This window comes from Cervus elaphus, chromosome 9, assembly GCF_910594005.1.
Source record: "Cervus elaphus chromosome 9, mCerEla1.1, whole genome shotgun sequence".
Classification (NCBI taxonomy): domain Eukaryota; kingdom Metazoa; phylum Chordata; class Mammalia; order Artiodactyla; family Cervidae; genus Cervus; species Cervus elaphus.
In genome coordinates this window covers 53,195,442-53,483,799 of record NC_057823.1, presented here as the reverse complement: position 1 = coordinate 53,483,799, position 288,358 = coordinate 53,195,442, and the positions used below count along the sequence as shown (strand labels likewise).

Sequence of the window (288,358 nt, the reverse complement as noted above, 5' to 3'; positions counted from 1 at the left end):
CCCAAACTCTTAATCCACTTCTTCCCCATACATCTCCCCTTGGCAACCACAGGTCTGTTCTTTGTTTCTGAGTCAGTTTCTGTTTTGTAGATAAGTTCATTTCTGTCACATTTGTGACTCCACAGATAAATGATATCATATGATATTTGCCTTTTTCTTTCTCCACTTAGCAATCTCTCAGTCTATCCATGTTGCTGCAAATAGCATTATTTCATTCCTTTTCGTGGTCTAGTTGTACTTCATTGTATGTATGTACCTCATCTTCTTGATCCATTCACCTGTCAATGGACATTTAGGGTTGTTTTTGTGTCTTGGGTATTGTAAAGAGTGCTGCTGTGAATATAGGGGTGCAGGTTTCTCTTAATGATAGTTTTGTCTGGATGTATGCCCAGGAGCGGGATTACTGGATCCAACAGTAACTATTTTTAAGCCAATTTACATTCCATCAGAGTAGGAGTGTTCCCTTTTCTCCACACCCTCTCCAGCATTTGTTACTTGTGGCCCTTTTAATGATGGCCATTCTGATTGATTGAGGTGATGCCTCATTGTAGTTTTCACATATAATTCTTTTGTATTCATCAATGTTGAACATCTTTTCTTGTGTGTAGTGGATGTTATTAGGTATCTAGATGTCTTCTTTGGAAAAATGTATCTTAAGTCTTCTGCCCTTTTTTCATTGGATTGTTTGGTTTCTTTTTTATATTGAATTTTATTCATGAACAATGTATATGTTTTAGAAATCAAGGCCTTTTCAGTCATATTGTTTGGAAATATCTTCTCCCATTCTGTTGGTTGGTTTGGTTTTTGCTTGTTTTTGCTGTAGAAGAGCTTATAAAGTTGATTAAGTTTTGTTTGTGTTTCCTTTTATTTCTATTTTCTTTGGGAAACTTGTATAAAAAATACAGCAACAATTTATGCTAGAGAAGGTTTTTCCTATGTTCTCTTCTAGGATTTTTATGGTATTGTTTCTTACAATTAAGTCTTTAAGCCATTTTGAGTTTATTTTGTCTATGGTTGGAGGGAATTTCTAGCTTCATTAATTTTCCTGTGGTTGTCCTGTGTTCCCAGTACCATTTGCCAAAGGGACTGTCTTTTCTCCATTGTATCTACTTGCCTCCTCCATCAAAGATTAATTGACCATGGGTCTTTGGATTTAGCTTTGTGCTTCTTTTTCTATTCCTCTGATGTATATATATCTGTTTTTGTCCCTAGACCACCTGGGTTGTTTTCTTTTTTAATAATTTTGGACTCTGTGGGAGAAGGCAAGGGTGGGATAATTTGAGACAATAGCATTGAAACATGTATATTATCATATGTGAAATAGATTGCCAGTCTAGGTTCAATGCATGAGACAGGGTGCTCAGGACTGGTGCATTGGGGTGACCCTGAGGGATGGGATAGGGAGAGAGGAGGGAGGGGGGTTCAGGATGGGGAACACATGTACACCCACGGCTGATTCATGTGCTGCTGCTGCTAAGTCACTTCAGTCGTGTCCGACTCTGTGCCACCCCATAGATGGCAGCCCACCAGGCTCCCCTATCCCTGGGATTCTCCAGGCCAGAATACTGGAGTGGGTTGCCACTTCCTTCTCCAATGCATGAAAATGAAAAGTGAAAGTGAAGTCACTTAGTTGTGTCCAACTCTTAGCGACCCCATGGACTCTACAGCCCACCAGGCTCCCCTGTCCATGGAATTTTCCAGGCAAGAGTACCGGAGTGGGGTGCCATTGATTCATGTGAATGTATGGCAAAAACCACCACAATATTGTAAAGTAAGTAGCCTCCAATTAAAAAAAAAGTATAGTTGGTTTACATTGTTATGTTAATTTCTGCAGTAAAGCATGGTTTTACATGTATATAGATTTTTTTTCATATTCTTTTCAATTACAGTTTGTCACAGGATAGTGAATGTAGTTCCTTGTTCTGTATAGTAAGAACTTGTTGTTTATCCATCCCTAGCAGTTTTCATCTGCTAATCCCAAACTCCCACTCCATCCCTCTTCCAGTCCCTCTACCCCATGGCAACCACAGGTCTGTTCTCTATGTCTGTGAGTCTGTTTGGTAGATAAGTTCATCCTGTCATTTTACTTACCATCTGTAAGTAGTATCATATGGTAATATCATTTGTCTTTCTCTTTCTGATTTCATTTATTAGTATGATAATCGGTAGGTCTATCCATGTTGCTGCAGATGGCATTATTTCACTTTTTATTGGTGAGTAGTTGTCCACGCATTTATGTATCACATCTTTTTGATTCATTCATCTCTGTCAATGGACATTTAGGTTATTTCCTTGGCTATGATGAGTAGTGCTGCTATGAACATAGTAGTACATGTATCTCTTTGAATGAGTCTCATTTGGATATATGTTCAGGAGTGGAATTGCTGGATTGTGTGGTAACTCTGGACATTTTTGAGGAATCTGTATAGTGTTTTCCATAGTGGCTACAACAATTTACATTCCCACCAAGAGTGTAGGAGGATTTTTTTCCCCATACTCTCTTCAGCACTTGTTTATAGTCTTTTTATTGATGGCCATTATGACCAGTGTGAGTTGGTACTTGATTGTAATTTTGATTCGCATTTGTCTAACAAAGTTGAGCATCTTTTCATGTGCATTTTGATTATTTGTGTGTTTTGAGAACTGTCTTTTGGCCTTCTACTCATTTTTTGAATGGTTTTTAGTTTTGAGGGCTTTTTTATGTTGAATTTTGTGAGCTTATTGTCCTTTTGTTAATTGTTTTGAATTACTTTTCCTAGGGCTTTTTTTTCCTTTCTTCTTTTGTTCTCTTGTGATTTGATGACTATCTTTAGTGTCATGTTTGGATTTTTTTCTTTTGTGTCTGTATCTTACAGATTTTTGTTTTTTTGTTACAGTGAGGTTTTTATAAAGCAATTCATATATTTATCCGTGCTTCTTTTAAGTTGCCAGTCTCCTACTTTCAATTGCATTTGAACAACTCTGCATTTGTGTTATTTTTCTTCTATCTAATTATTTTGTGTATTCCTTACCTGCTTATTGTTGATATATTTGGTTTTACTACTTTATTTTTAATCCCTCCTACTAATTTTCTACTAACTTTGTGCAAGGATGATACCTTTTCTGTATGTTTGCCTTTACTGATGAGCTCTTTTATTTTGTAATTTCATGTTTCTAGTTGTGGCTTTTTATTTTTTACTCAGAAGTTCCTCTAACATTTCTCACTAAGCTGGTTTGATAGTGGCTTTTATTTGTCTTTAAAGCTCCTAGCTTTTGTTTCTCTTTAAAGCTTTTGACCTCTCCATCAGCTCTGAAAGAGAGCCTTGCTGATAGAGTGTTCTTGGTTGTAGATTTTTCTCTTTCATCACTTTAAATATATCATGCCACTCCCTTCAGTTCCTGCTGAAAAATCAGCCAGTAGCCTTGTGAGAGTCCCCTATGAGAGTTATTTGTTGCTTTTCCTTTGCTCTTTTTAATACTCTTTCTTTAGCTTTAATTTTTGTTTTATTTATTAGTTATTATTATTTGTTTTATTAATTTTTAGTGTCTTGGTGTGTGTTCCTTTTTGGGTTAGTTCTGTACAAAACTCTCTGCCCCTTTTGGACTTGGATGTCTGTTTTCTTTTCCAGTTAGGGAAATTTTCAGCTATTGTGTCTTCAAATATGTTCTCAGCCCCTTTCTCTCTCTCTCTTCTCCTTTTGGGACCCCTATAATGTGAATGCTTGGCCTTGTGTCAAATGTCTTTTAAATTGTTTTCATTTCTTTTTATTCTTTTTTTTCCTTTTGTTCAGAATCAGTGATTTCCACTACTCTGCTTAACCTTGCTGACCTGTTCCTCTGTATCATTTAGTCTGTTAATTCCTTCTACTGTATTTTTCATTTCAGTTATTGTATTTTTGATCTGTTTGGTTGTTCTTTATATTTTCTAATTCCTTGTTAAAAACCTCTTAACTTCTCACTCTGTGCATCCATTCTTCTTGTGAGTTCTCTAATCATCTTTACCATCATTACCCTGGACTTTTTGGGTAGATTTCCTATGTTTACTTCACTTAGTTCTTCTCCTGGGGTTTTAATCTTATTCCTTTCTCTGTAACATGTTTCTCTGTCACTGCATTTTGCCTAAATTGATGTTTTTATTTTCTTATGTATTTGGTAGGTTATATTTCTCAACGTTGGTGAAGTGACCTTATATAGGAGATGTCCTGTGTATCCCAGGAGCACACACCCCTCTTGTCACCCAAGTCGTATGCTCTAGGGGTTCCCCTATGATGGCTATGTAAATCTTTCAGTTGTGGCAGTCTGTGGGGGTGGTATGGTAAGTTTGATTGGTCCACAGTCCAACTGGTTGCCAGACCCTGCCTTATGCAGAGGCTGCTGGCTGCTGATGGGTAGGACTGGGTCACAAAGTAGCTGACTGCAGAGCCCCAGGGAGTCCTAGGGCTTATGATGGCTCACTGGTAGGCGGACTCAGGTTTTAGAAGACTGGATTTGCTGCTGACTGCAAATTGGTGGGTAAAACCAGATCCTGGGGTTAGTGCTGGCCTACTGGTGGGCAGAGGCAGGTCCTGGGGTCTGGCTGTAGGACCTGGGGGCCAGAGCTGGTGTTTGATTGATGCTGGAGGTGGGGGAGTTTCCTGACAGAGTTGGATACAAAATCTTGGGTATCCTGAAGTTCATATTGGCCTGCTAGTGGAAGAAACTGTGATTCAGCTGGTCTCAGGGCAGGATATGGCATGCTAATAGGTAGGCTGGGGGACTGTAGTTTCTTGAGTCTGCTACCCGTTCTCTGGTGGGTGAGACTGGTCTAGAGGCTAGAGCCAGCTCCCTGGAGGGCAGGACCAGGGACCAGGGGATTCTGGGACTGTTGCCTGCCGGCTGGTGGTTAGAACTGAATGCTGGGCCCTCGGTGGACAGGGCCATGTCCAGAGGTGATGGTGAGTGCAGGGGGTCTTAAGGCAGCCTGTCTGTTGATGGGTGTGGCTGTCTCCACTCAGGTGGTTTCTTGGCCTGAGTCATCCCAACACTGGCAGCTATCTGCTGTTGGAGAGGGGGAGCAGGTCTTAGTGCAAGTGAGCTAAAGGGAGAATTCCACGATGACACTTGCCAGCACCAGTGTCCACACGGTAGAAGGAGCTCCTCCAAATGGCTTCTGCCAGTGTCTGTGTCCCCAGGGTGAACTGTAGTTGCCTCTGGTCTCTCCAAGAGACTCTCCAAGATCAGCAGGTGGGTCTAACCCAGGCTCCTCTCAAATTACCGCTTCTGCCCTGGGTACTAGAGCATATGAGATTTTGGGTGTACCCTTTAAGAGGGAAGGGGCTTCATCTCTGGTAGCTCAGGCAGTAAAAAATGTTCCAGCAATGTGGGAGACTCACGTTACATCCCTGGGCCAGGAAGATCTCCTGGAGAAAGAAATGGCAACCCACTCCAGTATTCTTGCCTAGAGAATTCCATGGACAGAGGAGCATGGTGGGCTACAGCCCATGGGGGTCACAAACAGTCGGACATGACTGAGTGATTTAACACTTTAAGAGGGGAATCTCTATTTCCCCAGCTCTCTGGGACTCCTTAAATGCAAGGACTCCTGGCCTTCAAAGCCATATGCTCATCTTCCTGCTACAGGCTCCATAGGCTGGGGAGCCAAGACATGGGGCTGAAATCTCTCACTCCTTTGAGAGAACCTCTGCAATGTAACTGTTCTTCAGTTTGTGGGCCACCCACCCAGGAGTATGGCCTTGACTAGATCGCAAGTCTGCCCCTCTTACTCATCTTGTCGTGGTTCCGTCTTTATGTCTTCAGTTGTAGAAAATCTTTTTTGATAGATTAGTCTTTTTCATCAATCGGTTGTTCTGGAGATAGTCGTGATTTTGATGTGCCTGTGAGAGGAGGTGAGCTCAGGGTCTTTCTACCTTGCCATCTTGGCCAGTCTTCCTTGGATTTTTCATTTGAGACTTTTCCTCTATCCAGATATACGAATTTAGTATTATAAACTTCCCTCTTAGCACAGTTCTAGCTGTTTTCCACAGTTTTGATATGCTGTTATTTTCATTCAATTCAGTGCATTTTAAGGCTTCCCTTGAGACTTACTCCTTGACCTATAAATTATTAAGATGTTTGCTAGTTTGCAACTGTGCTGGAATTTTTCATCTTATCCTATTATTTATTTCTAATTTGCATCCATTGTAGTTGCAGAGCAACTTCTGTATCATTTAAATCTTTTAAATCTTTTAAAATCTTTTAAATTTGTTGAGGTTTGTTTTATGACCCAGGATATAATCTATTTTGGTATAAGTTCTGTAAGCATTTGAAAAGAGTGTAATTCTGCTTTTACTATATTCTGAGACTGTAGATTAATTTAAACTTTGTGTATTAATTGGCTTTCTCTGACACTGCTCTGGTAGAGGAAGAGAGAAAGCTGACTCGTTACTGCCATGGAGTGGTGGAAGTCCAGGTTCCCCACTTGGCCTCTGTTGACATCTGAAGAGGTGGGCTCCTCATTATTATGGGTGGGTGGGAGTTCCAGCTTCCCACAGTTTCTCCATGGCAGGCAGGGGAGGCTTGTTACAGAAATGTGTGAAAGACAAATCTTTCCACTCAGCTTTGCTGGCATGGGCGGTAGGGAAGCTACATACTTTTTCCTACCATGTTTGTCCAGAGTAAAGTAATTATTTTCTAAAAGTTTTGTTTTGCTAGGCCTCCCTTTTGCTGATTCCTTAGACAGGGAGTAGTGTGTGTGTTCATTTTTTGAGGGTATTTTTTTTTTGTCTGTGGTTGACTTTATTTTTCTGGGCTCCAAAATCACTGCAGATGGTGACTGCAGCCATGAAATTAAAAGATGCTTTCTTCTCCTTGGAAGGAAAGTTATGACCAACTTAGACAGCATATTAAAAAGCAGAGACAATCCTTTGTCAGCAAAGGTCTGTCTAGTCAAGGTTATGGTTTTTCCAGTGGTCATGTATGGATGTGAGAGTTGGACTATAAAGAAAGCTGAGCACTTTTGAACTGTGGTGTTGGAGAAGACTCTTGAGAGTCTTGGGCTGCAAGGAGATACAACCAGTCATTCTTAAAGGAGACCAGTCCTGGGTGTTCATTGGAAGGACTAATGTTGAGGCTGAAACTCCAACACTTTGGCCACCTGATGGGAAGAGCTGACTCATTTGAAAAGACCCCGATGCTGGGAAAGATTGAGGGAAGGAGGAGAAGGGAACAACAGAGGATGAGATGGTTGGATGGCATCACCGACTCAATGGACATGGGTTTGGGTGGACGCTGGGAGTTGGTGATGGACAGGGGGAGGCCTGGCGTGCTGTGGTTCATGGGGTCACAAAGAGTCGTACATGACTGAGTGACTGAACTAACTGAACTGATTGACATTTCTGGACTGCTAGCATCTTAAACTCCAAATGTGAGGTACATGGTGTGGGGGGAGTAAGAAACTCATGTCTGTGTTGTTGCTCCAGTTCATAGCTGGTCTGCCCTCTTCTCTCTTATCTTTTGGATTTTCCTTATGTTTGTTTGATATAGAATTTGAAAGGTTTTTAGTTGTACTCATCAAGAAATACAGGGGAAAGTATGTTTATCCCATCTTTGACTATAAGTCAAAATCTTATAGTCTAATTTTTTAAATTATATTTCATTTTTGGCTACACTGGGTCTTTGCTGCTGCATGGGCTTTTCTCTAGTTGCTTCAAGCAAGGGCTACTCTCTAGTTGTGGTGCATGGGCTTCTCACTGTGATGTCTTGTTGCAGAGCATGGCCTCTAGGGCATGCAGGCCACAGTAATTGTGACACATGGGTTCAGTAGTTATGACTCCTGGGCTCTAGAGCACAGGCTCAATAGTTGTGGCACACAGGGTCAGCTGCTCTGTGGCACGTGGGATCCTCCTGGACCAGGGATCAAACCCGTGTCTCCTGCATTAGTAGGTGAACTCCTTACCACTGAACCACCAGAGAAACCTGGTATCTAATGTTTAATCATTGCTCTTTTCTCAGTTCAGTCATTCCATCAATTAATTTTAAAAAAGGGTGATTGGGAATGGTGGAGGGAGAGAGTCAGTAGAAAGGGGTAGAGTGACCAAGAAATTGGGATTGGTTTTGCCAATATTTTATTTAGAATTTTTGTATCTGTTGATAATGATATTGGGAAATAGCTTTTCTTTTTTTCTAGACAAGTTTTAGTATCATAAAATGAGTTTAGGGGGTACATCAGGCATCCACAAGACCACCCCCAGCTTTGATTTGCTAGGAGGAGTCACACAGGACCTTCCCTGGTGGCTCAGCAGTAAAGAATTTGCCTGCCAATGCTGGAGACAAGTGTTCGATCCCTGGGGAAGATCCCTTGGAGAAGGAAATGGCAACCCACTCCAATATTCTTGCCTGGGAAATCCCATGGACAGAGGAGCCTAGTGGGCTACAGCCCATGGGGTCACAAAAAAGCTGGACATGACTTAGCAACTAAACAATAACAAGAGATATTAGAATAAAAAAGTACAAAGCTAAATCAAAGGATAAAAGGACATGAGCAAAGTCTGGAGGAAAGCAGGCACAAGCATCTAAAAATTCTCTCCCTGTGGAGTTACACAGGTCACACTTGATTCCTCCAGTGATGAACTATGACGTGTGGGAAATGCTCTCTGCTAGAGAAGCTCGTTAGAAACTCAGAGACTAGGGTGTTTTACTGGGTTCTGGTAGAGCCCTCTACCTGGCTCTAAAAAGGAAAGGTTTTCAGCATAAATCACAGTGAGCCACTCCTATCACGTAGGGAAAGTTTTATCAATATAGTGAACTGTTTATGATTCAAGTCCCCACACTGCCGCCTCTTTTGGTATTATATCCAAGAAATTGCCAAGGCCAATGTCAAGAAGCTTTTCTCTAGGTTTTCTTCTAGGAGTTCTTGTTCAGTTCTTACATTTAAATCTTTACCCATTTTGAGATAACTTTTTTAATGGTATAAGGTCCCAATATCATTGTTTTACATGTGGATATCCAGTTTTCCTAACACCTTTTATTGAAGACACTGTCCTTTCCCCACTGAGTATTCTTGGCACCCTTGTCAAAGATCAACTGGCCATATACCAGTAGTTCTATTTCTGGGCTCTCTATTTTGTTTGGTTGGTTAATTCATCTGTTTTTATACCAGTGCCATATTGTTTCTATTACTGTGACTTTGAACTGTATTTTGAAATAAGGAAATGTGATGCCTCCAGCTTTATTTTTCTTGCTTAAAATTGCTTTGGCTATTTGGGGTCTTTTGTGGTTCTGTTAATTTTAGCATTTATTTCTGAAAGAAATGCCATTAGGATGTTGATAGATCCATACTAAATCTGTAGATTGCTCTAGGTATAATAGACATTTTAAGAATATTAATTTTCCTATACATAAACACAAGATGTTTTCCATTTGTGTTTTTTTTCCAGTTGTGCTTTATAGTTTTCCAGTGTCAAGTCTTTCACCTCCTTGTTAGTTTACTTCTAAGTATTTTATTATTTTTTTATACTAATGTAATGTATTGTTTTCTTCATTTACTGTTTGGATACTTTGTTGTTAGTGCATAGAAATGCAACTGACTTTTGTACATTAATTTTGTATCCTGCAACTTTACTGATTTCATTTTTTCTAAACAGTTTTTTTTTTAATGTGGAGTCTCTAGGGTTTTCTGTGCATAAGATCATGCTATCTGCAAATAATTTTACTTTTTTTCTATCTGATTTGAATGTTTATTTCTTTTTCTTACCTAATGGTTTTGGCTAGGACTCCCAGTACTATATTGAATAGAAGTGGTGAGAGTGTACATCTTTATCTTTGCCTTATTCTAGATCTTAGAAGAAAATCTTTCAGCTTTTTATCATTTTGTATGATCTTAGTTTTGGGCTTTTAATATATGGCCTTCATTGTACTGAGGAGAGTTCCTTATATATACCTAATTTGTTGAGAGCTTTTATCCTGAAAGGGTATTAAATTTTGTCAAATACTTTGTCTGCATCGGTTAGGATGATCATGTGATTTTTTTTTTTGAAAGATTGTAATAGATTCTCTGGAAAACATTCAGTAGTACAAAAGCCATCCCTGAACCCTCCTTCAGGTCCACAGCTGGTGGAATGGTCTGGAAATCCTTGAGCTCTGGAAAGGTCCCTGGTCAGTCCTTGGGGAACACGGGTTGACTATAGTGGAAGAACCTGCTCAAGAATGGTTCTTGACATCTGGGGAGTCCTTTCTGGAAAGATCACTTCAAACTCAATAATGAGGTCCCCATGTTTCTTGGGCACTTTGGGGAGAGGGTGGGCTTCTCTGGGAACTTTTTGCTGCATGCCAGGCCTGATGACATCTTTGAACACAACGGGTATGGTCCTGACATCCATAGTGAGGACATTCATTGTACAGCCACACAGAGCCTCCCAAAGGCTGATCCTGATGACATCAGAGCCATCTCTCTTAAAGATACTATGTGGCTTGTCCTTTAAAACAAAGATGATATTGGCTGGAATGTTGTTGGAAGTCTGGTCTCCTTCCTTGGGGAAGGTGATTTTGTTCCCTTCTTTCCACCCCTGCTTCACTTTGATGGTCAAGATTTTGTCTTCACTGTGGATGCTCTTTCTGTCGGGGTTCAGCCACTTATGAGAGATTTTCATCTTCTTGGTACAGCCGCTGTAGATCTCTTCAAGTGAGACCTAAAGGTCATGGTGACGGGGGATCTTGTTTCTTTTGGGTGCTCTCTTGGGCTGGGCGGGAGCGGCTAAAGTTCATGTTGGTGAAGCCACCCATGCCCATAGGGAAGCCGGAGAACAGGTCATCGATGTCCATGCCTTCCTCCCCATTGTGCTGCCCAAAAAATGTATGAAAGGGATTTTGGCTACTGAAGAACTCAGCAAACATGGCGTGAGGGTCTCCACGGAATGTGTAGCTGAAGGAGGTACCATTAGTACCGCTACTGCTCCCGCCACTGGGGCCACTGCCCTTCAGGCCTTCCACCCCTCAGCAGTTGAAGATTTCATGCTTGCATGGGTCACTGAGCACATTGTAGGCCTCTGTGATCTTATCATGATGATCTTGTGATTTTGTTCTTCCTCCTGTTTATGTACTATATCACATTCATTTGCATATGTTGAAGCATCTTTGCAACCCAGTGATAAATTCCATTTGGTCATGTTGTATATTTTAATATGCTATTAAATTTGGTCTGCTAGTATTTCATTGAGGCTATTTGTATCTATATTCATCCAGGGATATTGACGTGGTTTTCTTGTGTCTTTGTCTGGCTTTGGTATCAGGGTGATGTTGGCCCCATAAAATAAGTTTGGAAATGTTCTCTGTTTTTCTTTTGAAAGAGTTTAAGAAGGATTGATAATTATTCTTGAAATGTTTGGAATTCATCCATGAAACCAACCTGGGCTTTCTTTGTTGAGAGTTTGGTGATGTTTTGACCTGTGATATTGGAACAGGATTTCTGCAGGTCATGCTAATTTGCCATCTTGGCAAGAACCAGAGTCAATACTATCTTTTCTCTCTTTCCCTCCATTCTCTTCTTTTGTATCATCAACCGAGCCTATACTAGGGCTTTTTTCAATCTTTGTTCTGTGTATTCTGTGGCTAGTTTAAAACTTAGGCCCAAGATTTTTTGATGCTTACATATTCAAGAGGTAGGCCTATATCCCTCCCCCCATTAAGTTTTGGGTGGTTTGTTACTTTTTGTTCTGTTATTGATGAATCCCTTAGTTAGGTACAAATTTACTAATTTGTTCTTCAGTAACTCCCATACTAAATTTTATACCATCTACTGAGGTTTTATTGCATGACTTAATGTTTTGTTTCTAAAATTTCTAATCATATATATATATATAAAATCTAGTTTTATTTCAGCCTCATGGTTTGTTTCTTCCATAATTAATTGTCTATTTTGTGGGTGTAGTCCTGAAATCATCTTTACAAGTATCTTTTTTAAAAATTGCATTATAAGTAGTACATTTTAAAAAGTATATTCTCTATCCTTTCTCTCCCCACAAATATTTATCCCTAGACCACCCAGACATGGTCTAGAATCAGGTCTTACAATAGTGACTTAGGCTTCTGATCCAACATGGTACAAAATAGTACTTATCCAAAATAGTACAATTGATTTCATTGAGCCTATTAGCTATAAGGTTTAGCATGTAGTCTTTGTATTCCAGCTTCCATAGGTCTGAAACATACTACAATGAATAACTTCAGGAATCTTTCTGCAGTGGTTATATTTGCTTCATTTCTAGTGTTTGCATTTAAAATTTTATCTATTATCTCTGTTTAGAGAAAAACGTGGTACATAAAAACATTAGCTTGCTTCACCAGTTGAAACAAAACACTTGTTACTTTTACTTTTTAGTATTATGTTTCAGTATTCTGTAAACACAATAAATATTTCAATAATATTATAAAAAGGTAAACAGATTTGGAAATGAGGTCAAATTGTAGGCTGAAGAGGATGTGTGATTAATCACATACTTTGATATTCAACTCTGTAGAAAATAAACCTTTATATATGAGAATTATATGGATAAATTTTGCTTTTGAGAATGAGACAGATTTATCTTTAAATATAAAACAACAAAAAGCACAGACACGGAGAAAGCAATATATATATTTATCTTTAGTAGAATTAAATAAAGCCAAAGAGATCAATTCCATTTTATATATATGTCTAATTTCAGCCTGTAAATCTATTTAAATGACATCTTTATTATACTTAGCTTATAAATATATAAATGTCTGATTTTAAATTTTCAGTTAATAGCTATTAATTTTATAACTAATGGAAATTTCAGATCAAATTAATGTAATTTTCATTTAAAGTTAAAACATTATAAATAAACATAAACAAAAGATTTTTATGCGTGCTTTAAGATAATGTAACATAGTATTACAAAGAAATACTCATTTTGAATAAATTGTGCTCTATATGGATAATTCCAGGCTTAAAAATCTGCTCTTCATCCCACATAAGAGTTTGCTCATAAAATGGTAGCATTGGGTTATAGTTCAAATAATATAGTAAATGTCCATGAATCCATATATAAAGAAATGAGTAAAATGTAAATGTAGGAGAAGTGACAAGTATTCCTTAAAGAATTTCAGTTAATTAGTGTAAAAGGAATCAGAAATTCACCATTCACTGCCACAGTTATTAATTGCCACAGGAAACAGCCAGTAATGGATACTAAAATTAGTGGGCAAAAGTTAAAGTAAAAACATTATATTTGCATTGTAGTTTCAAAGTATCTCTCCCCATATTAATTATAAGAGGAAAAATAGTAACATTACAGTAAATAAATGTGACAGATGTTATCTTAACCAAGTCCTCAAGATTGACATCACTTTAACACTACTGAATTATATACTTAAAAATGGTTAATATTCTACCACAGTAAAAAAAAAATATTAACATTACCAGATAAGACATTTTGACATCATGTACCCCCTGATATGATGGATTGAGAAGGTCACAGTATCATTTCTGTAATATTCTTTCCAGTAATGCAGAACAATCTAATTATGAGAAAACAAAGACAATGTCAAGTTGAGGGACATATTTGTTAACAATAAGCTTATTGTGGTAATCGTATGCTGTATACCTTAAACAGTGCTATGTCAATTATACCTCAATGTAACTGGAAGAAATTGAGAGACATTTTATAAATAACTGACCAGTCCTCTTCAAAAGTCTCAAGGTCATGAAAGACAAAAGGTTAAGGGATGATGGTGGATGGTAGAAACTAAATTCATTGTAAGATCCTAGATTGGATCCTTGAAAAGAAAAAGGACAGTAGGGTAAAATCTGAATAACATTTGTAGTTTAGTTAATAGAATTGTACCAACATTAATTTCTTAATTTTGTTGACTGTGCTATGGTTATGTAAGATGATAACATTAAGGGAAGCCAGGTGAAGAGTATATGATAACTCTATACTATTCTTGCAGTTTTATGAGTCTAAAATTATCTCATAAGGAATTTAAATCCTTTTAAAAAGCTTTAGTTGTAACTCGAAACTTCCAGTAGAAATGTAGATATATATATATATATATATATATATATATATATGCATTTCAAAGTTAAATAGGTAATTGAAGCTATTTGCCCAAACTAGAGGTACTGCTCTACCCTTGGAATACCAGGTACAAATATTGTGCTTATACCCCTTGTGGGTCTGCATTTACATGTTATATAAAATAAGGTACATAACTAAAGACTCATTAAAGCAAACTCTTAGTTAAGGCACAATTGGTAATGCTAATTGTATCCTTGAAATATGTTAATATTTTCTTTTTCTAAGTTTAGAATGAGAGAACTTAAAATAGCTTATAAATGCAGAACAGTGATGATCAAAAAGAAATTGAATTTGATTCCCTACTCCATTTTATGAATGATAGGCTAGGAACTACCTCTTTCTTAGTTTCCATGTATGTCATCACATCAGCATGCTCAGAAGGGAAAATGGCTTAAGATCAACTCTGATAATAGGTGAAAATCTTTCTTTAAGGCCACTTAGTTGATATTAATGAATTCTTTTTCCTTTAAAATCTTTTGTAAATCTACCTGTTGTAGTCTGTATTTTTCCTCATCCACTTTTCATTCTCCACATTTAGATAACTGTTCTCTGATGAGCAATGAGATAGGTATAAAGAGACCTAAGACTGGCCTAAGGCTCCTCAACAACCATTAAGAAGTCTAACTTAATTTTACCAAACATTCCTGAACTGAATCTCTTTAGCCTTCCTTATATCTGCCTTTATATTTGTAAATACGGCAAATCCTTTTTCTTCTTTATTCTTCCTACCATCTGGTTATCTATTGAGGACCACCATTCACCAGACATTTGCATGATTGTGGTACAAGACATTGATTCAGAAATGATCTCTACTCATCAAGGGACAAAAATCTAGAAATTTCTGAATAATGACAAACTATATTTCTACTTCTCAACCTAATTGCTTTCTGATACATCAAAACTAGAAGCTAGTTCTCTTCCCCTAACCATGTGTAACTTTCTAATAGAAAATAACTTAAAGGCAAAACAACACGGTATCTCTGTGGAACTAAGTGTTTCCAGAGCCAGAACTAGTGAACTTCCACAGAAGACATGGGTAATGGTTACATATAGTCATCAGATACTTGGGCATGGCCCTCTGACCCCCGAGACCTGTTCCTATCAGAATCTGGTGGTAATCTGGAGCCAGCCTCTGTTTTTGCGTCTCCAGTTCCATGGGGGAAAGGGAAGTTGGGCATAAAGCGCTTAAGAAACCGGAACTCACTATTGCTAGTGCCAGTGGCTGAGCACGTCTCATAGGGACAAGGCTGTGATATGGGTCCACTGGCTCCTCCTTGTACCAGGTTGTTAGAGAAATTGCAGTCATCATAGAAATGCTCTTGAATTGTGAACTTTTCTCTGTGTTTAATCTTCTGGCAGATATGTATAATGAAGATCACTGTGACAGAGAGGAGAAAGAGAAAGGAAAGCACAGCCAGAGAAATGACTAAATATTTAGTGGATGGATTTACTCTTGTAGGATGCTTAAATGTATCCCGAAACTGCAGATAGGGCTCAGAAAAGCCATCTACCAGGAGAATGTTAAGTGAGGCAGTAGTAGAAAGAGCTGGTTGGCCATGATCCTGAACAAGAATGACCAGTTTCTGCATCATGGGGTCTCTCTCAGATACCTGCCGCAATGTACGGATTTCCCCATTTTGTTGCTGAACAGAGAATAACCCAAGGTCAGTGGCTTTAAATAGATGATATGAAAGCCAAGAATTCTGACCCGAGTCACCATCCACTGCCACCACCTTGGTCACCAGGTAGCCTGTCTCTGCAGACCTGGGCACCAGGTCATTGCAGGGCAAAGTGCCATTTTGCAGTGGGTACAAGATCATTGGACGGTTATCATTGTCATCCAGGACAACCACTCTGACAGTAACCTGGCTACTCAGTGACAGGAAGCCCCCATCAGTTGCCTTTACCACAAACTGAAAATCTTGAATGGCCTCATAATCCATCGTTCTCAGTGCATAGAGTTTCCCATTGTCTGAATTTATGGAGATGTAAGCAAAGACTGATAGATCTCCACTTTTTGGAGGCAACAGGGAATATGTTACTTTGGCATTCTCACCCAAATCTAGATCCTCAGCACGGACTTTGCCAATAAAAACTGCAGGGCTGTTGTTTTCTCTAACAGTCAAGATGTAGGAATCTTCCTGAAATACTGGGGGGTTGTCATTAATGTCTGATATTAGCACCTCTATCACAGTCTCTGAGGACAGAGTGGGTGGTCCAGTATCCATGGCAACAAGGGTGATATTATAGCCAGAGACCTCCTCCCGATCCAAGCCTCTGTCAGTGACCAGTGAGTAGGAGTTCCGGAATGTAGGTTTGACTGCAAAGGGAAGGTCTTCTTTGAGGAAGCAGGTGATTTTTCCTCCCACTCGAATGTCCCGGTCTCGGATAGAGAAAAGGGCCACGACAGTCTGCAGTGGAGAGTCCTCAGGGAGAGGGCTGGACACAGAGGAGACTGTAACTTCAGGAGGATTGTCATTAACATCCACCACTTCCACCAGGACTTTGCTGTGGGCAGAGAGGCCTCCTCCATCGGTAGCTTGAATGTCAATGTCGTATGTTTCAATCGCTTCAAAATCTAGGGGCCCTCTTAGTCGAACCTCTCCAGTTTCAGAGTGAATCTGAAATGTCTGGAGAATTACTTCTGGATTTTGAGCTAACGAGTAAGTTATCTCCTTGTTGGAGCCCTCGTCCAGGTCGGTGGCAGTCACCGTAGCCACCAGGGAACCGTTGGCGCTATTTTCTGGTACCTGAGCGCGGTACACCAGTCGAGAGAATTGGGGCACGTGATCGTTGACGTCCAGAACCTCCACCCGGATGTGGGCGGTGCCAGATTTGGGTGGAGACCCTCCGTCCACAGCTGTAATTGTCATGTTGACTTCCGGCTGCTCCTCTCTGTCCAGGGGTTTATCCAGCACTAGTTCGGCATACTTGGGCCCGTGGCTGCGGAAGCGGGTGTGCAGGTGGAAATACTCATTGGTGCTTAGGGTGTAGTTTTGGAGACCGTTGAGGCCGACGTCCAGATCCTGGGCACTCTGCAGAGGAAAGCGTGAACCCAGGGGGGTGCTCTCCGGAATCCTTAACAGAGGCTCCTTGTTTAGGAAAACCGGGGCATTGTCATTGATATCAAATACCCTGACCTCCACGCGAAAGGACTGCAGTGGCTCCACCAGGACTACTTCAAAGTGCAGAACGCATGGGTCAGCTTTGCCACAGAGTGACTCCCGATCCAGTTTCTCCTTCACGAACAGATCCCCTGTCTTGCGGTGGAGCCGGAAATGCAGTTTATTGCCCTCGGAAACAAGCCGCGCCCCACGCGCAGCCAGCTTCCCTACCTCCAGCCCCAGATCCTTAGCCACATTAGCTACAAACGAGCCGCTCTCCATCTCCTCTGCCACCGAATAGCGAATGGTTGCCGCACCCCCCACAGATAAGCACAGGAAAATGAGAAGAGTTCCCACTTGCCTGCTTTGCAGGAGTTTTCTGCATGCAGTCGCCATTCTTTCTCACAAGCGCACGCTCAGCAGCAGCCGCCACCTGTTGCGGGTACACTTTAAACTCCTCTGCCAACAGGTTCTGGCAACAGCTGCCCTTGGCTTTGCTAGCCTCTAACCGCAGCGCCTCCAAAGGCTAACCGAGCCGGGTGAGCTGTTTTGAACTTGGAAGAAAAATTACATTGAGTAACTCAACTCCCCAGTCCCCAGTCTATCGAATGTATTAATAGATATGTTCTCATTCTGGAGAGTTAGGTAGAGGTTCAAATTGTTGCCAAAGCAACAGCAAACTCACCTTTCATTTCCCTTTCAGGGGAAAAAAAAAAAAAGGCCCTTGGGAATTGAGAAGCCAATGAGGATACTCGTTAAGAGAGCTTAAGGCTGAAGTCATCGTATCTGTGAGCTGGCTGGAGACGCTGCAGCAACCAGCAAACAGCGAGGTGTTAAGGTACTGGGCGCACCCCACACACTGCCTGGAGACCAAGGGAAAAGGCAGAAAGATCCCACAGAGTCTTCTGAAGCCTGAACCAGCTGGGTGGGGGTGGGTCGGGGGCGGGGGCTTGGAGGAAGTGATCAGTAGGAAAAGAAAAGAGGACAGACAGACATCATCCTTCAGGAAACTGGGGTCCAGTAGGTACACTGGATGGGGCAGCTGTTCAACTTGCCTCATGATATGCATAAATCCATTCTTTTCCCCGGAATCCTCAAATGCTCAAATCCTGAAAAACCAGCAACTGGTTTTGTTACTCATGATTATGATGGAATTAGTACTTATTGGGTATATTTCTATATACTGGTATGTGTTAAGTAATTCACATGCATTATCTCATTTAATCCTTGTGTCAACAACTCTATAGGATACACATTTCTTTTTTACAGATGAAATTGAGAGGTTATGTTATTTCCCTAGGGCCCTCTACCTAGTAAATATAACAATAATAAAGTTTTATTAATTTATTAAGATAATTTAGTTTTGTCTGACACAATTCATGCTCATAATTAGTATGTAAATCTGCTTCCCAAATAATAGATAAGCAAAGTGAAGATAAATGTTTGGCTTCAGATTTTAGAGGAAATTAAATAATAGACTACTTACATATATTGAAAATGGCCCAATATAAATTGTGCAAGGTATTTGTTCATAGTTTCTTTAATAGTCATAAGATCATAGAATGTTTAAGAATGCACCTCAGAAAGATTAGGTCCATCTCCCCAACCCCTTTTTTTAAAAATATTTATTTGATTGCATCAGGTCTTAGTTACAGGATTTGAACTCTTAGTTACAGCATGTGGAATCTAGTTCCCTGACCAGGGATCTAACCTGGGCCCCCCTGCGTTGGGAGCACTGAGTCTGAGACACTGGACCACCATGTAAGTCCCTCCCCTTTTTTTAAACAGATGAAAAACTAAGCCCCAAATGATTGAATCACTTGCCCAGTCCATACAGCTACTCCTAGCAATATAAGAACTAGAACCTATCCTCTGACACTGTCTGATGCTCCTTATTCCAATTGTGAAAAACAAAAACAATTATATATAGTGTATACAATGTTAAAAAAAAATACAGTAGGTAATCTTCAGAATCTAGTCTCTTTTCATTGATACTTAGTTCAGGACTTCTGTTATTTAATCATGTGAATGGTGATTTGGGGGTGGTTTGAAGTAGGACTTGAAGTATGTCAAATACCAACAAATACAGACTTAGGTAAGGAGAAGCTGCTTTAAAAGACCATTGCAATAACAGAACTCACTCTTCACAAAATCTGCAAATGTCTCAAGCAGAAGAAAAAAATGTTTTTTTTAAATAAAATTAGGAGTAACTCAGAATTTTATTGTTGGATATATTAATAATTCTCATGGAAAAGGTAAAAAAATGGGAGGAGGCTAAAACTGTAGTTGGTAATTCATATTAGTCAGGATAGAGAGATATTTGGTCATGTTTGTGGATTGGAAAATGTTCCTTTATGCCTCTTTGTGGCATCTTCTTGTTTTTCTCTTAATCCATCACCATCATGTATATGAGTAGCCATGTCTAATATTGTTGTTCTGTGAACCTGTTTTTGTTCAACACGAGAACAACACAGCCTAGCTCTGAGTATCAGGCTAGCTCCTAACTGTCACAGACTGCTTTTTGTCTTTTTCAGAATGAATACAGCAAAAACTCATTTACTCATTCTATTGTTCCACGGTTCACAGAAGTTTGTCATTATACATGTCACTTTGTACACAAGTGTATACATTTGAAGGAGGGGGCATATACCTAGAAGTGGCTTTGGTGTCACAGGGTTGCTCTCTCCAGCTTCGTCTGATACTGCCAAACTGCCTTCTAAGAACTTGTACCAGTTACACTCTCATCAGCAGGATAACTTCCAGTTATTCTAATTATTACCGATACTTGTCATTACTAATCTTAAATTTTAACCATTTTTGCTATCTCATTATAGGCTTAATTTGCATTTCTCTGATTATTAATTAGTGATGTAGTAGGGCACTATTTCGGAGAAGGCAATGGCACCCCACTCCAGTACTCTTGCCTGGAAAATCCTATGGATGGAGGAGCCTGGTAGGCTGTGGTCCATGGTGTCCCTAAGAGTCGGACACGACTGAGCGACTTCACTTTCACACATTGGAAATGGCAACCCACTCCAGTGTTCTTGCCTGGAGAATCCCAGGGACAGGGGAGCCTGGTGGGCTGACGTGTATGGGGTCACACAGAGTCGGACACGACTGAAGTGACTTAGCAGCAGGGCACTATTAAAGAATATTTTTGGTTATCTGGATAACCTTTGGTTGGGCAGGGTTGTTCAGTTCTCTTGCCCATTTTTTTCACATGGATTGTCTTTTTCGTATTTATTTGTTGTAGTTCTTCCTATATTCTAACTGTGAGTCCTGAGTATCTCTTTATAATTAAGAAAAAGAGACATGCTTATCTTTAGTTGATATAGAGCTTATTTTTATATTTAATATATAGCTACAGAGTTTTTATTGAAAAAGGAGGTATATCTCCCAGTGATTAACTCATTAAGCAGAAGCTTATTGCATCCTAAGAAATCTTTTTTTAAATTAAGATATAATTAATACAACATTATGAGTTTGAGGTATACAACTTGATTCAATATATATTGCTAAATGCTCAGCACAGTAAGTCTAGTTAACATTCATCACCACACATAGTTAAAAGTTGTCATCACAAGAAAGAACAAACTTACAAGACCTTTTCTCTTAGCAGTTTTCAAATATATAATTCAATGTTAACTATAATCACCACCTAGGAATCTTAATACAGTCAATTTCTAAGTAACTCATTCAAGACTCATAATTTTAAAAATACATTCTTACAACTTGAAATACAAGAATATGCTGCTCTTTAATTGGATTCCTGTGAATCTTAATTTGTTTAGTTAGTTCCCAGGGTATGTATTAATATCTGCTTGATGGGATTAAATTACAAACTACTTTCTTTTTCCTCTGAAAACTTTGGACCCTTTAAACATTGTGGTTTTTTAAGGACGTTTTTCTTCTTTCCAGTGAAGGTAGAATTAGGACCAAATAAATCTACAACCAACTAGGCTGTAATGTCAGGGTCTTTACTCAAAGTCTAGTTACTGGGAAGAGGGGCAAAGTACAGCTAGTAAAATATCATGATGTTTTGGGAGACTAAAAATGCATTCCAAAACTGTAGCTAAGTGCTATTTTTAAAAAATCTTATTTTGAAATAATTTAAACCTACAGAAGAGTTACAAGAGTATTGACAATTACCCATTACTTACCTATAATTTGGTTTGACCAAATTTTAGTTAGACTTATCTTCTCTTCATAGGCCCCTGAACTTTAACTCCTCTCCAAACTCAGACAAGTCCTGAAATACAGATATCCTCAACTTAATGATTCATTCAGAGAATAGACCAACCATTGAGGGAAAAATACTTCTGTTGCATCACCCTGATTATACCATCTGCTCACTGTATCCCCTTGCCATACTCCCCCACAAAGTTACTGTTAGCCCTGCCTACCTCTGCCTTCCCAGGTGGCTTAGATGGTAAAGAATCTGCCTGCAATGCAGGAGACCTGAGTTTGATCCCTGGGTCAGGAAGATCCCCTGGAGAAGGAAATGGCTACCCACTCCAGTGTTCTTGCCTGGAGCATTCCATGGATAGAGGAGCCTGGAGGGCTGTAGTCCATGGGGTCAAAAAGAGTTGGACATGACTGAGCGACTAACATATACACACACCTCTTCCTAATTTTATTTAAATAAAACGTTTTTTCTTCTATTTGAGACATTTGCAGATTTTGTGATCAGTGAGTTCTGGTATTACAACAGTCTTTAAAAATAACTTCTCCTGCATGAGACAAGTGCTCGGGCCTGGTGCACTGGGAAGACCCAGAGGGATTGGGTAGAGAGGGAGGTGGGAGGGGGAATCGGGATGGGGAATACATGTAAATCCATGGCTGATTCATGTCAATGTATGACAAAACCCACTTCAATATTGTAATTAGCCTCCAACTAATAAAAATAAATGAAAAAAAAATAACTTCTCCTTACCTAAGTCCAGACTTGTTGATATTTGACATAATAAGCAATAATAAGTAACCACCTAGAGTCACCAATTTAGCTCCATTTGTTCACTTTCTGTCATATATATATATACACACACACACATGTCTATATATATTACATACATCATACATTTTATGTACATATACACACTTATTATTAAAAAAGTCACTCACCCTGTTAAATTCTATGGGAAGAGTATACCTCTCTGCTCCATTGATGTTGAATGTGGCCATGTGAATTATACCAAACCCTCACAATGGGTTTAGTTTAATTTTCCATTTTGGGCTTGACCCTATCAGTTCCTTTGGCAAAGGGATATTAGCAGACAGCATTGGATTGTGTCCTTCAGAAAGCTGTGTTTAAATCCTAACCTCTAGTATCTGTGAACGTGACCTTTTCAGATATAATCAAGTTAAGATAAACTTATATGGAATTAGGGTAACCTTGAAGTCTGATGACTGGTATCCTTATAGAGATTTAGAGGCATGCACACACACACAGGGAAGGCGGCCATATAATGATGGAGCTAAGAGACTGGGCTGATGCTGCTATGAGGCAAAGCATGCCAAGGATCACTGGTAACAACCAGAAGCTAGGAAATGGTAAGTAAGGATCCTTCCCTAGTCTTTGGAGGGAGCAGGGCCCTGCTGACACCTTGATTTCAGGCTATCAGTCTACAAACTATGAGAGAATTTAGGTTTGCTTTTTTAAGCCACCCAGTTGGTGGTAATTTGTTACAGCAATCCTAGGAAACTAATACACAGAGTAAAGTAACCTGTGGCTTGAAATGTGCTGCTGCAGTAACTGTCCTCTTGTTCTTCTGCCATGTCTGTAAGAACGTTTTCTGGATAGCCCAGTGATTCAAGGATGAGGATGGAACAGCACTGGACACAACCTATATACTAAAGCCAAGCACAGCTCATCTCAGCCTAAGTCTTCTTACCTCCAGAGGTATAAGTGAGAAGTCTGTTGTTTTGAGCTCTTAAGTTTTGTGCTGCATTATGAGAAGGAAAGAGAGGGAAGGAGGAGAAAGCAAAAAGAAAAAAAGCTGACAGAATGGCAACCCACTCTAGTATTCTTGCCTGGAAAATTCCATGGACTGAAGAGTCAGAGACAACTGACCACAGACACAGACAGACAGACAGACAGACACAGACACACACACACACACACACACAGTATGTAAACACGGAATTTTGTAGTGAGCTAGTTGCACACATTTTAACATATCATCCCTGATTATCTCAACGTATATGTCTTACAAACAAGGGCATTCTGCCACATGACTTGAAACACACTCAGCAAATTTAACATGAACACTGTTACCCAGTATTGTATTCAATATTCTGATTTCTTCCATTGTTTCAATAATGCCCTTTGGGGCTGTTTTTTTTAATCCAGGATATAATCAAGCTTTGCATATTGTATTCAAATGTCATGTGTTTCTAGTTTCCTTTAAACTAGAACAGTCTAAAGAAAATATTTGACTTTTTTTCATGACATTGTCTTAAAGAGTCATTTTACAGCATATCCCTCAATTTGGGCATTGTGTCTTCATTAAATTCAGATGAAATATTCCGAAATCTGTACTGCCTTGGAGATGTTGTATTGTCTATACATTACATCAGAAGGCATTTACTGTCATTTCATTCCATCACTGATGATACTGTTTGACATAATTTTGTTACAAAACAGTGTTCAAAAACCTTTCAGTTTGAAAAGTACCACCTTTTAACTTTTCATGATTATTCATCTTTGGAAGGATGCTTCAAAACTATGTGAATATCATGTGAAGGAAAGGGAACCCTTGTGCACTGTTGGTGGGAATGAAAATTGGTACAGCCACAATGAAAACAGTATGGAGAGTCTTCAAAAAATTAAAAGTAGAGCTTCCATATGACCAGAAATTCCACTCCTAGGTATTTGTCTAAACAAACACTAATTAGAAAAGATATATGCACTCCTGTGTTCATTGCAGCTTATTTACAGTAGTCAAGATATGGAAGCAGCCTGGATAAAGAGGATGTGGTGGGTTGGTGGCTGTAGCGGTGTGACTTTAGAATATTGGGGCTTCCCTGGTGGCTCAGATGTTAAGGAATCTGCCTGCAATGCAGGAGACCCAGGTTCAATCCCTGAATCAGGACAATTCCCTCGAGAAGGGAATGGCTACCCACTCCAATATTCTTGCCATAGCCATAAAAAAAGAATGAAATCTTGGCATTTGTGGCAACATGGATGGTCCTAGAAGGTATTATGCTAAGTGGAAAAAGTCAGAGAAAGACAAAAACTATATGAGTTCACTTACATGTGGAATCTTAAAAGTTAACAAACATAACAAAGCAGGAACAGTTATAGATAGAACAAATAGATGATTTCCAGGGCCGGGGGTGGGGAAGATCAAGGAGTACAGGGAGATTAAGAAGTATAAATTCCAGTTACAAAGTAAATGAGTCAAGAGGATGAAATATACTGTGTGGGGAATACAGTCAATGTTGTTGTTCAGTTGCTAAGTCGTGTCCGACTCTTTGTGACCCCATGGACTACAGCATGCCAGGCTTCCCTTTCCTTCACCATCTCCACTATGTAATGTTAAATCACTATGTTGTTTACCAGGAACTAACAGTGTTGTAGGTCAGCTATACTTCAAAAAAATACAAAGTCACAGAAAAAGAGATCAGATTTGTGGTTAGCAGAGAGCTGAGGTGGGAGGGGGAATTGTATGAAGGTAATCAGAAGGTTCAAAGTTAGAAGCCTACAGTTATAAGTATGTACTAGGGATGTAATATACAACATGATAAATATAATTTAGCACTGCCTTATATGTGAAAGTTGAGAGTTCTCATCATACGGAGTTTTTTTTCCCTATTTCATTTTATACCTATATGAGATGATGAATGTTCACTAAACTTTTTGTGATAACCATTTCATGATGTAAGTCAAGTCATTATGCTGTATGCCTTGAACTTATATAGTACTATATGTCATAAGACTGGAAGGAAAAACTAGGAATATTCTGTTTCCAAACAATTTTAGTACTCAGTGCTTTCCAACATCCATGGATGATACTTGCCTATATTAATATATACTTGTACTTATACAAGTATCTGTGGTGTGTGTGTATAATCATGGTATTTATATTTCAGTCCATTAAAACAGGTTTTTTTCCTTTCCATCCCCCAGTTCATATTTATGTTAGCCTTGTACCAAAGTGAGAATCTTTGGTTCCTAACACCATCAATATATTTACTCATTATGTGTATACTGAAACATGTTATTTTTACAGTAAGATTTGGCAGTCATGATCCTTGGTATTTGCCCTAAGTAGCTGAAAACTTATGTCCACACAAATGTTTATAGCAGCTTTACTCATAATTGCCAAAACTTGAAGCAACTAAGATGTCCTTCAGTAGGTGAATTAATAAACTGTGATATATCCAGATAGTTGAATTAGTCTTTATTATTCAGCACTAAAAAGAAATGAGTTATCAAGCCATGAAAAGATATAGAGGAAAATTAAGTGCATCCTATTTAAGTGCATCCAAACAAAGTGAAAGAAGCCAGTCTGAAAAGGCTGTATACTATATGATTCCAGCTGTAATTCTAAAAATGGTAAAACTACAGAAACAGTAAAAAAAAAAAATCAATGGTTACCAGGGCTTAGGGATGAGGGAGGAAGACTAAGTGGAGCACACAGGATTTTTTAAAAGGAACTATATTACTACACATGTGTAACAGCAATACTGGCTAATATGCCCGTTGGCTGTTTCTATTATATTCAAACTTGAAATAGTCTTTTAATATTTGTTATAGTCATATTTATAAGTGTATCAGTATCTGGGATACCCTCTATTTTCTTTTGTATATACTCTGTAAGTTTTAAAAAAACTTTCTTAGGAGCACATTTTAAAACACTGAGTTCACACCTAAAGCTTTAGACTTTATTGTTATTTTAGGGTTATCCTTTTATTGTTTACTTTCACACATCTTAGGTTTCTTATTCCGTTTGGCAGGAACAAGAGGCTTTGAGGGTATAGACATCTATCTTAGGCAGCTCAACTTATTGCAGCTGCTTTTGATCTACCATCTGTTGCCTTAAATGACAATACCCCTTATGGTTTACCATGTGTATGTATGTATAATGTTTCTGTTTTCCACAGTAACATAAGCTTTAATATAAACCAATACCATTTATAGTCCAGACTTATATTACATTCTTAAACAAATGGCTTTCATACCCATGTTGACTCTGGTAGGAAAAGTTATAGGTCTCTTTTCATGAAATCTGACAGGTGTTTGACAAACTTCCCATTTTAACCAAATGGAGTCTAGGTTAGAATGTTAATTCTTCTCTTAAACTCTGACCAATTTATCTCCTTTATCAATGAAGATAATTCAAGTAATTTTTCCCAAACTTAATACCTAAATTTTTATTGAAATCAGTATTAAAAAATGTTTTATGTCTTAAATGATACCTGTATTTTCTGTGTTAAGATCCATAGAAGAGTAAATGAGAAAACATAACAATACTAAATATTAAATGGGTTGGCTGAGAAAGCCAAGTGTGCCTCTTGGATAGTTCTATCTTTTTCTGAGGTTGCCAAGTTTAAGAAAGAAATTCATTTTTACTCAGTTTGCTAGAAGTGATTTTACACTGTAACCCACAGATCTGAAGATATGGTAAGCCTCTGGTTATAAAGCAGTGACTTGTTTCAGAATTATGGGGAGAGTGATATTAAATTAATAAGGAACAAGAGGTTACCATCAAAAACATAGAAATTTTAAAGTCAGTTGGGATTTTGACATTACAGCCTCTTAAAAAGTACCCACCTTTCCATAGTATTTTTATAAATATAACATTTGAAAGAAGCATACCATTAACCTCTTTCTCCTGTTCAATTCTCATTATCAAAAGAATACCTACTCAGCAACCTGATTAATTTCAGGGACTCCCCATCTGAAGTTAAATGTACAAATTTCACAGTGACTGTAAAAGTACACAGAGTGAAAATATACAGGATAAACATAAGCATACCATAACTTTCCTATATTGCCAACTCTGATAGTTTATATACTAGTCCTGGAAGAAAATAAGAAACATGAATTTTTCTTTTAGAATTCTTATGACCTCTTAACCACTTCCTAGTTATAATTACAGTTGTTTTTTTTTCCTTCCAGAAACTGAAATCAGAGCAGTACTCTTGGCTAAACTTTCTTGAATGTATTTGGCTAACAAGATGCAGCTTCCAAAGCATTTCTTTCTGTAAAATGTACTCTGTGAAAATAAATGACCCAATCAAAAAATGGGCCAAAGAACTAGACAGACATTTCTCCAAAGAAGACATACAGATGTAATAACAAACACATGAAAAGATGCTCAACATCACTCATTATCAGAGAAATGCAAATCAAAACCACAATGAGGTACCATTACACGCCAGTCAGGATGACTGCCATCTAAAAGTCTACAAGCAATAAATGCTGGAGAGGGTGTGGAGAAAAGGGAACCCTCTTACACTGTCGGTGGGAATGCAAACTAGTACAGCCACTATGGAGAATAGTGTGACGATTCCTTAAAAAACTGGAAACAGAACTGCTATATGACCCAGCAATCCCACTCCTGGGCATACACACTGAGGAAACCAGATCTGAAAGAGACATGTGTACCCCAATGTTCATTGCAGCACTGTTTATAATAGCCAGGACATGGAAGCAACCTAGATGCCCGTCAACAGACGAATGGATAAGGAAGCTGTGGTACATATACACAATGGAATATTAGCCATTGAAAAGAATTCATTTGAATCATTTCTAATGAGAAGGATGAAACTGGAGCCCATTATACAGTGAAGTAAGCCAGAAAGATAAAGACCAATACAGTATACTAACGCATATATATGGAACTTAAAAAGATGGTAACAATAACCCTATATGCAAAACAGAAAAAGAGACACAGATGTACAGAACAGACTTTTGGACTCTGTGGGAGAAGGCAAGGGTGGGATGTTCTGAGAGAACAGCATTGAAACAAGTATACTATCAAGGGTGAAACAGATCACCAGCCCAGGTTGGATGCATGAGACAAGTGCTCAGGGCTGGGGCACTGGGAAGACCCAGAGGGATGGGATGGGGAGGGAGGCGGGAGGGGGGATGGGGAACACATGTAAATCCATGGCTGATTCATGTTAATGTATGGCAAAAACCACGACAATATTATAAAGTAATTAGCCTCCAACTAATAAAAATAAATGAAAAAAAATTCAGATGCACATTAGAAAAATGTACTGTGAATACTTTAGTAACTATTTCTAAATGTCTATAAAAACAAATACTTTTTTAATAGCAAGATATACTGAAAGAAATGATTGGGAAATCTTAAACATATTTGCAAATTATTTGGGAGATGGTACAAGTGCGAGATAACTCTCAGAATTCTCAATTCTCCTATACTACTGTGACTTTTAAAAATGGCCAGATCTCCCCCAAACCGCTTCATGAGGTTCAATATTCCAAAACCTTTAGGGTCTCAATCCAAAGTCCTTCTTGAACTTTATCAAAAGCATTTTCCTCATGTACCACCAGATGGCAGATGGATCCACTTTTTGGAGAGCGAACCTGACCCCGCCCTACCGGAAGTTGTCATGCAAAGGAACCCTCTCTGGCCACGCCTAGAGTTCAGCACCATCGACGCGGACAGCGACACCGCCCAATTTAGTCCCATGACTCGCTGCAGAGATTTTCACCTGACAAAGGAATTGGCCAATCCCAACTGCTTCCAAAGGCTGCGTGACTGACTAATTTACAGTGCCAGATATGGAGGGGGAACACTTTTGATTTGGGACATAAAGGCTGGCAGAGGAAGCAGTTAATTTTAAATAATATTTCATAATGCAAAACCCTAGGTTTTCCTTCTCACTGCCCATCAGATTCTAAGTGTATTCTTGTAAATGCTATCTTGCTATGCGAGAGACAGAAGATTAACCAACCTTTGTGCGTTGGTTTATTCCGACACAACGCGTAAGACAACGAAGGCGGTACAAAGGTCCGTGTGAGTTATGGCGGCCAATCCCTTTTCTTGCACAAAGCTGCGTGTCAGCTTTTCTAAGAATCCGGCATGGGGACAGACTGCTTTTCTGCACAGTTTTCTGGTTAGTCTCAAGAACCCAAACAGCAGCTCTTTTTTTTCACATGAAATTACTATTTTAGAGAGGTTGAACTGAAACACGAGTGTGCTCTAGAAGGTGACGGTTTAGGTGTCATCTTTCCAGTTGCCTAGCAACAAATGAAACAAAAAGCACATTTGCAGGTTTTAATTCACATTTTAGAACAGGAAAAACCCAAGGCAAATGAAAATGGGCTCAGGACAGTGTAACATATTAACTAGGTCTAGTGTTTAGAACCACTCTAAGTGTCAGTGTTGGGGCAGCATGTGGGGCTAATGGGGATAAGTAGCTGTTGAAGATGAACAAATAAGCTAAATGAAGCTGATTTATAGCTGTACTTTATCGGTGTGGTATGGATTGCTTTCTCTTTTGCCACTGTTTAGGCAGCAATAATTTATGCCTTGAACCAGCAGAGGGCGAGTCGACTGCATTTTTTGCCCCTAAGACACTCCCTTCCTTCACCCCCACCTCCTCTCATCCCTTGCCCAGGGGAAATTAATTTACTAGGTTCTTCAAATATAGACCAAGGAAGGAAGGTGTGAAGGAGGGAGAGCAGCAGTGCAGAACTCACCAGGGCGCCTGCCCTGTCAGCTTTGGATTGGTGGCTGCTCACGTGTCCCCTTACTTGGACCTGCAGAGGGAATTGCAGGTTTTCCCAGGAGGTGGCAGGGATAAAAAGCAGCCCACCCTCAGAAGGCATGGATATTTGTGATTACTAGCTTCAGAGAATTGAGAGAGTCAGAGGTAACCTGGTTACACGACAGATACAACCTATGAAGGTTTGAAAGAGAAAAGAACCACTACCCTTTCTCAGGGCCAGTAATAGCTCAGTATGCTGGAACATGAACAACAAAAGGCTCTGCTCTTGCTTCCATACTCTAGGGACAAAAATGGAGTGGGGGTAGGGAAAGGAAAAGATGAAAGACCAAGAGTCTGACTGAGTCATCTTTAAAACAGAACAAGCAAAGCAAGCCACTCAGGGGGCGAGACAATGAGAAAAAGCCTGCCAGAATGCAGGGCAGAGCAATAAAGCATGCTGTACAAAGTTAATTTATTGTCAGGCGGAGCCCTCTGCATTCTGGACAAGCATACCACTGGCTCCAGAGGGGTGTTTTACCTTGTTTTGTGAGACTTTGCAGAATCTTTTGGGGCAGGCTGCCAGAAATCCCATTAATTGGACATGCCCTTTCTCCTCCACATATTTATGTCTAAGTCTCAAACTAGTAAGATTAATTTTTTCTGGAGGCCATTAAACTAAATTTTATGTAGCATTGCATTTTCTCTCCTTCAGTCATAAAATTTCTGTCAAGCTTGTTTTTAAAGGACCATTTCATTAATAAATTCAATTCATGAGGAAGTATGATACTCTGTTAAAGCTGATGATGGGTAAACCAAGAGTACAGTATTTTAAGATAGATCAACACTTTTTAGAAAGCATGATTTGATTCTATTTCATCATTAATTTTACAGGTAGATTCCACTTTGATGGAGTTATATTGCACATCTTTGTTTCTGTAGCATTCCCTGTGTGTTTAAGCACTTATAAATTTTCTGGGCATAAACCAAACTTCATTCATGTTACACTAGGATGCAAACAAGTGCTTAAAACTGGCTGATATAATCTTCCTGTAGAAACCAGAATTATCTCTTAAAAATTGTAGTAAGTCACTGAACAAGTACTTAGTAAAAGAGAATGTTTGAAAAGCCAATAAGCATGTTAAAAGCTTTCAACATTATTAATTATCAAAGAAATGGAATTTAAAACCACATTGAAAGAACTTTAACCACCCAAGAGCTGGCATTTTCAAGTGTTGGACAAGGATGGAACCACCTCAGCTATCACACACTGCTGGTGGGATGTAAGGTAGTACAGTCGCTCTGGAAAACTGTCAGCATTTACTCAAGTTGGGTGTATGCATACCCTACAACTCAGTAATTGCAGTCTTAGGTATATGCTCAATAGAAATATGTGCACCCAAAGACACATAAAAGAATGTTCAGTTCAGTTGCTGTCATGTCCAACTCTTTGTGAGACCCCATGGACTGTAGCACGCCAGACTTCCCTGTCCCTTCACCAACTCCCAGAGCCTGCTCAAACTCATGTCCATCGCATTGGTGATGCCATCCAACCATCTCATCCTCTGTCATCCCTTCTCCTCCTGCCCTCAGTCTTTCCCAGCATCGGGGCCTTTTCCAATGAGTCAGCTCTTTACATCAGGTGGCAAAAGTATTGGAGTTGCAGCTTCAACATCAGTCCCTCCAATGAACACCCAGGACTCATCTCCTTTAGGATGGACTGGTTGGCTCTCCTTACAGTCCAAGGGACTCTCAAGAGCCTTCTCCAACACCAGAGTTCAAAAACATCAATTCTTCAGCCCTCAGCTTTCTTGATAGTCCAACTCTCACATCCCTACATGACCACTGGAAAAACCATAGCTTTGACTAGACAACCATTGTTGGTAATGTCTCTGCTTTTTAATACGCTATTTAGGTTATCATGTCTTTTCTTCCAAGGAGCAAGCATCTTTTAATTTCATGGCTGCAGTCACCATCTGCAGTGATTTTGGAGCCCCCAAAATAAAGTCTCTCACTGTTGCCATTGTTTCCCCATCTATTTGCCATGAAGTGATGGGACTGGATGCCATGATCTTAGTTTTCTGAATGTTAAGTTTTAAGCCAGCTATTTTGCTATCCTCTTTGACTTTCATCGGGCTTCCCTGGTGGCTCAGAGGTTAAAGTGTCTGCCTGGAATGCAGGAGACCCGGGTTCAGTCCCTGAGTTGGGAAGATCCCCTAGAGAAGGAAATGGCAACCCACTCCAGTACTCTTGCCTGGAGAATCCCATGGAGGGAGGAGCCTGGTAGGCTACAGTCCATGGGGTTGCAGAGTCAGACACAACTGAGCGACTTCACTTTCACTTTCATCAAGAGGCTCTTTAGTTATTCTTCCCTTTCTGCCGTAAGGGTGGTATCATCTGTGTATCTGAGGTTCTTGATATTTCTCCCGTCAATCTTGATTCCAGCTTGTGCTCCATCCAGCCCTGCATTTCACCTGATGTGCTCTGCATATATGTTAAATAATCAGGGTGACAATATACAGCCTTGACATACTCCTTTCCCAATTTGGAACCAGTCTGTTGTTCCATGTCCAGTTCTAAATGTTGTTTCTTGACCTGTTCATTGTAACTCAAACTTGGAAGCAATCCAAACCTCAACAATAGAATAGATAGATGTATTGTTATTGCTGTATACAGAAACATATATAGCAATGACCTTAAAAAAAAACTGCTAAATGCAACAATATGTGCAAATCTCATAATATTCAGCAGGAGAAACTCAAACACAACATTTTTTATGATTCTACTTATATAAAGCTCAATTATTGGAAAAACTAAGTCAGAATAGTAGTTGCCTTTAGTGGAGCTCAACACTGGAAAGGTGTAAGAGGGAGGCCTCAGAGGGAATTGGTAATGTTTTGTTTCTTGATCTGGGTGGTGGTTATTCGAGTTTGTTCACCCCTTAAATGTCTATTGAGCTATGTACTATGATTTGTACATGTCAATTATGTTATACAATCTAAGTTTCTTAATGTAGCCTATAAGGCCCTGGAAAAAAGAGTCCTACCTAAATTTCCCATTTCTTATTAACCAGTTCCTCCCTCCATTATCACACTTGAATTAGTGAGCTTTCATCAGTTCTAGAACGTATCTCTTTTCAATCTTAAGGCCCTTGGGCTTGCAGCTCTCTCTGCCTGGAATGCATTATCACCAGCTCTTTTCGTATCATGTTCCTTCCAATCCTTCAACTCTCAGGTTAATGATACCTTTTTAGAGAAAGCTTGCATTGACTCTTCTATCTGAAGCCCCCGTATCATTGTTTTTATTTGTTGCTATAGCAAATAATCACAAACCCAGTGATTTTAAACAATACAAACTTAGAATCTGAGACTTCTGGAGGTCACCAGTCTGAAATGGGTGTCCCTGGGCCAACATCAAGGCACCAGCAAGAGCATCTCCTTCTGGAGGTTCTCGGGGAGGATCCATTTCCTGGCTGTTTCCAGCTTTTAGAGGCTGGAGGCATTTCTGGGCTTGTGGCTCCTTCTACCTTCACCATCAGTAGTGCAGCATTTCCAAATATCTCAGATTCTGACCCTCTCTTCCCTCTTTTCCACTCTTTCAACATTGTTGGATCCAGCCAGATATTTCAGTAAACTGTCGTGATCTCAATGTCAGCTGACTTAGCAACATTAATTTCCCTATATTATAACATATTCACAACTTCTGAGAACTGGAATTGTGAACATCTTTGAGAGGGGCATTATTCTGCCTACCACAGTCCACCTTTTTGTAGCACATACTATTAGGAGCAGTCATGACAATTTTTACTCATTTTATGTATTTCTCTGCCCATTCCCTAACTGCCTCTACTCTATGGTAAATCCTATGAGAGCACAGACCCTATATCTGTCTTCTCTGCTATTTCCTTGTGCTTAGCATAATGCCTGACATGTTACAGAAATTCATTAAGTATTTGTGAAAAGAATAAACAATTATCAGCTTAGGTCTGTGTTTTGACACCTAACAAGTCTGGTTTTTAACTTTTTTATCTTTTCCTTTCAAAGAAATAAATAGTGTCTTGGCAGGAAGGGGACTTCTAGTGGAATCACAGTATAGATTTTTCAAGCTCTCTACTCACTGTAAAAAATCGTTCCCACAGAGGTCTATATATGCCACATACATATATTCATTTTTGTCATACTTAAAAAGTAGTTTATATGTTATTTCCTTCTAGAAAACCGTATATCACAGAGCTCATATTCTAAAGAAAGGATAATCCAAGGTGAAGAATTAGAATTCTTTTTCCTTTATTTATTTATTTTTCAGTGGGTAGAATTCTTTATTACAGTCATGTAAAGTTTTTTGGGGGGCTCCAAAATCATTGCAGATGGTGACTGCAGCTATGAAATTAAAAGATGCATGCTCCTTAGAAGAAAAGCTATGACCAACCTAGACAGCGTATTAAAAAGCAGAGACATTACTTTGTCGACAAAGGTCCATCTAGTCAAAGCTATGTTTTTTCCAGTAGTCATGTATGGATGTGAGAGTTGGATTATAAAGAAAGCTGAGCACTGAAGAATTGATGCTTTTGAACTGTGGTGTTGGAGAAGACTCTTGAGAGTCCCTTGGACTGCAAGGAGATCAAACCTGTCAATCCTAAGGGAAATCAACCCTGAATAATCATTGGAAGAACTAATGCTGAAGCTCCAATACTTTGGCCACCTGATGCGAAGAGCTGACTCACTGGAAAAGACCCTGATGCTGGGAAAGATTGAAGGCAGGAGGAGAAGGGGACAACAGAGAATAAGATGGTTGGATGGCATCACCAATTCGATGGACATGAGTTTGAGCAAGCTCTGGGAGTTGGTGATGGACAGGGAAGCCTGGTGTGCTGCAGTCCATGGAGTCACAAAGAGTCGGATATGATTGAGTGATTGAACTGAACTGATTACAGTCATGTGAGGAAAAATTGGGTGGAGGAGGCTCTAAGTATGATCCTAGCATGTAGTTACAAAGACAGGTGTCAGATAATCATTGTATCTTTGTTTTACCAGGTTATAATATCTGATACCAAAGTTTAAAAAAATACTTGGAAAAATATACTCTGTGATTCACCTATTTACTCAGCAGATACGTATTAATCTATTAAGTGTCAGATCCTCTTCTAGACTCTGGGTACACAGTACAAAGTCTTTGCCTATAGGGAGCCATTTGCAGCAACATGGATAGACCTAGAGACTGTCATGCTGAGTGAAGTAAGTCAGACAGATATCATATCATATTGCTTATATGTAGAATCTTAAAGAAAAAAAAAGGTAGAAGTGAACTTATCTACAAAACAGAAATAGAGGGACTTCTTTGGTGGTCCAGTGGTTAAAAATTTACCTGCCAGTGCAGGGGACACAGGTTCCACCCGTGGTCTGGAAAGATCCCACATGCCATGGAACAATTAAGCCTGTGTGCCGCAACTACTGTCCTACAAGCTTCAACTACTGAACTTCCCATGCCTAGAGCCTGTGCCCTGCAATGACAAGCCACTGCAAAGAGAAGCCCACGCACCACAATGAAGAGTAGCCCCCACTTGCCACAACTAGAGAAAGCCCACACAGCAACGAAGACTCAGTGCAGCCATGAATAAATAAATGAAATTTAAAAAACAAATAGTTACAGGTGTAGAAAACAAATTTATGCTTACAGAGGATAAGAGTGGCTAAATTAGAAGTTTGGGATTAAAATACAAACAGTATATAAAATAGATGACTAATGATAACCTATTGTATAGCACAGGGAACTCTACTCAATACTCTGTAATGATCTGTATGGGAAAAGAATCTTTAAAAAGGGGATAAATGTGTATGTATAACTGATTCACTTTGCTGTAGACCTTAAACATAACACAGTAAATGAACTATACTCCAATAAAAAATTTAAAAATAAAAAGAAGGGGATGATGAGAAACCCAGAGAGGGTTTTGAATGGAGATCCGAATGAAATTTTTAAAAAAGATAAGTCTGGTTGTTGCCTGGGTATAAGAAGGGATCCCAGTTAGAAGGCCATTGCAGAAATATGGGCAGAACTGAAAGAGACACATGTACCCCAGTGTTCATTGGAGCACTGTTTACAATAGCCAGGACGTGGAAGCAACATAGATGTCCATCAGCAGTCGAATATTACTCAGCTATAAAAAAAAAAAAAGGAAAGCATGAGTCAGTTCTAATGAGGTGGGTGAAACGAGAGCCTATTATACAGAGTAAAATATGTCAGAAAGAGAAACACTAATACAGTATATTAATGCATATATATGGAATTTGGAATGACAGTAATGATGATGCAAGATAGCAAAAGAAACACAGATGTAAAGAACAGACTTTTGGACTATGTGGGAGAATGCGAGGGTGAGATGATTTGAGAGAATAGCATTAAAACATGTACATTACCATATATAAAATAGATGGCCAGTGCAAGTTTGATGCATGAAGCAGGACACTCAAAGCCAGTGCTCTGGAACAACCCAGAGGGATAGGGTGGGGAGGGAGGTGGGAGGGGTGTTCAGGATGGGGGGGGACATGTGCACCTGTGGCTGATTCATGTCAATGTATGGCAAAAACCACCATAATGCTGTAAAGTAATTATCCTCCAATTAAATTAATTTTTTAAAAAGTGATAGTGTGAATTAGGGTGATAGTGCTGGAGTTAACATAAATTGGTTGGATTTGATTCATATTTTAAAGATAAAATTTGACATGATTTGATGATGGTCTTACATATGGAATATTAAAGAAAAATGGCCCTCTGGGGTATTTTGGTACTGGTGGTGCCATTTACTGTTATGGAAATTCAGCGTTAGTTTTAGTATGGAAAAGATTAAGAATTGTGGCCATGCACAATTTGAAATTCTTGCTAAAAATAAGTTATGTTGACTGAGCTACCATGGGTCTGTGGACTTATGGGGAGATATCACATCTAGAAAGACTTGAGAAAAATTAGGAAAACTATAAAGCAATGAAATTTAGTAAGATCACTTAGGGAATTAACATAGTTAGAAAAGATGGCCAATGCTAGGGTACATCAGCATTTTGAGGTCTAGGAAATGGAGAGAAGTCAGTAAAGGAGACTGAGCGGAAATAGCCAGTTGGTCATAGAAAACCAGAAGAGAGTGTTCCGAAAGTCATGTGGAGAAATTGTCTCAAGAAGGAAGAAGGCAATACAGCTGTGTTTAGTGAGATGAAACTTGAGGTTCAAAGATGGAGGTCCTTTGTGACCTTGGCAGAGTAGATTCAATGAAGTGATTAAAATTTGATTTAATGTGACAACCTATTATGAAAATATTATACAGCTTGGATTTCTTTTAAATACTACTACTTGAAGTAGAGATTACATGAACTTCCAGCTTTGATGGCCTATATACATGTAATAAGTTCTAAATTCAAAATTCCTTGATATTAGATCAAAGTATATAGGTACTTGACTGTACTGGTGGCTGCCTGAACGATATACTGGGGCAGTTTCTTCATAGCTCTGTGGATAGTATTTAATCCTCTGCCTATGATTTCCCTAACTGGGAAACTCTTTTCCTCTTTTGAGGTAATTACAGATGCCTACTGTGCCTCAAAATAGAAACATAAACTTCCTTGATGTAGAGATCCTCATTTGAACTTCCTATTTTATCTGAACCAGTGGCTTTCAAAGCATTTTCTAAGACCTAGTTCACAAACTAGTTTTTTATGTTCACTTGTTTATATGCCATGTTAAGCTGTTTCTGATAATTGCAATCATAATCACTAGGCCTCCTATTCTTGCAAATTGTCCATGCGACAGAGTTTTTAAATCCTTCTCATGGGCCAAATAAAGGAGTTTTAGAATTCAATCACGATAAATAAATAAAGCCTAAGCCACAAAAACAGAAATATAGACCAATGGAACAAGATAGAAAGCCCAGAAATAAATTCACACACCTATGGGTACCTTATTTTTGACAAAGGAAGCAAGAATATACAACGGGGCAAAGAGAGTCTCTTCAGTAAGTGCTGCTGGGAAAACTGGACAGCTACATGTAAAGAATAAAATTAGAATTCTCCCTAACACCATACACAAAGATAAACTCAAAATGGATTAAAGACCTAAATGTAAGACCAGAATCTATAAAACTCTTAGAGGAAAACATAGAACACTCTGTGACATAAATCACAGCAAGATCCTCTATGACCCACTTCCTAAGTTCAGTTCAGTCACTCAGTCATGTCTGACTCTGCGAGACCCCATGGACTGCAGCACGCCAGGCTTCCCTGTCCATCACCAACTCCCGGAGTTTACTCAAACTCATGCCTATTGAGTCGGTGATGCCATCCAACCATCTCATCCTCTGTCATCCCCTTCTCCCTCCTTCAATCTTTCCCAGCATCAGGGTCTTTTCACTCAGGGACAATAAAAACTGCCTGAAACACTAGCCCTGAGCCTAGAAGTAGGGCAAGGAGTGGAGGGGACAGGAATCACTACCAAGGATTCGGAACCATTTCTAACCCTCATTTAAGTTTGTATCTTGTATGCACTGGACCTGGATACTTGGTAAAAGGTGGTGGTGAAGGAATGAAACCCTCAGAGAATTTTAACTTTATATTGCTATCAAACTGGTAGTACCCCTGTAATGTGGTAAAAATAAATTATCTCTAGAATAACCCATCTTCATCCTAGACTTCAAGTTATTTCCAAATATAGAATTCCAAGAAAAGTAAGCAACTTACCATTAAAAAGGAAAAAGTTCAACATACAGGGAAACAAGATGCCAGAGTGAGAACCAGCAGAAATAGCTCCAGTAGCTGAAGCAGGCATGCAGTGATGTCAGATAATGGAATTATCAAACACAAAATATGAAATTACTAGGTGTCTAAGGAAATAAGTGTTTGAAAATAAGTGGAGGGAACAAAAATCATGAAGAATGAGCAAGTTTATTTGAGTAAAGAACAAATAGAGCTTCTAGAAATCTAAAGTTGTAATAAATGAAAGTTTAAAATTCAATGGATAGGGTTTTTTTTAATGGGTAGTTTTAAGAACATATCAGCAGATGAAATAGACTGGAAGACAAAAAAAAAGTGTAGTAAAAAGATAAAAGACAGAGAGACAGATCTAGACATACTATTTTACTTTATTCTAACCAGAGTCCCAGGAGGATAAATAAGAAGGGATGAAAGCAGTGTTTAAGGAGATAATTGGAATTTTTCACAACACCACTAATTCAAGAAGTGAAATGAATCTCATGTAAAATAAAATAAACACATATATAGATCATAGTGAGATAGCAGAATACTGAAGGTAAAAAGATTATCTTATAAAAGATTGATTTCTTTTTAAGTAATGGCAGAGAACATATTTCCCAGAAGCAACAGTGGAAGACAAAATACAATGAAATAACATTGTCCCTGTCTGATATAAAATTACAGTTAACTCAGTTATTTAAAATTCTGAGTCTAAAAAACAAGGTCCTACTGTATAGCACAGGGAATTATATCCAATCTCCTGGGATAAACCATAATGGAAAAGAATATTAAAAAGAATGTATAAACTGGCAAAAAGATTAGTATTTTTAAAAATGCATAAAGTTTATAACTGAGTCCATTTGCTGTACAGCAGAGGTTGACACATTGTAAATCAACTATCCGTAAATTTAAAAAAATTTATTTTTACCACATTCCAGGGGTACTACTAGTTTGATATCAATATAAAGTTATAATTCTCTGAGGGTTTCATTCCTTCACCACCACCTTTTACCAAGTGTCCAGGTCCAGTGCATACAAGATACAAACTTAAATGTAGCTCCTCAACCGGTGATGGGTATCCCTTTAAATCTCCCATGAGACTTTACATGTTGGTTGATTGCAAAACTTTTTCACCTAGTCCTTGTGCTAAGAGGCTATGAAAACTGAAGCTCAATTACTAAAGACAAATGGATACGAACAAACTACAGATACACGCAATATCATGGATGAGTTTCAAAGCATTATGCTAAATGAAGGATGCTCAATGCAAAAGGCCGCGTACTGTGTGACGATTCTACTTATACAGGAACAGGAATCAGATCAGTGTGGTTACCAGGGGCTGTGGGTGGGGTGAGAGACTGAATAAAAATAGGCATGAGAAAACTTTAGGGGGTGATGGAAATATTCTATACCTTGATTTTGTTGGTAGTTAAGTGACTGTGTATGTTTGTCACTCATCAAACTGTATACTTTAAAACTGAATTTTACTGCATGGCAGTTATCTCTCAATAAAACCGACTTTAAATGAAACATCTCCCTTTCTTACTTACACACACACACTCACACACAGACATGTACACACATACCCGTAAAGGTCAAACTTGCTTACATCTCTGAATGTCTCAGGGTAAAGCTGATATGAGTGATCTGATCATCTCTGGATTACTAGAGGCAAAAATTTTTGTCTATTCAGTGCTGTATCCCTGGCACATAGAACAGTCCTAAAATATTATAGGGCCTCTATAAACACTGGCTAATTGACTGAATTAATAAATGTTAAGCAATGACCTGCTAACTTTTAAAGATCAAAAAAATTTTTATGCGTGCCAAAGATCTTTGTCATGAGAAAAAGTAGTAGACTTGGAGTAGGAATCTGATTTCAATGACAATTTGTTTCTAACTTGGAGTTAAGACATCATATTTCTCTGGGCCTCAAGTTTCTTTATATATAAGATGAAACCTATACTAGGTATTGTCTCAATTTCTCACAGGAAAAAAAAAACTACAATTTTCACTCTCCATATCTATTCTCTTTTCATTTGCCTCTTCCATATCCAGAAGTCCAGAAATAATAAGAGGATGAGTCATCAGTGACATGTTATCTTGAGTTTATTAAATTTTAGAAATTAATTTCCTCAATTGTCATATTTGGAGCATATCAGAAATGAGGCATCATTTAATACATATTTATTAATAGATTATTAATTTTTCATGACTGTTATTGTGGAATTGGGGTAAGCAAAAATGCTTAATATGTACAAGTATTCCCCAGAGCTTCATGAGAGTGAACTAAGGAACAATCAGAATAGTCAGGCAATCTTGGAAGGGTTAGGGAACAACACTTCTAATTTCTTAATTGAAGTAGAGTTGATTTACAATGTTGTGTTAATTTCTGCTGTACAGCGAAGGTGATTCAGTTATACATACATATATATGTATATATACACATTTTTAAAAGAAATGTTCTTTTCCATTACGGTTTATCACAGGATATTGAATATAGTTCCCTGTGCTATAGTAGGACCTTGTTGTTTATCCATTCTGTATATAATAGTTGGTATCTGCTAACCCCAACCTCCCATTCCATTCCCTCCCCGCTGGCAACAAGTCTAGAGAACACTTGTAACATGTATCTAAAATTACCTTAAAAGGATTTCAAAAATATTAATAAAATTTGCAGTAATAATCTGTTAGCTATTATATATAACTAATGAATATTGATTATTCCATAAAAATACTTTTATTTTGACATTTATCCATAATAATGAATAATCAATTTCTAAGGAAGTTTGAAAATCAGTTAGTAGTATTGAGACAGATCACCCTAAAAGACAGAAAAAATGATAGTTTATTCCCTTTCTCACAGTGTTCTTAAATATTGCACAAACCTTCCATTCTTCCATGTCCTCTAAACCTGTGTACATGCTCTTCCCTATTACTAAGTCACTGTTGCCCTTCCTGGATAACTTCTCAATTTTCAGAGTCCAGTCTTTCATAACCTTGCATCCCCCACCTAGAATTTTGAGTTCTTCTATTATGCTGTATTCTTATGATATCTGTAACATATTTACTGTTAACAATTTAATTGCCTATCTTACCTTTAGGACCCTAGTTTTTTGAGGCTGAAATGGTATCCATCTCATCATATTTTCTTGCCCTGAGTAGGCCAAACACATAGAAGGTGCTTAATAATTGGTAACTGAAAGGCTATAGTGCTGATTGAGTGTTAGGTGAAATGAAACTTTAGAAGTCCCTTGATTTAACACTTTCATGAAAAAGAGCTACTTTAGGTTTTATATATATATGTACATATATATAAAATTTATTTTTAGTTGAAGGATAATTGCTATACAATATTGTGTTGGTTTCTGCCGAACACCAACATAAATCAGCCATAGGTGTGCCTATGTCCCCTCCCTCTTAAATCTCCCCCACCATCCCACTCCTTTAGGTTGTTACAGAGCCCTGGTTTGAGTTGCAAGTCACACAGCAAATTTCCACTGGCCATCTATTTTACATAAGATAATATGTATGTTTCCATGTTACTCTCTCCATACATCCCACCCTATGTCCATAAATCTGTTCTCTATGTCTGTGTCTCCATGGTTGCCCTGCAAATAGGTTAATCTGTACCATCTTTCTAGATTCCATATATATGTTAATATATGTTTATTCTAAGCCCAGCATAAATATCTCTCATGACCCAGTAGGACAAGAGAATCAAGATGGTAGAGTAGGAGGAGCTCACCTTCCTCCACAACACTTCAAAAACATGTGGAACAATTCTCATAAAAAACTAGCTAGAAACTGTCAGAACAACTCCTAAACAATGAAAACTGCAAGAAGGATCTCCATGTAACTGGGTAAGATGGGGGGAAAAAAAAGTTACCAGGTCAGAGCTACACCCCTGGGAGGGATCTATGATGAAGAGAAGGTCCACACAGAGAGATCCTTATCTTGGGGAGCCAGCAGGACATGCCACAGCCTGGGCATCCCAACCGTGGTGTCCTGTGCAGAGGGGCCAAGCCCCCTTGCCTGCTGGGAAGTCCACTGAGATAGAAGTTCTGCCAAAGCCTAGACTCTAGAAGAAATGCACACACGCTGGCTTGCCAACAATCAGGATGGAGAGAGCCATGCACTGGCGTCTGCAGCCTTGCTATGCGTCTCAATACGAAGGGGCTAACACCCCAGTCCAGCCTCACTCCACACCACAGCCTGGCGCAAGATCTGGGCAAAGACCGGGTCAGGCTACGCAGAGACAGACTGGGGTAGGTAGGTTGTGATCTGGGTGGAGCCTGGAAGGACACCATCACCGCATGCACAGGGCAGTGCCACAGGGGCTGAGCACCGAATCTTGGGCAGCCAGGCCCTGGAGAGGACGCGTTTTAGCCACGCTTCTGCATAGTGTGGTCCGGGCGGGACGGCCAGTGGCCTTGTCAGCGCTCTCGCTCTTGCGAGCAGCCCTCCCACCGCCCGGCTCCGGCCACTCCGCGTCGCAGCCTCACGCTGGAGCTGGGGCGGACAGGTCCCGCGAGCAGACTGCCGCAGCGACGGCCCAGACCTGGGGCAGCGCAACCGCCTCAGCTCCTGCAGTCACGACGCCCTAACCCCCAGCCTACTCCACACCACAGCCTTGCAGTAGACCTGGGAGGAACGCAACACAGAAAGGGACATGACCTTGGGCTGCTTCTGGGCAAACCGCAGCCGCCAACCCAGGCAGCGCACGGGCCTCACTTGCTTCGCACTCACCTCACCTCGGGGCACGCACTCAGGACAACGGAGCCTGCCTGGACCCGGGCCTGAGGGCTTCTAATTCCACATCTGGGGGGCAAACTCCACCCCTGCCAGGGCAGCCACTGTCGTGGAGCAGAGGGGAAGCCTCACCTCACACCCTGCACAGGCTCTTGGGTAGTAACCACTCCTTCCCTTGCCACCTAGGGGATAACAGCCAGCGAAAGGAAAGATGAGGAGAGATGAGGCTAGTGTCCATACTGAAACCAGCCCTCACACCAAAAATGCTGGACATACAGCCTACATGGGGATGCTTCCACATAAACACCCCTTCAAGACCACAGTAGATAACTGTTGTTTCTCCTAAATTCATAGAGACAGAGAGATGAAAGGTAACTGAAATATAAGTAAAATGAAAAGGCAGCGTACTCTCAGCTAAAAGAACAAGAAAAATTCCCTGGAAGAACGAATAATGAAACAGAACTCAGTCTACAGACCCCCGAGTTCAAAAAGGTAGTAATACAGCTCCTTGAAATTAAAAGGACAAAGAGAAAGACTGGGCAGGCCTGGGGCACTGGCTTCCAGGATAAAGTTCCCCCTCAGGGAAATACCTCCTTGATGATAAAAATACTAATGCAAATTCAATAAACTTGGGGGGAAAGGTGGTGGACTTCCTGGGTGGTACCGTTGGTAAGAATCTGCCTCCCAGTGCAGGGGACGTGAGTTCCCCTGGTCCAGGAAGATCCCACATGTTGCAGAGCAACTAAGCCAGTGCGCCACAGCTACTGAGCCTGTGAGCTGCAACTACTGAAGCCTGTGTAACTAGAGCCAGTCCTCTCTGGCTGGCCAATGCAACGAGAAGCCCACAGACCACAACTAGAGAAAGCCAGTGTGTAGCAACAAAGACTCAGCAACAGAAAATAAAATGAATAAAATTTTTAAAATGCTCACTGATTTAAGAAAGTTTATGAAAAGAAGTACAGATCACCCTAACAAGGAACTAAAAACTACAAAGACGAACCAATCAAAAACAGACCATTCAACTGCCAAGATAAAAACCAGTCTAGAAACTATGAATAGAATAAATGACACAGAAAAGCAAATAAATGATCTGGAAGGTAGAGTAATGGAAATCACCCAATCAGAACAGCAGACAGGAAGACAAATGGAAATAAAAAAGCAACATTTTAGCTATATAGAATAACATAAAGCATGCCAAACTATGCAAAACAGGGATTTCAGAAACTAACGCATTGTAAATCAACTATACTCCATCAAAAAAAGAAATGAGAGGAGAACAAACAACTGATACTACAGAAACAAAAGAATCACAAAAATACTATTAACAGTTATAAGCCAACAAATTGGACAACATAGAAGAAATGGACTAGTTTCTAGAAACTTATTGAAGGAAAGTTACAGGGCTCAAAATAGCCTGGAGTTAAAACTCCCCTCCAGGCCCTCCCCACCATTCTATGCAAAACAAAGAACTCACTCACCCGAAGAAAAAAATGGACATTAAGGTTGATTACGCCCAGCTCCCAGCTGGTCCAGCCTCTGGTCTATCTCCAAAATTCCTTGACCCCGCCGTTTAAGAGATAACTACTCCAAACAACCTTGGAGAAGAACAGGCCCCCTTCAAGACAATAACTTTCCACACACATGCCTATATATACTTTTTTCTTGGATAAACGCAGCAGCTCGCTAATCTGACTGCCGCCCCTTCTTACCTCATTAAAGGTGATCTGTTCCTGTAAAGTGCCGGTCTTGTTCTTTCTCTGAACCTCGCCTTCTCTAACTCCCTTACCTTACATTTTTGGTGCCGAAACCTGGGAGGTTGAGGTTCCTTCTCGTTCTCCACGGCCAGCTCTTTGGAACGTGGAAGCCTGCTGAGCTCACTTTCCCGCCCCGGCTTTCAAGACCTCCTCGAGAGGATGCCCTGTGCCTTTGTGAGCGGTACAAGTCCTGTGTAAGGGCTTTACTGGTTTTCCATGTAATCTGAAGAATGTTGGCCTCTCTTTCTTCCTCTTTTCTTTTCCACGAGACCAACCAACTCCAGGACAGAAGCCTTTTGCCATTCGACCACTCTACATGCAACATTCCACTCGAGCTGGCCCCTAGATTAAGGTAAGATCTGGACAGTGTTCTAGAGGCGCCCTAGAACCCAGTCCTTTCCGGTCCCAGGGACCCCCAGCCCAGGGCCACTCTGTAGGTGACGGTGGGGGACGCTCCACCTCAACACAGAGCTCTCTTCTCATAACTCCTATTGCAACTACGGGTGATGACTCGAGCTCCCAACAGGAGCCTCTGCTTGCCTTTCAATTGTGGGGTCTGGCCAATCTGTCCCAAAGGATTCCTCTCTGGCATGTGTTCTCAAAAATCTCAGACCACTCTCACTCATTGAACTCAAAGTTAACTGCTTAAAACAACTCTGTATACAGATCTGGCCTCAATACCAATTAGACAACCGAAACGGCTGGTCTGAGTTCAGGACTTTCAATTTCAATATTTTATCAGATCTCACTAACTTCCTCAAACAGAATGGCAAATGGTCGAAGGTCCCCTACATTCAAGCCTTCTAAAACCTTAAAAGCTGTCCTTCTCTCCTCAAAGACTGTTCTACCTATCAAATCCTCCACTGCTCTCTCTCCCCCTCCATTACAAAAGAATCCAAATCTAAAGGCCCCCTATTTTGACCAGAGAGATGAGCCTTCTCCCTACCACCCTGGAAAAAAAGCTTCCAGAGACGAGACCACATCCTCTAGCCCTTCCTCCCCCAGAACAGAAAGTGATGACTCCAAAACCCCAAAAGAGATTTCCACCCCACCTCCATCGGCCAGGACCTGAAACAAACACATTTCCTCTCAGAGAGGTAGTGGGACCAGAGGGCCCTACGTGGGTTCATGTGCCTTTCTCAATTTCTGATATGAGCCAAATTGAAGAAAAATTGAGATCCTTTTCAAAAAATCCTACTAGATACAGAAAAAATTCCTCTGCCTTACACAAACATATCATTTAACCTAGAGTGATCTTTATCACATCCTAAATGCCACTTTAACCTGTGATGAAAAGAAACGGATATGACAGGCAGCCTGGACTCATGCTGATCAGCTCCATAACCAAGATAAGACTAATCCGGTGGCTGATGATGCAGTCCCGATAACTGAGCCACGGTGGACATGTCAAGCAAGCGATGCCAACATACAGTACCTGCATCATATGATCACCTGTTTACTAAAAGAAATGCTGAAAAGCTCTTAAATTCATGTTAACTACAAAAAGATTAGAAAAATGACTCAAAAAAAAGATAAAAATCCTGCCCTTTTTCTTTCACGGCTTACTGAGGCAGTCCAAAAATACACTAATCTAGATATTTCTACCCCTCCCAGACTTCTGTACCTACATGTCCAGTTCATAAGCCAGTCAGCCCCCGATATTTGCCAAAAACTACGCCAGCTAGAAAAGGGCCCTGAGACTCCTCCGAAGAGACCTTCTAGAAATAGCCTTCAAGATGTTCAATAATAGAGAGAAAGAGGCTAAGAGAGAAAAAGACTATGAGAGAAAAGCTAAATATGCCTTTTTGGTGGCAACAATTAAGATCTGCCCGGCCCAAGTCATCCCAGACTGAAACTTAAGACCCACCCCCCGGACCCTGCTTCTGATGCAACCAGTCAGGACACTGGACAAAGACATGCCCGAACCCGCGGCCCCCCACAAAAGCATGCCCAACCTTTGGTCAGTGGGGACACTGGAGGGTGGACTGTCCTCAGGGACGCCCTGACACCCCTGGGGAGGTCCCCACCTCCTAGACCTGGAGAGTGGAATGTCCACAGGGACATCCTGGCGCCCCCTGGGGAGATCCTCACTTCTCCCCAAAACTCCAGCCCAACCCTATGAGAGTTGTTCCAATGACGGGTCCCGGGTTCCAGACCCCCAGCCCGTGTCCCAGACATGAGCTCAGAACTTAGGGTAGATGGGGTAGTGGCCAGAAAAAAGACCTACTTTATAGTAGATACTGGAGCCGCTTTCTCTCTCTTAACTTCCTACTCTGGCCCAACTCAAGACTCAGAACTCACAATCAAGGGGGTCTCTGGAGTTCCCTTAAGGCAAAAAATCAGCCCTCCATTACTCTGTCAATTTAGAAAATTGACCCTCATACACTCATTCCTCATAATGCCTCAGTGCCCGATGGCACTCCCAGGGAGAGATTTGTTATCCAAATTCGGAGTCTTTATTACCATATCCCCCCTCGATACAGTCTCTATATTCTACATGCAGATGGCACCTAGACCATCCCTATCCCTCACCCCTGACCTTCCCTTAGATCTACCTGCCTTAGACCCCCAAGTCGGAGACACTGATCACCCATCCATAGCCAAACATCATTCCCCAGTCCACATTACCCTAAAGGACCCCTTGACTATAATCACCCAACAACAGTACTCTCTCACCCGGGAGGCCCACAAGGGAGTTAAGCCTATCATAGACCATCTTCTTCAGGCCTCTATCTTAATTCCTACTCATTTACCACACAACACCCCTATTCTGGCAGTAAAGAAGAGACCAAACTCTTGGAGACTGGTCCAGAATCTGCAAAAAATCAATAAGGCCATCACACCGATGTTCCCAGTAGTCCCTAACACTTACACCCTTCTGTCTGCCATACCCTCGACTGCAACCCATTTCACAGTATTAGATCTCAAAGACACCTTTTTCACCATCCCCCTCCACCCCCTTTCCCAACCCCTTTCACTTTCACCTGGCAAGACCCCGAGACTCATGTTTCCCAACAACTAACATGGACAGTTCTCCCCCAGGGCTTCAGAGACAGCCCCCACTTTTTTGGACAGGCTTTACAAAAGGACCTACAGACACTAGACCTAGCCCTAAGTCATCTCCTCCAACACATAGATGACCTCCTCCTTTGTAGCCCAACCCAAAAACTCTGCCTCCAACATACTGTCAAACTCCTTGGGGCCCTGAGATCCTGGGGTTATCAGGTGTCCCAATCCAATACCCAAGTAGTACAGACAAACTTCACCTACCTGGGGCTCTCCATATCCCACCAACAAAAAACTATTCCCCCAGATAGAATCCAGGCCTTAATTAACCGTACACTTCCGAAAACAAAAAGAGAACTCCTGTCTATACTTGGCCTCCTAAACTTTTTCTGGATCTGGATCCCTAACTTCTCCCTCATTGCAAAGCCGCTCTATGAAGCAACTAAAAGATGTCTGGATGAGCCCCTCTTTAACCCTTCCTCGCTAGCCAATCCTATTCGCCAGCTCACCCAGAGCCTTCTCCGAGTGCCAACTCTCCACTTGCCAGATCACACCAGATCATTCTTTCTCTTTGCCCATTCCAACCAAGGACAGGCCCTAGGAATTCTATGTCAGTGGGCCGGAGACACCTGGGCTCCCCTAGTCTATCTGTCAAAACAGCTCAACATGGTGACCAAGGGATGGCCTCCCTACATACAGGCCATGGCTGCTATCGCAACCCTTGTACCCGAAGCAAATAAACTCTCTAGACATGCCCCTGTAACAGTCTGTTCTCCACACACCTTCTGAGACTTACTATCACACATCAGGCTTTCCTCTCCCTTTCCCCTTCCAGGGTACAGGTCCTACATGCCTTTCTCCTCAACCCTCGGCTCTCATTCTCCCCCTGCTCTCCCCTTAACCCCGCCAGCTTATTACTCACATCTTCTACAACAGACCCGCTCCTACATAGCTGCAACCACCCTCTTAATACCTGAAGCCCAAAAACTAACCCAAAATGCTCCTCTAAATGTATGCTCACCTCATTCCTTCAAAGATTTACTCTCTCATCAGGCTTTCCTTTCTCTGCCCCCTGCTCAACTACAAATCCTCCACACACACCTCCTCGACCCATCCCTTTCTTTTATGCCTTGTAAACCTCTTAATCCTGCTAGCTTACTCCCTACACCAGATCCAAAAACAACACCTATTTCATGACTGTGTTCAGACCTTAGACATGATACTTAAACCCTTTAAACATATAACTGATCAGCCCCTTACTGACCCCAAAGTCCCATCCTGGTTCATAGATGACAATGCCCCAAAACAAGCCCCATTTGGGGCTGAATACACTATAGTTCAGGGACAGCCCGACAAAGTTATCCCCCCTCGCCTCATCAAGTCAGCCACACTCCCAGCTCACACATCCTCACAACAGGCTAAACTGATAGCTCTTACACAAGCTTTGACCCTAGCCAAAGACCAAAAGATAAACATTTACACTGACTCCAAATATGTCTATAACATATTACATTCTAACATAATCTAAAGAGAGAAGAGATTCCTCACTCAGGACACACCTATTCTCAATGCTTCTTTTATTTCTGATCTCATCCATGCAGCTCAGCTCCCAAAACAAGCTGTGGTAATACATTGCTGGAGACATCAGCGACATAGTCCTATCTACTTTTATATCAATATAACAGATCATGACACGAAATGACAGGCCAGCCTCTGTTAGTCCTGTCTTTACTATAGCCCAAATTGAGGAGCCTAACATCAACACATTACTTTCATATTTACATTCCCTTTTCCATCTCTCTGCAAAAGTACTTAAGGCGTTCCTTCAGAACTTTATTAAAACTGACTAAAGACAATGTGACTTATTTAAATAATCTGACCCAAACTTGTTCCATTTGTCAGTGGACAGATTCTAACATTTACCCCCCTCCTTTCCCCACCCACGAAATTCGCACACATCTTCCCATACAAAACTGGCAGGTAGATTTCACCCGCATGCCACCTGTAAAAAGGGTGAAATTTCTCCTAGTCTTTGTAGATGCATTTTCTAGACAGATTGAAGCTTTCCTGACTACTAACAAAGGAACCCCTACTGTGGCTCAGCTTATTCTTACTGAAATCCTCCCAAGGTTTGGAATGCCTTCCTCCCTCCAGTCTGACAATGGGCCAGAGTTCACATCCCAAATCACCCAAAATATTGCATAAGCCCTTCCAGTTCCTTAGAGGTTTCACATTCCTTATCCCCAGTCTTCCGAAAAGGTTGAGAGAGCCAACCAAGTCCTAAAAGAAACTCTGACCAAATTAGCGATCAAATTTCATCAAGACTGAACTAAACTCCTCCCTTTAGCCCTCTTAAAGGTCCGGGCCTTACCAAAAAAACCCTTAAATATCAGTTCATTTGAGGCCATGTATGGGAGACCCATAATACCTTTAGATATTCCCCTCTCCCAGGACAGTCCCAAACTGCCTTCCCACCTTCCTTTTCCTTTACTTGCCCAGATACGAGATGCCCTTTGACAACATATGGATAACTTACTCCCTCGACCACACCCCAGTCTTCCATACCCATCCCTTCAAATAGGAGACAAAGTCTATATGACAGTTCAGTCCCACTCAGATCTAACCCCCAAATGGCAAAGACCCTACATGGTAATTCTGCTGACCCCTACCGCTGCAAAATTTTTAAAAAAATCGCCCCTTGGGTACACATCATCCAGTTTAAAAAGGTTATACAGCCCAGTGATGAAAATGCTTTCCAGACTAATACTTATCAAGTTTCTCACACTTGCCCTACAACTCTAAAGCTCTCACCAGCCCCAACTGGTGATGGATGAACCTGTCAGTTTCACGGCTACAATTATTCCTGAAACAACTAGCAGATATCTGGGTCTCGAGTCCTCAAGGATCCACGCTCCAACACATTGAAGATTACATCTCCGCCCTGTGGCTACAGGAAACCTTTTATAACTTTTACCCCTTCTCAGACCATTCATTTTTATCATCCTCCTACTCACCTTTGGGCCTTGTTTGTTTAATCTTTTCCAGAGATTCCCCCAAGACCGAATCTGAGCCATTTCCCGAGACCAAGTCAAGACTGTTCTTTTGCTTGAGACCCTGACAGCTAGAATAGAAAATCAACACTACGGGCCTTACACTTCCTTCCTCCCAGACCACAAATCCCTGACCCTCATTTATCAGCACGAAGAAGCCCTAAACATTAACGGCGCCCACCTCTCTTTCTCTTTTTGTATATATTCCTTAAGTTCTAGGACGAAGGAAAGTTACATGGCTCAAAATAGCCTGGAGTTAAAACTCCCCTCCAGGCCCTCCCCACCATTCTATGCAAAACAAAGAACTCTCTCACCCGAAGAAAAAAAATGGACATTAAGGTTGATTACACCCAGCTTCCAGCTGGTCCAGCCTCTGGTCTATCTCCAAAATTCCTTGACCCAGCCATTTAGAGACAACTACTCCGAACAACCTTGGAGAAGAACAGGCCCCCTTAAGACATTAACTTTCCACACACATGCCTGTATATACTTACTCTTTTCTTGGATAAGCGCAGCAGCTCACTAATCTGACTGCTGCCCCTTCTTACCTCATTAAAGGTGATCTGTTCCTGTAAAGTGCCAGTCTTGTTCTTTTTCTGAACCTCACCTTCTCTAACTCTCTTACCTTACACTTACAGCCAGCTAAAACTTAAATAAGCAGCAGATAATTTGAACACACTAATCACTAGAAGTGAAGTAAAATCTGTAATTAAAATAAAAACAAACAAACAAACAGACTCCTGGCAAAGAAAAGTCCAGTACTAACAGCTTCACTGGGGAGTTCTATCAAACACACAAAGAAGAACTTGCATCTGTCTTTCTCAAGCTATTTCAAAAACTGAAGAAGGAACACTCCCAAATTCATTCTATGAGGCCACCATCACCCTGATACCAAAACCAGACAGTGATACTACAAAGAAAGGAAATTACAGGCCAGTATCTTTGATGAATATCAATGCAGCAATCCTCAACAACATATTAGCAAAATGAATAAAAAAATATGTGAAGAATCACATACCATGATCAAGCTTGATTTATTCCAGGGTTGCTAGGATTATTCAACATACACAAATCAGTGTGACACACCAGATTAAAAAAGGAAAGGCAAAAAGCCCCAAGATCATCTCAATAGACATAGAAAAAGCATTTGACAAAACTGAACATCCATTCATGATTTAAAAAAAAAAAAAAAAACTCTCACCAAAGTGAGTATAGCAGGAACATATTCCAACATAATAAAAGCCACTCACAACAAAAAACTATTAGGACTAATAATGAATTCATCAAGGTAACAGGACACAATATACAGAAATTTGTTGCATTTCTTCAAACTAACAAATACAAGCAAGAAGAAATTTTAAAAATCCTATTTAAATTTGAGTCAAAACACCAAAATAACTAGGAACAAACCTAAGATACACTGAGGACTATAAAACACTGATAAAGAAATGGGAAGATCCATGACCTTAGATTGGAAGAATTAATATTGTTCAAATGTCACCCAAAGCAATTTACACTTAATTTACTCTTAATGCAATCCTTATCAAATTACCCATGACATTTTTCACAGAACTAGGACAAATAATCCTAAAATTTATATGGAACCACAAAAGACCCAAAATTGCCAAGCCAATCCTGATGGGAAAGAACAAAGCAGGAGGTATAACACTTCCAGACTCCAAACTGTAGTGGGAGTACTACAAGATACAGTAATCAAAACTATCTGGGACTTCCCTGGTGGTACAGTGGATGACAATCTGCCTGCCAATGAGGCATGAGTTTGATCCCTAGTCTGGAAAAATCCCACATGCTGCGGAGCAACTAAGCCCTTGCTCCACAACTATTGAAACCCATATGCCTAGAGCCTATGATCTGCAACAAGAGAAGCCCCTGCAATGAGAAGGCCACGCACCACAAGGAAGAGTAGCTCCTGCTCGCCACAACTAGAGAAAGACTGCACCCAGCAACGAAGACCCAGCTCAACCAAAAAAATAAATAAAATAAATAAAAGTTTAAAAAAGTAATAAATCATGGAGACTGAAGACTATCTCCACATCTCACTCAGTCATGATTATCTTAAAGAGAAAAACAACAATGTGGTGTTGGCACAAAAACAAGCCTATAGATCAGTGGCACAGAACAGACAGCCCAGAAATAAACCCACACAACTACATCAATCTAGAACAAAGGAGGCACGTATATACAATAGACAAAAGATAGTCTCTTCAGAAACTGATATTAGGAAAGCTGGACAGCCACATGTAAATCAATGAACTTATAACACTCCTTCCCACTATACACAAAAATAAACTTAAAATGGCTTAAAGACTTAAATATAAGAATGATACCATAAAATTCCTAGAATAGAACAGCTGAGCTGAGTTGGTGATAGACAGGGAAGCCTGGCGTGCTGCAGTCCACGGGGTTGCAAAGAGTCAGATAGAGACAGGGGTTCCATCCCTGGGTTGGGAAGATCCCCCGAAGAAAGGAAAGGCTACCCACTCCAGTATTCTGGCCTGGAGAATTCCATGGACTCTATAGTTCATGGGGTCACAAAGAGTCAGACACAACTGAGCGACTTTCACTTTCACCTCTTTATTGGAAGGCAAAGTCTTAACCATTGGACGGCCAGGGAAGTCCCAGGGTTCTCTGTTTAAAGAGAAGAGAATTTGGGGGCTACAGCCTCTGTCACAAAATAGATGATTTTTAAAAAATCTTAAAATGGGGAAAGATTTTCTAAGTATGATAGAATACTAAGAAGACAGAAAAAATATTTTGTATAGGCAAATTTTTAAAAATTCATTATGAAAACCACTATGAACAAAATCAGAAGATATCTTTCCATTAATGTCATAGAAAAGGGCTAATTTCTAATAATATCTCCTACACATTAATAGATAAGAACTCTCAAAGTTAATAGAAAACTGTGCAAAGGACATTTCACAGAAAAGGAGAGTATAAGTGTTTTGGTTCAATAAAATAAAAATAGAACTCCAGTGAAATATCATTTTTCACCTATTGAAGAAATGGTTAAGGCATTTAATGACACATTGTTGGTAAGGCTGCAAGTCCTATGCCATGTATCAGATACATCTTGTGCCTCATCTCACAGCTTCTAAACTTCACCTCTGATTCCAGCTGTTGCTACAGAAGAAAAAATCCTCTGTAGGCTTAGACTCATTTCTAACTGACAGTGTATTGCTTCAAGTATGCATCCAAGCCTTTTGCTTTCTTTCTTAGAGCTTTTTTGAAGTCTCATCATGGGTCAGTGTTGGTTGAAGGTACAGGTTTATTCTAGAAGCATGGGACTTAACACCTCTGGGCTAACCTTCAATCTGTGGAGGATGAGGACTGATGGACCTATGTTTCTCCTGTTGACCCTTGTGTGAACAATTACAAGAGGCATCTTACACCCTCCTCTGAAGTTCCTGGCTGGCTGGGGCCCCAGATGCCCACAGCAGCCTTGCATTGGCTCTTCTCTGTTTTGCTTTTCTTGGTCCTTCACTTCTGATCCTTTAGATCGCCTCTGTATGATCAGGCCACTCAAGATGGCTGTTCTCTTGCTCTCTCTGCATCCCCTGCTCAACCATTTCCTGGTTCGCCTGCACCCTTCTCACATGACTGACCTTCCCTCTTGATTAAAGAGCCTAATCAGTAACTGCCTGCGTGTTTGTCCCCTGCCCCGACTGGTGATTGTTCTAATTCTTAGACCAGAACAGCTCCACTCCAGGTTACCAAAGAGAAGAGTCTGCCCCTCATGATGATTGTTAACCTGAGGGACTCTAAGGAACAGTCTCCTCAGCTGGTTTCCCTGGTAACCAAAGAGCCAAATTCAATAGAGGGACTTCAGTTCCCCCTATGAATGGTAACTTCTTTCTTTTCCCCAGCAGCCATCTTTGTTGCTAAGTGCAGGACTTTGCTTCTGACTTGTAAATTTCCCTTTTCAACAAATTGTTGATATCTCTGTCACTGCTTCTAGGTATGTTCTTCGGTCTTGTGGCTGAGCAAGTACAAGGTTTGCAGACCTTCAGGGTGCAGCCCTCAAACCTCCCAAACTAGTTGCCTATACACAGCCCTATTTCAGGGTTTGCTTTTGAAAGTAATTTGAGCTCAGACATATTGCTAATGGGCTATAAATTGGTAAAAGTAATTCGGCAGTATTTACTAAAATTTTTGCAGAATCTGACAGTATTTACTACAACTCAAAAATATTGACCTAACAATTCCACTTTAGGAATTTAAAGATACATTCTAATGGTTTAGCATGGGTGAAATGATGGTTGCAAAAGAATATGTGTTGCAGCATTGTATATCAGTCAGGAATTTTTTAAAAAAATCATTCAATTCCCCCAAATATGGGCTTGTTAATGTATCTATATAATAGAATAGTATACAGCCAGTATATAAGGTACCTGTATATGAAAAGATCTTACGTGTCCACATGTACATATATGCTGGTGTATGTAGAGAATATTCCTGAAAGGCATGAGGATTTGACATCAATGGGTTATTTCTGAAGAGGACACAGTGGCTTTGGTAAGTGCATGAGACAGAGGCTTATCTTTATTTTATATAATTTTGTAGTTTTACAATACTGTGCCATGGGAATACATTACTTATTCAATTTTTATGTCAAGCAATTTTGTTCTTTTGGTTATTAATATGACATGATTTAGTGTTTGCTGTTTAGAATACTGGACCCTGTCTGAATGCCTGCCTGAAATATTTATTAATGTTTTTTAAAATTTCCCAGATCAGAACCACCTAATTCATAGCTAGGATTGAGAAGTACTACTCTAGAAAATGCTAATTTTGTGAATTAATTAGGTAAATTGGTATCTGGAGATTTGACCAGAGGTGAAATGGTATGAGGTGAACTAATTCCCCATTATCACCTTTGCATGCTTCTTACAAAATATTGTCCACCCCCCCCTTGGGCATTATGTCCTTCTAAATATCTAATTCATTTTCTAGACATTACTCACTGGGTCTCCTTTAAATTTGGCATCTGTTTCTGGCTCTCCTCTTTGCTTACGTGAGGTCTCTTCTGAGAAGAGCAGTTTCCATTCCTTGCCTATTAGTTAATGAGTTCTGGACCTGAAGATATGAACATTCTCTCCAAATTTGAGGTTGAAACACCCTGGTCTCAAGTCAACAATGTTTCAGAAATCCCCTTTGACACTTTGGGACTGTTTTATTTTTCATTTGCAGACAGAGAAACTATAAGTAACTGCTAAGTGTTAGGGACATAACCAGAGGATAACTCCAGTATCCTAACTCCTACTTGAGTTGATTTAAGAAAAAAAATATCACAGTGAAAGTTTCCAATTTTGCTTAGTGTTGCTCAGAAAAACAGATCAGACTTGCACGTTTCCAGACTTTTTCTAAAACAGTCACCTGAAATCTTTGTCTTTGTAACTAAGGTGCTATCTGTCTCCCTCATCAGCTCTCAACGACCACTATGGCAGAGAAGAATGGGCTGTTATTTGATGCCAAATTGAATCTGCAGAGATTCAGTGAATGAAGGCTAGAGAATTATTACAGTGACTCAGTATGGTGTGTCTATTCGTGATTTTTAACAATGATAGCAAGCAAGACTTACTTTTAATTTCCTCTTAAATATTAGGATATTTCAAAATGTCCACAGTTTCTGATTAGACCATTGTGTTTCTGATCTTAGTGATAGAAAGTAGCCAACTTTTAAACTTAAAAAATCTTCTAGTAGGCTCTAGCTAAACTTCCCATGGTTCAAGAGTACCCATCTTGGCCACAGGGAAACATGACTACCCTTCAGCTTAAGTGTTACATTTTAGACATTCTTGTCTCCCTTTGATTTTCACAGTACCTAGTCCCATGTGAGAACTGGCAGCATGAGCAGCACAATTGTCATCACTGTGTTCTGATCTCCTGAGAAGCATGGGCTTCAGGAGTAGGTTTGTCTTCAAAACATGTAGAAAGTCAGAACCTTGATTCCTCCTGATGTGGATAATACCCAAGGCAGCTGAAGGAGGCTCTCATGCCACATGGCACTGCCCCGGCCTCCGGCCTCCAAACCTGCACTGGCAAGGGTCAGAGGGGTCTCTGTGTGGCTCTGTGCTTAAAGAAAGAGATCAGATAGATGTAGCTAAGTGAGAGCTCCAGAATTCTGAATGTTTTTAGATGGTTGTTCAGTCGCTAAGTCAGATCCAACTCTGCGACCCCATGGACTGCAGCACACCAGGCTCCTCTGACCTCCACTGTCTCCCAGAGTTTGCTCAAATTCATGTCCATTGAGTCAGTGATGCCATCCAAGCATCTCATTCCCTGTCATCCCCTTCTCCTGGCTTCAATATTTCCCAGCATCAGGGACCCCATGTTACTCATCTGCATTTCTTGAAGATTTTAGCTGCTGGTATTTTGTCATCCTCTCAAGTGCTATTCCAGTCATAATTCTGGGTGATTTCAATATCCAGTTGAGTTTTGCTTATTGCATTTGTTTTATTATTGACATTCAATCTTTCAAGTTAGAATGACTCCCCTGCGTTATCTGTTTTTCCACACAATTGACTTTTTTTTTAAGTTCTGGTTATCCTGTACAGTGTTGCACATTTTGGATTTGACTGATTCTTTCCTCTCAAGATTAGACCAAGGTTAAGCACTGTTTGGCAGGAATGCTATGTATGTTTATGTATTGTACCCCTACATATATAATGAATCTCATCAAGAGGTATATAGTATCAGGTTGTCCTACAGCCTTAGATGGGACCACCATATCTCTCCTTTGTGGAAATATACTTTCACTTTAAAATTAGTAGGTAATTTGTGAGATGACACTTTGAGAACTTATAATTATCATGCTTTCCCATATGATTTCACCCAATTGTTTAACATCCATCTATGTTGTTCACTTTCATTGATAATAATACCAGTTGTGTTCAGTTCAATTCAGTTCAGTTGCTCAGTCGTGTCCAACTCTTTGCGACCCCAAGAATCACAGCACGCCAGGCTTCCCTGTCCATCACCAACTCCCAGAGTTTACTCAAACTCATGTCCATTGGGTCAGTGATGCCATCCAGCCATCTCATCCTCTGTCATCCCCTTCTCCTCCTGCCCCCAATCCCTCCCAGAATCAGGGTCTTTTCCAATGAGTCAACTCTTCGCATGAGGTGGCCAAAGTATTGGAGTTTCAGCATCAGTCCTTCCAATGAACACCCAGGACTGATCTCCTCTAGGATGGACTGGTTGGATCTCCTTGCAGTCCAAGGGACTCTCAAGAGTCTTTTCCAACACCATGGTTCAAAAGCATCAATTCTTCAGTGCTCAGCTTTCTTCACAGTCCAACTCTCACATCCATACATGACCGCTGGAAAAACCACAGCCTTGACTAGTTGGACCTTTGGTTTGGGGGTTACCAAATGTTTAATTTTCTAATTCTATGATTCATTTATTAACTGGGTTTTGGTTTTGTTTTTGGATAGAGGAGTTTCTCCTGTTCACCTCTCTCTCTCTTTTGAGTATCATTATGGAAAACATTTATTTTTACTCAATGTATTATAATGCATTGCCATCATTATTTTTATGTAATTTTTTTATTGAAGTATAGTTGATTTACAATGTTATATTAGTTTCAGGTGTATAGCAAAGTGAATCAGTTATACATACATATATATATATGTGCATATATCTCCACTTTTTTAGATTCCTTTCCCATATAAGTCAATAAAGAATATTGAGTAGAGTTCACTGTGCTATACAGTAGGTCCTAATTAGTCATCTATTTTATATATATTGGTGTATATATGTCAATCCTCCCAATTTATCCCTCCTGGTAACCGTAAGTTTGTTTTCTACATCTGTGACTCTTATTTCTGTTTTGTAGATAAGTTCATTTGTACCCTTCTTTAGATTCCACATTTGATATCATATGATATTTGTCTTTCTGTGTCTGACTTCACTTAGTATGACAATCACTAGGTCCTATATATGGCTGCAAATGGTATTATTTTGTTCTTTTTGAGGCTAAGTAATATTCCATTATATATATGTACCATATCTTTATCCATGCATCTATTGATGGACATTTAGGTTGCTTCCATGTCCTGGCTATTGTAAGTAGTACTGCAATGAACATTGAGGTACATGTATCTTTTGAATTTCTCTGGATATCTGCCCAGGAGTGGGATTGCTGGATTATATGGTAGCTCTATTTTTTGTTTTTTAAGAAACCTCCATACTGTTCTCCATCGTGTGCGTACCGATTTACATTCCCATCAACAGTGTAGGAGGTTTCCCTTTTCTCCACACCCTCTCCAGCATTTACTGTTTGTAGATTTTTTGATGATGACCATTCTGACTGGTGTGAGGTAATACCTCACCGTGGTTTTGATTTGCATTTCTCTAATAATTAGTGATACTGAGTATCTTTTCATGTGCTTTTTGGCCACATGTCTTCTATGTCTTCTTTGGAGAAATGTCTATTTAGATCTCCCACCCATTTTTTAAAAAATTATTTATTTTGGCTGCACTGGGTCTTTGTTGCTGTGTGGGCTTCCTGTAGTTGTGGTCAGCAGGGGCTTCTCATTGTGGTGGCTTCTCTTGTTGTGGAGCATGGGCTCTACAGCCTGTGAGCTTCAGTAGTTGTGGCTCCTGGACTCTACAATATGGGCTCAATAGTTGACATACAGGGGCTTACTATAGTAAGCTATAGTTGCTCCATGGCTTGTGGGATCTTCTCAGATCAGGGATCGAACTTGTGTCCCCCGCCCTGACAGGTAAATTCTTAACCAGTGGACCATCAGGGAAGTCCTTCCACCCATTTTTTGATTGAGTTTATATATATATATGTGTGTGTGTGTATACATATATATATCAGTTCAGTCACTCAGTCGCGTCTGACTCTTTGCAACCCCATGGACTGCAGCACACCAGGTTTCCCTGTCCATCACCAACAACTCCCAGAGCTTACTCAAACTCATGTCCATCGAGTCAGTGATGTCATCCAATCATCTCATCCTCAGTTGTCCCCTTCTCCTCCTGCCTTCAATTTTTCCCAGCATCAGGGTCTTTTCCAGTGAGTCAGTTCTTCACATCAGGTGTCCAAAGTATTGGAGTTTCAGCTTCAGCATCAGTCCTTCTGGTGAATATTTAGGACTGATCCCTTTAGGATGGACTAGTTTAATCTCCTTGCAGTTTAAGAGACTCTGAAGAGTCTTCTCCAACACCACAGTTCAAAAGCATCAATTCTTCAGCACTCAGCTTTCTTTATAGTCCAACTCTCACTGGACTATACATGACTACTGGAAAATTGGCAAAGTAATATCTCTGCTTTTTAATATGCTGTCTAGGTTGATCATAGCTTTCCTTCCAAGGAGCAAGCATCTTTTAATTTCATGGCTGCAGTCACCATCTGCAGTGATTTTGGAGCCCTCCCAAAATAAAGTCTCTCACTGTTTCCATCATTTCCCATCTATTTGCCATGAAGTGATGGGACTGGATGTTATGATCTTAGTTTTCTGAATGTTGAGTTTTAAGCCAACTTTTTCACTCTCCTCTTTCATTTTCATCAAGAGGCTCCTTAATTCTTCTTCACTTTCTGCCATAAGGGTGGTATCATCTGCATATCTGAGGTTATTGATATTTCTCCCGGCAATCTTGATTCCATCTTGTGCTTCATCCAGCTCAGCATTTCGCGTGATGTACTCTGCATATAAGTTAAATAAGCAGGGTGACAATATGCAGCCTTGATGTACTCCTCTCCCGATTTGGAGCCAGACTATTGTTCCATGTCCAGGTCTAACTGTTGCTTTTTGACCTGCATACAGATTTCTCAGGAGGCAGATATTGAGCTGCAAGAGCTGTTTGTATACTTTGGAGAATAACTGCTTGTTAGTTGCTTTGTTTGCAAATATTTTCTCCCATTCTTGAGGGTGCATTACCATCATTATTATCTTTGTTCAACATCTTTTCAGTTTGCCCAGTAATACACCTTTCAGTTAAGCTCTGTGTCCTTTGACATTATCTCCCCATTCTTTGAGTATTCTTTGCTTTTTAGAAATATGTGATGCCTCAGACTGATATTATACTTCTGTTGCCTAGACCTGCCTGAAGCAGGTCTTTCTCTAAGGATCTCTGGTTCCTTTTAGTGGGGAGAGTATTTAGAAACCAATCTATGTCAAAGATGTCCACTGCTACTAGGTGTCTGTGTTCCTGGGCTCTTTTAGTAGATTTGGATCCTTGAGTTTATTTTAACAATTCCAGTTAAAATCCAGGGGCATTGGGATCCTCCTTACATTTCCCTTCTCCTTCAGTAAAAACTCTGGTTCCAAACAGCACTTACACATTTACTCATTTTTTTTTTCTGTCTTACAATATACACAAAATAGTTTCATAATTACACCACCAACATCACTGGCAACAACAAACCATTCTACTAAAATGCTGTTTTCAATTCTCGATTCTCATCTTACTTGAACTTTCTGCAGCATTGACCATCATGAATTTCTTCTTCCTGCTTTAAATGGTTTCTTTACATGTTTTTTTTAACATCTGGTTCTCCTTAGTCTTCTTGGTTAGTTCCTCCTATCACCACAATCTCTTAATGTTAGAATGCTACAGGCATTGGGTGTTATATTTCTTATCTCTTCTCTCTCTCATGTCCTTGTTTATTTCATCTAGTCCCATAGACTTATAAACCACCTATTCACTAACTGCTGCTTCCCAATTTTATCTTGAGTTCCAACATCTATCTTGAACTCCAGACATGTATATCCAGTTGCCTACTGAACATCTCTGTATGGCTGTCTAATAGGCATCTCAAGTTTAACATTTCCAAATGCAAATTCTTAATCTTTCTCCCCCAGATCTACTCTTCCCTATGCCAGTGAGAGGCAGCTCATCCTTACAGTTGGTCAGGCCAAATTCCAGAATTATCTTTGACCTCTCCCTTTTTATATCACATCTAATTAAGTAAATCATATTTGTCTTCAAAATTTACTCAGAATTCAACCAAATCTACTTATTTTCATTTTAATTAATTTGGCTGAGCTGGGTCTTTGTGCACTGATCTCGGTTCTGGACTCTTTAATCAATAGACATTGATAAGAGGCCAGATGAGAAATTCAGTCAAGGCTTTACTGGGACTTTTGGTGTCGCACAAGGGAGCATAATCCAGTAATAGGTTCTCTTGCTTGCTCCTTGAGAGTGGGTGAGTCAGTCTCTTAAATGAGGTGAGGGTGGGGTGAGGATAGGAATGGATCTGTGGATCAAGCCAGAGGGGTAGCTTAGATGGTTTGCTCACCCATTGGCGCTGTGTGCAGGAATTGCTCCCAGCACCTCAGCAGTGGCAGTTGGGTTTTTGTCTTTTTGTACATTGCCGTTCATAATTTGCCCCAGGTTCGAATTGTTGTTGTTGCAGTTCAGCCAATCGTTCAGACTCTGCAACTCCATGGACTGCTACACACCAGGCTTCCCTGTCCTTCACTGTCTCCTGGAGTTTGCTCAAACTCATGTCCGCTGAACTGGTGTTGCCATCCAACCATCTCATCCTTTGCTGCCCTCTTCTCCTCATGCCCTCTATCTTTTCCAGCATCAGGGTCTTTTGCAATGAGTCAGCTCTTCGCATCAGGTGGCCAAAGTATTGCAACTTCAGCTTCAGCGTCAGTCCTTCCAATGAATATTCAGGGTGGATTTCCTTTAGGATTGACTGGTTTGGTCTCCTTGCAGTCCAAGGGACTCTCAAGAGTCTTCTCCAACAGTACAGTTTGAAAGCATCTTTAGCGCTCAGCTTTCATTATGGTTCAACTCCCACATCCCTACATGGCTACTGAAAATCCATAGGTTTGACTATATGGAACTTTGTCAGCAAAGTAATCTCTCTGCTTTTTAACATGCTGGGTAGGTTTTTCATAACTTTTCTTCCAGGGAGTAAGTGTCTTTTAATTTCATGGCTGACGTCACCATCTGCAATGATTTTGGAGCCCAAGAAATAAAATCTGTCACTGTTTGCATTGTTTCCCCATCTATTTGCCATGAAGTGATGGGACCAGATGCTATGATCTTAGTTTTTTGAATGTTGAGTTTTAAGCCAGATTTTTCATTCTCCTCTTTCACCTTCTTTAAGATGCTCTTTAATTTCTCTTTGCTTTCTCTCATTAGGGTGGTAATAGCAGCAGCAGCATCTGCATATCTGAGGTTATTGATATTTCTCCTGGCATTCTTAATTCCAGCCTGTGCTTCAACCAGCCCAGCATTTCACATGATGTGTACTCTGCATGTAAGTTAAATAAGAAGGGTGAAAATATACAGCCTTGACATACCTCTTTCCCAATTTTGAGTCAATCTGTTGTTCCATGCCCAGTTCTGACTGTTGCTTCTTGTACTGCATACAGGTTTCTCAGGAGGTAGGTAAGGTGATCTGTTATTCCCATCTCTAGAATTTTCCACAGTTTGCTGTGATCTACACAAAGGCTTTAACACAGTCAATGAAGCAGAAGTATATGTTTCTTTTGGAATTCCCTTGCTTTTTCTATGATCCAATGAATGTTGACAATTTGATCTCTGGTTCCTCTGCCTTCTCTAAATTCAGTTTGAACATCTGGAAGTTCTCGGTTCACGTACTGTTGAAGCCTAGCTTGAAGGATTTTGAGAATTACCTTGCTAGCATGTGAAATGAGTACAATCGTGTGGTAGTTTAAACCTTCTTTGGCATTGCCCTTCTTTGGGATAATAATGAAAACTGACCATTTCCAATCCTGTGACCACTGCTGAGTTTTCCAAATTTGCTGCCATATTGAGTGCAGCACTTTAACAGCATCATGTTTTACAATTTGAAATAGCTCAACTGTGCATGCATGCATTGTTTTTTTAGTCCCTTTTAGTTTCTTTGTATTCTGATGCTTGAGGAGACATTTTAAGTGCAAGCATGGTGGTGAAGAGTCCCAAGTCCCAGCCTATCTGTTCCCACTCTGGTCCAAGATACCATAACCTTTCTCAAGTTGTTACAACAGCCGCCTAAGTGGTCTCCGTGCTTTTTCTTTTGCCCTCTTCAGTCTGTTCTCAGCACAGCTGCCGTAGTGATGGTCAACACTGATAATTCCTTCAGAATCTATTTCTCCCAAGTCAAAGTCAAAATTATAATAATCACCTACACGGTTCAACACAAGCTACTCCTTTATAACTTTTTTCTCCTGTTATTCTACCTCTTAACTGATATTGATCCAACTACTCTGGTCTCTTTGTCCTCGAGGAACATGCCTGACATGGTTCTTTTAGCGGGTCTACGCATTTACTGTTCACTTAATCTGGGATGTGTTTCTCAGATAGCCACATGCCTTGCTTCCTTACCGTGTTCTGGTTTTCATTCAGGTGTTACCTTTTCTGTGGTACCTCCCTTCCCTAACCTCCTTCCCTGTATTATTTTTTTCTATAGAGCTCTTTACCATCTAATTATTTGTTTACCCTTTCTCCCAAAAAGGAAACTCTAGGAAGGCTCAATTTTTGTTGCCACTCAGGTTTTGTGCCAGAGAGCTGTCTGAAAGGTAGAGATGTTATTTTTATTACCAATCTCTCTCCACTATTGCCATGGGATTTAAAAGCTAAGTCCACTCCCCCTGGTCCATCTTAATATAGAAATTTCTGTTTTTCAAGCCTTTGGGAATATACTCTCCAGTCTTCAGTTGGAGACTTCTGTGTTGACAGAGTAATTGTTAATAAATTTCTACTGAATAGTTGTGTGGTTAATAAAGTAGATGAATGATTTTTCATGTATTGTGAAATGAATTCCAGCATGCTTAGAAAGGAAAAATTGGTTAATCAGAGATTATTGGTGTCAAGTACTATTCAGAGAACTAGAATAATATACCAATACAACTATACAAACTGTGACTGAACTTCTCTGAAGTGATTTTGAAGGTAATGTAACACATATTCACAGATATTCAGGTTCATCTATATGCAAATAATTATCATTTTGTAGCTGTCCAGGGAATGTGGCTAAAGATAGAGCTATAAGTATGAATGTCAGACATAGCTTCATTGATTATTTATTTGAAAATTATGACAATTTAAACTAAAGGAAAAATTATGTAATGATGTGACAGGGTTTCTAATTTACATACACTATGTTCCTGTGTGTAAGGAAACGCTTCTTTATTTCCTCTTACTGATTTGCTCCATGATACCTCATTTCTGCCGAGTAGATGGGAGAAAACTCTCTCTTCTAGTATATTGTTGTGATCTGATTTAAACACCTTTAAATAATTCAGTTTTTTATTTATCCTACAATATGAGTCTACCGGAAGCATTTAGTTAATTTATATTTCTTAGAAATACATATTTGTATTTAAGTACTTATTTGTATCTAATCTCTGTATCATAACTTATGCTATTTTTTCCATCTGTTTTTAACTTCTTGCTTTTTTTGAGGAAGGAAGGTGGTTTTTACTTCTCATTTAAATTTTCCTACTTTTGAGTAGGTATTAAGTATCTATTTCTATTATTTAAATGGTTACTCTAGTAATTACAACATGTATATCTAATTCACTTGTAGCTGTCCTGTTTTCCAAACACCACTTCCTGAAGGTACTGTCCTTTCTCCACTGTATATATTCCCATTCCCATTTTTCCACCAAGATTAACTGACTGCTGGCATATGGATTTATTTCTGGGCTCCTATTTTGTTGCATTGATCTAAAAGACTGTTTTTTAACTAAAATAACACTTTTTTAAAACAATGCAGTTTATTGTAGTATACTTGTGTTCAGCTCTGCTGTATAGCACAATGATTTGGTTATACAGAAATAAATACTCTTTTTCAAGTTCTTTTCTTTTACTGTATATCATAGGGCATTGTATAGAGTTCCTTGTGCTATACAGTTAGGAACTTGTGGTTTATCCATTCTGTATATGATAGTATGCATCTGCTAATCCCTAACTCCCAATCCATTCCCTATGCCACCCCCAGGTCCCCCTCTGTCTCGGCAACTGCCGGTGTGTTTACTGTGTCTGTGTGCCTCTGTTGTGTACATAAATTCATTTGTGTCATGTTTGAGATTCCACATAAAAGTGACATCATACGGTATTTGTCTCGGTTTCTGACTTCCTTCACTTATTCTGGTAAAGTCAAGGTCCTTCCATATTGCTGCAAATGGCATTATTATATTTGTTGTGATTGAGTAGTACTTCACTGTATATGTGTACTATATCTTCTTGGTCTGTCAAAGGGCACACAACTTGTTTCCCTGTCTTGACTACCATTAGGAGTGCTCCTATGAACATCAGGGTGCATGCATGTCTTTGAAGGATACTTTTGTCTGGATGTATGCCCAGGAGCGAGACTGCTGGATTATATGGTAGCGCTATCTGTATTTTTTTATGGAATAGTCATACTGTTCTTCACTGAGGCTTCACCAACATACTTCCACTAACCATGTAGGAATGTTCCCTCTTCTCCACAACCATTGCAGCATTTGTTATTTCTAGATTTTTAGTGATGGTCATTTTGACCTGTTTGACATCATACCACTTTGTCGTATTGATTAGCATTCCTCTAATGATCAGTAATGTTGAGCAGATTATTTCATGTGTCAGTAGGCCATCTGGATGTCTTCTTTGGAGAAATGTCTATTTAGGTCTCCTGGGCATTTTTTAAGTGGGTTTTTTTATTGAGTTGTTTATCCCTTTCTATATTTTAGAAACTAAGTCCTTGTCGGTAGCATCATTTGCAAACATTTTCTTTCATTCTGTAAGTTGTTCTATTGTTCGTTGTAAGTTTCCTATGGTATTCAAAACTTATTAGGTTAATTAGATCCCTTTTGTTTATTTCTGCTCTCAATTCTTTTGCTTTGGGAGACTGATCTAAGAAAATATTGCTACAGTTTATGTCAGAGCACATTTTGCCCTTGTTTTCTTTCTTGATTTCATTTATTTATTTATTTTAGCTGTGCTGGGTCTTTGTTGCTATGAGGCTTTTACTCTAGTTGCCATGAGCAGGTGACTACTCTTCACTGCAGTGGACCGGTGTCTTGGGTTCCCATTGCAGTGGCTTCTCTTGTTGCAGAACACGGGCTGTGGGTGTGCAGCCTTCATATTTGGGGCTCCCAGGCTCGAGAGCACAGGCTCAATAGTTGTGGTGCACAGGACTGGTTGCTCCTTGGCATGTGGGATCTTGCTGGACCGGTGATCAACCTGTGTCTCCTGCATCAGCAGGTGAATTCTTTGCCACCGGGTAAGCCCTGGCTTTGTGTTCTTCTACAAGTTTTATGGTTTCACAGCTTATATTTAAGTCTTTAAACCATTCTGAGTTTTCTTTGTATATGGTGAGAGGGAGACTTCTACGCTCACTGATTTACATGTATCTGTCTTTTCACCATTGTATGTACTTACATTCTTCATCAAAGATTGTTGTTGTGTTGATTTATTTCTGGGCCCTTATTCTGTTGCAGTTACCTATATGATTGTTATCTAGCCAGTGCCACACTGTTTTTTTTTTCAATGTTGTTTATTATAGTATCAGTCTGTTTAGTCACTCAGTCATGTCTGAGCCACGAGGTAAGCCCAAGAATACTGGGGTAGGTAGCCTGTCTCTTTCTCCAGCAGATCTTCCTGACTCAGGAATCAAACTGGGGTCTCCTGCATTGCAGGTGGATTCTCTACCAACTGAGCTATCAGGGGATGTAGATTCAATCCCTGGTTGAATGGCTAAGGTCCCACATGCCTGGCAGCCAAAACCAAAACATAAAACAGAAGCAGTATTGTAACAAAATCAACAAAGACTTAAAAAATGGTCCACATCAAAGACAGAGAGCCCAGGTTTTAATTGGTTACATCCTTGCATCTAGTTTTGACCATGTGTTTGATTTGCCAGTGAGACATAAAGAGAAATGTTAGGAGGGACTTCTGGGAAACTTTCTTAAAAGACTTTGCTACCTCCTTCTTGTTCGTGAAATGGCTGGATATCTAGCAGCCGTTATTTGGGAGACCTTGATGAGGAGGAAGAATGCTGAGCAGAATATTGTGGCAGAGCAGAAGATATGATCCTAGGTCCCTAGTGACATAGCAAAGCTACCCTATTAGCTTTGACTCTCTGTATTCAGACTTCTTTTTATGAAAGGGATATACTTCCCATCACTTTTGAGTCTTTTATAAATATATCAACATATTTTATCTTTTATGTTTTTGTCCTACCTTCTTTCGAAGACAATGGGCTGCTTTTCTGGGTGTTTGATGTCCTCTGCTAGCAATCAGAAGTTGTTTTGGGAGTTTGCTCAGCATTCAAATGATCTTTCGATGAATTTGTGGGGGAGAAAGTGGTCTCCCCATCCTATTCCTCCACCATCTTTGCTCCTCCTCCTAGAAATATATCAACATATTTTAGAAATATTTCAACCTGAATGACACATTATGTTTGCTGTTAATGGTATTATTTCTCTCTCTCCATCTTGAATTTATTTTGGTGTATACACTTTTATGGGCTTCCCTGGTGGCTCAAATGGTAAAGAATTGCCTTCAATGCAGGAGACATGGGTTCAATTCCTGGGTCAGGAAGATCCCCTGGAGAAGGAAATGGAAACCCACCCCAGTACTGACTGGGAAACCCCACAGACAGAGGACCCTGGCGGGTTACAGTCCACGGGGCTGCAAAGAATCAGACATAACTTAGCAGCTAAACAACAAGGACATATATTTTTATAAAATCAGAAAGTTAGCACGTGTCAATTTAAAAAGAAACATGTAATCGGGAAGAAGCTATCAGTCTTCATCTTACTTCTTAACAATAAACATTGTTGGGACTTCCCTGGTGGTTCAGTGGTTAAGACTTCACCTTCCAAAGCAGTGCATGTAGGTTTGATCCCTGGCTGGAAAGCTAGGCTCCCACTTGCCTCAGGGCCAGAAAATCAAAACATAAAACAGAAACAATGCTATAACAAAGACTTTAAAAAATGGTCCACATTAAAAAAAATAATAAAAACAAAACTCACAAAAACAAAATATTGTTAAGATTTTTTTGTGTACTTCTGCGTAGACTTTTTTTTTTTTAATCTTTCCTTGTACCTTATTTTTTTTTCCAATTTCTCCTTTATTTATTTATTTTTTCAGTGGGTTTTGTCATACATTGATATGAATCAGCCATAGATTTACACGTATTCCCCATCCCGATCCCCCTCCCACCTCCCTCTCCACCCGATTCCTCTGGGTCTTCCCAGTGCACCAGGCCCGAGCACTTGTCTCATGCATCTCACCTGGGCTGGTGATCTGTTTCACCATAGATAATATACATGCTGTTCTTTTGCAACATCCCACCCTCACCTTCTCCCACAGAGTTCAAAAGTCTGTTCTGTACTTCTGTGTGCGTAGACTTTTTCTTTGTGATTTACATAGCAAAGTTCTCAACTCATTGTACAAGCTAAAAAAATTGGTTGAATGAATGAAGTGTGTACATTCTTTTGCATCTTGATTTTTGCCTTTTAGTGAAATGTTAGTGGATACAACACTGGTTCACTAGCCATTAGTGAAGTGAAGTCGCTCAGTCATGTCCGACTCTTTGCGACCCCATGGACTGTAGCCTGCTAGGCTCATCCGTCCATGGGATTTTCCAGGCAAGAATACTGGAGTGGATTTTCATTTCCTTCTCCAGAGGATCTTCCCGACCCAGGGATCAAACCTGGGTCTCCCGCATTGCAGGCAGACGCTTTACCCTGTGAGCCACCAGGGAAGTGGCTCACTAGCCATTATTTTATCATTAATAATGAAAACATAATGAAGATCTTAGTGCATACAGCTTAGTGTCTAAATGTAATTTCCAGAACTGGATAAAAGGCTTTGAACACCTTTAAAGCTTTGGATACACAGTGATAAAATGTTCAATTTTGACAGGCCCCGATAAGTAGTACCCCTCTTTGTGTCCAATATGTAAAGCAATGGGAATATAAAACAAGGAAGAAGCTATATGGAGATGAAAATATCCCCTTTATCACTGTTAAATCTGATATTAGGAAATTTGCTTCTTAGTCTGATCTCTAGAATTAAACATAGGGACTTCCTTGGTGGTCCAGTGGTTAATACTTTGAGCTTCCAGTGCAAGAGGCAAGGGTTTGATCCCTGGTCAGGGAAGTAAGACTCTACATGCTGTGAGGTACAGCCAAAATTAAAAAAAATTTTTAATTAAAAAAAAGAATTAAACACAGGTGGTAGCATTTCTCAAACCAGTAGGGCTGGAGTTAGAACATAGGCTCCAATGGAAAGAGCCGAATCCACCAGGAAAGGAAAAAAAGAACAGGAATGGTGTCTGTAGGCCTTTCAAACTCTATCAGATGTCTTTTCCCTTACGGAGTGAGGGATTGGGAAGAGACTGGAAGGACTGAGTCATTTTAGAGCTCCCCCAGAACGAAGGAGTAGAGAAAAAGTGTCATCTCACATCTTTGTAAGGACTGGAAATTTTGGATTTGTGAAAAAATTGAATAGGCCACAAATGATATCTAATTAATTTTTACCTTTGGTTATTAATGAGGTTGAACAGTTGAACACTTTCCAAAATATTTTAAAATTCTCTGGTTGTTCGTATCTCTTAGAGCCTGAGCATCTTTCTTATCAAATTGTATAATGTCTTTATACAATAAAAGTTATCCTTTATTATGTGCTAAAGGGTGTTCAAGTGCTCAGCTGTGTCCAGCTGTTTGCAACCCCATGGACTGTAGCCCACCAGGCTGCTCTGTCCATGGAATTTTCCAGGCAAGAATACTGGAGTGGGTTGCCATTTCCTACTCCAGGGGATCTTCCTGATCCAGAGATCAAACTCATGTCTTTTGCATTTCCTGCATTGGTAGGAGGACTCTACCACTAGTGCCAGCTGGGAAGCCTCATTCTTTATTATTTATTTTCTGTTAATATATTTGGTAGCTCATTTGTCTTAACTTAGGGATATAAAAGAAATGTATATAGTCAATCTATTTCTTAAGCTTTAACTTATTGCCTTTATTAGACATGTGCTTTTGTCTTACTCTAATTCTTCTATAGTTTATGTTATATTTAACTCTTTAATGCAAATTGCATTTATGTTTCATTCTGATGTGTCGATGAAAACCCTTCTGTCTGCCTTCAGCCCATCTCCCAAATTTCCTCCTCTTAGCCCTCTGCCTCGGCACTCCACAGGCAGGCAAAGAGGGAAAGAAGTGAAGAAAAAGTACAAATTTATGTGATTTTTGATTTATTAATTAGAAGGGGATAATCGTCTCTGCAAGTGGTCAACCCTTTCTGGACACTTTGCCCTTCTGACCAGTAGCCTAAAATGCGCAGTTTTCTTTAAAAGTGACTTTGAAAGAATCCAGTTAGAAACCCTTGAAATATAAGGAGGATGATATCAACTTAACTTATAAAGCATGCAAATATGAGGAAAGACTATGTCCCATATAAAATTGGAAAAACTGAATTGAAAAAAACTACTTTTTAATCCAATTAAACATTAAGCAGATTCACTTTCTGTAAATTGATTTTTTGTAGTTTGTTGACTCTGAGTTGCTATTGAGAATTTCAATCATAACCTCTCATTGACAAGAAAAGGGTTTAATTAAACTAGTAAGGGAGGGAGAAGAAGAGAGGAAGTTATGGAGGAGAGATAAAATGATGAGGAAAGGCAGAAAAGAAGAGGGAAGGGCCAGAGAGTGAAAAAGAAATGGGAGGAGGGAGAAAGAAAAAAAAATTGATTCTCACTCATTCAAAATGGGCTCATAAACCATACTTATAAAACATGTCAACTTATTAAAAATGTGTCACATTTATTAAATGCTTCCTCTGTGCTTAACCTTTTTCTAAGATCCTTACTCAGTTATCTCTCTGGATGTGTGATTAGACCTACGTGTCTAAATTTGCTTTTGTTTGTACTATTAAATCTAATGTGGCCACAGCATAAGATGCTCCATTTTCAGCAGCACAGATTTTAAAACTTACATTTTTCTCTCCTCCTGACTCTGGCATGTCTTAAGAGTTACAGATAATGTCTGGCTAACTAGGAGAGAATTGATCTTGCTTGCTTAAAAATTCTAGAGTCTGGCCTTGAGGAGGTGGGAGCAGACCTACCTTGGAATAGAAGATGAATTGGGCATAAAACCATCAAGCTGACACTGACCAGAGTGCTCCATGACCAGTTTTGAGATGATTATTAGCACCTGGCCTCCTGCCTGGACACCACTGAAACTTCCATTTTTTAATTTTTAAAAAAATTTATTTAATTGGCAGCTAATTACTTTACAATATTGTAGTGGTTTTTGCCATACATTGACATGAATCAGCCATGGGTGTACATGTTTTCCCCATCCTGAACCCCACTCCCACCTCCCTCCCTATCCCATCCCTCTGGGTCATCCCAGTGCACCAGCCCTGAGTACCCTGTCTCATGCATCAAACCTGGACTGGCAATCTGTTTCACATATGATAATATACATGTTTCAATGCTATTCTCTCAGATCATCCCACCCTTGCCTTCTCCCACAAAGTCCAAAAGACTGTTCTATACATCTGTGTCTCTTTTGCTGTCTTGCATATAGGGTTATCATCACCATCTTTCTAAATTCCATATATATGCATTAGTATACTGTACTGGTGTTTTTCTTTCTGGTTTACTTCACTCTGTATAATAGGCTCCAGTTTCATCCACCTCATTAGAGCTGGTTCAAATGTATTCTTTTTAATGGCTGAGTACTATTCCATTGTGTATATGTACTACAGCTTTCTTATCCATCGTCTGCTGATGGACATCTAGGTTGCTTCCATGTCCTGGCTATTATAAACAGTACTGCAATGAACATTGGGGTACACGTGTCTCTTTCAATTCTGGTTTCCTCAGTGTGTATGCTCAGGAGGGGGATTGCTGGGTCAAATGGCAGTTCTATTTCCAGTTTTTTAAGGAATCTTCACACTGTTCTCCATAGTGGCTGTACTAGTTTGCATTCCCACCAACAGTGTAAGAGGGTTCCTTTTTTTCCACACTCTCTCCAGCATTTATTGTTTGTAGACTTTTGGATAGCAGCCATTCTGACCTTCGTGAGATGGTACCTCATTGTGGTTTTGATTTGCGTTTCTCTGATAATGAGTGATGTTGAGCATCTTTTCATGTGTTTGTTAGCCATTTGTATGTCTTCTTTGGAGAACTGTCTGTTTAGATCTTTGGCCCATTTTTTGATTGGGTCATTTATTTTTCTGGAATTGAGCCGCAGGAGTTGCTTGTATATTTTTGAAATTAATATTTGTCAGTTGCTTCGTTTGCTATTATTTTCTCCCATTCTGAAGGCTGTCTTTTCACTTTGATTATAGTTTCCTTCATTGTGCAAAAACTTTTAAGTTTAATTAGCCAGACTCATCAAGAAATAAAGGGAGAAGAATCAAATCAACAAAATTAGAAATGAAAATGGAGAAATCACAACAGACAACACAGAAATGCAAAGGATCATAAGAGACTACTACCAGCAGCTATATGCCAATAAAATGTACAACTTGGAAGAAATGGACAAATTCTTAGAAAAGTATAACTTTCCAAAACTGAACCAGGAAGAAATAGAAAATCTTAACAGACCCATCACAAGCACAGGAATTGAAACTGTAATCAGAAATCTTTCAGCAAACAAAAGCCCAGGACCAGATGGCTTCACAGCTGAATTCTACCAAAAATTTAGAGAAGAGCTAACACCTATCAAACTCTTCCAGAAAATTGCAGAGGAAGGTAAACTTCCAAACTCATTCTATGAGGTCACCATCACCCTAATAAAACCAGACAAAGATGCCACAAAAAAGAAAACTACAGGCCAATATCACTGATGAACATAGATGCAAAAATCCTTAACAAAATTCCAGCAAACAGAATCCCACAAAGCCTTTGACAAAATTCCACATCCATTTATGATAAAAACTCTCCAGAAAGCAGGAATAGAAGGAACATACCTCAACATAATATAAAGCTATATATGACAAACCCATAGCAAACATTATCCTCAATGGTGAAAAATTGAAAGCCTTTCCCCTAAAGTCAGGAACAAGGCAAGGGTGCCCACTCTCACCACTACTACTCAACATAGTTTTGAAAGTTTTGGCCACAGCAATCAGAACAGAAAAAGAAATAAAAGAAATCCAGATTGGCAAAGAAGTAGAACTCTCACTGTTTGCAGATCACGTGATCCTCTACATAGAAAACCCTAAAGACTCCACCAGAAAATTACTAGAGCTAATCAATGAATATAGTAAAGTTGCAGGATATAAAAGTAACACATTGAAACTTCCCTCTAAAGCCTTGTCCTCTAACCAGCAACTTGGAGATGATCTTAGGACATTAGTCTACCATCATCCCAGATTGCTGGCTTTCCAAATAAAACAACTTCACCATTTCCACTACCACTTATCTCTCAAATATTGACATTTCAAGATGAACAGTGAGCAGCTGAACTTGGGTTTGGTTACCAACCTCTTGCAGTTACACTAAAACCCATACAGAAAAGGCTCCAAGTCTGCTACTTGAGAGTTAGTCACACTTCTATCAATGTGCCCAGAGAACCAGGATCAATAACATGTGGGCTCCTTTTCAGAAAAATGGAAGACAAAATCTTGTGTGCTCTGGTTTGGCCTCCAGTCACTATGAGGACTGAAGGGTGGAGTTCTGAAAGCAAGGCATTCAGCCCACTGTTCTGGATGATTTCAAAGCTCCTGATCCAGCAAGCCCTCTGGGACACAGGCCTAATGCACTCTGTTCCTTCTATTGAATTGTCAAGTCTGTGTTTATTACAGTAATAGTCCTTCGCACAAATATATGGACTGAACATCGATTCTGAGATCACACACTGTAATCTACCTAATACATCTGCTGGGCCAAATAACACCATCAATTTTTCACTCTGTTTTGAAGCCAGATTTGCTGCTCAGATTCTTAAAGGCATCTCATATTCTGGTAAATAACTGACTCCTGTTTCGTGCCAGTCTCACCCTATCAATAACCACTGTTGTGGCCGGACCGGCCCTTGTACTTATTATGACTACAAGACACCCTCAGCAATAGTCACCAGGAAACCTTGAGAGGGAAAGGTTTAATACTTACAGATCCTGGAAATCACATAACTAGGGCCATAGTGAGGACAAGGGAGAGAGAGAGAAAGCAAAAAACATGTGTGTACCTTAGCATTCTGATTTTATTGGAGTCAAGGGTGGGGGCCTAGCATTTCTGAGCTTACTCTTTATTGGTAAATTTAAAACATAAGGAGGAAATTGAAAGCACAGAGGTGGAGGGGAAAACCAGGCCCAAAGGGTCAGTTATCAAAATTGACCAAGATCTCAAAATCAAAAGAGGTAGGGGGCAGCCTGTCTCTTTATCTAGTCAAGTGGCTGCTGCTGTGTTTACTCAGGACAGGCATCTTTGAAATGGAGGCCCCTTTAAAGTGGATGCCTCTGCAATCAAAGCTGAAGTCAAGCATCTGTCACGGTTTACACCACAACACAGTAAATCAGACCGGTCAAATCATCTTCTGATAGGAGAGATGGGGGAAAGCTGCAACTTTATACGGTAATCAAAGAAATACAGATTAAACAACGTTTCGCTTATATTTAAAAAAAACAAAAACAAAAAAAGAGGATGACTGATAACATTCAATGTTTAGCCAGGTGTAGAAATTCTTTTTATGTTAATTTTTTTGACTTTTATTATTATTTTTTTATATATGTTGTTTAGTCACTAAACAGTGTCTGACTCTTTACGACCCCATGGACTGTTGCCCGCCAGGCTCCTCTGTCTATGGGATTTCTCAGGCAAGAATACTGGAGTGGGTTGCCGTTTGCTTCTCCAGGGAATCTTCCTGACCCAGAGGCTGAACCTCCATCTCTTGTGTCTCCTGCACTGGCAGGCAGATTCTTTACCACTGAGCCACCAGGGAAGCCCCAGAAATTCTTATAAACTGTTGGTGGGAGTATACTGCAATTCTAAGAGCCAATTTTGTAAAATATATAAGAAGTTTCATGTGTATATTTTTTACTTAGTAATTCCACTTTTTGGAACTTGTCCTGAAGGAAAATTGGACAACATGCCAAATGTGGTAAAAGAATATTCGTATGTCTGGGCATACACACTGAGGAAACCAGATCTGAAAGAGACACGTGCACCCCAATGTTCATCGCAGCACTGTTTATAATAGCCAGGACATGGAAGCAACCTAGATGCCCAACAGCAAATGAATGGATAAAGAAGCTGTGGTACATATACACCATGGAATATTACTCAGCCGTTAAAAAGAATTCATTTGAACCAGTTCTAATGAGATGGATGAAACTGGAGCCCATTATACAGAGTGAAGTAAGCCAGAAAGATAAAGAACATTACAGCATACTAACACATATATATGGAATTTAGAAAGATGGTAACGACAACCCTATATGCAAAACAGAAAAAGAGACACAGAAGTACAGAACAGACTTTTGAACTCTGTGGGAGAAGGTGAGGGTGGGATGTTGCGAAAGAACAGCATGTATATTATCTATGGTGAAACAGGTCACGAGCCCAGGTGGGATGCATGAGACAAGTGCTCGAACCTGGTGCACTGGGAAGACCCAGAGGAATCGGGTGGAGAGGGAGGGGGGAGGGGGGATCGGGATGGGGAATACGTGTAAATCTATTGCTGATTCATGTCAATGTATGACAAAACCCACTGAAAAAAATAAATTAATTAATTAAAAAAAAAGAATATTCATTAGAGCTCTGTTTACAGTAGTAAAACTGAAAAACCTTTAATATCTATTAACAGAGACTGGTTAAATAAATTAGTTATATCATAGAATACATGCAAATAACTTAGAAGATTTATATTTATGTGAGAAAAAGTTACAGAAAGACTAGTATGACCCTCTAAAATATACATACATATTCACGGGAAAAAATGCATCTCTCCCTCTGAGTGTTCCCTTCTGTGCAAAGGGAACCTAGTTGCAGTCTTACCTGTCTATACTCCTATATGCACGCTTTCTTGTCGAATTGCAGTGATTCATTTGATTGGCAATGTGGAGAAGTTAAAACTGACAGGAATCAAACTTTGGTCCGCTGATCAGTGAGCAGGAACGCCAGCCTACAGGCACCAGGTTGTAGTGAAGGAAATAACTACGCTCAGCAAAGACACCGAGCAGTTAATGCTCCAAAGATGTTTCTGGAAAGAGTTTTTAAAGGCAAGGTGAGGGAGGGGCGCTGCAGGGTGCATGATCAGCTCGTGCACAGTTCTCTGATTGGTGGATGGTGAAGTTACAGGACACTGTCACAGGTGTTTAACATTATCAATCTTTGGTTCCAGCCAGCCTAGGGGCCAGTGGTCATCAGGCAGTTAACCTCTCCCATCTGGTGAGGGTTTCAGTAGCTGTACAATAACTCAGGAATGTGCATTCAACTGTTTTCTGTGTCCTTCTGGGGCAACAAAAAGATTCTGTGACTGCTGTTTGGCTGATTTAGTGTTTAAATGGTTACCAGTACTCCTGACCCCACTGCTATTTTTTATTGTTACTATCTGTTCACATTCTTTCAATCATTAACTCTTGAGCCAGCCTCTTGTGACTCAGGGGAGGCCTGGGAAAGGAAAACTTTTTTACAAACAGGAGGCCGGCGGAGGACACGGTGGATCTGTCCTGAGCAGGCCCTGTAATGTCCAACTCAGATACAATACTTGACTCAACTGTGCCCCTTTTCTGCTTGGAATTGTGCTGCCTGCTGGGAATACCACCTCATTTCTGCTCATCCAGGTTGTCTCTCCTGCCTGATACTAGGAGGGAAACCCTGAATAATTCCGGAGTTCATTTAGCAGTCCCTACTCTGGCACCCACACTAATCAACATCCTCTAATTCATCTTTACATGAATCAGAGTAACATTTTTGCCTTCTATTCATCTTATTTATAAGTTTATTCATTACTCTGGACAAGGAAGAAAGCCGCTATTTATCAGGCACTTTCAAGCACCAATATGCATCGAAAAAAACATGGAAGAACAGACTTCAAATTCCTTAATGGTGCTCTCTGTAGATACTTTACTTTCTAAATTCTCGGCTTCTGCATATTTTACTTAAAAAAACATATGTATACATAATTGTGTTCTATTTTCAGAACCAATAAAATCAGTATTAATGTTTCTACTTTGATTAAAAAGAGGAATAAAACATATATAAGGATGATATACTACACTCTGTGAAATAAGCGTTCTATGAGCTTCCCAGGTGACTCAGTGGTAAAGAATCCACCTGCAACGCAGGAGACACAGGTAGAGTCAGGTTCGACCCCTGCCCTGGAGAAGGGAATCGGCAACCTACTCCAGTATTCTTGCCTGGGAAATCCTGTGGACAGAGGAGCATGGCGGGTACAGTTCATGGGGTTGCAAAAGAGATGGACATGATTTAGCGACTAAACACCAACAAAAGTGAAATAAACATGGCCTCCCTAAACCATACTACTTATGACTGTCAAGAATATAATGAAATAGACAATGTTATTCATTCCTGGTGGCCTCTGGTCTTGCAGTCCATGGTAATAGAATAATGACTTTGCTTTGTCATTGACTAGCTGTGTGACTTTTTGAAAGAGTCATTTCCCTTCTTCAATTTTCTTATTTATTAAATAAGTTCCCTTTAGGCTCTAAGATGCTATACACTGATGTTTAGTATACATTTGGGTAATTAATGTCAGCTGTTAGCGAGCTATTAAAATTGTGTCTAAGTGTCTGACTCTTCTTTATGGGGAACTATCTTTCCTATCCATAACCCACTGGCCCATGACTGATGGGTCCAAAAGTGGCTACCTGACTGAAGGTGATCCAATCAACTTTTCTCACCATGAAGAATTTAGAAAGGGGATTTAGAAAGAGAAGGTAGGTTTCTGTGGGCCACTAGAATCAAGGGCAAATAAATTTAGAAGCTGTGGAAAAGAAAAGAAGAAAAAACTGGTCTGTAGAGATAAAGAAGAATAAAACAGACTATGAAAAATAATTAAAGAAAAAGTTAAAAAAAATTTTTTTTAATATTTCTTCTGGCTTTCTAGTCTCTGGTCCCTTCTGGAAGCCCAGCTGCCTTCCTATTCTTAGTTTCAGTGAGGCAAACTTGTAGCCTTATACTAGATAGTCCTTTTAGCTTAAGTTATTAATAGAGCTAGTCTCTTTAACCTGCAATCAAACAATCTTTTCTTCAATGTACATCTAGCCAGCAGAAACAGACCTCATCTTTAGTAGCCTCTTGGCCCTAGCATCCCAAATTTACACAAAGAAACTAAAATTACTATCAGATTTAAATTCAGTCTATAAAAACCTACCTCCCTGTCCTACAAGCAACCCTAGGCTTGATCCAGGACTGCTCATTCCAGCTGTACTGTGTGCTCAGTTGCTCAGTCCTGTCCCACTCTTTGAAACCCTCTGGACTGTAGCCCGCCAGGCTCCTCTGTCCATGGGGATTCTCCAGGCAAGAATACTGGAGTGGATTGCCATGCTCTCCTCCAGGGGATCTTCTCGACCCAGGGAATGAACCCACATCTCTTAATGTCTTCTGCATTGGCAGGTGGGTTCTTTACCACCAGCTTCATCTGGGTAGCCCCCATCCCAGCTACAGCTCCCTAACAAGCCCAACATCAATGTCTCACAACTGGTGCAGGGGACAAAATTTTCCACCCAGAATGCATCTCTTTGGCATGAGGATTAATTTAAGCTGATTATTTTTAAGGAACTGAAGACTCAGGAAGTCTCTCTTTTTACTTCCCACTTAGCTGCCTAAAGAATTTAGATATAACAAAACATTGTAAACCAACTACACTTCAATTAAAAAAAAAAAAAAGAATTTAGGTAAAGGGCCTGTTTGCAGAATAGTGCTGTCATCAGACATATGCAAAGAAAAACTAGGGGGAAATTGGGCAGGGCCTAGATAGAGATTAGAGTCCATTCTGTGTCCCATTGTCTCTGCAGGCCCGGCAAACATTTGTTTACCAAACATTTGCTTTTCTATCTCCATGTGAATTGCCTCCCTCTCCTTTAAAGTCTCAAACCTCTACCCCCAACATCCTCTTCTGTCTTTAGCTGAAGATGGTGTTTAAGGCGAGGGTTCTGGACATTTTAGTGAGTTACTCAGTTTGCCTGGGTCTCTCCCACATAGACCTGTTATTAAACTTCCGTTTGACTTTCTCATGTTAATTTGTCTCATGTCGATTTCGTTCTTTGATCAGCCAGAAGAATGTAGAAGGATAAAGGAAAATTTATTCCTCCTGGACACATGCATCTCAATCTACAATTGGAAGAAGAAAAGTCTTGGGGTGAAATGGAGCTCCTAGGAAATAATTTTGGAAAAGTAAATGAAAACAAATCTTTCTGACTTTTGTCTTTCTTGTGAACGTCTATTCTGTTTTTCATCATTCATCTATATAAATAGAGCCATAATCGACTGCTCAGTGCTAAAAATAAGTGTATGTTCAGATAGAGGACTGCAGTTATTGCAGAAGGAGTCACGTAATGTTCATAAAAGCCTTCCACATTTCCTCTTCGGGATACACCTAGACCAGGTTTTATAAAGTTCGGCAACTGAATTCATCATTGCATATTAAGTGCTATTTGTTGTTTCTAGTAGCAAAAATCTGGATATAACCCAACTGTCCATTAATAGAGAAAAAAATGAGTACATTATGACATTATAATCTGGCTATCATATGGGATTTGTACTGGAATTAAAAAGAATGACTTAAGAGTTGACCTGGAGGAATCTCCATGTTATTGTCAGTTATTTTATTTTTATTTTTTAAAAAGCACATGCTCATAAAATTTTAACTACAGAAGGAAAATATCATCTATTTGTTACAGAACATGTACTATGAGCCTACCTATTACACGGGCTGGCATACACTTGTACTCAATAAAAGTTAATTTCTTGGGGGTATCATTTGATTTCCCAATTGTGGAGAGATGCAAGGGCTAAACAAAATACGAACTAGATGACTGGAGGGCTCTAGTGATTAAAATTGGTTTGTTGGAATTCTTATTAGAGAAGACTGAAATGGTATACTGGGATGTGACCCAGAAATCTCCTGGCTGCCTGTTCTGGTGATATTGTGGAATTTGATTCTTGGGTGTCATGCCTTAGTAATGAACATAATAGCCAGGGAGACAGCCAGAGAGTGACACAGTAAGTTTCACACTGCAACCTTCTTCAATAATAATAGCTAATGATAATCAATGTTCTATTTGCTCCTACTTTTATACTTAGAAATGACCACCATTTCTTTCATACCACCATTTTCCATTTATTAGCAATACAGAGGAAATACCAATAGCACCAATCAAAAATGAATCCACATGATGTGTTTTATCCTTACAGCTGTAATAACTAGTAACTAACATGGATTGGAAAGCACTTTGCAAATGTAAAAAGTGCTGTACACATACATTATAATTATCATCATTAATAAATTAGCCCAATTCTCCTAGTATTCAAAAGGCACGTAAGGTCAGATACATGGGTTTCAGTGGGGCAAAATGATCACAACCTACAATGTAGCAATGATTCACATGTGTTAGCAAGAAGTTTTACCCCATGCAATCCTGCAGAGCTGAAGTTACACACCCTTCAAAAAATGGGAGAATGAAGCTAAAAGTAGACAAAACAGGTTGGTTTTTTTTTTTTTTAGATTTAATGCTTTTGCTTTAATAACAGACTCCTACCTCTTTTATGTTAACTTTTAAAATATAATATAGTTAATCAAACTTCTAAACCGTACATTTAACCAAAATTAAAATTTCTTATTTAAGGTTGGCAGTAAATTTTATTATTTTCTATGAGCTGATATTCCAGGTATTGTTAGAATTTCAACGCATTCTGCAGCTTCAAAGAGGTCAAATTGGTAAATTTTGTGCTTGCACACACCCTCAGGGAATATCTTCAGTATGTATTCCAGAATTGTTACTAGAAAAAAACAGCTTTATCCATTCCCTTGCCAGCCAGAGTCTTGGCAAGAGATGGCTCTTGGCTGACCATAAATAAAATTCCTTGAATCACCAGTATCTTGATTTAAGAAAGAAATTTTACTGTGTCTTTCATACACAAAAGTTGATTAACAATGGTTAAAAAAACACTACTCCACTTTTTCACAGGTGTACAAAAGGAAATATAATGGAATTACATTCAACAATAAAGCTTAAAGTTCACTCTAGGTAATAGTTGCAATAACATTCACATACACAAGCACAGAGTAAATATATTTCAGGAGTCTTATAATAGCATACAGCATACATATGGGAGATTGAGTTCAGGTAATATCATAGGTGTTAGCAAGATTAGCAATTCAGAGTGTTATAGAAAAGGAAAACTAAACCAAAGAGAAGGTGTTGGCTAGCACTCCAAGACAAATCACAGAATTCGAGGATTGAAAAGTCTGCTCACTGTTATGTACGAGAAAACAATATTTTTCTTCAATTTCTGGGTCTTGATAGAGTTGGCTAGAGAAGGTTGTGTATTCAAAGTGCACATAATTGTTTTTTAGAAAAGAGAGAGAGAGAAAGATCCTTTTATTTAGTAATTAATACATGCAAGAGGCAGCCCCAGAGTGACCTGAAAGAGTAAAGCTGTGATTGGCAGGTGGCCGGTATAATACAGATGTTTCAGGCAGTTCTCTTAAAGCACTTCTGTAGCAGCAATGATCATTTAAATGGCTGTAGACGGAATTCTCTTTCGAGGATAGTTTAGGGGAGTTGTATTAATCATATTTCTCTTTAAAGATTTATAGTTATAGATTTGCTCTTTTTTAAATAAATCTATCAAACAACAAACAGCATAAAGTGAGGTGTTGGGGTTTTCTTTTGCTTTTGCATATGTGTTGTTGGAAAAGGATCTGACCTTTTCATAACATCGTGTGCAAAAGAATTTTTAATAAAGTGAGCACAAGGACATATACAGGAAACACATCAGATCTGCTTCTGCTGCCCTGGTTGGCCCCCCATGGAACACTGAACTACAGGCTTGTAGGTAAAAATGCAGGTTTTAGGTATAATGACACCACAGCCAAGAGACTTAGGGATTCCTAAAGCCTTGTCAGTGGAGGGAATTTTGTCTGCTAGAGGGTGGCCACCACTTCTTGAGTTGTAAAGATTTAGAAAGTCTGGTCCTTTTTCATTTCATACTTCCCACTGTTGATTTGCCTTTGTTTCCCAACCCTCCTAGTCTAACCTGGCCCATCCCAGCCAACATCTGACACTCACCTATCCCCGGTGGCCACACATACCCAGTAGCCACAGACACTCAAGCTGCTCAATCTCAAAACCTTTCAGCCTGCCCTTTAAGTGTCATCAAGACAGGATCCCCGGAGCACAGGGCAGAGAGTCCAACCTCTCACTGGCGGGGCTGGGAAGCCTCTCCTTTGCGGCGGAGGAGAAAGGAAACTTGGGTCTGCTTTTTAGGTTCTGCAAACAAGCCAGAGTGGAGAGAAAGAGTTAACACCAGACTTAGCAAAGCTTTTAAGACAAAAACCTGTTAAATGTGATCTAGACAGACACAGGGAACTTTCTGCAGATTTCTGAGGTCTATAAGAGAGGGTCTGTGTGGACAGGAGAAGGGAGTAGGGAGTTGCTACATGGGAGAGATCTGCCATTATTACAAAATTGGCTAAGTGGCTTGTTTCCATTAGATGACCTCACTGGTCACTGTTGTCGGTCGTGCTGTTCCCTTTCTCTTTTTTCTCCTGGGTCTTGTTACCCTTCTTCTTTTTCTTCTTTTTCTTGGTCTCCTCCTTTTTGCCGAAGGTTATGAAGTCACTTTTGTCAATTTGGCTGTTAGTAGGCTCCTGCCGGATGGAGATGATTGCAGGAGATCCTGGGATAATGAATTTGTCTGGCAACTCACCGGGACCAGATTGTTTGGGGTTGCCTGGTCCATATTTAAAGGTCCAGCTGTTGCTGTTGACACCAGCCCCGACTGGAGGGGACACCTCTCCTGCCTCTGGTTCTGCAAGACAAAGCACTGCAAGTCAGTCACAGAGTCAACACATGTCTTCCATGTGCCACAATGAACACAAGAGAGGCTGCACAGACAGGCACAGCACCCATGAAATCAGGGGTATTTCTTTAAGCCTAGGGCAAGGCCAGTGTTTGGAAACAAGCAGGAAGGCAGATTTTTTTTTACCACGGGGTCCATAAATCTAAGTTTCTAATAATATATTTTTGGTTCTTTGTGAAGAATTCCCTAAAGAATATCTGGTTGTGATTACCCTGCCTGGGAGTGGGGCAGGAAATGTACTGGATTAAAGTAGAATATGCAATAAAATACCTAGGAATAAATTTAACCAAGAAGATGAAAGACTGGTACACCAGAAACTTTACAACATTTATAAAATAAGTTGAAGTAGAAACAAGTGCAAAGATATTCCACGCTCATGGATTAGAAAGATTAATATTGCTAAAATGCCCATGCTACTCAAAGCAATCTATAGATTCAAAGCAATTCTTATCAAAATTCCAATGGCATTTTTCACAGAAATAGAACAAACAATCCTAAGATTTGTATGGAACTACAGAAGAACCCAGTAGCCAAATTCTTTGTCTTTGTTTGTTTGTATTGTTTTTTGCATTGCATGGCATGCAGAATCTTAGTTCCCTGACCACAGATCAAATTCGTACCCCCCTGCAGTAGAAGTGCACAGTCTTAACCACTGGACTGCCAGGGAAGTCCCAGCCAAAGCATTCTTGAGAAAAAAGAACAAAGCTGGAGGCATGAAGCTTCTAAACTATATTATGAAGCTAATTAATCAAAACAGTATGGCATAAAAAGACACATAGATAAATGGAAGAGAATATAGAGCCCAAAAATAAACTCAAGCAAAAATGGTCAATTAATGACAAACAAGCCAAGAATATACGATGGGAAAAGAACAGCACCTTCAATAAATGATGCTGGAAAAAATGGACAGCCACATACAAAAGAATGAAACTGGGCCTGTATTTTACACCATATACAAAAATTAACTCAAAATGGACTACAAATTTGAACATAAGACCTGAAACCATAAAACTCCTAGAAGAAAACATAAACAGTAAGCTTTTTACCATCAGTCTTAACAATGATTTTTTTGAATCTGATAACAAAAGTAAAAGTAACAAAAGTAAAAACAAATAAATTATATTACATGAAACTAAAAAACTTCTGCATAAAGAAGGAAGCCAACAAAATGAAACAGGCAACCTATGGAATGGGAGAAAAAAATTGCAAATTCTACATCTAATAAGGAGTTAGTATCCAAAATATATATAGAAGTCATAGACTTCAATATTAAAAAAATCCCAAACAATCTGATTAAAAAGTGGAAAGAATAGACATTTTTCCAAAGAAAACATACAGATGGCCAGCAGGTACATGAAAAGGTGCTCAATGTCACTACTCATCAGAGAATTACAAATCAAATCCACAATAAGCTATTACCTCACACCTGTTAGAATGGCTGTTATCAAAAAAAACCCAGAAATAGCAAGTGTCAGTGAGGGTATGGAGAAAAGGGATCCCTTGTGCACTGTTGGTGGGAATGTAAATTGGTATGGTCACTATGGAAAAGAATATGGAGGTTCCTCAAAAAATTAAAAATAGAGCCAGCATATGATCCAGCAATTCTACTTCTGGGTATGTATCTGAATAAAGCAAAAACACTATCTTGAAAAGATATATGTACCCCATGTTCACTGCAGCATTATTTACAATAGGCAAGATATGGAAGCAATTTAAGTGTCTACTGGTTCATGAATAAAGAAAATGTGGGGCTGGTTGCGCGTGTCCGCCGCTGGCTCCGCTCTATCCGGCTTTGCTAGGGGAGGTGAGTCCGGCCGCGGCGGCACCGGCGGCTGAGGAGGCGGCGGCTGAGGAGAAAGCGGCCACAGCGGCTGAGGAGAAAGCGGCCGCGGGGACGGAAGCCGGGTGGGGGGGAGGGGGGGAGACGGAGAAGCCTTGAGCCCTGCGGGGGCCGTCGCGCGGGGGGACCCACCCGCTCTCCCCCCCAACCCTCCTCAGCAGAAGCAGCCGGCGGCGGGGGCTGGAGTCAGTCCGCTTCCGACTGCACCCCGCCCGCCTCCCGGGGCTCCCATTCTTTGGCCCCGGGACCCTAACCTCCTCCCGGGGCGGTTCCCTCTGTCTCGGCGTCCGAGTGCTGCCCACCTCTTTCATTCCTCCCCGCACCTCCTTACCTTCACTTTGCCCCGGTTCTCTTTCTCCTCTCTGTCCTGCCCTGTCGCCTCCTCTGCTTACTCTGTCCCTCCTGCCTCCTTCCCTGGCTCTTTTCTGTTCGGGAAAGTTTAGTCCCCCCCCCACCCCCCTCCAATCAGGTCAACCTGACGAGGAGTAGGGGGAGATGTAGGAAGGCCTGAGAGTTCGAGGGGGGGGAAAAGCTGGTTTCCCTGAACATTTCCCCCCATCTTTTCACTTTGGGGTGGTGGAATTTTTTTCAGTTGCATTTTTGAGGAGGTGGTAGGTGTTTAGAAAAGGATGTGGGAATGGAAGGGGTAGATGAGTCAAGCCTCTTACAAGATTCCAAGGGTGGTGTGTTACCTGATCCTTTTCGCGTGTGGAGTTCAGGGGGTCGGGAGGTTTGGCCTTCATTCCCACATTCAAAGTTGGAACCTCCCCCGAATTAAGGATGGAGTTTTAGTATCTACTTGTGGCAGGAAACCTGGGGGGAAGGGGTCCCTTTTTTCTTTTTCTTTTCTTTTTCTTTTTTTTTTTTTTTTGGGAGGGGGCAACCCACACCCTTCCACACACGCTCACCCCCAACTTAAACACCAAGAAAAAAACAAAAAAAAAAAAATAAAGAAAATGTGATGGATATATATAAAGTTCAACCATAAAAAAGAATGACATCCTACCCTTTGTGACAACATGAATGGACCTCAAGGGCATTATGCTAAGTGAAATAAATCAATATTTAAATATTTGACAAAATAACACAGAGAAAGACAAATACATGTGCTCTCACATACATGGCATATAAAAAAAAATAAAACAACTAGCTTATAGATACAGAGGACAGACTGGTGGTTGCTAGAGGTGGGGTGTAGTGATGGTGGTGATGGTGAGGGTGCCAAAAGGTACAAACTTACAGTTATAGTATAAGTTAGTTGTGGGGATGTAATGTACAGTAACTATAGTTACTAATACTGTATTGCATATTTGAAAGCTGCTAAAAGATGAGATCCTAAAAGTTATCATCATAATAAAAATGTTTTTGTAACTATGTGTACTGACAGAGGTTAACTAGTCTTATTGTGATCATTTTCCTACATATACAAGTAGTAATCCATATTGTACACCTGAAACTGATATAATATTATGTGTCTATTATATCTCAATTAAAAATAAAAGATATATATGGGTGCTGTGCTTAGTCACTCAGTCGTGTCCGACTTCTTGTGACCCCATGGACTGTAGCCCACCAGGCTCCTCTGTCCATGGGGATGCTCCAGGCAAGAATACTGAAGTGGGTTGCCATGCTCTCCTCCAGGGGATCTTCCCAACCCAGGGATCAAACCCAGGTCTCCTACATTGCAGGTGGATTCTTTACCAACTGAGCCATCAGGTAAGCCCCAAAGTATTATAGGACTGAGAGGCAAAAATCAATAATCACACTTGAGAAATTCAAACAAGTTTCCAGAAGAGAAGTGAAATTTGCGCTGAGATTTGAAGAAAATGATTATGCATCCACAGGGGTTCCCAATGCAAGAATTTCCCAGGAGTCTTCTAATGGAAGACACACCTAAAGTATACCAAAGACACCTAGAAGAGTGGAAGTCAGAGCTGGAGAAGAAGAGTAATGGTCTGTCTGGGCAAAGTGATCCCAAGGGCCATGACACTGGAACTCATTGGCATCACAGAAGGTTCATGTATCTGACACTGCTCCTTTGGAGGAGCCATGAAAATTTCCGCCAGACAAATAGTCAATGTTTGACTGTAGTTTGGGATTCTCTACATGCGCTATCTCCATCTCTCTACCTCCCATCACTTGTCAATGTCCTCTAATTTGGCATCTTTGAGCACTGCTTTGCTAACACTGCTCACAGCAAGCTCACTAATTGTATCATTTCCAAAGCCAGTGATCATATTTTAGTCACATCTTACTAAACATCTCAGCAGCATTCGTTTCAAACCTTCTTGAAACATTTATTTATTGGCTATGCTGCATGGCATCCAGAATTTCTGTTCCTTGACCAGGGTTTGAACCTGTCTCCCCTGCATTGGGAACACAGAGACCTAACCACTTTCCCACCAGGAACGTCCTGAAACACTTATGTTTAATGAGTTGCAAGTAAAACTATCCTCCTGACCTTTCTCTCTGGCTGTTAGTTTCCTCACAAGATACTGTTCATCTAACGTGTTGAAGATTCCTTGGGTTTGGCCCTAGACTTTTTCTTCTTCTTTCTCTTCACTCTCTCCTTTTGGGATCTCAGCCTGTATGGGTATACACACCATCTAAACATGCTGATGAGATACAAATTTAAAGCCCACAGGTCTCTCCAATCTCATGTATCCAACTGCCTGTCTGGTATCTCCTCTTGGCAGTCTCATGGGCATCTCAAACAGAAGCAATCTGAAATCAAACTCATGATTCCTTTCCTCTGTTCCCTTCTAAATCTCTCATCTCAGTCGATGATACTCCATCCACTCCAATGCTCAAGGCAGAAACTCCAGAGTCATTATTCATTTGTCTCTGTTCTTCATTGTTCATTTATAATACACCAACACTTGTCATTTCAGCCTCCTGAATGTAACCAGTGTCCTCTTCTCCCCTTCTTCATTGCTGCTACCTTTTTTCAAGATACCACTACTATATCTTGTTTGTGAATTACAACGATTACAGCCTCTTCCTTGCTCAAACTGCTTCTACTTCTGCCTCTCTCTAACCTTCCACACAGCTGGAGTTACCTTTATTCCTTTAAGTCTTTCTCCCTTTTAAAACTACTAAAGTATAATATATACACAGTAAAATCCTTTAAAAATAGAAATTATTTTATATCACTCCCCTTGCTTAAAATTATTTGAATGTTTTCTATTGCCTTGAGAAAAAAAAAAATGAAACTCCTTAACATGGTATATAAGGCCCTTCAATAACCTGTTATTTTTTTATTCTCCAATTTCATCTACAAGTCTCCCTCTTACCACTATCTTCTGGCCACACAAGTTTTCTTTCAATTCCTCAGTACCCCTTGGGGTTGTCTTTGCCTCAAGGTCTGTACATATACGGTCTCCTTTTGCCTGAATGATCTCCCCTTCATGCTTAGACTCTCATTCTTCAAGCCTGCGCTTAACTGGAACCTCTTCAGACAGGCAGTCTACAGTCATCCTAGCCAAGCGGCACCTCCCTTCACCTCTGTCTCTATCACTGTAAAGTCCAGAGAAGCAGAAAATATATCTGTTTTATTCACCAATGTGTAGCCAGTGTCTAGCACAACTCCTGGCCCACAACAGGTATTTGATAAATACTTGCTAGATGGATGAATGAAAGGACTGATGTGAGAAATGGAAGCGGTGCCAGCTCCTCAGGAGCTCAAACAACTTCCCTCTGCCGCACTTGGGAGTCCCTAAAGACAATCAGGAAACGCATGCGAAGTGCCCAGGCTGTCTCCAGCCCCGTGTAAGAGCCCAACAAATAGAATCACACACTGGCGATATACAAGGCACAGCTCTCAGGGCTAGAAGGGCAGGGTAAGGATACTGCAGATTTAGTCCAAGTACCAGCAGACAGTAGGGAAAGGGGATAGAAGAGTTTCTTCTCTCCCATAAACTCCTGTGCTTCACCATGCTTCCCGGACAGAGCTGACAATATAGCTCTTTGTAAGAGGGCATGTGTGTGTGTGTGTGTGTGCAAAGTCACTTCAGTCGTCCGACTCTTTGCCACCCCGTGGACTGCAGCCCACCAGACTCCTCTGTCCATGGCACTCTCCAGGCAAGAATACTGGAGTGGGATGCCATTTCCTCCTCCAGGGGATCGTTCTGACCTAAGGATCAAACTTGTGTCTCTCATACTGGCAGGCAGGTTCTTACAGGTTCATTACTGCCACCTGGGAAGCCTGTTGGACAGAGGGCAATAGATATTTTGTCCCCAAGACTGATTTCTTTGTTTCACCTAAGATAATCAGATCTGCAATTGCGCTCAGCCAGAATCTGCCTGTTGACCTTTCAATTACAGGCCCTACCTCTGAGAGACTGAGACAAAAGTGGGAAATGTATTTAAAAGCCGCTGACTTGGCGTCTAGGAGAACTGGGTTTCAACACCACTCTATAGTCCTTCAGTTGCTCTCAAAGCCTAGGATGGCAATTTTTTCTGACCACAGCCAGGACCCTGCATAAGGCCTTCAGGATGGTCATCTGGAGAAGCCAAGCTCAGAGATGTTTTTATCTTGTAGAGTTAAGGGACCTGAATAACCATGTCTATTGACAGAGACAGCCCCTCACAGCCGGACTTCTAAGAGTTAATGAGCTTCTTTTATACGTCACTGAGCTTCTGTGCCTTTGCTGGGAGTCTTGGTTGGGTCTGACTCAGCCTCCACTCTAAGATGCAATCAGAGAACCATTCAGGTACATCCTCCCCATATTCAACTTCTGCAGAGCAGAACAGGATCTGGTTTCTCCAGCGTCTCCTGGATCCTTGTACTCAACCTGTTCAGGCCAGCGTATGCACAAACATCTCTGAGGGTTCATTTGGATGAAATAACAGCTGAAAGGATCTGACAAACAACATTTACTGACCTCTTCATTTGAGCCCCTTTTGACCAAGAGCACTGAAACCCTTGGCTGACTTTGTTTATAAAATACTGTGACTTTGAGGGCAGAATCAAGGAGATACTTGAGGAGAGTATCTCATGAGACAGATGAGAAAGGAAGATGAGTAAAAGATGAGAAAGGAAAGCATGCCTTTTCTGCCCCTAACCCCAGCCCAGGGCCAGTCCCAGGTCAGTTGAAGGAATGCTTCCTCTGTACTGTCTCCCTTCCTCTTGCTGGGACCTCCCACAGGCCACCTCCCCTCCGCCGCCAGGGACCCAGCACACTGGCTGACGAAGACTGAGACAAGCCACAACCCAAATTAATGGATCTACTAGTGTCTTAAAATTCTTAAAGAGATGAGAATACCAGACCACCTTACTTTCCTCCTGAGAAATCTGTATGCAGGTACAGAAGCAACAGTTAGAACTGTACATGGAACAGACTGGTTCCAAATCGGGAAAGGAGTACGTCAAGGCTGTATATTGTCACCCTGCTTATTTAACTTATAATGCAGAGTACATCATGCAAAATGCTGGGCTGGCTGAAGCACAAGCTGGAATAAAGACTGCTGGGAGAAATATCAATGACCTCAGATATGCAGATGATACCACCCTTATGGCAGAGAGCGAAGAGGAACTAAAGAGCCTCTTAATGAAAGTGAAACAGCAGAGTGAAAAAGCTGGCTTAAAGTTCAACATTCAAAAAACTAAGATCATGGCATCCAGTCCCATCACTTCATAGCAAATAGATGGAGAAACAGTGGAAACAGTGGCAGATTTTATTTTTTTGGGCTCCAAAATCACTTCAGATGGTGACTGCAGCCATGAAATTAAAATTAAAAGCTATGACCAACCTAAACAGCAGGAGACAGGAGGAGAAGGGGACAACAGAGGATGAGATGGTTGGATGGCAACACCGATGTGACAGACATGAGTTTGAGCAAGTTCTGGGAGCTGGTGATGGACAGGGAAGCCTGGCATGCTGCAGTCCACGGGGTCACAAAGAGTCGGACATGACTGAGTGACTGAACTGAACTGAGTCCTCTAAAAAGGGCTTCTGACAGACATCAGCCCTTCCCTGACATTCAGATTACAACCTAATGGAATTTAAAAGTTTAGTAGTGAAAGTGAAAGTGTTAGTCTGCTCAGTCATGTCCAACTCTTTGCAACCCCCATGGACTATAGCCCACTAGGCTCCTCTGTCCATGGAACTCTCCAGGCAAGAATACTGGAGTGGGTAGCCATTCCCTTCTCCAGGGGATCTGCTCAACCCAGGGACCGAACCCAGGTTCCTGCATAGCAGGCAGATTTCTTTACCATCTAAGCCACCAGGGAAGCCCTTAAGGGTACCTAGTCCTAGGCAATTTATAGAAATAACTCTGAGCCTCAGTTGCCTCAGGCATAAAAATGGAGGTGATCACCTTTCTGTCTCCATCAGAGTCATGAATTAATTAACATTTCCTCTGCCTTCCTCTGTGTGTGGCACCCAGTTAAGCAGATTTGCATGCAACATAATTTCTACTCTTCACAAGAACCACAGGAAGTAGATACGACCAATATCTATGTCTGCTTTATAAATATGTCAGTTTTATAAATGAAGATACTGAAGACCAATCAAGGGTTACTAACCGTGGAGCCTGGGACTCAAATCTAGGGAGTCTCACTCCTGTCATGAGACCCACCAACATCCTGAGCTGTATAGGAAGGCTCTGTGAAAACCCTGAGGCATTATACAAGTGTAGCAATTTCTACGGCTGTATCTGTTTAGTCACCCGCTTGGGAGATGGCGATGCAGGCAGGAGCTTCTCTCTAAGCGAGCATCAGTGTAAAGACTTGTGCAGTTGCGGGGAGGGGTGCCTGCGGGAGTGAGTGCTCGGCTCAGGAAAATCACCGCCCAGCCTGCAGGTTTCAGCCCCTCCCCTCCGCGCCCCATTCATCCTTTTGTTACCTTCTCTGGGATTCTGGTGCTGAGGTTAATAAAGAGCTTCCAGGAAACCCATCATTTTGATTAAAGCCAGGGACTATCTTGCCAGACAGCACTCTGGAGCCTGCCTACCGCCCACTCCGTTCTGTCGGGGCAGCCAGCAAAGGCTATTAAATGATTACAGGCGTTTCCGGCTCCGCTAGACAGCTCCCCTGGATTGCTTGTTCTCCCGCGGGCTCGGGCTGCTGCTGCTGCCTCTGGCTGCCCAGGGAAGGGTCGGGCCCAGAAGGCTGCGCAGATTCTGGGTTTGCAAGTGAACATCCAGGCTTTCTGCACAGCGACATCTTGCTTCTCCTGGACTTCTTTCCCACCCCGCCAGCCACTGAGGCCTTTCAAGCAGTTACAATTTCATTGGAGCCTTTTGCAGCTTTGAGCAACCATTCCATCTCCTTCCCCGTGTGTCTGTCTTTCTGTGTTTGTGTGTGTTTGTGTGTGTGTGAGAGAGAGAGTGTGTGTGTCGGTTTGTCTGTCTTTCTCTCTGTCTCTCTCTCTACCAGAACTTGGTAGACTGCAGAATTATACACGCCTGGCCTGAATACATGCTCAGACCAAAAGGCAAAAAGTATCTGCCAGCAAACCCACTGAAAGATTAGGATGTAAAACATCTCCAGCTCCCTCCCCACCCCCTACTCCACCGTCAGTGGGGACTATGAATTGCTTAGACAAGCTCCACCTCCTCTCCCTTGCTGGATCCTATATGAATTGGACAAAGTAAATCTGAGTAATTACAGCCCAGAAAACACAGGAGAATGACGGTTGGAAACTCAAATCCTGTCCAGGATCACAGAGAGGGGAAGAAAGCTGAAACCACCTGGGCTAGCACTTACAGCATTTCCCCACAGCTTCTTCGTCCTTCAGTTGACAGTGGAGAGAATTTTCCATGGAAACTGGAGAATGGAAAAATATTCTTCCCTCTTCTCTTTAAGACTTTAGGCTCTATAATCAGAGTACTAGGTCTAAATCTGGCTACTTCATGTAAATTATGTGATGTTTAGCAAATTATTTAACTACCTCTGGGCTTCAGTTTTCATGTGTAAAGGGGTAATAGCATCTACCTCATAGGGCTGTTACAGGATTAAACGTAATTATCCTTGTATGTGTGTTTAGTTGCTCAGTCATGTCTGACTCTTTGTGACTCCATGGATTATACCCTACCAGGCTCCTCTGTTCATGGGATTTTTCCGGCAAGAATACTGGAGTAGGTTGCCATTTCCTTCTCCAGGGGATCTTCCTGACCCCGGGATCAAACCCTCATCTCCTGTGTCTCCTATGCAGGCAGATTCTTTATCTGCAGAGTCATCAGGTATCCTTAGCACATAACACAGTGCCTGGCACAAAGTAAAAGTTCATCACCATTTTACCTATAATTCCACAGTGACAGAAGATTGATGTGTTTAAGGAATATCAATTGATTGCTTACTATGGGCCAAGCACTTTATTAAGTACTTTGCATATATATATATACACACACACAAGATTTCCAATTTATAGATAAGGAAACTGAAGGCTTAAATTATAGCAAGATTATCTGCCTTAACTCAAACAGCAATTGGGTAACAAAGCTGAAAATTTATTCTTGTACTGATTCCCCAGCTCAATAATAGAATTATTAATGTTTTTACTTCTATTAAAGCCTTGGGGATGGGGGAGAAGGCAGAGCTGAGCTGATTCACAGACCTCGCATCCTGATCCCTGCAGTAGCTGGCAAAGGATGGTGTGCTTGTGTGATCAGAGATTAGGCTTGGTGATGGAGAACTAATCTGATAGCCACTCCCCAGAGGCTGCCACTTCTGGCCGTTTCAGCCACCTTGGGTGGGTTGAGTGATCTGGAAGAAGACTGTGTGGCTGTTTGGCGCCTGAGGCCACAGCTGGGCTAATTTTCAGTAATCTTGAAGCGGAAGAGATAAATACAGTGGCATATTTTTAAAGCCACAGCTCTTGCTCTGTGCCCAAAATAACTCTGCCATTTCTAGGTTAAGCCTATAAAGACATCACGTGCTGAGAACCCAGATTCAAAAATTGGAATGGCTGGTCTCAAATCTCCCTAGCTCTCCATAGTCAGCTAAAAAATAAATAAATAACGTTTCTTCTGTGACCCGCCCCCCTCACCTAAGAGGGCTCAGACTACATGGTTTTCTCTACCTTATTTTCTCATCACTAATGTCCTCCAGGGTCTTGGGAGGGCAATTTCTTCTTACAATGCCCCCTGCTTCAGCTTCTCTTATAACCAACGGTAGCAGAATGCTTGAAATGAATGTTTAGGGGTCACACATTTTGAGTTGAATCCTACTTTTAGCACTTATTTGTAGTGTAACCTTCAGCAAGCCACTTGGCCTCTCAGTGTTCTTTCACATGTAAAACAAAGATAACAATATCCATCTAATGGGACTGTGATCATTAAAAAGAGACACTGCTCATAAATCACACAGAATAATATTTAGCATGCAGAAACTGAAATAAAGGATACATATTATTACTACATGGTAGTCCTCTAAGGAACCTGACCCTTCTAACAACTGATTCCCGGATGCAGGGCTTCCAGAAACTCTTTTCCAAGGGCCTTCCTCTCATCAGGCTCTGCCCCTCCCAGGGATCATTAAAACCAGCTAGCTGTGAAGTCTTCCAGCTTAGAAACGGTTGCTAAGTAGGGAACCATTCTCCAGAGCCCTCTGAAACAGGCAGAATGGAAGCAGCTTAGACAAGGTGGATGGCACCTTGGATTAGGTATCAAAAGCCTTGGGTTCACATTGCAGCTCTGCTATTCTGCTTCCTACTATTTTCTACTATACTATGTGGGTGACACTGACTTGTAATTTCATCTATAAAATGGAAATAGTAGCGACCTCCTGGGGCACTGTTATCCATTCAACTAAATTTATTTATTACATACAATAAAGCAGATGTGGTGCTAGACATTAGGGTATAGGGTTATGAAAAATACTTGGACAGGCACCCTCCCCTCAGAGAGTTACGGTGTAGAACAAGACAAGTAAATGAATAAATACAATATTGTTTTAAGGAATAAACAATGTAGAGAAACTCTGACATTGTTACGGCATTAAACTCTCTAGAGAGAGTGTGTGTAGAGGTTAAGAGCACAGGCTGAGAAGTCGAAGAGCCTTGCTTTAGATCTTGGCATTTACTAGACAGATGTGTGACCTTACTTAACGCTAGGTGTCTCAGTTTCCTAAGTATTAAAATAGGTGTAATCTGCTATATTTAAAATCGATAACCAACAATGTCCTACTCTACAGCACAGAACTCTGCTCAGTGCTACCTGGAAGCCTGGATAGGAGGGGTGTTTGGGGAGAACGGATTCTTGTATATGTATGACTGAGTCCCTCTGCTGTGTACCTGAAACTAACATAACATTGGTAATCGGCTGTACTCCGATATAAAATAAAGGCTTTTAAAAAATAAAATAAAATGGGTAACATAACAGACTTATCTCTGAGGTGGTTATACAGATCAACAGATTTAATACAAATAAAGTGTTTCCTGGTAGCTCAGCTGGTAAAGGATCACCTGCAGTGCAGGAGACCCCAGTTTGATTCCTGGGCTGGGAAGATCCTCTGCAAAAGGGATAGGCTACCCATTCCAGTATTCTCAGGCTTGCCTGGTGGCTCAGACGTTAAAGAATCCACCTACAATGCAGGAGACCTGGGTTCAATCCCTGAGTTGGGAAGATTCCCTGGAGGGGGGGCATGGCAATCCACTCAAATATTCTTGCCTGGAGAATCTCCATGGACAGAGGAGCCTGGCAGTCCATGGGGTAGCAAAAAGTCGGACACAACTGAGTGACTAAGCACAGCACAAAATATTTAGAACAACATGCGGCTTGAGTGCATAAAACATGGTTTAAGTGCTCAACACAGGTGAGCTGTTACTATTATTAGTCACAAATAAATTCTCTCCTTTCTTCTGCTCCAGGATTCTCAACCCTGAGGGCTAAGTCCCTGGAAGATGGTACCAGTGAGTTAAGTGACATAGAGGTGGGGGTTAGAGGGAGTGTATAACAAGTGCAGTCAACCCCAGATATGAGAGTGCCAATTTGATATGTTCATACCCTATCCTATATATACTAGGAGCACAAAAAATATGCATAAGAACATGTACTCTCAAGAGGGAGAGGACATATGTATACATATGTGTGTGTGTGTGTGTGTGTGTATGTGTGTGTGTGTATAGCTGATTCACAATGCTGTACAGCAGAAACTAACACACCATTGTAAAGCAATTATCCTACAATTAAAAAAAATTTTTTAAACTTAAAAAATAGAAAGTGTACTGCATTGTTCGAAAAACATATATACCAAAGGGAAATTTGATAAATAACTGGTAATACAGACATACAACACAGTATGCTCTTATTAAAGAAGAAGGAGAAAGGTCTATATGTAGTGACTTGGAAAGGCATTTGTTAAAAAATAAAAACAAGCTACATACTCATATGCATAAAATTATCCCATTTTGCTTTCTGAAAGCCTACTTATTTTTAATAAACATAGAAAACACATTCATGCATCAGTTATGTAACTAAAAATTAATTTGAAAAATATTTGGAAGACTGAACTCTAGTATTAATATAAACTAGGGACTCTGGGTGGTGACAATGATGTGTCAGTATGGGTGAGACAATGTACGGCTCTGGGTCTGGTTATAAATAGTGGGGGAGGCTGTGCAGTGTGGGGATGGAGGCATTTGGAAACTTTCTGTACTTTCCACTCAATTTTTCTAGGAACCTAAAATTGCTCTAAAGAAATAAAGTTTATTCAAAAAATATATTTGGAGCATACAGACAAAACTGTTAATGGTGGTTGCCTCACTGAAGGGGAGTGAGTCTGAGGGAAACTTGAATATTTTCACATAAATGATGCTGTGTTGTTTAACATTTACATCAACAATGTAAATGCATATTGTTTTATAATATAGCACTTTATACTTTATAGTTAACAAAAAACTATAAAACCTGGGGGATACACACTAAAGCATTTTTAGTGGTTATTTCTGGGGAGAAAAGGAGGTGCTACTCATTTTATTTCAGTTTTTAGAGGTTTAATTTGTTATCATGTTTGTCCTTTTATAATTAGAGAGAGAGAGATTAAAAAGAATACTAGGGCTTCCCTGGTGGCCCAGTGGTAAAGAATCTGCCTGTGAATGCGGGAGACACGGGTTCGATCCCTGACCTAGGAAAAGCCCACATGCTGCAGAACAACTAAACCTCTGCGCCACAGCTACTGAAGCCTGAGGTCCCTACAGCCCGTAATCTGCAACAAGAGAAACCACCGTAATAAGAAGCCTGTGCACTGCAACTAGAGAGTAGCCCCCACTAGCTGCAACTAGAGAAAAGCCCATTCAACAACAAAGACCTAGCATGGCCAAAAATAAGTAAATAAATAAAATTTTTTAAAAACAGACTACTAACCTAGTCTACTTGATCAGTTGTAAGTTAAAAAACTAGCTCAAAAAAACTAGCTGAGATAAAATGTCCCTGGCCCAGGTAGCCTAGACCCAGGACCAGCTACATAACTTGCAGGGTTCACTGCAAAATGGAAATGGGGGGCCCTTGTTAAAAAAAGATTAAGAACTTCAAGATGGCAAAAGCAGAGTATTAAACCCAACAGGGCCTTTTCCAAGTGCAGGGTCCCATGCAGCAGCCTTGCCTGGACCCTGGAGTCCCTTACTGGGTTCCTCCTGCAGCACCCCCGCCTGCCAGTGACCCCTCACACTGCCTGTCCCACCCGAAACTGTGTGAGCCGTCATCGTGCCACTGAGCAAGAACACTGCTTCCGGTTTTCAGATTTTTCTTCTCTGCCTCCCTCCCTCACTTTGTCACAATCTGCGCTTCTTAAAACTTGGCAGCGATCCCAGGCTCTATGTTGCTGTGTCACTTTGCGGCCTTGAGCAACCATTTCTAGACAAGCCGTGGTATCTCTGCACTGAGGGTGTAAAATGGAGGTGCTGTCAGAACACTGCAGGGAGGAGGGCAGGGGAATGACTGTCATCGGAGAGGACCCTCTCCTCTACCACCATCTCCAAGACCATTCCATTTCCTCTAGCAAAGACACTGGGAATCCTATTTACTGTGCTAAGTGCCAGGAGTATTAAAACTGAGAAAATGGTAACACTTTTGAGTGCTTACCATGAACTAAGCACTGTGCTAAGCATTTCACAGGCATCATCTCATTTAATCCTTACAGCAGCCTACAGTCTTTCCTTTTTTACACATTAATAAATCTGAAGCACAATGATGAAGTGGTCCCACAGGGAGCAGAGGGACTATGCAGTGCCACACTGCCTCCCCTAAAAAGCTAACACAAGGCAAAATTTAAACAAGCCTTCCCTTCATTTCACATTTTCTTAGACATGATTAAACCAAGTCCAGGAGAATTACCTAAGAACATTTCCAAGGCCAGTCCCTTTTACAAAAATGCTGCATTCATTACCCTCTTGGTCCCACATTTCTAGACACTCAAGAGTTTCTAACTTCTGGTTTAGGTGGAGAAAAACATTAGGTTGATAGCTCATGAGTTTGTCTTGACATATTACAGGACAGTTTTTGCAGATTCAGCAGAGCTAAGAGGCTCAATAGAGGCTCTGTTCTTAAAAAGGAAAAAAAAACAGACCTTGAGGCGGCTCTCCACTTCTAGCAAGTGAATGAAAGTTCTCCTTCTTTAGCAGGATTGTGGAAGGCCAAGAAAATCTGACTCTAGTCTTTCTGATCTCATTTCCCGACAGTCTTCCACGCCACCCTTCCCATCAAATGTATTCATTCTGTTCACCGATATTATGTATTCTGGTTTGGGGGCACATGTATTATTTCCTTTGGCCAGAACTTTCTTCCCACAATCTATGTACCATCCTTCAATACAGTATTGAATGTCACATACTCTCTGACCTGGTCCCCTAAATTCCCAATTCCATCTTCTGGGCTCCCACAACATATCTGCTATTCATGGTTGCTGAGGGAGGGTTTGGGCCCTGTTAAACAATTAGGAGGTCCCTCTCAGGAAACATGAACCAGCTGACCATGTTTACACAGGGTTTGTATGGATTACAACACAGACAGACTCTGGGTCCCATCCATCCTGGACTGACAGGCCCTAGTGGTTTGTCCCGTCCTTCCCCTCATTGGACCTGCCTATACATGGCACTATTACGGTCCTGACACTGTAATATTTCCATCTTATTTCTTTACATTTCTGTCTCCCCCACTAGATCATGAGAACGGGGCTGTTACATTTAGTATTGTATCTGTATCACCTAGAACAGAGACTGGCCTTAAGAAGGTTCTTCACAAATGCTTGTTTAATGACAATATAGGAGGTTCCAACCAAATTCTACATTAAAGCCAAGCCAAGGAAAGTTCTGTTGGACAGGATAGTCTGATACCTCTTTAGTGTGTGTATGTGTGTGTGTGTGTGTGCGCAAGAGAGAGAGAGAGGAAGAGAAAATATGAATGAATGGATGGATGAAAGAATGGGCATTTTAAAAGAGAATGCCGACAGTGGTGGAGGTTAACGGTAAAGTTCTCAGGACCTGTCTGTCAGGTGGGTTTTGTGAGGACCTTCCTAGTGCCCTTCAAATCACAACCATTTAGAACATTAGTACCCTGGAGGAAAGGTTGTGACCTTGAGTGAGAAAAGACCAAGGAAGCTAATTTATACTCTAAGTGCCTAGAATTAGAGCGAGCACACTGAAACGCTCATCTTCCCTACAGAGATTTCCCCCGGGCAGATATTTAGAATCAATTTACACTTGGTCCAAGAGAGGGAAACGGACACGACACTGATCGTTGACGAAACACAACCCCACTGGCTGCAGACTGAGGGACAGCAGTCAGATCAACATCTTAGTGACACAAGGAGCCTCCAGGGGATGCTGGCCTCTCAGGAGGCTCCTCCACGGGTATCCTGGCTAATCACTGTCAGAAGCAAGAGGCTGATTTAGTCTCCAGTCAGAGCTGCTGAGGGTGCTGGGACGCTCTAGGCTTTGGGAATGCTTAGCCTGTTAGGATCTCAAGGAGGTAGCTAGTGTGAGAATAGATTTGTTATGCAAAATGCTCCTAAAAAACAAACAAACAAATCCTGAGTGCATATGTATCCACAGAATTGGCCTACAATCACCCTGACCCCTGCTCCTGACTCAGGAGGCATCCCTGAGGAATGGTGACATTTAGAAATAGTGACTAAAGTACCCCTTCCCGCCCACAACCGCCAACTCATGCATATACACGGATCAGGCTCTACACTTTCTTCTTCAAGAAAGTACTAGATATATATTTTAATCTGCTTTCACCTAGACACAGATGCTAGACACATACAGGACACGTGATGGGCAGTGCCCTGCCTCCTGGCATCACCCTGGGGGCAGTGACTTTTCTGCCAGGCCTTTAACTGACTCTTTCCTGAGAATGGACCCAAAGAGGCCTGTCTTCTCCTGACTGCTCCGTGACTCTTGGGAAAATACTCTTAAGCCTGGGACAAAACAGTACGTCAAATCCCTTAACATAACAATGGAGTGGGGACTTTCCTCCTCTCTCCACATTTCCAGCTCTTCCCACAGAGGAGGCAACACCCACCAACCATCCTCCCAACCTCATAGCAATGTGCTAGGAAGGGACTTTTCACGTTTAGCTCCACTTTCTTACTTACTCTTCTCAGAAAAGTTGTCTCATTGGGGAGATTATCATAAGCTAAAGTTTAAATGCGTTATATTTCCCTTTTTTTTTTTTTTGGTTGTGCCGCAGGCTGCAATGCCGGATCTTAGTTCCCCAAACAGGGATCAAATCAGGCAGTGAAAGTAGCAAGTCCTAACCACAGGACTGCTGGGGAATTCCTCAGATTGTGTTTCTTGACTGGGCCAAGTTAACATCAACAGTTATTGTTCTTTCATGACATAGTGAACTGAAGTGAAGAGAAAGTCGCTCAGTCGTGTCCAACTCTTTGGGACTCCATGGATAGTCCATGGAATTCTCCAGACCAGAATACTGGAATGGGGAGCCATTCCCTTCTCCAGGGGATCTTCCCAACCCAGGGATCGAACCCAGGTCTCCTGCATTGCAGGTGGATTCTTTATCAACTGAGCTATCAGAGAAGCCCTCTTTCATGATATAGCTCTTACCTAATTCTTTGTCTGCTCCAGGTCAGCCTCTGTTTGGTAATCAAACCAGGACAAGTGACCCTCCTCACCAAGGGAGAGTTCTTCCATTCTTGACTTTCTTCCCTTGCACTCAGGAACTTGAAAGCCCTGTCACAGTCTCCAGAACTTCTTTACCAATAACACGCCTGATTCTGAACTTTGATTTTCTCAGTTGGTCCTATGCATCTACTCCTAATTAGCTAAGATTTGGAGAGGGAGGGGGTGATGAATTCATCTCCAGCACACTGTTGACAATTTATAGCTTTCAAAAGGCCTTTAAAGTCTAGTTCACACTGACTACACCCTCTTCAGGGTCCTAATTTGCACCTAACTTTACCTTCACCTACACTGAAACTTACACACACAGAGACACACAGAGCCACCTCTGCCTCATGGAAGATCCTGAGACAGGCAGGATGATGGTGCCCCAAAGATGTCCACGGGCTTCCTCAGTGGCTCAGTGGTAAAGAATCTGCCTGCACACTGTTTATAATAGCCAGGACATGGAAGCAACCTAGATGCCCATCAGCAGACGAATAGATAAGAAAGCTGTGGTACATATACACAATGGACTATTACTCAGCCATTAAAAAGAATACATTTGAATCAGTTCTAATGAGATGGATGAAACTGGAGCCCATTATACAGAGTAAAGTAAGCCAGAAAGATAAACACCAATATAGTATACTAACGCATATATATGGAATTTAGAAAGATGGTAACGATAACCCTATATGCAAGACAGAAAAAGAGACACAGATGTACAGAACAGACTTTTGGACTCTATGGGAGAAGGCGAGGGTGGGATGATCTGAGAGAATGGCATCGAAACATGTATACTATCAAGTGTGAAACAGATCGCCAGTCCAGGTTGGATGCATGAGACAAGTGCTCGGGGCTGGTGCACTGGGAAGACCCAGAGGGATGGGATGGGGAGGGAGGTGGGGAACACATGTAAATCCATGGCTGATTCATGTCAATGTATGGCAAAAACCACTACAATATTGTAAAGTAATTAGCCTCCAACTAATAAAAATAAATGGAAAAAAAAAAAAAAAGAATCTGCCTGCAATGTAGGAGACGTGGGCAGGAGATGAGGGTTCGATCCCTGAGTTGGGGAGATTTCCCTGGAGGAGGAAGTGGCAACACACTCCAGTATTCTTGCCTGGGAAATCCCAATCCATGGAGTCAAAAAAGAGTTGGACACGCCTGGACAACTAAACAATGACAAAGATGCCCTCATCCTAATTCCTGGAACCTATGACTATGTTATGTTACATGGTTAAAAAAGAAAGAAAGAAAGAAAAGCACTTTGCAGATGTGATTAAATTAAGGATCTTGAGCTAGAGTGGTTATCCTGGATTATCTAGGGGAGCCCAATGTAGTCACAAGGGTCCTCACGAAGGAAAGAGCGAGGTAGGAGAGTCAGAGAGTGGGGTTTGCAGATGCTCTGTGTGGCTGTGAAGATGCAGGAAGGGGCCACTGAGCCTGGAAATGCAGGCAGCCTCTGAGAGCTGGAACAGAAAAGGAAACATATCCTCCTGGATGCCTCCGGAAGGAATGCAGCCTTGCAAATCCATTGGTTTTAACCCAGGGAAACCCATTGTGGACTTCTGGTTTCCAGAACTATAAGGTGATAAATTTGTACTGTTTTAAGTCACCTAGTTTTGCCATTCGCTATGGCAGCCATAGAAACTCATACAGATTTTGGGATCTGAAAGTGGGCTGTTGCTGTGAAAATTGCTAACAATGTAAAAGTGGCTTTGGAACTGGGCAACAGACAGAGATTTGAGGATTTTGAGGAGCATGGAGAAACTGTCTTGATTACCTTGAAAAGGCTGTTAGTAGAAATATGGACATTAATGACTCTGCTAGAGAGGACTCAGAAGTGAGGATGATGGTAGGGAAAACCTACATTGTCTTGGGGAATACCTAAGTGTCACTAACAGACTGTTGTGGAAATAAGGTCTTGAAAGATGGTGCCAGTGAGGGCTCAGATGGAAATGAGGAACATGTTATTGGAAACTAAAGAAAGTAGATCCTTGTTACATAGTGCAGGAACCCACCTATATTGTGGCACAGTAAAACCCATTTTGTATGTTTGACATCCGGAACTATAACACAATAAATTTGTATTGTTTTAAGTCACAAAGTTTGTGGGAACTTATTACAGCAGAAATGGGAAAGTAATTAGACCCCGACAGTTTGCCTTGGAGCTCAGACAGTGAACAGTTTTCTCCAAATTACCAAACTATTTCCTTTACTTGGCAAGTGGGACAAAGTAACTGTAGTGTGTCATTTAGTGCATAGAGTTCAGAAGCAGGCAGACATGGGTTCGAATATTGCCTTAGCCATTGTTATTCACTGATGAATTCAACAAATATTTATTAAGCACCATCATGTACTAGACAGCTAGCTCAACACTGGGAATATAATAGTGAGCAAAAAACACTAGATGTAAAAAAGGATGAATATAAGGAAGTCATTTAATTCCTACGAGCCTCAATTTTCCTAATATAGAACAAGGGAATAATAATTTCTGTTTTGTTCAAGTAGGCAAGGCATATAAAGTGCTTATCACAGTTCTCAACAAATAACAGCTATCATATCAAGTCTTCCTTTCTCTTGTTCTAAAATACATTTCCCACAGCCCAAGGGGGCAACAGGATGGGATTTAAAGACTTTGAAACTTCAACGACAAAGACCCACCAAATGACCCTCCACATCTCCTTACAAATAGGCATTAGCTGAGGGAAGGGGACTTCTCCTTGGCTCATCAAACATGGTGCCAAGCTCCCAGGCTCAAGGGCATCCACCTCAGTCTGTTTACACATCCAGTGATGCTCTTCTCCCCAGAAAACTCTGACATGGAGTTTGGTGTACATCTAATGTAAGTCATTTACACTGGCTGAAGCTTCTAGCCTTGTCACAGACCTTTAGGTAACAGCAGGTGATCAAGGGAACACATATAACATATGTGTACTTAGGTAGGACAGTATCTATGATGCAGAGTTGAAGAAAATAAGAGCGAGACTGTCACCTGACTGCTCAGTGTGGCCCATGATGTTGCCCTAGAGCAATAGCTCTGGACAGGGGACTGGCCTGATGTTGGAAGTAAACCCAAGTTGGCGGGCTTTCTTGGACCATCAACAACAAACTTGTTTGTTCAGACCTTCTGTACAGGACAAGCTGTACTTACTTTTGAAGTTTGTTTGGTTGTTTTTCACATGCAATTGCAGCTATAATCTGGAGGCTTAGGGTACTCTGTTTGGTATTCAGTGCTTAAAGGACATAACTCTAGTAACAACAGACTTCTCATTATTTCTGTTATGTTATGGATTCAAATTTGGTTTCATGAAAGTTACCTTTTCCTATCCTAACCTTCTATAGTTAACCTCTTGAATCTGACTTCTACAAAGCTCTCCATTTCCTTTTTTAATACTAAGCACAAGCACCTTTTCCCCCTTTATCTCCTTTAGTACTGCCATCACGACTGCCTTCTCCAATCCTTCACCTAGCCCACTGCCTTAGAGTCAGACCCTTCTAGGCAGGGAGCTGCCAAGGAAGCTCTTGGTCTCACTGAGCTGGGAGCGACACACATCCATCTCTGCTCCTTGTCCTTTCTCTGACTCTGGGTAACAAGCTCTGAGGGCTGAGGCAGAGAGGGGCTCCTCTCCAACCCACAGGCTCACTTCCAGGCCTCCTGGCACTGAACTCTATTATGACCTTCCCCTAGAGGCCCCTGGTCTCCAGCCAGTGCTTGACCTGAATGTGTTTCTCCAGATTAGGCAGTGACCTTCTCAACTGCAAAGTTGACTGCCTCTGAGAAAGTGAACTTTTCAAGTTCTTTTGGAATCTGGGGTGAGTTGCTCTGAAAATATTTGTCATAAAGATCCATGCTGTTGCTGGGGACTAGATTTCATTTCTAGTTCACTAGAATCAGTGAGGCTGAGGGCAATGCCTGCTAGAGCTGCAAAGCTGAAAGGCATTACAAGTTACTGCTACCCATCTGCTCTCAACCCTGGCCGTAAATAGGTCTTTCTCATCCAAGCACCTCCCAGGGAGGAGCTCCAAGCCCACCAGTTCCATGCAACCCAAGAAATCTGTCCCACAGAATGAAGTGTGGACTCTCACCCAACACTTCTGCTTCCCCACAAAGCTCTCAAACACACAGGTGGCCTGTCATCTTTGAGCCAAGTCAGGTAGCAGAGTTGGTGACGCCCCCTTCCTTGTGGTCTTTGGACATCTCCCGAGCAGAAACTTGAATTTCCCTTTCAAAAAGGGACTTAAAAGTTCAGCCACCAAGGACAGTGTGTAGAGAAAGCTAGAAAGGAAGGTTACTCAGAAACTCTCCTGTTCCATGCAACACTCAAATAAAAGAAGAATGAAGTGTATTATTTTCTAAAGACATATGCAAAAATTGTTTCTTATGATGAAGTTTGCAGGAACCAGACTGCACTCCTCCTGAGGCTCGTTAGATGGATCGATAATAACCAAGGGAACTGTAATGAGCCTCCATTTCCTGGCCCTGCATTAGCTGCTTCTCTGCATCTGTGGGGCTGAAGGAAACTGTGGCCTAAGGCAACAGTTTCTGCTGCTTCTCTCTCCTCACCACACTCTCCCTCTCCAAAATATATGCTCAGGAGCACACATCTCAGTGCACAAGGGATTCCATTTTCAGGAGGCACAGGATCTGTTGTGGGCCTCTGACAAGGAAGAAATTCTTTTACTATGTATCACGGCCCCAACCCTGACTGTATTCTGCCTACTGAGCCTGGAAGAATGGATGTAGGAAAAATGAGAGCGGTGTGGGGAATACAGGGTGGAGAGAAAGAGCTGTCTCAGAATCTATTTATTCAACAGAAACTTTTCAGAAAAAGCAGGAAGGCTTCCTTCTAGTTTTTTATTTACATGACCATTAAAAATAGAAGGTGCCAAGTGCGGTACCAAGTGCTCTTTAAGAAGGAGTTGAAGAAAGTACCAGACAGATGGAGCTAGCAAAGACAAACTTTCTGGCTTCTCCTGGGTAGAGGATTCTAATTCCCCTTCTCACAACACCTTGCTCCGGCCCTTCAGGCCAGGTCAGAACACACAAGATAAGCTACACAGAGAACTCCAACGGACCTGATGAGATCTACACCACCAAGAGAGTAAAAGTGTATCTTACACAAGGACTCATTTTTCTCGGCTACTAGCAACCCTAAGGCAATATGGCACTCCTGGACTGTGAGATGCAAGGTGAGAGTGGAGGATACTGGTGGGAGGGAGCTGCCCCACCCACATAGATCGCTGATCTTATTTTTTCCCTCCCTGATAAAGATATGCACACATCTCCCAGGACTATCGTTGCCATGACAACAGCAGAAGTTGAGGGTGAGCAGGTTAGTGGAACAGCATGCTTTTTAAATTCTCGGACAAGGCCTGAGGCTGCAGTCACTCATGAAGTGGAAAAATTCATGTTGGCAGTGCTCCTAAATGGATTCCCCCAAATTTAAGGATCATGTCTTCTTTCTGGGGAAGAATCAAAGATAAAGCCTCTGTGGAGACCTTCCATGGGGAGTTGATTTTGTCAGGGAGGTGGGAATCCCTAAGACAAATAAGAGCATGAATCTCCCTATAAAACTAGGGCACGTTAACTGTCCATTTTCCACAGAGTAAAGAGATGCAGCAAACCAGGGCAAAAACAATCCCCCAAGGGCACAAAATGGTGCTTTTTAAAAAGTCTGCTCTATAATAAAGCCTTCCCACAGAGACTACTCAGAACAACTCAGACCTAAATTCTGACGTTGAAAGGTAGGCTCATACCTTGAAAAATCCTAAAAATAACCATCGTTTACTAAACATTGCTCTCCAGGCTCTGCAGATGTGTGTACTGTCTCATTTAATTCATGCATCAACCCTATAAGGTAGACACTATTATCTCCATTTCAAAAAGAAAGAAACTGGGACTCAGAAAAATAACAGTCCTAGGAACATACAACCTTTGAGTGGAAGAGCGAGATTTCAAATAGGGTTATTCTGACCTTTGATATGCGGAAGGCTTACTGTTTCTAGTAAGAATCATAAACAGACGCATAAACAGAGGCCTTCATTGCATGGTTTCTAAGCCTCCAAAGGTATGAGGCAACCTCAGGAATATTTACCCATAACTCTCGACCAGTCCTCAACCTTAGGGTTCATCAGGGTCACTTAGAGGGCCCCTTAAAACACAGACGGCTGGGCCTCCGCCCAAGATTTTCGGCTTTGACGGGTGTTTGTCAGTGTGGCTCTGGGAACCATCCTTGGAGAAGCCCTGTGCAGTCACTCGAAACTAAGCTTGTCTAAAGAAGCCTCAGGGCCTGAGCTGCCTCACCTACCGAATTAACCTTTCACAGTTCAGCCCCAGGTCCCGGGGGGGGGGGGGGGGGGGGGAGGTGCTTGAAAAGCCATAATGTTATCTTTGGCGGTGCTGTGCCTTTTAGAATTCCCTGAGCTCTTTTGGAAAACAGTGAATATCTCCCACTCCAAAAACAATGTACTGTTGCCTTGGGTCAGTCCTGAGATCCCACGAAATGTGGAAAGAGGAGCCTGGAAGAACCAGCGTGAGAGCAAAGCCGCCAGGGACCCTGAAGCCAGACTGGCTCTCTGGAAGGTACAGACAGTCTTTTCATAATCTCTTGGGATTCCCTCTAGGAACTGTCACAAGAGGGCACTCATTAAAACCTCTTCAGAGACTGCACACTAAGAAGGTTAAAACAGTTGTAAGTGTGAATGGCTGGCCCTTTAATGCCCCTCCCCCACACGTCCCCCATCCGAAGAGGAACTGGGCGCCGGGGCGGGAGCTCAGTCTCACCGAGCTGCTCAGGAAATAAGAAGCCTGCGGTCTAGGCCTGCTCACACAGAAGCGAGGCTGGAGAAAGACGCCAGGAATTGGGATTAGCGGATTTAATGCCTGACTTGTTTATCCTGCGGGAAACATCACCTGGTGATGTCCCCACTGACCCCTTTAGAGTGTGGCATTTTAGCCTCAGCTTCTGTGGACTGTGACAATAAATGAACAGTTTGATGACAAAGCCAAAGGATTCATCAGTGGAGGAAAAACAACTACAAAGAACACATGCAAAGGAGGACTGGGTCACAGCAGGCCTCTCTCTATTCCCACGGCTGGTTGTGTGTATTGCCGGGGTTGGTGTGAAGAAGGTGCTATTTCCAGAGAAGTTCTCAGACACAAGTGTGAGGGGATTTGGGCACCAGGAGGAAGCCTTTTGAAAGGAACTACACCTTCATCATGAAGCGCTAAGGGCAGCAGAATCCGTGAAAGGCAAGCTCTACTCAGGAATGAAAACAACCAAATGTTTTGGAGCATGTTGATGAATTCTTCAGGAGAGTGGCTGGGGTTGGGGGGCGAGGTGTAACGGGACTGTACAGATGTCAGGATGATCCAGACTACTTTAGAGGGTCTGTATCTGGGCTCAGAAGTGAGAACTACTGAATGTTGACCACCATGCTACCATCTAAGGCCACAACAAAGACTACAGGAAACAAAAGTATGCCAGAAAAAAAAAGAGTGAAAAGATTAGACATTTACTAATACTATATGTCAAGCGCTATATTCAGTTCTTTCTTCTTCAGTTATCATGGCAACTGGATAAAAATCAGTGTTATTATTATACCCAATTTACAGATAAGGTAACAAAGAAAACATGAATTTAACCAATTTGTTTACGCTCACCCAGCAAGTAAGTTTGGAATTGGAATTCAATTCAGATCTGACTTTAAACCATAATCTTAAATCTTTATCCCGTATTCCCTTCAAACAGTGCAGAACATATTTTGAGTCCTAAAACTCTAAAATACCAAAAGAACAGAGCAGAACACAGAGGAGCATCTCTCTGATGTCCCATCACTGGTGCAGAGGTATGCTGAAAAGTATGGGGAGGTCACCCATGGAAGATAGAAGCTCTGTCCAGCTCAGTCCATGAAAACTGTGACTCATGAGTCAACAGCCAGGGATAGCCCTGAAGAGAAGGGATTATACAAGAGGAGTCAGGAGAGCAGGGAAGGGCAGCCATGGCGACTCCTTCTCTATCTTCTGTCAAGAAGATGGGTTCCTTCCTCCTACACTGCTGGTAGGAATGTAAATTGGTGCAGTAAGGCAGTTCCTCAAAAAGCTTAAAATAGAGGTGCCATATGATCCAGCAATCCCACTCCTCGGCAAACACCCAGATAAAACTATAATTCAAAAAGATACATGCACCCTTGTGTCACAGCAGCATGGTTTACAACAGACAAGACATGGAAGCAACCTAAATGTCCATCAACAGATGAATGGATCAAGATGTGGTATATATATATATACAATAGAGTACTACTCAGCCATAAAAATGAATGAAATGATGCCATTTGCAGCAGCGTGGTTGGACCTCGAGATTATAATACTAAGTGAAGGAAGTCAGAAAGACAAATGCCATATGATCTCAGTTATATGTGAAATCTAAAATATGACACAAGTGAACTTATCTACAAAACAGGAACAGATTCACACACAAAAAGAACAGACCTGTGGTTGCCAAGGGGGAACAGGGCTAGGGGAGGAATGGATTGGGAGTGTGGGGTTAGCAGATGCATACTATTACATAGAGAATGGATAAACAACAAGGTCCTACTGTATAGCACGGGGAACTATATTCAACATCCTATGATAAACCATAATGGAAAAGAATATAAAAAAGAACGTATGTATATGTATAACTGAATCACTTGGCTGTACAGCTGTAAATCAACTATACTTCAGTCATTTTTTTTTTAAAAGATGGGTTCTTAACATCGTTTTGAATTTGAAGGAGAGTCCTGGGCCAGATGCAGATAAAATAATCTATAAACAGTTCCTATTTCCCACTTGCCTAGGAATATACACCAACTAGCACCATCAATGAAAGGGAGAATGTATTCAAAGTTAGTTCTGGACTCACCAGCCTGACCTGCAAAGTCTCTATGAGAACAAGAAAAACCCTGAAATGGAGGCAGGATGGTAGGGCATGATTTCATGGCACTGCTTTGATTGAGCAGTTCTCACCTCTCAGATGCCTCCCATCCTGCAACGGTTGGCAGTCTAAAACCACTTCCTTCTCCACCACATTATGCCATCACTGGCAACTGGGGTTGCAAATTTGTCAATGAACTATTTTATGTTCTCCCCCTTGCCATCTGGAATATTAGCTCTCTAATGAATTGCTTTAACTTAGGCGTTTGTTTTTTTTGACAAATGTGACTTTTAGTTGAATTATACAACATTCATAAATAGCAAATGCTGGCTGATTAGAATCAACGAAAACTCTTAAGAGCTGCCAGCAAAAATGGGCCCTTAGCTGCACATGTTACTTGCACAGCCTAATCATTTGAAAGGCACCAGATTATTTTTGGAAAGAACTTTTTACACATACACTTATATAATCTGTTATGCATGTGAATATACATATATATATATATATATATATGTGTGTGTGTTCGAATTTGGGTGGATTCTTGCAAGCCAGCCATGCTATGAATAGAAGAATTAGAGACACTTGGATTAGAAGTTAGGCACACTTAGGTTTGAATCCTACCTCTACCACAAACTGTGAACTTGGGTATGTTTCTTAACCTTTCTGTGTCTCTAGCTCCTCTTATGTAAAAGAGAGATAATAAATCCCATGCAAGACTGTCTCAGGGAGTAAATAAGATCATCCACGGCACAGTGTCTGGATACAGTGTGTCTCAAAAATTAGTAACTATTATCACCACAATGATGTTCTATTTATAGAGGATTATGCTAGACAACATTTGGAATCTCTATATTTGTTCCTTTCTGAAAATTGCCACCAGGATGGGTCTCCAAAGCCATATTTACATTATATGACACTGCTTTAGTGACTGGGCAAGCTAAGGAAAATAAAGAAATGTGAACTGGGGAAATTTTTTAATGCTCACCCAGCCACTGGGTTCTTGATGTCATCTGGCAGATCCTCTTTCCTGAAAGTTTAGATTAGGAATCAGTTCCCACTGGTCCTCTGCACTAAGAAACTGCAAGACTGGTCATGTTTGGCAACGTGCACGTCAGGGCAATAAAAGTCAGTCTACTGAAAGATGTGGATGTCGGGAAAGGAGGACTGACTGAGACTTGAAGTCAGAGTGGTGCCTTGGTTCTGACAAGTTTTCCACTTCCACGAGAAACTCCATTTCATCAGTCTATCTATTTATCAATCTATAGTCTCCCTTTTGTTTACTACTTGGAGTGGATTTCCAACATCTTTAACCAAAAGATCTTTGCTAACAGTGTCATCTCTGTGCATGAGGCCACCAGATCTTGTCTGTGTAGCTCAGATAGACTAAGTATTTGACATGTACCTGGTTATTACAGAAAAGAAATTTATGCACACACACACCCTTATGTTACCTGTTTCCAACCATTGAGGTACATTAAGAAGAAAATCAAAATACTTGTGTATAATGATGTACATAAGGAAGTCACGCAGGTAAGGAAAAGAAGAAAGAATTAAAAGAGAGTCACTGATATTCCTGGTCTTACAATAACAGGTCATCTGATGACTTTCCAGAACTCAAACAAAAAGGGCGAGACCCTGGGTCTTTACCTGGTGTCGCACTGGATACTGTTGGCCACTGCTGATCGGGTCCCCCTGGACCAGCCCGGAGAATGCCAGCCTCCTCCAGATGCACAGAGCTGAGTAAACACACAGACCCAAATAAAAGTTAGACCATAATTGTCTTTCTAGCTCTCCTTCCACCCTCAGAAAGTGCTTACATCTCTGGAGGCAGGACTGCAGCTCACAATTTCTACTCGTGCTTAAACTGAAGCAATTACTATTGAGCAGCCACCTTGCATAAAATGCAAAAGCATTGCTGACTTACTGCCTGCTACACCATGCAGAAGATAAACGTGTTTTATCTTTATAGCAATTTTGGTTTTCATTAAAGCCGTGTGGTGTTCATTAAATCTAACAGGAAGCCCATCAGAGGGCTAAAAAAATGCCACTTTATCATCTTAATGCTGAAGCAGATGAAGAGAGCTTATTTTCAAAAGCCCCATGTTTCTTTTGCTGGTTCTCTGATTTCTGGGTTTTCTGTAGGACAGAGGAAAGCACAAACATTATTTGCTGGTAACTATAGTATTATTCCAGTTTTGCCCAATTATTTCCTAACTTTATTTTCTGTTTCATCATTCTTTATTTTTTCCTCAAGGAAAACCCACCCTACATATCCTGGGACTAGAGAAAGTTTATCATCACCATTCATGGACCCCAATTCAGAAGAGATTAACTCCACATGAAATACTGCAAAGGAGTGAGACATGAACTGGGAGATCCTTAGAGGTAAGCAGAGATAGAACGTAAACTGTTCATGGGCAGAGAGAACATCATATTCATTTATGTATGTGTAATGTAAGCACATATGAAACTCTCAAATATTTTTTGGATGAAGCAAGGAATGAATGGGACCCTAAGAATAAATATCACCCAAGAAAACCGTCAGCAAAATAAGAGAACTCTCTGAAACTAGACATTGATTCACCTTGGAAATTAAGTTACTGAAGTAAAACTTAGAGGACAACTGCCTGAAGAGGTCATGTGACTCAAAAGAGCAGGCAAACTTGAAATATTATGGGGGAAGTTCTCTCAATTCAACATTCTTTTCCTTTTTTTTGGCCACATCATGCGTCCTGTGGGATCTTAGTTCCCTGACCAGGGACTCATGCACCCTTAGCAGTAAAAGATCAGAGTCCTAACCACAGGACCACCAGGGAATTCCCAATATCCTCTTACTCTTTGACTTCAAACAACATATCTGGTGGAAATTCACTCAATAAGCTCTGCTCTATTGCTGTTCTTCCCTTCATCTATATACTAGAATTTTCTCTTTTTTCCAAATATTAATATCATTCAGGTACTGCTGAAGGTGTTGCTGGAGCCTACCAACAAATTATGTGGATTCAATTAGATTCTCTCTGAAGATATAACTACCCTGGGAACCAGCTCAGCTCAAGCAGAATTTTCAAAGGACAGGTACACAATATCTGAGGCTAGAAAGGTCAGGAAGCCAAGCATATGCATGAAAAAGATGAGTATTACTTAAGTTCACAACTTAACATACGTTCCATGTGCTACACTGTGAGGAATAAATAACTTTTAGTTTTAATTTTTATTTCCTTTCTTATCCTACTTGAATCTTATGACATCTTAGTTGAAACCTGAATAGAAGCACATATGGCTTTTTTTCACTTGAAAATGGAATAAGGAAGTGATATGTTTTAGCATTTTATTTTAATATAGTTTTAAAGGTGAATCTTATAGCTTTGGTACTTTTCAAATAAAGTACTAATTCAACTGGGAGATAAAGAGTTGGTAACATAAACCATATATTTTCCTATCATATAGTCTACCACAATAGCTCAGATGCAGGAAAAAGCATAAGATAGCTTCCAACAAATAGAAAGAATATTTCTTAAACCTAGTATAATGGCATCTGCCCAAGTGTTTCTGGCCTAAAATTATGACCAGATTCTAGTGCAGTGTCTCACCAAACTATCTGCTGATCTTCAGTCTTCAACTGATCACTTCTTGTTCAGAAAGAGCACCTAATATAATGATTTCTGCTCAATGTGAAATAAAATGATTGGGAATATACTGACTTATTTGAATTTAATACATTTTTAATGGGTTAAAGCCAATTTTTCATTAACTCAACACATACTCTGTAAACTCTCTCTTTAGAAATTGATCAAGGTTTGGTTAAAGATCTACTCAAAAGTTGCGCAGATATTTTGAGGGGCTTAGCTCTGGAGTTTATTTCTTCTTTAAAACTAAATTATTCTGGTGGTAGTGAACATTAGTTGCTTGGTGCTCTCCATTTGGTTTCCCAAAGACACTCACAAATGATGAATCTTTTATTTGGCCCTGTAGCATGAATACTAGATCAGGTCTGGGAATAATGGTAGTTAATCAATTACTGTCAAAGAGACAAAGTAGAGAAGGCAAAATTATATTTAATCTGAGTCTTAGAGTAATGCTATTACTCTAGATTAATTTAAAAGTAAGCTTGATTTGGTCTCCAGATATTCAATAAAGGCCCTTCACGTGGCTCATCCTCTGAGGAGTCCATGCCACTGAGGGCAGGCAATAAGACAGCAACAAGATGGAAAAGATAAGGAGATGCTAATAAGAGTGAACATGGACGAGAATAACAATTATGTGGCTAATAGGATATAATAGTCAATGTATGATGGAAAACCAAGGTGGACAACATAAGCATGTATTATACAATATACTCAAGTCCCAAAGCATCAGTGTTAGTTATCATTTTACGGGAGGGTCAGAAAGTATAGATAGAAAAAGGATAAAAGAAGTTCAAACTACGTCCTTATAGAAATTTTCATGAGAAAAAGGTACACAGCTGCCTGTCTGTGACTTTACAGGGCACTCTTATTTGACAGCACTTAATAAGCATTTGGCACTGACCACTTCCAGATACGGAGACAAAAATAAGTGTATTCCCCTGGCAAAGTATTTAGGCTTCTCAGTTTTGACAGCTGCTTCCGGCCTATGAAGACAAGAGTTTATCTGATTCACACAGTTACAGTAACTTCTGACAACAGAAGGAGGGAAAGACATACCTGTGCATTCCTGCCCTCAGGGAGGCAGAGTAACGCCAGTCAGGGTTGGGCTGTCGTGGCTGCAAAATCACAAAGGGAGTTTCTGTTAATATGGCAAAACAATGATCTCCTAGTGATGATGTTCACTGGTAAGCTGGTTCTTAAATATCTCCATGCATCTATTGAAAATATTGAAGTTGCCATTTCATATGCAACTCTAAGATGATATCCACACATACAGCACTTCAGAAGAAAATTAGTTCATCAGGGTCAATGCACAGATTAAATATCATGGAAAACTGAATTTAATGATGCTGTGAGGACCAGCTTTGGCTTTGCCTTGCTCCAAACAGGTCTATGTATTAACAAATACACACTACTGTGTATATATAAAATAGATAAACCACAAGGACTTACTATATACCACAGGGAACTCTATTTAATATCTTGTAATAACCTAAAGTGGAAAAGAATCTGAAAGAGAATACATATGTATAACTGAATCACACAGTACACCTGAAACTAACACAATATTGTAAATAAACTATATTTCCATTAAAAAACAAAACACAGGTCTATGTTCCTAATGCAGCACTTATGGAAGGACAGTTTGTTCTGAAACAGGAAAAGTTTTCATTGCTTTTGCGCTCAAATGCCCCATTAAGGCAACATCCCAGTTTGGTATTCTAGTTTATAACAGGCACAGGACTACACAAGCTCTGCTGGTCTGGCTGGACTGCAGAGCACTGCAATCTGCTGCTGGCTTTGCAGACTGCAGCATGTTTGACCCTGGACGGATGTGCCCAGTCATAATGCCAACAACTGATAACAGCCTCTTCTGCTGATCGAAGAGGAATACAAGGGAGAGGAAAGCAAACCGTGGCAGGGTTTGACCTTGTTGTGCTGCATAATCCTTTTGATAAAACTGTACTTGTTTCCTGCTCCTCTGAGTGCTTTGCCTTCTTATTCAATTACTGTTCGCTAAGCTCTGCTTAACCGGAGCAGCTGAGACCTAAGAAGAACCTGACTCACTCTGCACCACCTATGTGTTGGAAAGATGGATTGCCCTGTGTCTACAAACTGTCAATTCAGAGTGAAGGGGACACAGAGGAAAATGTGGGTATCAGAAGACTGTTCTGGGAGTTATGTGCTGAGTAGGAGCTACTCAGGAGTCACCAGGGACAAAATCAATCACCACCACTATTCTGGTAACAATTAGCAAAATTTTTATTAAGTAAAACCTGTGACAGATGTTCCTCTCGATGTGTTTTCATGAACAGAGATTAAAGTACTTCTGTCAATCTATAAAAATGGTACTGATGAACCTATTTGCAGGGCAGGAATAGAGATGCAGATGTAGAGAAAGGACTTATGGACACGGCAGGGGAAGAAGACGGTGGGACAAACTGAGAAAGTAGCACTGACATGTATACACGAGCATGTGTGAAACAGACAGCTAGTGGGAAGCTGCCTCACAGCACAGGAAGCCCAGCCTGGTGCTCTGTGATGGCCTAGAGGGGCGGGATGCGAGAGGGGAGGGAGGCTAAACAGGGAGGAGATGTACATATATATACACATGTAACTATGGCTAATTCACGTTGTTTTACAGTAGAAACCAACACAGCATTGTAAAGCAATTATCCTTCAATTAAAAGTAAATTTTTTAAAAAGTATCTGGGAAAAAAAATAATAAAGAGGTCCTGTCACTGAATACTGACGTCTATTTGAGTGGAAAGATGAAGAGATAGAGGTTGTATTTTGTATTTTCCTCTGGAGTATAATTATCATATTTGGTAGATAAAAGGCCACATTAATGCCAATAAACTATTTCAAAATGTCAGTAAGTCTTGATCCTGTCATTCTTATAGTTCATTCAAGGGATACACAGTATTTCATAAACATTATTTCTTCACAACATCCAGCAAAGAAGTGATCAGAATCTCAACTTCCAGGCAGACTTTGGGATGGTTAGATGATAATCTGAGATTTAGCCAAGTCAAGGCCCAGAAAAAGCAACAACTCTAGGATACTTTTGCCTCAAATGTCCCCATACACTAACTGCCCTCTCTAGTCCCTTCCATTCTGTTGGCAAGATACAAACATACAAGCTGCTTCACCCTTGGTTCTTGAGTTCACAAACTGTTATTGATATTCCTCATAAAGTAGCATAAAACTATCTACAGATGAAATGAAGGGTTCCCATTTTCTATCAGTGGTAGTAGAGGGAGCAACAGAGAAAATAATTGCAACCATCTGGTAAACCCAAAAAGTGATCAAAATACTTTTTATTAATCCTGTCATCACCGGCTTTGCCCTGACAATCAGTAGCGCTGGTGTCAGCTTGTCAGCTATGAGACCGTTCCTTCAAGAAAGACTCTGACATCTGTTGAGTCAATGCTGCCAATTTTTCTATGACCGGGTAACATCCATGATGAAAACTGCTGATCTTGGGAACAAAATCACCAACTTCATTTTGCTGAAAGGCACAGTTCTAGCAAGATTGACCAGGAAACTCAGTCCATTACATAATCTCACTTCCTCAGCAACGTGTAATTTGTCATGCTGCTATTTTCAATACTAATTCTTCAGCGACACGATGCTTCTGAGATTTATTTGCCAGAATCATAGTTATGATACATCTTACAGCAATGAGATCAGGCAGGGAAAAGGTAAAGAAGAAAGTACTTAATATGTTTTATGTATCCACACAATACTAGGCAATGGGATAAGCACTTTATACATATTACTGTATTTATCCTAACACCTTTGTTAGACCATAATCTCTATGAAAGGGACTATATATTTGTTTATAAAGCATATAGATAGTCTCAAATATTCATAATAATAGTTATATCCTCAGAAGCTAGCAAGGTTCAGGTATTGGATAGGCTTTTAAAATCCTTTCAAATAAATTAACTACAAGCAATGGTAACATTATCATGCTTAAATTACAAAAATTAGAAATCTGGAATTTTAGAGAGATTAATTGCCTGTCTCATAAGTAGGTCTGGCTGATAGTCATGTTTAGGTACCCCTAATGTGAAAAGGGAACTTCCCTGGTCGCTCAGATGGTAAAGCGTCTACCCGCAATGCGGGAGACCTGGGTTCAATCCCTGGGTCAGGAAGATCCCCTGGAGAAGGAAATGGCAACCCACTCCAGTACTCTTGCCTGGAAAATCCCATGGATGGAGGAGCCTGGTAGACTACATCCATGGGGTCGCAAAGAGTCAGACACAACTGAGCGACTTCACTTCACTTAATGTGAAAGTCATTATATATTATACAGTGGAAGTGACAAATAGATTTCAAGGGATTAGATCTAATAGACAGAGTGCCTGAAGAACTATGGACAGAAGTTTGTGACATTGTACAGGAGGCAGTGATCAAGACCATCCCCAAGAAAAAGAAATGCAAAAAGGCAAAATGGTTGTCTGAGGAGGCCTTACAAATAGCTGTGAAAAGAAGAGAAGCAAAAGCAAAGGAGAAAAGGAAAGATACACCCATTTGAATGCAGAGTTCCAAAGAATAGCAAGGAGAGATAAGAAAGCCTTCCTCAGTGATCAATGCAAAGAAATAGAGGAAAACAACAGAATGGGAAAGACTAGAGAACTCTTCAAGAAAATTAGAGATACCAAGGGAACATTTCATGCAAAGATGGGCACAATAAAGGACAGAAATGGTATGGACATAACAGAAGCAGAAGATATTAAGAAGTGGCAAGAATATACAGAAGAACTATACAAAAAAGATCTTCACGACCCAGATGATCACGATGGTGTGATCACTCACCTAGAGCCAGACATCCAGGAAAGTGAAATCAAGTGGGCCTTAGGAAGCACTGTTACAAACAAAGCTAGTGGAGGTGATGGAATTCCAGTTGAGCTATTTCAAATCCTAAAAGATGATGCTGTGAAAGTGATGCACCCAATATGTCAGCAAATTTGCAAAACTCAGCAGTGGCCACAGGACTGGAAAAGCTCAGTTTTCATTCCAATCACAAAGAAAGACAATGCCAAAGAATGCTCAAACTACCATACAATTGCACTCATCTCACACACTAGCAAAGTATTGCTCAAAATTCTCCAAGTCAGGCTTCAACAGTACGTGAACCATGAACTTCCAGATGTTCAAGTTGGATTTAGCAAAGGCAGAGGAACCAGAGATCAAATTGCTAACATCCACTGGATCATTGAAAAAGCAAGAGAGTTCCAGAAAAACATCTACTACTGCTTTATTGACTTGCCAAAATCTGTGACTGTGTGGATCACAATAAACTGTGGAAAATTCTTCAAGAGATGGGAATACAAGACCACCTGACCTGCCTCCTCAGAAAGCTGTATGCATGTCAAGAAGCAACAGTTAGAAGTGGACATGGACCAACAGACTAGTTCCAAATAGGAAAAGGAGTATGTCAAGGCTGTATATTGTCACCATGCTTATTTAACTTATATGCAGAGTACATCATGAGAAATGCTGGGTTGGATGAAGCACAAGCTGGAATCAAGATTGCTGGGAGAAATATCAACAACCTCAGATATGCAGATGACACCATCCTTATGGCAGAAAGTGAAGAACGACTAAAGAGCCTCTTGATGAAAATGAAAGAGGAGAGTGAAAAAGTTGGTTTAAAACTCAACATTCAGGAAACTAAGATCATGGCATCTGGTCCCATCACTTCATGGCAAATAGACGGGGAAACAATGGAAACAGTGAGACTTTATTTTGGGGGGCTCCAAAGTCACTTCAGATGGTGACTGCAGCCATGAAATTAAAAGACGCTTGCTCCTTGGAAGGAAAGTTATGACCAACCTAGACAGCATATTAAAAAGCAGAGACATTACTTTGCCAGGTAATGTCTAGACGGACTAGACATGACAGTCTAGACATGACGGACTAGACGGACTAGACCAAAAAAGCTATGGTTTTTCCAGTAGCCACGTATGGATGTGAGATTTGGACTATGAAGAAAACCGAGCACTGAAGAATTGATGCTTTTGAACTGTGGTGTTGGAGAAGACTCTTGAGAGTCCCTTGGACTGCAAGGAGATCCAACCAGTCCATCCTAAAGGAAATCAGTTCTGAATATTCATTGGAAGGACTGATGCTGAAGCTGAAACTCCAATACTTTGGCCACCTGACACGAAGAACTGACTTATTTGAAAAGACCCTGATGCTGGGAAAGATTGAAGGCGGGAGGAAAAGGAGACAACAGAGGATGAGATGGTTGGATGGCATCACCGACTTGACGGACATGAGTCTGAGCAAGCTCCAGGAGTTGGTGACGGACAGGGAAGCCTGGTGTGCTGCAGTCTGTGGCGTCACAAAGAGTCGGACATGACTGAGCAACTGAACTGAATGTGAAAGTCTGTGTTTTAAATAACTTTGCATGTAACGACAGATATACTTTTTTCTCTTTTTTATGATTGACTTCCCCCAATATTGATTGATTTTAAAATGATATGAAATTAAAAGTAAAAAAATGTACATGGGTTTCATCTGAACTTGGAAAAATTGAAGCTGAGAGGTTGACTACTGATATACCTGATACAATGAGACATATGTTTAGTTCTCTAATACTTGGATGGTACATCCCTGGGCTTTGCTTAATTTCTATAGGTAAAAAGCCCCAGTATGTTGTTTCAAAGAGCAGTCCTTCAGTAGAATAAGTCACAAAATTCCAGAAGTGGAAAAGCTGAATTAAGTAGTTCATGCAGGTGATGTAGTATTCAAGAACAAGAATCCATTTACATTTCTATCAAAGTTATAGCTGAGATTTGATTTATCCTGTAGTGGTATTATTTATTATTTATACTGTGGAATATTTCAGCTACAAAAGGGTGAATCACCTTTTCCAGGACAGATCCTCTATGCCATTCATAAAATCATAGGACTACTCAGTTAAGTAAATGCTATCTTCTTATCATGGAAGTCCACGAAGCTGTCAATAAATGGTCGTCTGAGAAAACAAGACTATATGTAGCATCTTCTTTTCCTTCCTAGTAGGAATCTATTAAAGATGTATCCACTGGAAATTTTTCAGTGATATTTTATGAACACTGAATAATATATATTATGGTACGCAATAATATAAATTATGGTACGCAAGACCCAAAAATGACCTCCAGGATCCCTACACCCCATGTGAATGCCCTGTATAATCTCCAAGACTGAATATGATGGGCCTTACTCCATGATCAAGTCATACTATATGGCACAGTTGGCCTTGAAAAAGGGAAATATAGGTGGGGATGATCTAATCATTCCAGTCTTTTAAATCTGGGTGTAGAGATCAGAGACAGAAATCAGAGAGATGTGAAGCATGAGAGAGAGTCCACAAGAGAAAATATTTTCCACTGTCAAAATATTCTCCAGCTCTGAAGATGGAGGAGGCCGTGGGGCAGGGACCTAAAGAAACCTGTAGGAACTCCAGCCAACAGCAAGTAAGAAAACAGGGAGCTCAGTCCTCAGGGAACTGCATTCTGCCCAACAACTTGAATGAACTTGGAAGCAGAGTCTTTCTCGGAGTCTCCAAGAGAGAACTCAGTCTGGCAGACATGTTGCTTTCAGCCTTGTGAAAACCTGAGCAGAGAAGCCAGCCACAATGGGCAGGTAATAATTGAGTATTAGTTTTAACCACTAATCTGTGGTGACTTGTTACAAAGCAATAGGAAATGAATACATAAAACTGTTGGTCATCAAGGCAAAAAGGAATCTAACATTTAAAATAATAATTGTTATGTCACATATTAGTCTTCTCGTAAATCAAAATGAAAAGTGATAAGTATGAGATTTCTAGGTGAACTGTAATCACACTCAGTGGCTCAGTCATGTCTGATTCTTTGCGACTCCATGGACTGTAGCCCGCCAGGCTTCTGTGACCATGGGATTCTCCAAGCAAGAATACTGGAGTGGGTTGCCATTCCCTCCTCCAGGGGATCTTCCTGACCCAGGGATTGAACCCTCCACTAGTGCCTCCTGGGAAGCCCCTCTAGGTGAATACTTACTTCTAAAAACAGTCATTTATAACCTTAATCCACAGAGCAGGAAAATAAAGTACACATAACTTTAAAACATACATAATGGTTCCAGTACAACAGAAAATGCTAGGTCTGCTTAACTCTGGATGCACAGCCTGCTAGCACAGCAGTTACTTTCTCACTCACAGTTTTACTTCCCTGGAGCCCAGAGTTTTGACCCTGCAAGGCCAGAAAGGAACCGGTGTTGCTTATGTGCCAAGGAACTAACATTCTTCTTCAATTTTTGCAATTTTGGAGATTTTTTTGCATTTGTCAAGTTCAAATCCTTGAAAGCCAAAAAGTTGCATAATTTTTAGGCTAGCATATTTAAAACACTTCAGAGGAATTCTCTTGACCTTTGATTTTTGAAATCATGCTTTTAGATTAAAATACTCAAAATATTATCATATGAATAAGCCAAATTTATATTCGTACTATAATATGCACAAGAACATGGAGCCAGGTGAAATTTACAAAAGTCACATTTGAAGACATCTGTAAATCCCCATAGTTCAGCTAAACCTCTGGCTTGCTGGTGGTAATTTTTCCTCAAACATTTGCAAACTGACATCAACGTGACCTCTCACTGAGAGCAAAACTTGGTGGCCAACCAAGGCAAGTAGCGAGAACCGACTCTGCTATTCTGTCAAACAGACAGCATGCCAATAGACAATTTATAACATGCCAGCCTGTGTCCCTGCCGAGTGTTCTGAGTTAGACCAGATGCCCGTGTGCAGGCTCACTCCTGGGTCAGTACAAAGGGTAGGCCAATGACATTCAAGCTACAGTAAACAGATTTCTTCAACAATCAGAATATGTGCAAGATAGAGACAGAGAGGAGCTCAGCCATAATTCCATCTGGCTTAGCTGATCTGTAGAAAAGGGGAGGAAGGGGGTAATGTGAATAAATTATTGTATTCTTAGACCAAAGAAACCTTTGCTCAGAACAGCCCTATAAGCAAAACAGAAATGGCAAAACAAAACAGCCCCACCCATTCAAAAGTGACCATATGAGGATGAGACATTGAAATGGAAGCTCAGACACAATTTCTTTGCCTATTTTGACCACTGTGCAGTTTTTAATGAATTCACTACAATGGCACTTTACACAAAGTGTACATTCTGATCCAGGGCACAGTCAGTCACCAGCTAGAAGAGTCAGTCCTGTGGGTAATAAATTAGGTGCCACTGAAAGGAGGGTTACTTTCCAGGTTACTACATCTGGAATTAGAGTGAATATGTACACATAGCAGCAAAAATAACTGAAGATTTGGTGACTCCAAATGGCTTTAAAATAAGTGAAAGTGAATGTAAATATACCTCGTTTCTGCTACTCTCTTGTGATTTCTACATCTTGGGCCAACTAGTCCCAGTGAGGCCCAGTTGGACAATTCTGCCCAGAGCACTCAATGTGACTCATCCGCATTCACAGGACCACAGGTGCACAGAATCCACCATAAGCTTTGTGTTTTTTTTCTTGGTGATTCTGAAGAGGGTGCCAACCACATTCAATATGAGGTTTTCAGATCTCCCCAAAGAAAACTTCTGCCCCATTGTTAAACAGTTACTCCAAAAACCTCACTGCACAAGTGGCTCATGAAATAAACTCATTGGGGGATAAAATCTACTGAAAGATTAGTCTGGTGTTAAATACTGATATTTAATAAGCAACAAGAGAAACCAGAGAAAGAATGAAGATAAAAGATCTGTTGAACAGGTTTTGTCAATGGTAAAACAAATAAAAATATGCTAGTTTGGTAGTAACATTTTTTACTCACTGATCCTCCCATTGGTGACCTACTTTTATGCAAAGAATTCCTCTTTTTCCAGAGCAGTTTATTGACACTACTAGGTGAATCAGCAGTGCCTAAATGCCTGAGTATCCCATATCAACAGGAATATAAGCAATGAGATTTCTATCTATAACATTTCAAAAGGCACAGTCTTTGGAGTTAGACAGATATGACTTAAAATACCACTAGTAGAGTAACTGTGTATGTTACTTAACCTCTCTGATCTTGTTTCCTCACATGCTAGATGTTGATAAGTATTTGTTTAATGTATGACTTACAGGTAATGAAACCATACATATATTGCAGTGCAGAATATTTTTATATATAGCTGGGTGGTCAGTGAGCACAAATGCCTTATTCATCTTTTCCAGTCTCCAACTAATTTTAGGCACATGGAATTAATTGCACCCCAGGACTCTCCTGCCATCTGAAAGGACTGGGTAGAGAAGACAGAAAGCCTAATGTGAGAATTTAACAGGATGATCTAGCGGTGATGACTTTCAGAGTTGAATGGTTTCTGTCCCCATTTTGCCATGCTATGACAACATGACTCACTCTCTCTGTGTAACCGCAAGTATTCCAGGAGCTGCAGATAGGCACTGAATTTCCAAAAGCGTCTGGCAAAAATTTGCCATTATTAAAATCAAGCACTCTCCTGGCAAAATCCCACAGAAGTAAGCACTTTTCTGACACAATTTTCTCCCTAGATTAAAGGTTTGTGAAGCAAAGCACATATTAACACACAGGTCAGTGTGAGACAGAAATAGTTCACATATCAAATTGTCCCAAGCTTTGAGTCAGGAGAGGGAGGGTAAGAGTTCACTCCCCTCGCTTCTGGCTCACAGCTGGTAGCAAAGCTCGCCTGCCCTGCTCTCTATAGAGAGGCTCATGAGGACTTCTCAGGAATTTGTTCAGCAAATGTCTACAGCATCCTTATTTAAAATTAAGCCCTTCTGCTGCTGCTGCTAATTCTCTTCAATCGAGTCCGACTCTGTGCAACCCCAAAGACAGCAGCCCACCAGGCTCCCCTACATGCTGCCAAAAGCTATGAATTCCAAAAGAATTCTGGAAACTCCTTGATTCCCCAGCCCCTGTTCTTAATCTGCAATCTGCCTCTGGTGACTGCTCAGCATTGACTAACACCAGGCTCTTCAGATAAATCTACCTTCAATGTACATGGAAATTCTCTCAATCCATCTCTGTTCTACTCTATGCTTATGCATTAATTTCCTGAAGATGAGCATGAATTTAGAATGTGAAACTATGGACAATAATAAAAAGACAGCAATATGTCAACGAAAACACATCACAAAAATATGGGAGGGACAAATACTATTAATTCATTTTGCAGTACCTCTGAAAGTAGTTGTTTGGGAAGAAACAATTTATCACTATTTATGAGATAAAATTTTAACTTCTGAAATTCCATTTAAAGTATCACAGAAAATGCATGTGGAGACAAACACACGACACAAAACACATGCGCTATCCAACATACACATCCTGCATGTAATGAGCAAACAAGTCTTACGCCTACTTAAAACCTAAAACCAGTGTGTCTACTAACACCTGTCCTTCGTGTATGATAAGTCCCACTTTCCAAGGCTTTTGTAGCTAGATTCAGAAAATGAACATGTGCTATGGAACATACTGAAGTATTATTTAAAGTATTATCATTTAAGTTAAAGACAGGAGGGCCTTGAAGAGGCTGCTTCACATCTCATCAAAACATTAGAAACTGTTAAGAGGGAATCAGACCACACTTACTCTAAATGCAGGGAAATCCTCCTACAATGAGTTCACACAATGCCAAGAAAGGTGACTAAGGGCAGAATTCTTCCCCCCTTTCTTTCTCCCCAACCCCAGCTTGTTCCAGGCTTCACCATACCCTCACATCCCTAGTCCACTCATTCTAACATCTTCATGGTCCAACCAGACAAATTGGTTCCCGGCCTTACTATCATTCATATCCTCTGACAGCCCCTACAGAAGAGTTACCACAGCAAAGAGCCAAAACAAACTTTGTCTTCAGGGGAGAGGGTCCACATTCTATGGTCTTATCAACTCTGATAAGAGTTTCTAGCAGATCTTATCACATTAGTACAATGCAAAACTAATATTAGAAATATTAATTGGATTAACTAATATGAACTAATATCCAGAAATATTAACTAGATACTTTACACTGTAGATAGTCCAAGGTATAAACAGTATGGAAAGCATACAGAGGTGACCACCATAACCCTGAAGTCTAAGAACTTCAAAAAAACAACACTCCTCAAGGGTTTCAAAAGAGAACTTGCCCTGTAGATGACATGGCACAAGCCCTTCCTCCTTGAGTCTCATAACATCACCCCCTATAGCACCATCTTATTCTCAGGCCTATCCTATTTCTCTACAAAGCTGTGCTTGAACACCACACACTTAAGACAAACCCTCATTTCTCAGACAATTTTATAGTCAAGTCTTCACATATCTGAAAAGAAATGGGAAACTAAAAGAATTCTCTAGTGCTATTTTTCTAGAGAGGAAAACACATTAGATTATAACCCAGTCACAGGTACTACACATATTCAGTTTACCAGATAACCCTCGTCATTGTTAATAACTCAATAAAGCCAACCACATGATAGTGGTGGAGGGGGGTGAAAAATGCAAGACTTTGTGGAAGACCCCTTGACTACCATCTCACCTCATTTTGAGAAACAGCTTCATTTTTGAGAATAACCAGGTTCCCAGCACTCTGCCCACTTTGGCCCGTGAGGTGCCTGCTGTCACCTGCCGCTGCCTGGGCTCCCCCAGGTCCCCGTCCTGTCTGTGCCCCTGTGTTGTAAAACATGAAGGTGTCGCTCCCTGAGCCTGCTGTCAGACAGGCCTTGTAGCAGTAGGTCTTGGTGAGGGAGCCGTTCCCTCGCACTTCGATGAAGTGAGGCTGCACTTTGAGGCCGGGAGGTATCCTGGCATCAATGTTGTTATTGGCCTGCTTGTAGAGTTCTGCAGGGCACCGCTCCCTCACTCCACAGAAGCCTCCACAGCACGTGGTGCCGTAAGCTGTGTAGCGGTAGCACTTGATGATGCTCAAAACAATGATTGTCAAAAGAAATATAAAAGACACTGTGCTTAGTGCTATTATGAGATAAAGTGTAATTTCAGAGTATGTCCGAGGACTTTTCACATGTCTCTGAGTGTCAGGGAGGATTCTGGAAACCCTATCCACCACGGCTACTGTAATGGCCACAGAGGCTGACAGCGATGGCTCTCCATTATCTCGGACCACCACGGTCAGGTTGAAAGTGGTTCCAGTCTCATCTCCCATCTTCCTGGTAGTCCTAATTTCTCCTGTGTGGAGCTCTACTTTAAAGAGGTCCAGGTCAGAAATCTGGGACAGATGGTAAAAGAGCCAAGCATTTTGCCCAGAATCTGAGTCCATGGCTATGACTTTAGTGACCAGGTAGCCAGCAGGGGCAGTTCGAGGCACCATTTCAATGGCTACTGATGAATTGGTTGAGGTAGGGTACAGGATGTGAGGGGCGTGGTCGTTCACGTCCACTACATACACATTGACGGTCACAGTGCTGCTCAGTGGTGGGCTCCCATTGTCCCGGGCCTCCACAATCACAAAAAACTCCCGAAACTTCTCATAATCAAAGGAGTTGACAGCATAAAGGCTACCACTGGCACTGTTAATGGAGACATAGGAGGTGACTGGCAGCCCTTGAACCTCCCTCTCCAGGAGGGAGTAGGCCACCTCCGCATTCTCCTTTTCATCTGGGTCCGTCGCTTGCACAGTGCAGAGCAACACCCCTGGCAAATTGTTCTCCTCGATGTAGATGGAGTAGGAGTCCTTTGGGAAGCTGGGGGGGTTGTCATTGATGTCAGATATCTCCACCTGCAGTGTCCGCTGGGACGTGAGCTGTGGCACTCCCCCATCAGTGGCAGTCACTGTGATGTTGTAGGCAGCCACCCGCTCCCGGTCCAGGGGTCCACTCACCACCAGTGTGTAGGAGTTTCCAAAACCATTCAGTCGGAAAGGCAGTGCGGCCTCCAGGCCCAGGCTCACCTTCCGGTTGGGACCCGAGTCTTGGTCATTGACACTGAGAAGGGCCACAACAGTGTTGGGGGCAGCGTCCTCGGGCACCGGGCTGTACAGGTCCGTGAGCACCACCTCTGGTGCGTTATCATTCACGTCCACGATATCCACCAGCACCTTGCAGTGACCCACCATGGGCACCGGACCCCGGTCAGTTGCCTGCACGTAGATCTGGTAGGAGGAGGCCTCCTCGTAATCCAGCGCTCCGCTGACCCGCACTTCCCCCGTGCTGGCGTCGATGCTGAAGAGCTGTCTCTCCCGGTCCGACGTGTAGCTGCTCAAGGAGTACGTGAGCTCGCCATTGGAGCCCTCATCCGGGTCGGAGGCATTCAGCTTCACTACCAGCGTGCCTGGGGGCGAATCCTCTCGAAGGTGGACGCGGTAAGTGGACTGGTCGAAGGCGGGAGAATTGTCGTTAGTGTCCAGGACTCGCACCGAGATCTGCGCCGTGCCGGAGCGGGCTGGGCTGCCCCCGTCCACAGCTGTGAGAACCAGGTGGTGCAAGACTGCTTGCTCGCGGTCTAGGCCCTTCCGCAGCAGCAGCTCCAGCACCTTACTGTTCTCTTGCAGGGGTTTCAGGTCCAGCTCGAAGTGCTCGTTGGGGCTGAGCTCGTAGGTCTGCACCGAGTTGGTGCCCACGTCGGGGTCCTGCGCGCTCTCTATGTGAAAGCGCGCTCCAGGGGCCACCGATTCGCTTACCTGCAGCTGGTAGTCGGGCCGCGGGAAGCGAGGCGAGTTGTCGTTGATGTCCAATACCTCCACCTCTACGGCGCTCACCGCCACCGGGCTGTGCGCCAGCACTTCCAGGCTGAGCAGGCAGCGAGGCCGCTGCTCGCACAGCGCCTCCCGGTCAATGCGCTCGTTGACGAAGAGCGCTCCATTGGTCAGGTCCAGCTCCAGGTAGCGCGGGCTGGGCGCACCCAGGTGGTGGATGCGCAGGCAGCCCGGCCCCAAGCGCCGCAGCTCCAACCCCAGCGCACGAGCCACGTTACCCACAGGCGCGCCGGGTGCCTGCTCCTCCGGCACCGAGTATCGCAGCTGGGAGGCCGCTGGGCTCGGCAGCAGCAGGAGAAGCTGCAGCAGCGGCAGCCAGGACATGGGCGGCTGGAGTCGCGGACGCACTGTCGCCCCGGGTCTGGTGCCCGCCAGCTCCATAGCCACCGGCCACGGCGGAGGCAGCCGGGCAGGGCCGGAGGCAGCAGCTTCCCCAGCCTTGCTCCACGCCCCGGCCGCGCCTCCGCCTCCGCTCGTGCCGCCCAGCGCCCGCTCCCCCACACCTCACGTGCCAGCAAACGCTAGCAAATGCCGGGGGCCGCTCCCCTCGTGGGCCCTTCGGAGGGCTCCTGGCCCCGCCGCCAGCCCTGGCTCCCCATATCCCAGCTCATCCGCTCGCCGCCGAGTCGCTCTGCCCGGCTTCGCTTCCTTGCCGCCGCCGCCGCCGCTGGTCCAGGGGGAGGGAAGAGGAAGCAGAAGGGGAGGGGGAGGAGTGCTCCGCAAGTCCGGCTCCGATTCCGCACCGAGGTGGCGGGCGACGACCGACCCGGTCAGCCCAGTCGCTCCAACCACTCCAGCCCCAGCTCCTCTACCCCGGACCCGCCGGATCCCGGCGGACCGCGGGAACACGGCCACTCCCTTTCTCCCTGCCCCCACTGTTCTGTTCAGCCCGTCTCCACGGTCCCTCGGCTGCTGCACGGGTCTTGTAAGCAGATTCTAGGAAAAGCTGCTAAGTCTCTAGGACTCGAGCTATCAGCTCCCAAGAAAAGATTTCCAAGCGCAATTCAAGAAAATACACCGAGGGCCTCAGCTAAGTACGGGTATCTGGGCGGCGGCTTCACGTTCAAAGAAACAAACGCGAGAGACGCACTCTGGAGGATGACGGGGATTATTTCTCTGACCCCAGCATTTTCCCTGAATACTAAATACTGCAGAAAGTGTTCAACTTCTAGAGCAGAGGGAAGGGGTGGCAAGTGCTGTCCTCTTTCGCGGAGCAGACCTAAAACTAGCATCCTGGGATCCAACACTCGATTCTGCTCCTAGCCGAATGGCCTTTGCTTTCAGTGTGTGCCTTGGCAAGTAACCAATATTTCAGGTTTTGAAATTATTTTTAAAAATTGGTTCCATGAAGCTGCAGGCTAAGCTCTTACTTTAACACTTTTGATCATAGTGGGGAGAATCTGGTAAAATTTTAAAGAGATTCTTCCTTCAAGCTTTTCCTCATTGTACTTCAAATCTTTTTCATTTATCACCTAAAACATTTTCTTTGTTCTTTCAAGTGATTTAATTTTTTTTCTTTAATGGATGACAATGTCAAGAGCCTGCAAAACCATTACATCAAGATTGTTACTCTTGATTTCCCAAGCCTGTCCAGAAGTTGGGATCCATTAATGCTTTGCAGTGAAAAGTCTGCTGTTATTAAGCAAAATGTGGGAGGCTAGGATTTATCTTACACTACCAGGCAGCAATTTCAATGGCTGCAGCTCATATTCCATAAATATGAGGCTCCTCTACACCTGCTGGTCTCTGCAGGTGTAATACACCCCTTGTATTGCTGCACAGGCAACAAAAGGATAACCAGTTGCCTTCAGTGAACAGGAAGGCAGAAGGGTCAGAGGAAGCCTTTCTGTGCTGTGTCATTGCCTCTGCTTCTCTGTTCTGAGCATCCACGTTCCCCAGTTCTTCTCATCTATTCTACAAGAGTTTAAAAACAATGCCCCACTTAAAAAAAAAAAAAAAAAAAAAGGACTCACTCCATCTCTTCTTTTAGCATCCTCTCACCCCTTGATCTTCTGCTGTGGGTCATTTCCTAGCTATGAACTGCAACAAAACTAGAACAAGACCTGACATTGGACATGCTTCGCTCCTTCAGGGGGTGAAGGGGCCAAGGCACCCAGGTTTCAAAGGCCTGGACTAGGGCATCTCTTCCTCCCACACACCAAGTGCACCCTCTGACAACTCTACAACCTAACTCATTTTATTCCAGAGAAGCTCCCAGCTTCCTTCTATCTCTTCCTTCTGTGTCTTCTATGTGCTGCTGCTTCTTTGCCCTCTTCGTTCCCTCAAGGGTGCAGAGAGGGAAGCAATTTCCATCACATTCTATTTCTATCTCCTTTCCTAGGCCTCTGGCTTCTCCCTCTGTCAGCTTCCTTCCAAAATGTCCCTATAGTAACTCTGTCTCTGTTTGCTGTGGTAATTTGATCTCAGAAAGCCTTAAACTCTCAAGTGCATGAATTGTAGGTCTGGCCTATGTCTTCACTCATTACTTATTTCTGAAAATAAATGGCTTATAAGTGGAATCAAGTTATAAGTTGTCAGGAAGAATGACCTTTTCTTCCCTCATCTCCTCCCAGGCTTTCATAGTCACTGCCACCTCTGCCCACAACTCGGAAACCTGGTCACTAGGCATTGACCATGCATGAACCTGTGCCCCTGACAAGATCGCAGGCTCTTAAGGAAGAGATGAAAATGACAGAGGCTTGGTAATGTTTTTAATGGAAGCCCCCAAGTGTCAACTCAGGAGAAAAATCAGGGCTCTTCTCTTAGTAATCTTGTCATCTTCCAGCAAGGACATTTGCCAGGTTGTCCATCTTGATGTGTCAGGATCATAAGCTTCAACTAGTGCTTACTCCCTCAATGGCTGAGAAGGCAAACAGCACCAGTGCAAATCAGCCACCTTTTCAAAGATGTACTAAAGAGACGGTGTACTCTGTATTTGGCACTCCAATGATTTAGTTCCTCATATATTGTACATGTCTCATGCCAACCTTACTAGTTGGTGGAATGGGATTGTTTAGACTGCTGGTAGGTGCCCTGTCCATGAATATTAGTACTAATGCCTCGGCCACACCACTATGCACTCCTTCCTTTCCTCAGACCTTCCAGAAGCTCTACAGAAAAGCAGAGTAGCACAGTGATTAGTAAGACAGATTTTGAAGTCAGTCACACCCCTGCCAATGACTAACCATGTGGCCTTGGTCATGTTATATAACTTGAAACTTTAGCTTACTCATTATAATTGGGGAAGACAATTTTAAGTAAACTCATAGAATCATTATAATTACATGAAATGATGTATATAAAACAATCTTAGGGAGATTAAAGAGGTACAAACTTCCTCTTATAAAATAAGTCACAGGTATGAAACGTACAGGATGGGAATATAGTCAGTAATAATGTGATATCTCTGTATAGTGACAAATGCTAACTAGACTTATTGTGGTGATCATTTTGTAACACACAGAAATATTGAATCACTATGTTGTACACCAGAAATTAACATAGTGCTGTAGGTCAATTATACTTCACAAACACACAAACTCATAGAAGAAGAAATCAGATTTATGGTTACCAGAGGTGACGGGGTAGGAGAGGGGGAGTTAGATGAAACCAGTTAGAAGATGGGCTTCATACAAACTGCCAGTTATAAGTACTAGGGATATAATGTACAAGATGATAAATAATATAATTGATACTGCTATATATTATATATGAAAGCTGTTAAGAGAATAAATCCTAAGAGTTCTCATCACGAGGAAAGAAATTTTCTTTTTCTTTCATTTTCTATCTATATGAGAAAATGGATGTTCATTAAACATTGTAGTAATTATTTCATGATGTATGTAACTTAAATCATCATGCTGTATACCTTAAAGTTATACAATGCTGTATTCAGTTATATCTCAATAAAACTGGAAAGAGAAAAACAACCTACATAGTAATTGACAAATATTATTACTATCAAAATGCAACAACTTCTTATCATCAGATAACCTCCTTAGTTGCAATCTGTATATAGCATGGCCCTTTAAAGTATCAAACAAAGATTAGCACCTGTAACTATGCCAGACAGGAAGTCAGTGATTATGGGGAAGATGAATGTGTACCAAAGTTAAACTTATCCTATATTTTGAAAACAAAAACCAGTCCTTTTCTATATCACCAAAGAAAAGGGACTTGCATCATGAGAATTCCTTTAAGGGATTTGTTCCCTCACAAGAGATTCACCTTTTTTAAGAAATGTGAAAATACGTTAGCAACACAGTGCAGAACTATTGCCAAACATGCTGTAATCTCTAACGCCCAGTGTAGTGATTGGCACAGAGGTACTTAATAATGTTTCTTGAACAGAACTAAATTTACAACTTCACTGTATAATTATCTCAAATAAAAATAGCTTCATCTTTTCTCTCCCCCTTTCCAAATCTTATCTATATTTTAAGATCCATCTTAAAACCTACCTAATCCACGAAACATTGTCTATTCTAAACATAAGGTCTTTTTATCTCTTTCACAGTATACATCTCTCTAAATGCTGACATTCAGAATTCTAAATGTATCATGTTTTAATTCATCCAAATGCTTCAATATTATTTCTTTATCTTAATTATAACCAACCTACAAGCAGAAGCCATGTTGTATGTGTCTGTATATTCTTTACAGTGTAGTAAACCTCTCAATAAATAAGTGATGGGTGTTTCTGCTTCTTCAGATCCTTTTTTAGCAGATATAATAAGAGCTACTATTTCCCTCTTTTTTTCCCAGATCTCATGGTGAGAGGGTTCAACAGTCCACAATGATCTAACTTCCTTTAAAATCTGAAATTCAAGATATTTCAAACCTGGAACTAATTCTAAAGTTGCTGAACTCTTTAAGAAAGGATTTGCTCAGAATTATTATATTATCACTCTTTGTACTTTATAATTATAAATTATAAAATAAAGATATTCCCTGCTCATAACTAACAAAGAAAGTAACATGATATGAGAAGCACCACACACACAAAAAAAACATGAGTTTACCCCCATGTTAGCCAAAAACTCTGAAATAGTCTCCCTTAACTATATCCCTTAATTGTATCTGTAAAATGCATCTATCATGAGGTCATTGGACCTCAGAACACAACCCAATCAGAACACAACCCAGTTAAGGAGCAAACCAATCAGAACACAACCCAGTTAAGCCTCTGAGAAAATACTGGTGCTCAGTGAACTCTCCTAATTCACATAAATTTTCCTTTCTTTATTATTAGTGTCATTACAAATCATTTTACTTTGGGGAACCAAACAATGTAGAGTCTTTTGACCACAGGGTGTCCTCATTAGTTGGATCAGGCTTTGGGCTAACCATTATGGGAATATCTGTCAAATAGGGAAGGTTATAATTTTCAGTTTTAAGGTGTGCATTTACGTTGTTCCACCAACTGAGCACATGACATGTAATTTAAAAACAGAGACAAATGAACATCCCAATGTTTAGTGTAGCCCAAAATAGTTTAAAAGTTCCATCTTGTTATAAAAGAACTGCACTTCTGATCTTTATACATCTTGAAAAGGAAAATGTTTACAAATATCATTATAGCATTCTTTACAGGTACAGCATCCAGTTGTTGGAAAGATAAAAAAAGATTTTTCATTTAACATGATGGTTGAATTTTTTCCACAGTCCCTTTCCTCCAGAAGGAATGCATTAGCTTTTAGGGAAAGATCCTTTAAGTCTTTAGTTCTAAGAAATTAATACAATGTTGATTCGAGACTGAGGCATCTGAAAATTGCTTAGAATAAACAAAGGAACCCAAACTATCTTTGGGTAAATAATAGAAAGGGAGAAATACACTAAGGGCTTGGGGGCAAATAGTGTAATATAACAGATAAAATAAAACTATTCAATTATTAGAGAGCTTTGCTTCTCTATCACTATTTTCAATTGAGATGGCCTACCAAAAATCACGGAATGTTAAAGGTTGAGAGAAATGTAGAAAGTATCTCACCCAAATTCTTTATTTTTCATTGAGCAAAATGTTTAAGTGGAACTTGAACCTCAAGATCAGTGAGGAGATAGGAAACATAAAAGTGCTATAAGTAAGACAAGTAATAAATGATCTTCCAGAGTACTAGAGGAACTTACAGATATGCCTAGAGTACCAAATTTCCTATTTTTAAAAAGTACCATTGAGTCTGATATAAATTCCTTCAAAACTATTGTTACCTAAGTAACTGCTTTTGAGCACTTAGAGACAAAGGCATTCATACTAGGGACCACTTTGGCTTAACTGAAAACTAGTAACATCAAACCAACCACATAAACTTTAAAAAAAATTCCACATGGGCATTTTAGATTATCAAGTTGCTAGAATAATTGACAAGAAAAATGCTACAGGCACGGTCTATTTGGAATTCATGAAGACATTAAATAAACTCCCCCAGTATATCCTTACAGACAAAAGGAAGGAAGGAAGGCTATGGACAGTATAATTAGATGATTTCATAATTATTTGGATAACAGTGACAAAAAGTGTTTATTAATGGAATGTTTCAGCCTGAAAGGAGAATTCTTGTAGGTGACTGCAAAGATTCACCATTGGTCTTAGCAGTTAGTTATTCAACATTTTATCAATGACTCAAAGCAAGGAAGCATCAGTTGTCCAGTCCAATCCAGCAACAAGTTGAGCTTTCTGGAATGAGAATACCAACTTCCTGGAGTAAGCCATGTTTCTAATCACTAAAATTAGAACCAATATTCTATTTGAGACTCAATGCATGCCAGAAATTGGTAAGTTTGTATTTAAGTTAATTCCTGGCTTCCGGTATTGCCATTAAAACCTGTTCCAAGTTTCCATTCATCACTCGAAGCCTTTTACTTTAATAGAAAAACTTGTTTGGCCCTGTTTCTCCTCTTCAATTCTTGGGATTTTAGCCATAGAATAAAATAAGATGGTAATTTGGCACTAAAAAAATACCCTTGTTTCCAAGTGGGTTTTAGCCAAAGCAGTCATCGATTTGTACACATTTTTTTTATAATTTCAAAAAATGTAGATATTGGTGAGGTACCTGGAATTAGAACTGTCTTCCAGGATTGACCTAAGCTTGGTCTAAATGAAGGTCACAGTGTCTTCTTTCTATACCCATTGTGTTTGAGGCTTGGAGGAAACAAACATACACCTCCACCTAAAAAGGATGAATTCTCAAAAGTATCTGTTCATATATACAGAGCGTCAAGTAATTATTGGCTTTTTGGTTCCTCCTTGCCATGTTGATGCCTTAGCACTACGTTTACATATTGTTTCTATACATATTATTTAATTTAATGCTCACAAGAGCACATTTCCCAGTCAGGTTGATACTGATGAAAAAACTAGATACCCAAAAGGTGAAGGAATTTAACAGAATCTTCAGGAAGCTCTTTTCCATGCTCTTTTTTCTTGAACTAGAAATACCACCTCTGGCCACTACACGTGCACTCTTAATTAAGAATTATGTTACTGCCTCCAGCAAAAATTTCCAAGTATTTTCTATGAGCTCCTATCCAATTCCTATTACAACTATAATTTTTTTATCTTTTAGAGACTTCAGTTGGAATATATACGTATATTTATATACACACACACATGTGTGTGCACGCTAAGTTGCTTTAGTCGTCTCCGACTCTGTGCAACCCCATGGACTGTAGCCCGCCAGGCTCCTCTGTCCATGGGATTCTCCAGGCAAGAACACTGGAGTGGGTTGTCATGCCCTCCTCCAGGGGATCTTCCCCACCCAGGGATCAAACCTGTGTCTCTTATGTCTCCTGCATTGGCAGACAGGTTATTTACCACTCGTGCCACCCGGGAGGCACACACACACACACACACACACACACACACACACACACACACACACACACACACAGTGGCTGACCTTAGCAAAACTGCAATACAAAACAGATTCGTGTTTCATTTCTTCTTCCAGTACCATCTTCCCACCTACAATATTGTGCCTAAGTAATTGGGTTTTACAAATGAGCCTCTTTTTTGGCCATACTACATGGTTTGCAGGATCTCATCTACAATATTCTGCCTAAGTATGGGGTTTTACAAATAAATTGGCTTAGGGATCTTAGTTCCCTGACCAGGGGATGAACCTGGGCCCCCTGAAATGGAAGCACAGCATCCTAACCACTGGACCCCCAGGGAATTCCCACACTTTTCTAATATCTCATTCATGTATGTGTTGTGATGGATATTGTTACATAAATTCTTCAACAGTTATGTGTACATTATAAGGTGGGTAAAATATAAATTCTCTAAATTAGCCAAGTTAAGATGTACCATGTATCCTGTGATTATGAAAAGATCTTTAAGGTATTTTGATGAGCAATTACTGTTATCTAAAACTTTTATCAAAGTTAGAAACCTCTTAGAGTTACAAGAGACTTATAGATTCTTCATTTTTGTGGTATCCTCAGAACTTTTTACAATGCATCTTTTAGGTAGTAAGATTCTAGGATTAAAGTCTACTAGCAAATATAGACCCAACTCCACTTGAAGGTTTTTAATCATATCATATGCTTAGGTCATGTACCCAGGGAGGGTCCTCTTGTAATAATCCTGCTTAATGTAAAACCAGACTCTTAAGATTCAAGATCTGGCTCTACTGTTTATTATGTGTCCTTGGGAAAGGCTTTTGCATGCTCTCTCTCTTTCTCTCTGTAGATCTCAGCTTAGTGAAATAGGGGAAAACAGTACTTACTACTAACAGTTTCTGCTAGGCATTTATTGAGATAAAGCATGTAAAATTTCCATTGTATGCATTTTCAATGATTATTAGCCAGAAAAAAGAGAGCACAGCATAGGGATAGAAGACTCATAAAATTATCAAAATAACTTGAGGAGAAAGGAGGGATGAGTGAAAAGAGCAAAACCCCAAGTTTCTGCATTCATTTTTTGCATTCTTGACTGATGGAATTGAGAAGAAAAATCTAGTACTAAGAAGAAAAATCTAGTACTGGTTCTATTTATATAGCATCTCTGATCTAATGGTCTCAAAGATCTTAAAATCACAGGATCCCCACCAGCTTGCCTACCCTCCATGGCCGACAAGGAAGCAGCCTTTGATGACGCAGTAGAAGAATGTGTGATCAACAAAGACTACAATAGCTTGTATTTGTTTTTAAAATTAAATTAATCCTGGATAAGAGTTGCCTTTTTTTTTTTAAGGAGTTAGTCTTTGACCACTAGTTTGATACCATCTCAATTTTGGGTGACCTGTTTCACCAGCAGGCCTGTTACTCTCCACGACTAACTGTGTAAGTGCTTATAATGGAATAAATTGCTTTTCTACATAAAAAAAGATCTTAATATCATTTAATTTATACATCTACAACCTGAAGTGGGTTGATGCCTACTTCAGCCTTCCAGCCGTGAATAGAAAAATTTGAATACACACCTACATACCAAACTTTCCAATTAGTTAACACTTTAACTTGAGACTTTTTCTTTATCTAATAATCATTGGGGGATTTTTCAATAAACTCAGTAAACCAAAGACAATAAAGTGGTAACTTTAATGAAGATATACAACTGAAGCACAGAATGGTTTGATAATTTACTAGAAATAAGAGTTGGTTTCAAGCAGATCTAGAGGGGGAAAAAATCTCCCTTTCTCCCTTTCCAATTCAACGTTACATCTATTATAACAGAACTGTCACCCTAAGATATTCAATATCCTTTATAATTAAAATTTCATCATAGCCTGCCATGATTGGTTTTCTGCTATACTCTCAAGCTAGACTAGTATTCCTCTGATCCAATTATCATAAGCTCATTTGAAATCTCAACTGTATATGAAACATTTATTGGTTCATAAATCAATGTATACATAGGATATACTAGACAGATATGCCTCCTAGGATATGTAGATTTAGTGCTCCTTAAGCTAGCAGGAGTTGAAGAATAAAGAGGATTTTCAAATTACAAAAAAGTCCTTCTTTCTAAGTGTCAACAATGATGTGTTAAGAAAGTAGCTGCGACCCTGAAAAAATCAGACCATGAGTTTCCTGAGTATACATCCCTGGATGAGAAAGTAGCTATAATTCTGAGAACTTGGCAATTTTAGGTTGGGGGTAGGGACAGAAAATTAAATTATGATGGATTATTCCTTATGCTTATTCTCCCCCCAATATATTTTTTAAAAAATCATGGAGAAATTCAATAATGTTACAATACATAGCCAAAATAAATTATCAAATTTAATTCTCATTAAAGAATTTGTATATGCATCAAGGTTACTAGGTTAACATTAAAAAGCAAATGGAATAAACCCTATAGGCAAGCAGGAGCACTTTATAATCCTCCATCAATCCTCATTCATCATTTATCTTAATGGCAGAAAAGTCTGAATATCCAGATAAAAAAATTTATTTTGTTCCCTGATTTAGATGAGGTTAGTAATTCTTAAACTTTAGCATACATAAGAATTTCTCTTTAAAGTGGTACCAATACAACTAGGGAAAATGTACTTGGAAAGATTTAGGTGATTTGCTAGTTTTTACTAATTAAACATGCTATTCACCACACACATACACTTTGGACCCTAACCCTAGAGTAATATGTGATTGCACTGTATTTCCATTTATTTTTTCTCTATGCTATTTTACTATTAAGGCTCAGAATTTGTAAACAAGAAAATTGCCTACTTTAGGGTGTCAGAATCTTATTTGCAGAAATACTTCAGAGCTGAACAATCTCACTCATTCTTATTAAAAGAAAAATTCTTTTTTCTGATATAGGGAAGCTTTTCATTCATTCAACATTAACTGAAAATTTACTTTGTGACAAGAACACAACACTAAACCTCTGACGCCCTTTCCTGGTATCGCATATACAATTTTAATTTATTTATTATATTAAAGCTATATTATAATCAACTAAAGAAAACAACATCTGGGGATCACTAGCAAGTACAAGTGTATTTGTTTATCCTGCTGTAAAAAGCTTTATTGTGTATGTATGTGCTTTTTCAATAAGTGAATACAGTATGTCCATATATTTTAGGTCTTAAAAAGATATAAATTTTGGTTATATTTCCTGCATGAAATATTTTTATTTTTTTCTTGGTCTTCTATTTATTTTATTTAGGTTCAATAACATTAAAAAATACATGCTGCTCGTATAAAACTCAATTCATCCAGAAAAGGCAAAAAAAGTGAAAGTCCTTTCAAATCCCATTCTCCTGTACACTACATCATTAATAGATAATGGTATATGCCTCCAGACTTTTACATATACATAAATATGTACATTATATATACTACCCAAATGTAACCACATTCTACATACTACTGTGTTTTTTTATTTTTACTTAACATTTATGATGTCACTGCAAATAACTCTGGGGGGTTTTGTTTGTTTGTTTTGTTTTTTGGCCCTGTGGTGCTACCTGCGAAATCCCAGTTCTCTGACCCGGATTGAACCTGGGTCCTTGGCAGTGAAAGCAGAGTCCCAACCACTGGACAGCCAGGGAATTTCCCAGGTAACTCTGTCTTACTCCTGATAATGGCTGTATAATATTCAGCCATAATGAATATTTCATAATTTATGTTTACTATATGATTGAATATTTAGGTGTATTTCTGAAAGTGTGTGCATGTATGTATGTGCTTATGTGTTTATTCTGAGAGGTGCTTAGTTAAAAGTATGCACATTTAAATTTTAATCAGACATGGCAAAATACTTTCCTAAATTTCTGTGCCAATTTACAACTCACAATCAATGGTACAAGTGCCAATTCACTTACTTCTAATTTGTCTTTAAAATTCTTAGTTCATAATACAGTAAAGAAACACAGAATCATGTTCACAGCAATATTTTGTTTTCCTTAATAAAAGGTCTCATAATTATTTCATATTGCTCCTATAAATTACACCTAAATTCTCATTGAGAAAGTCAGTTTACTTCTTTGAATTTATTTCACTTAAGCTGACTTGTTTCATCATACTGTTTTTACTTATTTATTTTTATTTTTTGGTCACACTGCATGTGGAATCTTAGTTCCCCAACCAGAACCTGTGCCTTCTGCATTGGCAGTGTGAAGTCTTAACCACTAGACCACAAGGGAAGTCCCCACATCACAGTGTTTTTATGTCATTTTTACCCTATATCCAGTAGGGTTAAAAGCTGTTCCTTTAAGAATATACCTTCCTTAACCGTATAAATCCTAATTATATTGAGCTGGTTAATAGTGCTTTCAGGTCTACCATACCCTTCTACTTTTCTGTCTGTTCATTCTATTAATTTTTGAGAGCTTGATATTGAAACCCCAACTAAAAATCTTAATTTACCTACTTTAAAAATAATTATAATATATAGTGGAACTATATGTAACTTTGTTCTGTATTTTCCAAGTCTCTTGTAAATGTGTTATCATACTTTCATAATTTAAAAAATAAAGAATTTTTAAGAAAAGAAAATACATTTCTTGATATCTAACTCTCTCAAACATTCAACCTTTTATCCAGAGATAAATAAATTATTAAATTTAGTTCCTGAATTAATGTGATATTTAAGCAAAAGCTTTAAAGAAAAGGTCTGAAGCTGAATCCAGTATACCTAAACTCATAATAGGCCTTCTGAACAAACACATATAGTAACTTTCTGAGGGCTCCTGAGAGTAAAGAAGAGCAAGGAGATCTGGTGGGGAGCCAAAATTTGGAGAAAGGGTTTAGCATGGTGTAAGCTTCCTGTTTTTATTGCTTTGCTCTGAGGACAGGCCATGGTTGTGGCACAACATGAAGAAGCTAAAGCTCTGACAGATAGACCTCATTTTCTCAGGCATGAGGAATAATGAGGAGTCAGTAGCAACTACAACAATCAGAGGAGAGAAAGATCCTTAAGTGGAGAGAGCCAGATAAAGTGAATTCTTCACACATCTCTGTAGACCCCTGAACCACATATAGAAAAACAAGGCTAGAGCTAAAAGAACTAAACTTAAAATTGAACTACTGCCCATCACAAGCCAGAGAAGTTTTGTATTTTCAGTCTAATCATTTACTCTCTCCTAAAACAAAAACATGAACACCCTTCAGAAAAATGTAACACAGTACAGAATCTCCACAACACTTACAATATCCAGGATACAATTCAAAACCACTTAGCATACAAACAACTAGTAAAATGTGATGTGTTTTCAAGGGTAAAGACCACCAGGAAACCAAACCTGAGATGATGCAGGATTTGGAATTAGCAGACCATGACTTTAAGGTAGCCACTCTAACTATATTTAATAACATGAAGAACACCATGCTGGTAATGAATGAAAATAAAGAAAATCTGAGCATAGAAAATATAAAAGAGAACCAAGTGGAAATACTAGTACTAAAATATCATGTCTGAAATAAAAATTCATTGAGTAGGCTTAATAGAAGAGTGGAGATAATAGAAGCAAAAGTCAGTGAACCTGAAATTAGAGTAAGAGAAATGATCAAAACTGAAGGAGAGAGAGAAAGAATTGAAATCAAATAAACAGAGCCTCACAGACCTACAGGACAATGTAAGAATATTCTAGAATAGAATATAGGATATATAGAGGATATAGGACATATATTCCTATATGTGAGGTTATAGAAATATGACTATTAAGGACAAAAGTTAAACCCTACAATGATAAAACCAGAAAATATTCAAAGGTTTCATATGTAGGTAAAAGAAATCAGAAAGAGAGAAAACAGAGAATAGAGCCAAATATTTTTTGGCTCTATTAGGAATTAAGGACAAAAATTTTTCCAGATTTGGTGAAAGACAAAAATTTACAGGTTTAGTAAACTCAGGTAATCCCAAACAGGATAAATATGAAGAAAACTACAAGCAAGCACATCATAGTCAAATTTCTGAACCAAAGATAAGTAGAAAACCTTGAAATCAGTACACCTCACCCAAAAAAAGAGTAACAAAAACAACCATATTATAGAAAGGTAACAATGACTTAAATGATTGTAGACTTCTCATCAGAAAACACAGAGGTTAAGGACTTCCCTGGTGGCACAGTGGGTAAGAATCCACCTGCCAATGCAGGAGACACAGGTTCAATCCCTGATCTAGGAGGATTCCACATGCTGCAGAACAACTAAGCCCGTGGGCCGCAACTACAGTCAGCACTCTAGAGCGTGTGCTCTGCAAGAGTTGCTACCACAATACAAAGCCCTCGCACCGCAATGAAGAGTAGCCCCTGCTCTCCACAACTAGAGAAAGCCCATGCAAAGCAAAGACCCAGCACAGCCAAAAGTAAATATAAGGAAACAGAGGTTAAAAGACAGTGGAATAAAATCTTTAAAATGCTGAAAGAAAGAAAAAACTATCAATTCAGAACTCTTTATCAGTCAAAAATGCAATAGAAATAAATACATTTTCCAATAAAGAAAACTAAGAAAAATCATTGCAATAGATATGCATTAAAAGATGCTAAATAAACTTTTTCAGGCTGAAGTGAAAAGATACTACAGGGAAATTAGACTCTTTGGAGACAAATAACTACACTAAAAATGGTAAATGTCTGGATGAATAAAAATGACTTTTTATCTTAACATCTCTAGAGCACACAATGACTAAACAAAAATTATAACTGTATCTTGTGTCTTGGCTTAATATTGTACTAGTTTAATACAAATGAAAACTATAGTATAAGCAATGACATGAGAGAGTCATTGCTTGACATGTCATTGCAATGACATGAGCTGAACAGTTTTATATGGTTACGGGTTACTACGTTACTATGTTTTATGAAAGTGGAACACAAGTAACTCTAAGTAGACTGATAGAAGTTAAGATACATACTATAATCCTTAAAGCAACAACTAAAATATGCAAATAGATTTAACTAAAAATAGGTATATCCAAAAATTAAACAGAATTCTAAAGAATATTCAAATAATTCAAAAGAAACAAGGAAGACCAGAAGAACAAACTCAGAGTGGAAAATGAAATACAGTATATTAGAGAACACAAATTCAAACATATCAATAATCACATAAATTAACTTCAATCAAAAGATAACAGTTAAAAAAAAAAAAAAGATAACAGTTACCAAGATGGATAAAAGAACAACACCAAAACATATTCTTTGTACAAGGGCATATTTTAAATGTAAAGAAACAGAGAGTAAATGGATGAAAAGAGATATGCCAAGCACACAGTAAATATGAAACTGGAATGGCCACTTTAATATCAGATAAAATATACTTAAAAAAAAGAGTATTCAGTTCAGTTCAGTCACTCAGTCGTGTCCGACTCTTTGCGACCCCATGAACTGCAGCACGTCAGGCCTCCCTGTCCATCACCAATTCCCAGAGTTCACCCAAACTCATGTCCATTGAGTTGGTGATGCCATCCAACCATCTCATCCTCTGTCATCCCCTTCTCCTCCTGCCCTCAATCTTTCCCAGCATCAGGGTCTTTTCAAATGAGTCACTCTTCACATCAAGTGGCCAAAGTATCGGAGCCTCAGCTTCAACATCAGTCCTTCCAGTGAACACACAGGACTGATCTCCTTTAGGATGGACTGGTTGGATCTCCTTGCAGTCCAAGGGACTCTCAAGAGTCTTCTCCAACACCACAGTTCAAAAGCATCAATTCTTCTGCACTCAGCCCTCTTTATAGTCCAACTCTCACATCCATACTTGACTACTGGAAAAACCATAGCCTTGACTAGACAGACCTTTGTTGACAAAGTAATGTCTCTGCTTTTTAAATATGCTATCTAGGTTGGTCATAACTTTTCTTCCAAGGAGTAAGCGTCTTTTAATTTCATGGCTGCAGTCACCATCTGCAGTGATTTTGGAGCCCAGAAATATAGTCAGCCACTGTTTCTACTGTTTCCCCATCTATTTCCCATGAAGTGATGGGACTGGATGCCATGATCTTCGTTTTCTGAATGTTGAGCTTTAAGCCAACTTTTCAGTCTCCTCTTTCACTTTCATCAAGAGGCTTTTTAGTTCTTCTTCACTTTCTGCCATGAGGGTGGTGTCATCTGTATATCTGAGGTTATTGATATTTTTCCCGGCAATCTTGATTCCAGCTTGTGCTTCATCCAGGCCAGTGTTTCTCATGATGTACTCTGCATGTAAGTTAAATAAGCAGGGTGACAATATATTGCCTTGATGTACTCCTTTTCCTATTTGGAACCAGTCTGTTGGTTCCATGTCCAGTTCTAACTGTTGCTTCCTACCTGCATACAGGTTTTTCAAGAGGCAGGTCAGATGGTCTGGTATTCCCATCTCTTGAAGAATTTTCCACAGTTTATTGTGATCCACACAGTCAAAGGCTTTGGTGTAGTCAACAAAGCAGAAATAGATGTTTTTCCGGAGCTCTCTTGCTTTTTGAATGATCCAGCAGATGTTGGCAATTTGATCTCTGGTCCCTCTGCCATTTCTAAACACAGCTTGAACATCTGGAAGTTCATCGTTCATGTATTGCTGAAGCCTGGTTTGGAGAATTTTGAGCATTACTTTATCAGTGTGTGAGATGAGTGCAATTGTGCAGTAGTTTGAGCATTTTGGGGGATTGCCTTTCTTTGGGATTGGAATGAAAACTGACCTTTTCCAGTCCTGTGGCCACTGCTGAGTTTTACAAATTTGCTGGCAGTGCAGCACTTTCACAGCATCATCTTTTAGGATTTGAAATAGCTCAACTGGAATTCCATCACCTCCACTAGCTTTGTTTGTAACGATGCTTCCTAAGGCCCACTTGATTTCACTTTCCCGGATGTCTGGCTCTAGGTGAGTGATCACACCATCGTGATCATCTAGGTCATGAAGATCTTTTTTGTACAGTTCTTCTGTGTATTCTTGCCACCTCTTCTTAATATCTTCTGCTTCTGTTAGGTCCATACCATTTCTGTCCTTTATTGTGCCCATCTTTGCATGAAATGTTCCTTTGGTATCTCTAATTTTCCTGAAGAGATCTCTAGTCTTTCCCTTTCTATTGTTTTCTTCTATTTCTTTGCATTGATCACTGAGGAAGGCTTTCTTATCTCTCCTTGCTATTCGTTGGAAGTCTGCATTCAAATGGGTATATCGTTCCTTTTCTCCTTTGCTTTTTGCTTCTCTTCCTTTCACAGCTATTTGTAAGGCCTCCTCAGACAACCATTTTGCCTTTTTGCATTTCTTTTTCTTGGAGATGGTCTTGATCCCTGTCTCCTGTACAATGTCATGAACCTCCGTCCATAGTTCAGGCACTCTGTCTATCAGATCTAGTCCCTTAAATCTATTTCTCACTTCCACTGTATAATCATAAGGGATTTGATTTAGGTCATACCTGAATGGTCTAATGGTTTTCCCCACTTTCTTCAATTTAAGTCTGAATTTGGCAATGAGGAGTTCATAATCTGAGCAACAAAGAGATATTTCATAAAAATAGAAGGGTCAGTAAATCAGGAAGATTGTAATAATCATAAATGTGTACATATGCCTAATAGTAGAGCCTCACAATGCATGAAGCAAAAATGGACACAATTAAAGGGAGAACTATAATAATAATAAACACTTTAACACTGCTCTCACAGCAACTGATAGAACTATGCAAAAGTATCAGTGAAGACCTAAATAATTACTTATACTTATAAATCACTACACCTGACAACTGCAGAATACACATTCTTTTAAAGTACATTGGTACATTCACCAAGATAGACTGTATACTGAGACATAAAAAGAAAGTGAAATCACTCAGTCATGTCCAACTCTTTGTGACCCCATGGACTGTAGCCCATCAGGCTCCTCCATCCAGGGAATTTTCCAGGGAAGAGTACTGGAAATGGGTTGCCATTTCCTTCTCCACGGGATCTTTCCCACCCAGGGATTGAACCCGGGTCTCCCACATTGTGGTCAAATGCTTTACCATCTGAGCCACCAGGGAATAAAAATAAACCTCAAAAGACTGAAATTGGGCAGAGTATCTTCTTTGAACAAAACAATTAAATAGAAATCAAAAGTAATAAGATAGTTAGGAAAACCACAAATATTTGTAAACTTGAAGACACTCCTAAGTAATCAATGGGCAAAAGAATAAATCAGAGGGAAATTGAACATACTTTAAAAAGAGCAAAAATAAAAATATAATATATCGAAATTTGTTGAATGCAAATAAACAGTTTTTAGAGGGGACTTTGTAGCCTTAATTTTTTTCTATTAGAAGTTTAAAATTAGATATAGAATATACCTAAAGGATATAGAAAAATGCACCCAAAAATGTAAAAAGGAGCAAAGTAAACCCAAAGTCAGAGAAGAATGCAAATAATCAAGATGAGGAAATTAATAAAACAGAAAGCAGAAAAATAATAGAAAATGTATGAAAAAAGTCAAAAGCTGGCTCTTTGAAAAGATCAACAAAATTGATAAACTTCAAGCTAGACTGATCAAGAAAAAAATAGAACACAAATCATCAATATCAGGAATAAAAGGAATGCTATCACTATAGACTACACAGACATTAAAAGATGAGAGAACACTATTAATAATTTTGTGCTAACAAACATAACAAATTGGAAGAAACAGACAAATTCTTTGAAAAAGACATCTTAAGACTAACTCAAGATGAAACAAATACATGAATAGTGTTTCCATTTTTAATTTAAAAATCTATCAAAGAAATTGAGTCTTTTTATTGGGTCAGATAATAGCACAGCCTGACAAAGATATCACAACAGAAAGAATAGAAAAGAAAGAAATGAGAAAATCACATAAAGATATCTTGTACAAACACAGGTGTAAAAATAACAAAATATTAGCAAATCTAATCCAACAATATGCTTAAAGACAATAATCATGTCTAAGGTTTATCCCAGGAATGAAAGGTTGTTTCAACATTCAAAAACAATCAGTATAATTTACCATATTCGTAGGTTAAAGACGAAAACTTTATTTTCACTTCAATTGATGTGGAAAGAATATTTGACAAAATTCATAACTACTCATGATAAAATTCTGAACAATCCGAGAAAGGAATTTCCTCAATTTGATAAAGCATTTATAAAAAATCTATGACTTCCATAATACTTAATGGTGAAATATTGAATACTTATCCCCTAAAGTTGGAAATAAAGCAAGGATGCCTGCTCTTATCACTTCTATTCACTATTGTACTATAGGTCCTAGCCCTTGCTATTAAGTAATAAATAAAAATATTAAATGTAATCCTGGAAGAAAGAAGTAAGAGTCTATTTCCAGATGATACAATTAGAAAATCCTAAGGAATCTTATACAGCTCATTTCCAAACTTATAAAATTACAATATCAAAACAATTTACTACTGGTGAAAGAAAAAACATACAGATCAAAGGGAGGAAATAGAGTCCAGAATAAGGCCAACATAATATGGTCCATTGATTTTTGATAAACATGCCATGATAAGTGAAAAGAGTAGGTCTTTTCAATAAACAGTCTTTGAATGGAGAAAAATAAATCTACATTACCTCATACCATCCACAGAAATTAGCTTGAATGGCTCACAGAACTAAATCTAAAAGCTTCTAGAAGAAAACACAGAGAAAATTCTTTATCAACTTGGAATAAGCAAAAGTTTTCTAAGGAGAACATAAAAGACATAAATCATAAAACAAAAACTAATTTACCCTCATCAAAATTTAAAACTTTCATCTTTAAAGGACACTATTAAGAAAATGAATGGGTAAGACACAGAAGGGAGAGAGTATCTGCAATACATGTATCTGATATAGGACTTGTATATAAATTTTTACAATTCAGTAATAATGAGGCACACAAACCAATAAAAAATGGGAAAATAATTTTAATATACTCCTTAGGAGAAGACATACAAGTGGATGCACATTTTAAAAAAAGCACAAAATCATTAGGGAAATGCTAATTAAAACCACAATTGAATAACAGTTCACACTCATTAGAATGGTTGTGATAAAGGACCTTTTTTAAAAAGACTGACCAAATGTTTGTGAAGATGTGGAGCAACTGGAGCCCCATATGGTTGCTAGTGAACATGTGAAATGGTGCACACTTTGACAAACAGTGTGTTGGTTTCTTAAAACATACACCTATCAGAGGATGTAACCAGTCTACACAGAAGTCTTTTTCTTAACAGCTAAAAATTAGAAAAAACATTCCATTGACAGGTGGCTAGGCAATAAAAATGTGATATATCCATACAATGGAATACTACTCAATGATGAAAAGGAATGAACTACTCAAAATACCCAGCAATATGAATGAATCTGAAAATCATTATGCTGAGCTAAAGAAGGTAGATACAAAAACTTCTTATTGAACAATTCCATTTATATATTATTCTAGAAAATGCAATCAATTTATAGTAACTGAAAGCAGATCAGCAGTTCTTTGAGGCCTGAGTTGAAGGGAGAAATAACTGCAAAAGAACCACAGAAAACTTTGGGGAGTGGTGAAAATATTCTATACCTTTAGGTTAGTGGTAATTTCAAGAATGTACACTAAAATGCATTGAATCATGGAATCTAAAAAATAAACTCGTGACTATAATTTAAAAAAACAGGCTCACAGATGTAGAGAACAAATTAGTGGTTAGCACTGGGGAGAGGGGAGGAGGGAAGGGCAAAGTAGGGACAGGTGATTAACAGGGAGAAATTCCTGTGTGTAAAACAAATAAGCTACAAGGATATACAGTACAACACAGGAAATAGAGCCAATATTTTATAATAATTATAAATGGAACAAATCCTTTAAAAATTGTAAATCAGTATGCTGTACACCTGAAAATTATATAATATTGCATATAATAAACCTCAGTTTTTAAAAACAAAACTCACTGGATCAAATACTTTAAATGGATATAGTCTATTAAGATATAGCTTTATCTATACTATACATTATAACTATACATTATAGTTATTAAGATAATTATAATAAGTTGATAAAAAATAAAGCCATGAATATCACTATAAAATTTTAAGGTTCTTAAACAAGTGTGGAAACTGGCCTTGTTTTCATCCTGACCAAATTATCTGGAATACAGGAGTGGGCACTATTCCTTCTCCAGGAGATCTTCCCAACCCAGGGATCGAGCCCAGGTCTCCCGCATTGCAGGCAGATTCTTTACCAACTGAGCTACTAGGGAAGCCTGAAGTACTTGATAACAACCTTTAAAGAAAAAAAGGAAATTATTCCCTTTCCTTACGGGTTTCCCAGGTGGCACTAGTGGTAAAGAACCCACATATAATTAACTGCTTGTCTAAATTTAGATTAATATCTTGGGGGATCCTGGTGATTTTAGAGTTTTCATGTAATATTTTTAATATTATTTTAGCTGTAAAACAAAATCTATTGATGTTATAAGGAGAAAACAAAATTTTCAAACACAAAAATGTGATTTAAGTTTCTTCTGGTCTTGTATTTCCAAAAACCCTCAAATAAGCTGTTAAACAGGAGAACATTCAGCCATCACATAGACCAAAAAAAAAGCTCTTAGTGTAAATTCCATCAAACCACCCTAGGGCACAACCTTCAATAGGGCATTTCAAGAGAACTATAGATAAAATATTAACTTACAAATGAATCACAGAAGGAATAAACAGTGGGTTTCAGAGGAGAGGCAAATTTAAGTGAGGCAGATGGCAGCTCATATGTATGTAAACTATAGATTAAATTTTCACAATTTATTCCTCTGTTCATCTAAATAGGTAGAATAATATCATAGCTATAAATACTAACGTGAACTACTATCAACTCCTCAGTTACTATACAGACTTATGTAAATCTTCTTGCTTGGTGATAAAATCTCATTTATGAACAAAATGTTTGCGAGCCCAAGGGTCATAGCTTATGAAAGACACCATAAAAGAGGCAAACGCTAGTGCTATGTCTTCAAAATTATAAGGTTCTTTGCTCTCCACAGAAGTAAAAAGAGTGCCATGACAATTCAGACCTATTTGATTTTCAGTTGAATGAAAGTTGAAAGGCATTACAACAATCATTCTATGATTCAGAATGAATCCAAATGCATGGCTATAATCTTCTGAGATTATAATCATAATCCTTGATGGTAGGGGACAGGTGCTTGGGAGGAACATTTAATCTTACACACATTAATAATTAACAATCTTGCTCAGACTACTATCATTAATCTGAAGAAGATATCCTTTAAAGGTTTTGATGGAGATATAGAATGTGCCCTCCTTTCTAAGAGAAGAAGACAAATGTAAAACCTTTTATCTATTACATGCCATTTTTCAAGTCAAAAGAGCAGGAATGGGAAACTATTAACAGTTATGTTATTTACATCCTGGGTGTCTGTGTTATTTCTAATTACTGATCTGGGAACTAGACAAAATCTGGCTCAACTAATTAATTAACTTGCAATTATTATTGGACATGACTGAACAGTATTTTCCAAAATAGTCCCAAATGTGGCTAGAAATAGGGACAAAAAAATAATATGTCTGAGCAAGAATAAATCATGACCCACAACTATTACAGAAATAGATCCAGCAAAAAGAGCTAAAAGTACTAATTAGTAATTAGACTTTGAGAAGTCAAGGATTATGTTGTAATACCTAAGATAACCACCAAAGTGATAAAAAAAAGAATTTTTAAAGTTTAAAAAACACAAAAAACGTCAACTTTCAAGCTAATAGCAGGATGTCTTCTATGCATTTTCCTAAGGAATTTATCTGAAAATCAAGCAAAGATCAATGTACAAACTTGTTCACGGCAGTGACATTTATAATAAACACTAGAATCAAATGTTCAGCATAGGAAAATTATCTGTGATGAACTATCATACAGTCACCTAAAATGTTGACCTCTATAACAAAAAAGAAACAGATTCATAGAGAACAAACTAGTGGTTACCGGCGGGAAGAGAGAAGAGGAGGGAGCAAGATGGGCTACAGACTATATAAAACAGATAAGCTACAAGGATACGTTGTACAGCACAGAGAATATAGCAAATATTTTATAATAACTATAAATGGAATAAAACATTTAAAAACTGTGAATTACTACGTTATTCATCTGAAACATACATTATTGTATATCAACTATATCTCAATAAAAACTTAATCATTTAAAAATGCCTATACTTCCCTAAATTTTACTATATTCTATAATATATAAATTATTTATATATTATTTCAACTATTTTTAAAAATACACATGGAACATGTTTTTTTAAAAAGAGCTACAATATTGTAAAGTAATTAGCCTCCAACTAATAAAAATAAGTGAAAAAAAAGCTGTAAACATATAATTGTGACTGTACTTAGGTTTTGGAACTACAGGTAATTTCTTTTTATAAAACATCTACAATGATCATGTGGTACTATTTAATGGGAAAGTTATTTTTCAACCTTTTTCTCAACCTTATCAGCTACCTATTTCTTCATGATAAAATCTGATATTCTAAACACTGAAGAATCTTACCTGATTCTTATTTATTTTTCTAGCCTCAACTTCTTCTCTGCTTACACATATACAGTATATTCTGAACAAATCAAAGTATTTTCAGTTTCTCTTACGCTTTCTCATTTCTCCAGGGCTTTATGGATTTTGCTCTGCCTGAAATACTCATTCACCAATCTACCTCCTTGCTTCCCAAATCATCCATTAATCCTCTACTATAGAGAGAGATATCTTACATGGGATCCCTCTGCATGTCCCCACCCCCAACCGAACAACATACTAAGTTAGTTGCTTTCCCTCTGCATTCCAGGGTAGCATGTATTTGTTTCATTGTAGCTCTAATCTGTTTCTATTATAATTGATGGCTTACCTGTTTATTGTTGAGCTATCTTTCACTGTTATGGATTATATCTTATCTGTCTCTACATTTTGAGTGTCTCACGCTTTAAAAAGTATGTCAGATGGAGTGACTAGAATAAAGAAATATGGAAACTGTATGTCAAGCAAAGTCACAAATACCACCTTTAATAAAATTTGATTATCTGAATGTTTTTGTTTGCTTTTTATTGAAATATAGTTGATTTACAATGTCACATTAGTGTCGGTATACAGCACAGTGATTCAGTTACATAGATGTAACGTGTGTGTGTGTGTGTGTGTGTGTGTATTCTTTTTCAGACAATAGGTTATTGTCTGAATGTTTTAAGTGAAAGCATGTGCTCTCTTGGTTCATAGTAGATCTAATGTATGAATTACTTTTTTTCCCCAAATCAGTAATTGCTGGTTCTTTACCACTAGTGCCACCTGGGAAGCCCAAAATAATAATAAAAGATTTAAATTCCCCTATAAAGCATTTCAATACTATTTAGATGCTAATATGCTGGTGATAACATTGTATACTATGGAATCTTGGGTAATGGAAGCTTAAATTATTCAGAGTAGCCATCTTACTGAAAGCAAGTAAATATTCTAGATAAAATATTAAAACAATTATCTTAAAAGCACTGAAAATCTGATAAGATTGTGAGAACTGCTAAGACAAAGTCTGGAGGAAACTTAAACCCAGAGAGGTGAGCAGAATTTTGAACTTGCTTTTTGTTTTGAAAGCATCTGCCAACATAAACTTGGTTGTAAATCCAGATAATTTGTAGGATAAGGAAGACAGAAATTAAGGACCAGAAAGTACATAAGAAGAGAAATCTTATAGGATCTCCAAACTACAGTCATCTGGAACCCAAGGACCATACCCTCCAGGAGATGGTGTAACAAAACTAAACCTATCCACTGCTGGGAAATTTCATTTGAAGCCAACAAAAACAGAAGGAAAACAGGAAAGGAAAAAAAGTCTTATAAAGTTGTGGTTGGATACTGGATATCCTGTAGATCTTCAGCTGGGTATACATAGAGCCTAAGCCTCCAAAGATCTTCAAATCTTGAAATTAAGGTAGCATGCAACTAGTAGTATTCAGACATTGGCATGTGTGTGTTCAGTCACTTCAGTAGTGTCCGACTCTCTCTGACCCCATGGACTGTATAGCCTGCCAGGCTCCTCTGTCCATAGGATTCTCCAGGCAAGAATACTGGAGTGGGTTGACATATCTTCCCCGGAAGATCTTCCTGACCCAGGGATTGAACCAGTATCTCCTGCATTTCCTGCATTGCAGACAGGTTCTTAACTCCTGAGCCACCTGGGAAGCCCCTCAGACACTGGCAGATGTAAATAAAAATCTATCCTGAAGGTACTTTCAAACAAGATCTCAGGATATCCTGAGAAATATTATTTTCAGGGTAATGACCATCAGAAGTCGGGGGAAATCTGGAACACATGGAAATACGGAGCTGTGATAAAAAACTAATTGATGCAGCACTCAGCAGAAACATACTTTCAGACTGCAGACTGTATAAATATCAGAGATTTAATATATTTAAAGAAATAAAAAGCAAGTTTGAAAATATTTTCAGAGAAGTAAAATAAATTTAAAATAACCCAGAAGATATGAACAATAATATTAGAATTTTTAAATGAAAAACAGAATAACTAAAAAGAAAATTCAAGGGACACTTTCAGTAGAATATTAGGCACAAAGGAAGACAAAATAAGCAAAACTGAAAGAAAAATAATAAGAAATTTCTCAAAAAAGAGCACAACAAGACAACAGTGAAACCCAAAAAGTAGGTGATAAATTTAATGTGCAAAAGTGAAGGAAATGCTTACCTAGAATTCTATACCCAAGGAAAAATATCTACCAAGAATGACATCATAGGCAAACAGAAACTAAAACAGTTCATCACCAATAGAAGTAGAGATAGAGAGTTATTCCATAATGTTAGAAGTTTTCCATTTAACAGGAAAATATTACAAATCTAAATTAGGTTAAGTATCTAAATAAAATAAAAAGCCTCAAAATATATGAAGTAAAAATGTGACAAAAATCCAAGAAGAAATAAAAAATTCATTTACAGTGAGACATTTTAACATAACTTTTTCAGTCACACAAAATAAGCAAATAAAAAGAGTAAAAAAGAATGCAGAATATTTGAACAACACAACTGGCAAAAGACTTAACAGACATATACAGAGTACTTTTACAGGCAATTTCATAATATTACCCCTTTCATAAACACAGACACTCATGAACATTTACAAAAATCAACCATTCACAGCCTGACATACTGTCAGACACGACTGAGCAACTAAGCATGCATACATGAAAACTTGTCATGGATTCATTGATATTTCTTTAATGGTCCAGATTACACTTGATTTTCTTACATGCACCACATGCTCATGTGTATTTTAAAGATTTTTCCTTCTGCAGTTACTGGGTGGTTTTATATGCACACACATACATGCTCATTAACCCCCTTATTCAAATTCTCTGTATCCTCATTGTTGGTTTTTTTTCTGTCTCCTTATTCTGTTTCTGAACAAAGTATGTTAAAATTTCCTATTCTGGTTATAGATTTCTCTACTTCTCCTTAAAGTTTAACTGTTTTTGCTTAAGGTACTTAAACATGATGTTATTAACACATTAAATTTTATGATTGTTTTATCTTCCTAATGGACTAACCATTTTATTATTACATAATGCCCCTATTTCTATCTATTAGGCTTCTTGTCTTCAGGTCCACTATAAGTGATACCTGTAGAGTTAGCTCTACAGTCTCCTTTTGATAAGTGTTTACATGGTATGTCTCTTTCCATTCTTTTACTTCCCACTTTTTTTTTTTTTTTTTTTTTATTTATTTATTTTTTTTTTACTTCCCACTTTTTTTTTATCCTTTTTGTAAAAGTGTGTCTCTGATAACTGACATATGGGAGTATAATTTCTAACCAGTATGACCATTTTTGTAATTCGAGTGTTTAGTCTATCTACATTTAATGTAACTAGTGATATACCTGGATTTTAATCTCTACTTGTATTTATCTTGTCTAATTTGCCTTTCCCCTATTTCTAGCCTTCATTTGGACTAATTAAGTATATTTTTATTCAATTTTCTCTCTGCTATTAACTTATTGGCTACTTTTCTTTACTATCTTAAATGGATTTTCTTAGAAAATACAACATTCATCCTGGACTTATTAAAGTCTAATATAATTTTTACTTTCACTACTTTCAGGACAATGTAATGGCCTTAAACCCTTTTAATTCCATTTACCTCTTTCCATATTTTTGTTGTTGTCCTCATATATTTCAGTTCTTCTTACATTTTAAACTCTACTGTGCATTATTATTGTTTTAGTCAGTAAATATTTACTTCCTCTTCTTCCCTCTTTTCCCCCTCCCTTCCTTTCTATATTTCTGTGCTTCTAATTGGGAAAATTTTCCATTAAGAAATCACTTACTGTTTCCCTCAGTGCAGATCTGATTGGGATGCATTTCCTCAACTTTGTTTTGTTTGAAAATATTTTTATTTACTTCTTTTTTTTTAAGGATATTTTTGCTGGGTACAAAATTCTAGGTTTTTCAGGTTTTCTTAAATCCCTTGAAGATGTCATTTCGTTGTTTTCTGGCTTCTATTTTTCCCTTGAGACCTCAGTTGTCCATCTTCCTATTGCTCATTTGAAGGTAGTGTGTTCTTTTTATTTTCTGGCAGTCAAAGATGACTCACTGAAAAGCCTAATAAAACCCAACACATCTACAGCAAAGCTTATCCAAAAAGAGAAATAAAAAATATCACACTAGCAATACAGAAAGAAACATATGGTTCCTACATTTCAAAATAAGAAAAAGAAATATTATGAAACAACTTTAAGCCCACACTCTATAAATATGTATTTTCACATTTATTTGAATGCACAAAATTATTGAAAAACACAATGAAGCAACTGTTATAACTAGAAACAGAAGATCTATATAGTTTCATATCTATAACAGATTTTTATTTATAATTAAAGACTTCAATGCAGAGAATGCTAGTCCAAAAAGGCTTCATTCTGAATTCTTCCAAATGTTTACAGGAGGGAAAGAAACCAATGATTTACATATACAAACTTTCCAAAGAACTGGAAAAAAGGTAATACTTCTCAATGTACTATATGAGACCAGCATAGTTTTGATACCAAAACCTGTCAAAAACATTATAAAATGAAAGATTACAAGTCAATTTCTTTTATATACAGATTTTTAAAATTCTAAGCAAAACGTTAAGAAACTAAATCTAGTGATATAAAAAGAATAATACATCACAACAAACCTACATTTATGCTAAGAATGCAAGATTGGTTTGTTACTATTAAATCCATCAATATCTGGAGACAAATAAAAACAGAAACAGTGATCTAAAAATCTATGGGACACAGCAAAAGCAGTTCTAAAAGGGAACTTTACAGAGATACAAGCCTACCTCAGAAAACAAGAAAAATTTCAAATAAACAACCTAACCTTACACTGAAAGGAACTATAAAAGAATAACAAACAAGACCCAAAGTTAGCAGAAGGAAAGAAATCATAGAGATCAGAGAAGAAATAAATAGAATAAAGTCTAAAAAAACAGGAAAGATCAATGAAACTAAGAGCTAGTTCTTTGAAAAGATAAATAAAATTGATAAACCTTTAGCCAGACTCATCAAGAAAAAGAGAGGAGCCAAATAAATAAAATCAGAAATGAAAAAAAGTGACAACTGATATCACAGAAATACAAAGACTCACAAGAGACTACTATGAATAATTATATGCAAATAAAATAGACAATCTAGATGAAATGAATAAATCAAAAATAAACAAATGGGACAACACCAAACTAAAAACATTTTGCACAGCAAAGGAATCTACTGACAAAATGAAAAAGTCACCTACTGAATGGGAAAAGATATTAATATTTGCAAATGATATATTCAATAAGTGACTAATATCCAAAATACACAAAGAATACATATAACTCAATATAAAAAAAATGACCTGACTAAAAAATGGGCACAGGATCTGAATAGGTATTTTTCCAAAGAAGACAAGCAGACGGCCAACAGATACAAGAAAAGATGCTCAAAATCACTAATCACCAGGGAAATGCAAATCAAAACCACACTGAGATATCACTCTGCACTTGTCAGAATGACTATTATCAAAAAGACAGCAAATAAGAAAGAAGTATTCATGAGCATGTGAAGAAAATGGAACCCTCATGCACTGTTCATAGGAATGTAAATTGATGTAGCCACTATGGAAAACAGTATGATGTTTCCTCAAAAGAGTAAAAACAGAACTACCATATAACCCAGCAATTCCCCTTCTGGATACTTTTCTAAAGAAAATGAAAACACTAATTTGAAAAGATATACAGATCCCCTATGTTCACTGTGGCATTAATCACTATTAATATCCAAGATATGGAAGCAACCTAAGTGTCCACCAATAGATGAATGAGTAAAGAAGATGTGATGTGTGTGTGTGCATGCACACACACACACACATACATATAATGGAATATTAGTCATATAAAAGAATAAAATTTTGCCATTCATGACAATCTGGATGGATTGTGAGGTTGTTATGCTAAGTGAAATATGTCACACAACAACAAAAATGGCATGATTCCACTTACATTTGAAAAACAAATATAAAAAAAGCAATGAATAAACAAAATAGAATCAAAGTCATAGATATAGAGAAGAAACAAGTGGTTGCCAGAAGGGAGGAGGGTGGGAGATGAGTAAACTAGGTAAGGGAAATTAAGACGTACAAACTTTCAGCTACAGAATAAATAAGTCAAAGGTAAGAAATGTACACTGTGGGAAATACAGTCAATAATGATATAATACCTTTTGTATGGGGACAAATGGTAACTAGACTTATTACGGCAACCATTTCATAACACATAGAAATACCAAGTCACTATGTTGTGCATCAGGAACTAACACAGTGCTGTAGGTTAATTATACTTCAAAAACAAACTCACAGAAAAAGAGATCAGATCTGTGATTACCAGAGGTGGGGGTAGGGAAGAGGGGGAATTGGACAAAGGTGGTTCAAAAATACTTAAACTTAAAAAGCCCTAATTTTGAAAGCAATTTGAAACAAGTGAATCTAACTCTATGTAGTTTGTGGCTTAACTACACAGAGATGAACTATTCCAAGATACTTTATTTTTTTTTTTCCAAGATACTTTAAAACATGGTAATTTATACAACGGGCTTCCTTGATGGCTCAGTGGTAAAGAACCTGCTTGCCAATGCAGGAGACATGGGTCCAATCCCTAGGTAAGGAGGATCCCCTGGAGAATCCACTCCAGTATTCTTGCCTGGGAAATCTCATGGACGGAGGAGCCTGGCAGGCTACAGTTCATGGGGTCACAAAAGAGTTGGACACAACTTAGCAACTAAACAACGTTTTGTACAAGCCTAATAAAATGCAGCCTACAAATGAAAAGAATGGCAAAAACATTAAACTGTTACTGTAACCACATTGTTAGTGTAGTGCTGGTACTGTTTTCTGAATCTGTTCTTTGAGTAGTGTGTGGTAATAAATTAGTAATTATATTGATATTAATGAACACTGGGATTTTTATGGTGGGAGAAAGGAGATACAAATGTAAGAGTAATGAAATTAACTAAAAACTTTGTAGTTCTGAATTGAATTGGAAAGATTAGTATGAACTTGTGATTTTACTTTTTTTAAAATGCATATCCCTTAGTTCCGTGACTGAAAATACCTAGAAACACTGACTCAATCCTGTAGGAATAAACACACCTACCACCCAGATTATATTTCTAAATGACATCTCCCACAAAAAAGAATTGAAGGATCCTTGGGGAATGGCTGATTCCAGGTCCAAGACAGGAAATTTACAAAATGAATCTGGGTATTTATAATACCACAAAGCAGACAGTCTCTTAAAAATGAATGAAATGAATCCCTCACTGTAAGGAAAATAAATGATAGTATTCATTGCAAATACTAAAATTTAAGATTTTGAGTGACAGTTATAATTTTGGAAAACTTTTGTCTACCATGGTGAGCCTGTAGCTTCCAATACTAAAAAACCGTCTGATGAGAGCAATGGCGGTATTGATAAATATTATTTTTTATTGCATAATAAAATGTGTCCACATCTGGAAGATCTGTATAACTCAGAGAGCAACATTTCCCAAACAACCAATTGTTGTTGTTGTCGTTGTTTAGTCATTAAGTCATGTCTGACTCTTTACGACCCCATGGATTGTAGTCTTCCAGGCTCCTCTGTCCATGGGATTTCCCAGGCAAGAATATAGAAGTGGGTTACCACTGCCTTCCCCAAACAACCAATAAACCTGACTTAAAAAGTATATAGTGGAAGGAAGGGACAAATGGTCTAAGCATTTTAATATTCACCTTGTAGACTGTTCCATATTCGCTTACTACATGAAAAAAAAACTAGCTCAAATCTAGAGTTTAAATTTTAAAAATGAGATATGAGTACATACCACTATAATGATGAAAATGTAAAAGGCTGGTAAATACTAGTAATACTAATTATTCAAGAATGTGGAGTAACTAAAACTCTCAAGCTGGTGGGAGAATAACTTGGAACAACTAATTTGGGAAACCGTTGGCAGTACCTATGAAAGTTGAGAATACTCATACTACATAAACAAGCAATTTCTACTACTAGATACACTGTTAACGGAAATGCTAATGTGTGCACCAAAAGACATAGGGAAAATGTCCATAGCATAATTGTCTATAATAGCAAAAATAAACTTGAAAAAATGTCCCATCAATAGAAAAACGGATAAATAAATTGTGATATACAACACAATAAACAGCAGTTTAATGGATGGATTACTGCTACACACAGCAGGCCAGATGAACGTCACATGTATAATATTGAATTAAATTAGCCAGACACAAAACCATAAGCATACTATATGATCCTATTTTTATGACATTGAAACTCATTATAATAGTGATATTTTCAGATGAGAGTAATGAGGTATTAGTGGTTCAGCCATGTCCAACTCTTTGCAACCCCCATGGACTGTAACCCACCAGGCTCCTCAGTTCATGGAATTCTCCAGGCAAGAATATTGGAGGAGGTAGCCATTCCGTTCTCCCGGGATCTTCCCAACCCAGGGATCAAACCCAGGTCTGCTGCATTGCAGGCAGATTCTTTACTGTCTGAGCCACCAGCGAAGCCCAATGATAGAGGAGGCTGAGGGGGGCTTGGGGTGCTGGTAATGCTCTTCTACTTCCTTATCCCTGTGGTGATCACATGACTGTGTTGGCTTTGATTATTCAGCAAGCTGTACATGTATGATATATGAACCTGTATGTATGATAATGTATGATATATGAACTTTTATATATGTTATATTTTAAATAAAATTTTAAAGATAAGATTTACATAAATCAGCTAATACTAAGTGGAAATTTTTTGGTTTTAAATCCATGAATCCATACATTGGAAACAACAAAACCTGAAAAACAAAAAGCTAGAAATCAAATAGCAAACTGAATATAAAGAAATATGAGAAGGTAAATAATGTTAAGAGCAGAAGTCAATGAAATAGAAAGCAAATATACAAGAAAGAGAATCCCAAAAACTTAGTTAGTCCTTCAAAAGGCTAATATAATAAGTGACTGCCAAGTCTAACCAGGAAAACTGAGAGCTGACAATAACATTAGGATTGGAAAGAAGAATATCACTACAGATCCTGTAAATGTTAAAAGATTACAAAGAAGACATTATAAAAAAAATTTATGCCATATTTAGTGTATATTTTAGCTTAAATATTTGAAAATTTAGCTAAAATTAATGTATTTCTGGAAAAGAGAATTTATAGAAATGAAACAAGAATAAAAATATGAATATTTCTTCTATAGTAAAGAAATGTGATTTCATGATTTAAAACTTTTCCACAAAGAAAACTTAAGGCACAGAGAATATCCTTAGTGAATTCTATTAAGTATTTGAGAAAATATCACCAATCTTAACATGACCAGAGACTAGAAAAAAAGGAGAGGAAAAAAGAAAAACACTTCTAACTTGCTTAATAAGGCCAGCATAACCTTGATAGCAAATCCTTAAAAGAAAGGAAAATGACATGCCAATCTCAAGTGATGAATACATTATTAAGATGTCTTTATTGGTTGTTTTTATTTTGTAAGAACATCATTTTGATTCTAAACAAAACAGCTGTAATCTTTGCTTAAAGATTCCAAAGAATAAGCATAATGTACCTGAAATTCAGAGAGTACATTTTTGAGGTATGTCAGTAGAGCTCAGTTATGAAACTAGTGTATGTGTACATGGCAATCACATGACTCTAAGAACAGCCAACAATTTGAGCTGGGACAGAAAGGCTTTTCTCTTTCTCTGCAGCACAGAAGACTATATGATCGCATATTCATCCCTAGATTCTAAGACAAGTTCCAGATGAATATATAATGACCTTCTGTGTTCAAAGATTGAGGAGGAAATTCTTTTCCTAATTATTTTTCATATGGGGCTTCCCTGGTGGCTCAGATGGTAAAGCGTCTGCCTACAACGCGGGAGACCCAGGTTCAATCCCTGGGTCGGGAAGATCTCCTGGAGAAGGAAATGACAACCCACTACAGTATTCTTGCCTTATTCTTGCCAATTATTTTTCATAAATGCAGTATAAAAGAGACATGTAACTTATTTATATCTTGACCCATTCTCCTCTCATCAATTAAAACTGGGAACAAAGTGAGTAACCACCTTTATCATTAAGTTTTGGTTTTAAAGAATAATCCTTACCAATAAATTCTTTACTTCCCATACTTTAGTCAGAATCCTAGATTGTGATCTATATTCATTTGACATTCTGCCAAATGCTATTTCTGATATTCACATTACATGCATTTGAGCAATATAAAAACCTCTTAGTAATTCAGTCTACTTTCATCCCAACCCAGCTAAAGAGTATTTAGTCTCTGAAATATTACTGCAAATATTGAAGGCAACGAAAATCAATAGGTCATTAACATTATCATACATGCTGTCAAAACTTTTCCACTCATACACCTCCCCAAAGCATTGCTTTTCTCTTTTCTACTCAAGTTATGATGCTCTTCTCTCCTTTTCATTAGTTTGAGGTTTCCATATTATACAAAGAATACTATTGTGCTGTCTCCATATATTTGAATCTGAATATATTTCATATAGCCTGCATGCTTCCTTAGATTCTGCACTCTAAAGTTTTTCAAAGTGTGGTTATCAGTTTCAAAGTCAAAATAGATATAAGGAAATATCCAGTTAACCTATGGGCAAGTCTACTTGGGGAATATACGTTAGCAAATAAAAACACCCAGAATGCCAAAAACATTCTACCACCCTGTTAACATGTGACACTGCAAAGGGGAAATATTTTATGCCCCATAGATCCTGGCAAAAGAGAAGTTGCTTTAATTTGGTTTAGTTTAATTTAAACTGGTATGTTAAAAATATAATTTTCATGTGAAATTTTTAACAAAGTCAGTTTATGCTGTTGTGCATTTTGGGGACACTAATATTTACTATCTTTAAAAAACTGCCAATGCAGTTTTTAAAAGGAAGTAGATATATCACAGATATCATCTAAAAAATTAAATTATCAAGAATCTTAACAGAAAAAAATTGACATGAGACTCATATTGCTTACTTGTTGCACAGTAGGTCAATTTTGCTTATATCTATCAAATATTATCAAGGGAGAGATACAGATAAAATGTTTTCCTGAGTTTCTTTTTTTCCCTGATTTTCATAAGCTGTTTTTTTAGTATTGTAAACTATACTAACATACTCTAAAATAAGAGAGAGCTTAGAGTAGAACAAAATAAAAGTACATATGCATCAACATGATTCTGTGTGACTCGGACACAGTTAAAATTATGAAATTGCAGGCTTTTCAAAAGATAGATGGTTTCTAAAACTGAAGCAACAAATACCTTATTTCTAGAATTCTGTAGTTGTTCTTAAGGCATTCAATGAACACCATGACAAGCATTCTTTTCTAAAGCATCAAAAGACTGGATCGATATGCACTTGGAGGAAAAAGTAAGTGATAAATGCCTGTGTTTAATTACAAATACTCCAGCTTCATAGAAGTTATTTTTGTCCATGTTTTTGTACAACAAACTTTCTTTATATGTAAGGAAATATCCAGCCCATAAAAATGAACAGTGAACCACCTATAAAGCAAAATATCAACAATGATGGGAAGACTGCTCAACTGGATGGATGAGATGACACAATAGTCCTCCATGTCTAAACAGTATATATCTCTGTTACTTTATCACTCACATAAGTTTAAACATTCTGTGGCAGGGGACATATTCCTCTGTCATTAGCAATATTCTTTCCTTCTAAGTGGATACGTTTCCTTCTAACTCCCAGATCCATTGGCCTTCCTAACGCTAACTTATGCTTCCTTTGCAGGCTAGTCAGAATGTTTCTCTCAAACAATTCCTAATTCTCAAACTTCAGAGACACTACTGGTATTCTTATCTCTCCTTGTTACAGAAAGCAATGAAAAAAAGAAAGAAATGGTGAATTCTCTTAATAGAAGGAGAGTTTACACATTGTGTTTTGATACCTGAAATACTTCTTGTGCACCAATTTTCTCCCTTAAAATTAGCTGCACTTTAATTTTCATTCATGCAAATTTCACAATGTAATTATGTGCATTCCTGTTAATCACTTTGTCATCTACAGAAACTGGACTGGTATTAAGCCCCAGAACACAACATTGATGTTGTTCATGCTAGCTCTAGACCAGAAAATCCCTGTTGTGTTGTTTCATGATTATATATCATAAGGAAGAAAATAATCATTGAAATAATGCATTTGAAAAGGACCTTTAAACTACTAGCTATATATAAAGTAAAAAAGTAAATTTTTCACTATATATTATACAGTGTTACCACTCAATTTCATAGATTCACAAATTGAATCATTTATTCATCAACAAGTATTGACTAATCATATAGTATATAATGGATTCCACTGTATCATGCTATAAATATTAAATATGCAAAATTATAATAAAAGATGCAAATCTATTTTATTTGCAGTTAACATCATTATTTGAAGTAGAGTAACTTATAACCCAATTTCCCCCTTATTATCTGAAATGGTAAAACATTCCCTTCCCTAACTTCTGCATACCTCCTTCCCTTGTATCCATGATCTCTAGGAGAAGTTAGAAAGTAATACTGGAAAATTGCTAATCCAATTGCTCCCACTTCACTCAGAAAGTTTTGAAATACCAAGGGCCACTATAGATGAACTGAAGTATTTGAATAATTTAATCTTTCTTAGGTGCCACTGCTGCTGCTGTGTGTGTTTAGTCATGTCCGATTGTTGCAAACCCATAGACTGTCAAGTCCCACAGACTACCTGCCAGGCTCCTCTGTCTATGGGACTCTCCAGGAAAGAATACTGGAGTGGGTTGCCATTCCTTCTCCAGGGGATCTTCCTGATCCAGGAATCGAACCTGGGTCTCCTGCACTGCAGGCAGACTCCTTACTGACTGAGCTAGGAGGAAAGCCTTCTTAGGGACATTATACCTTAACATGGTATTTACTTATTTCAAAGTTTACTGGCTTCTAAAATAATAAGAAAATTAAATCCAAGTTGAATGGACTTCAAATGGGAAGTGCACCTTGAACACACAAATGTTTCTGACATGGCAATTATGCATCTGTCTTCCTTGTGAAATGCATCAATAAGAACACATAATAAAAGATTGTCAAGTCCTATACCCAACTGTATCATCTTTCTGTCAGTACAAGTAAGTGTTCTGAGACATGCTTATTATTTCTATATATTTACAAATACTGTGTGGAACTATTAGCTGTGTTTTGGAATATCATTCTCAAAAAAGACTACTTTGTCAAAACAGTATTCACTGTAAAATATAGCCTAGGGAATATGCTGCATTTTATTAAATGGTATAGCATTCACAATCCAATTCACTGCCATCTCTACCACAAAACCTTCTCTGATTCCCTCTTCCCTGTCTAGATGCTCTCTCTCTCCCTTCTTTGAACATCTGTTACAATTTATTTTTACATGTTTTAGGTTATCATCATGTTTAAATCATGTATTGTTATGGTTTGAGTAAATGTCTCATCATTCATATTGAGTTTGTATTACACAAAGACTCTTACATAATTTTCATTCTCACTTTAGGTATCAGAATGCCTTAAACATATCTGTTGCTCAAAAATATGTTTTCTAATGAAAGGATATTTGTTTAAAGTAATTCCTTAAAAAAAAAAATAAAGTAATTCCTTAAAGAAATTCCTAAAAGGAATTATTCAAAGACATCCCAGGTTGTTTATTACCTGTTCCAGAAACTTTGTGGTTTATTCTTTTCAATTTTAGAACTTTATACTGTATTACTTTAATTGTTCTTTAATAGGTTTGAATGTCTTACCTTGGTTTTTCAAAAATAAACTGCAACCTCTTTGAGGCCAAAAACGATCTCTTTTAACACTTGGATCTTCCCAGAATCCTTAGCACAGGGGATGCTGAGCAGGAGTGTTCAATTCAATGGATTACACGCTGCCAAAGACTCATATAACAGTTTAGAAATAGCTAGTGACCATCTCCTGTTCAAGGGAATCAAATTCCATAAAATATGCTTACCATGGCATTGACATTTGCATGATCCCCCTTCCTATTCCGAATCTGGATACAGGATATTGGCACATTCAGTCTTACTCCAGAGGCCAGATTTCTCAGGTCAGCAGCACTGTATTCCCCATGAAACAGCAAACTGTTATTATCATAACCAAGTCCCAGGGAGGCCCGATAGAGATAAGTATGAGAAAGTCTTTCGACTGCAGTAACATCTATTGTGGCTGATGACATGCAAGGATTTGAAGCCACCTTGCTTCCATACCTCAGCTCCTCTGGAGAGTGACAGCAGTTCTGAGTGCAACAACCTGCACTCTGGCTCAACTTGCTACACACAAAGAAAAGTAAGCACCCCAGAAATAAAAAGGAAATACAGGCCAGGGCAACTGTTAAATACAGGTTCTGGGCAGAAAGGTGCCCTCCTGTTTCCCAGCCATCTTCAAAGTCTGGAAGGACCTGAGGGGCAGAGCTGCTCAACAGCACGCTCAGTGAGACAGAGGCGGAGAGGGATGGGTCTCCACGGTCCTGGACCACCACCACCACCTTCTGTTTAACTGCATCAGAGGGAAGAACTAAACGAGCAGTACGGAGCTCTCCCATGTTGGCTGAAATTCTGAAAAGGCTTGAGTCAGAAGCCTGAAAGATATAGTAGGAAAGCCAAGCATTGGAGCCACTGTCTGCATCCTCTGCTACCACTTTTGTGATCAAGTGTCCTGTTCTGGCAGAGCGGGGCACAATTTCCACTGGGACAGAGCCATTTTTGGACAAGGGAAACAAGATGACCGGAGCATTGTCGTTCCTATCTACCACAAACAAGTTCACAGTCACTGTTGAACTTCTGGGAGGAAAGCCACCATCCCGGGCTTCCACTTGAAAGTGAAACCCCCTGAGCTGCTCAAAGTCAAAGGAAATTTTGGCAGTGATAGCCCCACTGGGTGAATCTACTGCCACCAAGCTAGAGGCTGCCTGCCCTTCAGAGATAATATCCAACAGCTCATAGAAGACAAGGCCATTCTTCCCCAGATCTGGGTCCTGGGCAAACACATGTCCTAGGGAGGCCCCAGGGGCATTGTTTTCAGCCACAAAAAGTTCCTGTTTCGATTTAAGAAAGCTTGGTGTGTTGTCATTCACATCAGCAACTGACACAGTCAGTGTCCTGCGAGTGCTAAGTGGAGGTGAGCCACCATCCGAGGCAGTGATCAGAACCTGGTATTCACTGACTTGCTCCCGGTCCAGCGGCCCATCAGTCAGCAAGCTGTAGTAGTTGCCAAAGGAAGCCGTCAACTTAAAGGGGCCTGCACTGTACATGCTACAAGCGACTTTACCATTGGGACCAAGGTCTTCATCCCTTACACTAAGGAGAGCAATCACTGTGCCAGTGGCGGCGTCCTCGGAAACGGGACTGGAGAGAGTGAGAAGGTTCACCTCAGGGGCGTGATCGTTCACGTCAGTCACCTCCACCAGCAGTTTAGCGGTGCTGGCTAGACTGAAGGCACCCTCATCCCTTGCCTCAATGTACGCCTCCAACAGCGTTTCGGGAGGACCCAGTGAAGCAGCGGCCCGCACTTCCCCATTTCTAGGGTGCACGTGGAAGTGATGTCGCAGCTTGGCTTGCGTGCTGTTGCTTAAGCAATACCGGATTTCCCCATTGGAGCCTTCATCCGGGTCCGAGGCTTTCACTCGGAATAACACAGTCCCACGGGGTGCAGTCTTTGGCACCTTGGTGCGGTATACTGAGCGCTCAAATACAGGTGCATTGTCGTTTGTGTCCACCACGACGATGGTGATTTGTACCTCACCGGAGCGCGCTGGCAGCCCGCCGTCCCGAGCGGTGAGTACTAGCCGATGCGTGGCACGCTGCTCCCGATCCAACGCTTTCTCCAACACCAGCTCTGGGAATTCGCTGCCGTCGACCCGCGAACCCATGTCCAGGCTAAAGTGTCGGCTGGGGCTCAGGCTGTAGCTTAGCAACCCGTTGCTTCCCTCGTCGGCATCTTCTGCATTAGGCAGAGTAAAGCGGGCTCCGGGCATAAGGAACTCGGGAATGTGGAACTGCACGTCGCCGGCAGGGAAGTGAGGCGAGTTGTCGTTGATGTCCAGGACGTGAACATGGACCTTGTGCAGCTCTAGCGGGTCCTCGAGCACAAGCTCATAGATCAGGACGCAGGCAGCTTTGGCCCCGCACAGCCGTTCGCGGTCCGCCGGCTCTCTGACCACCAAGCTTCCGCTGGCCAGATCAACCCCGAAGTAAGTCTCGCCGCGGCTGGAAAGGAAGCGAAAGTTCCGCAAGGACAGAGAGGCCGCTGACAGCCTCAAGTCCTGGGCAACATTGCCTACGGCTACGCCCCGTTCGGTCTCCTCCGACACTGAGTATTCCAGCTGTCCCGCTACAGAGCCGCAGGAAACCCACAAACATAGAACCGCCACCCTCCAGCCCCCCATCCCCCTCCCTCTCGGCGTCCCCGCTCCACCAGCGGTGACCCGGGACCATGCTCCGGACTCCCGGAGAGTGCGAGCCGTGGTAAAAGGAAAAAAAACCGAGGGCCGGTCGGCCGCCGCTGCCCGCTAAAGGTGCAGAGACAGCCGACGTTCGCCTTCCGAATGCCGTAATTGCCCGGGACCGGCCGGCTGAGAGCAAGGCTTGCTAGACTGGAGGTTCGGCAGCCGTCTGGGAAAGCCGAGCCGGCGGGAGCGGAGGAGCGCAGCGCCGCCTAGGGGTGCAGAGGCGAGGAAAACCTCCGGGCTCCGCGAAGAGCCGTCTCCGTTCCCGGCCCACCGGGAACTCGCCCCACGCCCCGGCAGCGAGCGCAGGGCGCGGCAAAGAGATGCTCGGAGAAACTAACACACCTTCCCTTAAACCGCGTTTCCTAGGACAACGCCCTGACCGCCGCAGTCTTAACGTCTACAAACTCTACCTGAAGACGGCTTAAAACTGGGGCTGAGCTCGGCTGGGCGTCTCTCAGGGACTATTTTGAGAGTCGAGCATCGGGTCCCGGGCGGTTGGGCCCACTGACTCCCTACAGTGCCGGCAGAGACGGCGGAATTCCGAGAGGAACCGCCGGGCCGACACGCTGGGAGGCGGGGCCACGATCGTGAACCACTCTGCCTTCTAGGCTTAAGGAAACAGGAACCCCCAAACCAAGTGCTATGGTGCGTTCCGTGTTGGATGCTCAGCCTCTCCCCTGCGACTTTAAGTCTCTCCTGCACTTTCTTAATTCCCCGGAGACGCCAAGATTTCTATAGCGAGAACCAGCGAGGGGCATATGCGGACCATTCCCCGGTACTCTAGCTTTTCAAGGCACAAAACTAGGCAAGCGCAATTCCGGTTCAACGTTCCCTCTTTTTTGCGAATCAGCAGTTTTTCTCTTTTTCCCAAGAGGCCCTAAGGGGAGTGCTCTGCAAGCTCTGGGCGAGGAAAGTGGTTAGAAGCCAGTCAATATCAAGCACCAGAAACTCAGAAAGATTGACAGCTCATCCCCAAACAACCTGAACGTAGAAAATGAAGGGGAAAATACTGAGATACTCTCCATGAGCGTGACCAGGAAACTGTTCTGTAACTTTGCTCTTATTCAGAAAACTACTGAAGTGGTGTAAGAGCAGACTTGATGCCCGTCGGTTCCCCAGCTTTGTTTTTCTGGTCTTCGGCAGGGAAATCGGGACAGTCCTCTGTTCTATGAAAAACAGCTCTTGGCCGCAATACTTCCAAATTCCACCTAGCACCCTACAACTAGTGGCTTCTCCTGAGAGGGTGGAGAGCTGAAAAAGAGACTGACCCCTTGAACACTAAATTCATCACTCAAATCCTTCTTTTAATACAATAGCAGTGTCCAAAGCCTCAAGAACCAAAATTTGAAAGACAAAAGCTGAATACAGATAAAGAATTGAAGCTCTCAGGGCATTATATTTACTGGTCAGAAAACTGCCTAAACATACGGCTAATTACTGAAGCTGAGAGTACTGGATACATGGAATTAATTACACAATTCTCTCAACTTTACTGTATGCCTTAATATTTCTCTAATAATTTTTTTAACTGTCACTTAAAATGTAGGTGGGGCAGGCAGGGATAAACAGGCACCTCCAGCTTTCTGGTTTTAAGACTAAGTGGGATTGGTAACTTCACTGTGCCACTAAACACCAATCACCTCCTCTGTCTATCACAAACCCACCCCTTATTTCTTCCAAGGAAGTAGGGCAGGCTGCCTCTTGTTGCTGTTTTAGTCACTAAGTGGTGCCGGACTCGTTGGGACCCCATGGACTATAGCCCACCAGGCTCTTCTGTCCATAGGATTTCCCAGGCAAGAATATTGAATGGATTACCATTTCCTTCTCCAGGGATATCTTCCCAGCGCAGGAATCGAAACTGACTCCCCTGCAGTGGCAGGCAGATTCTTTGACCACTGAACTACCTACTTGTTTTATTTACAAGCTGCCTGTTTTTTTTAATATATATGATAATTGTAACAAAGCACAAATACTTCTATTATACTTCAGTTTTTAAAATAATTCTGCTTCAAAGCCTATCATAAAGTAATCTTTGAAATGTGGCATGTCAAAAGTTACTCCTCTGCTATCAAGGACTATAAAATGAAAAATAATATATATCACCCCGACCTTGGGTTTCGTTGGTGGCTCAGTGGTAAAGAATCCACCTGCAATGCAGGAGCTGCAGGAGACACAGGTTCAATCCCTGGGGTCAGGAAGATCCCCTGGAGGAGGGCATAGCAACCCACTCCAGTAATCTTGCCTGGAGAATCTTGGACAGAGAAGCCTAACGGGCTACAGTCCATGGGGTCACGAAGAATCGGACACGACTGAAGCAACAGCATACACTCAATATTTACTGATATAAACTAGAGTTTGTGGGAAAGTAATATTTAGATATCTAAATATTTGGATATCCCGAAGATGAGAAAGTCTAAAAACTTTTTTTCTTGTGTATACTATTACTAGTTAAGGTTAAAATCATGAATTAACATAACTTCTCTATAGCAGAACCCTTCCTTTCTAATATTTCATTTTGCCAGTTCGTGGCATTTTCTATAGTGTCTCCTAATTCAAGTATTTTCAAGCTTTTAATTAGGTGCAAGTACAACTTTAAGAGGACTCTGTGCAAAAACACTGTTCTGATTTCTGCTTGGGTTCTAGTGCAAAAACTGTTATTATAATGCTCTCCCACCAAACTTGGCTGTAATCTGTAAATTCAAGAGATTGCTAGCCATAATGCATAAGTTCATGTTAGAGATCCTGAAGCCAAACAGGAGAATGATCTGAATATCCACCAGATTTTGTCAACAAAATGTTATTGTACTTAAGATTTTCTTAGTAATTAAGGTTATTCTTTTGGGAGTATATTCTGTACTTATGGGAAGTAAATTAAAAAATTGGACATCACAATCACATTAAGCAAATTTTCATCCCATAATATTGCTTCATGAAGGTTTCAAATCAAGCCTAACAGAGTGTGAATTGTTTGAGGGTAGAGATCTGTATCACTCAATTTTGTCTCTGAAATATCTAGCTAAGCTCCAGGCACATAAATTAAGTGGCTCAACTACTCTCAGTACACAACAGCCTATGTCAGTCATTGTTGTTTCTTTTTTAACCTGAACACTTTACCAATAGCACATTACTATAGAACTTCTTTCTCAAGTTTGTACAAAGTTTTTCTCCATAACATAATATTATACAAAGTATCTCAGACATTTTTTTCATGAATCTTCACTCTAATTAACTCTATGCTGTGTTTTCTTACTCCTTTTTATAACTATGCTAATTTTTCTAGAATTACCTCTTTATAAAGTCTTACTCTATTTCATCTTCAAAGTATAGTCCTCAGAACTTAAAGTCATGCTCCAGATTGGTCATAATATCCAAGAACAGGAGAGCTTGCTTTTTCATTCTAAATACTCCATATCAAGGAAGGGTCTAATCTTGCATCTGGTTCTTTAACAGCCACATCACATAACTTTTTTTATGATGGATTTAAAGCTAAAATTCGTATGTGGTTTTTTTTCTAGATGCTATTAAGCCACAGATCAAAAAATCCTAGACTTTTACACTTAATTTTTTAAAGTCAAATTGGCTGAATGTCACATTGTGTTAAGAGCTAGCCAGTCTGGTTCAATCACATATTTTACCTATATCAAATTTCATATTCCTACATATTTGGTAAGCAGTCACACCAGATCTTCCTCTGAGCTGCTGAAAAAAATTTCATCACATGCGGCTGAAAAGGAAGGCTTGCAACCACTACCAATCACCCTATCTGACATCAGTTTTATAGGAGTGCCTAACCTAAAATAAAGATCTGACAAAGGCACTATCAACATTCTCCAAAAAAGAATCTACATAAATCTCACATTATATTATAGTTTCAAAACAAAGTATTTCCAGATCATAATTATTTATATATTTTTTTAATTTTGATAAAAATTTCACATCTATCACCCCCCCAAATGGCCATCTTTATTTTAAACAATAAAAATATCAGAATTATTGCCATGAAAAATCATAAGCATAACAGCACACTTCATGTAATACCTATCATTTAATACTGACTTGGAAATTCTAGACAACACAAGATAAGGAAGTGTGTGTGCATATGTGTGTGTGTATTAGGAGGGTAAAATATACTGTTACTAATAGATGATAAATTTATAGGTAATAAAATTTTCTATTCATAAAGTCCAAGAGAATTAAAGAAAAATAAATAGAACTAAAAGAGCTTGATGAGATGACTAAGTTAAAAAACACAGTTTTCCTACATAACTGCAATAACTAGACAAAAAGAGGGATTTTAATCAATTATGGATAAATGAAAATGGATTTCTTCTCCATAAAACCTACCAAAAACAACAGAAGAATAGCCAACAAAAAATAAAATAATAAATTGATGAAACTCCTTAAAGCGCTTGAACTTCAACCATAGTATATATGAAGAGAAGTTACCAAGTGCTAAGAAAACTGGACCAAGATGCCAGAAAATGCTGAGAGAATATACTTGCCACTGGAGACCCTGGGAAGAGCTGGTAGATTAGAGTTTTCCAAAGTAGTACTTCACACTGAGATATAAAACAAAAGATCTCTTATTTGAAACAAAAATATCCAGGTGCCTAGGCTAAATCAGGTAGGGCTTTTCCATAATCCTATTTGTCAGCACAAAATAGGAGAAAAAGCAGGAGTGAATGCACTAGTGAGCAGATGCACACTTATTTCAAGAGTGAACCTAAGTATGTGGTAAAATTAAGAGAAAACTGTGGAGGACAAATTGCTCTGCAGCTGCCAGTTCTCATTATTGGAAGATATGTAAAAGCTAAGGTATACACAAACCCCTCCGCTGCTGCTGCTGCTGCTGCTAAGTCACATCAGTCGTGTCCGACTCTGTGTGACCGCGTAGACAGCAGCCCACCAGGCTCCCCCGTCCCTGGGATTCTCCAGGCAAGAACACTGGAGCAGGTTGCCATTTCCTTCTCCAATGCATGAAAGTGAGAAGTGAAAGTGAAGTCACTCAGTCGTGTCCGACTCTTAGCGACCCCATGGACTGCAGCCCACCAGGCTCCTCTGTCCATGGGATTTTCTAGGCAAGAGTACTGGAGTTGGGTGTCATTGCCTTCTCCAACAAACCCCTCTAACAAATGGTAAACAGGAAATGCTCACCTTAGTCCAGAGCACTACAGGCCCATCCATCTACATTTCTACCTGCAGATAGCTGGTCCTAAAGGAACTCCTCTCAAAGATAAATACTAATCAAAAAAGAGCCAATGCAGGATCTATATGAATATTAAAAGAAGGAATAAGAAAATAAATATGAAAAATAACAGATAATAACACACAGATCTCTAAAGGTCTCTAGTCAAAAGATTCATGAAATAGTTTTAAAGAGTCTCAGAGAATTAAGAACTCAGGGATACAGAATTTCAAAAAGAAAATGAAAATGCCACAGAAGACCATGAAAACTGAGCTGATGCAACTCATGAAATAAGTGGAAGAGAAATATAAATCAGAAATAATAGAATATAATAACAGAAATTAGGGCCACATTGGAAATAGTAAAAAAGTGAACAGGTTCTGCTTGGTATTAATACATAGTCAAGAACAAGAAGAAACACTTGAGAAGGCTGAGAAAAGAAAGTAGAAAGAACACACTTCCAGTTTCACCTCCAATACGTAAAGAGCTTAGAATTTATCACTTTTTTTTCTTGTAATAACAACAAGAAAAGCTGGATACATGACTTTTCCTGAACCCATCAGAGAACTGAGTTTACAGGAAAAACCTCTACTCTAAAATCTGGAAAGAAAAAAGTGAAAATGAAGTCACTCAGTCATGTCCAACTCTTTGTGACCCCATGGACTGTAGCCTACCAGGCTCCTCTGTCCATGGGATTTTCCAGGCCATTGTACTGGAGTGGGTTGCCATTTCCTTCTCCAGAGGATCTTCCCAACCCAGGGATCAAACCTGGGTCTCCCGCATTGTAGGCAGATGCTTTACTATCTGAGCCACCAGGGAAGTCACCAAAATCTGGATAAATAAGCAAATGCAGAGAGTCAGCCAAGATCTGTTTCCATGGAACAGAAGCCTCTAGAGGCACAGCCTGTTAGGAACACCTAAATGGAAATTTTGACAAATTGCTGGAGGCTGAGTTGTGGACTATCTTAAGAGTGAGAAACTCATGGAGGTCACAGTTGGGGTGAAGGGGGAGCATGCCTACTTTTATGGGCTTTACTTTCAGGAATCCCACTAGGTTCTCAAAGTGAACATCCAAGAAAGATCTCCTTGGCTCTGGCAGGGAGAGAGGAAGAGTACTCCTTCTGAGGTAGGCCCAGAAGCTTCTCCTTTCTTCTTTTAAAAAACCAATTGCATGTAACAATATGTATAAACATATTTCTGGGCTTATAATATATAGAAATGAAACAAAATTGCCAATTATAGTACAAAGGAAGTGGATGGAAGAACAGCTGTATTGGATAAGGAAATTCCAATGCAGGGCAATAAATTAACAGAACCAAAAATGGGAAATGAGAAACACTATAAATATATAATTGCTTTCCTTTTGCCCTCAACATCTTTAAGAGACAATAAATTATATAATGTAATAACTGTAACAATGTACTGTTGGGTTTGTAATATATAGAGATGTATACTGCTTTCCTGTAGCTGCTGCAAAAACGTCACCACACACTGTGTGGCTTAAAACAGTTTTTCTCATAGTTCTGGAGGGGAGAAATTCAAACTTAAGGTATTGGAGAGGCTGCACCCCTTCTGGAAGCTCTAGCAGAGATTTCATTTCTTGCCGCATACAGCTTTTGATGGCTGTGTTCATGACTCCACTCTGCTTCTATCTTCACATGACCTTCCCTCTGTGTCTCTGTCCTCCCTTATTCTCTCTCTTATAAAAAACACTTCTCGTTGGAATTAGTGCCCACCTGGGAAATTCAGGATAAACTCCTCATCTCAAGAGCCTTAACTTAATTACATCTTCAAAGTCCTTTTTTTCTCCAAATAGGTCACATTCACAGGTTCCCAGGGTTAGGAAGTGGACATACCTTTTTGGAGGCCACAATTCAACCCACTACAAGATGTAATACATATAATAATAGAACAAAAAGGAAGAAAGAAAAAGAGTTATATAGGAGTAATATCTTTATACCTTAATAGAATTAAGTTAATATAAATCTGAAGGAGATATTGGTATTATAATGTATATAATAAACTCTAGAGAAACCACTGAGAAAATAACTCAAAAATACAGTTTAAAACCCTTTGAAGGAATTAAAATGCTACATTTGAAAATACTCACTTAGTAAAAATATTGGTAAAGGAGGAATATAAAAACAAGGAGAATTAAGACATAAAGAAACCAAAAGTAAAATAGCAGACAAGAGGCAATTGCAGAGCAGTTTGCCTATATGCACCCCTCTTGTGCCATGATAGAAAGACTTTTTCCCTTCCCCATTAAAAACAGATACCACAGGACTTCCCTGGTGGCACAGTGTCAATGCAGGGGACAAGGGTTTGATTCCTGGTCTGGGAAAATTCCACATGCCCCTGCACCACAACTACTGCGCCTTGACTCTAAAGCCCATGAGTGGCAACTACTGAGCCTGTGAGCTGTAACTACCGAGCCTGTGAGCTGTAACTACCGAGCCTGTGAGCTGTAACTACTGAGCCTGTGAGCTGTAACTACTGAAGCCTGCAGTGCCCTGGAGCCTGCACACTGCAACTACTCAGCCCTCATGCTGCAAGTAATGAAGCCCGCGTGCCTAGAGCCTATGTTCTGCAACAAGAGGAGCCACCACAATGAGAAGCCCAGCCACCACGATGAAGAGGAGCCCCCACTCACCGCAACTAGAGAAAGCCCACCCACAGCAATGAAGACCCAGTACCACCAGAAAAACAAAACAGATACAACACACCCCGATGTTCAAAGCAGCACTATTTACAATAGCCAACACATGGAAGCAGCCTAAGTGACCATCAACAGATTACTAGGTAAAGAAGATGTGGTGTGTGTGATATACACACACAATATGGAATACTACTTAGCCATGAAAAGAATGAACTGTTGCCATTTGCAGCAACATGGATGGATCTAGAGAATATCACACTGAGTGAAGTAAGTCAGAGAAAGGCAGATATTACCTGATATCACTTAAAAGTGGAATCTAAAAATACAAATGAGTATATTTACAAAACAGAAATAGACTCACAAAGATAACAAATTCAAGGATACCAAAGAGGAAAGGGAAGGGGGAGGGATAAATTAGGAGTATGGAATAACATATCGTTGTTTGTTGTTAACAGATTCATACTGTGAGTGAGTGAATGGAAGTTATTCAGTCGTGTCTGACTCTTCGCAACCCCATGGACTATAGCCCGCCAGGCTCCTCTGTCCATGGAATTCTCCGGGCAGGGATACTGAAATGGATTGCAATTCTCTTCTCCAGGGGATCTTCCCAACCCAGGGATTGAACTCAGGTCTCCTACATTGCAGGGGGATTCTTTACTCTCTGAGCCATCAGGGCAGCCCTACTATATATAAAATAGGGAATTTCCTGGTAGTCCTATGGTTGGGACTCTGCGCTTTCACTGCCGAGGACCTGAGTTTGATCCCTGGTTGGGGAACTACGATTCCACAAGCTGCACAGTGTGGGAAAAAAAAGTAATAAATAAAATAAAATAGATAAACAACAAGGATTTACTGTAACAATTTTTACATAGGAAACAATTTTCTGTAATGAAAACTAATCTGAAAAATTATATACATATATACACACACACACACACATACACACACACACGTGGGCTTCCCAGATGGTGCTAGTGGTAAAGAACACACCTGTCAATGAAAAAGACAAAAGCCATGAGGTTTCGATCTCTGCGTCAGGAAGATCCTCTGGAGGAGGGCATGGCAACTGACTCCAGTATTCTTGCCTAGAGAATCTCCATGGACAGGGGAGCCTAGCAGGCTACATTCCAGTTCAGTTCAGTTGCTCAGTCGAGTCTGACTCTCTGCGACCCCATGGACTGCAGCCACCAGGCTTCCCCTATTCATCACTAACTCACAGAGCTTGCTCAAACTCATGTCTATTGAGTCGGTGATGCCATCCAACCATCTAATACTCTGTTGTCCCCTTTTCCTCCTGCATTCAATCTTTCCCAGCATCAGGGTCTTTTTGAATGAGTCAGCTCTTCACATCAGGTGGCCAAAGTATTGGAGTTTCAGCCTCAGCATCAGTCCTTCCAAGGAATATTCAGGACTGATTTCCTTTAAGATGGACTGGTTGGATCTCCTTGCAGTCCAAGGGACTCTCAAGAGTCTTCTCCAACACCACTGTTCAAAAGCATCAATTCTTCAGCGCTCAGCTTTCTTTAAAGTCCAACACTCACATCTATACATGACTACTGGAAAAACCATAGCTTAAACTAGACAGACCTTGATTGGCAAGGAAACGTCTCTACTTTTTAATATGCTAAGATGGTCATAGCTTTTCTTCCAAGGAGCAAGCGTCTTTTACTTTCATGGCTGCAATCACCATCTGCAGCGATTTTGGAGCCCCCCAAAACAAAGTCTGTCACTGTTTCCACTGTTTCCCCATCTATTTGCCAAGAAGTAATGGGACCCAATGCCATGATCTTAGTTTTCTGAATGCTGAGTTTTAAGCCAACTTTTTCACTCTCCTCTTTCACTTTCACCAAGAGGCTCTTTAGTTCTTCTTCACTTTCTGCCATAAGTGTAGTGTCATCTGCATATCTGAGGTTATTGATATTTCTCCCTGCAATCTTGATTCCAGCTTGTGCTTCATCCAGCCCAGCATTTCAAATTATATACTCTGCATATAAGTTAAATAAGCAGGGTGATAATATACAGCCCTGACGTACTCCTTTCCCAATTTGGAACTAGTCTGTTTTTCCATGTCCACTTCTAACTGTTGCTTCTTGACCTGCATACAGATTTCTCAGGAGGCAGGTAAGGTGGTCAGCTGTTCCCATTTCTTTAAGAATTTTCCACAGTTTGTGGTGATCCACACAGTTTAAGGCTTTGGTGTAGTCAATAAAGCAGAAGTAGATGTTTTTCTGGAACTCTCTTCCTTTTTTGATGATCCAATGGATGTTGGCAATTTGATCTCTGGTTCCTCTGCCTTTTCTAAATCCAGCTTGAACATTTGGAAGTTCACAGTTCACAAACTGTTGAAGCCTGGCTTGGAGAATTTTGAGCAGTACTTTGCTAGCATGTGAGATGAGTGCAATTGTGCAGTAGTTTGAGCTTTCTTTGGCATTGCCTTTCTTTGGGATTGGAAGGAAAACTGACCTTTTCCAGTCCTGTGGCCACTGCTGAGTTTTCCAAATTTGCTGGCATATTGAGTGCAGCACTTTCACAGCATCATCTTTCAGGATTTGAAAAAGCTCAACTGGAATTCCATCACCTCCACTAACTTGGTTCGTAGTGATACTTCCTAAGGCCCACTTGACTTCACATTCCAGGATGTCTGGCTCTAGGTGAGTGATCACACCATTGTGGTTATCTGGGTCATGGAGATCTTTTTTGTATAGTTCTTCTGTGTATTCTTGCCACCTCTTCTTAATATCTTCTACTTCTGTTAGGTCTATACCATTTCTGTCCTTTATTGTGTCCATCTTTGCATGAAATGTTCCCTTGGTATCTCTAATTTTCCTGAAGAGATCTCTAGTCTTTCCCATTCTATTGTTTTCTTCTATTTTTTGCATTGATCACTGAGGAAGGCTTTCTTATCTCTCCTGGCTATTCTTTGGAACTCTGCATTCAAATGAGAATATCTTTCCTTTTCTCATTTGCTTTTTGCTTCTCTCCTTTTCACAGCTATTTGTAAGGCCTCCTCAAACAACCATTTTGCCTTTTTGCATTTCTTTTTCTTCAGGATGGTCTTGATCACTGCCTCCTGTACAATGTCATGAACCTCCATCCATAGTTCTTCAGGCACGCTGTCTATCACATCTAATCCCTGGAATCTATTTGTCATTTCCACTATATAATCCTAAGGGATTTGATTTAGGTCATACCTGAATGGTCTAGTGGTTTTCCCTACTTTCTCCAATTTAAGTCTGAATTACTTAAATAAGGAGTTCATGATCTATGCCACAGTCAGCTCCTGGCCTTGTTTTTGCTGACTGTATAGAGCTTCTCCATCTTCAGCTGCAAAGAATATAATCAACCTGATTTCAGTATTGACCATCTGGTGATGTCCATGTGTAGAGCCTTCTCTTGTGTTGTTGGAAGAGGGTGTTTGCCATGACCAGTGCATTCTCTTGGCAAAACTCTGTTAGCCTTTGCCCTGCTTCATTTTGTACACCAAGGCCAAACTTGCTTGTTACTTCAGGTATCTCTTGACTTCCTATTTTTGCATTTCAGTCCCTTCATTTCAGATGAAGAGGACATCTTTTTTGGGTGTTAGTTCTAGAACATCTTGTAGGTCTTTATAGAACCTTCAACTTCAGCTTCTTCAGCATTACTGGTTGGGGCATGGACTTGGATTACTGTGATATTGAATGGTTTGCCTCAGAAATGAACAGGGATCATTCTGTCATTTTTGAGACTGCACCCAAGTAATACATTTCTGACTCTTTTGTTGACTATGAGGGTTATTCCATTTCTTCCAAGGGATTCTTGCCCACAGTAGTAGATATAATGGTCATCTGAGTTAAATTTGCCCATTCCAGTCCATTTTAGTTCAGTTCAGTTCAGTTCAGTCGTTCAGTCATGTCTGACTCTTTGGGACCCCATGAACTGCAGCATGCCAGGCCACCCTGTCCATCACCAACTCCCAGAGTTTAGCCAAACTCATGTCCATTGAGTTGGTGATGCCATCCAACCATCTCATCCTCTGTCTTCCCCTTCTCCCCCTGTCCTCAATCCTTCCCAACATCAGGGTCTTTTCAAATGAATCAGCTCTTCGCATCAGGTGGCCAAAGTATTGGAGTTTCAGCTTCAACATCAGTCCTTCCAATGAACACACAGGACTGATCTCCTTTAGGATGGACTGGTTGGATCTCCTTGCAGTCCAAGGGACTCTCGAGAGTCTTCTCCAACACCACAGTTCAAAAGCATCAATTCTTCGGCACTCAGCTTTCTTTATAGTCCAACTATCACATCCATACATGACTACTAGAAAAACCATAGCCTTGACTAGGTGGACCTTTGTTGACAAAGTAATGTCTCTGCTTTTTAATATGCTGTCTAGGTTGGTCATAACTTTCCTTCCAAGGAGTAAGCATCTTTTAATTTCATTGCTGCAATCACCATGTTTTTCCATGTCCACTTCTAACTGTTGCTTCTTGACCTGCATACAGGCTTCTCAAGAGGCAGGTCAGGTGGTCTGGTATTCCCATCTCTTGAAGAATTTTCCACAGTTTATTGTGATCCACACAGTCAAAGGCTTTGTCAGAGTCAATAAAGCAGAAGTAGATGTTTTTCTGGAACTCTCTTCCTTTTTCAATGATCCAATGGATGTTGGCAATTTGATCTCTGGTTCCTCTGCCTTTTCTAAATCCAGCTTGAACATTTGGAAGTTCACAATTCACGTATTGCTGAAGCCTGGCTTGGAGAATTTTAAGCAGTACTCTGCTAGCATGTGAGATGAGTGCAATTGTGCAGTAGTTTGAGCTTTCTTTGGCATTGCCTTTCTTTGGGATTGGAAGGAAAACTGACCTTTTCCAGTCCTGTGGCCACTGCTGAGTTTTCCAAATTTGCTGGCATATTGAGTGCAGCACTTTCACAGCATCATCATTTAGGATTTGAAATAGCTCAACTGGAATTCCATCACCTCCACTAACTTGGTTCGTAGTGATACTTCCTAAGGCCCACTTGACTTCACATTCCAGGATGTCTGGCTCTAGGTGAGTGATCACACCATTGTGGTTATCTGGGTCATGGAGATTTTTTTGGTATAGTTCTTCTGTGTATTCTTGCCACCTCTTCTTAATATCTTCTACTTCTGTTAGGTCTATACCATTTCTGTCCTTTATTGTGCCCATCTTTGCATGAAATGTTCCCTTGGTAACTCTAATCTTCTTGAAGAGATCTCTAGTCTTTCCCATTCTATTGTTTTCTTCTATTTTTTGCATTGATCACTGAGGAAGGCTTTCTTATCTCTCCTGGCTATTCTTTGGAACTCTGCATTCAAATGGGTATATCTTTCCTTTTCTCCTTTCCTAAAATGTCAGCGTTCACTCTTGCTATCTCCTGTTTGATCACTTCCAATTTACCTTGATTCATGACCTAACATTCCAAGTTCCTATGCAATATTGTACTTTACAGGATCAGACTTTACTTCCATCACCAGTCACATCCACAACTGGGTGTTGTTTTTGCTTTGCTCCGTCTCTTCATTCTTTCTGGAGTAATTTCTCCACTCTTCCCCAGTAGCATATTGGGCACCTACCAACCTGGTGGGTTCATCTTTCAGTGTCATATCCTTTTGCCTTTTCATACTCTTCATGGGGTTCCCAAGGCAAGAATACTGAGTGGTTTGCCATTCCCTTCTCTAGTGGGCCACATTTTGTCAGAGCTTTCCACCATGACCCGTCTGTCTTGAGTGGCCCTACATGGCATGGCTAATAGTTTCATTGAGTTAGACAAAGCTGTGGTCCATGTGATCAGTTTGATTAGTTTTCTGTGATTGTGGTTTTCATTCTGTCTGCCCTCTGATGGATAAGGATAAGAGGCTTATGGAAGCTACCATTCCTAGGATCTCACACATGCATGCAGATACATGTATATCTGAATCACTTTGCTATACACCTGAAAAATGTTACAATATTATAAATCAACTATACTTCAATAAAAAGAACTTTTTAAGTGGAGTTGGAAAGGTGCCACATGATGTGCATGCTCCAATCAGAGCATCCGCTGAGCCTGAAACAGGGAAATGTAGCCCCACGTTGTATATACACCTAGCAAAGGCTGTATGGACTCTTCATCTCTTGATAAGTAATGTTCCATTCCTTATCAAGACACATTCTATTTTTTAGGTATAATTTTTTGTTGTAAGTTCACTTATTTAAATAAACAACTCATTTTTGAAAATGTACAAACTGTGTAGCCATAACAATTCTACTTTAAAACAATTTTATTACTTTACAGCACAAATATTTCTCAAACTTTATTGACTACATTTGACAATACCTTCTTTTTAAAAATAAGTTACATATGTACACCATACTGGTTCACCGTTATTATAAAACATTGGCTATATTCCTTGTGATGTGCAATATATCCTTGTAGCTTTTTTAATTTTATATATAATAGTTTATACCTCTACAAACTACTATGTTTGTATTCCCTCCCCTGTTCTTATCCGTCCCCATTTCCCTCTCCCGACTGGTAACTACTAGTTTGTTTTCTATCTATAGGTATATTTCTTTTTTGTTACGTTCATTAGTTGGTTTTATTTTTTAGATTCCATAAATAAGTAATATCATACAGTATTTGTCTTTCCCTATCTGATTTGTTTCACTTAGTATAATACACTCGAGGTCCATCCATGTTGTTACAAATGGCAAAATTTCATTCTTTTTTATGGCTTCATCTTCTTTATCCATTTATCTGTTGATGGACACTTAGGTTGCTTCTATTGGCAATTGTAAATAACACGCTGCCACGAGGGCTTCCCTGGTGACTCAGACAATAAAGAATCTGCCTATGATGCAGGAGACCCAGGTTCTATCCCTGGGTCAGAAAAATTCCCTGTAGAAGGGAGTGGCTACCTACTCCAGTATTCTTGCCTGGAGAATCCCATGAACTGAGGAGCCTGGCAGGGTACAGTTCATTGGATCACAGAGTCGGACATGACAGAGCAACTGAGCACACACACATGCTGCTATGAACATTGGGGTATGTGTATCTTTTTGAATTTGTGTTTTCATTTTTTTCAAATATATATCCAGAACTGAAATTGCTGGGTTGCATGGTAGTTGTATTTTTAGTTTTTTGAGAATATATCATACTGTTTTCCATAGTAGCCACCAATTTACGTTTCCACAAACAGTGTACATAGGTTCCCTTTCCAAGACCCATTCTTTTTTTTTTTCCCGACAGGAAATAGCATTTATTGGTGAGTGTGATTAAGGAGGGGACAGCACTGATGCTCATGGAGTGCAGGGCCCGCCATTTGTCCAGGGGACCACAATTAGGGATGTATTTGACCCCACAGCCGTCTGGAATGAGTTGCTTTTCTGACACCATGTTCTCAAATTCATCCGCATTGAACTTGCCAAGACCCATTCTTATGTAGCTGAATGAAGGTTGAAAGACTGTGCACATGAGACTGCCCTTCTCAACACTAAGTCATAACACAAGCTCCAACAGATTTTTAAAAATTAATGCCACACAAAGAATATTCTCTGACCACAATGAAATGAAACAAGAAATCATAACAAAAGGAAGTTTGAGGAATTCACAAATACGTGAAAATTAGATGACATATGCTAAAATAACCAATGGGTCAAAGAAGAAAGAACAAGGAAAATCAGAAAATACTCTCAAATGACCAAAAATGGAAACACAACATATGAAAACTTATGGGATGCAACTAAAACAATGGTTATAGAGAAACATACAGCTATAAATGTTGACATTTAAAAAGATTTAAAAAGAAGAAATCAATAACCTAATCTTCTACTTTAAGACACTGCAAAAAGAAAAGCAAATCAAATCTAAAGCAAGCAGAAGAAGCAAAATAATTAGGATTAGAGCAGAAATAAATGAAACTAAGAATGGTAAAACAATAAAGCCAAAAGTTGGTTCTTTGAAAATATCAACAAAACTGGCAAAACTTTAGCTAGGTTGACTGAGAGAAAAAAAATCAGAAGACTAAAATTACTATAAACCAGAAATGAAATAAGGGGTATTATTATTGATCTCACAGAAATAAAAAGGATTATAAGAGAATACCATGAACAATTGTATGCCAATATATAAATAGCTTATATAAAACAGACAAATTTATATAAAATGCAAATACAAAACCTGAGTCAAAAAGAAATAGAAAATCTGAATGGATCTATAAAAAGTAAAGACATTGAATAAATAATGATAGGAATACACACAAAACAAAAACAAATAGGACCAAAAATTACTATGAATGAATTCTACCAAACACTTAAATAAGAATTAATACCTGTTCTTTACAAACTCTTTCAAAAATAGAAGAGAAGTAAACACTTCATTCTGAGGGCAGTATTACCCTGATACCAAAACCAAAGACATCACACAAAAAAACTAGAGACCAATATCTCTCATGAATATAAAAACATACATTCTCACCAACATACTAGAGAACCATACTCAGTAAAGAAATTATTCACTATCACCAAGCAGGAGTTATTCCAGGAATGCAAGGTTGATTTAACATCTGAAAATCAATAAATATAATACACCACAGCCAACATAATATTCAAAGGTGAAAATTTGGAAGCCTTCCTGCTAAAATCTGGAGCAAAACAAGAATGCCCACTCTGACCACTTCTATTCAACATAGTATTGGAAGTCCCAGCTACAGCAATCAGACAAGAAAAAGAGAAAAATATCCAAATTGGAAGGTAAAATTGTCAGTATATGCAGATGACATGATACTCTATAAAGAAAACCCTAAAGACTCCACATGAAAACTATTAGAACTGATAAACAAATTCAGCAAGGTATGGGATACAAGATCAACATACAGAAATCCACTGCATTTTTTTACACTAACCATGAAATATCAGAAGGAGAAAATTTTTAAAAACTTGGCTTAAAATCAAATTTAAAAAAACAAAATACCTAGAAATAAACCTGACAAAGGAGATGAAAGACTTACACACTCAATGGGAGCTATAAAACATTGATAAAGAAAACTGAAGATGATTCAAATAAATGGAAAGATATTCCATGTTCTTCAATTGGAAAAATTAATATTGTCCAAACAATCTACAGATTTAATACTCTCCTTATTAAATTACCCATGATGTTTTTCACAGAACTAGAACAAATAATACTAAAATTTATATGGAACCACTAAAGATCTGGAATTGCTAAAGCAATCCCAGGAAAAAGAACAAAACTGGAAGCATAACCCTTCTAGACTTCAGACAATACTATAAAGCTACAGTAATCAAAATAGCATGGTATTGGCACAATATACGGATTAATGGAACAGAATAGAGAGCCCAGAAATAAGCCCACACATGTATGGGCAAAAAATCTTTAACAAAGGAGGCAAGAATAAAGACAGCCTTTTTGGGAAGTGGTGTTGGGAAAGTTGGACAGTCACATGTAATCAATCAAGTTAAAACACTTGCTCACACCATACACAAAAATAAATTCAAAATGGTTTAATGACTTAAATATGACACACCACCATAAAACCTCTAGAAGAGAACATAAGCAAAACACTCTTGAACATAAATCATAGCAATACTTTCTTAGATCAGTCTTCCAAGGCAAAAGAAATAAAAACAAAAATAAATAAATGAGACCTAATCAAACTTACAAGCTATTGCAAGGAAAGGAACCCATCAACAAAGCAAAAAGACAAGCTATGGAAAGGGATAAAATATTTGCAAACAATGTGACTGACAAGGGCTTAATTTCTAAAATATAAGAACAGCTTATACAGCTCAATATCAAAAAATGACAAACAACTCAATTAACAAATGGACAGAAGACCTAAATAGATCTTTCTCCAAAGAAGGCATACAGATGGCCAAAGTCACACAAAAAGATGTTCAATATTGCTAATTTTTAGGGAAATGCAAATCAAAATTACAAAGAAGCATCACCTCACACCAGGCAGAATAACCATCATCAAAAAGTATACAAATACTAAACGCTGGGGAGAGTGTGGATAAAAGGGAACCTTCCTACAAGGTTAGTGGATACGTATATTGGTGTAGCCATTAAGGTAAACAATATGGAGGTTTGGTTTATCTAAACACAGAGTTACCTTTGTCATTGTTGTTGTGTTATACAGCAACTATTGTTGTTGTTGTTCAGTCTCTAAGTCGTGTCCAACTTTTTGCAATCGCCTGGATTGCAGCACATCAGGCTCCTCTGCCCTCCACTATCTCCTGGAGTTTGCTCAAACTCATGTCCATTGGGTCAGTGATGCCATCCAACCAACTCATCCTTTGCCGCCCCCTTCTCCTATCGCCTTCAATCTTTCCCAGCATCAGGGTCTTTTCCAATGAGTCAGCTCTTCACATTAGGTGGCCAAAGTATCGGAGCTTCAGCTTCAGCATCAGTCCTTCCAATGAACATTCAGGGTTGATTTCCTTTAGGCTTGACTGGTTGAATCTCCTTGCAGTCCAAGGGACTCTCAAGAGTCTTCTTCAGTTCAGTTCAGTCGCTCAGTCGTGTCCAACTCTTTGCGACCCCAAGAGCTGCAGCATGCCAGGCCTCCCTGTCCAACACCAACTCCCGGAGCCTACCCAAACTCATGTCCATTGAGTCGATGATGCCATCCAATCATCTCATCTTCTGTCGTCCCCTTCTCCTCCTGCCCTCAATCTTTCCCAGCATCAGGATATTTTCAAATGAGTCAGCTCTTCACATCAGGTGGCCAAAGTATTGGAGTTTCAGCTTCAGCATCAGTCCTTCCAATGAATATTCAGGACTGATTTCCTTTAAGATGGACTGGTTGGATCTCCTTGCAGTCCAAGGAACTCTCAAGAGTCTTCTCCAACACGACAGTTCAAAAGCATCAATTCTTCGGCGCTCAGCCTTCTTTATAGTCCAACTCTCACATCCATACATGACTACTAAAAAAACCATAGCCATGACTAGATGGATGGACCTCTGTTGACAAAGTAATGTCTCTGCTTTTTAATATGCTGTCTAGGTTGGTCATAACTTTCCTTCCAAGGAGTAAGTGTCTTTAATTTCATGGCTGCAGTCACCATCTGCAGTGATTTTGGAGCCCCCCAAAATAAAGTCTCTCACAGTTTCCACTGTTTCCCCATCTATATGCCAAGAAGTGATGGGACCCAATGCCATGATCTTAGTTTTCTGAATGCTGAACTTTAAGCCAACTTTTTCACTCTCCTCTTTAACTTTCATCAAGAGACTCTTTAGTTCTTCACTCTCTGCCATAAGGGTGGTGTCATCTGCATATCTGAGGTTATTGATATTTCTTCCAGCAGTCTTGAGTCCAGCTTGTGCTTCATCCAGCCCAGCATTTCTCTTGATATACTGTGCATATAATGCATGCTGTTCCACATAATGCATGCTGTTCCATATAATGCATGCTGACTCATAGCTCAGTCAGTAAGAATCTGCCTGCAATGCAGGAGACCCAGGTTCAATTCCTGGGTCAAGAAGATCCCCTGGAGAAGGAAATGACAACCCACTCCAGTATTCCTGCCTGGAGAATCCCACAGACAGAGGAGTCTGACAGGCTACAGTCCATGGGGTCACAAGAGTTGGACATGACTTAGCGACTAAACCACCCACCACCACTACCACCACTCTGCATATAAGTTAAAAAATCAGGGTGACAGTATACAGCCTTGACGTACTCCTTTTCCAATTTGGAACCAGTCTGTTGTTCCATGTCCACTTCTAACTGTTGCTTCTTGACCTGCATACAGATTTCTCAGAAGGCAGGTCAGGTGGTCAGGTATTCCCATCTCTTCGAGAATTTTCCACAGTTGGTTGTGATCCACACAGTCAAAGGCTTTGGCATGGTCAATAAAGCAATAGTAGATGTTTTTTTGGAACTCTCTTGCTTTTTCAATGATCCAATTGATGTTGACAATTTGATCTCTGGTTCCTCTGTCTTTTTTAAATCCAGCTTGAACATCTGGAGGTTCACAGTTCACGTACTGCTGAAGCCTGGCTTGGAGAATTTTGAGCATTACTCTACTAGTGTGTGAGATGAGTGCAATTGTGCAGCAGTTTGAGTGTTCATCAACAACTTAAGTATTCATCAACAGATTAATGGATAAAGAAAAGGTGGTGTAAATATATACAGTGAAATGTTACTTACTCAGCCAAGAAAAATAATAAAATTATGCCATTTGCAGCAACATGAATGGACCCAGAAATTGTTATACTTAGTAAAGTAAGTCAGATAGAAAAAGACAAACATCATATGATATCACTTATATGTGGAATCTAGAAAAATGATACAAATGAACTTATTAACAAAACAAAAACATTCTCACACAGAATATAAACTTACGGTTACCAAAGGGGAAAGGCAGGGATAAATTAGGAATTTGGAGTTAACAGATATACACTACCATATATAAAACAGATAAACAACAAGTACCTACTGTATAGCACAGGGAACCATATTTAATATCTTGTAATGTTGCTATTAGTCATATCTGACTCTTTACAATCCCATGGACTATAGCCCACCAAGCTCCTCTGTCCACATAATTCTCCAGGGAGGAAAAATTGGAGGAGATAGCCATTCCCTTCTCCAAAGGCTCTTTCTTACCCAGGGATCGAACTCAGGTCTCCTGCATTGCAGGCAGATTCTTTACTGTCTGAGCCACCAGAGAAGCCCATTTTATTTTCTTGGGCTCCAAAATCACTGTGGATAGTGACTGCAGCCATGAAATTAAAAGACACTTGCTCCTTGCTGTCAGAATAGAAAGTCCCAGCCCTAAATCTCCCACAAAAATACTAATTAGTAATGATATGTGTAATGAAATACCCTTACAAGAATTCCATAATTAAGTTAAGAAGTTGGAGTACCCAAATGAGTTTAAAACTTAAACAGCTGTATTGGAACAAATAAGAGTAATTTTACTTTACTCACAGCAGCCCCTCCCAGAAGTTGGCATAGCTCAGCACCAGGAAAAAACACCCTGGTTCACTCTCCCACCCTCAAGGGGAAAGAGAAGAGTAGAGCATGTGTCCAATGCTTCAGCTTCTTGGAGAACTTCATGAGGGACTAGTTTCTATATATTGCCCTACTCAGAGGACTGATAGAACTGGCATAGTTTGGATGCCTGGAAGCCATGAAGAATAAGCAACTTAGCTGCTAGCAAAAAGGCAGCTAGCTCCTTTAGGAAGGAGGGAGAACGTGCATGAATCCAGCCCTTCTGGATTTTGGAGGGTTGCTCAAGGAACTAGTATCTGTCTCACTTGACTTGAAACTGTCAGGGAACCACCATAGTTTAGATGCCTAATGGTCACTGAGAACAAACATGCATAGCTTGCTGCTGTAGAACCAGAAAAGCTGAAATGCTACAGAAAGACAGTAGAAGGAGCAAGACAGATCATTTTAAAATATCTGATAAAGAGATGTAAAAAGAAAAAAATAGTGAAAAAGAATGAAGAAGGATGATGGGACTTAAGGGACACCATTAAAAGAAATAATCATTGGAGTCTCAGAAAAGAGAAAGAGGAAAGGGCACAAAGCATATATAAAGAAATAACAGGTTCTTTCCTGGTGTTGCAGTGGATAAGAATCCTCCTGCCAATGTAGGTGACACAGGTTTGATCCCTGGTCTGGGAAGATTCCACATGCCTCAGAGCAACTAAGCCTGTGTGCCACAACTATCAAGCCCACACTCTAGAGCCCACAAGCCGTAATTATTCATCCCATGTGCTGCAACTACTGAAGCCCATGCACCTGGAGCCTGAGCTCCACAACTAGAGAAGCCACTGCAATGAGAAGCCCACATACTGCAACTAGAGAGTAGCCTCCACTTGTCACAACTAGAGAAAAGCCCACACAGCAACTAAGACCTAGCACAGCCAAAGATAAATAAATAAATACTTTTTAAAAAAAAATTAAGAAAGAATGGTGAGAATTTCCCAAACCTGGAGAGGGGTTTGGACATCCAAGTTCATGAAGCCAATAGGTTACCTCAAATTTTCAATGCAAGACAATCTTCTTCAAGACAAATTATAATAAAACTGTATAAAATCAAAGAAGAAATGAGAATTTTTAAAGCAACAGGGAAAAAAAATTTATCTTATACAAGACAACTCTTATAAGGCTATCAGCAGATATTGCAGCAGAAGCATTGTATGCCAGGAAAGGATGGGAGGATACATTCAAAGAGCCAAAAGAAAAAATGTCAACCATGAAAACTTTACCCTACAAAGCTGACCTTCAGAAATGAAGATGAGATAAAGACTTTTCCAAACAAACGAAAGCTGAGGGAGTTCATCATCTACTATTGGATGTGCCTTATAAGAAATGCTGAAAGGAGTTCTTCAAGCTGAAATGAAAGGCAGCTAACTAATAACATGAAACCATATGAAAATACACGATACACTGGTAAAGGTAAGTATGTAGTCAGAATAATCTAATATTGTAATATGATGTGTGATAACCATTTAATTCTAGTATAAGGGTTATAAAACAAAGGTGTTAAAAATAAATATAGCTACAATAATTTGTTTATGGTACAGGATATAAAAAAGATGTCAATTATGGCAACAAAAACATAAAGTAAGGGGAGAGGAAAAAGAGTAGAGTTTTTTTTTATATGATCAAAGTTATCAGCTTAAAATAAACTGTTTTATCTGTAAGATATTTCAAGTAAGCCACAGGGTAACTACAAAACAAACAAAAAACTACAGTAGACACATACACACAAGATAAAGAAAAGGGAATCAAAGTATACCCCAATGGAAAATCATCAGTTCACAAAAGAAGATATCAAGAGAGGAAGAAAAGAACAAAGGAAGAATGAAACAACCAGAAAACCAGAAAACAATGAACAAGATGGCAATAGTAAGTTTTTACTTATCAATAATTGCTTTAAATGTAAGTGGATTAAATTATCCAATCAAAGGACACAGAATGGCCAAAAATGTTAAAAAAAAAAAAAAAAAAGACACAAATACAAGCTGCCTTCAAACATTCACTTCAGCTAATACACAGGCTCAAAATGAAGATATGGAAAAAGACATTCCATGAAAATGGAAACCAAAAGAGAGGGCAGAGTTAACTATCCTTATATCAGACAAAATCAACTTTAAGTAGAAAACTGTAACAAAAGACAAAAAAGGTCACTAAAACTGATAAAATGGTCATGTCATCGAGAAGATAAATCAATCATAAATACATATCTACCTAACATCAGAGCACATAAATATAAAAACAAATACTAGCAGATCTGAAGGAGTGAAGGGAACAATAGACAACATTACAATATCCACTTTCATCAATGGATAGATTATCCAGAAAGAAATCAATAAGAAACCATTGAACTTGAACTATACATCCAATGTACCTAACAGATATACATGTAGAACATTCCATCCAAGGGCAGCAGAATATACATTCTTCTCAAGCACACATGACACATTCTCCAGGATAGATCAGGTATTAGATCCAAATCAAGGGTAAGCAAATTTTAAAAGACTGAAATTATATGAAGTATCTTCTCCAACCACAATGGTTAAATATGTGGAAATTAAACAACACATTCCTGGAAACCAATGGATCAAAGATGAAATCAAGGGAAAATTCAAAAATATCTTGAAACAAGTGAGCATGAAAACACAACATATCAAAACTTATGAGGTGGGCTTCCCTGGTAGCTCAGTAGTAAAGAATCAATGTGCCAATATAGGAGATTAGGGTTCAATCCTCAATCTGGAAAGATCCCACATGCTGCAGAGCAACTAAAGCCCCTGCACCAAGACTACTGAAGCTACTGAAGCCGCCATGCCTAGAGCCCATGCTCCACAAGAGAAGAAGCCATCACAATCAGAAGCCAACATGCTGTGACTAGACAGTATCACCCACTCACTCACGCAGCAACAAAGACCCAACACAGCCAAAAATCAATCAATCAATAAATAAACTCATATTTTTAAAAAACTTATGAAATACAGCAAAAGCAATGCTAAGAGGGAGGTTTATTATGATAAATGCCTACATTAAGAAAAATGATCTCACTTATGTGGAATCTAACAAACTTATAGATACAGAGAACAAATCAGTGGTTGCCAGATGCAAGGGGTGGGTGCAATGGGTGAAGGTGATCAAAATGGACAAACTGACAGTTATAAAATAAATACGTCCTAGTGATATAATGCACAGTATGGTGACTATAGTTAATAATGCTGTATCACATATTTGAAAGATGCTAAAGAAAGGATCTTAAAGGTTCTCATCGAAAAAAATTTTGTTTAACTATGTACAGTGATGAATGTTAACTAGATTTACTGTGGTGATCATTTCACAATATACACAAATACTGAATCATTACATTCTACACCTGAAACTAATATCAATTATACTTCAATTTTTAATTAAATTAAATTTAAATGTTTTTAAATGAATTTAATTAATGAATGTTCAGTATAAAACTTGGGAAGATATCCCTAAGTAAACCTAAGAGTCTTTAAAATCCATAACAGGAAACAGAGAAATTTTAAAAATACTTTCATATGGCAAAATATACCCTAAACAAATCAATATATAGGAGGAAAAATATCTGTGATAAAAATGGGAGATAAAAGTTAATTATTGACAGAGAACTCTCCCAAATTGAAAAACAACCAAAAAATTTAACTGACAAATCAACGAAAACCAAATGCTGATGACATGCTCAAAGCTATACAGGAATTAAAATTAAAGTAACAAAGATACCATTTTATACATATCACATTGGGAGAATGTAAGACCGCTATTGCTTTTAGGGAGAGTGCTCAAACTTGTTGGTGGAGATAAAAAGAAATTCAAAATTTTGGGAAAGTAATCTAGAAACATATATTTAAATTGAAATTATTCTAATGATAACCCTATATGCAAAACAGAAAAAGAGACGCAGAAATACAGAACAGACTTTTGAACTCTGTGGGAGAAGGTGAGGGTGGGATATTTCAAAAGAACAGCATGTATACTATCTATGGTGAAACAGATCACCAGCCCAGGTGGGATGCATGAGACAAGTGCTTGGGCCTGGTGCACTGGGAAGACCCAGAGGAATCGGGTGGAGAGGGAGGTGGGAGGGGGGATCGGGATGGGGAATACGTGTAACTCTATGGCTGATTCATATCAATGTATGACAAAACCCACTGAAATGTTGTGAAGTAATTAGCCTCCAACTAATTAAAAAAAAAAAATAAAGTCAAGGAAACAGAAAAAAAATAAATAAATAAATTGAAATTATTCATACCCTTAGGTTCATCAATACCTGAAAATGAATTTTATACAAAGGCACAAATATTTTAGGAATATGTAAAATGATATAACAGCTTGGTTTGCTGCTGCTGCTAAGTTGCTTCAGTCGTGTCCCACTCTGTGCAACCCCATAGACAGCAGCCCACCAGGCTCCCCCGTCCCTGGGATTCTCCAGGCAAGAACACTGGAGTGGGCTGCCATTTCCTTCTCCAATGCATGAAAGTGAAAAGTGAAAGTGAAGTCGCTCAGTCTTGTCCGACTCTTAGCGACTGCAGCCTACCAAGCTCCTCTGTCCAGGCAAGAGTACTGGAGTGGGTTGCCATTGCCTTCTCCACAGCATGGTTTATGAGGGCAAAAAACCCACAAAGTACTCATCAGCTGGTGAATAACTGATAAATGATATAAATGATATCATAGAAATGGTACATCCACACTATAGAGTACTATACAGCTATTAAATGAATCAGGGATTTCCACAAAGTAATGGTGACTGTGAAATGTAAAATGCAATATCTATGCTAACAAAATTTCCAAAAGAAACAATAACAAAAACCCACCACGTGTATGCATGTATGTGAATAATTATGTAACTGCAAATAAAAATATTAAAGGAAAATCATAAGGTTTTTCAGATTGTATACAGACAGGGGAATGGTGATGTGCCAGAGGAAAATAAGGAAGAAGCAAACAAAAGATTCTTTAAGAAGTAAGAAAAATGCACCTTAAAAAAAAAAACTTTATTGGCCCCATTCAAAACAAAATCTGTATGTGGGTATATCCATAAATTTTAAAGACACAGATTTTAAAATGTTTAATTACGGTTTTCTAGATGCTTAAGCACTCACAATGTGGAGTTTCTTGAAAAATGCTTATGTAGGCAATAAATATTTTAAAACTATCAAGAATTCAACAAAAGCAAATAATTAGCATTATGACCAATACTATGGTTTTTTACTAATATTTAATTTGAAGATCAATGGAACTCATGATGTCAGTAACACTCATTAAACACCATAATGACCAAATTAAAGAATGACCTAAAAACTGAAGAATCTTAAACAGAAAACTGTGAGGATGGCTAAAACAGAAAGAAAATTTAAAATATGACCTCACCTTTTTCAACTGCTCTAATTCTGCTTCTATTTCACCTGGTCCCTCCGCAGCACTCAGACAAGGAGGAAGGCTGGGGCTGAAGGCCATGAGGTCCGTCTTGGGCGGCCCCTCCCCAGAGCACACCCTCTGCCGCCTCTCCTGCGAGTAAGACCAGCTCCCCACCGCGCTGGAGCACACCAGCCTGGGCTTCACCGGCCCGCACGCGCCCTCGCTGGGCGGCGCCGAGCACCGCAGCGCCGTGTACAGCAGCAGCGTGAGCACCAACAGGCTGGACACCGCGCAGATGGCGACGATCAGGTACACGTTCACATCCACTAACGCCGTCTCTGCGCCAGCTGCACCAGACAACGCCCGCGAAGAGGCCTTGGGCGCCTGGCCGCTGTCCTCCAGCGACAGCAGCACGGTGGCCGTGGCCGTCAGCGCCGGCTCGCCGTGGTCCTTCACCAGCACCAGCAGGCGCTGGCGCGGCGCGTCCGCCTCGTCCAGGGCGCGCGTCGTGCTGATCTCGCCGCTGTACAGCCCCACGCGGAACGGGCTGCGCGCGCCACCCGCCGCCGGCTGCAGCTCGTACGACAGCCACGCGTTGTAGCCCGAGTCCGCGTCCACCGCGCGCACCTTCGCCACCACGTGGCCCGCGTCCACCGACCTCGACACCACCTGGCTCACCGCGCTGGGTCCTCCGCCTGGCCCGGGCGGCAGCAGCGCAGGCGCGTTGTCGTTCTCGTCCAGCACGAACACCTGCAGCGTCACGTTGCTGCCCAGGGGCGGCACGCCCGCGTCGCGCGCGCTCACCTGGAACTGCAGCAGCTCCAGCTCCTCGTGGTCCAGCGGCTGCAGCGCGTACACCTTGCCGCTCTCCGCGTGCACCGACACGTAGCTCGACAGCGCGCGCTCGCCCACCCGCCGCTCCACCAGCGAGTAGGACACCAGCGCGTTCTCCTGCGCGTCCGCGTCCCGCGCCGACACGGTGAAGATGTGGCAGCCGGGCGGGTTGTTCTCCTTGACGAACACTGTGTACTCGGGCTGCGGGAACGCGGGCGCGTTGTCGTTCACGTCGGCCACCTCCACGGACACGCTGGTGGTGGCCGAGAGAGAAGGCAAGCCACCGTCCCTCGCAGTCACCACCACCTCATAATTCGCCACGCTCTCGCGGTTCAAGGTGTTGTCCAACACTAGGGAATAGTAATTCTTGAAGGTGGACACCAACTTGAACGGGTTTGGGGGCATCAGGGAGCAGGTCACCTGCCCGTTGGCGCCGGAGTCACGGTCGGACACGCTGATCAAGGCGATGACAGTGCCCACCTGAGCGTCCTCTCTCACCGGAAGAGCCAAAGAAGTGATGGTAACTTCTGGAGCATTGTCATTTATATCTACTATTTCCACCAAAATGGTACAATGACCCGCCATTGGAATATTCCCCTTGTCAATCGCTTCCACGGATATTTCATACAATTTATTTTCTTCGAAATCCAGTTTACCTTTTGTCCTAATTTCTCCACTGTCGGGATTTATGTAAAACGCATATAATATTGCAGGTGATACAGGCCTTCTAAATGAGTAGGTTATGTCTGCATTTGTACCATCATCAGGGTCTGTGGCATTTAGTTTGATCACTAATGAGCCATTAAATGAGTTTTCTAACATTCTCACTTTATAAATTAATTGGTCAAATTCTGGTGCGTTGTCATTCACATCCAGGATTGTAATCAGCAACTGAACTGTGCTGGTCAACTCGGGTTTACCTCCATCACTAGCTGTCAATAATAAACTATGTTCCTGAATTTCTTCTCTGTCCAATGATTTCCTTAACACAAGTGATAACGAAGACGTTTGTTCACGACTGTTTTGTGTGTCCAAAGTGAAATAATCGTTGGGATCGACTCGGTACGTCAAAGCCGAGTTTACTCCAATATCTGCATCAGATGCGCCATCTAGCGGGAACCGAGTTTCCGGAGGTCTAGATTCAGCAATGACTATTCTTTTTTCACTTTCTGGGAACACAGGCGGGTTGTCGTTAATATCTGTAACTTCCACCTCCACATGGAACACCTGCAGCGGCCGGTCCACGATCACCTCCAGGTGGATGCTGCACTCCACGCTCCGCCCGCACAGCTCCTCCCGGTCGATCCGAGAATTCACAAACAAAATGCCATTCTGCAGATTTACCTCCAGAAGGTCCCCGCGGCCTTTGGACGCCACCCGGAACAGGCGCGGCACCAGCTCCGCCAGCTCCAGTCCCAGGTCCTGGGCGATGCGGCCAACGAAGGTGCCGTGTTTTGCCTCCTCAGGAACAGAGTAGTGGACCTGGCCGCTCCCCGACTCCCAGGCTGCGAGGAGCAGAAGCGAGAGCAGCAAAAGCCGAGCTCCTGGGCCTTCTCTCCAGGAAAACAGCATGGTACACTCAAAAGCCTTCAGAGATATCTTAAGTCTATAGGCTACCTTACTTCAAATGCCCCTCAAGGTGTAATTTTACAGCCTTCTATTGCGGGAGGATTCGCGGAGGTTTTCCACTATCTGCCCAATTCTCTCCAAGAAGGAAGGAGCGGCGGCGCTTTCTTCGCGGAATTGTTTTCAGTGAAGAGCGACACCATGCGCATGAATGTGTAAGTGTAATAACGACTCAGTTCATAATTTCCGTTGCCGTAGGGGTGTTTTTTTTTTTTCTTCTTGCATTTCATGACATTTTTCACTGCAAATACGTAATGGAATATTAAATGTTTTTCTCTCCAGCAACAGTTACTCACTGTATTCTGTTCAGCACTGGCTTCTAGTTGAAATCAGTTTATGAGTTCCATCTTTCCACAAAAATATTTTTGCATGTGTAAAACGTGGTGCAGAATTTGTAAAAAGAGGTAGTAGTCCACATTTGCTTTTGGAAATCAGACTCTAGTTCTTCATAGCTTTGTAGGTTTTGGTGGGAATGTCCTTTTCCTGTAATATTTTTGAGACCTACTCACACAACTCCCTTGACTCCAAACAGAAACAACGAATCACATAAGAATGAAATAAATGAACATGGAAAATTCTGTAACTGATATACCAGATTTTAAATAAATGCAATATTTTTAAGTTCCCCCAAACATGATTGTGAATTTGGATAAAATATTTGTATTGGAAGAAAATGTCCATCGATGTAAATATGAGTTTGTATGTGAGTGTGTATGTACATAAACACACAATATTGACCATTAAGATATAACAATACTTTGAAGCCCTGGATTTTATTTATATAAACCATGCCAAGAACTAGTATCTCATGTATTTGCTAAAAATGAAATTACTACCAGTAAGTTAAACTTCCCTTTTCTTTCTCCCTATCTTATACCATTACTGGGGAATTTCCTACTATCATGTAAGTTGACTCTGATTTTCCAAGTAACAACAAGTAGATACAGATGTTAACACACCTCTAGCAAGGAAGAAAGGGAGGGAATCTTACTTTTATCTTTACCAAGTCACCAAGTTCCATGCCAATAGAGCTAGGAAAGAGAGAGTATAGCTCCGTAACTTTCTTGCCTGTTTTTTGCCCAACTCTGCAGGAAATAAGAGTTGGGTTCATTTCTGAACCTTTGCTCCCCTCTGAAAATGTGAGTATTTGATATTCTCTCACCATCATTCTCCTCATTGCTCCATTACTTTTATTAACACACCTTTACTTTTATAATGGGAATAGCTTCTTGATTCTAATTGTTCTTGTCTATCAGGCCCTACCTTGTCTTTTTTACCTCTCCACCTAACCTAGACCACACAGTCAACCATTTAAAACATGCCTTTCCAATAGTTTGGGAGTTTGCTATTGACATGTACACACTGCAATATTTAAAATGGATAGCCAACAAGAACCTACTGCATAGCACATGGAACTCTACTCAATATTATGTGGCAGTCAGGATGGGAGGGGAGTTTGGGGGAGAATGGATACATGTGTATGTATAACTGAATCCCTTTGCTGTCTACCTGAAACTATCACAACATTGTTTATTGGCTATACTCCAACACAAATTAAAATTTTTAAAAATAAAATAAATCATGCCCTTTCAGATACCCTATAGGTACATATCTTCTTATATCACCCCTCTTTAACATTTTCTTTAGCTTTCAATACACAGCCTAACCATTTTGTCCATGCTTTCTATTGAACTCCTCAGTTCATTAGCCACTTAACATTATTCTCTACAAGTTTATACTCACCTTTACTTCAATTGACCCCTCAAGTGAATTCATAATTCCTGCCCATAGAGATTCTTCCGTACTTTCTTCTTTTTTCTCAAATTCCCAACCTCATTCCAACCATGTGATTCTCAGATGACTTACCCAGAAAGATAAGTCATCAAATACAAACTCAATGGCTCTCTTCTTATGTCGACATTTCTCTTTATATTCTCTATTATTCATTCACTACTAAGGAAAAATCATGCCACTTTTAAGGCCAACCCTACTGTCTTAAATTTTTTCTCTATTCTCATTCATATTTTTCATCTTCATCTTCATTCCTTCTCTGCCTGTCTAATTTTCAGTATCTCCCTCTTTACTCACTTCTTTCCCTCATGTTAAAAAACACTCTAGAAAGGCTTTGTGTAGAAGAAAATTACAAGATGTAAAATACACTTTTAAAAGATTCACCTGATAATTGTATCAGAGCAGTAGCATGCCACAATGGGGTGGTGATCCTCCAAAACTGGGTTTGAGTCACTTTGCATGATCTATGTGGCTTAAGTTTCAGACTTATCAGTAGAATGCTAATAACAAATATTGTACCTGCACTGTAGGGGTGATTTCATAAGTAAATGAGATAATACAATTAAAGATCTTAGAACAGGTCCTGGACAAAATAGGGGGCAATAAATATTCTTTGGTTGTGCTGGGTCCCAGACCAGGGATCAAACCCAGTCTTCCTGCTTTGGGAATGCAGAGTCTTAGGCACTGGACCACCAGACAAGTCCTGAATAACTATTCTTATATTTTATGGAATCAAAGAAATGTTACTAATTGTAAGATGTGCCATTACTTGTGTGCTACCAAGAAAAAGAATCAGTTAAATTGTTATAAAACATTAATTATAAGGTGCATCCTGCTTTAGATAGATATTACAACATTTTAAATGGCATATTTTATGTAAATAACGACAGTACTGTAGCCAATCACAATGGAAAGAAAGAAGGTACTCTATGGGAGCAATAACATAAATTACTCATTTTAGAATTGATAATTTTTATTATACTACTTGAAAGGGGATTGTACTGCAACTAGATGAGTGATCAAGAAGATTACTTTACAAGTCTATGCATGTAAAGAGCAGTAAAGGAATCTAGTTTATGATATCTGGGAACTCTCTACACTAGCCTTGCAAATTTCATTTAATTATGAAATTGAGTACCAATTAAAAATAAATTTATCAGAACTTAGACAGTGTTTACTCAAATGTACTTATTTCTTTCAAGGCTAGAAATTCATAGATAATATGAAAAATTATAGAGCCAGGAAACTTTAAATCTGGTTATCCATGGCCTCCATTTTATCTTCTCCAATTATTTAATGCTGAAAATAATTGGAAAAGATAAAATGGAATGCTGGGAAAGATTGAAGGCAGAAGGAGAAAGGGACCGCAGAGGATGAGATGGTTGGATGGCATCACCGACTCAACGGACATCAGTTTGAGCAAGCTCTGGGAGCTGGTGATGGAAAGGAAAGCCTGGCATCCATGGGGTCGAGAAGAGTCAGACGCGACTGAACTGAACCGAATGCTTGAAAATTTGGACTAATACATATGAAAACTACAAAATGACTAACATACTTAAATTATATCAAGGACTTACTTCACTGGAAGGATTTAAACAATCTTCTCCAGGCGCTGGAAGACAGGGACTGAAGGCGATGAGGTCGGTCTTGGGCGGCCCCTCCCCAGAGCACACCCTCTGCCGCCTCTCCTGCGAGTAAGACCAGCTCCCCACCGCGCTGGAGCACACCAGCCTGGGCTTCACCGGCCCGCACGCGCCCTCGCTGGGCGGCGCCGAGCACCGCAGCGCCGTGTACAGCAGCAGCGTGAGCACCAACAGGCTGGACACCGCGCAGATGGCGACGATCAGGTACACGTTCACATCCACTAACGCCGTCTCTGCGCCAGCTGCACCAGACAACGCCCGCGAAGAGGCCTTGGGCGCCTGGCCGCTGTCCTCCAGCGACAGCAGCACGGTGGCCGTGGCCGTCAGCGCCGGCTCGCCGTGGTCCTTCACCAGCACCAGCAGGCGCTGGCGTGGCGCGTCCGCCTCGTCCAGAGCGCGCGTCGTGCTGATCTCGCCGGTGTACAGTCCCACGCGGAACGGGCTGCGCGCGCCACCCGCCGCCGGCTGCAGCTCGTACGACAGCCACGCGTTGTAGCCCGAGTCCGCGTCCACAGCGCGCACCTTCGCCACCACGTGGCCCGCGCCCACCGACCTCGACACCACCTGGCTCACCGCGCTGGGTCCTCCGCCTGGCCCGGGCGGCAGCAGCGCAGGCGCGTTGTCGTTCTCGTCCAGCACGAACACCTGCAGCGTCACGTTGCTGCCCAGGGGCGGCACGCCCGCGTCGCGCGCGCTCACCTGGAACTGCAGCAGCTCCAGCTCCTCGTGGTCCAGCGGCTGCAGCGCGTACACCTTGCCGCTCTCCGCGTGCACCGACACGTAGCTCGACAGCGCGCGCTCGCCCACCCGCCGCTCCACCAGCGAGTAGGACACCAGCGCGTTCTCCTGCGCGTCCGCGTCTCGCGCCGACACGGTGAAGATGTGGCAGCCGGGCGGGTTGTTCTCCTTCACGAACACCGTGTACTCGGGCTGCAGGAACGCGGGCGCGTTGTCGTTCACGTCGGCCACCTCCACGGACACGCTGGTGGTGGCCGAGAGAGAAGGCAAGCCACCGTCCCTCGCTGTCACCACCACCTCATAGTTCGACGCACTCTCGCGGTCCAGGGCGCTGTCCAGCACTAGTGAATAGTAATTCTTGAAGGTGGACACCAGCTTGAAGGGGAAATGGGGTGGTGTGAGTGAGCAGGTCACCTGCCCATTGGCGCCGGAGTCACAGTCGGACACGCTGATCAAGGCAATGACAGTGCCCACCAGAGCGTCCTCCCGCACTGGGAGCGAGAGTGAAGTGATCATTACCTCAGGGGTATTATCATTCAGGTCTAGAACTTCCACAAGGACCGTGCAATGACCAGCCATGGGAGGAATCCCTTTATCAATGGCGTTAACCTGGATTTCATACTCATTATTCTCTTCAAAATCCAGTTTCCCATAAATTCTAATTTCACCTGTTTCTGGATTTATTAAAAACATACATTTCTCACTCCGTGGCAGAATCATTCTGATTCCATAGGAAATTTCTCTGTTTGGTCCTTCATCTAGATCAGAAGCGTTTAGTTGAATGATTCTGGTGCCGTTTGGGACATTTTCAAACAGCACCACTTTATAGCCAGGCTTATCAAACTCAGGAGCATTGTCATTAACATCCAGGATGGTTATTTGAATCTGAACAGATCCTGTTAACTGGGGTTTACCGCCATCCAGAGCGGTCAGCAACATATTAAGTTCTGGTATTTCTTCTCTATCCAATGACTTCCGAAGAATGAGTTCAGGCAATATACTTTTGTCGGTTTTCGTTATTAGTTTAAGAGTAAAATACTCATTTAGACTTAACCTATAGGTCAGAAGAGAGTTTAGGCCGATATCCGCATCAGACGCGCCCTCTAGAGGAAAAAGAGACTCCAAAGGAGCAGATTCAGAAATGAGTACCTTTTGTTCTCCTCTGAATACTGGCGGGTTGTCGTTAATGTCCTTCACCTCCACCTCCACATGGAACACCTGCAGCGGCCGGTCCACGATCACCTCCAGGTGGATGCTGCACTCCGCGCTCCGCCCGCACAGCTCCTCCCGGTCGATCCGAGAATTCACAAACAAAATGCCATTCTGCAGATTTACCTCCAGAAGGTCCCCGTGGCCTTTGGACGCCACCCGGAACAGGCGCGGCACCAGCTCCGCCAGCTCCAGCCCTAGGTCCTGAGCGATGCGGCCCACGAAGGTGCCGTGTTTTGCCTCCTCGAGAACCGAGTAATGGACCTGGCCGCTCCCCGACTCCCAGGCTGCGAGGAGCAAAACCGAGAGTAGCAGGCACCGAGCTTCGAAGCCTCCTCGCCAAGAAAACACCATTGCAGATAAAGGGATCTCTGAGGTGAGACTGTCAGTTTTAAGGGATAGCTCGCCTGCCAACATTTATGACCAGTCTCCCCTTCCGTAAGTATATCTTCAGTAAATTTTACCCAGCTTTCCGGTCAATATGGAGTCTATCCTATTCTGTGGATTGTTGGAATCTGGACTTGGAGAGTTTTCCCTTTTCACCTTTTGAGTATACAGCGACATCATGTGACTGATTATGTAAGTACAAGAAAGATCCTGAGGTTCTTTTTGGTTTAGCCACTTCTTGGTTCACTTTAAATATGTTTCAACTTTTTGGATAGTTTCATGGATCATTTGCAAATACCTATCTAATATATATAATATTCTTAACAAAGCACAAATACTTCTATTATACTTCAGTTTTTAAAATAATTCTGCTTCAAAGTCTATCATAAAATAATCATTGAAATGTGGCATGGCAGAAGTTACTCATTAGCTAGCTATTGTGGAAAATAAAATGAAGAATAATATCTATCACCCCTGCCACTGGGCTTCCCAGATGACAAAGTGGTAAAGAATCCACCTGCCACTGCAGGAGATGCAAGAGAAGGGTTTGATTCCTGGGTGGGGAAGATGCCCTGAAGTAGGAAATGGCAACCCACTCCAGTATTCTTGCCTGGAAATTTTCATGGACAGAGGAATCTGGCAGGCTACAGCGCATAGGATTGCAAAGAGTCGGACATGCCTGAGAACACCGCCCCAGCCCTTGTATTGCTTACAATTCACATTCATAATGGAATTTCATGCCTCACAAGCACTTCATTCTAAGTCTTTATGAGAAAGCCAAGAATTTCCTTGTCTAGTAAAGGAGAATGGAGAAGGCAATGGCACCCCACTCCAGTACTCTTGCCTGGAAAATCCCATGGATGGAGGAGCCTGGTAGGCTGCAGTTCATGGGGTTGCGAAGAGTCGGACATGACTGAGCGACTTCACTTTCACTTTTCACTTTTATGCATTGGAGAAGGAAATGGCAACCCACTCCAGTGTTCTTGCCTGGAGAATCCCAGGGATCAGGTCGCACAGAGTTGGACATGACTGAAGTGACTTAGCAGCAGCAGTAGCAGTAAAGGAGAAAATATTTCATTCATATAAATTATTTTATTCATAAATATGACCAATATTAGAACTCATCATTAATATGGAAGATGTTATTTTTGGTTCCTTGATGCTCACATGTGATGACTTTTCATACAGCTGCTCTCATTCTTATAATATGTTGAAAAATGAATTGTGGGTGCAGATTCTAGAATACTCTAGCAAGAGTAAAGCATTTTCATGTAAAATGTTGAGTCAAAACCTCCAAATTTCATGGTATTCTGAAGTGGTAGTAGAGCACTAATCTGAAAAAGATATCATGAAATGTTTTGGAGCCCAATCTCATTGACTAAAGTCAAAAGAATATGAACTTCATAATGACCATTTTGTGTCCCTCTATGTCCTTCCTTCCAGGCCAGTTAGTAGTTATATAAAATAAGCTTCTCTTCAGAAGACAACGATGCTGACTATGATTCAAGGGAGAATCAAAATATTTCTTCATAATTTTATTCAGTAATTCAAGACTAGCTTTAAGGGAAAACAGAACACAGATAAGATCCTACAGAAGTTGTAAAAAAAAAAAAGTAAGCATATTATTTAGAAGCTCGTTTAAATTTAAATCAAAATCTTTAAACCAATAATTTCTCATTACTATTTTAACACATAATAAAGGAAACTGAGAAGTGAAATTTTTAAAGAGCCAGAAAATAATAACCAATAATGATTCTACAAGTGTAAAATAACTTAAATCAACTACCACACTCACCCTGAATTAATGAAATACATATTTGAATTTTGATGCTATGGGACTATTCAAACTATCTATCACCGTCAAGCTTATTCATTTTATATCTTCCATTTTCAAAAATGTCAATGTACCATACTTCACAAGGAACCTTATTGTAATGTATTCAGGAGACCCAACACATCCTCACTCACTGTTAGACATAATTAAATGATTAAACTGATAGAAAAATCCAAAGTTAGCTCAATAATTAAACAATCAAACTACAAAATAGAATGAAATAACAATTTTGCATTCTAGAATGTAATCTTGAAATTTAAATTAAGTATAAAAGACACTAAATTTGTAGAAATTAATCCACATAACTTGGAATTATCTAAAATGTGTATTGATTACTTATATATTATGCAATAGTAACAATCTGCAAAATTTTAACCTGGACCTAAAACATTACATTTTATATTAAATTAAAATGATGTTGAGTCATTCCAAGAAGTTAGTTTGGAAATGGGTAATATTATGTGCCCTACCTAACATTCACATTTATTTATATTTACAAACTTTCATAAGTTATATGATTAATTACTTTTGAGCCTGAAATATTTTACATTTTTATCTTATTGACTAATTTTGAATAAAGAATTTTTTAGACAATTAATATTGAGATACAAAGTTTCACAAAAAGAGGTCCAAGGATGAGCTTCAGCATGGAGTCTTTGACTATTATGCCAAGTGGTTTGCTGTGTAATTTTAAAGGGAGAATGACTTTCATTAGCTTCTCAAAAGAGGTCAGCAATTCCACCATCCTACATGTGGCTAAGAACCACTGAATTAGAAGGATGACCTAGAGGCAAATGATTTTTGCTAGAATTTTCAGATGTGGTACATGGGCATGTATATACATGGGTATATTACATGGAAAGAAACTTTTACAAATGCCAGCAATAAAGCACTTAAGGATAGGAAATTTAAAATGAAAGAAACTGATAAATGTCAATAGGCTTCACTTTGATAGAATTAATTTTTTCTATATAGATAAAACCAGAAACTTAAGAAGTAATGCCAACTAGCACATATTGCAGATGTTATAAGCCTATATGCATGCCTTTAGCAAGTTTGAATGACTTAATTGAGGAATATTAATAACCTTATTTGCCTAGTGACTCTGGCAGCTTTGTTTGCTTTGTTTCAGTACATAGTAGATAAATCTCTCCCCATTTCAAAGAACAAAATTAAAAAATTAAAAATGGACAGAAATTTTAGTTATATTATTTCAATGAAATAAGCACACTAAGACAAAAGTCTGTACTCTTTTACCACAAATAATATGAAAACAGGTTTTATCTTATTGGTAGAGGAAAAACTGAGGATTATTTAATGGACAATAGATGTATGATGAATGTTCAAAACCAAAAAAAAGAAAAGAAAGTCCTTTCAGAACTAATTAACAGTGTTAAAATTTTGATACAAGCCTGAAGTGACAAAAGTCATTGATCTAATAATGTGAAAATATCAAAGCTAAAGCTTGTTTAAAAAAGCAAAGAGGATGAGTAAAATTTTAAAAATCCATAGTTATTATCTATATTAATTAGATTAGGGATGACGGAGTGATTTGAGTAGATGAGTTGAAAATAAATTATTTCTAATAAAGTGATGACAAAAACGTCATTCTTTCATCTTCCTTTTTTTTTAACATGTTCTAACAAAACATTAGGAGAAATAGGATATTTACTGGCTAAGTAGCCTAATACTTTATATGATTAAAATTGGATATGTGTATCATTTGGCATTTCGCTAACAAATGTTTTTAAAAACGATACTCGAAGTATAAGACATCCATGAAATAAACTGGATTTTTTTAACAATTAACATAAACTTCAAGAAGAAGGGAAGGATCTATAGAACTCACCAGACCGGATTGATTTGATCCTGCCTCCTGCCTCTCTTCTCCGACTTCTCTATCCAGACCCGGAGGTAGGCTGGGGCTGAAGGCCATGAGGTCGGTCTTGGGCGGCCCCTCCCCAGAGCACACCCTCTGCCGCCTCTCCTGCGAGTAAGACCAGCTCCCCACCGCGCTGGAGCACACCAGCCTGGGCTTCACCGGCCCGCACGCGCCCTCGCTGGGCGGCGCCGAGCACCGCAGCGCCGTGTACAGCAGCAGCGTGAGCACCAACAGGCTGGACACCGCGCAGATGGCGACGATCAGGTACACGTTCACATCCACTAACGCCGTCTCTGCGCCAGCTGCACCAGACAACGCCCGCGAAGAGGCCTTGGGCGCCTGGCCGCTGTCCTCCAGCGACAGCAGCACGGTGGCCGTGGCCGTCAGCGCCGGCTCGCCGTGGTCCTTCACCAGCACCAGCAGGCGCTGGCGCGGCGCGTCCGCCTCGTCCAGGGCGCGCGTCGTGCTGATCTCGCCGCTGTACAGCCCCACGCGGAACGGGCTGCGCGTGCCACCCGCCGCCGGCTGCAGCTCGTACGACAGCCACGCGTTGTAGCCCGAGTCCGCGTCCACCGCGCGCACCTTCGCCACCACGTGGCCCGCGTCCACGGACCTCGACAGCACCTGGCTCACCGCGCCGGGTCCTCCGCCTGGCCCGGGCGGCAGCAGCGCAGGCGCGTTGTCGTTCTCGTCCAGCACGAACACCTGCAGCGTCACGTTGCTGCCCAGGGGCGGCACGCCCGCGTCGCGCGCGCTCACCTGGAACTGCAGCAGCTCCAGCTCCTCGTGGTCCAGCGGCTGCAGCGCGTACACCTTGCCGCTCTCCGCGTGCACCGACACGTAGCTCGACAGCGCGCGCTCGCCCACCCGCCGCTCCACCAGCGAGTAGGACACCAGCGCGTTCTCCTGCGCGTCCGCATCTCGCGCCGACACCGTGAAGATGTGGCAGCCGGGCGGGTTGTTCTCCTTGACGAACACCGTGTACTCGGGCTGCGCGAACGCGGGCGCATTGTCGTTCATGTCGGCCACTTCCACGGACACGCTGGCTGTGGCCGACAGCGAAGGCGAGCCCCCGTCCCGCGCTGTCACCATCAACTTATAGACAGACACGCTCTCACGGTCCAGGCTGCCATCCAGCACTAGTGAATAATAGTTCTTGAATGTGGACACAATCTTGAAGGGGACGTTGGGCGTTAGAAAGCAGATTACCTGTCCATTGTCACCAGAGTCTCGATCAGATACACTGATCAGCGCAATGACAGTGCTTGGCTGAGTGTCCTCTCGTACTGGTAGAGACAGGGAAGTGACAGTGATTTCAGGGGCGTTATCATTGGCATCTAAGATTTCAACCCAGACTGTGCAGTGACCTGCCATTGGGGGATTCCCCTTATCTGTGGCCTGTACTTCAATTTCATAAAACTTGTTTTCTTCATAGTCTAAAGTTCCATTGACCTTCACTTCTCCGTTATTTTCATCTAGTGTAAATAAAGGTTTTCCATTGGGCTTAATTGACATTAAGGAGTATGTTACCTCCCCATTGACTCCTTCATCTTGATCTGTGGCATTTAACTGTATCACAAGAGTTCCTTTAGCTGCGTTTTCCATCAATCTCACCTTGTATTCTGATTGTTCAAATTCCGGATCATTGTCGTTAATATCCAAGATGCGGATGAAGAGTTGAACAGTGCCAGTGAGCTCCGGTTTCCCTCCATCTGCAGCCGTCAGTAGTAAATTAAATTCCGGAGTTTTCTCTCTGTCTAGAGACTTCTTTAACGTAAGTGACAGTTTTTTAGTCGGCTTACTATTTATTGGTAATTCTAAAGAAAAGTACTCATTTTTACTTAGTCTGTAGGTCAATTGAGCATTCTCTCCTATATCCGCATCAGAAGCTCCCTCTAGAGGAAAACGAGAGTCAGGTTGTTTAGATTCAGAAATCAGCAGCTTTTGTTCTCTGAGAGAGAACACAGGAGGATTGTCGTTAATGTCCTTCACCTCCACCTCCACGTGGAACACCTGCAGCGGCCGGTCCACGATCACCTCCAGGTGGATGCTGCACTCCGCGCTCCGTCCGCACAGCTCCTCCCGGTCGATCCGAGAATTCACAAACAAAATGCCATTCTGTAGATTTACCTCCAGAAGGTCCCCGCGGCCTTTGGACGCCACCCGGAACAGGCGGGGCACCAGCTCCGCCAGCTCCAGTCCCAGGTCCTGGGCGATGCGACCCACGAAGGTGCCGTGTTTTGCCTCCTCAGGGACGGAGTAGTGGACCTGGCCGCTCCCTGACTCCCAAGCTGCGAGGAGCAGAAGCGACAGCAGCAGTCGCCCATTGCCCAATCCACTTCTTTGAGTCGCGGACATCTCATATACTGACTTCCAAAATACGATACTTTACACTTACAGTACCATAGACTCCAGTTCCCGGTTAAATATCTTGCTGAATCTTGGAGAAGTTTCAAAGGATCCTTTAACGATAGCATCCGGCATGACGGAGTCTTTAAATGGGGAGTTCCTGGCAGCGCAGACTAACCCCTGAATGAACTACTTCCTCCAAGTAAAGAGCGACACCTTGTGCCTGAAATTGTGAGTATTGTACCCTACATCCAACACCACAGAATTGTACTTGAAGAGAAATAAGTGCACGTGTTTCAAGCTATTTTATACCCTAAATATTTCCAAAGTGTTTATTTGTGGAACATTCAGATTTTAAGTCATATTGAAATTGATGGTATATGGAAAATGGTGTTTTTTTATTGATTAACGTCAAACTGAAATGTTTGTTCCTATGTTTGATGTAGAGCTCTTTTCCTTATCTACACGTATACACACACCGAGAGAGACAGAGAGAGATCAATTCCATAGGTAGCCTTATGAAAAAAAGAGTCAAACATTTCCTCATATAAAAATTGTTTTACTTCTAGTTTCTCTTGATACTTCAACTGCTAGGAAACTCAAAGACAAATTTGAAACTTTAATAACAATTCTTTAGTTTTTAAGCCTACATATTGTATTTTTATCTATGTGCACTATGTACTTGCTTTTGATTTATATTTTTCTTTAGTTCTAATTCTTCATTGGTATTTACATTTAATTGTGTTCCTGTTACAAGAAACTTTATATCCACTAAAGAACAACAAGGAAAACAAAAATATATTTCAAATTTGGTGATTTAAGACAGGAAATTCACAAGAGAAAAGTCTATTGATGTAAATGAAATTTATATTTGGCATATATGATTTCTCATGTAAGCTGCATTGCTAACAATAACAGGTATCAAAATGATTACTTTGTTACTTTATGTAATGGTGTCAGTATATGAAAGACTACTTCTTTCATGGTGAACTTTTTTACCATTCAATGAAATAAAAATCACCATGAAAACTTCTGTGCCATATTGGTATTTCCTCTCAACAACATTGGCTTTTATATATTTATCAAGATATAGTCATGAGAATAGTTGACCTATTTCTTCTTTTAAAAAATTCTGGGTTTGAGGTTGTAAATTTATCCAAAATAAGGGAAATTATTTTTAAACACTTTGCCTCTAAGTGCCTAATATTGTGCTAAAGAAAACAGAAAATAATCGATTTAACCAAAAACTAAATGACCTCAGTGTTAATGGAAATTCAATTTCATAAGATATCAACTAGAAATTTAGAACTGATGTGAATTTTCATTGCCTGAAGTTGCACTTTAGTTACATGTCCTTTATTGTTTCATATTACTTTGGGATTTGAGTAAGGAAAAAAGGGTACAATGAAAACTGAGAGAAGAAAGTGGTTCAGGATAAATATCATTCTAGCTTGAGTATTTTGTTGTACAGTTTTGATGGTTCATATCCAATCTAAAAATATTACAGTAAAAAATTGCTAGTATATTTATTTTTATGTTAATATTTTCTTTTATCATGAATACACACATATGTTCTATTGCTAATTTCAAATCTTGTTTCATTTATTTCAAGTCTGTTCTTTTCCCAACATTATTATTCTGCTAGAACTGTCTTTAAAGTAAATTTAAAATTCCTTTTTAAAAAACTAACAAAACAGACTGATAACCATTTGTGACACTGAATTCTGTTATGCATCTATTAATAAAAAACAACCAGTCAAATAGGCCTATTTTCAAAGTATACCATTAGGCTAGAGAACAGTAGATCTAACATGATATTTGAAGCTGGTCAGATTTGGCAGAAGAAAGAAGCAACAAACTTCCAACCACTTCCCCAAGGAAACTTGGGATTGAGATGTTACATGCAACATGATGTTTTTTAAAGGTAGAGAAATAAATATGAGAAAGTTTATCTGAGAGATTATATTACATGTCTAAATTGAAACCACATGTTACACAAGTATATTAAGTGACACTGGAAGAATGCCCAAGTCATAAAAGAGTTGGATATACTGTATGAACCAATGTCACATCCGTTGCATTTTGGCTGTGATACTTCAGATTTCATCATCTCAACTAGCTCCTATAGAATAGATTATATCTTTGAACTTATCTTTGGGGATGGGCCTGAGATCTGGTAATAGGCTGGTGCCAAGAAATCACATCTATATAATATGTTAACATTGATTTTGTAAGATTGACTGAAAAGATTAAGGAACTTTGACCCTGACCTTCTCAAAATCAATCTGCTTAGTCTTAAATTCCAGCTGTAGGTCCTGCTAGTCAAGTGTTAGAGTGCATGGTTTAATGTTCTGCCAGTCCTCATCATCCACTAATATTCCATAATAGATCTAGTACTACTATTTATTGAAAACATAGAACCAAAAATAAATCTTGAAGCCACTCTTGGAAACCAGTAGGTTTTTCAAAATTAATGGATTAGAAGTACCATTCAGCATTGTATCTACAAAACTACAGAATATAAGCAGTGATGTTCACTCTGTGCTATCATGACTCATTGAAATATACAGTTATTTGATCACAGATTATTTGTTCAGTTGGCACAATCTCTCAGGCAACAGTAAGACTGAAGAAGACTGAATTCTGAAAGACCTACACACATTCAAAGATTTTTATGGGAAATATACACCTTTAAAGCTATTCCTGAAGTATACAATTTTGGAAACACTTACTGATCCTTCACTGGTATTCAATTCAGTTCAGTTCAGTCGCTCAGTCATGTACAACTCTTTGCGACCCCATGAATTGCAGCACGCCAGGCCTCCCTGTCCATCACCAACTCCAGAAGTTTATTCAAACTCATGTCCATCGAGTCACTGGTGCTATCCAGACATCTCATCCTCTGTTATCCCCTTCTCCTCCTGCTCCCAATCCCTCCCAGCATCAGGGTCCTTTCCAATGAGTCAACTCTTCACATGAGGTGCCCAAAGTATTGGAGTTTCAGCTTCAGCATCAGTCCTTCCAATGAACACCCAGGACTGATCTTCTTTAGGATGGACTGGCTGGATCTCCTTACAGTCCAAGGGACTCTCAAGAGTCTTCTCCAACACCACAGTTCAAAAGCATCAATTTTTCGGCACTCAGCTTTCTTCACGGTCCAACTCTCATATCCATACATGACTACTGGAAAAACCACAGCCTTGACTAGACAGACCTTTGTTGGCAAAGTAATGTCTCTGCTTTTTAATATGCTGTCTAGGTTGGTCATAACTTTCCTTCCAAGGAGTAAGTGTCTTTTAATTTCATGGCTGCAATCACCATCTGCAGTGATTTTGGAGCCCAAAAATATAAAGTCTGACACTGTTTCCACTGTTTCCCCATCTATTTCACATGAAGTGATGGGACCAGATGCCATGATCTTAGTTTTCTGAATGTTGAGTTTTAAACCAACTTTTTCACTCTCCTCTTTCACTTTCATCAAGAGGCTTTTTAGCTCCTCTTCACTTTCTGCCATAAGGGTGGTATCATCTGCATGTCTGAGGTTATTGATATTTCTCCCAGCAATCTTGATTCCAGCTTGTGCTTCTTCCAGCCCAGTGTTTCTCATGATGTACCCTGCATATAAGTTAAATAAACAGGGTGACAATATACAGCCTTGATGTACGCCTTTTCCTATTTGGAACCAGTCTGTTGTTCCATGTCCAGTTCTAACTGTTGCTTCCTGACCTGCATATAGGTTTCTCAAGAGGCAGGTCAGGTGGTTTGGTATTCCCATCTCTTTCAGAACTTTCCACAGTTTATTGTGATCCACACAGTCAAAGGCTTTGGCAGAGTCAATAAGGCAGAAATAGATGTTTTTCTGGAACTCTCTTGCTTTTTCGGTGATCCAGCAGGTGCAATTTGATCTCTGGTTCCTCTGCCTTTTCTAAAACCAGCTTGAACATCTGGAAGTTCATGGTTCACGTATTGCTGAAGCCTGACTTGGAGAATTTTGAGCATTACTTTACTAGCATGTGAGATGAATGCAATTGTGCAGTAGTTTGAGCATTCTTTGGGACTGGAATGAAAACACCTTTTCCAGTCCTGTGGCCACTGCTGAGTTTTCCAAATTTGCTGGCATATTGAGTGCAGCACTTTCACAGCATAATCTTCCAGGATTTGAAATAGCTCAACTGGAATTCCATCACCTCCACTAGCTTTGTTCATAGTGATGCTTTCTAAGGCCCACTTGACTTCACATTCCAGGATGTCTGGCTCTAGGTGAGTAATCACACCATCATGATTATCTGGGTCATGAAGATCTTTTTTGTACAGTTCTTCTGTGTATTCTTGCCACCTCTTCTTAATATCTTCTGCTTCTGTTAGGTCCATACCATTTCTGTCCTTTATCAAACCCATCTTTGCATGAAATGTCCCCTTGGTATCTCTAATTTTCTTGAAGAGATCTCCAGTCTTTCCCATTTTGTTGTTTTCCCCTATTTCTTTGCATTGATCGCTGAGGAAGGCTTTCTTATCTCTACTTGCTATGCTTTGGAACTCTGCATTCAAATGAGAATATCTTTCCTTTTCTCCTTTGCTTTTCACTGGTATTCAGGATCCAAGAAATAATTATATTACCACTTATATGTGTCAAAACATAATTATTATTGTATTAGTGTAAAAAGGATAAGTACATGTATGTGTGTGTGTATATATATATATATAAAATTTGGGTTTGGTGTTCTGCAAGAATGTAGCAGAGCACAGTCTTCTGCTTTTCCATATATATTAAATGATTTTGCTTATTTATATCACTTCCAAACAAGTGATCAACAGTGCTTATTGGACAATGCTTAATTATTAATAATGTAAATCTCCTATCTCAGTATGGCATTGACTAAGACAAATGATAATGATGACCATGAACATTCTGAGAAAAGAATCACTTAGCAACATTAAAAAAACTTTAATTCCTATCTCAGTTATGGTATTGTACAAAGTTAATCATGAAGATACTCATGGAGGTTTTTTTCCTAAGTAAAACAGAAAGGAGAATTAACTTGTATATAGCTTGTGCTTGATTTTTCTAGCCAGAACTATGGTTGGATGGCATCACCAATTCAATGGACATGAGTTTAAGCAGACTGGGAGACTGTGAAGGACAGGGAAGCCTGATGTGCTGCTGTCCATGGGGTTGCAAAGAGTCAGACACAACTGAGCAATTGAACATTAAATGAAAGATTTACTCTAAAAAGTTATACAGTTAATAAAAGAATGGCTCTTAAATCTAAGAGATGTACATTTGAATATCATCTCCATCATATATTAACTGGATGGCAGTGGACAAGACAGATAAGTATCTCACCATCTCTTATCTAATCTTTAGAACTTGGATAGTTGAATGTACTTTACAGGTTGCTATAAGATTTAAACAAAATTATTATTTAAGCCCTTTATACCATATCTTACAAATAGAAATATCTCAAATAGTGGTGGTTGATTATAGTTAGTGACCAATGTTGTATCCTTAACTCTTGTAGTCTGTAGCTGTGGATGAAGAAGATTCCAGTGCCATAAATCAAGATATGACTTTTCCTTTTCTGAAGATTTCCTAATGTTCATCTTTATGGAAATCATCCTACTTTCTGGGTAGAAAATAGCTATCTCAGAATTTCCATTAACTTTACCCTATCTATAGTGTGGTTCTCCACCTACATGTAAATATATCATATATAATTTATTTCTCCATACTATACAATTAAAGAATCACTAGTTTGCACAACTGAGCCAAAAAGAACAAAATCAACTTCCACATTATTTGATTCATACCCTTACGGCTCTAATTTCAAGTTCTCTGTGACCTCTTTAGGGAAAACCATTCACATGAATATAGCATTGGAGCAAAAAGAAATTTGCATCAAATGTATCTAAAGTACACAATGTTTAAAAATATTTTAAGTACACAATGTTAATTTTGAAATGTTTTCAACAGCACCAGTCAAGTGGAAGTGCCTTTATAGATATTCCATGGTTATCAGGCTTAAGTTATTTAAGGCAATGTTATTTTGAAGTCCAAGCAGCTTGGTGAACATGGACAGAAGTATCACAGTTCTGCATATATGAGAAGACATTTTTGAAACTCAAAGCACAAAGGAGTATGAATTTTCCCACAACCTCATTATAGGTACCATGAATGCAAGAAATAGAATTATAATCAATGCTCAAATAAATCTTCCAAATAAAAATCAGCAAATTAATGTGGAGGAGAGTAGCAAGCCACCAGGCAATTAGCAAACCCATCATTATATTAGAAAAAAAATTTTTGTTTGTATATCTCAAGCATCTGAAGACTATGAAGAAAAGGAGTTTAAATAATGAAGGGATTAAAGGCAAAAAAGTAAAATCATACCCAAAAGAAAGGCTAAAATTCTACCTACTTTATGAAAGAAGCGTGCTATTGATTATAAAGAAATGATTTATAAAATTAAGCCACCTTAACAGCCCATGCCTGACAGTAATACACAAACTTATAGGGAGGTAAGAATTCCAACATGTTTAAACTCAAATTAACCAAATTATGGAACTATGAATTATTATGGAAATTTTGAAGGCACAAACATGAGTGGAGGGCACCAAATAGAATAGAATTTTTAAAAATGAATAGGAAGAATGAACTTGCAGCAAAATTGAGAAGTAGAATATTTGAGCCTCACCCACATGCTCCATTTCCATCAGTGATACTTTCCTTCTTGGCTGACTTAGCCTTGCTCATTTACAGGAAGCTGTGACAGTCTACTTCATTATTACTATTATTAGTATTTCCAACAATTAAATAATATTCTCAAGTGTATTTAAGAAGATTGTGGAGAAAAGAAGTAAAAATGACTGGACTTCCATTGTGCTTTAGAATAAACGATCACAAGAAAAAGACAACAAATATTTCAAGCAATGGACTTAGAGTAATTTGTTGGTGAACTACTATGTGATTGACATTAATAGGCATGATACATCCCAGAATTACTGTACTTACATTCTCGCAAAACTCCTGTTGGTCTCCAATATCTCCAGAATTCAAACCTGGGGGAACACTAGGACTGAAGGCGATGAGGTCGGTCTTGGGCGGCCCCTCCCCAGAGCACACCCTCTGCCGCCTCTCCTGCGAGTAAGACCAGCTCCCCGCCGCGCTGGAGCACACCAGCCTGGGCTTCACCGGCCCGCACGCGCCCTCGCTGGGCGGCGCCGAGCACCGCAGCGCCGTGTACAGCAGCAGCGTGAGCACCAACAGGCTGGACACCGCGCAGATGGCGACGATCAGGTACACGTTCACATCCACTAACGCCGTCTCTGCGCCAGCTGCACCAGACAACGCCCGCGAAGAGGCCTTGGGCGCCTGGCCGCTGTCCTCCAGCGACAGCAGCACGGTGGCCGTGGCCGTCAGCGCCGGCTCGCCGTGGTCCTTCACCAGCACCAGCAGGCGCTGGCGCGGCGCGTCCGCCTCGTCCAGGGCGCGCGTCGTGCTGATCTCGCCGCTGTACAGCCCCACGCGGAACGGGATGCGCGCGCCACCCGCCGCCGGCTGCAGCTCGTACGACAGCCACGCGTTGTAGCCCGAGTCCGCGTCCACCGCGCGCACCTTCGCCACCACGTGGCCCGCGTCCACCGACCTCGACACCACCTGGCTCACCGCGCCGGGTCCTCCGCCTGGCCCGGGCGGCAGCAGCGCAGGCGCGTTGTCGTTCTCGTCCAGCACGAACACCTGCAGCGTCACGTTGCTGCCCAGGGGCGGCACGCCCGCGTCGCGCGCGCTCACCTGGAACTGCAGCAGCTCCAGCTCCTCGTGGTCCAGCGGCTGCAGCGCGTACACCTTGCCGCTCTCCGCGTGCACCGACACGTAGCTCGACAGCGCGCGCTCGCCCACCCGCCGCTCCACCAGCGAGTAGGACACCAGCGCGTTCTCCTGCGCGTCCGCGTCCCGCGCCGACACGGTGAAGATATGGCAGCCGGGCGGGTTGTTCTCCTTGACGAACACCGTGTACTCGGGCTGCGGGAACGCGGGCGCGTTGTCGTTCACGTCGGCCACCTCCACGGACACGCTGGCAGTGGTGGACAAGGCAGGCGAGCCCCCGTCCTTCGCGATCAGTGCTAGAGCATATTCTGACACTTTCTCTCTGTCCAGGGAACTGTCCAGCACTAGCGAATAGTAATTCTTGAAGGTGGACACCAGTTTGAAGGGGACGTGGGGTGTTAGTGAGCAGGTCACCTGGGCATTGCTACCGATGTCAAGGTCAGTTACACTGATTAGAGTGATGACGGTCCCTAGTGGAGCATCCTCTGGAATAGAAAGCAACAGTGATGTCACTAGTAACTTGGGAGCATTATCATTGATGTCCAAGACTTCTATCAAGACTGTGCAGTGGCCAAACATTGGAGGATTTCCCTTGTCAACTGCTTCTATTTGAAGTTTCCATAATTTAGTTTCTTCGAAATCTATTTTTCCATTTACTCTTATTTCTCCGCTGTTTGAATCTATGCGAAAAGAGGCTTCTGTCTTAGTGGAAACATCAGTTGCAAAGGAATAAAGAATGTGGCCGTTTGAACCCTCGTCCAAATCTGAGGCGTTAAGTCTAATAACCAGTGTGCCATTTCTTGCATTTTCCAGTAATTTTATACGGTGAACTGCTTTGTCAAAAACTGGGGCGTTGTCATTTGCATCCAGCACTGTGATGTTTATCTTTACAGTGCCTGTCAGTTCAGGTTTGCCCCCATCCGTTGCTTTGAGCACCAAGAGAAGCTCTGAAGCGACTTCTCTGTCTAAACGTTTTTTAAGTACTAGTTCGAGCGGTTTTACCTGCTCATCGTTGCTCGGTACTTCCAGAGAGAAATACTCGTTGGGGGTCAGTCTGTAAGTCAACAGAGCGTTCTCCCCGATATCTGCATCGGAGGCGCCCTCTAGTGAAAAATGAGACTCAAGAGCCCTAGCTTCGGAAATAAAGAGATTTCTGTGTGTCGCTGGGAACACAGGCGGGTTGTCGTTAATGTCCTTCACCTCCACCTCCACATGGAACACCTGCAGCGGCCGGTCCACGATCACCTCCAGGTGGATGCTGCACTCCGCGCTCCGCCCGCACAACTCCTCCCGGTCGATCCGAGAATTCACAAACAAAATGCCATTCTGCAGATTTACCTCCAGAAGGTCCCCGCGGTCTTTGGACGCCACCCGGAACAGGCGGGGCACCAGCTCCGCCAGCTCCAGCCCGAGGTCCTGAGCGATGCGGCCCACGAAGGTGCCGTGTTTGGCCTCCTCGGAGACCGAGTAGTGGACATGATTGCTCCCAGTTTCCCAGGCCGCGAGAAGCAGAAGTGAGAGCAGGAGGCGCCGGGCTCCCGGGCCACCAGATCCTGAAGCTAACATCGCTCCTGGTTAGTAAATCACATTTCCTGAGTAGAAATACGTAGTCCTTTCGAGATCTTTGAGTCTTAGTCCTGATATCCCAACTAATCTTAACAATATGGGTGTGTGTATAGTCTTTAAAGCACCGGAACAGTGATGGGTCTTTCTGTTCCGGGAATAATCTTTACTTTTTTCCGTTCAAACAATCCTCTCCTTGGAGAACAACGACATCCTGTGGGTCAAAGTGGAAGTGCGTTTGGCGTTCATATTATTTCTTTCACTTATTTGACTTCTTTCGTGATTCCTTCATATTAGTCTGTTTTTGTCAGCCTTTAGTTCTTTCATTCCTTGTGTGTGACCACTAACTCTTTAAAGGTGGTTTGGTTTTAGAAGTTAGAATTCCAAGAAGAGTTCTATTTTTTATATAGACATCTAAGAGAACATACTACTGCACTATTATGTATATGAACATGAAAAAAATCCATGTTTGTAAGTTACTAGTGATACAGTTTTTAAAAGACTTTCAGAACTTGATAATTTTGAATGGCCTCTTACTAAGTTTATTTAATTGCTAACGCTATAATTTTCTATTGCTTAAACCTTATACTGTGTTAAATTACTCTAAACATTTAGTCCAGTTGTGTACAAGATAATTCAAAATGCCAATTCTCTGTTACCTTCTCAACATGATGATGTTCCGAATCAGTGCTAATATGCAAGCTACTTCTAAGCTGTCCAAAAACTTATTTGCTCTGATGCTAATGAATTTACCAAATACTGACTCCTGGAAATATGAAACATATTTATCTTTGTCTCATTTAAACGTTTTTTTTCCCAATTACTAGATCTGCCCAGGGTGAATGTTGTCATTTCCATCCTGAATGACAACTTAAATTTGTGTTATATCCACTGTTGTTTGTAAAAATAATCTTCCTAACCCCCCCCTAAAACCATACTGATCAGAAATCCAAATTGTATTTGTCACTTTGTTCATACCCATTTTATTCCAAAATTGGCTTAAGGAGACTAGGGTATAAGGAGCATTCTAAATATCATGTAATCACTCAATTTTGTTTTCCTCTTTTATCTCATTTTTTTAAACAATGAAATTTGCCTAACAATTATTCATCGATTGCAATAAAGCTTATCAGTGTTGTCTTAGAAAAAAAATTTTAATCATTCTCAAGATTGTTAAGGAGCCAACTATCCAATATTTGAAATCTTTCCAGGAAGAGGACAGTCATTTGGAAAATCCCATTTCTCTCCTTAAAAAAATTATAAGTGGTTATCCAAAGAAATCTCACATTTCATGTAAAAGTGAGCTACAATATTTATTCTGAACACTTTGTAAAATAGTGAGTCAATAATTATAAATCTATGCCAAAGATTTTTCATTCTAATTACTTCTCTTTTATTAATTGTGGAAACCATAAATTCAAGACCAATATATTTACCTAAAAGACAGCAGGAAAATTTCAGCATATAGGTGTGACTAAATTCAGAAAGAGATATGACAAGGAAACAAACTTCTTCATGTTTGCTGATAGAAATACTCCAGTTCCTATGAGAATGACTCCATGCTGAACATCTGTTCCACTTTTGCCTTAAAGAGTTGCTTCATTGATTAAGAACATATGAAAGATAGCTTTTAAAGCTCCCACATTCCAAGGTTATCATATAGCTAACTTACTACAGTATATTAATAAACCTGTGGGTTCTTCACTCATCTTGAAACAGGCTATCACAAATGCTAAGCCATTGAAAGTTGGGGATACTAATAATTTGCCTCATTTTAATGCCATCTAATACAGAGCATGTTAAACAGAGTTATAAAAATAAGGTGTTATAGTTTCAAAACAAATGGACTAACTCCTTTTTTGGCAAGAATGTTAAAAGCAATCCTTGGGGATTTCCCTAGTGGTCCAAAGGTTACGATTCGGTGCTTCCCCTGCAGCAAGCTCTGGTTCCATCCCTCGTGGAGAAATTAAGATCCCTCCCTCAAGCTGGGTGGCTCCCAGGGAGAAGGGGTGAGAGTAATGCTTGACTCAGGAAACTTATATGACTTGATTCTAAAATGTCAGTCCTTCTGAATTGAATGAAAGAAACTGTCCACAAAGTTGTTTAAAAGATATATGTTGGGCTTCCCTGGTGGTTCAGTGGTAAAGAATTTGCCTGCTAATATAGAAGATATGGGTTCCATCCCTGGTCTGGGAAGATTCCACAGGCTGCCAAGCAACTAAGCCCATGCACCACAACTGCTGAGCCTGTGCTCCAGAGCCCTGAAGTGGCAATTACTGAGCGCACGTGCTTCAACTACGGAAGCCCATGAGCCCAAAAGCCTTGCTTTGCACAGGGAAGTCACTGCAATGAGAAACCCGTGCACAGCAATTACAGGGAAAGCCCTACTCACCCCAACTAGAGAAAAGTCTACACAACAACGACGACTCAGTACAACCAAATATTTTTAAAAATAAAAATATATTTATCTTAATAACAGAGCCACTGGAAGATATTGTCGCATTAAAATTTAAAATCAGTAAAATAAAATAAATAAAAATGAAAAATATTTTGAGTCCAAACACTTAACTCCATTGATTAGGACATATTTTATGAACTATCTCCCAGTATACATACTCCAATGTGTAAACACTGAAGTTCAAGTATGCATTAAAAGTTATGTTGCACTACACATATTCTTTACTTAAGGAGCAAAACCCACATTTTTACCACAGACGGAATTGATCATAGCAGTTTTTTTTAATGCAATAGGGTCATTTCAAATTTTAGATTTAATAATAAAAGTACTTTCCTTACAAATATTTCTAACATAAAAAGATACTGGTTTTGGGGGAAAACATCAAAACCTTCAACCTACACAAAATATTTGTACTGGAAAATATAAATGAATTTAGTATACAAGGCATTTACTAAAAATTGAAGTATCAATCAAAAGGTGATGCAGAGGGTACTGTAAACAAAATATAAAGTGAATCTTTAGAAAAAAACAATATTACAAAACTTATTACAAGAAATGTTTCAGATATTTTATAAAAATGTATGTTCTTTAGACAAAAGATAAAGATACTCCAAGAAATATATTTGAGGCGGGAAAACGGGGTAAAATAAAATATTCACGCAGCAAAGCATGAAAATAAAAAAGTAATAACCCACCTTGATAGAGCGGTCGCCTTCAATAGACTGTTCTTCCACTTCCACTTCTGGCTGAAGACACGGCGGAAGACTGGGGCTGAAGGCCATGAGGTCGGTCTTGGGCGGCCCCTCCCCAGAGCACACCCTCTGCCGCCTCTCCTGCGAGTAAGACCAGCTCCCCACCGCGCTGGAGCACACCAGCCTGGGCTTCACCGGCCCGCACGCGCCCTCGCTGGGCGGCGCCGAGCACCGCAGCGCCGTGTACAGCAGCAGCGTGAGCACCAACAGGCTGGACACCGCGCAGATGGCGACGATCAGGTACACGTTCACATCCACTAACGCCGTCTCTGCGCCAGCTGCACCAGACAACGCCCGCGAAGAGGCCTTGGGCGCCTGGCCGCTGTCCTCCAGCGACAGCAGCACGGTGGCCGTGGCCGTCAGCGCCGGCTCGCCGTGGTCCTTCACCAGCACCAGCAGGCGCTGGCGCGGCGCGTCCGCCTCGTCCAGGGCGCGCGTCGTGCTGATCTCGCCGCTGTACAGCCCCACGCGGAACGGGCTGCGCGCGCCACCCGCCGCCGGCTGCAGCTCGTACGACAGCCACGCGTTGTAGCCCGAGTCCGCGTCCACCGCGCGCACCTTCGCCACCACGTGGCCCGCGTCCACCGACCTCGACACCACCTGGCTCACCGCGCTGGGTCCTCCGCCTGGCCCGGGCGGCAGCAGCGCAGGCGCGTTGTCGTTCTCGTCCAGCACGAACACCTGCAGCGTCACGTTGCTGCCCAGGGGCGGCACGCCCGCGTCGCGCGCGCTCACCTGGAACTGCAGCAGCTCCAGCTCCTCGTGGTCCAGCGGCTGCAGCGCGTACACCTTGCCGCTCTCCGCGTGCACCGACACGTAGCTCGACAGCGCGCGCTCGCCCACCCGCCGCTCCACCAGCGAGTAGGACACCAGCGCGTTCTCCTGCGCGTCCGCGTCCCGCGCCGACACGGTGAAGATGTGGCAGCCGGGCGGGTTGTTCTCCTTGACGAACACTGTGTACTCGGGCTGCGGGAACGCGGGCGCGTTGTCGTTCACGTCGGCCACCTCCACGGACACGCTGGCCGTGGCCGACAGCGAAGGCGAGCCCCCGTCCCTCGCAGTCAGCACCACCTCATAGTTCGCCACGCTCTCGCGATCCAAGACGCTGTCCAACACGAGTGAATAGTAATTCTTAAAGGTGGACACTAGTTTGAAGGGGCTTTCAGGTGTTAGTGAGCAGGTCACCTGCCCGTTGGCACCAGAGTCACGGTCGGACACGCTGATCAGGGATATGACGGTACCTACCTGAGCATCCTCTCGCACCGGGAGAGCCAAAGAAGTGACAACCAGCTCAGGTGAATTATCATTTTCATCCAGAATTTCCACTAGGACGGTGCAGTGACCAACCATGGGTAGGTTTCCTTTATCTGTAACATCTACATGAATTTCGTAAGTGTTACTATCTTCGAAGTCAATGGCATCATTGATTCTTACTTCTCCCGTTCTTTCATTAATTAAAAATTTCCTTCTTACGGTGGGTGGAACCAAAGAGCTAAATGAATATATTACCTCCTTGTTTATCCCTTCATCCGCATCAGAAGCATTTAACCAAATAACCAATGTTTGGTTCGCTGAATTTTCATACATCTTAACTTCATACACGGTTTGGTCAAATACAGGTGCATTGTCATTGGCATCTAACACCAGGATCAGCAGAGTAACAGATCCGGTAAGTTCAGGTTTGCCTCCATCAGTTGTCGTTAATAACAACCGAAGCTGAGGATTTTCTTCACGATCCAGCAGTTTGCTTAGAACAAGCACTGGTAATTTGCCTTTGTCCTTTTTGTTTATAATATCAAGAGTGAAAAACTCATTTGAACTGAGTCCGTAAGTAAGCACTGCGTTCTCTCCAATATCCGCATCAGATGCGCCTTCTAGAGGAAATCGAGAGTCAAGCGGCTGAGATTCCAGAATTGAGAGCTTTTGTTCTGAGGTGGAGAAAACCGGCCGGTTGTCGTTAATGTCCTTCACTTCCACCTCCACATGGAACACCTGCAGCGGCCGGTCCACGATCACCTCCAGGTGGATGCTGCACTCCGCGCTCCGCCCGCACAGCTCCTCCCGGTCGATCCGAGAATTCACGAACAAAATGCCATTCTGCAGATTTACCTCCAGCAAGTCCCCGCGGCCTTTGGATGCAATCCGGAACAGGCGGGGCACGAGCTCCGCCAGCTCCAGCCCCAGGTCCTGAGCGATGCGACCCACGAAAGTGCCGTGTTTAGCCTCCTCCGGGACCGAGTAGTGGACCTGGCCGCTCCCAGCGTCCCAGGCTGCAACAAACAGAAAGGAGAGAAGCAGGCGCCGGGTGCTCAGACCGCTGGGTCTGTAGACCAACATCATACCCATCTTCTGTTTTACAAATCAATAACTGGGTCGTCTAGAACACACCCACACGCTCCGAATTTTCCTATTCCATATCTTACATTCAATTTTATCGAAATGGCTGAGATCTCCGAATGTAGCTCTTTCCTAGTCCTTGAGAAACAGGATTATGAGTCTGTTCTGAAAAGCCATTTTTGTGGAAGACAGCGACATCCGGTGGCTTAATGTGTAAGTACAATTCGATGAGTTTAACAACTCATTGGTATCTTTTCATTGTATTTTCACAAATTTATATCTTTATGAACTTTCAAAGACACATTATGTTTTTTCTGTATACAATAATAATCATTGTCCATATGCAGTGCAGCATTTTCTTGAATGGAAAAGCACCCAGAAGTAATTCCTTCCAACCATGACTGTCATTAGCTAAATTTGAAAACAACTTTAATATTTGTATAATACTGAGTGTACTAGTGTTTTGTTGGATAACGAATTTAACTCTCTTCAACTTCTAACACAATTCACTCTCTTCATCATTATTTTGATATTAAGTAAACCTTATTCAGACACTAATTTCAATCATCAATTCTCTGTGAGGTATTTGCAACTTCTAAGCGCCAATCATCACTAGAATGCAGAGAAGGTCACAGGCTTCAACATCAGAAATTCCTCTCTTCTTATTCCTAGTCTTCAACTTACTAGCTGTGTGACTTGGGGAAAATAATCTAACCTCTCCATCTCAGTTTCCACTTTGATAACACTCATAGAAGATTAATAATAATATGGTGGTTGCATGAATTATGATATATTAAGTGCCTAGAATAGTACTTTGAGAGTGAGTGTTTCATAAATGGCAGTTATTCTCAGAACTCACTTTAGCCACTTTGTTTTCATAATGCTCAAGACCAGAATTGGCTCTTTGGGGAAAATTATTACCTATAAAATGGTGTCACCCTATAAAGCCTTTACTATTGCTACTGCACAGGCTGAGCAGTTTTCCTATCTTTAAGGGAACAGAAAAGTGCTTTTATTGAGTAGTTATAGAGGGGGAAGTTTCAGTTTTTATACACATCTTACATGAGCAAAAAATCTTAATTATGATTTAAAATAATATAATTTGATTTCTACTTTCAGAGACAACTAATTTCATCTTTGTCATATTTTTGTTTTTTCAAATACCCCAAATATAGAGTTTTGGCTTTATCTAATAATTTTCTGTTTCAATAGTTTTTCATCACCTGTGGCAAAAATATTTTATCTCAAAATTCTTGGAATCAAATATTCAGTAACTGAAATTCTCAATTAATACATCTACACTAATGATAAAACCTGAAGTTTCTCCTTTTTCAAAAAGGAAAACTTAAGAGTTTTGTCTGATCCAAAGGATAATTTCTTTAATATGTTTTTATTTTTAAAAGAAATCAATAATTTTGAACTCTTACAGTTATTAAGAGCTGGAAAATAGAATATTTATGAATAGGAAAATTTATAGGAATGAGGGTCAGTTAATTCACTGATGTATGTATGCTGCTAAATTCTGATATTATGGTCCTATACTCCTCTAGAATGATTCTAGTGTCAAAGTCTATTCAAATTCTGATTTTAAGAGTTACTTTTCTTACAAAACATAATCAAAATTTAAATGAGTTCATCTATCCATCCATAATAGCAATGTTCAGTGTGAGCTGTCAATACTATCTGGAGTCTAAAAATAAGTTTATCATTGATTAATCATCTCAACACAAGATAATGATATAAGGTAAATTCTATTGCTGTTAATGAGCATTTTTGAACCAATTAATAGCATAAATGTCCCAATATAAATCTCCAATAATGAATAAAAAGTAGTGTAGTTAAGTTACATCTTGTCTTGATAAGAACTTACTTTCCCAAGCAACTCATTAGAGCTATTGCATCTAAAACTTCAGTTGAATAAGAGTTACCTGGAATGCTTGTTAAAATACAAATTTTACTGATAATTTCAGAAATTTGAGGTGATGTCTGGGAACCAGAATGTTCAGTTTTGAGGACAGGCTGACCACAGACCCCAGTCAGCCTGGATACCCTCTGTGTTTGTCTACAATCTTGTATAAATCTGTATAGTGCCCCCTTCACTCTCAAAAGTGTCTAAATGTCATAACTGTAGTTAGCCCTATCTTGACACTACAATTCAGGGACTGGCATAGGGGGGCTTCATTGCTGGTCTCATGATTCTGGCTTAAAGTGAAGAATGATATCTACAGATAAACAGAGGGGTAGTTAGTTACTAGGCAGGCAAAACACTGAAGTGTCTTCTAAGCTCTCACCTCTCTGTTCTGGCCTCTGCCCTCTTTTGGAACTTCCCAGTTCCCCGAGTTATACTGTGCTCATGCTTCCTGATGGCCTGAAAAATAAATGACTAAGATGTTTACTGATCTGAAAATTTGCACACAATGATAACCCACGTTCTGGGAGGGAATAAAGATTAGTATAAGGGACCAAATTACTAATTATATTGATACAATTAAAAATGATAAAGAATAAAATGTATAATTATAGAAGATGTAATAAGTACTTAATGAATAATACTAGATCTAAGATACTAGAAGAGTGGTGGGAATTTGGGGGAGAAGCAAATGACATTTCTAGTATCCCTCAATCCATATAACATAATCAAATACCTTGACCCACATACATGTGGCATATGAAAACTGAAAAAGTGCACAGACAGAAATAACTGGAAGTATAAGTCTGTATTTAAAGTGAGTTATGCCAATAGACATAGGTTTTATTACAGGAGTTCAGAAAATACTCAAGTTTTGAAATAAATAGAATGGAAAATAGTAGATTGCTTTGTAGCATATACCAAATATGTTCTTTGGACACAAGAAAAGCACTGAAGTGTTTTATTTTAAGAGATTTTTACTAGCACATTTATGGTTATATGGTGACTCTACTCTCAAAGCCATTCTGATTTTGCTCTGCTGAGTCTTTAATTAAGAAATACCTTGTAAAACACCTGACACAATAAAGAATAAAATCCCCGAGTAGAAATACAAGGTGCATTAGAAAAATACAATGCAAAAATAAAGGAAGTTTTTAAAATATAAATTAGAAAAGAAAACGAATGTTCAGACTAAAGATAGAGTGTGGAGAACCACCAATTTGAAACTCATAAGCCACAATCCAGGAAATGTAGTTTAACATGTAATAAATTTAAAGGTGCACAACCTCATCTACAGATTTCTGTCTTTTGAACTATTGAAAGAAAAAAAATCCTCTTGTAAACTGCTTAAGTTCCATACAGTTAATTTCAAGAGAATTCGAAGTGCAGAATGTAGATATATTTTTAATGCTTGAGCATTATTATATCACTAACAAAAAAATTTAAAAGGAGAAAGTCTTCTCGAGGAAAGAGAGTACCTTTCAGGAAGTATTTTCAATATCAGATAAAACATGAATTTCAGGAAATTTTCTAAGTGGTAGAAAAGATTCTTAAACAACATTTTCTTGTGAACTACACTGTCAGACAATGTAAAAAAAATTTTTTTAACAAGAGGGAATGAGTTATATTTGAAACACTTATATTCAAAATGAGATTCCTAAAGTAAAGCATCTTTTTTCTAGGTATAGAGAAAGTTACTCATTGAAGTTACAGACACTAATTAGTGCTGACCACCATGTCTCCAAAAAGGTAGACAACTACCAAGTTAACAAGGTCACAGTTACTCATATACCTGCTATAGTAAAGTAAAGTAAAAGCAAAGTTCCTCAGTTGCATACGACTCTTTGCAACCCCATGGACTATAGTCTACCAGGCTCTTCTGTCCATGGGATTTTCCAGGCAAGAGTCCTGGAGTGGGTTGCCATTTCCTTCTCCAGAGTATCTTCCTGACCCAGGGATCGAACCCAGGTCTCCAGCATTTCAGACAGACGCTTTACCCTCTGAGTCATCAGGGAAGCCCACTCACTATACCTGCTATGGGGTTGCTTAAAAACAAAAGAATTAAGACTACAGTCCCATGCTTAGTTTAGAATGGTGTTGCCATTTACTTAAAGAGTAACGACTAAATTTGTTTACACCTAATAGTTTTCAGTTAAGGTGGCAACAATGGATCAGGAATTCAATATGACTCCCAGAACAGGTTCTAAGTAAAATGAATTCAGTCTCAAAAAATATCTGTTTAATGCATGGTTTATAATAATTCTCTATTGGAAGTACATATAAAAAACTCAAAATTAAAATAAATAAATAAAGGTATTCACGTTCTGCAAATAAATTTAAACATCCTGGCAGAACTAGGATAAATGGATGAAAGCATTCTAATATACCTTAAAAGATAATTAAGATATTTTTCAAGACGGAACACAACAATGAACAAATAAAATATTAGAATAACCCACCTTACCAGAAGAGTCCAAAGAAGCCTGTGGATCATTGGCTACAGATCCAGGACACGGAGGTAGGCTGGGGCTGAAGGCCATGAGGTCGGTCTTGGGCGGCCCCTCCCCAGAGCACACCCTCTGCCGCCTCTCCTGCGAGTAAGACCAGCTCCCCACCGCGCTGGAGCACACCAGCCTGGGCTTCACCGGCCCGCACGCGCCCTCGCTGGGCGGCGCCGAGCACCGCAGCGCCGTGTACAGCAGCAGCGTGAGCACCAACAGGCTGGACACCGCGCAGATGGCGACGATCAGGTACACGTTCACATCCACTAACGCCGTCTCTGCGCCAGCTGCACCAGACAACGCCCGCGAAGAGGCCTTGGGCGCCTGGCCGCTGTCCTCCAGCGACAGCAGCACGGTGGCCGTGGCCGTCAGCGCCGGCTCGCCGTGGTCCTTCACCAGCACCAGCAGGCGCTGGCGCGGCGCGTCCGCCTCGTCCAGGGCGCGCGTCGTGCTGATCTCGCCGCTGTACAGCCCCACGCGGAACGGGATGCGCGCGCCACCCGCCGCCGGCTGCAGCTCGTACGACAGCCACGCGTTGTAGCCCGAGTCCGCGTCCACCGCGCGCACCTTCGCCACCACGTGGCCCGCGTCCACCGACCTCGACACCACCTGGCTCACCGCGCTGGGTCCTCCGCCTGGCCCGGGCGGCAGCAGCGCAGGCGCGTTGTCGTTCTCGTCCAGCACGAACACCTGCAGCGTCACGTTGCTGCCCAGGGGCGGCACGCCCGCGTCGCGCGCGCTCACCTGGAACTGCAGCAGCTCCAGCTCCTCGTGGTCCAGCGGCTGCAGCGCGTACACCTTGCCGCTCTCCGCGTGCACCGACACGTAGCTCGACAGCGCGCGCTCGCCCACCCGCCGCTCCACCAGCGAGTAGGACACCAGCGCGTTCTCCTGCGCGTCCGCGTCCCGCGCCGACACGGTGAAGATGTGGCAGCCGGGCGGGTTGTTCTCCTTGACGAACACCGTGTACTCGGGCTGCGGGAACGCGGGCGCGTTGTCGTTCACGTCGGCCACCTCCACGGACACGCTGGCGGTGGCCGATAGCGAAGGCGAGCCCCCATCCCTCGCGGTGACCACTACTTCATAGTTCGCTACGCTCTCACGATCCAAGGCACTATCCAGGACCAGCGAATAGTAATTCTTGAAGGTGGACACTAGCTTGAAGGGGACATGAGGTGTCAGAGAACAGGTCACCTGTCCATTTTCACCTTCATCTCCGTCAATCACACTGATCAGGGCGATGATTGTCCCCAGCTGAGCGTCCTCTTTGACGGGGAGCCAGAGAGTTTTGATAGTCAACTTAGGAGCATTATCATTAGCGTCCAAAACTTCCACAAGAACTGTACAGTGACCATTCAGGGGTAGGGAGCCTTTATCAGTCGCCTCTACTCGGATTTTGTAGGTTTTTCTTTCTTCAAAATCGATGTGTCCTGTAACTGTAATTTCCCCACTTACAGGGTCTATGTAGAATTTACATTTTATATCAGGAGAAGCGTCACTAGAGAATGAGTAAATAATATCCGCATTCAAGCCTTCGTCTAAATCTGAGGCGTTAAGTTTAATTACCAGCGTCCCATTAGGGACGTTTTCTGCTAATTTCACAGCATAGAGTGTTCTATCAAAAACTGGAGCGTTGTCATTGGCGTCTAGCACGTTGATGAGTAACTGAACGGTGCCAGTCAGCTCAGGTTTGCCTCTGTCAGTGGCCGTGAGCACTAAATGAAGTTCCGGAGATTCTTCCCTGTCTAAAGGTTTGCGTAATACAAGACTGAGAGGTTTTACCTGTTGGTCGGTGGTTGGTACGTCCAGAGAGAAATACTCACTGGAGCTCAGCCTGTAAGTCAACAGAGCGTTCTCCCCGATATCTGCGTCGGAGGCGCCCTCTAGTGGAAACCGAGAGTCAAGCGGCCTGGATTCAGCGATAAACAGATTCTTTTGTGTCCCCTGGAACACAGGCGGGTTGTCGTTAATGTCCTTCACCTCCACCTCCACATGGAACACCTGCAGCGGCCGGTCCACGATCACCTCCAGGTGGATACTGCACTCTGCCCTCCGCCCGCAGAGCTCCTCCCGGTCGATCCGAGAATTCACAAACAAAATGCCATTCTGCAGATTTACCTCCAGAAGGTCCCCAAGACCTTTGGAATCCAACTGGAACAAGCGGGGCACTAGCTCTTGCAGCTCCAGCCTTAGGTCCTGGGCGATGTGGCCCACGAAGGTGCCGTGTTTGGCCTCCTCCATAACTGAATAACGAACCTGGCCACTCCCTGTCTCCCAGGCTAGGAGGGTGACAAACAGTAGTAGTAGATTCCGCTTCCCTTGGTTGCCTTGACTTGCGCACAGCATTTCAAATAGTCGAGCTTATTTCTTCTTAGTGAAAAATGTCTCAATATTAAGGTAAATCTTCTGATTCCGTCAGTTCCATCCTGCTGTGTTCGTCATTGTTCTGCACTAGGAAACTATAAAAGACTCGAGTATCTTTCCTAAGCCTCAAAGATGGCTGGCGCCTTGAATCAGAGAATTTCTCGGCGGAGAGTGACATCACGTGGCCCAAAAAGTAAGTACATACTCCATGGCTAAACATTTTACCTTATCCTGAGAAATTTTACTTCCTTCTCTGAATTTTTTCTTAATCCTTAATGAAATAGAGAACACTATTTGTGTCTTGTTGGAGGCATTCTAGCAAACTAAGTACCTCTAAAAGTTTAGTATAAACCAAAATTGTGAACTTTTGTCACCTGGGAAAACATTCCACACAATTTTAAAATAATCACAGAAATGAAGTAACAATAAAAATGATCAAACAACCAGGAATTTTAAAGTGGAAGATTCTTTCATCCTGTAATTCAGGATCTTCCACATTTATAGATTTAGGGTTTTGGCTATAAGATTTTGGTGATTATTTCCAGGGTCTCTAGGAAACCCTACCGATGAGAAAGCCACTCTCTCATGTCTGAAAAAATAATTTAGGAAATTGAGCAGTTAATACTGGGTATTTTCTTAAGTAATTTTATGAATTGAATGTATGTAAAATAAGACCAGAATTTGCTTTACTATATTGTGTACCAAGATACTATTCTATATTTTTATTAGAGATTATATAACTTGTTTCCAGAAATGTGTTGCGTGCCTATATCTATATAGTTCAATTTTTCCAAGCCTTAGTATTTATGAATATCTTATTTAAAAATCCCCACTATAGTTTATATTATGTCTTTTCATAATATATATTTAATTTCATTATTGTTCATCTTTAGTACTTAGGCCAGTTTCCAGTTTTGAAGATATGCTTGGGATTCTTCCTTCTTAGTATCTACTTAACAAGGAAAGTTCACTTGTGAATTCTACTCTCATTTCAAACAGCAAATAGATTACTCACATCTAGATTTTAGTGCTTCTCAAGAGTAAAGGCATAAGTCAAATATACTCCAATATAAAATTTTTTAAAAATTTAATTGGTAGAAGCAAAATTATATAGTTTATGGTGCCACTGATGCTTCTATATATCTTTCTTTTCTTTCATATTCCTACAGCAACCTAAGAAACATTTTTACCTAATGCTGTTATCCTTGATTATTGAAGTAGCTTCCTAGATTTTCTTTCCATCCAAACTTTTGAAATACAATGTTGACTTCTTTGTTTAAAATCTTTTGCTAGCTCCCAACTAACTTCTGAAGAATCCAAATTTCTTAATCTACTACTCAAAGTGACTTAGTCTAGTACTCAAAATCAAGAGATATTTTCATATCACTTTTTGGCCTTTATTTTATGTGAACCACATGTTTTCATCAAAATGGATTATTCCATGTTTCCAGTCAATTGAAACTTGTGGGTGTCTTCAAGTTTGCCTAATTTTCTCCTTCACAGAAGTGTTCAGGGGAAATTTACTCATTTGAAAACACCATGACCCTTCCAAGTGTTCCTTTAAAAATGCAAACAAGGAATGATTTTCTTTCAACTGTAGCCCCACTTTTATAGCTTTTTTAATATCTTCTTTTAAGTTGTATGACTCATGTGTTTTTTATCTCAAGCTTTTCAAAGTTAGAGGCTGGGTTTTCATAATTCAGTTGTTTTTAGCATGCTGACATGGTCTTGGAATCCTCTAAAGATCTATTAATATTTAATGAAGATAAATAGCTATATTTTAAAAGTTATTCTATAACACTCTATATATGTGGCTTACTTCCTTAGCAGGAAGTAAGTACTACTAATTTTTAAATCATCAATAAGACATATTGTGTATTTCTTTTTAAGGAAAAGGAAACACTACTAATGGAAAAGAACAAAGATTTCAAACATGTTCTCAGACTTCTGATTTGATGCAACTTATAAACATGGAAAAATACATCACTGTCCACACAAGATAGTCTAGACTTTCCCTAAGGAGGTTTTATCTAAATAACTTTCTAGATCCAAAAAGATTTTCTATACCCAGAGTGCTAATTAGAGTTTCCAAAACCCATAACAACTGACTTTTCGATGAATTTTTTTTTAATATATTTATTTGTTTTATTTGACTTTGCTGGATCTTAGTTGTGGCATATGGCATGTAGTTCCCTAGCCAGGGATTGAACTCCAGAACCCCTGCACTGAGAGTGCAGAGTCTCAGCCACTGGACCACCAGGGAAGTCCCTCGATGAATTTTTTATTCTAACCCCAAAGAATTCAAAGCATTGAGACATTCTAGGTTAATCTGAAAATAACTTCACAAAAGATGATTTTTACATAAGAGTAATATGGAAGGTCATAATGACTTTCAAAGATTTTAGTTTCTCCATTTCCAAATATGAACTCCTTGTACTCTTTTGAATAATAGTAATTAAATTTTCTTATGCACACAGTACTTGCCATAGTTTTATAAGCAAATTTATAAATATTTACTTATTTGATACAAAAATTCTATGCAATAGAACTCATTCATCTTTCATAGGATGTGAAGCCAAGGAATTGAAATAACAGATGTTTTAACAAACATTATATGAAGAAAAATTTATAGAGATGAAATTTTGATACAGGATGCTTCAGGGTTCACAGTATTTAATAACTGAGCTCTGGTGCCTTTCAGTTTAAGAAATATTTAATAGCTAAAAGCTTTGCATTGATAAAATAGTGAAAAGTATTAAAATACAGATGTAGATTTTGACTCCCTCTTTGTGATAGGCATACTTCCAAATTGAAATTCAAATACCAGTTAGAGAGTTGGAGGAACACAGAACTAAAGTGATTGAAATTATAAGAGTTGTCACGTAAATGGTAGGTGGTGGAAACAGTCTTTGTTTCTAATTAAGGAATTTTTTAAAAATAAACAGGAGGAGAATTGAGGGATTAAAGTTATACCTGAGAATCAGATAAGCATGGAATAGGAAATCTAAGAGTACTATCACGTTCACAAAGTTAAAACTCCATATTTGATTCAAGCAGTACAATAAAAATAAGCATATATAACAATACACAGCCATTTACATTGAAGACTAAAATTAAAGTTATTCTTTTTATGTCATGTACTTTTAATAATCAACTATAGGCAGTGATGGCATTTTAAGAAATATAAAATAAACTGCAAAATAACACTGATTTCAGATTACTTACAATTGATCAAAGGAAATAAGATGAGATCACAAATTATATTGCTGACTGTAACTGATAATAAGATGAAGAAATATGTTAATAACAAATTATAAGAATTGAGAATACCAGAAACCTTTCGTTCTATTCCATTAAATGACACTATTTTCTCCAAAAGAAAATGCTCAAAATCTATGACTGTCTGATTAACATCAAGGCAGGTCAAAGAGTTATAAGAAAAAATATTTTAAAAAGACAAGAACAAGCAAAAAAATGAAAACATGAAATGGCAAACTAATAAACTTCCTTGGACTTTCAAAATTTTACTCTATAACACTAAAAATCTTTACTTGAATTAATGGGTCCTAACATCTGCATATTCTATGTAATGAAAATTTATAAATTTACCAGTGGGTCACCAAGAATGGCATTCATACATACTTCTTCTATTCACAATATTTTTCTAAGTCACATATAAAATAAAAATCAATGAGAAATATTTTCCCGCACTACTCCAACTCATCTACTAAGGGCTGATAGTACTTTATTCAATATTAATAATTAGAATTAAGTAGATTTTTATCAGTCTAAAAGCAATTATTCACTATACTTACATCCTCAAAACATATTAAATGATTGACATGACAAAAATTATCTGATAATAAAGTATATATCTTGAAATAGTAAAATGATCTATTTGATATTGTATTGAGAGGATATTGTATTGTGAGTTTTTTGTGTATTTTCTGTTTGGGGTTTTTTTCTTTGTTTGGCTGAGTAGTTTGCAGAATCTTATTCCCCCTATTAGGGATTTACAAACTTGGGTCTCCAGTAGTGAAATCACTGAGTTCTAAACATTGGACCTCCAAGGAATAACCTGATAGTTCCTATTTTTATTATTCCTTTTTTATTACCTATTTTTATAATTTCTGGTCTATAATAAATATAGGATGAAAACATTTAAATTTTGAGAAGAAATTATTACTCTTTAAACTCAGATTTAGATGACACTAATGACAGAAAGTGAAGAGGAACTAAAGAGCCTCTTGATGAGGGTGAAAGTGGAGAGTGAAAAGGCTGGCTTAAAACTCAACATTCAAAAAACTTAGGTCATGGCGTCCTGTTCCATCACCTCATGGCAAATAGTCATGTGGAAATAGTGACAGATTTTATTTTCTTGGGCTCCAAAATCACTGTGAATGGTGACTGCAGCCATTAAACTAAAAGACGCTTGCTCCTTGGAAGGAAAGCTATTACAAACCTAGACAGTGTATTAAAAAGCAAAGATGTCACTTTGCCAACAAAGGCCCAGGTACTCAAAGCTATGGTTTTCTCAGTAGTCATGTATGCATGTGAGAGTTGGACCATGAAAAAGGTTGAATGTGGAAGAATTGATGCTTTTGAATTGTGGTGCTAGAGAAGACTCTTGAGAATCCCTTAGACAGCAAGGAGATCAAACCAGTCAATCCTAAAGGAAATAAACCCTGAATATTCATTGGAAGGACTGATATGTTGAAGCTCCAATATTTGGGCACCTGATGCAAAGAGCCAAAGAGCTGACTCATTAGAAAAGACCCTGATGCTGGGAAAGATTGAGGGCAAGAGGAGAAAGGGACAAGAAAGTATGAGATAGTTGGATAGCATCACTGACTCAATGGACATGAGTTAGAATAAACTCCCAGAGATAATGAAGGACACGGAAGCCTGGTATGCTGCAATTCATGAGGTTGCAGAGTTGCACATAACTTAGCAACTGAAAAACAGCATAACTAAACTGCTTAATATACCAACAGAGAAACTCTATATAAATACGGGCTCCCCTGGTGGCTCAGACAGTAAAGAATAACCCCAAATATGGGAGACCCGGGTTGAAAATAGTACAGTTAAAGTTGTAGATATATCTGTATATCTATATAACAACAGTAAGAAAGAGAAGAAAATGAAATGAAATGTATCGACTCTGATCTTAAGTGAGTAAATTAAAACTAATCACCAAACAATACTTCAATATTATCAAAACATACAATGTGAAGGTTAAATAGTATACACAATACGTAATCATGAAAATAAATGCTACGTGGAGGAATACATATACACTGGAAGTTCTTAGTGTTCATAAAGTGAGGTATTACAAAGGATAAAATCATATCCAATAAGAAATTCATCGAAGGATAATTTTAATTTGACCAGAAATCCAACTTGGGGAAATAGTTAATAATGTCGGATAGCACTGAGAAATTGCAACTAAATACACTATATACACGTATATAAAATTATCATCTTTTACACCTTATGGGGAATGTTATACAACAACTATTTCTATAAATCTGGGGAAACTAACAATTAATTGTAGATATTTATAAACCAAAATAATGTTTGTATATAGAACTGTGAAATTTGCAATATATTTTAAAAAGAAAATATATGAAATACTTTTAAAGTAATTATGATATTTCACTGTAAATAATTATAATGTAAACATAAATAGACTTACTTCCGTGCAATGATCAACATTTAAGTCTTGCTGTTTGCCTATGGCTTCAGCACCTGGGAATGGAGGCAGACTGGGGCTGAAGGCCATGAGGTCGGTCTTGGGCGGCCCCTCCCCAGAGCACACCCTCTGCCGCCTCTCCTGCGAGTAAGACCAGCTCCCCACCGCGCTGGAGCACACCAGCCTGGGCTTCACCGGCCCGCACGCGCCCTCGCTGGGCGGCGCCGAGCACCGCAGCGCCGTGTACAGCAGCAGCGTGAGCACCAACAGGCTGGACACCGCGCAGATGGCGACGATCAGGTACACGTTCACATCCACTAACGCCGTCTCTGCGCCAGCTGCACCAGACAACGCCCGCGAAGAGGCCTTGGGCGCCTGGCCGCTGTCCTCCAGCGACAGCAGCACGGTGGCCGTGGCCGTCAGCGCCGGCTCGCCGTGGTCCTTCACCAGCACCAGCAGGCGCTGGCGCGGCGCGTCCGCCTCGTCCAGGGCGCGCGTCGTGCTGATCTCGCCGCTGTACAGCCCCACGCGGAACGGGATGCGCGCGCCACCCGCCGCCGGCTGCAGCTCGTACGACAGCCACGCGTTGTAGCCCGAGTCCGCGTCCACCGCGCGCACCTTCGCCACCACGTGGCCCGCGTCCACCGACCTCGACACCACCTGGCTCACCGCGCCGGGTCCTCCGCCTGGCCCGGGCGGCAGCAGCGCAGGCGCATTGTCGTTCTCGTCCAGCACGAACACCTGCAGCGTCACGTTGCTGCCCAGGGGCGGCACGCCCGCGTCGCGCGCGCTCACCTGGAACTGCAGCAGCTCCAGCTCCTCGTGGTCCAGCGGCTGCAGCGCGTACACCTTGCCGCTCTCCGCGTGCACCGACACGTAGCTCGACAGCGCGCGCTCGCCCACCCGCCGCTCCACCAGCGAGTAGGACACCAGCGCGTTCTCCTGCGCGTCCGCGTCCCGCGCCGACACGGTGAAGATGTGGCAGCCGGGCGGGTTGTTCTCCTTGACGAACACCGTGTACTCGGGCTGCGGGAACGCGGGCGCGTTGTCGTTCACGTCGGCCACCTCCACGGACACGCTGGCCATGGCCGACAGCGAAGGCGAGCCCCCGTCCCTCGCTGTCACCACTACTTCATAGTTCGCTACGTTCTCACGATCCAAGGCACTGTCTAGGACCAGCGAATAGTAATTCTTGAAGGTGGACACTAGCTTGAAGGGGACATGTGGCGTCAGAGAACAGGTCACCTGTCCATTTGCTCCAGAATCTCGGTCAGACACGTTAATCAAGGTGATGACTGTGCCTGGCTGAGCATTCTCTGAGATAGGAAGGGACAGGGAAGTGACAGTCAACACTGGAGGATTGTCATTAGCGTCCAAAACTTCCACAAGAACTGTACAGTGACCATTCAGGGGTAGGGAGCCTTTATCAGTCGCCTCTACTCGGATTTTGTAGGTTTTTCTTTCTTCAAAATCGATGTGTCCTGTAACTGTAATTTCCCCACTTACAGGGTCTATGTAGAATTTACATTTTATATCAGGAGAAGCGTCACTAGAGAATGAGTAAATAATATCCGCATTCAAGCCTTCGTCTAAATCTGAGGCGTTAAGTTTAATTACCAGCGTCCCATTAGGGACGTTTTCTGCTAATTTCACAGCATAGAGTGTTCTATCAAAAACTGGAGCGTTGTCATTGGCGTCTAGCACGTTGATGAGTAACTGAACGGTGCCAGTCAGCTCAGGTTTGCCTCTGTCAGTGGCCGTGAGCACTAAATGAAGTTCCGGAGATTCTTCCCTGTCTAAAGGTTTGCGTAATACAAGACTGAGAGGTTTTACCTGTTGGTCGGTGGTTGGTACGTCCAGAGAGAAATACTCACTGGAGCTCAGCCTGTAAGTCAACAGAGCGTTCTCCCCGATATCTGCGTCGGAGGCGCCCTCTAGTGGAAACCGAGAGTCAAGCGGCCTGGATTCAGCGATAAACAGATTCTTTTGTGTCCCCTGGAACACAGGCGGGTTGTCGTTAATGTCCTTCACCTCCACCTCCACATGGAACACCTGCAGCGGCCGGTCCACGATCACCTCCAGGTGGATGCTGCATTCCGCGTTCCGCCCGCACAGCTCCTCCCGGTCGATCCGAGAATTCACGAACAAAATGCCATTCTGCAGATTTACCTCCAGAAGGTCCCCGAGGTCCTTGGACGCCACCCGGAACAGGCGCGGCACCAGCTCCTCCAGCTCCAGTCCCAGGTCCTGGGCGATGCGGCCCACGAAGGTGCCGTGTTTGGCCTCCTCCAGGACAGAGTAGTGGACCTGGCCGCTTGCTGTCTTCCAGATCGAGAGAATTATAAAAAATAGCAATAGATGCCGGTTCCCCAAGTCACCTAGAATTGAGTACATCTCAAATTATTGGGATTTTCTTCCAGTGTATCTTGTTCCAAAATTTAGAGGAATCTTCTTATCCCTTCTTTATTTTCATGATGTGTTCGCCATTGTTCAACCTCCGAACAGAGTGGAGACTCTTTCCAATGTGACTTAATTCTCACTTGAGAGAATTTCACAGTAAAGAGCGACATCATGTGGCCCAAATAGTAAGTACGAATTTTAAAAAAATCAGCTTTGTATTATTAGGACACGAGGTTTTATTTCAACTTCTGAATTTTTCTTTATTTTTCTTCAAGTGTAGGACCATATTTCTCATGCTTGTTTAAGGCTTTATTAGGAGATTTATGTGCCTAATATTTAATATGACCATAATTGTGGTTCCTTATGCCTTGAAAATATGTTCTTTACAAAACATTTAAAATTAGGATAAAAAAATTAGTTACAAATTGAATTATGTTAGCAATAGTAAATTTTAAAATCCTTAGTTCACAGTTCAGAAAATTCATTTTTCTTCTGTTTCTTTTAAGAAAATTCCTGGTCTCTCTAGGGACCCAGGATCTCAAGAATCTAATGGAATAAAAACTTAGAAAGGTTATTTGTTTGGGGGAGCAAGGAATATGAGGAAATAATTCACATTCTTTACTTAAGAAAGCAGACTTTAATCAAGCTTGGGGTGTTTTATCCTTTTTACTTCTACTTAACAGAGTGAGGGTTTTTTTAAAAATATTTCACTCCTATGTTCCCAATGCAAATAAAATAATTAACATCTGTATTCTAATGCTCTCCAAGTTTTACATGTACCTAAATGGGTTTTAAATATTGTTGCTGTCCTGAATTATTGCAATAGCTTCTTATTGTGTCATCTTGTCACAACTCCTTTATCCTTCTCTTAATCCTGGCAGTCATCTTAGTGAAAAACACCTTTTATTCCTATTGATTCACATTTTTTATACCTTTCAAATAATGAGAGGTGAGTCAAAATTTCTTAGTGAAGTGCTCAAATTACCCAAGAACTTTTTCTCACATTACTTTTCCTGCTTTATCACATACTCTTTCCTATGGGAACCATGTTTTAACCAAAACAAACTATTCTCTGTGTCCAGGTACATTTGGGATTTTGTATGTACTCATTTCTTTAAGTTCCTCTGTTCCCAAGAATACCTATTATACTCAGTATTCTCTCAAAGGAAACTTTTCCATTTACAAACCGCTAAAAGTATCATACCTCTTGAAGGGTTTCTTCAAATAGAAAAATAGGCAGTTATTTCTGTTCAATCCACTCACAGTAATTTACATTTCTTGTACCTGTTATAATATTCAGCCTTCTATGATGATAATATTTATGTATGACAGATATCTTTATTTTTCTACCAACTTCTTGAAGCCAGGGGCTGGGTCTTGCTAACTCAATGATTCTTGGCACAGCATCATTTTCAAAACTTACAAAAATTAACACTACTATCTATTTCTTGCATGTAGAGAAATGAATACTTTAAATCATAATACAGAATAAATAATGAAAGCATTAAATTAGAAGAAATAAACTCCCTATGAAAAGGAGCCCACCAAATAAAAGTCAAACATAAATATGGGGTTTTCAGTGTCTGAGAACTCAATGCACATGTTACATGAATTTACTTGGTCAAAGTCCACATTCTATTGAATTATTGTCAAATATTTGGATCCCTGATAAGCCGAGCAATAACATGGGTGCTACATGGTAGTTGAAAGAGTGTGAAATTTCCCCATTTACTTTTTCATCCCAATCAGAAGTATTCTGGGCCTCACTGGAGGCTCAAAGGTAAAGAATCTGCCTGCTAATGCAGGAGACATGGGTTCAATCCCTGATCCAGGAAGATCCCACATGCCCAGAGCAACTAAGCCCATGAACCACAACTATTGAGCCTGTGCACTAGAGTTCAGGAGCTGCAAATACTGAGCCCACCAGCTCTAGAACCTGTGATCTGCAACAAGAGAAGCCTTTACAATGAGAAGCCCATGCTCCACAGCTAGAGAGTAGCCCTTGCTCCCCAAAACTAGAGAAAACCCCACACAGTAATGAATATCCAGCAAAGCAATAAATAAATAATTTTTAAAAAGAAGAATATTAGTTATTGGAATAACTATCATTATGTACTTTGTCTCTAAATCATTTAAAAGGACAACAGTAAATAAGCACTACAGATTCTTGGACTCTTGGAATCACCAAGCCCAAAAAGGAATATAGATTTAAGATATGATGAAGACAGTCATTAAACAAAGTGGATAATCGACAGTGTTGGCTAAGCAGAAGCATCAAAGAAAAGAGAGAAAGAAGAAGGAAAGGAAGGAAGAAGGAAGCTGAAGGATAAAACTATAATAAAGTGATGTTGAAATAATATATCAATTAAAATGAGTGTGAAATAACTCTCCTGAAGTTCAAATGCAAAATTATCAAAGTCTACAAAATTAATAAGGAAAAATACTACCAATGCATTTTTTAAATGTATCACAATTGGTTATCTAAGGAAATTTTGAGTTTTGAGACAAAAATCTTGACGTGTAGAATGATGTTTTAATAATGTCTGATTCCACTCTACTCAAGTTTAAAAAACCAAAGAGATTATAATAATTAACGAAGAAAAAAAACATGTATATAATGCAAAATTACTCACTTTGTTGAAATAGGAAAGTTTAAACATAAACCCAAGGAAAATAATGAAAACATTTTAAAAAATCAACTGGTAATTATGAAAATTCAGGCTTACTTTGGAAAGACCATCATCCTTTAAATCCTGATGCTCGCCCATATCCGCCACTACTGGACAGGCTGGTAGGCTGGGGCTGAAGGCCATGAGGTCGGTCTTGGGCGGCCCCTCCCCAGAGCACACCCTCTGTCGCCTCTCCTGCGAGTAAGACCAGCTCCCCACCGCGCTGGAGCACACCAGCCTGGGCTTCACCGGCCCGCACGCGCCCTCGCTGGGCGGCGCCGAGCACCGCAGCGCCGTGTACAGCAGCAGCGTGAGCACCAACAGGCTGGACACCGCGCAGATGGCGACGATCAGGTACACGTTCACATCCACTAACGCCGTCTCTGCGCCAGCTGCACCAGACAACGCCCGCGAAGAGGCCTTGGGCGCCTGGCCGCTGTCCTCCAGCGACAGCAGCACGGTGGCCGTGGCCGTCAGCGCCGGCTCGCCGTGGTCCTTCACCAGCACCAGCAGGCGCTGGCGCGGCGCGTCCGCCTCGTCCAGGGCGCGCGTCGTGCTGATCTCGCCGCTGTACAGCCCCACGCGGAACGGGATGCGCGCGCCACCCGCCGCCGGCTGCAGCTCGTACGACAGCCACGCGTTGTAGCCCGAGTCCGCGTCCACCGCGCGCACCTTCGCCACCACGTGGCCCGCGTCCACCGACCTCGACACCACCTGGCTCACCGCGCTGGGTCCTCCGCCTGGCCCGGGCGGCAGCAGCGCAGGCGCGTTGTCGTTCTCGTCCAGCACGAACACCTGCAGCGTCACGTTGCTGCCCAGGGGCGGCACGCCCGCGTCGCGCGCGCTCACCTGGAACTGCAGCAGCTCCAGCTCCTCGTGGTCCAGCGGCTGCAGCGCGTACACCTTGCCGCTCTCCGCGTGCACCGACACGTAGCTCGACAGCGCGCGCTCGCCCACCCGCCGCTCCACCAGCGAGTAGGACACCAGCGCGTTCTCCTGCGCGTCTGAGTCTCGCGCCGACACGGTGAAGATGTGGCAGCCGGGCGGGTTGTTCTCCTTGACGAACACCGTGTACCCGGGCTGCGGGAACGCGGGCGCGTTGTCGTTCACGTCGGCCACCTCCACGGACACGCTGGCCATGGCCGACAGCGAAGGCGAGCCCCCGTCCCTCGCTGTCACCACTACCTCATAGTTCGCCACGTTTTCTCGGTCCAAGGTGCTGTCCAGCACTAGTGAATAGTAATTCTTGAAGGTGGACACCAGTTTGAAAGGAACATAGGGCGTCAGAGAGCAGGTCACCTGCCCATTGGGACCTGAGTCGAGATCGGACACTCTAATTAGGGCTATGACAGTACCGAATTGAGCATCCTCTCTGACGGGCAAGGATAAGGAAGTCAATGCAATCTGAGGGACATTATCATTTTTATCCAAGACTTTCACTAAAACAGTGCAATGACCAGCCATGGGAGGGTGGCCTTTGTCAGTCGCTTCAATACGGATTTTGTATAAATTCATATTTTCAAAATCTAAGTTCCCTTGAATAACTATTTCTCCAGTATTCGCATCTATTCTAAACTGGTTACGAATAGTGGCTGGAACAAGACTATTAAAAGAATATGCTATCTCCCCGTTCGCTCCTTCATCCCTATCAGAAGCATTCACTCGGATAACTATTGTTCCGTTATCTGAGTTTTCAAATATTTTTACTTCATATTCAGATTGTCCAAAACTGGGAGCATTGTCATTCACATCCAGTACGGTGATCAGCAGCTGAACAGTGCCAGTGAGCTCAGGTTTGCCTTGGTCAGTGGCCATGAGGAGTAAGTTATGTTCGGGCACTTCCTCTCTGTCCAAGGATTTCCTTAACACGAGCCCAATTTGTGTACTGTCATCGCTGTTTGTTTTCACATCCAGCGCGAAATTCTCGTTGGAAGTGAGTCTGTAGGTTAAGATAGAATTTGACCCCACATCTGCATCCGATGCGCCCTCTAGTGGAAACAAAGAATCTGGCAGCCTAGATTCGTAAATCAACACTCTTTGTTCCTTTACCGGGAACACAGGCGGGTTGTCGTTAATGTCCTTCACCTCCACCTCCACATGGAACACCTGCAGCGGCCGGTCCACGATCACCTCCAGGTGGATGCTGCACTCCGCGCTCCGCCCGCACAGCTCCTCTCGGTCGATCCGAGAATTCACAAACAAAATGCCATTCTGCAGATTTACTTCCAGAAGGTCCCCGCGGCCTTTGGACGCCACCCGGAACAGGCGGGGCACCAGCTCCGCCAACTCCAGTCCCAGGTCCTGGGCGATGCGGCCCACGAAGGTGCCGTGTTTGGCCTCCTCCGGTACCGAGTAGTGGACCTGGCCGCTCCCTGCTTCCCAGGCTGCAAGAAGCAGAAGCGAGAGCAGCAAACACCAGGATCTCAGTCGACCTTCAAGCGTAATAACCATTTCAAATACTTGCTGGTTTATTTCCATCAGGAAATCTTGTCTAGGCATTAAGATGAAATATTGTATGATCCCGAGTCTGTTAATTCAGTTCTTCTGCGACTGCCATCATTCAGCACTCTTGGAAGGATGCAATAAAGGGAGGAAATGGACTTGAATAGCAGCTTGTGTATTCATGGTAGACAGCGACATCATGCGGCTCCAAAGGGTAAGAAATGAATTCATGCTATATATATTATACATATATATATGTCTTTTACCTTACTTTTATAGTATATCTCCTCATGTTTGTAAATATCTCATCTGTCTTATTAGTTTAGAGTAAGGGTTCAGAATATTCACAGTGAAACAACTTTTCTTCTAGTAATGTAAAAACTGTATCAACCAGTTTAGAAAGTTTAAGTGGGAATTAGAAGTGCAAATTATCCTCCATATTTTGTGTAGAGAATAAACATGTGCATATATTTCTGTCACAAGATATGCTATTATATTTTGCTCTGATAAAAGAGTGTGATTTTAAATTAACAAATTTTACCCAAATTTTAAAGACCTTATAGATGATCAAAGTTCATTCTTCCTTTGTTCAATGAACATCAACTGCTCCTAATAATGTTTCCTTTATTTAATAATGGAGGATGAAAATTTGGGAACATAATCTTTACAGCATTTCTTAATTTCTCTACAGCTTCTATTAGGTCTCCCCCTCAAAACGTTTTCCTTTGCATACATCTCCATCACTGCAAAATCTTGTGGAATTTCTACCTATTGTGCTTTAATGACGTTATCCTTTTCTTTCTACTTCAAGCTCTTACATGCCTTCATTAAAGTGCTCTTATCCACTTCCAACATTTCAAACAAGACTTTTGTTGAAGGTATTCCCCAATTCACATCTTCCTTCCTCTTTTCAATGGTTGTGATAATCATTTTTACCTATACATGCTGATAACTCCCAGAAAATAATTTTATTACAATTTGAAGGTTATAAAGATAAATTATTAATACTCACCAAATTCAAACCCTTCAATTCACCTTTTATTTAATGGCATTAACATTTTACATGTCACCTCTATGGAATTTTTTTTATTACTCCATGTCCCCTACTTGTCCTATTCAAAGTTGGCCTATAGCCCATCTGTCTTATCACATACCACCATATTTATCTTCATGGGTACAGTTTTTATTGGATTGCACTAAACGAATAAATTCCAAGATGTTAGAATCACTTCTCTGTGACCTGAGATGTGATCACAAGCCACATTTCTGGTGTTATTTTTAACTAGTTTCCAATATTATCTCTATTTTGCAGACAACATAGATCACTTACTTGCCTTCTTCCTCAATAGAATCTTTGTTCAATTTTTTAAAATTATCTCCACCTTTACCTGTAAAAAATGCTCCACTCATATGAAAGTCATGTCAAAATGTCAATTTTACCATGAATTCATCCTTACTGTCATCAACTGTAGATAATTAAACTCTCTCTAAATGATACAATGAAAGTCATAAAAAAGATTTTTCAAATAAACACACACCAACACTCACCCTTCTCCAGAATCCTGATATACTTGTATAATCCTCACAGACAACTGTAATACAAAGTATCCCCAACATGAGAACACCTTACATAAATTACATAACATATCCTATATCTAACATTTATCCAATAAGTAGTAGTCCTTATCACTGACTTTCTATTACAATTATTTTTAGTAACTATTGAGTTCATTTGCTAACCAAAACTAAGCCCCCCAAGCAAAAGATTCCTTTGCTTACAGGAAGATAAGCCTTGACAAAATCTATATTGCCGTATAGTCTTGTTAGTTGAAAGTTTTCTATAGTGGTTAAGGTATTTCATAAATTGCTGCCCTAAATGAAGAGTCTCTTTGAATATCAACTTCTAACATAGTTAAAGTATCAAGTTTCTCTTTCTATTGGAGTTCCTAGCAATTTCCAGAAGGTTGCTAATATAATCTGATTAATTGGAAGAGTTGCAATAATTCTATTTATTGGCTCCAGGTAGAAAATTATACGATATTACTGAAATCATATATGCAAAATAAATTAATTTGGAAAAGGGAAATACTGGTCTCTTCATAAGAAACATCTTATATTTTTGTTCAGTTATTAACTCAAATAGTTCATCTAGTCAAGGAAAAATATTATGTACAGAAAAAAGTTTATTAACAGCTTCCTCCTCAGCAAAGAAAAATTTTAGTTATAAATCAAAGAGTTTATATTTCAAAACTGAATTAACTTGATTTTTAAAAAGCTGACAACTGGTAACTACAAATTCACACAATGGTGAGAATGCCTTCTCTGTTTATAGGACTTCCCCAAAGTAATGAGATATTAGAAATGTTTAAATAATATGTTATAAATATATTTAAGAATTAAATATATGTGAGAATATATAGAAATAGAAAAAGCAATAAAAAGGGAAATTGGCATTTTGTCATATGAAATGTGAAATATTTATTACTGCCTAAGCCCATACTGTTTTTTCAAAAAGTGTAGAAAAATAGTTCTCTGTATTTGATATGAAGAGCATTATCACCTATAGCAGACAAAATGTATGGCTTTGTTGTAAAAAAAATTGTATTAGTAAACAATAAACTCATATCATACAGTATTTTTCATTATATCATATAGTATTTTTAATCTAAAAACAAAAGGCAACAAAAAAAACAAATGTCTTCTAATTAAAAAAAGTTAAGATTTTCCCAGGGGTGAGAATTCACAATTACTTCCCACCAATATAATAATTTGTGAATTGAAAAAGAAAAAATAAGAGAAGAATTAATCATTGCTCCACTTAACATTGGTGTTGGGAATTATGATACAGCTGCAAAATGGGACAACATGGACTAGAGAAAAGAATGAAAAAATCTCCTTAAATAATAGACAAATTATATCAAATGAAGGAGGAAAGGAAAATCAATATAAACATTGTGTTTTAAAGTAGGAGAAGACAGTTCACTTGTATATAAAAAATTCTCTAGGAGAATAACCAATAAATTAGAACATTTGAAATATTTCAGCAGGTATATGATGGAGAGTTCTGATAAAACGTGGTCCACTGGAGAAGGGAATGGCAAATCACTTCAGTATTCTTGCCTTGAGAACCCCATGAACAGTATGAAAAGGCAAAAAGATATGACACTCAAAGATGAACTTCCCAGGTTGGTAGGTGCCCAAAATGCTACTGGAGAAGAGTAGAGAAATAACTCCAGAAAGAATGAAGACATGGAGCCAAAGCAAAAACAATGCCCAGTGGTGGCTATGACTGGTGATGGAAGTCAAGTCCGATCCTGTAAAGTACAATATTGCATAGGAACTTGGAATGTTAGGTCCATGAATCAAGGTAAATTGGAAGTGAGCAAACAGGAGATGGCAAGAGTGAACACTGACATTTTAGGAATCAGTGAACTAAAATGGACTGGAATGGTTGAATTTAACTCAGATGACCATTATATCTACTACTGTGGGCAAGAATCCCTTAGAAGAAATGGAGTAGCCCTCATAGTCAACAAAAGAATCAGAAATACAATACTTGGGTGCAACTTCAAAAACGACCAAATGATCTCTGTTCATTTCCAAGACAAGCTATTCAGTATCACAGTAATCCAAGTCTATGTCCCAATCAGTAATGCTGAAGAAGCTGAAGTTGATCGATTGTATGAAGACCTACAAGACCTTCTAGAATTAACACCCAAAAAAGATGCCCTTTTCATCGTAGGGGACTGGAATGCAAAAGTAGAAGGTCAAGAGATACCTAGAGTAACAGGCAAATCTGGCCTTGGAGTACAAAATGAAGAATGGCAAAGGCTAACAAAAGAGTTTTTCCAAGAGAACGCACTGGTCATAGCAAACACCCTGTTCCAACAACACAAGAGAAGACTCTACTCATGGACATCACCAGATGGTCAATACTGAAATCAGATTGATTATATGCTTTGCAGCCAAAGATGGAGAAGCTCTACGCAGTCAGCAAAAACAAGGCCAGGGGCTGACTGTGGCTCAGATCATGAACTCCTTATTGCAAAATTCAGACTTAAATTGAAGACAGTAAGGAAAACCACTAGACCATTCAGGTATGACCTAAATCAAATCCCTTATGATTATACAGTAGAAGTGACATATAGATTCAAGGGATTAGATCTGATAGAGTGCCTGAAGAACTATGGATGGAGGTTCATGATATTGTACAGGAGGCAGTGATCAAGACCATCCTGAAGAAAAAGAAATGCAAAAAGGAAAAATGATTGTCTGAGGAGGCCTTAAAAATAGCTGAGAAAAGAAGAGAAGCTAAAGGCAAACGAGAAAAGGAATGATATAAGCAGCTGAATGCAGAGTTCCAAAGAACAGCATGGAGAGATAGGAAAGCCTTCCTCAATGATCAATGCAAAGAAATAGAGGAAAACAATAGAAAGGGAAAGACTAGAGATCTCTTCAAGAAAAAGAGATACTAAGGGAACATTTCATGCAAAGATGGACACAATAAAGGACAGAAATGGTATGGACCTAACAAAGAAAAAAATATTAAAAAGAGGTGGCAAGAATATGCAGAACTATACAAAAAAGATCTTCATGACCCAGATAACCACGCTGGTGCGATCACTAGACTAGAGCCAGACATCTGGGAATGCGAAGTCAAGTGGGTCTTGGGAAGCAGCACTATGAACAAAGCTAATGGAGGTGATGAAATTTCATCTGAGCTATTTCATATCCTAAAAGATGATGCTATGAAAGTGCTGCACTCAATATACCAGCAAATTTGGAAAACTCAGCAGTGGCCAAAGGATTGGAAAAGTCGGTTTTCATTCCAATCCCAAAGAAAGGCAATGCCAAAAAATGTTCAAACTACTGCACAATTGCACTCATCTCACACACTAGCAAAGTAATACGCAAAATTCTCCAAGCCAGGCTTCAACAGTATGTGATCCGTAAACAATGGAAACAATAAGAGACTTTATTTTGGGGGGCTCCAAAATCACTGCAGATGGTAAATACAGCCATGAAATGAAAAGAGACTTGCTCCTTGGAAGAAAAACTATGACCAACCAAGACAGCATATTAAAAAGCAGAAACATTACTTTGCCAACAAAGGTCAATCTAGCCAAAGCTATGGTTTTTCCAGTAGTCATGTATGGATGTGAGAGTTGGACTATAAAGCTGAGTGCTGAAGAATTGATGCTTTTGAACTGTGGTGTTGGAGAAGACTCTTGAGAGTCCCTTGGACTGCAAGGAAATCCAACCAGTCCATCCTAAAGGAGATCAGTCCTGGGTGTTGTTTGGAAGGACTAATGTTGAAGCTGAAACTCCAATACTTTGACCACTTGATGTGAAGAACTGACTCATTGGAAAAGACCCTGATGCTGGGAAAGACTGAAGATAGGTGGAGAAGGGGAAGACAGAGGATGAGATGGTTGGATGGCATCACTGATTCAATGGACATGAGTTTGAGTGGACTCCGGGAGCTGGTGATAGACAGGGAGGCCTGGCATGCTCTAGTCCATGGGGTCGCAGAGTCAGACATGACTGAGAGACTGAACTGAACTGAACTGATTAAGTGGCTTGATGTTGGAGGTGGAATGGACACATTTTAAAACATTTTAAATCATGAAATATATTTTATAATAAAAAATGAATAAAATTAAGCCACTAGAGCTAAAATTTTCAAATTATAAGTATCAAACTCACCATGAGCATGCCAAGGCTAACATTTAAACAAGACTTGAAAGAGTCATTCAATGCACAAATATTACTGGAAAAATTAATTCAATATGTATAACAAAAATACTCAAATAGGGGCTTCCCTGGTGGTCTAGTGGTTAAGAACCCACCTGCCGATGGAGAGGACACAGGTTCAATCCCTGGATGGGGAAGATCCCACATGCCCTGGAGCAAGCCTGTGGGCCATGATTACTGAACCCAGGCTAAACAGCTCTCTAGTAGCAACTACTAAGGCCCGTGCACCCTAAAGCCCATGCTCCACAACAAAAGAAGCCATAGCAATGAGAAGCCTGCGCACCACAACTAGAGGGTAGCACTCTCAGAAACTAGAGAGAGCCCAAGGGCAGCAAAGAAGACCCACTGCAAACAAACAAAAACAAACAAATAAAATCAAATAATGGATAGTCAGTGGAGGGGAAAAAAAGCAAGTTGACATGATGTGTTACAATATTTCTGTATAGTTACAATACTGGACTTTAACAATAAATGATAACACCAAGAATGTACCTTACAAGTATCTTCCTATAACAGTTATTAAAATTTGAAAATTGAAATGTTCACTGAAAATTTACTTCTGGAAACATTTTCTATGGTGAACTGAAAACCAGTTCATTAACTCAAGCCTTTAAAGCTCATAAAAAGGGCATTGTTACTGAAATAACACTATAGTGCAAAGCAGTTGTCTTCAACAAAGTAAATTTTAAGCATAACTGTTAAGTATAGAGAAATTAATTAGTACCATGAGAATTTATATCTAAAAGGATACAATAACTACTTACAAAGCCATACTTTAAAAATTTAAAGAGAAGATAAAGAATATTAAATACATAATGAAAATCTGGAGAAGGCAATGGCAACCCACTCCAGTACTCTTGCCTGGAGAATCCCAGGGACGGGGGAGCCTGGTGGGCTGCCGTCTATGGGGTCGCACAGAGTCGGACACGACGGAAGCGATTTAGCAGCAGTAGCACATAACGAAAAAATTCTACAAAGTTTTTGAGACTCACTGTGTCCACAGAGATGGGACCCTGAGGCAGGGAAGGACTGAAGGCCATGAGGTCGGTCTTGGGCGGCCCCTCCCCAGAGCACACCCTCTGCCGCCTCTCCTGCGAGTAAGACCAGCTCCCCACCGCGCTGGAGCACACCAGCCTGGGCTTCACCGGCCCGCACGCGCCCTCGCTGGGCGGCGCCGAGCACCGCAGCGCCGTGTACAGCAGCAGCGTGAGCACCAACAGGCTGGACACCGCGCAGATGGCGACGATCAGGTACACGTTCACATCCACTAACGCCGTCTCTGCGCCAGCTGCACCAGACAACGCCCGCGAAGAGGCCTTGGGCGCCTGGCCGCTGTCCTCCAGCGACAGCAGCACGGTGGCCGTGGCCGTCAGCGCCGGCTCGCCGTGGTCCTTCACCAGCACCAGCAGGCGCTGGCGCGGCGCGTCCGCCTCGTCCAGGGCGCGCGTCGTGCTGATCTCGCCGCTGTACAGCCCCACGCGGAACGGGATGCGCGCGCCACCCGCCGCCGGCTGCAGCTCGTACGACAGCCACGCGTTGTAGCCCGAGTCCGCGTCCACCGCGCGCACCTTCGCCACCACGTGGCCCGCGTCCACCGACCTCGACACCACCTGGCTCACCGCGCTGGGTCCTCCGCCTGGCCCGGGCGGCAGCAGCGCAGGCGCGTTGTCGTTCTCGTCCAGCACGAACACCTGCAGCGTCACGTTGCTGCCCAGGGGCGGCACGCCCGCGTCGCGCGCGCTCACCTGGAACTGCAGCAGCTCCAGCTCCTCGTGGTCCAGCGGCTGCAGCGCGTACACCTTGCCGCTCTCCGCGTGCACCGACACGTAGCTCGACAGCGCGCGCTCGCCCACCCGCCGCTCCACCAGCGAGTAGGACACCAGCGCGTTCTCCTGCGCGTCCGCGTCTCGCGCCGACACGGTGAAGATGTGGCAGCCGGGCGGGTTGTTTTCCTTCACGAACACGGTGTACTCGGGCTGCGCGAACGCGGGCGCGTTGTCGTTCACGTCGGCCACCTCCACGGACACGCTGGTCGTGGTGGACAAGGCAGGAGAGCCCCCATCCCTCGCAGTCAGCACCACATCATAGTTCGCCAAGCGCTCACGATCCAAGTCGCTGTCCAGCACCAATGAATAGTAATTTTTGAAGGTGGACACCAGCTTAAAAGGAACATCAGGCGTCACAGAGCAGGTCACCTGTCCATTGGCACCAGAGTCGAGATCTGATAGACTGATCAGGGCAATGACGGTGCCCAGTGGAGCGTCCTCTTGCACAGGCAGAGATAGTGAGGTTATGACCATCTCTGGGATATTATCATTTTCATCCAACAGTTTCACTATTACTTTGCAGTGTCCAGTTAATGGGAATGAACTTTTATCAACAGCATCAATATTAATTTCATATAAATTACAGTCTTCGTAATCCAGTTTTCCTTTAACTGTTATTTCCCCACTATTAGAATTGATCGCAAATTTAGATTTTACATTGTCAAGAACAAGATTGTTAAAGAGATATACTATTTCCTTATTAATGCCCTCATCTGCATCTGAGGCGTTCAGTTTAATAACTAGTGTCCCATTCGGTGCATTTTCCAATAATCTGACATTATAAATTGATTTATCAAATTCTGGAGCATTATCATTCGCATCCAAAACACTGACCAATAACTGAACTGTACCTGTTAATTCAGGTTTTCCTCCATCAATTGCAATCAGCAATAAACGATGTTCTTGCGTTTCTTCCCTATCTACTGGTTTCTTCAAAACTAGCTCTAAAAAGTTTGTTTCCTCTTCGTTTGTTTTAACATCCAAGTCAAAATACTCATTTGCTTGTAACTTGTACCTCAATTCTGCGTTTCTTCCGATATCCATATCAGACGCGCCCTCTAGCGGAAACCGGGAATCCGCTCTTCTTGACTCGAGTATAAACAGTGCTTGTTCTTGTCGCAAGAACCTTGGAGGGTTGTCATTAATGTCCTTCACCTCCACCTCCACATGGAACACCTGCAACGGCCGGTCCACGATCACCTCCAGGTGGATGCTGCATTCCGCTCTCCGCCCGCACAGATCCTCCCGGTCGATCCGAGAATTCACAAACAAAATGCCATTCTGCAAATTTACCTCCAGAAGGTCTCTGCGACCTTTGGATGCAATCCGGAACAGGCGAGGCACCAGCTCTGCCAGCTCCAGTCCCAGGTCCTGGGCGATGCGGCCCACGAAGGTGCCGTGTTTGGCCTCCTCGGAGACCGAGTAGTGGACCTGGCCGATCCCCGACTCCCAGGCTACGAGGAGCAGAAGCGATAGCAGCAGGCGCTGAGATCCTCGACTTTTTCTCTGAGAATATACCATCGCAAATTTGTATCAACTTTCAAATACCTATTGCACTACCATGTAGCTCTTGGAAATTTAATTCCCAATTTTATACAATTTCGTATTTGCTCACCATTTATGCTTCAGCAGCAGAGTGAAAAAATGGAGTGGCTTTTTCCTCCTTTCTCAGGAAAATAAACTCGCTGTGTTCCTTTGTTGTTAAAAAAAAAGAAACTGAACTTGCGGTTTCCAGCGCCATCATGTGGACGAAAAGGGAGTTATTTTACTTTGTTATGTTTTATTTACCTTACATTCTTTAAATATTTCCCAATTTCAACGACTCATTATATTCCTTATCTCTAATCAAACACATAATTAAATTTTTAATAAAATGTATCAAGTTTCATTAAAATACTGCAGAATCAATACTACTCAAGTTATGACACCCAATCTTTACTAGCATGATTTGTATTGGCCTATTCTGTATATTTAGGGTTTGTATAGTTCCTAATGGACTTTAAAAGTTTTAGATTTTTTATATCTTTCCGTATTTACATATTACTTACTAAAATTACCGATTTTCTTCTCTACTATTTTAATGGGATGTTTGTACACTAGTCTTTATATCACTCACAAAACAAGTTTATATTCCTATTTGCAATATTTAATATTGGCTTTTGTTGATGTTATTTTCAAAGTAACAAGCTATTTGAATAGAATTTGTGCCTGAGTTCATTTGGAAGTCTGATTTTCAAATTGCTGAAAATTTATTGATTTCCTTTTTCTCTATATTACCTACCTACTTTTAGTGTTAACTCAAAAACTGTAATGTGGACATGACACTATTTGCAACTTAATACATCTAGCACAGCACAGCATACAGACAAGCATTTCAAGTTGCTATAACTGATAAATCACAATTGATATAAATTGTGAAAGCATATATATTTTCTTTTATGTAGCAAATCAAAATCCTAATGTTGTTTGTGAGATATATTATTATATAAAATATTTGAGTTCCAGTAAAAACTAAAACATGGAAAGAAATCACATTATTAACAGGTTAACTCTGTTAATTTCATCTCATTCCACTGCTCCATTTTATTTGCTATACGGACTTGGACTTCACTTAATAAATATGGCCAATATAAAATAAACCAACATTTCCTCTTAAAAAAATTTAACATTCTACTTAAGTATATACCTTCCTAGAATTCCTTAAATATTACAAAATTATCTTTTCTTGTGAATATAAGAGGGGCCAGGAAATCAATAATTCTATTACTTAATGCTTCACATGTAAAGCATAAGCTCCAAACACATTTTTTAATGTTGGTATAAGTCATATGTGGAATTAGATGTATTTTGTGTCCATGTATAAAGCAAACATGGAAAAGTGGTACTATAAAAACTAGCTTGGAAAGAAATAAGATTACTAGAAAATACAAAGTCAATTGAAATTAACTTGCTTCTCAGTATTCAAAACAGTAATGTAAGGACATCAGATAATGTTATGGAATTTGTTTCTGATACAATCTTTAAGAGTATATTTATCATTTCCTTTAGTTTTTGAAAGATTTATTAGCATTCAGAACATCCAAACACTAAAAAAGCTAAACAGCAATCAAATTTCAGAGCTATTTATCTAATAGTCACTTATAAGGATAATTTAAAGTATTTTAATATATTATAAGAAAAAATTATAATATCTGAGTTGAAAATATCATCAGTTAATGTTGATTCACCTTCTATTATGGAACCATGATTGATGTGGATCTACAAAACTACAATAAAAAAATTTACTCTTAAGAAAGGTAAATATTAAGTATTTAAAAGCCAACTGATAGTGTGATATTAACAATGCATGCAGAGTATTTTACAGAATATTTTCAGTAAGTATTTAAAACTTTAAAAAATACACTCAATGGAGAAAATGCCATCAATAGTATCATATGCTTCTTTCAGCTTGTAATTTTTTCACATAAATATATACAGGAGAAAATAAGACTCTTGGCTTTTGAACTGTCTTCATATCTTTTAGATTACAGAGTTTTAAAATTATCCCTTGCATTTGTCTTTCATTGCTCAACTCTTGTTTTGGAGGTTATTTTTTCAACAAATATAGACTCTTTAGTTGTAATTCCATAAAATCTATAAGTAGAGAAAATTCTTTAAATCTTTTTCCAATCCATTCTTTCAATTAAATATTATAGATTATTATTACATAGTTTCTAGAAAATTTTCAGTTATACTTATGTATGCCCCATGGCAGAACTAAGACTCCTTTCCTGACAATGAATTTAGATTAAGGAAACCAAATAGTATTTTGAGGTATCTCTACTTAATTTACTGCGGAACATTCAGGAAGACAGTACACTAGAAAATTTAATTTTGTATTGGAGTCTAGATGACTTTCATTTCCTGCAAAACTCCAGAATAAAATTTTAATAAGCTATTTTCCCACCTATGTGTAGAAAATTATCTAAGTCTACCACACTGCTGAGATGTAACAGGTGAAATTGAAGCAATCTTTTAAAGGTTTGTAAACAGTTCATCCTCCTGCATCAAATATGAACAAAAAGTTTAATTATATGTAAAAAATAACTTATCCTATTACCTCACATAATATGCATATGGTACACATTTTTACATTACTTTTGTAATGGTTCAGCCTCCCAACAAAATATTGTGCTAAAATATTTATGTTATATACACATTCTGAGGAAACCTGACAGTAATTTTAAAGTACCTCTGAGGGAATAAGGAAGCTAAATTAAGCATAGTTTTTACTCACAATCCTCTTGCCTTCATTATTCCCAATGAGCTCATTTAAAAGTGGAAAGAGACAATGAGCTAAATTCAAGCACTTTTGGTTCTATTCTATGCATTCATAATAATATTCATATGGCCTCAATTTTTTGTGTGTGTCTCCAGGCCACAATTCAGTCATTAAATTGAAAGAAATTACAACCTCTGAGGTCATCTCTTTTAAAATTCTAGGCCAAGTGAGTGGAAACATGATGAGATGCAAGATTCTTAAAGCATTAGTAAATATCCAGGGTGAAAAAGAAGGAGGGAAACTAAACAGCAAAAAATAAATAAATAAATTCAGTAAGCTTGGTTCTTATGAACAAAGGAAAGAGGAAAGGAGGACAGAAAAAGGGTTAAAATAAAGTACAAAATCCTTATTCTATTAACTTTGTATGAGACTACAAAATAGACCTTGGATAAGGTAGAAGAGATAAAAATAAAATGTTCAGTGCTCGCTTCGGCAGCACATATACTGAAATTGGATCGATACAGAGAAGATTAGCATGGCCCCTGCGCAAGGATGACACGCAAATTCGTGAAGCGTTCCATATTTTTAGAAAAAAAAAAAAAACAGAAAAAAATAAAATAAAATAAAATGTTCAGAAGATTTGTAATGACAGACATCACTGTAGAAGATAAAAAAGGAAAAGATATATTTACCTTAATTCAAACTTTTCCATAAATTTCTAAATGCCTATCTATCAGGTATTTGTAAATTATGTATCCATCTCTAGAGTAATATAACTACATCTAGAATAGTTACAGCTTCTCATGTACAATACCCAGAATTCAATACAAAATTATCAGGCTTACCAAGAAAGAGAATCACGAGAAAAAATGAACAATTGGGAGAAAATAATAGCAAATGAAGAAACAGACAAAGGATTAATCTCAAAAATATACAAGCAACTCTTGAAGCTCAATTCCAGAAAAATAAATGACCCAATCAAAAAATGGGCCAAAGAACTAAACAGACATTTCTCCAAAGAAGACATACAGATGGCTAACAAACACATGAAAAGATGCTCAACATCACTCATTATCAGAGAAATGCAAATCAAAACCACAATGAGGTACCATTACACACCAGTCAGGATGGCTGCTATCCAAAAGTCTACAAGCAATAAATGCTGGAGAGGGTGTGGAGAAAAGGGAACCCTCTTCCACTGTTGGTGGGAATGCAAACTAGTACAGCCGCTATGGAGAACAGTGTGGAGATTTCTTTAAAAACTGGAAATAGAACTGCCATATGACTCAGCAATCCCACTTCTGGGCATACACACTGAGGAAACCAGATCTGAAAGAGACACATGCACCCCAATGTTCATCGCAGCACTGTTTATAATAGCCAGGACATGGAAGCAACCTAGATGCCCATCAGCAGATGAATGGATAAAGAAGCTGTGGTACATATACACCATGGAATATTACTCAGCCGTTAAAAAGAATTCATTTGAACCAGTTCTAATGAGATGGATGAAACTGGAGCCCATTATACAGAGTGAAGTAAGCCAGAAAGATAAAGAACATTACAGCATACTAACACATATATATGGAATTTAGAAAGATGGTAACGACAACCCTATATGCAAAACAGAAAAAGAGACACAAGTACAGAACAGACTTTTGAACTCTGTGGGAGAAGGTGAGGGTGGGATGTTGTGAAAGAACAGCATGTATATTATCTATGGTGAAACAGGTCACCAGCCCAGGTGGGATGCATGAGACAAGTGCTCGAACCTGGTGCACTGGGAAGACCCAGAGGAATCGGGTGGAGAGGGGGGGGGGAGGGGGGATCGGGATGGGGAATACGTGTAAATCTATTGCTGATTCATGTCAATGTATGACAAAACCCACTGAAAAAATAAAAAAATAAATTAAAAAAAAAAAAAACCACAAACAGATGATCCGATTATTACACTGATGTGACAGACCATAAATAAACTGTAATTAAGGTACCAAAACAAATACATAATAAATTATTTCACCAGAAAAATATAATCTATATTTTAAAGGAAAATTATAATTCTAAAGCTAAAAAAGATAATAATCAAAGTTTAGATTCAACTGATGACTTAAGAAGAGAAATTTGCTGAAGTAGAAGATTGTCAGAATAAAATATCCATCAGGTAATAGCAAAAATGATGCTGAAAAAAATAGAGGGGGGCATAAAAGATATAAGAGATATGGTGAAAAGATTTAACACACCTATTCCTTGACTTAAAGTAGAGAAAGAGAGAAAAACATGAGGCAGAAGCAATCATCAAAGGCAGACTGCTGGAATTTTCCCTATACAGATGAAAGACATCAAACCACATATTCAAGAAGCTTTAAAAACTGCAAACAAGATAAAAACCAAAGAAAACTAAAACCGAGCATAAAGCCCTTGAAAATAAAAAACAAAGAAAAATTTTACAAACCAGCTAGACAGGGAAAAAAAGGTTTTACTACCTGAACAATAAACTTGACAGCCATCTTCTCAAAAGACTATGGAATGTAATCTTAAAAGCAATAGGGTGGGGGGAAACAAGTTACAACCCAGAACTTGATACTCAACAAAACTATTTTTCAGAAGTGCTGGCAAAATAAGCATATTTCTCATATACTAAATATTAGAGAATTCTTTACCACCACTAAAAGAAATATAAAATAATTTCTTCTTTAGTTCCCCAACCAGGGATTTAACCTGGGCCCTCAGGAGGGAAAGTACAGAGTCCTAACCACTAGACCACCAGGGAATTTCCTCATATGTACCATTATTAAAGAAAATAATTTAAACTTAGAGCTGATATGTATTATGATCACAAATGGAAATTATCTAAGAATAAATCTTATAAAAGATGAATAGGACCTCTACACAGGAAATTATAAAATATTAAGAACCATTGTAGGTTATTTAGATAAATAGAGCATGCTCATGAAGTGAATGTCTCATTATTGTAAAGATGTCAACTGGTTTCATGTACAATACCCAGAACTCAGTACAGAATTATCAGGCTAATATAGCTAATTATCCTGACAAAATTATCAGGATAATTATATATTATCACAATAGATACAATGCAATCCAAATCAATAGCTCACCAAGTTGTTTTTATGGAATTAATATACAAATCTAGGTTGAAATTAAAGAGACAGCATGACATTAATGGAAAAAACAATCAAATTGATTAGAAAAACAAAAGCAAGAAGACTATGATTATTTAAGGAACAACTATGGAACTAAATTTTTTTTTAATGGTCTTGCCTCAGATGAACATGTTTGGCAAAAGTTAAGCTTGATCCTTGGGTCTCAGCAAAGACAAAAAATTAAAATTGATTGCATATGTAATGCAAACAAGAAAACAAAAGACACAAGAAATTATCTTCAGAGAATAGAATCAAGAATAAAAAAAATGATAAATTGAACTAAATGATAAAAAAAATGATAAATTAACTAAAATGAAAATTACTATTCACCAAATGACAAAAGAATGAAAAGACAAGTCACAGTGTGCAACAATGCAGAAAATCAAGAAAGGGGTCATATCCAGAACATAAAACTTTTCAAAAAGAAGTAGAAGGAACTTCCTTGGTAGTCCAGAGTTGAGAGTCTGCCTGCCAATGCAGGGGTTGTGAGTTGGATCCCTGGTCCGGGAAGATTCTACATGCCACAGAGCAAATAAGCCCATGCACCTCAACTACTGAAGCCCTAGTGCTCTAGGGTTTGTACTCTCCAACAAGAGAAGCCAGTACAATGAGAAGCCCATGCACTGCAACTAGAGAGTAGCCCCCCTCACCAAACCTAGAGAAACCCTAGGTACACCAATGAAGACCCAGTACAGCCAAAAATTAATTTTAAAAACAGTAGATTCTTCTACTGAATAACAGAATAGGAAAATAGGCAGAAGATTTGAACAGTTATTGCACAGAATGGGATATTAAAATGGCCAATAATAATACAAAAATGTGCTCAACCTCAATTATAAATTGGGAAACATAAGCACATCAAGCAAACTGGCAACAATGTAAATTAACAATGCCAAGCTTTCCAGATGATGAAGAGCAACTGAAACATACAGAACTAGCAAAAGTGTGAACAGGTAAAAGCATTTGGGGAAATTGACATCAATTAAAGATACCAATTGATTGACATTATCAATTAGTGATACCAAGGGAACATCTCATACAAAGGTGGGGACACTAAAGGACAGAAATGGTATGGACCTAACAGAAGCAGAAGATATTAAGAAGAGGTGGCAAGAATACACAGAAGAACTGTACAAAAAAGATCTTCATGACCCAGATAACCACAATGCTGTGATCACTCACCTAGACCCAGACATCCTGGAGTGCAAAGTCAAGTGGGCCTTAGGAAGCATCACTACGAACAAAGCTACTGGAGCTGATGGAATTCCAGTTGAGCTATTTCAAATCCTAAAAGATGATGCTGTGAAAGTGCTGCACCCAATATGCCAGCAAATTTGGAAAACTCAGCAGCAGCCACAGGACTGGAAGAGGTCAGTTTCCATTCCAATCCCAAAGAAAGGCAATGCCAAAGAATGCTCAAACTACCATACAATTGCACTCATCTCCCACACTAGCAAAGTAATGCTCAAAATTCTTCAAGCCAGGCTTCAACAGTATGTGAACCATGAACTTCCAGATGTTCAAGCTGGATATAGAAAAGGCAGAGGAACCAGAGATCAGATTGCCAACATCCATTGGATCATCAAAAAAGGAAGAGAGTTCCAGAAAAACATCTATTTCTGCTTTATTGGCTATGCCAAAGCCTTTGATTGTGTGGGTCACAACAAAATGTGAAAAGTTCTTAAAGAGAGGAGAATACCAGACCACCTGACCTGCCTCCTGAGAAATCTGTATGCAGGTCAAGAAGCAAAAGTTAGAAATGGACATGGAACAACAGACTCGTTCCAAATTGGGAAAGGAGTATGTCAATGTTGTATATTGTCACCCTGCTCATTTAACTCATATGCAGAGTACATCATGCGAAATGCCAGGCTGGATGAAGTACAAGCTGGAATCAAGATTGCCAGGAGAAATACCAATAAACTCAGACACGCAGATGACGCCACCCTTATGGCAGAAAGCAAAGAAGAACTCAAGAGCCTCCTGATCAAAGTGAAAGAGGAGAGTGAAAAAGCTGGCTTAAAACTCAACATTCAGAAAACTAAGAAAGATCATGGCATCTGGTCCCATCACTTCATGGCAAATAGATGGGGAAACAATAGAAACAGTGACAGACTTTACTTTGGGGTGCTCCAAAATCACCGCAGATGGTGACTGCAGCCATGAAATTAAAAGATGCTTGCTCCTTGGAAGAAAAGCTATGACCACCCTGGAGAGCATATTAAAAAGCAAAGACATTACCCTGCCAACAAAGGTCCATCTAGTCAAAGCTATGATTTTTTCCAGTAGTCATGTATGGATGTGATAGTTGGACTATAAAGAAAGCTGAGCACCAAAGAATTGATGCTTTTGAACTGTGGTGTTGGAGAAGACTCTTGAGAGTCCCCTGGACTGCAAGGATATCAAACCAATCAAACCAATTATCTAAAGGAAATCAGTCCTGAATATTCATTGGAGGGACTGATGCTGAAGCTGAAACTCCAATAGTTTGGCCTGATGCAAATGGCTGACTCATTTGAAAAGACCCTGATGCTGGGAAAGATTGAGGGCAGGAGGAGAAGGGGAAGACAGAGGATGAGATGGTTGGATGGCATCACCAACTCAATGGACATCAGTATGAGCAAGCTCTGGGAGCTAGTAAAGGACAGGGAAGTCTGGCTTGCTGTAGTCCATGGGGTGGCAAAGAGTCATGATTGAGCCACTAAACTGATCAATTAAAGGAGAAGATAAGTACAGAGCCTATGTTCCACTAATCTCCATCCTAGCTAAATAATACAGAAAAGTTTGTAAATAGGCACTGAAAACTTTACAAACTATTGATGGCAGCATTAGGTAAAACACATACAAAGAGAAATAATGTGAAATTCTCAACAGAATAACGCATACCCTGTCCATAAAACATACTAGAGAAAGAAAAAACTATTAGAGATAATAAATTAAATTAACTCCAAGTACTTAGGGCAATATGGATGATTCCACAGAATAGTGAATGATAAATATGAAGAACACAGAAACAAGCACACATACAACACATTTTGTGCAATTCCATTTAGAAAAATTCAAGAAGCAGGTAAAAATTAATCAGCTATAAAATTAAAACTATGGCTACATATGAGGGGAAGAGGGGAAAGACATTTGGGAGGTACATTTGAGTGTCCTCTGGAGTGAAGGTAACAGTTTTCACTTTCAAATAGTTGATTAAGCTGTAGTATTCTGTGTACTTTTCAATGATTTATAGGCAAATAACAAGAAAATGCTTTCTAAAAGTTAATTACAACAGAAAATAAAGATGAAGATAGAAATCACAAAATTTATAACACTAGTTATATAAATATGCATTGAATAATAAATATTAAAAACAATAAAACAAGTATTACCTTGTTGTCCTATTACTCTAAAAGATTTTAGTTTAAAAGGGGATGAAAGAAAAAGTAAACAAATTTAGTTCAGAGAAATTTAGTTTTGAGAAATTTTTAATTAAGAAGAAATTGAAAGAATTAAAGAATACCGAGACTTCAGAGTAAATAAGGATATTTATAAACTAACCTTTGAAAGAGAATCCACAGTTGCTGGCTGCTGATCCTCTCTGTCCCCAGAGTCCGGAACGCTGGGACTGAAGGCCATGAGGTCGGTCTTGGGCGGCCCCTCCCCAGAGCACACTCTCTGCCGCCTCTCCTGCGAGTAAGACCAGCTCCCCACCGCGCTGGAGCACACCAGCCTGGGCTTCACCGGCCCGCACGCGCCCTCGCTGGGCGGCGCCGAGCACCGCAGCGCCGTGTACAGCAGCAGCGTGAGCACCAACAGGCTGGACACCGCGCAGATGGCGACGATCAGGTACACGTTCACATCCACTAACGCCGTCTCTGCGCCAGCTGCACCAGACAACGCCCGCGAAGAGGCCTTGGGCGCCTGGCCGCTGTCCTCCAGCGACAGCAGCACGGTGGCCGTGGCCGTCAGCGCCGGCTCGCCGTGGTCCTTCACCAGCACCAGCAGGCGCTGGCGCGGCGCGTCCGCCTCGTCCAGGGCGCGCGTCGTGCTGATCTCGCCGCTGTACAGCCCCACGCGGAACGGGATGCGCGCGCCACCCGCCGCCGGCTGCAGCTCGTACGACAGCCACGCGTTGTAGCCCGAGTCCGCGTCCACCGCGCGCACCTTCGCCACCACGTGGCCCGCGTCCACCGACCTCGACACCACCTGGCTCACCGCGCTGGGTCCTCCGCCTGGCCCGGGCGGCAGCAGCGCAGGCGCGTTGTCGTTCTCGTCCAGCACGAACACCTGCAGCGTCACGTTGCTGCCCAGGGGCGGCACGCCCGCGTCGCGCGCGCTCACCTGGAACTGCAGCAGCTCCAGCTCCTCGTGGTCCAGCGGCTGCAGCGCGTACACCTTGCCGCTCTCCGCGTGCACCGACACGTAGCTCGACAGCGCGCGCTCGCCCACCCGCCGCTCCACCAGTGAGTAGGACACCAGCGCGTTCTCCTGCGCGTCCGCGTCTCGCGCCGACACGGTGAAGATGTGGCAGCCGGGCGGGTTGTTCTCCTTCACGAACACGGTGTACTCGGGCTGCGGGAACGCGGGCGCGTTGTCGTTCACGTCGGCCACCTCCACGGACACGCTGGCTGTGGTGAACAAGGAAGGCGACCCCCCGTCTTGAGCGGTCACCACCAATTTATAGACCGACACTTTCTCGCGATCCAAGGTGCTGTCCAAAACGAGTGAATAGTAGTTCCTGAAGGTGGACACCAGCCTGAAAGGGACGTGGGGCGATAGGGTACAAGTCACCTGCCCATTGACACTGGAGTCGAGGTCAGACACACTTATCAAGGCGATGACGGTGCCCAGTGGAGCGTCTTCCCTAATTGGGAGTGACAAGAATTTGAATTCCATTACTGGGGCATTATCATTGGTGTCTTCAACTTCCACCATAACTGTACAATGGCCAGAAAGTGGCGGCTGCCCCTTATCAATGGCCTCTACAAGAATTTCATAGGATTTGGTTTCTTCAAAATCAATATATCCCTTTACCATAATTTCCCCAGTAATTGGATCCATGTAGAATTTGGATTTCACAGTGGGTAAAATATCAGCTGAGAATGAATAAATAATATTCCCATTCAAGCCTTCGTCTAAATCTGAGGCGTTAAGTTTAATTACCAACGTTCCGTCAGGAACGTTTTCTAGTAATTTCACTTCATAGATTGTTCTGTCGAAAGTTGGGGCGTTGTCGTTGGCGTCCAGCACTCTGACGAGTAATTGAACAGTGCCAGTCAGCTCAGGTTTGCCGCCATCAGAGGCGGTAAGCACTACAAAAATCTCCGGAGCTTCTTCTCTGTCTAAAGGTTTCCTTAATACTAGCCCAAGACGTTTTACCCGCTCCTCATCGGATGGTTTTTCCAACGAGAAATATTCATTGGGACCCAGCCTGTAAGTCAGCAGAGCGTTGGCGCCAATGTCTGCATCAGAGGCGCCCTCTAGTGGAAATCGAGAGTCAAGCGGCCTGGATTCAGCCATAAACAGAATCTTTTGTGTTCCTGGGAACACGGGAGGATTGTCGTTAATGTCCTTCACCTCCACCTCCACATGGAACACCTGCAGCGGCCGGTCCACGATCACCTCCAGGTGGATGCTGCACTCTGCTCTCCGCCCGCACAGCTCCTCCCGGTCGATCCGAGAATTCACAAACAAAATGCCACTCTGCAGATTAACCTCCAGAAGGTCCCCGCGGCCTTTGGATGACACACGGAACAGGCGCGGCACCAGTTCCGCCAGCTCCAACCCCAGGTCCTGAGCGATTCGGCCCACAAAGGTACCGTGTTTGGCCTCTTCCAGGACAGAATAGCGGACCTGGCCGCTCCCGGCCTTCCAGGCTGCGAGGAACAGAATTGAGAGCAGCAGACGCCGGTATTCCTGGCCAGTTCCCCAGGAAAACTCCATCTCATGTCCTCAGTGTTTTGTTCTCATGAAGAGGGTCTTGTTTCCAAACGAAGCACTACCTCCTGACCGTTCAGTCCAGTGCCATTGCAGCCTCCATTTTTTCAGTGGTGGATGCAGCTTCTTTAGAATAAGAACAGGAGGGATTTCTTTCTTTCTTTCTTTCTTTGCTTTATGGTATCTATTTTATGGTACAGAGCGACATCATGTGGCTCAAAACCGTAAGTAACAGATTCTGGAACTCCATACTAAGAACTGTTAAGTCTTCATTTTTCTTTCTGCCTTTCCGTGGATTTTAATGCCCTTGGAGAATAGAATCACATTTTATACTACTGCAGTACACATTTTGCGCTACTGACTGACTGTGATCCTTAGTTTCACCACAGGAGCAGATTTCACTTCAGTGGCAATACTTTTTCCATACAAGTTTTAAGTATTTACAGAGACCCAGCTATAGTTAACATAACACTTTATACAGTTGGCAAAGTGTTGACTAGGAAAATCTGTGACATTTTTGTGTTCCTGAGAGTGAAGGAAGGTAATTATTAATGATGACACTATTCATCATTGGATTTTACATTCTGGTTATTGAAGACTTCAGAGAATACATCTCTAGGAAAACTCTGATCTCAGAAATAGGTAATTGAAAGGGAATTTCAAAAAATACTCAAAAAAGGAAGCAAAGACCATCATCAAATAATTGAGAGTCTTCCTTAAATAATCTAAGGGTGGAGGGCAATGAAGCTTTAACAGGAAAGTAAGATATTGCAGTATACAATTTGTGTTGGAAAGTATTCCAAATAATTTCATTCACTGGAACCCATTCACCTCCCATGAACAACATTGGTATTCTCATTTTGGCTCTCATGGTTTATAAACACTTGCTTGTTCTTCAGGACCTAATATGCCTCAACTTCTGTTTCTCCTAGAGTACTCATATAGTCTAGTCAAGGTGGACAATTTGCTGCTTCCAATAACATTTTTTGCTAAACAAATATACTCATTTCATTCTCTGCCTAAGTAATATCCAGCATTTCCAAACTCTTCTAAAAGCCTCTTCCCCCATTATATAACAACTTAAAACTTCCTTGACCAAGGAAGACTTTCATGATTAAGTCAACTGGGCAGGCATCTTTACTTGCTTTTATATTATAGCATCTAGATCAATCACATTGGCCATTTATTACATTAATTTCTCTTTTTTAGGTATTTGGGTATACATTTTTAAATGTAAACTTTTAAAGAGAATATTTTATCATAATATTTTAATATTCAGAATACTTATTGAGTAGTTAGTGAATATTTACTGAATAGAATAGTTTGGTTTTCTTCTATTGCTTAATAAAATGCTTTAAATTAAGGTGATCATGTAGCTAGTTAGGAAAATATGACGTCTCAGCAACCTCTATAAACTTCCAGAGATAAAGGAAATATTTTCCTTAGGCACTGCTCTATGTAAGATAGATTTCAATTGCCATATTGAAAACATAGATTTCAGGTTAGTTTTCTTTCCGGTTCTTGGCAAGCATGATCCTTGAGACATTAATAGTTCTGATGGTCAATTAAGCATTCCCAAATAACACAGCACAACATACCCTCCTCTCTCTCTCTCTCTCTCTCTCTCTCTCTCTCTCACACACACACACACACACACACACCAATATAGAAGGACATAATGGTAGTTATTTTCAAACTTTGACTCTTCTGTTCATAAACCACATACTCCATAGTTGTCGAGGACAAAAAACATCAATCTGGGACTTCCCTGGCAGTCCAGTCATTAGGACTCTGCATTTCCACTGAAAGGGGCAAGGGTTGGATCCCTGGTTGGAGAACTAAGATCCCCAGCATGTGCATGGTGAAGCCAAAAAAAGAAAAAAATCAAATCAATCTAGTGAAAATAGCCCTAGGCTCCCATTCTAGGAAAAGCCACACTCCTCACCGCCATCATTTTTTTTCTGAATTAAAACATAAATCAAAGTAGTTTCAGTTACAGGACTCAACCTGTAGATTTGTGCAAAATAATTGGTATTAAACACTGGAACAAAGTAAAAAAGAATCATTGACCATTTACTCTATTTTGCTAATAATTAAATAAATAGATAAGGAATGCAGAAGAACAGAAAGGATATTTGGGAACTATTCAGTATTTACCTGGTATAGTAGCAACACATCTCTAAAGGGAAAAATTCAAAAGTTTTTAAAATGTCTTATTAGCTGAGACTCATGTTAGTCAAGAATTTGAAGAGGAGAACTGAATTTGCAGACTGAAGTCCCATATCCTGGAAGACAAGAACTCTGGATGGCTCTATTATTTACAACAGGATGAAAATGATACCTAATAAAATAAATAGTGAGCTGAGGTTGGACATGCTGTGGGTCATACTTTCCTTCTCCAGGGAATCTTCCCAACTCAGGGATTGAACCCAGGTCTCCTGCATTGTAGACAGATGCTTTACCATCTGAGCCACCAGGGAAGTCCCAATTGATGGCCAGGGGGTCACAAAGGACAGAGCCAGAAAGTGGAAATGGAAGTGGGAAAATGCAGGATTATCTATTTTATATGTTAGCCTCCCCTACAATGTCATTGAGTATTAACCAGCTTTTACCAAGGAAACTTGAACAAGGAAGTAGGAAGTTGTAGAGTGCATACCTTGTGTAGAAAAGCATTGCATACAATCAGAATGGAATACATGGGAACACGTTCCCCTCCCATGAGAAAGGTTGGTGTCTTCATTTTTGTCTCTAATGGTTTAGAAATACTTGCCCATTCTCCAGTCACTAACATGCCTAAGCTTTGGTTTCCAGTGGCAAAGAAACATCAATGGGAGTTCAGCAATTTACTAGGAGAACTGAACAAATATCAATGAATGGTATGAATGGAAAATAATTTTACTTCCAATTATTTGGAACTTTGTACTTACTATATGACATACATTAATGGGTTGGTATTCAGAGGAAGGTCACCAGTAATGACATTGAAATTTTTGGATATTAGCATCCTTAATACTGTATGTAAAAGAGATTAATGACAATAAGTTTTGCTAGTGGAATGGCTTTTAAATGAGATGTACAGTATTTTTGCAACACTGTGCAGGTAGAAAATAATAGTTCTTAACAAGACTAATAATACTCTTCCAAAAGCAACATTTTCTAAATGATGATATACTAAAGGGAGTATTAAAATTTCACTTCCTGTTGATTTCTTAATGCTTATTAATGAAAAGTAGTAAGAAACTGAAGATGAAAAAGATACAATTCTAAAAGCAATAAATTTACTATTCTAGCTTTTTTACCCAATTGGAAAACTAGAAACAATACCCAGTATTGCAAAATGTGAACACAAAATCAAAACATCATATTCAAGTAGAAAGAAGAAATGAGAATCCAAATAAATAAATAAATGAGTAAAGGGGATCTATAGGAGACAACAGGTTAAAAAAAAAAAACTATATGGGTCAGTGACATTTGGACTAACGTCTACTCCAAATTTCAAATGAAAAGTATCCTTAGCTATTGAAGCATTTTGCAGGTATTAGTACACCACATTTAAGTCAAATATTGTAAACAATGCAAAGTACCATGGAAAATATATATATTTTTCTATCCAGACTTTTACCAATATAATAATCCTCCAACGATTTTTAAACACTGGCAAGTATGGTACTCACAGCTTATTGCTGATTTGGTTCAAAATCATTCATTAGTCACAAGAAATTCAAATATTTTAACCACAAAACCAATACATGGAAAAGTCTACTGCCAGAAACAAGACTAATTACTGGTAAAAAATGCTTCCGAAGAAGCAGAAATAGTGAATTAAGAACAAAGACATTTTTGAAAGGGTTTTTAAAAATTACTCACTTTGGCAGGAAGATCAGTCTCCACATCCAACTGCTCTTCTCTGTCTCCACTTATGGGACCAGATGAAAGACTAGGACTGAAGGCCATGAGGTCAGTCTTGGGCGGCCCCTCCCCAGAGCACACTCTCTGCCGCCTCTCCTGCGAGTAAGACCAGCTCCCCACCGCGCTGGAGCACACCAGCCTGGGCTTCACCGGCCCGCACGCGCCCTCGCTGGGCGGCGCCGAGCACCGCAGCGCCGTGTACAGCAGCAGCGTGAGCACCAACAGGCTGGACACCGCGCAGATGGCGACGATCAGGTACACGTTCACATCCACTAACGCCGTCTCTGCGCCAGCTGCACCAGACAACGCCCGCGAAGAGGCCTTGGGCGCCTGGCCGCTGTCCTCCAGCGACAGCAGCACGGTGGCCGTGGCCGTCAGCGCCGGCTCGCCGTGGTCCTTCACCAGCACCAGCAGGCGCTGGCGCGGCGCGTCCGCCTCGTCCAGGGCGCGCGTCGTGCTGATCTCGCCGCTGTACAGCCCCACGCGGAACGGGATGCGCGCGCCACCCGCCGCCGGCTGCAGCTCGTACGACAGCCACGCGTTGTAGCCCGAGTCCGCGTCCACCGCGCGCACCTTCGCCACCACGTGGCCCGCGTCCACCGACCTCGACACCACCTGGCTCACCGCGCTGAGTCCTCCGCCTGGCCCGGGCGGCAGCAGCACAGGCGCGTTGTCGTTCTCGTCCAGCACGAACACCTGCAGCGTCACGTTGCTGCCCAGGGGCGGCACGCCCGCGTCGCGCGCGCTCACCTGGAACTGCAGCAGCTCCAGCTCCTCGTGGTCTAGCGGCTGCAGCGCGTACACCTTGCCGCTCTCCGCGTGCACCGACACGTAGCTCGACAGCGCGCGCTCGCCCACCCGCCGCTCCACCAGCGAGTAGGACACTAGCGCGTTCTCCTGCGCGTCCGCGTCTCGCGCAGAGACGGTGAAGATGTGGCAGCCGGGCGGGTTGTTCTCCTTCACGAACACGGTGTACTCGGGCTGCGGGAACGCGGGCGCGTTGTCGTTCACGTCGGCCACCTCCACGGACACGCTAGCCATGGTCGACAGCGAAGGCGAGCCCCCGTCCCTCGCAGTCACCACCACCTCATAGTTCGCCACGCTCTCGCGATCCAAGACGCTGTCCAACACAAGTGAATAGTAATTCTTAAAGGTGGACACCAGCTTGAAGGGCACATGATTAGTCAAGGTGCAGGTCACCTGCCCATTGGCACCGGAATCGAGGTCGGACACGCTGATCAAGGCGATGACTGTGCCTACTGGAGCATCTTCTAATATAGGTAAAGAGAGTGATTTGACAACCAACTCAGGAACATTATCATTGGTGTCCAAAATTTCCACTAGAACCGTGCAGTGATCTGCCATTGGGGGATTTCCTTTATCTGTTGCCTCTACCTGTATTTCATATAACTTAGTTAACTCAAAATCTATGTCACCCTTTACAATGATGTATCCATTAACAGGGTCTAAGTGGAATTTCGACAGAGTATCTGCTGATGTGTCTGTATTGAAAGAATACACAATGTCCTTATTTATTCCTTCATCCAAATCAGAGGCATTAACAGTCACTACTAGGGTACCATTTGGTGCATTTTCAAATAATTTGACTTTGTAGATCGTGCTCTCAAACTCTGGAGCATTGTCGTTTACATCTAGAACGGTGATCTTCAGTTGAGTAGTACCAGTGAGTTCTGGTTTCCCACCATCAACTGCAGTTATAAGTAAGTGATGCTCAGGAGTGTCCTCTCGATTTAAAAGTTTTTTCAGCACAAGTCCAAGGGATTTAATTTCCTCATCATTTCTTTTTACATCCAAGGTAAAATATTCATTGGAGTTAAGCCTGTAAGTCAATAAAGAATTAGCTCCGATATCTGCATCTGATGCGCCCTCTAGCGGAATCCGAGAACCAGGCGGCCGGGATTCATAAATAAACAAATTTTTTACTGCTACTGGAAAAATCGGCGGGTTGTCGTTAATGTCCTTCACCTCCACCTCCACATGGAACACCTGCAGCGGCCGGTCCACGATCACCTCCAGGTGGATGCTGCACTCTGCTCTCCGCCCGCACAGCTCCTCCCGGTCGATCCGAGAATTCACAAACAAAATGCCATTCTGCAGATTTACCTCCAGAAGATCCCCGCGGTCTTTGGACGACACCCGGAACAAGCGCGGCACGAGCTCCGCCAGCTCCAGTCCCAGGTCCTGCGTGATGCGGCCCACGAAGGTGCCGTGTTTGGCCTCCTCGGAGACCGAGTAGTGGACCTGGCCTCTCCCGGCCTCCCAGAATAGGAGAAGCATTACCGAAAGCAGTAGTCGGCAGTCTCCCTGACCTTCTCTCCAGGAAAGTACCATTGCAAGCGTTTTCCAAGTATTGGGTCGCTTTTGCAACGATCAAAAAATTTAAAATACTTTTAGTTCCTTATTCCTCATTTCATAAATAATCATTCCATGCCCGCATTTCACAGATGGTGAGGAAAAGCAGCATCTTACTACGTAATGAATGCTGTATTTCTCCTCTGGTGAGGAAATACCTTGCGGTGGACAGCGACATCATGTGGCTAAAGGTGTAGGTATTAAATAAATCTATCTTCCATTGAACTTCCCTCAATTTTTTCCTTGTTAATTTCCTTCCCATTCCTCAAAGTCTTCATTTTTTTTAAAATATATGCTTAGAACGTTTATACTAACTCATGACTTTCAATTAGGCCAGTCCATTCCATATAGTTAAATATAGTAAAATAGGGATTATTGTTGTAACAGTAGTGGACATCTATTGGAAATATTTCCTGTGTGACAAGTACTATTTCATTTGTTTTAACAGGGTTATGAGTTATCTCATTAAATTCTCACAACAACCTTCTGAGGTAGGTATTAATATGATTCAGTTTTTACAAATATTGAAGTGGAAACATGTACAGGTTAGTAACTGAAAAAATAATATTGACTTGGTGGTGTTGAGTGGGATCTCAATCTAATTCAAGATTCATGACTTTAACCACTTGATCACAAAGTCTACATTTTACAGAAAAATCAGGCCTTTGATATTTGTAACCATTAAAACAACAAGACTGATAAAAATGTGTATATATATATACACAATTTACTTCTATATTATTATGGCAATTTGTTAATTTATAAAATACGTTCACTTGTATTTCTTCCTTTGTAGAATGTCTACAAACCATCCTTGTGTCCTTTATCCAACAACTGCATCTTTGTTAGCTGTCTCAACTATTATTTATATGAAGATTTCACAAGTCAGTCTTTTTGTTGTTGTTAAGTCATTAAGTCGTGTCTGACTCTTTTGCAACCCTATGGACTGTAGTCCATCAGGCTCCTCTGTCCATGGGACTGCTCAGGCAAGAACACTGGAGTGGATTACCATTTCCTTCTCTAGAGAATCTTTCTGACACATGGATCAAACCCACATCTCCTGCATTGGCAGGCGGATTCTTTACTACTGGGCCACCAGGGAAGCCAAAGTCAGTATTTTACAGTACAGTTATTTTGTAAATTTGGTTTTTGCTGCATAAAAACACTGTTTGATTTGGATATTTGTTATATTCACATCATACCAGGGAAATTATATTAATTTTTTAAAATTTCTACACCATTTATACATTTCTATTTACTGGTATATCCTAAAATGTTCCCAATATGACATGATTGTGTTTTCAATAATCTTCACTCTGGATGAATTTTGGATTCCAATTTGTTAAAAAGTTGTTACTTGAAAGAACTGGTGTTTAATCATTAAAGAGTGAAAAGTAGTTTTAGAATATGACTCACTTAGTCAACATATTGTAAAACTAGGCCATGAATTATACTAAATGTATTTGTGAAGTTAGTAAAATGTGTGCATTCTCTGAGCGTTTGGAAGTTGAACAGAGAAAATTCATGAGAAGAGGTTGAATTTAGAGAGGTAAGAGTATGCCCAAATTTTGCTTATAATCAGACTCTTTTTAAATGAAATCAAACACGTGATTTAAGGGAATTCCCTGCTGGTCCAGTGGTTAGGACTCCTTGCTTCCAGTGCTGGGAGTGTGGCTAAAAACAAACTGTGATTTAAGTATTATGAGACTAGTTCCCATAGCAGGTTTTTCCATGTACACATTGAATGCAAGCCAGTGTTGCCATTTACTCATATTTTATCATTCATATTTAGAATAGAATAAATTATCAATTAAATTTTAATAAATAAGTGAATAGTTTAAATTAACTTTCTTTAAAATATGAGGTAAATTAATGATGTTTATATCAAACACATAATTTCTAATTGATTCTGCTATACTAGTTCATGAAAAAGAAGTCAACATTTAAGACTTATTTTGGAAAAGAATGGATATAGGAAATAATTATAATTATCAGTATGCCAGTAGGTGCTTTGGTGGATCTTTAAAGGTAGTAGTAGTTAGTTTTAAAATGAGAGACAAAATTAAAATTTTTAAATATCATGGACTTCATATCAGTAAGATATCTTTCACAGGTTACTGTAATACTATACATTTCATGACACTTAAGAGTATACTTTCTGCAAAATGGAATGCCATGGGGAATTTATAACAGAGTAGACTCCATAATGATTATTAAGAGATGAAGGTAATAATAAAGAAACTATATGAGTTTACAAAACTGAGCTAATATGTGGATAAAGTATTAGTGAGTAATACCTACTCTCACTTAGACATCTCTTGGCAACTGAGTCAAGAAAATGTAAATATGAAGTAAAAATCAGTAAGAGCTTATACAATGATCTGTTGTGATTTCTGGAGATATGGACACACCTGGATATAATATTAAAAGCTTACAATTTACCTAGGATAGAATATAGTTACCAGACTTATGGTAGGAGAGAGTCCATCTGACCATTCATACTTTCTGCACACAAGTCTCAAGAAAGTGATGAGTAGTGATGACTCATCTAAGAAAGAGCTTTTTCCTCATCTGTTCAAGACATTTGTTTTTCTCTGTAAAGACTCAGATGAACTTTTCTGATTCCCAGGAAATATATACTCCCTGCATTTTGAGGTATATCAACTCTGAGGTGCTAATAAGTTTCCTGAAGGAACAGATTATACTTAAATGGAGGTCACTATTTCCCCACCAAACTCCATTCCTGTAATAACAGATCCCAGATAGAAGTTTATATTCTGGCCTATCTGTAAAATGGCTAAAGCTAAGATCACTTAGTGGAAGTTATTTCATTAATCATCAATATCCACATATATTTGAGGGGAAAAAAGCAAATAACTATGGACCAAAGAATAGTAGGAGACAGTAATTTCACCCCAAGACATCTCCTTTTGGTTGGAAAAAAGTGTTTTTAACATCCTTTCCAAATGTAACATTTACTCACCAAGTTTAGTGTTTAATCCAGCATAGTAGTTTCCATTGAATAACTACATTTTCCTTACCTTGTGTGCGGTGCTAAGTCGCTTCAGTTGTGTCTGGCTCTGTGAGAGCCTATGGACTGTAGCCTGCCAGGCTCCTCTGTCCGTGGGATTCTTCAGGCAAGAATACTGGAGTGGGTTGCCATGCCCTCCTCCAGGCCCAGGGATCAACCTGAGTCTCTTACTATTTCTGCATTGACAGGCAGGTTCTTTACCACTAGTGCCACCTGGGAAGCCCTTCCTTATGTTACCTTTTGGGAAAACTCCAACTTCATAGGAATATGATTGCTGCCACTCTTGGAAAATGTTATCATAGACATTGTGTGTGATGCCAGAGGAAGGTGGTCAATCTGCACAGTGGGAGGTCTGCGCACATTAACCCAGTGATACACTTTAAGCCTGACTAAACATCCCACTAACATAAGGACTGGTTATATAGTATTCTCCACTTGTATGAAGAAAAAGTCCCACTACCTGGCCACCCCACAATGTGACTTTTTAAAGTGTTTTTTAAATTAAACAACATTGAAAGGGAGCTCTTTTCTTGGTGAACTCTCTGTTGTGCCTTAAAACTAAGAATTTTGCAAATGTGAAATCTTTATCCCAAATAAGGGGTTGTTTTTACTATTGAAAGTCATATGTAAGATTAGCAATTATTTCTAAATGATGTCATCTGTTGTGATGATCTATGATATGTACTTTGGAGGTCCAGGCATTATAAATTTATTCAGGCTGCTTTTAAATACATGGAGAGAAAAACTAGCATATTAACTGTTACATAAACAGAGGCAAATTCTTGAGCAAAGGAATAACTTGGGAAATTTCCAACATATTTTGACAGAATGGATGCATGATGTAAATTGAAAATATATATTCCATAATCATGGTCTAAATTTTTCCCAATTGTAATTTTTTAATATGAGAAAAATAATTTACAGGTAATAGTAAGTTTTCAGATTTTCCTGAAGTATTTTTTTCATTCCTTTAATCCTATTATTTGTGGTGAAAGGAATAATTTGGAAAATTATTTTGGAATAATTTTGGAATTTATGGAATTTTCAAAATGTAAAAAGATCATCTAAGTAATTTATTCTCAATGAAAGAAATTGATTTCTATTCATACCACATATTGCACAATAGGACAATGATATAAAATAAAAACAGAGCTATGAATAAAAATAACTAATAGAATTATAGAGAACAAAAGAAATAAAACAATTTTAGAGATGATGGGGAAAAAATTAAGACTCACCTTTCCGAATTGTTCCGATTCGGAGAGTTGTTGTCTTTCGTCCGCTGAGCCTGGACCTTGAGGCAGACTAGGACTGAAGGCCATGAGGTCGGTCTTGGGCGGCCCCTCCCCAGAGCACACCCTCTGCCGCCTCTCCTGCGAGTAAGACCAGCTCCCCACCGCGCTGGAGCACACCAGCCTGGGCTTCACCGGCCCGCACGCGCCCTCGCTGGGCGGCGCCGAGCACCGCAGCGCCGTGTACAGCAGCAGCGTGAGCACCAACAGGCTGGACACCGCGCAGATGGCGACGATCAGGTACACGTTCACATCCACTAACGCCGTCTCTGCGCCAGCTGCACCAGACAACGCCCGCGAAGAGGCCTTGGGCGCCTGGCCGCTGTCCTCCAGCGACAGCAGCACGGTGGCCGTGGCCGTCAGCGCCGGCTCGCCGTGGTCCTTCACCAGCACCAGCAGGCGCTGGCGCGGCGCGTCCGCCTCGTCCAGGGCGCGCGTCGTGCTGATCTCGCCGCTGTACAGCCCCACGCGGAACGGGCTGCGCGCGCCACCCGCCGCCGGCTGCAGCTCGTACGACAGCCACGCGTTGTAGCCCGAGTCCGCGTCCACCGCGCGCACCTTCGCCACCACGTGGCCCGCGTCCACGGACTTCGACACCACCTGGCTCACCGCGCTGGGTCCTCCGCCTGGCCCGGGCGGCAGCAGCGCAGGCGCGTTGTCGTTCTCGTCCAGCACGAACACCTGCAGCGTCACGTTGCTGCCCAGGGGCGGCACGCCCGCGTCGCGCGCGCTCACTTGGAACTGCAGCAGCTCCAGCTCCTCGTGGTCCAGCGGCTGCAGCGCGTACACCTTGCCGCTCTCCGCGTGCACCGACACGTAGCTCGACAGAGCTCGCTCGCCCACCCTCCTCTCCACCAGCGAGTAGGACACTAGCGCGTTCTCCTGCGCGTCCGCGTCCCACGCAGACACGGTGAAGATGTGGCAACCGGGTGGGTTGTTCTCCTTGACGAACACCGTGTACTCGGGCTGTGGGAACGCGGGCGCGTTGTCGTTCACGTCGGCCACCTCCACGGACACGCTAGCCATGGTCGACAGCGAAGGCGAACCCCCATCCGTCGCAGTCAGCACCACCTCATAGTTCGCCATGCTCTCGCGATCCAAGACACTGTCCAACACGAGTGAATAGTAATTCTTAAAGGTGGACACCAGTTTGAAGAGGTCTTGGGGGATCAGGGTGCAGGTCACCTGTCCATTGGCACCATAGTCACGGTCGGCCACCGTAATGAGAGCAATGACAGTGCCCAGTGGAGCATCCTCTCGAATGGGAAGTGAAAGAGACGTGATTGAGACTTCTGGTGAGTTATCATTGATGTCCACAAGTTTTACTGAAATTTTACAGTGCCCAGACATTGACGGAGTCCCGTTGTCATACGCAATAACTTGAATCTCATAGAATTTCACGTCTTCATAATCTAATTGTCCCTTAGTTCTGATTTCCCCTGAGCTGGGATCTATATTGAACTTGGTCTTTATATTGGGAGACATATCACTACTAAATGAATACACAATCTCACTGTTTGATCCTTCATCTGCATCAGAAGAATTTAATTTAATCACCAAGGTTCCGTTTGCCACGTTCTCTAACAGCTGTATTTTGTAAACTGATTGGTCAAAAGTAGGCTCGTTGTCATTCACATCTAATACCTTAATAAGCAACTGAACGGTGCCCGTGAGCTCAGGTTTGCCCCCATCAGTAGCCACTAGTAACAAATTAATTTCAGCAGTTTCCTCTCTGTCCAGAGATTTCCTCAGCACAAGAGACAAAGACTGACTTAGTTCATCATTTGTCTGTATATCTAGAAAGAAAAACTCACTGGAGCTGAGCTTGTAGGTGAGAAGAGCATTTACTCCGATATCTGCATCAAATGCCCCCTCTAGAGGAAACCGTGAGTCAAGCAGTCTCGATTCATGAAAACGGATAGTCTTTACCGCCACTGGAAATGCTGGCGGGTTGTCGTTAATGTCCTTCACCTCCACCTCCACATGGAACACCTGCAACGGCCGGTCCACGATCACCTCCAGGTGGATGCTGCACTCCGCCCTCCGCCCGCACAGCTCCTCCCTGTCGATCCGAGAATTCACGAACAAAATGCCATTCTGCAGATTTACTTCCAGAAGATCCCTGCGGCCTTTGGATGCCACCCGGAACAGGCGCGGCACCAGCTCCGCCAGCTCCAGTCCCAGGTCCTGCGTGATGCGGCCCACGAAGGTGCCGTGTTTGGCCTCCTCAGGGACTGAGTAGCGGACCTGGCCGCTCCCAGCCTCACCTACAGCTAAGAGCAGAAGCAGCAGAAACAGATGCCGGACCTCCACGCCCCTTCTCTTAGAAGACACCATCACCAGTTCTCAGTGAGTTGATCAAATTAGAATATCGTGTTGTGCAAAATTTTAAATGTTGTCCTCTAATCTCTGTTCAAGTCCTGCTGCTTCTCTTACTGTTCTCCTCCTCGCTGGAGTTACAATAGGGTTCTGGGTATTTTTCTTCTTAGAACTATACTGTGGTAAGACAGCGACATCATGTGGCCAAAATCTAGGCTCTACTGTTGATTCTGTAGATTTAAATTTTAGCAATTGTCCAGGCTAAGTTTACTGATAGCTTTCATTTAGGAAAAATACCTATCTTAAACTGCAATATATCATTTCCCCCTTTTACTGTGTTAAAAATATATAACTAAATTTACCATTTCATCCACTTTTAAGTATACAGTTTAGTTTGTTATAGTCACATTGTTGTGAAATATCTTGAGAACTTTGATCTTGCAAACATGAATCTCTATACCCATTAGAAAACAACTCCCCTTTTCCACCACACTGCACCTCTCTCACCACCATCCTACTTTCTGTTTCTACAAATTTGACTACTCTAGGTACCTACATAAGTGAAATCTCACAGTTTGTCTGTGACTGGATTATTTGACTTTAGCATATCCTCAAGGTTCATCCATGTTGTAGCATGTGATAAATTTCCTTACTTATAAGGCTGAATAATATTCTGATGTTTTTTGTATACCACATTTTGCTTATTCATTCATCCATCTGTCCATGGATATCTGGGTTGCTTCCACCTCTTAGCTATTGAGAATAGTGCTGTTATAAGCATGGGTATGAAAATATGGGCTTCCCTTGTAGCTCAGTTGGTAAAGAAGTTGCCTACAATGCAGGAGACCCAGGGTTCGATTCCTGGTTTGGAAAGATCCCCTGAAGAAGGAAATGGCAACCCACTCCAGTTTTCTTGCCTGGAGAATCCCGTGGACTGTAGCCTGCCAGGCTCCTCTGTCCATGGGATCACAAGAGTCGGACACAACTTAGCGACTAAACCACCACCACCATGAAAATACCTCTGAGACCCTGCTTTCAGTTCTTTTAGATATAACAGAAATTTTTTTCTGTTTCTTCAAGTAAAGCACATAGAAATCAAAGGATATTTTAGTTTATATTTTATAAATTGAAAATATATTTATAGATTTCATTTTTGCTTTTGTGATTTAATTTTGCTTTCTGGACTGTTCACAGATGTTTGTAAATTAATAATTCATTTTCCTCATCTGGATAATGTATTCTTAATTAAGAATATCTCTTTTTCTACTACATTTGGATTTTTATTCAAGAACAGTACAATTGATCTCTTTTTAGTGTTGAGAATATCTTACTTTAATCATTCTTTGCTGTCCCCTTCATACACAAATGATATGAAAATATGACAAAGATAACATAGGGATAAAACAAAATGAATTGAGGGTAAGTCAGTGTTCAAAACGCATAAAAGTTATCTTCAGTTACTCTAAGGAGGTCACAACCACAAAGAAGGCTGAATGCTGAAGAACTGATGCTTTCAAACTGTGGTGCTGAAGAAGACTCTTAAGAGTCCCTTGGACAGTAAGGAGATTAAATCAGTCAGTTCTAAAGGAAATCAACCCTGAATATTCACTGGAAGGACTGATGCTGAGCTGAAGCGCCAATACTTGGTCAAGCTCAGCCAATAAACTTGACATTTCTTTGTATCTGTAGTGTTTGGAATAGTAGCTCCCAAAAGATATATCCACTCAGAACCTTAAAATGTGTCTTTATTTGGAATAGAGATCTTTACAGACATAATTAAGATAACCCTAATCTTAGCATTATCCTAGGTTTGGGTGGGTCACAAATCCAATGACAAATATCCTTATAAGAGACAGAAAAAAGTGCATAGAGGCATGTGAAAGAAGGGACTGTGAACACTGAGACAGAAACTGGAGTTACACTGCCACGAGCCACGGAATGGCTGGAGCCACCACAACCTGGAAGAGGCCGGGAAGAGTTCTCCCCCTACAGTCTGCAGAAGGATCATGGCCCTGTCAACACCTTGTTGGACTTCTGGCCTCTAGAACTGTGAGAGTATACATTTCTGTTGTGTTGTTTCAAGCCCCCAAGGTTGTGGTAATTTGTTACATACAGAAGCACTACAAAACCAATATAGTATCCATTGCTAAAAGAATACCCTTTGCACTTACCAAAGCAAACTGTCAACTCCCTGTGATTTTATGTCTCTGAGCATTCATTCTTCAAAAATGCTCATTCAAGTATTTCACAAAACTACAACAAAGCCCCAACAAAGAAGGAAGAAAACAAGAGAGGGAAGTGGATGATAGGCAAGAAAAAAAAAGAGGTTCCTAAGACATTTTAAATTCAGTTTATTATTTTTCTTCTCCTGATTTTTATATAAAAAGAAATCACTACACAGTAATTTTTCCATGGAATCCAAGTTATCTAATCTACTTAATGGTCAGATACTTTAGTGAAAGGGTCAGTAATAATGTTCTCCTATCAGTTGTATAGACTACCTGTTGTAATGCTCTTCTTGTAAAATGTGTTCTGTTCACATTAGCTTAATGGCAGTGGAACCCCAATGATCATGTTGCTGTATATTGACTATCTCCATTTTAAATAAACACAATTTTATCTCTGACAAAGTCCTCTGTGGTTTAGGGAGACTGTCTAGGACAGCTTTTCTCCACATGTTGGCTTAGCATCCCAGAATATTTTGATCAATGGCATCTCAGCATCAACCTTTACTTCCATAAATGCTACAACAGGAAAAGACAGCAGAAGGCAATCTTTCACTGGCAATTATCTGTTTCTGATTGGAAGTGATATATATCATTCACATGTATTTGATCAAAGAAAATCAAAGCTCATGATAGCAAGGAAATGAAATCCTCCAGTGTTCCCAGAAGGAGAAGAACAGGAATATTGACAGTGGCTACCAAAATAAACAACTGTTTCTCATTCTCATCTATTTGTATCCTTGCCTAACCATAGGTCTCAAAGGTACTTGAAGTGACACCTAACTTCTCTAATTATTTATTGTTATACTAGAAAATGGGCTTCCCTGGTAGGTAAAGAATCCTCCTGCAATGCAGGAGACCCTGGTTTGATTCTTGGGTTGGGAAGATCCCCTGGAAACGGATAGGTGACCCACTCCAGTATTCATGGACTTCCCTGATGGTTCAGATGGTAAAGAATTTGTCTACAATGAGGGAGACCTGGGCTTGATCCCTGGGTTGGGAACATCTCCTGGAAGAGGGCATGGCAACTCACTCCAGTATTCTTGCCTGGAGAATCTCCATGGACAGAGGAGCCTGGCAGGCTACAACCCATGGGGTCGCAAAGAGTCGGACATGACTAAGCACAGCACAGCACATACTAGAAAATAACAGTAAGCTGAATGAATCACAAACTGAAATCAAGATTGCCAGAAGAAATATCAACAACCTCAGATATGCAGATGATATCACTTAAATGGCAGGAAGTGAAGAGGAACAAAAGAACCTCTGACGAAGGTGAAAGAAGAGAGTGAAAATGCTGGCTTAAAACTCAACATTCAAAAAACTAAGATTATGGCATCCAGTCCCATCACTTCATGGCAAATAGATGAGGAAAATGTGGAAACAGTGTCGGATTTCATTTTCCTGGGCTCCAAAATCAATGTGGATGATGACTGCAGCCATGAAATTAAAAGACACTTGCTCCTTGGAAGAATAGCTATGACAAACCTAGACAGCTTATTAAAAAGCAGAGACATCACTTTGCTGACAAAGGTCCATATAGTAAAAGCTATGGTTTTTCCAGTAGTCATGTATGGATTTGAGAGTTGGACCATAAAGAAGGCTGAGCACAAAAGAATTGGTGCTTTTGAACTGTGGTGCTGGAGAAGACTCTTGAGAGTCTCTTGGACTGCAAGGATATCCAACCAGTCAATCCTAAAGGGAATCAGTTCTGAATATTCACTGGAAAGACTGATGCTGTAGCTCCAGTACTTTGGCCACCTGATTCAAAGAGCTGACTCATTGGAAAAGACCCTGATGCTGGGGGAAATTGAGGGCAAGAGGAGAAGGGGCAACAGAGGATGAGATGTATGGCATCACCGACTCAATAGTCATGAGTTTGGACATGTCAGGTGAATGGTATGTCAATGGACATGAGTTTGAGCAAACTCAGATAGTGAAGGACAGAGAAACCTGGCATGCTGCAGTTCATGGGATCGCAAAGAGTCAGACACGACTTAGCAACTGAACAACAAATACTAGAAAATAGAATCACAGTTCTAATCTTAGAAAAGAAGTTTTCTGAAAAAGAAGGAACATATCAAGAAATAGTCTTCTTGGGTATTATTCCTTATATTTTAGACAAAGCTAATTTGTAGTATTCCCTTACAAATTAAATTACATTGTTATAATCATACCAAGATAACATGAAAGTAAAATTACAGTTCCTAAAATCATAGTTATAAAATTGAAATTCATTACTGAAATTGAATAATCAAATGATAATAAGGTATGTTTTACCAATATTTTACTGAAAGCAATGATAGGTTTTGTTTCCACTGGGATGATTTTTGGAGCCTTCATAGGAAAATGAGAATAAAAAGTATTAACAGCACAATGATCTCTGTCTAGTTTTTTCAGATGTATGACAAAGGTGTGAAGCTGCCAGCTTTAATGGATAATTAATATTAACCAAAACTAATTAAATTGCATGTGTGCTAAGTTGCTTCAGCTGTGTCCAACTCTTTGCAACTCTATGAACTATAGCCCACTATATCTGATAAGATCTCAGCATATCTAATTTTACCTTTTGAAGATATGGCCATTTTAAGTTAATAAATTTCCCAAATGAATGACTAATTTGAATTGTAAACATACCATGAAATATGTGCCAAAAAATAAAATTTCCCATAAATCTATATAACACGTTAATGATAGCAAAGAATGGTGGAAAAGTAGACAAATAAGGCAACTGGGTCATCTTAATGAAGAAGAAAGGAAGGAATACATTTCATGGAAGAAATCTTATAAAGGAATACAAAACTATTGAAAGCTGGCACAAAGATTCCGAACAGCACAAGAATATTAACTACAGCTAATAGCAGTCAGCATTATATTGCCTATTTTTAAAAAGTTATTAATAGAATGAGATTCTCCTTTATAAGACAATTTGTTTAGACAAAGAAAACTGAAAAGGCAATATTACCCCTAATCCAAGTCTTTTCATAACACGATTGTGATTTTAAATAGGTTACAGTGTGATCACCTTGAAGCCAGGGACCTTACTTATCTTGTTTCACTCTTGCTAGGTCCCTAGTTTCTACAGCAGGACTTAGTATGCAGTAGGCTTTCTGTCTGTGCTTGTGGAATGGATCCATCAGTAAATATATTGAGTGTCCCTAGAGAAATTCCTAAGCCTCGACATGGGCACATAGGTAGTATGAATTAGGGAAGAGAAATTCTTTTGTGACTCAATTTATCTTTCTCAGCTTTATAATCTTGCAAAGTTTACCTCATATTTAAAGGAGCTGGAAACTTGGCAATATGACTTTAAAATTATTATTATTATTATTTTGCTGATTTTTGCCAGAAGCCTGGGGGGGTGATAATTAATATTTGAAAAGTTGCGGAAACATGCTCACCACCTGTTTTTTGAAACACTCTAAGCAACAGCTCTATATCAGTTCAAATCTCTAGAAATTTAACTACTAAATTTTACTAACTTCTACAGGGACGGGGGAGGGTGTGGGGGGAAGTGGGAGGTTGGGATTGACCTAAAAAAAAAAAAAAATTTTACTAACTTCTTATAGAATGCTTCTATAAAGGGACTTTCATAGGATTTTTCTGCATGTTTATTTGAATGTTTGCAGACAAAAATATGTTCATTTAATGCTTGTGTAACTTCAGAATTAAACATAGGAAATAAAATTTAACATTATGCTCTTGACTTAGTGACTAGCAAGTATAATATTTTTAACAAATATGTTTCAGCTGGTTTTGCAAAACTAATCACACATACTCTTCAGTATATGGCTAAACCCTCACATAATGATCAGGAATCAACTGTTTGAGTTTACAGCAGAAAGAAGTATGCACTTCACAAAGTTATTGGAAAGGTTGAGAGAAGTAAAAATAAAGTGTCTTAGAACATTTGTGAGTAAATGGAAGGTGCTCAGTAAGTGTTTCCTAGTCAATGATCCTATAATAACAAATTCATTCCACATCAAGCTTTCTAGAACCAGAACTCAAAGTCATTGGCATCAGGATAGTGACCATAATGGCAACCAAAAAATAACTGTATATTTTAATATAAAAATTAAAATATCACCCTAAAAATATATTTTAAATTACTTTTGCTTAAAATGATTTTTAAATTGCCCACTTTGAAACTTAAAATGTTAAGGAAAGGCAGATGGTTTCTAAAAATTTGCCTATAATTTTTTTCCAGACCTTGACGTTTCATTGTGAGATATAAACTTGAAAATGTCACTGTATTTTACTACATTAAGATCCTATGTTAAATATGCTCAAACCTACTTAATATTTCAGTATTTCTTTCAAAAGTATCCTGCTATTTAAACCAAGGAATATGATTTGTCCCTATATGTGCTTGTTGTTTGATTCCAAGTTCCATTCAAGATGCAGCCATATGTAATAGAATAAAGATCTACAATAAATGGTAAGATTTGTTCTGACTTTAGTCAGAACACTTGGAATACAGTTTTTAAAGTGACATTTGAAAAGATGGTTAGATAAGTTAAAAATTTTAAAAACTAAACCTAAAGCTTGGGAGTTGAATTTACATTACCAGAAAGATCCGAATTTGTTTCTGGATGTTCCTTTCCTCCCAACATGTTCAGACCTGAACAAAGACGGAGCTGAAAGCCATGAGGTCAGTGTTGGGCGGCCCTCCTCAGAGCACCCACCCCCTGCTGCGTCTGCTGAGAGTAAGACCAGCTCCCCACCGTGACGGAGCACATCAGCTTGGGCTTCGTGGATCACATGCACCCTCGCTGGGCAGCACGGAGCAGCACAGCGCCGTGTACAGCAGCAGCATGACATCAACAGGCTGGACACCGCCCAGACGGCGATGATCAGGTAAACGTTCACATCCACCAACACCATTTCCGCTCCAGCGATGCCCGTCGAAACCCACACAGAGGCTGTGGGCGCCCAGCTGCTGTCCTCTAGCATGGTAGCGGTGGCCATCAGCCCGGCTTACCCTCATCTTTCACCAGCAGCAGCAGGCGCAGTGCGTCCACCTTGTCCAGGGCGTGCGTCGTGCGGATCTCACCAGTGTACAGCTGTGCTCGCCACCCACCATTAGCTACAGCTCGTGTGACAGCCACGCGTGGTAGCCCCAAGTCCTTAAGACAGCCATGTGTTGTAGCCCAGTCCGCTTCCACTATGTGCACCTTCGCCACCATGTGGCCGGCACCCACCTACCCTGCCACCAGCTGGCTCACCGCATGGCCCAGTCATCCAGCTTGGGAGGCAGCAGCACAGGCATGTTGCAGTTCACATTGGCCACCTCCACGAACACGCTGGTCGTGGTCGACAGGGAAGGTGAGCACCTTACAGTCACCACCACCACATATTTTGACACGCTTTCACAGTCCAGGGTGCTGTCCAGCACCAATGAATTCTCATAGCTGGACACCAGCTTGAAGGGGATATGAGGCCTCAGGGTGCAGGTCACCTACCCATTGACACCGCAGTCACAGTTGGACAAGGAGATGAAGGCAATGACAGTGCAGAGTGGAGGGTCCCCTCTGACTGGTAAAGAGTATTATCATTTACATCCAGCACTCACTAAAACCTTGCAGTCATTTGATATTGGAGGACCTCCTTTATCAACTGCTTTTACCTGAATTTTGTAGGGTTTCATTTCTTCATATTCAGTCTACCAATTAGCCGAATTTCCCCTGAGCTGGAATCAATTTTGAAGCTTTTTGTTTCTTTTTATGTCAAGAGGGATATCATTGCCAAAGGAAAAGGCAGTTTCACCATTTATACCTTCATCAGCGTCACAAGTGTTTAATGTGATCACTAATGTTCCATTTGCTATAGTCTCTAATAAGTACACTGTGTACACGTCCTGGGCAAACAATGGAGCGTCGAGCACTGTGATCAGCAGCTGAACTGTACCTTCTAGTTCTGGTTTGCTCCCGTCCCAGTGGCTGTCAATAATAAACGAAGTTCTGGTGTTTCTTCTTATTCAAAGACTTCAATTCAGGTTAAAGTGACTTAGTTCACCACGTGCCTGTACACCCAAAGAGAAATAAACCCTGGAGCTGAGGGTTAGAATAGCATTGGTACCAATGTCTGTGATAGCAGCGCCCTCTATCGGGAAACGCGAATCCAGCAGTCTAGATTCAGAAATAAATTAACCTGTTTCTCTTGCTCCAAAGACCAGAGGATTTTTATTAAAACATGCATCTCCACATCCACATGGAAAACCTGAGGCAGCTTATCCACGATTACCTCCAGGTGGATATTAAATTTCGCCCTCTGTCCACACAGCTTCTCCCAATGGATCCGAGGATTCACAAACAAAATGCCATTCTACAGATTCATCTTCAGAAGTTCCCTGTGGCCTTTGGATGCAACCCAGAATAGGCAAGGCACCAGCTCCGCCAGCTCCAGCTCCAGGTCCTGGGCGATGCGACCCACAAAGGTGCTGTGTTTGGCTTCCTCAGGAACGGAGAACGAATCTGGCCACTGCCTGTCCCTCAGGCTGTAAGGAGTAGAAGTGAGAGCAGCAGGCACTGGCGTCCCTGGTCACCTCTCCTTGAAAATAGCATTGAAAAAGCACTACGCCTTTCCTGTCGCTCTCACTTTACTTTAAGATCTTGCTTTTTTAAAGCTTCATGTTTGAGATAAATTATCTCTTTACAGTTTTTGTCTTCTCTCTGGTGGTGACAAAATGGAGTTTCCTTCTTTAGTTTTTGGTAATTAGTATATGGAAACATGAGCTTCCTTGGTGACTCAGTGGTAAAGAATCTGCCTGCAATACAGAAGACTCGGGTTCGATTCCTGGGTCGGGAAGATCCCCTGGAAGAGGGCACAGCAACCCACTCCAGTCTTCTTGCCTGGAGAATCCCCATGGACAGAGGAGCCTGGTGAACTATAGTCCACAGGGTCACAAAGAGTCAGACATGACTGAAGCAACTTAGCAGCAGCAGCAGCGTATGGGAACATAGGCTTCCCACGTGGCACTAGTAGTAAAGAACCTGCCTGCCAATGCAGGAGATGTAGGAGACACAGGTTCCATCCCTGGGTCAGGAAGATTCCCCTGAGGAGGGCATAGCAACACACTCCAGTCTTCTTGCCTGGAGAATCCCATGGACAGAGGAGCCTGGTGGGCTGCAGTACATAGCTTGTAAAGAGTTGGACACAACTGAAGTGACTTAGCAGGCATGCATATGGAAACATACAGAATCTCAAGGGACCATAAATAGCCAAAACAATCCTGAAAAAGAACAAAGCCAGAAGACTCACACATCTTGATTTCAAAACTTAATACAAAGCTACAGTAATCAAAACTGTGTTACTGTCATAAATACAGATGCATAGACCAATGGGATAGAAAAAAAGAACCCAGAAAGAAATTCTTACATATATGATCAAACAATTTTCAACAAAAGTGCTAAGACCATTCAAGGGGAGGAAAAATAGTCTTTTTAACAAATGGTGCTGGGAAAACAGGATATGCTAAGTTGCTTCAGTTATGTCTGATTCTTTGTGATCCTATGGACTGTAGCCCAGCAGGCTCCTCTGTCCATGGGATTCTCCAGGCAAGACGACTGGAGTGGGTTGCCATGCCCTCCTCCAGGGGATCTTCCTGACCCAGGGATCAAACCCACATCTCTTATGTCTCCTGCATTGGC

The 288,358-nt window shown here is 40.5% G+C and overlaps 4 protein-coding genes, 1 non-coding gene and 3 pseudogenes across 19 annotated transcripts; 1 reads left to right on the top strand and 7 right to left on the bottom strand.

Moving 5' to 3' along the window:
• Positions 1 to 10,136: 10,136 nt before the first annotated feature.
• Positions 10,137 to 10,863, bottom strand: LOC122700276 (dnaJ homolog subfamily B member 1-like). The gene is given in 2 exon segments (XM_043913032.1): positions 10,137 to 10,659; positions 10,661 to 10,863. Coding segments are annotated over 2 exon segments (711 nt in total). The 5' UTR covers positions 10,849 to 10,863.
• Positions 10,864 to 12,674: 1,811 nt separating this feature from the next.
• Positions 12,675 to 29,210, bottom strand: PCDHB1 (protocadherin beta 1). 2 transcript variants are annotated; one of them, XM_043912987.1, is made up of 4 exons: positions 29,087 to 29,210; positions 21,316 to 21,404; positions 15,256 to 17,709; positions 12,675 to 13,491 (listed from the first exon to the last, which is right to left on the bottom strand). In XM_043912987.1, exons 3-4 carry the CDS (start codon positions 17,549 to 17,551, stop codon positions 13,454 to 13,456), a joined length of 2,334 nt encoding a protein of 777 aa, XP_043768922.1. In that variant the 5' UTR covers positions 17,552 to 17,709; positions 21,316 to 21,404; positions 29,087 to 29,210; the 3' UTR covers positions 12,675 to 13,453. The 2 variants fall into 2 exon arrangements, with proteins under 2 accessions (XP_043768922.1, XP_043768921.1); XM_043912986.1 differs by having other exon boundaries at positions 12,675 to 17,709.
• A 52,149-nt stretch (positions 29,211 to 81,359) lies between these two features.
• On the bottom strand, positions 81,360 to 271,921 carry LOC122700233 (protocadherin alpha-C2). 14 transcript variants are annotated; one of them, XM_043912975.1, is made up of 5 exons: positions 127,107 to 130,119; positions 115,627 to 115,685; positions 112,592 to 112,680; positions 83,967 to 84,068; positions 81,360 to 83,527 (listed from the first exon to the last, which is right to left on the bottom strand). In XM_043912975.1, exons 1-5 carry the CDS (start codon positions 129,657 to 129,659, stop codon positions 83,457 to 83,459), a joined length of 2,874 nt encoding a protein of 957 aa, XP_043768910.1. In that variant the 5' UTR covers positions 129,660 to 130,119; the 3' UTR covers positions 81,360 to 83,456. The 14 variants fall into 14 exon arrangements, with proteins under 14 accessions (XP_043768910.1, XP_043768913.1, XP_043768915.1 ...); XM_043912978.1 differs by lacking the exon at positions 127,107 to 130,119 and adding an exon at positions 269,428 to 271,921 and having other exon boundaries at positions 81,360 to 84,068; XM_043912980.1 differs by lacking the exon at positions 127,107 to 130,119 and adding an exon at positions 263,182 to 265,735 and having other exon boundaries at positions 81,360 to 84,068.
• LOC122700248 lies at positions 112,620 to 239,879 on the bottom strand (annotated as a pseudogene).
• LOC122700236 (protocadherin alpha-2-like) lies at positions 112,621 to 278,502 on the bottom strand. Its single transcript, XM_043912988.1, is given in 4 exon segments — positions 112,621 to 112,680; positions 115,627 to 115,685; positions 276,112 to 276,230; positions 276,232 to 278,502. Coding segments are annotated over 3 exon segments (2,433 nt in total). The 3' UTR covers positions 112,621 to 112,680; positions 115,627 to 115,642.
• On the bottom strand, positions 112,627 to 231,691 carry LOC122700250 (annotated as a pseudogene).
• Positions 256,955 to 257,061, top strand: LOC122701074. The gene has a single exon (XR_006342924.1). It is a non-coding gene; the product is annotated as a U6 spliceosomal RNA (small nuclear RNA).
• Positions 278,503 to 285,324: 6,822 nt separating the features above from the next.
• Positions 285,325 to 287,272, bottom strand: LOC122700797 (annotated as a pseudogene).
• Positions 287,273 to 288,358: the final 1,086 nt, after the last annotated feature.

Bases quoted from the DNA above. Each gene is read 5' to 3' on its own strand.
- LOC122700233 (XM_043912971.1), bottom strand. From the start codon at position 129,659: ATGGAGCTGGCGGGCACCAGACCCGGGGCGACAGTGCGTCCGCGACTC. The intron at 115,686-127,106 runs GTGAGATGGTAG...GTGATTTTGCAG, and splicing joins AAGCTGTTTCTCAAAATGAG to CCACGACAGCCCAACCCTGA. The intron at 84,069-112,591 runs GTAAAGACCCAG...TTTGTCTTGCAG, and splicing joins AGTATCCAGTGCGACACCAG to AACCAGAGGCAGGAGAGGTG.
- PCDHB1 (XM_043912986.1), bottom strand. From the start codon at position 17,551: ATGGCGACTGCATGCAGAAAACTCCTGCAAAGCAGGCAAGTGGGAACT.